The sequence below is a fragment of the Podarcis raffonei genome, chromosome 15 (assembly GCF_027172205.1).
Source record: "Podarcis raffonei isolate rPodRaf1 chromosome 15, rPodRaf1.pri, whole genome shotgun sequence".
NCBI classification, from domain to species: domain Eukaryota; kingdom Metazoa; phylum Chordata; class Lepidosauria; order Squamata; family Lacertidae; genus Podarcis; species Podarcis raffonei.
In genome coordinates, this window is record NC_070616.1 from 29,615,927 (window position 1) to 29,901,751 (window position 285,825).

The 285,825-nt window shown below is 47.8% G+C and overlaps 3 protein-coding genes across 11 annotated transcripts; 2 read left to right on the plus strand and 1 right to left on the minus strand.

The window, feature by feature from the left end:
• The first annotated feature begins 10,573 nt into the window (after nt 1-10,573).
• FXYD2 (FXYD domain containing ion transport regulator 2) lies at nt 10,574-15,851 on the plus strand. Of its 2 annotated transcripts, none has more exons than XR_008327837.1 (6): nt 10,574-10,642; nt 12,404-12,442; nt 13,238-13,312; nt 14,849-14,885; nt 15,017-15,119; nt 15,649-15,851. XR_008327837.1 is itself a non-coding variant. In XM_053367564.1 (6 exons), exons 1-5 carry the CDS (start codon nt 10,633-10,635, stop codon nt 15,045-15,047), a joined length of 192 nt encoding a protein of 63 aa, XP_053223539.1. In that variant the 5' UTR covers nt 10,574-10,632; the 3' UTR covers nt 15,048-15,053; nt 15,649-15,851. The 2 variants fall into 2 exon arrangements, 1 of the variants encoding a protein (XP_053223539.1); XM_053367564.1 differs by having other exon boundaries at nt 15,017-15,053.
• Nucleotides 15,852-41,281: 25,430 nt separating this feature from the next.
• On the plus strand, nt 41,282-207,863 carry DSCAML1 (DS cell adhesion molecule like 1). Of its 2 annotated transcripts, XM_053367551.1 has the most exons (33): nt 41,286-41,493; nt 51,923-52,240; nt 55,123-55,269; nt 151,148-151,294; nt 152,909-153,187; nt 154,928-155,203; nt 156,919-157,215; nt 159,612-159,884; nt 163,360-163,638; nt 167,068-167,187; nt 167,507-167,683; nt 178,708-178,907; nt 179,211-179,307; nt 180,188-180,316; nt 181,725-181,892; nt 183,200-183,270; nt 186,291-186,531; nt 188,332-188,478; nt 189,571-189,726; nt 194,506-194,645; nt 196,229-196,382; nt 196,484-196,601; nt 196,687-196,850; nt 197,221-197,319; nt 199,804-199,992; nt 201,213-201,500; nt 201,602-201,757; nt 202,352-202,382; nt 202,728-202,846; nt 203,758-203,910; nt 205,411-205,605; nt 206,088-206,399; nt 206,955-207,863. In XM_053367551.1, exons 1-33 carry the CDS (start codon nt 41,442-41,444, stop codon nt 207,443-207,445), a joined length of 6,183 nt encoding a protein of 2,060 aa, XP_053223526.1. In that variant the 5' UTR covers nt 41,286-41,441; the 3' UTR covers nt 207,446-207,863. The 2 variants fall into 2 exon arrangements, with proteins under 2 accessions (XP_053223527.1, XP_053223526.1); XM_053367552.1 differs by lacking the exons at nt 163,360-163,638; nt 167,068-167,187; nt 167,507-167,683; ... (20 more) ...; nt 206,088-206,399; nt 206,955-207,863 and having other exon boundaries at nt 41,282-41,493; nt 156,919-157,208; nt 159,612-159,738.
• A 6,088-nt stretch (nt 207,864-213,951) lies between these two features.
• CEP164 (centrosomal protein 164) lies at nt 213,952-251,252 on the minus strand. 7 transcript variants are annotated; one of them, XM_053367553.1, is made up of 31 exons: nt 251,137-251,252; nt 250,678-250,789; nt 250,390-250,501; nt 249,129-249,342; nt 246,121-247,677; nt 243,870-244,022; nt 243,628-243,735; nt 242,833-242,910; nt 241,736-241,810; nt 240,708-240,809; nt 238,598-238,677; nt 237,373-237,513; nt 235,865-236,080; nt 234,612-234,743; nt 233,375-233,591; nt 232,456-232,533; nt 231,716-231,847; nt 230,421-230,543; nt 230,063-230,206; nt 228,590-228,673; nt 226,750-226,818; nt 225,848-226,026; nt 224,745-224,892; nt 223,046-223,107; nt 222,611-222,818; nt 221,712-221,816; nt 220,446-220,560; nt 218,048-218,401; nt 217,256-217,322; nt 216,283-216,390; nt 213,952-215,396 (listed from the first exon to the last, which is right to left on the minus strand). In XM_053367553.1, exons 2-31 carry the CDS (start codon nt 250,763-250,765, stop codon nt 215,297-215,299), a joined length of 5,349 nt encoding a protein of 1,782 aa, XP_053223528.1. In that variant the 5' UTR covers nt 250,766-250,789; nt 251,137-251,252; the 3' UTR covers nt 213,952-215,296. The 7 variants fall into 7 exon arrangements, with proteins under 7 accessions (XP_053223528.1, XP_053223529.1, XP_053223533.1 ...); XM_053367554.1 differs by having other exon boundaries at nt 224,763-224,892; nt 251,137-251,251; XM_053367558.1 differs by having other exon boundaries at nt 247,195-247,677; nt 251,137-251,250.
• Nucleotides 251,253-285,825: the final 34,573 nt, after the last annotated feature.

Sequence of the window (285,825 nt, forward strand, 5' to 3'; positions counted from 1 at the left end):
AGGGACCTGCAGCCTCACCTGTTCCAGGCACTCCAGTCTTCCTGTCCTCCTGCAGTCTGGTCAAACTCATGCTGGTAGCTCCGAGAACACTGTCCAACCAACTTTGAAACCAGAGGTTCAACTGAATAGAATCTGAATTACATGCACCACAAGGCCTATGCAGCCTCAACTTAAGATGGCTCCCCGGCCTGGCTTTGCACTGCAAAGTTTGCAGCAGCACGTGCAACAAAATGGCGTCCAGCATTCAAAAACCCCCTCAGCTTGCATTAACTAGCCACACACAAGGCATGCAAGCTCTACCCCCCAGTCGTTCTTAGACTTCTTATTGGGTGAGCAACACAGCCAAGCAACACAGTTGGAGCCTCCCTCCTCCCTGGCCGGCAGGGAGGGAGGGAGGGAGAGGAGCTGCTTCCTTTGAAATTTAAGGGACATAATTTAAAGGACATAATTTAAGGGACATTTAAGGGACATCCATCAATAAGGGACAGCAGCGGGACATGGCCCTGGAATAAGGGACTGTCCCTTCAAATAAGGGACACTTGACAGCTATGGCCCTGTGCAATGCCAAAATTTGGTGGCCTCCTGCCTCTCACCTTACATTCCACATCATAGTTGCAGCGCCTGTGAGGCTCCACATGCATTGCAACCAAAGTGGTTGCACTCCCCTAAATCGACCTCTGCCAACACCCTCAGCACTTGCCCTGCCCAGGGTACCTCCTGCCCAGTGCCCAGATGGGCCCCCTCTCTCCCCATTAAAGTAAGAAAAAGCTGAGAGGCAGAACTGCTTTGCAGAAGTTGCAGCCCCCCTCCATTCGCTGTGTCAAACCTGGCACAACATCCAAGTATTTGCCTGTGACTCCTTGCAGAAAGCACCTAGTCCTTTTCCTTTGCTTTGAGATGGGACTCCTTCAGTGCACCTCCTCACTGGTACTGATTCTGGGCCAGACCAGGACATTTTTCTGTCTGAGGCAAAGGACAAGATGGTGCAACCCCACACCCTGTTCCAGAAACAGAAGCCAACCATTCTGGTAGCTGAATCTTTCTTCAACACCAGAAGAGGGGGAGGAGATCTTGTCCTCTGCTGCATCAGAGGGGAGGAAGCGAGCTTAAGGGGTGCACACACAGTTCTTTCCTCCTCTACCACCTCACTGCCACCCCCAGCACCTGCTGCCAAATGATAGGGCCGGCCCTCAGATAATTAATTCAAACACAAAATGTTCTGCAAAAGAGTCCTGCAGTGCAGGGGGTTGGACTAGATAATCCTTGTGACTCCTTTCAACTCTACAATTCTATGAAATGTATGATAGGGTTGACTGGCTCCAGGCAGCAACGAACCGCCTACCAGAAGGACTAGCATATAGGGCAAGCTGGAGGAGTGGTGAAAAAACCTCAGTTGTTGTCTGCAGAAGCCCCTCTCCCTTTGCCACTCTTGATCTCTGGGGGGAAAAAACCCCTGCTTGGTTTGGGATGTATCTCAGGCATCCTCAACCTTTGGCCCTCCAGATGTTTTGGCCTACAACTCCCATGATCCCTAGCTAACAGGACCAGTGGTCAGGGATGACGGGAATTGTAGTCCAAAACATCTGGAGGACCGAAGGTTGGGGAATCCTGATGTATCTCTTCCAGGAGTAGGGGGAATGGGACAATTACCAAAAAGTTCAGCAGTCAAATTGGACTTCCTAAAGGAAGTAACTTTTCAAAAATGAGGGGAATGGTAAAAAGGAAGATGAAAGGGAACATCAAGAGGATCAAATAATGGATGCTTATCTAGAATGCTTATTTCAGATCAGGAAATGGCCTACCAGGGCCAAGAGGACAGCAACATTGTTAATGAGCAGAATTAAGGAAGCTATTAGAGGCAAGAAAGCTTTCTTCAGAAAAATGCAGATCTTGTCGAAATGTGAAGAACAAAAATGAGCACCAACTTCGGTAAAAGGATTGCAAGCAGGCAATAGGGGATACCAAAAAGGAATACAAGCACATTGTGAAAAACATAAAGGCCAACAGCAACAAAAAATACTTAAATACATCCGTAGCAGGAGGCACTGTTCCAGTTTCACTTGCTCCTTTCCTCCCTTTTGCCATGCTAGGAGGAAGCTAGATGGACCACTGGCCTAGTGTTACATATGAACAAATGCTTCTCTCAATCAAACCATGAGAACAAACCAAGAATGAATAGGGATGCATCTGAACACCAGTTGTTGGGGAGCATCCTGCTTGTGGGCATCCCAAAAAAGACACCTGGTTGGTCACTGTGAGAACAGGATGCTGGACAAGATGAGCCTTGGCTGGATCCAGCCTCAGGGCTGCTCTTATTCATTCATTTTTGCTCTTGGAGCGCAAAGCCTGTAAAGCTGCCTACTGTCAAAATTGGGGGTAGGGTGGGGACATTCTAAGCCCTTTTGGGAAGCATCAACAGTTGCTTAATGGGGAGAACACTGGGGCTCTTTTTGCGAGTTTCCCAGAGGAATCCAGTAAGTGGAATGCTGGGCTAGGAAGAGGCCCCACTTTGATCTGAGCTAGCAGGGCGTTTCTGAGATAGCATCTTAAAAGCTTCCCTTGCTAGACATTTCCATGCACGCTGGTGCCACCTGCTGCTGCTTGGTTGCAGCGTTGCACTTTTGCTAGGCTGGGCCACCTCAAGGGAAGAGTGCTGCACCATGGACTGTGCATGAAGCACATAGGGAACAACAGCGGAAATGGCTTTGGATTCTTCATCTTAAGTGGACTGCGAAGGGGTGGGGTGCTCCTGTGGCTGACTGGCACTGGCGCTGCTGTCATGAACCTGCCCCCAGCTCCTGTGTAGTGCTGGAGAAGCACAGCATGGTTAGCTTGAGCCTGGGATGGATGCTGTTGTTCAAAGCAGAGAGCAGAAAAGCAACCTGACAGAGCCATCAGTTGCTCCACTGAAGGCACTCAGGCCAAGTTCACAGCAGAGTGATGTAAGAGCATCAGAGAAGAAGAAGAAGAAGAGTTTGGATTTGATATCCCGCTTTATCACTACCCGAAGGAGTCTCAAAGCGGCTAACCATCTCCTTTCCCTTCCTCCCCCACAACAAACACTCTGTGAGGTGAGTGGGGCTGAGAGACTTCAGAGAAGTGTGACTAGCCCAAGGTCACCCAGCAGCTGTATGTGGATGAGCAGATATGCGAACCCGGTTCCCCAGATTATGAGTCTACCGTTCTTAACCACTACACCACACTGGCTGCAGCTGGAATGGGCCAAATGAGGCCCATCTAGTCCAGCATTGTGATCTCACACTGGCCAGCCAAATGCCTCCTATGGGAAGCCCAAAAGCAGGACCTGAGCGCAACAGAACCGCCTCCCCCCCCCAGGTTACCAGCAACTCAAATTCAGAAGCATTACTGACTCACAGTCATTGGAGGCAGAGCACAGCTGCCATGACTAATAGGACAGTCTTGTTTTCCATGAATTTATCTGATCCCCTATTAAAGCCATTCATTGGAGGGAATCACTGCCTCTTATGAGAATGAGCTGCATGAAGAAGTACCTTCTTTTGTTTGCTCTGAATCTTCCAGCAAGCATCATTGGATGTCCACAAGTCCTACTATTATGCAAGAGGGAGGAAAGGCTTCCATGCATAATGTTATACACATCTCTATCATGTCCCCCCTTTTTTCTGAACTTAGTCACCTTCTCTGTAACCTAAAAGGCTTAAAATGTTTTAACATTTCTTCCTGGGGGAGTTGCTCCAGCCCCTTGACCATTTGGTCACCCTTTTCTGAACCCTTTCAACTCTACAATATCCATTCTGAGGTGAGGGGACCAGAACTGTCCATGTGCAGTCACACCATAGATTTGTAGAACACCATCATTGTATTGGTTTAATTTGCAATTCACTTCCATAAAATTTAACAAAATGCTTGGTTGGAATAAAAATACTCAAAGCTATTTGCTTTGAATGGCAGGTGTCTGTTATGCACTTTTCTTTGCTCAGGACCTTGTGAGCCAAAGGGTAGAGGGGTTCAGGCTCAGTTCCAGATGCTGTTGCAAAAGCTGAAGTCAGTTCTTCCTGTTGGCTTCCAACAGTGGTGGCATCTCAAATATCAGTGGCTTCCTCTGCGATGCCAAAACCCGGCATCCCCCCACTTTCTCTTGAAGGTCATACTTGTGGTCAAGGTTGACTATGCCTGTATGTGCACACACACAAACTGGGCTATAAATGGGCTGTATATGCCAAGGTGGTCCATATACAACAAGAAGACATGATGAAACTTGTTACTTGTGGATTTTCAGTAACCCAACCATATGAGCTAGTGTCCTGGCCAAGACTGATGTTAAAATAGGAAGTGTGTGCAGGGGTGAGGGTGAAGAAATATGCTCATCCGGTTAGAGGCTAAAGTGATGCTCTTCATGTGCTCACCCCAGGAGTCAGCAAGCACCAAGTTTAGGCAAAGGGGAATTAGGTGCATGCTTAGTACTTTTGAGGGGCAGGAAGACAGTAGGCAGACTCATATCCAGCCTAGAGTGGACACTGGCCACCATGCAAGCTTAATTTCTTGTAACAATGCTAATGAATCTGTGTTCCTTGCCTCTGCTCATGCAAGGTCACCGGGGTCACTGCACAAACTTGTATTGAGCCAATCCAGGCCAGAGAGCAACAGCACACGAGAGAGTCCCATTGTGGATTGCAGCCCTGGTTGAAAATTAAACGGCAGCAGCCAGAGAAGAGAGAGGGGAGGTCCCCATTGGGTGTGGTGGGAGCAGGAACATGGGTCCTTGCACACTTGCTCACTCAGTAAAGGCAGCATTTGGTTTCTCCCACTAGGCATGGGCAGGAAGGGGCACCACAGGCAGAGAGAACTGAGGAAACAGCCTACTTATGAGCCCATCATGGTCACATTCCATTAGCTTTGCTCGGAGCCAATTCCAGTGGAAGAGCCATCTGTCTCCCTCTGCCCTTGAAGGGGCAATCAATAGCCTGTAACAATGGCCCTCCCACACTCTGGTACCAGGGCCTCCATGAAGGATCCACACACTCTGAGCAACACACACACACACACACACACACACACACACACACAGCATCCACAGGGTGTGTGGAACAGGCAGACATTAGACTCCTCCTGACAAAGCTGTTAGCCTTAATTTAGATGGGTGCTGGCTAAGAACAATATGAGGAGGGGGCAGCTGGTCACCCTTCCCTGGGACTCCAGGTGCAGAATGAGTTTTCCTGAGCCCCAGGGCTGTTTTTGCCATAAAACTAACCCCTCTTCTGATGCCTGACTGGGCAGTCAATGATTGACAGACCTTGAGAACAAAGAGCTTCTCATTCCTAACTGGCACTTGGATGATTGAGGAGTAGGTTTGTGTGCAATTTTGGGAGAGGGCGATTCTGGCACTCAGCATCTGTTGCCTGGGACTCAGCACCACCACTGGCAACTTAAGGAAAGATGCTGAGGCCCCTCCCTGGTGTTTGTTTACATTCACACTCCTTTCGGCTCTCCCTCTGATAAGAATAAATCTGTCTGCTTTGAAGTAAGCAGGGGGCGGGCATCAGATTCTTTTCTGTTTTGCAGAGGAAATGAAAAGGCCCAACCCTCTGGAAGTTGCTGGTGTGGCTTTTGCTCTCTCAGCCTCTATATTTATGGCGTTTCCTCCACCATTCTGTTTAACCAAACATTCAAAGCAACTTAAAACAATACATATATACGTATTTATACACACATGAAAATGAATCTAGCAAAGCAACCAGAAACTGCGAGAGAGATCTCCAATATAGGGAAGGAAGAGTGGAAATTTATTATTGTTGTTGATGATTATTATTATTTAATCTCTATACAGCTTAATAGATTTAAAAAATATCTCTTAAGCGGTGTACAGAAAACAGAAACAACAACAGATAACTAAAACAAAATATTACAAAAATACAGAGTTACGTATAAAAATGTTATATTAATACAAAGTTACTAATATAGAAAAATCAGTATCAGTTCATTTTCCTTCTGATACACCCTGCCTCTCAGCCTCTGGGTTCTCATCTAGAGTCCAAACAAACTCTCATCTCACCCACAACAAGAAGAGTTCCTGTAAACAGTAGGCAGCAGCCTAATTTCTCACTTTGGACAAAGCCAAGGTGGATGGTACTTCCTCAGGCTGCCCCCAGCTGTGTGCAATTCAGCTGCCCTCTCCACCCCCTGGTTCCAGGGACAGCAGGTTTGTTAAGTTTCCCAGTCGGTTCCTCTGCTCACAGCTCTTTCTTTACACTCTGTCCTTTCCTCCTCTTCTTCAGCGGCCTCAGCTGAAGCAAAAGCACATTGGGCATCTGCTGTAGCCCCACTGCCCCCATGCCATCATTACACTGAGTTGCTGGAAGCCCAGGAAGGACACAGAGGGGAGTGAAGTCACACAAAGCTTTCTCTGCTGTTTTGCTGAAGCTCAGAGAAAGCTGGAGAGGCTGGAGGGGGGGGGCAATGGCCCTTTTGATGCCTTGGGTTTGACCACACTTTAAGCTGGGACTGGCAGAGGTCATCAGTCAAGATGGCCAAAACAGTTTACACCCCAAATCCAGGATGGAAACCAGATTGAAAAGGACCCAAGGGATGGGTCTCAACCAGGAATGCCTCAGCTGGGCTGCCATTGTTTGCTTAAGAACTTCACCCAAGAGCAATACGTTTGAGGTAAGCTAACAAAGAGGTCAAAAATACTGGCCCAAAGGCTGCTTCTCTCTCCATTGAGTAGCTCAGTCACCCCAAGAGCTAACTCAATAAACTCTGGCAACAGGGATAGGCCATGCAAGCAAGTGGCAGGACTCCCCTCTTCAGGTATTCTGCCCACATCCTCAGGCCAAGCAAACTGAACCGTGGTCTTATGAACCTGACAAGCGGAAATCATGGGACCATCCTTAATAGCAGCATCTGTGAATAATGTGGACTCCAAGCTGGAGCAGATATGATTGATTTTTATCTGCAAAGTGGTTTGCAAACTGGTTGCAGCAGAATTTGAAGGCTCCTCTGTCCCCTACCAGGGACCAGCATGCAATTTCCATTCAGAAAAGCACCACTGCCAGCCTGCACAATCCATTACTGATGCAATGAGAGCTTCCTTTGCTGCCATCATTGCCATGGGGCTGGGGCTGCTTTTCAAGCAGTTTTGGCATGAGATTCCTTACACCACTGATCTTTCTACCTGTGCCCCAGTAGGCTGTATCTTTTTAGGAGGTGAAACTTATTTTTTGCAAATTTATTCAGTAAGGGGTCTTAAAAATATGTTTTTGGGTGTGAGGAATTCACATCTGCTATTGTTTTTGTGACTGAGCAACATTTAGCTTGGCAAATCTATGTTTGATTAAAAAGCACATAAACTGCCCTAGGGAAACCAAATAATTTCAAGTTTGCCTTCTGAAGAAGTCAGATAATGCTAATTTAAATTTTAGTTTCTTTGCATAGAATATATCTAAGCATGCAACATTACCTTGTAATCATAATACATGAGAAAGTAATGACACCAATTAATAAGAAATTTAAACAAGTTTCAGGAGGAACTGCTAATCTGAAATGTCTGCTTTCAGTATAACTTTAGTTGTATCTTCGCGACCGTCAGAGAAGATGCAGTCAATTTCACCTTTCTGACAAAGATAATCAAATTCCTGCTCCAGGGATTCCATAACTTTTCCTTTGGCCCTCTTGACTTTATTGTGATCCAACTACAAGTCTCTTGTCTTCTTCAGTGATCAAGGCAGCATCTATAAAGGTGGCTGTACTGATGACAGCTGTGGCACACAGACCAATACCATATATGATGCTCTGCATGGCAACATTATGTATTTCTAATGTGTTGTACTCTGTATTTTTATTAGAAATGGAAGAAATACTTGGTTTTCCTAATTTCAATTCATAACTTCCACCATTTCCATCTTAGGCATCAGCTATTTGTTCTTCATTTTCATTAGCAGATAAAATGATTTCATTTGATGGTATTGAACCATCCTGCTTACTTCTCTGCTTATATGCAGCAAGCCTTCTTTTCCTGTCTTCTTGCCACTTCTGCTTTTTGCCTTGTCTGTTATGCTCAGGTAGATCTGGCAAGCCAATGTGATGTGGTCCAATAGAACCAGTCTTCTCTCTCTGACCTTTAGTGAAAGCAAGTTCCTTCACAAGGATCTTCATCTCCTTAGAACATGTACAGTTAATGTGAGCCAGTGTGGTGTAGTGGTTAAGAGCGGTAGACTAGTAATCTGGTGAACTGGGTTCGCGTCTCCGCTCCTCCACATGCAGCTGCTGGGTGACCTTGAGCTAGTCACACTTTTCTGAAATCTCTCAGCCCCACTCACCTCACAGAGTGTTTTTTGTGGGGGAGGAAGGGAAAGGAGATTGTTGGTCGCTTTGAGACTCCTTAGGGTAGTGATAAGGTGGGATATCAATTCCAAACTCCTCCTCCTCCTCCTCTTCTTCTTCTTGCAACCAGCATCTGCATGGCAGCCAAACTCGGAGAAAATTTTTACACTTGCAATTGAAGATGTCAAAAAGCTTGTCAATTTTCCTGCAATTTTACACACTTTCCCCCACAAAACCTTTTAATAAGACAAGTTTAATTGTATTGGAAATTCAACAAAAATGCTCAAAGGTCAATATTTTTATGTAGTTATTTACCAAACAAAACTAAATGGTATTATTTTAACCAAAATATCTTTTGAATTCCCAAGTCACATTTTACAACCTTTTAGCATCCTTCAATTTGGGAATTTGAAAGTTGAAAAATTCAACACGCCCTATTGCCCCAGCCACTTCATTGTTCCCAGGCTTTGAGAAACCAGGGAGCCAAGCATGCCCTGCCAAGTGTGGGACGGGATTTGAGGGTAGGTCTTCTCTGCATTCAAGTGTTCCAACAGGACTGCCAGCCATAATGCATGAAACTCCCTTAAGGCTGTCAGGAATGCACTCAGAGAGTGGACAGAGAGAAATTTGTTTGCATCTCTTCAGAATTTCAGAACACAGTAGGGCTATCAAAGGAAGCTGAATGTTCAAAGATTCAGGACTTTCAAGCCTAGCCCTCGCCTGCTGCCAGACACCGGGTGTGTAGAGGATGAACCAGATACCCCACAGCTCAAGAAACTTGAGCAGCAAGAAGTGTCTCCTGGAGCCTGTGCTGAGGATCCTCTTGATGGGACTTCTGGGGGGAGACCGGCTGAAGAACCCTTGGAGCTGTCAGAGGAGAAGTTGGAGCCAGCCTTGTCCTTGAGAATGCTGGCATGTGGCACCCAAAACACCAGGTCAAGACCAAGGAGCAATGGCATGGCATTTACCTATGGACCCGGTCCCAGAGTCCCTGAGTAAGTGGTCTACTCATGAGTAAGCAATCCCTGGAATGCCTTTACTACCAGTAGCTGGGGTTAGGGTGTGGTCTAGAAGGCCAGAGCATTTCATGTCTTCCCTTTGAGCCCTCTACTTGCTAGAAACACAGGTCTCTTGCTCCTTGTTCTGGAGTATATTCCACACCCCCTTGCTGAACTCATTGCAATATTGACCTTGGCCTGTTCAGGGATCACATTTGGTTTTAGAATGATTTCCTGAACTCGACTTTGATGTATTTGGACTGTGCAGTACCTGCAACCCTCCCTTTTACTTTGGTAAAAGGCTTATATTTCCTGGATAGAGACCCTAACCCCAAGGACAGCCCCTGAAGCAAAAGGAAGAGCTTCTTCACGCAGTGCACAGTGAAACCAATTTTGATCCCACAAGATCCCTGCCTTCTGCCTTATATGGCTTTAAAGGGGGCTAGACAAATTCACGGAGGATAATGCTTTCAGTGGTTACTACTAGTTATAAAGGAGGTACTGTACTATATCCAATACTAGAGGCAGTATGCCTCTGAACTACAGTGGTATGTCGGGTTACAGACGCTTCAGGTTACAGACGCTTCTGGTTACAGACTCTGCTAACCCAGAAATAGTACCTTGGGTTAAGAACTTTGCTTCAGGATGAGAACAGAAATTGTGCGGCAGCAGCACAGCGGCAGTGGGAGGCCCCATTAGCTAAAGTGGTACCTCAGGTTAAGAACGGACCTCCAGAACGAATTAAGTTCTTAACCCGAGGTACCACTGTACCTGCTTCTGGGGATATTAGGTGGGAGAGGCTGGTGCCCTCCTGTTCTGCTTGTGGACTTCACATTGCAGCATCTGGTTGGTCTATTTGAGAACAGGATGTTGGACAAGGAGGGCCTTCAGTCTGATGCAGCCTATTTTTATAATGCTGCTTTATTGTTTTTACTATACAACGCACTATGGAAGGCACCACAAGGGTAATCTAGTCCAACTCCCTGCAATGCAGGAATCTTTTGCCCAGTGTGGGGCTCCAACCCACAAGATGCTTTTAAGTAAACACATCAAGGCCCTTATTTGCCCACTTGTGCACAGATGGCCACAGTGAGGCAACTGCTGCTGGGCATCCTCTGCCTGGTCACTTTGGTCCTCTCCTCCCGTGGGCAGTCCAGGCCCCTCCTTTTCCCGGCCGCCCTCCGCCCCTCCCTCCGCAGCTTCACCTTGTGACTGCCCGGGCTAAACATTAGACGGGCCCTATTAATGGTTAATAGAGCCTTGTCCCCGCCGCCCCTTAAGGGACGCTCCGCTGCCTCTGCCTCTCCAGACGCCCTCTGGCCGCGGCAGCTGAACGATGGCAGACGGTAAGCGCTCCTCCCCGCCCCTGCTTGGCCGGCTGAGCAGAGTTGCTCTCCCTCGGGGCGAAGAGACAGAGAGGGTCCTGCATCCGTTCTCCCCTCCCTCACGCGCCCCCAGCGCAAAATCCTAACTCAAGTAGCAGAAGAAAAATGCTGGAAAGCAAAGCAAATACCCCTCCCTATGGATTCTTTGCCCATCTTAGACCCTGCTGGAGGGCGAAGCTGTGTCGTTCTGGTGGCCTCACCTGAAAAAGGACATTGTAGAGCTGGGGAAAGGATCAGCAAAAGGGCAACCGAAAGGATCAAGGGGCTGCAATAACATTTGGGTGTGTTTTTTTTAGTTTAGAGAAAAGGCGAGCAAGACTTCTCTTAAGATAGGGGTGCATAAGATGATGTGTTATAAGGCTTCATTTTTTGTTTCATCAGCTTGTAAATCGCCTTGGGTATTGTAAAATAGAAAGGCGGTATACAATTTAAAAGTGAAATGAAATGACGGCGTGGAGAAAGCGAACAGGGAGATACTCCATCTGTCATAACACTAGAACTCCTTGGTATCCAACCAAGCTGAATGTTGGAAGGCTCAGGACAGGCGAAGGAGTGTTGCAATTCGCTCCCCAAGCTGTAGTAAGGGCTTTGGATTGCTTTAAATCCATTTGGATGGCTTTAAAAGAGAATTAATTAGACAGACTCCTGGGGGAGAAGGCTGTTAAAGTCTGCTAACCCCATCCCTCTGTTCTCCCTTCACTGTCGGAGGCTGTGTGCTCCTGAGTCCCGGTTGCTAGAAACCTCGGGAGGGGAGAGTTGCTGTTGCACTTGGGTCCTGCTTGCATTGGGACGTCTGGTTGGCCACTGGGGGAAGGGATGCTGAAGGAGATGGGTCCCCGCTGGCTGGCCCAGCTGCTGTAGGGCTCGTCTTGCATTTCTTGTTCCTTGGGTCTGAGGGGGTTGGTGCACAATGACACTGAGTCTCTAGTGGTCCACGCGCTTTCCTTCGGTTCCCACAACCGCAGCAGCACCCCTAGGAATGGGGCAGCTTTGACTTTGGCGCAGGATCCCACCATGCTTTCCGGATTCAGAGTCCTGTCCTCCCTCCGGCTGCAATGGAGAAATCCTGGGGTTATAGGGAGAGTTCCCCACGCCCCAGAGTTTCCTTTCGAGTTTCTTCTTCCCCTAGAACTGAGCCCCAGGCACTCATGGGGGGGGGGCTTTTGCCCGCCTTGGCAGTGCTCTGCTCGGCGCAGCTTCCCTACTTCTGTGGGACAAGCGGGTGATAGAAGCAGAGCATCGTAGGCTTGGAAGGGACCCCGATGGTCATCTCGTCCAACCCCCTGCAATGCCGGAATTTCAACTAGATCATACATGGCAGGTGGCCATCCAACCTCTGCTTAAAAACCGCCAAGGAAGGAGAATCTACCATCTCTCGTGGGGGTCAGTCCCTTCATTTCCCTCCTCACTGGACGGGCGGCAATTAGGGGGTGGAATTAGCCACGAAGAGGAGCAGGGAAGCAGTGTAGCCTGAAACAGCTGGTGGGGTCCTCCGGCAGAAGCAGCGCGGCCAGTCTTTCCCTTCGGCAGGAGAAAGTCCAGCTCCTTTCCCCAGTATACAGGCGCCGCGGTAGGAGGAACTTCTTCGGCCAAGGACTCCAGAGCTCGGCTGGAAAGAAGCCGTTGCCGCCGACGCAGCTCTCGGGTTCCACCGCCCAATGGCTCCAAGTGCTGCCGCGGGAGCTCAGAGCCTGACTTTCCCTTCTCCTTTTTCTCCTCCAGAAAGGCTCCCCGAGACCGCGGTTGACAAATTCTCTTACGGTAAGGAAAGGGAGTGAGTGGGGAGGGGGGCTGTGTTAAACTTACGGCTCGCTTCCTACAGTAAGGGGTGGGGTGTGTGACGCCCAATCCCATATGGCAAAGCCTAGAAAATATTTTCTTTGGGTTGGGTGCAGATCCAGCTTAAACCATGGTTATACAGTGGTACCTCGGGTTAAGTACTTAATTCGTTCCGGAGGTCCGTTCTTAACCTGAAACTGTTCTTAACCTGAAGCACCACTTTAGCTAATGGGGCCTCCCGCTGCTGCCGCGCCGCCAGAGCACGGTTTCTGTTCTCATCCTGAAGCAAAGTTCTTAACCCGAGGTACTATTTCTGGGTTAGCGGAGTCTGAAGCGTATGTAACCTGAAGGGTATGTAACCCGAGGTACCACTGTATTTGCAATTGTTTGAAAGATGAAACAAAGGCAGCAATACTTTCAAATGCAATAAACAGACCAACAGTGCCATACATTGTACCACCAGAGTCATGCACAATACATTCCCTGTTGTTATTAAAGTCATAAAGTTTGGGGTTGGAAAGTGAGGGTTGTATGTCTTTCCACTTCCTCCCAAATTTGTTCTTTTCCCTTTCCCCTGTAAAGTATCAAAACCTGCTCCACTCCCCCAGCTTCAGAACTGGCAGAGATGTAGCAGCTAATTGCTCTGTTGAATTCCCCTCTAACTTAGCCAGGGAGGGGAGGCTCCCAAGAAAGCTGATGCTCAGAGCCAGAGGGACTCCCTGCAATTGCTGCATTGGTTTAGATTAACTCTCTGTCTCCCCCTCTTTCCCTCCTGAGATTATGAAACCATTCGCAATGGGGGCCTGATCTTTGCGGTTGTGGCCTTTCTGATTGGACTTGCCATCATCCTCAGTAAGTACTGTATTTTTTTCTGGGGTGGTGGTGAGCAGTGGCCTTGTCTACATAATGGCAGAGGGGAGTGTAGACCAGAGGAAAGAGAGTGCCAAAGTGGGGTGGGTGTCTCTGGGGGCAGAAAGGAGGAGGGAGGGAGCAGCTTCTTTCCTCGCCCAGCTCAACAATAAGCAAACTGGTGACGGAGCCCCTGACCTACAAGACGTTACTCAGCATGCTCCTGAAGTGTGTTCACAAAGGCCCATGCAAATGGGTGTATGGGGTGGGCACCACGCCTGCTGCTTGTGGGAAAGAGGAGTGGTTTTTGAGTGCAAAAGTCCCTCCCTTTGGGTGCCCCGTGCCCCTTTCCCCACCTTCCTGCTGTCATTACCCCAGGGATCTGCTGTAGGAAAATTCCAGCAGCCCTTGTGATCCAGTGGAACTTCCCCAGAGGAAGATTTCTCTATTTGGTCACAGGTGCTCCTCCAGCCCCTCCCTACCCCACAGCGAGAAAGTGAACTAGGGGGGCGGGGTGCCTGTTCCCCACCTCTCCTGAAGGTAGATCTGCTGTGGCCTGTTAACACACACCCAGGCTCCAGGCTTGAGTGGGGAGGGGGGAAAGGTTCTGGTGAGCTTCAGCCCTTGTCTCACACTTGACCAATCCAGAGACTGAAGCCCCACATGAAAAATTAAGTTCAGCAGGTAAAGCTTCTTCTGTCACTTATTGTTATCTCTATGCCAGGAAAAGCTTCACCTGCTGGATCTCAGGAGCAGGAACAGAAAAGGAGAGGAAGGGTCCTACCACAAAGCAACTCCCCTTCCTACCAAATCCCAAGAAGGATCCTCCTGCCTGCCTGAGTGGCAGTTACCGTTTTAGCCACCCCCCACCCCCAGGCTCTTTGACCTGCTTGTGATGCCATTCCCAGTCTGTGGGTCACTGCAATGTCAGAGGTCCCCTATCCTGCTGTTAAAGAGTTAAACACTTCCCCCCTCACATAGTCACAAACACACTTCTCCATCCCTGAGCTCTGCTAGATTTTTATCTCAGTGGAAAGTTCCAGTTCTGCAGCAGCACATGAAATTCAAGGCTCGGCCAGTGTTGGCAGGTCGTGAGAGGGTGGCAGGCCACCCTGCAATGGAGCATCAGGAAGATAAGATGTGGGGAGGGCCACAGGGTGGGCCAACCAGTGTTCTGCCATGGAGAGATTTGGGGATTGTTTTCCTGGCAGTGGCAGGCCTTGTCAGATTTCAGCAGCGCCCTGTGTAAAGCCAAAACTTGGTGCCTCTGCCTCTCGCCTTCCATTCTACATCATAGTTGTGGTGCTGCCTGCAGTGCCTGCAGTGCCCCCTGCACCCAGTGCGGTCAAACCAGTTGCACTCTCCTAAATCTGCCTCTGTTCCTGGGCTAAGTGGGGGTGGGAAGAGTGAGGTTATGGGGCAGCAGCAGGCTGTAAAGAAAACCTTGAGGAAAATATGGGTTGGAGGGGGGTGCCCACCGTGGGGGAAGGCAGGGCACTCTTGTTTGTCTGAGGCCTCATCCTGTCTCTTTGATTCCAGGTCGGCGTTTCCGCTGTGGAGGAAAGAGGAAGCGAAGGTGGGTGCAATTTTGTCAGGATTTCCCCCCTGCCCCATCCCTTCTCTGGGCACAGGCTGCATGAAAGGCAGTCTGCGGGGCACCCAGATCATGTTAATGGAGGTATGGTCTTCTCCCTTTCCTTTTTCTAGGCAAGCAGATGATGAAGATGACGCAGTCTGAACTCTGGTATGTTTGCTGAGGGGCCTCAGAGGTGCCTTTCCTCTGGCAACAGCTTGAAGGGGCTCTAGCCAGGTACCGCCCCTTGACCAGAGGGGTCCTTTGGGAAGGGAAGCCTCCAATGAGGGGTCTCCTTCCTTGCCCTTGCTGGTCAGTTGCTCATCTTGGACTTCACTGCTGCTTGTTGCAGACCTTGTTCTCCAGGGCCATGCCAGGCCTTCAAATCAGTCACACATGACCCAGTCCCAGACTAGGAGATCAATTTCTGGACCTGGGAATGTGGTCATCCTGAGTCATCCCAGCTCAGGGAAGGAAATTTCCCCAAGGCTGTGCAAGGAACATGCCCCCTGGAAAGACTCCACTAACACCAGAGCAATTGCCCTCTTTTTATGGATTCTCTTATCTCTTTATACTGCCCTGCCAGAATACTTGGCGCCTCACAGAGCTGCAGGAGCAACAATGGAAGATCTCTGCTCTCAAAGAACTTCTAAAATTGAGTCATGGGGGAAGCAACAGACATGGAGGGAAGGATGGTGGGGGCATGTATAGCTTGCTTAAGGGTGGTTCACCAACATTTTATGCCTTCCACTCTCCCCCTTTGCAGCACTCCTCTGACCAGCCGATGAGGTCCCTGCTGAGCCAAAGGGATAGGCCCATCACAGCAGCCAAATCTTTTGCACTCGACAAATGAACAGAGCAGCTTTCTGATTTCGGAGCTGCACCCAGTCTGCCTGGAATTCTCTTTCTGTAAAACAGATTGCTTTCTTCTGTGCTTTATTTAATAAAATGTCCATTAGGGAAGAATGACATTTGTTGTGTTGTTTGTGCAGAAGGGGGGGGGGCTCTTGATCCAATTTCTCTACCTCCTCTCCATTTGTTCCAGATGTGTCCAGGTCTGGGGCCATCTCAATCCTGACCCCATCATGGCCACTGGGCACAAGGGCTCCTTGGCTGAGAAGCATCCCTCAGCTCACTGGGAGCAGCACCAGTTCTTGCTACCATATAATGAAGAGCAGTTGGCATCACCTCCCCTCCTGTACCAGGTACACTGGAGGAAGTGTGTGCAGGCCAAGATCCCAGCTTTGCCAGGTGAAAAGGCATTTATTTCTCTTTCTCCCTCTTTTAGTTGTTTGGGGAGGAGTCATAGCTCAGTGAGGGAGCACCTGCTTTGCATGCAGAAGGTCGCAAGTCCTCACTAGTATCTCTAGGTAGGGTTGGGAATGTCTCCTGACCCCTTCCTGAAACCCTGGAGAGTTACTGCCAATCAGCATCAATGGTATTGAGCTAGATGGACCAACGATCTGACTCAGGATATATATATTTTTTAATAAAATTTTTTATTAGTTTTTCAACATATAATATAAGACAATACAAACAACAAACTCTGACAAACAAACATAAAACATGTATAATTTCAAAAAAAAAAAATTTTCCATATACCCAATTTCAACGACTTCCCCATGCCTCCCTTTTCTGCATCCCTGTTTTAAACTTTTTTTCAGCAACCCCTGGTCCGAATTACTTATAAATTCCTTTCTATAACCCTTTTCTTTCCCCTTATCCAATCATATCTCTGCAAATCTGCTAAACTTTACCCATGACATTTTAACACTCAATAATTTTACAAGAATTTAAGATAAAATTTAAATTTCTTCCAGTCTTCCTCCACTGTCTCTTTCCCTTGGTCACGGATTCTGCTCGTCATCTCTGCTAGTCCCATATATTCAATCACCTTCGTCTGCCACTCCTCCAGCGTGGGTAGTTCTTGTGTCTTCCAATACTTTGCTAGTAGAACTCTTGCTGCTGTTGTAGCATACATAAAGAACGTCCTGTCTTTCTTTGACACCAATTGGCCTACTATGCCCAGGAGAAAAGCCTCTGGTTTTTTATGAAAGGTACACTTAAGCACCTTCTTAATTTCATTATATATTGTTTCCCAGAAGACCTTAATCCTTGGGCACGGATCTGACTCAGGATAAGGCAGATTCCTGTTTCTGAGTGATGCCCAATTGGATTGTGACTTCTGTGGGCTTATTGGGACTGAACTTTCAGAGCAGCCAAAGCTGTGTTAGTGTATGTGGTAGCACAAGCAGCAGTGGAGATTCTTGGGAGCACCTTAAAACAGCCTTCCCAAACCTGGTGCCGAACTGCCCAACTCATAGCAGCAGCAGCAGCAGAAGGAGGAATAGCTGATAGTCAGCAATGATAACGGGAGTTGCCGTTCTAAATACCTAAAGAGCAGGCTGGGAAAGAGTTTTTATTATATAGTAAATCAGATAAAGTGGACTCCAGTCCACAAAATCTTATTCATAATAAATGTGGAATAATCTTTATTCTGAGACGAGATATTGTGTTTGCTTATCAGAGTGAATCTACACTATAAATCTAGGATTCACAGAAGAAGTGAAGAGGAAAATTTGTGGGTAAAACTTCCTAAAGCAAAACCCACACTGCACGCATACATACTGCCAGCTCTCAGGTGGTTCTCAGACATTATTATTTTTGCTGGATGCCTATAGAACATATAGGCCTGCTGGCCGGGTTAGGGAATATGCTGCTGCCTCCTCTCTACACAGAGAATGAGCAGGGACTGCAAAGAAAACTGCCAGTAGCAGAGCAGCTATAGAAGCAACCCAAACAATGTGTTTAGGGCACTAGTGAAGCAGCCAGGTGTGCTCCAGAGAAATCCCTCAGCAGGATCCCTTGCAATGTCAGACAGGATGCTCATACTGGAATCCTGTACTCCTTGTGCGGAAGGTGTTTGTGTGTTTCCCTGTAATGGCACCTCTCTCCCCTCTGCCACCCCCCTCCACATTTGAAACTCCAAATGACAAACTAGTCTGGCCGGGCCTGGCAAAGATGGGGTGGTGCTGCCACCTGGTGTCTGCCACTCTCCCAACAGCTGTGTCCTTAGGTTTTCAAGCAAACTGACAAAAGCAGGAGCCTGCTTTGTGACATTCTTTCCAAATGGAGCTTGTGCAGAAATTCCAATGTGTGTGCTGTCCTCCATGACCAGCCTTTGGCAACATGTCACCAACACTCCCCCCTTCCATAAAGTGTGAAATGTACTGTAGTTGGATGAGAGCGATGTCTCTGGGCCACCTTGAGCAAGCTAGATGGATAGCTTAGGGTTCTAGGTTCTAGCCCCATATTGGGTAAAGGTTTCCTGCATTGCAGGGGTTCCTTCCAACTCTACTATTCTATGATTCTAAGCAACCCACTCAATTGCATCTTAAATCTTGGTACCTGAGCTTCAGATGAGCATGAGGTTTAGAACTGCATATTCAGGCCATTGCCCGACACCCAAATGGCTGTTAATGGCTGGGCACTAAACATATGCATGTTGGGGGCAAGATACAGTACTTTGGGTGGGTGGGATAGATCTGGTCCTTACAAAGAAGCATTTCCCCCCAAAGAGTTGGAAGGAGGAGTGCAGAGGAGACACAGCTGAGATACTCACTGCAAATGTTCCTGTGGATAGAATTCTAACAGAAAACTCCTTGTGATAAATGGAGCTGTTTGTGATGGAAATGCTGATGGGTCAGTTGCCTGGTCACAGCTGCACTTCTCTGCACATGTGGGCCCCTTGGCTGGTCTCCTGCTGCAGCTTTTCTGTTGCAGACTGGGGTGGAAAAGAGGACCGAGGCAGACAGCATAGACTGATGGTGAACTGCAGGAGAGCCGCCTCCTCCTCCTGCCCCAGGACATTTTGTAGGCTGAACCAAAGGAGAGGAGTGGCCATTGACTCTCACTTCAACTTGAGTAATGGGGTGGCACAACACCCTCCAGTGTACATGGATGGCAGGAGGCCCTTTTAGGAGGTGCCTGTAGCACACATGGCTCATATTTTCAATGGATGGACCCAGTAGTGGGTCAAGGCCTGATCCAAGTTGGATCACAACAGAGGCACTACCACCATGCAAATATATGGTAAAAGATTAAGAGATGGGTCCCCAAATGGATGTGTGGGTAAAAAGCAGGTCCTGGGTCTGGAAAGGTTGGGGATAACGTGGCCTAAGGGGTTCAGGAAGAATGGATGTGTGTTTTTGTTTATTTGTGTGTGTGTGTGTGTGTGTGTGTGTGTGTGTGTTAGAGAGAGAGAGAAAGAGAGAGAGAGATGGCTGCCACCTAACTTCTGCTGCCTGAGGCAAATGTCTCTCTCTGCCTAATGCTTGGGCCGATGTCATCTGCACAGCTATTGAAAAGGCAGAGGACTCTCCCTTTTTGCATCAGGTTAGAACAGAAGCTGCCTTCTGCTGAGCCAGACTACCGGTCAATCTAGCTCAGCACTGTCTATGCTGGCTGGCAGCATCTCTCCAGGGTTTCAGATGGGATTTTCTCCCAGTTGGAGATGCCAGAGATTGAACCTGGGACCTTCTGAATGCAAAGTATGTACTCTACCACCTAGCTACAGCCTTTTCTGAAGATTTCCGACACTTCTGAGCGCAATATACTAACTTGGAAATAGGCACATTTACATGAACAACTGGTGCTTCAACAGTGTGTGTGTTTGTGGGTGTGGGTGTGAAAAGCCAAGCTAGGCCCACTGCACCTTCCTTCTGATCCTCCTACCTGCTCTATCAACAGACGTCCTTCCTATCAGCCTTGCTAGCCAGATGGAGGCTCAACATTCAGAGTCAGTCTACCTCTGAATGACAGCTTCCAGGGACAAACAACAAGGGATGCCTCTGGTCCTTATGCCCTGTTTGCAAACTTCTCAAGTGATATTTGCCTGGCTACTGCAGGGAACAGTATACAGACGAGGTGGGGTCTGAGTACCACAACATCAAAACATTCATTAACCAAAAAGAAGGTCATAGGAAAGGAAATTCATTTCCTTCCCACCTTTCCTGCCAAAGAGAGAAGATGCCTCCTTTGTTACCATGATGCCAGTATCATCTCCTCTGGCCTTTAACCCTCATAGCCAATGAGCCAGCCAGCCAGCCAGCCACTTCTTCTTCAGTTCCCTTCCAGCCACAAACTCCCAGCTCAACCTTCAGCTTAAAGAGGTGCACAATTTAAAACATGCTTTCTCTGACCTCCAGAGCTGGGGTGAGCCCCAGGCCACCCTGAGATGCACAATGGAATGGGGTGTGTCTGTGTAGCACTCAACAAGGCTCTCTGGTGGCTGGCAGGGAGGAAACCCTTTTACCACACCTTCCAGAGTGGCGCTGGCTCCAACTTAAAGGTAAAGGTAAAGGACCCCTGACAGTTAAGTCCAGTCACGAACGACTCTGGGGTTGAGGCACTCATCTCCCTTTACTGGCTGAGGGAGCCGCCATTTGTCTGCAGACAGTTTTTCCGGGTCATGTGGCCAGCATGACTAACCCGTTTCTGGAGAAACCAGAGCAGCATACGGAAACGCCGTTTACCTTCCCGCTGGAGCGGTACCTATTTATCTACTTGCACTGGCGTGCTTTCAAACTGCTAGGTTGGCAGGAGATGGGACCAAACAACGGGAGCTCACCCCGTCGCGGGGATTCGAACTGCGACCTTCCGATCGGCAAGCCCTAGGCTCACTGGTTTAGACCACAGCGCCACCTGCGTCCCTCCAGGCTACAACTTAGAACTCCTAAAACTCCATACTAAATTAAAAAGATCGCCCCATGTATACACAAACTGAGTGAGGTAACAAACCATGTGCTATGATTAGGGAGGCTACAGCGGCCCTATGGTTTCCATTGGCAGACTCTCCCACTAAGTTCATACAGAAGCTTTTAGATGTGTGAAACAAAGGATTGGTGTTCAGCTGAGGGCCACTAGAGGTCAGCCTGGGTATACATTTTGCCCAGGAGTCCCTACCACCCCCCCCCCCCCCGTCTCAGACATTCTCCCCTTGTAAGCTGGCCTCTGCTTCCTTGACTCCAGATCCATCCTTCTCCAGGACATTTTCAACAAAACTTATGCTGGGAATGCTGGCCTTCTATACATACGCTGGAATGCCTTAAAATTTTACAAAACAAAAATTTTTTTTCCTTCCAGTAGCACCTTAAAGACCAACTAAGTTAGTTCTTGGTATGAGCTTTCGTGTGCATGCACACTTCTTCAGATACAGAAGTGTATCTGAAGAAGTGTGCATGCACACGAAAGCTCATACCAAGAACTAACTTAGTTGGTCTTTAAGGTGCTACTGGAAGGAAAAAAATTTTTTGTTTTGACTATGGCAGACCAACACGGCTACCTTTCTGTAATTAAAATTTTACCTTATTTTTCTGCAAAGTTTTGAACATTCATATAAACGTGTCCTCTTCTGAGCACTAGCCTTTTGTAACAAGGTGTGGGGCAGTAAAATGCAGATGGCAGGCAAATTTTAAAATCAGCAAGGGCAATCCCTGCTTGCCGAGGAACAACTAGGAATGTATACCGTATTTTTCGCCCCATAGGGCGCACCGGCCCATAAGGCGCAACTAGGTTTTTTTTGGGGGGGGAATAAAGAATTTCTTTTTATTTCCCCCCCAGGCGTGGGGCTGGGGCGGGGGAAGCCCGAGCTTCCCCCGACCCCAGCCTCCAGAACAGGCTGCTATCCTCAGGGATGCAGGCAGCTCTCCGCAAGCCGTGGGAGCCCAGCGCCAAGTCACACCGGGCTCCCACGGCTTGTGCAGAGCTGCGCGAAGCCCGAAGCCTGGGGCGCGCTGAGCTCAGCGCGCCCCAGGCTTTGGGATGTAGGCAGCTCTCCGCAAGCCTAGGGAGCCTGGCGGGAACTCCCGTGGGCTCCCAAGGCTTGCGGATAGCTTCCTGAAGCCTGGAGAGCGAGAGGGGTCGGTGCGCACAGAGTCTGCATTCGCTCCATAGGACACACACACATTCCCCCTTCATTTTTGGAGGGGGAAAAGTGCGTCCTATAGGGCGAAAAATACGGTACTCTGAACACACCCAATTGCAGCAATAGATTTACCTGCCCCATCACTGATATCAGGTGTGGGGGAGGTAGGGGAAACGAGGACCCTTGGTAGGCCTAATTTGGCCCCAAGCCCAATTGTTCAGGTATTTGGGGTGTGGTGCCATCAGCATGACACCTTCTCTCCTTTCTGTATCATTGCAGGGAGTCTCTCGAAGTCACTGCTTGGCTTCCTTGCTGTGCAAAGGAAGGGAGTGTAAATAACATGGAGAATTCACAAACTATGAATTGCAAATTATAAGCTAGGCACATTATGTTATCCAGAGCTTCTTAAAGTTTGGTTTATATATTCAAACAAGAGCATTAACAAAAGGAGATGAATATTCAAATTTTTGTGTACTTGTCACCATCCTGCTTCTAACCAGGAAGGGGAATAGGTGGTTCCCGGAGCAGGTTGCCTTAATGCAAACTTGGTATTTGCTATAGAGAAAAGAGCAATGCATTAGATGAGGAGTATTGGTCTAATCTGTACCCTAAGCAAGGAGGGCAGGAGGAAGGCGTGATTTGTTCTCTGACCTTGTCATAGTTAAAGCAAGTTCCATGGGGTGCATTTCTCAAGGGGTGGGCAAAGTTTCAGAGATAGATACATCCATTGAGCAAGCAAACTGCTGGCTAAATATCTCTGAGGTTTCTCTGCAGGGATGGGAAGTGATGTCACTGATCAGAGGTGCCAACTTGAATAAAATATTGGGGGGCAGGCAAGCCCCGCCCTGCATATAGATCACATGATGTAGTGCACACACACCATTTGAATGGCAACGCTATTGAACTTTTGATGGACCCAGCCTCCTCTAATATTTTTGAAGGGGCGAAGACCCTTTAGCCCCTTGGAGTTGCCTCATATTCACTGATGGAGTCATTAGTGAATCATTATAAATACAGTATTTGGCAATGGTAACAAGGGTGCAGAAGACTCCATCCCCAAAGTGGAAATTGTCTGACACCGCCCCCCCCCCATGTCTATTCTCCAGGAGAGGCAACCCTGCCCCTGAAGCTAATAACAAACCCAATTCTATATACAAGAAACGGGGGATGACTTATTAAAACTGGATTTTCCCCTTCATCTACTAGTTGATCCAAAATAATGTGTGTGCCTTCTGAGAATTCGATGTGCCATCAAAACCGAACTGTCCTAAGCATGAGAATGTCACTGTCTCAAAAATAATAAGGGATCATTTCCCCAGGTGGCTGCAGCCTCAAAACAAAGATTCCTTTCCACGCTCCAAATGTGGCCAGTTCTCTGCATCCTCTTTTGCTCATCTTCCATCCATGCTTGGGCCCCACATCATCCCTCTAATCCACATAGATGGGGCGGCCCACTTGCTGGGTCCTTTGCTGCTTGAAGTGAACAGATTAATGGGGCTGAAAAGCCTTGGCTGGATTTCCTAAGCGGGGTGGGGGGTGGGGAGTGCTGTCTGGGAACCAGATGGCACGCAGCACAGCATTTGCGTTACCCTATCCACCTCAACTTGCTTCCTACCCACAAGCTGCTCTAGTGTCAATAGCAGGTGAAGTGAGCAGCCCAGGGAGGGTGTGTGTGTGTGTGCCCCATTGCAGACCAGCCAGGTGGGGCTCATGTGAGCCACAAACTCTGTGACCTGATACCTCCTGAGACCATCTGTCCAGGATCAGCAACTAAACTCAAAGATGAGCGATCATTAGGGTTCAACTGGAAGAAGCCAAACTAATCTCCTTGTAGAGGGGGCCCTGGGGACCTGAGAGCTGACGGAGAGGGGCAGAGTGCCAGGGGTCAAGCCACATACACAGCAATGCCTCCCCCCAAATGCCTATCCATTTAAAGTTTACAAAACCAAGCCTCACCCTAGAAGTCAAAGTAGGACAAGATATTTAAAGTGCATAATTGGAAAGATGGTACCTCTTGAGAAAAAACTATAATACACAGCTTTTGGCTGGTGTTGTTGTTGTTTAGTCGTTTAGTCACGTCCGACTCTTCGTGACCCCATGGACCAGAGCACGCCAGGCACTCCTGTCTTCCACTGCCTCCCACAGTTTGGTCAGACTCATGTTTGTAGCTTCAAGAACACTGTCCAACCATCTCGTCCTCTGTCGTCCCCTTCTCCTTGTGCCCTCCATCTTTCCCAGCATCAGGGTCTTTTCCAGGGAGTCTTCTCTTCTCATGAGGTGGCCAAAGTATTGGAGTCTCAGCTTCACAATCTGTCCTTCCAGTGAGCACTCAGGGCTGGTTTCCTGAAGAATGGATACGTTTGATCTTCTTGCAGTCCATGGGACTCTCAAGAGTCTCCTCCAGCACCATAATTCAAAAGCATCAATTCTTCGGCGATCAGCCTTCTTTATGGTCCAGCTCTCACTTCCATACATCACTACTGGGAAAACCATGGCTTTAACTATACGGACCTTTGTTGGCAAGGTGATGTCTCTGCTTTTTAAGATACTGTCTATTTGGCTGGTGAGCCTATGCTAATTCTCAAGAGCCAAACAGCTTTGGATCTCTAGGGGAGTATGTGCCTTAGCTTATTTCTTCCCTGTGCCCACCCCCCAACTGCTGAGGCTCTTTCAGAGTCCCTATAAATTCACTCACAAATTGTGCCAACTGAATTTGGGGGAGGGCCATGGCTCATTGAAAGTGTATCTGCTTTCCATTCAGAAGGTCCTGGTTCAGTCCTCAAGGAGAGACCCCTGCCTGAACTCCTGGAGAGCCACTGCCTGTCAGTGTAGATATAATTGAGCTAGAGGGACTTGCAGTCTGACTTTGTATATGGCGGCTCCTGATATTCCTTAGAGTTCCATTCAAATTGTGTAGGAAGAGTGACATGCACTCTGGAAGTAATCCAAAGTAGATGTGGGCTTAGTGGAAACACAATTTCTTTCTCCTACACACACACACACAACTCAACACTAAGGTGCTGGGCTGTACAATGAAGTGGCTAAGTTTGCTGGAGTTTGCTGAATTTGTCAGGGTGGTTAAAACAAAAAGGGATTGTGAGAATGTCCAAAAGAGAACACAATAGAACTCGGGAATATGCAGTGAAGCAGAGTGTTGGCTATCAGTGACTACTAATCACAATGGCTAAGCTGTACCTCCAATGGTACCAAATAGTATGGGAAACAGCCCTACTAGTAAAATTAACCAATAAACTGAAACTGACACGGGGACAAACAGAAGAAGACACCTTCACCCTGGGATGGCTCCCCTTTATCACATACACAGCCCAACAAGACAATGACAATAACCCACCAGCAAAATACAAATCAATATGGCTAACCTGATCCAAAACACCCACCCACCCCACTCACACATGAAAACAAAGATCACCACAGCCAATCACAAACAAACAACCACACCATAGGCCAACCCCAACCTCTCTCACCACCAAAGAAACACAAATGAACAGCAGAGAACCGGCACGAGCAACGCTGACACGAAACCCTACATACATTAAGCAAAATAGAAACATCGCCACCCGACCCCCCCATCTTCCCCCCTCCACCCCTTCCCCCCCCAATGTCTCAACAAATGAAACTGATTTGTAAAAATGTTACATGGAAAAAATACGAGAGACATTATACATACTTCTGTAAAATAAGAAAATCTTTAATAATAATAATAATAATAAAAAAAACACTGTTTGCTGGAAACTGCAGGAGGGGAGAGTGCTGTTGTGCTCAGATCCTGCTTTCAGGCTTCCCAAGGGCAGGATGCTGGACTAGGTGTTTTTATATTCTTAATATTTCCTCCTCTTCCTCCTCCTCCTGGCTTTGAAAGACTACTCTGAAGCTGCTTTGAATTCAGTGGTGGCACTGACCATGACAACACCCCCTTGCCATCCCCCTTCTAAGACTACACAACAAAAAAATAACTTTTGAACAATGCAGAGATTTATGACTTAATATCAAGCCAGTCTTTTTCTCAATACCCCACCAGCACCAGGACCCCACCAGCACAACTGCTTTGGCTAACAATCAGTCTGATGAACAGTTCTGGGGAATCCAAAGTTTGCTCACTATTTTGTGGTGTTTTTGTTGGTCCTAATAATGCAACTTTGGATTTTTTAAAAAATAAAAGTGGCAGTGTAACCCTCAAGGATGCATGCTAATGCAACCTGCCCTCTTCCTCTGCTCAGCTTCTTTGGTAGGTTTTTCTGGCAGGGGAAAAAAAGTTTTTCTTTGGCCTACCAAAGACTGACAAATAGCACCAGGAGACAAGGATATCGATGCCTCTGCTCTGAAATACGTGGTGCTACTTTGCCCCAGCCTGTTTCTGCCCCGTGGGTTTGGATGGGATTTTGAAAGGAAATACTGAGCTAAATAGTGATGTATGGAAGTGAGAGCTGGACCATAAAGAAGGCTGATCCCCGAAGAATTGATGCTTTTGAATTATGGCGCTGGAGGAGACTCTTGAGAGTCCCATGGACTGCAAGAAGATCAAACCTATCCATTCTTAAGGAAATCAGCCCTGAGTGCTCACTGGAAGGACAGATCCTGAAGGTGAGGCTCCAATACTTTGGGAGAGAAGAGAAGACTCCCTGAAAAAGACCCTGATGTTGGGAAAGATTGAGGGCACAAGGAGAAGGGGAGGACAGAGGACAAGATGGTTGGACAGTGTTCTCGAAGCTACCAGCATGAGTTTGACCAAACTGTGGGAGGCAGTGGAAGACAGGAGTGCCTGGTATGCTCTGGTCCATGGGGTCACGAAGAGTCGGACACGACTAAACAACTAAACAACAACACTGAGCTAAAAGGGTTAAAAACAACTTGATAGTGCTTTAAGGAGCTAGCTAGCTTAGCACCCCCTGCTACTTACTTAAGGGGAAGTAACCCAAGGCTGGAGAGCCCGAGTTATGTTTTGCATGACCCGCCCCACTCTCCTCTAGGGAACAAACATCCTTTGCTAGGCAGCTACACGACATCGTCAACAAAAGGTTGTTTTCGCTGTGCTCCTTCCGTTTCCCCCCTCCAATTGCAGAAAATCCTGCTTTTTTGAAAGCGGTACATTCCACGTGGATCGCCTCGGCGCCGAGCTAGTCTTCCGGCTTTTAAAAGCAGTGAGGTCCTTGGACGTGGAAGCCTCTTTCCGGGCTAAGCAGTTATAGCCAGGTGGTGGTGTATTAAATCAACCTTTTAACATGTGCTTGTGTTCATAGGCGCCGACTCCATGGGGCTTGAGGGGGCCCGAGCCCCCTCAAAAATTCGTTTGGGGGGGCTCCGCCCCCCCAATAATCTCCGGCGCCCCTCCAGCAGAGCGCCATCGCCGCCCCTCCCCCAGCCCAAAATGCACAGGGGGGGCGGGCTGCATGCCTCCTGCCCTCCCTCCCGAGCAAAAGCTCCACCCAATTTCCTTTGGAGCTGATTAATAGGCGCAGCACGCTCTCCCCTATTCGCTCACGAGGAGGCGGCGCCACTTTATTTGCATATTCATGAGCTTATTTATTATTCATGAGCTTTCCCGGGCCCCCCCAATATTTTTTATAAGTCCGCGTCGCTGCTTGTGTTTATTATTGTTTTAAAATAATAACTTATTTGCACAAAATGGCTCAAACGAAAAAGCATTTTAGTGCAAAGTTAACAACTGATTTTTACACACACACCCCATGCTGCCTTTTGGTCCTTCTGATTGGTGCCACCACTGTGTTAACCCCCCCCCCGCGGAGTCTTTTAATTTCTTCTGCTTTCTAACATCGAACTAGTAGCGCTGAAATTATGAAAAAAGCATTTCAGTGCAAATTGCCAAAATAATTTATTTAGAAATGGATGAAAAGTGACTTTAAAACATGGGATGCGGAGGTGAGCTTCCCTTCCTCGCCCACCCAGCAAGGTGACACGCAATAGGGGAGATGGGGTACACCGGGATGAACACGTAGGGTACACGTCGGGATTTTTGTTAGGGGGGCAGGACTTTTGTTAGGAGGGGGGCAGAACCGATGTGATTGGTACGTTAGTTAATTATTTCTATTGTTTTACTTCATGGGGGGGGGGCAACTGCCCCCTGCTCCCCCTTGGCTACGCCCATGAGTCTATTGCAGATCTGCACGCAGCTTCCAGAGGAAAAGCAACGACCCTGGAATGAGCCCCGTCTGGAAACCCCCTTCGAAAGCCAACCCGGGAGCGCATTGTCTGCCTGCCCAGCGCTCAGCGCGCGCGGAGCTTTTGTCTAAGGTGCAAGGGGGCAGGGGCGAGAGCTGCTCCGATGCCCTCAGCTGTGAGGCTTTGGCATAGGCACGATTAATTGGTCAATTTCTATCATATTCTTCCTGCTTCTGTAAATTAAATGCAGCTTTTTGTTTTTCTTGGAAGGAAATAATTAATCCCCCACCCTCCTGAGGAGAGGCCATCTGCCCCAGCCTCCTGCCTCTGCCGAGCGTTTGAGCCTCAGCCCTCTGGGGGAGGGGATTAGATCTGGAGACGGAGGCTGCCTCTCGTGGAGCGCCAACACCTTCCGCCCCAGGTCTCAAAAGTGCTTTGCAAACATTCATTTATTCCGCCATGGAAGACCTAGCAGGGTTCTGTGTCGGGCGCAGATGGGGAGAGCGAGCGAGGGAGCGAGGGAGGGAGGGAGGCGCCATCTCCCCTGCCAGCGATCGTGGCCCAGAGATGCCCAGAGCCCCTTGTCATCGTGTGTACCTACTCCATTTCATAGGGGGTTAAAGTTACCACAGCTCCCTATAGGAAAGGAGGTATCACTGGAACTGGACACCAGAGAGAAACCAAAGAAGAGAATGGCTTTGAAAGGAGACGCCTCTTCTCCTCAGATGACACCTTCTGCCAAAGCCTAGGGAACCTGAGAGATACCAGAGCAGTGCACAAAAGCAGCATATTAAAGACCCGCTGTTTCCAGCTCTACCTCTTAATCCAAGCTAGGAATCAGTAGCCAGCAAGGTTGGGTCTTAAAGATGGCATCAAACACTCATCACAATTGGTGCCTGCCTCCTTTCAGAGGTGAGGGAGCTCCAGAGAGTTGGTTCCTCCACAGAAAAGGCATTTCCTTGGATTGCTGCTTACACTTGATGGGACAGCCACCTCTGATGATCTTAGCAATTGGTCAGGTCTATTAGGGGAGAAGGTGTTCCTTCAGATATCCAGCCTCCAAGTTGTACAGAGTTTCGTGTCAGCAAGAACACCTAGAATTTGGCTCAGTAAAAAAAATGGTAGCCAATGCAGCTCCTTCAGAACTGGTAAAATATGGTTGTGGTAGGCTACTCTGTACAGCACTCCAGCCACCATGTTCTGTGTTACCTGCAGCTTCCCAACAAGAAAAGGTAAAAGGCACTCCTAGCCATTAAGGACAGTTATGCCTTCATTGATAACAATGGTGCTATTGGAGGAGGAAGATGCTAAAGACGACGGTGGTTATTCAGCTGCAGTTGTTCTTGGAGGAAACAATGCAGGTTTTGGGCTCTTGAACCTTGCTGTACATTGTTTGGACTCCCTGCGGCATTGAGCTTGGACCATTGCCTAATCTTGTCTCTGGACTATGTTCTGGACTGATTTCCTGTGGCCTTTTCTCTCTCTGCCCTGCCCATTTCTACCTTCTGGGTTGATCCTGGTGCATAGAGATCAACAAGATGGGGTATTGTTTAAGGGCTGTTGCTGGGGTCAAGATGCTTAATTTTGGAAATGTGTGATTTTCCCTTTCACCTAGCTTCTTCTTCTTTAACATCAAACAATCCATTGATAATCCATTGATAAGTCTTATGTGATTTAATGAGCATATTGTTTATATGACTATTTAAATTTTGTTATACCTTGTAATTGTTAGTGAATTATCTTATGAAAACTTCGTGATGTGCGAGCTGCTTTGAGCATGGCTTAACATGGAAAAGCAGCTCATAAATAAACAATGGTGATGACGGCGACAGTGTCATGCTTTTCCTTGATAGGCTGGGAAGGCCTTGGTTGTTGCACACGTCAGCACCAATGTAGGGTGCCGAGTCTACAAAAGGTCTGCTTGAATGGAACGGAACCGACTGCTGGCACTCAATAGCAAAAAAAGGTAGCAGACGAGCTTTTAAATTTGACTCCAGGGAAAAGCTTGCAAGATCTGGGGAGCATTCAGTTCAGGAGATATTGAGCAAAAATGTTCATGATTGTCCAAATGAAGGTGGGGTGGAACTAGGCAGTGAAAGAGCACTGTAGGAAGACATGATAGCCATTCAACATTCTATAAGATATATTGTTCTATTCTCAGCTGCACTAGACGGGCAATGTTCCCATCTGAGCACAGCTCCTGGACTCTGCCAGGCCCCTCTCTCTTGGACAACCTCAGAGACAGGAGTGGGGTTTCCTACAGTGTTTTAGGGACTGTGGTGTTCTCCTAAAGTAGTATGCAACACATCCTCTTCTGGGAATGCCCTTTGCAGCCCAGTCAAGGCACAAGTGAGCACCACCTCTCAGTCTTCAACTTGCTCTGCTGCTATTCTTCAGGGATATCTGGCACTGCCTGTCCTGGACTCAGAGACCTTTGGCATGCAGAAGAAGAATGAGAAAAAAGATACCTGCCTCCGGAGAGTCATTAGCCCAGAATTGACCAGCTTATCTCTGTTCTCCTCCTGTTAACCACAGAACACTTTGTGTCCAATTATAGTAAATCAAAGATGAGTTTATTAAGGATAGTGGAGACAGTTGAATAGGCAAAGGGGGAAATGGAGCAGTAGCACTGCAACGAAAGATAGAGGAAAGCAGCTCCTTCCTGACCCTTGAGAGCTGCCTTGCCGTATCAGGTCGAGGATGGTCCATTTTGCTAAGGTTGCTGTTTCCAGCAGAGGCCAGCCACAAGATCACGGGAAGCCCCCCAGCAGGGCATGAAGACCACAGGCCTCCTCCCACTGATTGTTCCCCAGACGTGGCATTTAGATGCAGACTTCTTCTGAACATGGAGGCTCCATTAGCCATTGATAAGACATTGACTCTCTCAGGAATTTGTCTTTTCCTTTTCAAAAGCCATATGAGGCACAATTCAGACCCTGCCAGAGTCTCGTGGGAGCTGCTTATCTCTGGTCTAATTCTGCACTTTTCCAGGAAGAGGTACAAATGCATTTAGAATACTTTTTGATTTCAAATGGGCTCTTAAAACTATTTTACCCTGATCAATGTTTTTAGTTACAGCTTTTGTGGCTGATAATGGCTTTTACGTTGCTGTTTTTACTGCAGGTGTGCTATTATTGGGATTGTTTTTAGTTTGTCTGACTTACTCTTTTACTTGTAAGCTGCCTTGGGTTTTGTTTCATCATAAAAGGCAGGGGATACCTGTCAAAATAAACACATAAATAAAAATACAAAAAGTGATAATGTTCCGTCTGTTCTGGTGTTGCCCATTCTCCTCAGGGCCAGAGATGCTGGTGCAGGCAGGAATGGCTTCCCTCTCTTGACAAGGGTACACAGATGCTCTGGCATGGGGCTACAAAAGCATGTCAAGCAGCAACTCCCATGCAGCTAAAAGCTAGTGGTTATCACTATACCTTGTGACAGTGAACCAACCTTGCAAGTTGTTTGATGAAGTCATACTCCCCTGTGCCCCCCCATTGCAAACCTGCCACAAATAAATTTTGGTGGTCACCCCTCATTTTTTGAGGGAGAAAAACATCTCTGCCATTCTTTACACCACTACTAGAGAGCTTACACACCTGTTCAACTGCACCCCCATCCTAGTCATATTTAATCTAGAAAACATAAAGAGTCCCACATGCTAGTTCGTTGGCTGTTGAGAGGAGGATAAAGGTCCTGGGCATTATAGCATGGTAAAAGGGACTGCTCTTTCACCCAGAGACAGCTCCACAAGGGCTGACTAGCTGCTGTTGCAGAAGATATAGGCCGTGGCTGGGGAACTGAATACAGTGGTACCTTGGGTTACATACGCTTCAGGTTACAGACTCCGCTAACCCAGAAATAGTACCCCGGGTTAAGAACTTTGCTTCAGGATGAGAACAGAAATCGTGCTCTGGTGGCGCAGCAGCAGCAGGAGGCCCCATTAGCTAAAGTGATGCTTCAGGTTAAGAACAGTTTCAGGTTAAGAACGGACCTCCGGAACGAATTAAGTACTTAACCCAAGGTACCACTGTATGGCCCTTCAAGTCTATCCCTCTGGCCCTCAGGTCACATCCCTCACTGGCCCTGCTTCACACCCCAAGTATTTTGCATGGCTGGAATGTGTCCTTTAATTCTGCAATGCCTCTTGTGCAGAACTGTGTGCAGAAGTGAGCCAACTGTACAAAGGTAACATTTGCATTTGTTGCTCTAGTCACTTTTGCCCCATCATTCCCGCCACTGGTATATGTGTGGTCACTGGTAGGTTACCAGAAAGGAATGTGGCCTTCAGGCTGAAAAACGTTTCCCACGGGAAGCAAGGCAATGGAAGAATCAGATGGGACACATGGTATGCCTAGACAGTCTCTCCAGGAGGACTTACTTCTGCCAGACAAGGGGTGGCTTCCCAGAGGTGGGGAGAAGAAGAGGAGGAGGAATGGCGCTCCCCAGGAGTAACAGCTTGTTGGAAAATAGCCTTTTTTACCTGGATACTGCCCCACCCTAAAATGGGCTGCTCAGACTGTTCCATGAAAGAATGAGGCTGCACTACAACCTGCAGCTCCTTCAGGGCTGAGCAGGCAGATTTTGGAGGCTCTTCAGACTGTTGTCCACAAAAAGTTTTTGCCAATAAATCTGCAGGCTTAAATCCTGCTGCTGTTTTCTCCTTGAGATGAAATGCAAGTTCTCAGTCCGTGATTTCTTTCAAGTTGCCATGGGCAACTTTAATATTTCACGGCAAATCTTTTCTGCTCCATAAGGGGGTTGGGGACAGGGGTGCCAACTTGAATAAAATATTGGGTGTGTGTGTGTCAGGTAAGACCTGCATGATCAATCACCCACCCCATTTTAATGGCAATGTCTATCAACTTTGGAGGGGCCCGGGCCCCTCAAGTATTTTGAGGGACACCGAAGGGAGCTCGACCCCTAGGAGTTCGCTCCTATGACTGGGGAAGTCAAGCCTCTTGGACATACAGAGTCTCCTCTATTGTACTATCTTTGGTACCAGAATTCAACACATTTGCTACGCTGGCATTCATCATTTTTAACATTTCAGGAATAGAAAAAGGATTCACACTCCCTCCTACTTTCCAGCAAAGCCTGAAAGACACCCAGGAATGAATCCAGCCTCTAAACTGAGAAAAGGAGGATGCCACAACCAAAAAGGCCATGATGATGAGAACATCAGAAGAGAATTCTTGCATCAGACCAAAGGTCTACCTGGACCTGCATCCTATTTTCCATAGTGGCATATGGGAAGTTCACAAGCAAGACATGAGCATCACAGTGTTTTCTTGATGCTATTCCCAAAGCAACTGCAATGCAGATACATGCACCCTCTGATACTGGAGGTAGTATATAGCCATCCTGGATAGTAGACTTTGATAGCCCTGTCTTTCATAAATTTGTCTAATTCCCTTTTAAAGTGAAGTTGGTGGCCATTACTATATATTGTGACAGTGAATTCCATAGTTTAACAATGTGCTGAAAGAAGAACTACTTGCAGTGCACAGTTCTAGCAATTTCTCCAGTTTCCATGATGTTCTCCTTTGAAAACCAGGCTCTTCAACTGCCTCATTTAGGCTCATAGGCTTCTGGCATTAGTATATAAAACAACGATACAGGTCCCTTTCCCACTGTCTATGGCACCCCCCCCCTTTGGCTTCTTTGACTGGCTATCATATCTGTTGGAAGTAGGGATGCAACACAGCTTGCAGTAAAGAGTTTGCATAGGGTTAAGACAGATAAGAGTAAACCACCTCCAGATCCCTCAACTGTCTCTTTCCCTTTGATCTCTATGCTGACCTATCCTTTGATCTTAAGACTGATATTCTCAAGTTGCATCCTCTCTGCTTCCCCTTCCTCACTTCTCTCGGACCTCAAACTGCAAGGCCATCTTGGAACTATCTCTTCAGGGAACAAAGGGGAAAACATGGTCATCTTTGTTTTCTTCATCTTAGGTTAGTTTAGAACTAAAAATATTATCCAAGTTGCGTACTTCTTATAATAAACAATTTATTTTCCATCAACAGATTTCATGTGTTGATTGCAAAAGGAAATCCTACTTTCTAAGCAGATCCACAACTCTGCGCATCATTTTCAAAAATATCCTACTGCACCTTCACAGTCTATCCTGCCCCCATTTTCATCCTCACCCCTTATGGATGGTTTCTTCCAAAATGGATACTCCCCAGCTCATTGGCTTTCCCCTAGGAGACAGTTTAAAAGCCTCCCTGTCATATTTTTGGTATTGAACAGCAGTAGTCTGGTTCTATTTCAGTTCAAGTGGAGCTTCTATTCAGTATGTCCCTAAACATTCTCCAGTGCCTAACCAATCAAACTCCTCCTCTTGACACCACCATTCTCATCTGCACATTAAGACCCTTCAGCTCCACCTGTTTAGCTGATCCAGAGTGTGGAAGAGGTAGCTTTTCTGAAAAAAAACAGCTTGAACATGATGGATTCAAATTTCCTACCTAGCAACCTAAATTTTGTTTCCAAGGCTGCATAACTGCATTTCCCTATGTTGTTGGCACCAAAACTGCCAAGACTCCTCCCCAGCACTACCCAGATGAAGTGTGAGATCTGCTTTCCTTGCACTAGGCAGGCAACCTGCCACATACATCTTCCATCCTGGATTAGCAGTCTGATATGTGACAATAAAAATGGTTCCTTCCATCTCAGCTTCTGATAAATTCACTTTGGTTAAATAAACTAAAGGGCAATATCTCAAAAATGCATGGCCCAACAAAGGTATTATGCTATTATTGATTTTGGGAAATGCATTTGAGTTAAACCATACAGTTGTGTGCAACTCTAAAGTTTTGACGAAAGCCTATTGGACCACTTTCACTGGATAGTTGCTAAACCTGTATGAAAATTGGTGAAAATTCTATCCAGCCCTGTAATCTTCTTACAGAGCAGCCCTCTGATCTGGACAATATAATTCCCTAACACAACTGTGCTGCATGTAGTGAGATGCTCCTGTTCCTGTAGCAAAAGGGAAAAAAAGAAGGAGGGAGGGAGCTGAGAGGATTGACAGCCTATATGGGCAGCCTAGGCATATGGTGAGGTATCAAGAGGAAGGGCCAAGAAGGGCCCAGCTTTGCTGGAGGCCAGTTTTACTACATTTCACCAAGTCCCATTTTGAGAAGTCTGAGATGTTTGTGTGAATATAATCAAGGCAATTTTGTGGCCCAAATTCTGTTTTGCTCTTGTTTATTTTCAGGTTTAGGGAAGCTTTTTGATCAAAAGACTTCAACCAGGTTATGACTTGATTATGAGGAGATATTTGGTGTGGACCCTCTTTGCAAGCTAGGTGGGTTCTAATCCATGCCCATGGACTGCAGTGTCCCTGTATCCACTGAGCTCCCAGGAACAATGCTGATGACTTGTCAAATGCCCTACATGTGGTATCTGTGGGCTCCATTCCACAAATCATCTAATAACAGTGGAGCTCCCTATGTTTCACTTTCACACAGATCCTGAGGTCTTCTGTTCTGAAGAAACTTCCTGAGGAAGTGACCCACTCAGGTTTAGGATTGCTGGGGCAGCCACACTAAAGCTGTTTGGTGCAAAGGGTGTGAAGAAGAAACAAGAAAGCAGAACTTGGGATATATTCTGATGACTTACCAATAGCAGGAGCATTGAATGCTAAATGTAGCTGAAGAGACTCGCTTGGCAGGGACAACAAGGCTGAGCTGCAATGGAGCCACACATGTGATTCTCCCTTCCTTTGTTTTGGTCCCTGAAAGGTTTATCCATCAATAGCAAAGTGTTCGCCAAAAAGCTGTACTCCTTGGTAATAAATTTTCCTTTCACCCTCCGTAAAAAATAGTGTTTCAGTCCTCCTTGTACCCCAAAATATTCTTTTTTTATTGCAAACTGACAAGACCTGAGGTGGATGCTCTTCTTTTGGTTGGCTGAGGGGATCCCTGCAGTTCTTGTGCCACAAAGGAGTTTCACACATTGCCTGACAGATGATGGAACCCCTCCATGTTGCCTCCATTTATAAAAGTTTGCGATTTATCCACATCAATAATATTGGGGTAGTTCCCCCTTGAACAGAGGAGTTGGAGAAGAGAAATCACAGACACTGGACACAGAGATCAACAGAGGGTAATAATCAACAGGTTTTTTGAGGGAGCAACCTATAGGGGCAACCCAACTAGATGGGCAGGGTATAAATAATAAAATTAATAATAATAATAATAATAATAATAATAATAATAATAATAAAGCCCATTTGTTAATAAGGTGTCTGGGCAGCCATCAGGGGGAAGTTGTGCTGTTCATTACTTTGCAAGTTAAAAAGACTTTTCCATATTCCTTTTACCATCACTTCCCACATGGCAAAGAATACAACAACTTACTTAGCACTGGGGAATTCTGATACCCCAAGAACAGAAGTGCAACCCTGAGGAGAATGCACAGGGTTATGCGCAACACAAAAGCAAAACAGACGATGGTCCTGGGAGTGTTGTCGTGGCTTCATTTTGGACCACCATGGCATTGCAAGGTGTTCTAGGCTTTTCAGTCAAGGCAAGCAGAACTCAATAGCCAGCAGGTGGGCGGCTGTACAGCTGAGCCTCAACAGCCGCTTCCTGTGTGTAGATATTTGTCCTGGTTACTCTGAAATACTTGGAGGAGGCACGTGGAACCATTAAAAAGTATCAGATATGTAAAAACGAACACGGTGTGTGCAAAGCGGGCCCTGGCCGGGGCTGAGAGGGAGCCTGCCAGGCCGAACTCTCCCGCCCTCGGAAGAGAGACGATAGACGGCGCCGTGGTGCTCGGAATGAAGCGCGGCCCTTTTCTTCGATGGGGCTTCCTCGCAAGGTAAGCGAGCGAGCCGGCGCCCGATGGAGCCCCTTCGCCAGGCCCTCAGGACCCCGCTCCGGAAGCGCCACCAGGGAAGGTTGCGGTGGCGGGAAACTGTGGCGGGACGGAGCCCCGGAAGCCGAAGGCAACTGAGCCGCAGGCCGAGGCTGCCGCTCGCTACGAGGCCTGGCCTCGAGGGACGCTGAGGCGGCGGATAGAGATACTTGGAATCTCCCACGCCGGTAGGAGGAGTCCCGCCGGGCTGTGAAAGCGGGCACTGGGCCCAGGTGTGTGGGGCGACTCTTAGCCGGCGGGGCCTTCAGAGCCTAAGCCAAAAGCCAGGACAAAGGGGCCTCATCCGGCCCGCTCAGCGCCCTGTTCTCATAGTGGTCCGTCAGGCGCCTCTGGGAAGCCCGTCACTCGTGGGTGGGGTGTAGGCCTCCCCTTAGTCCCAAACCCCACGGGCGGAGGAAGGGCAGCAGGAGTCTCGGACGGGCGGAGGCGAGCCTCTTTCTCCTCGTGCAGCACTCATTCATTCATTTCCCCCCCTTTAACCACAGGAGAGAGTATCGTCGTCGCCCATCGGGTGGGCGCGCGTGTGCACCAGGTAGCGATGAGAAACTGGGCAGGGAATTGCGCTGGGGGACTCCAGGTACCCGGCTAGCGCCTTGCAGGTAAGGCTTTTTAAAAAGGTAAGGCGGAGCTCTAAACTCTGGGGAAGGCGGCGCCTTCCTTTCTTGCATGGGGCGATCGACAGCAACCCTTGAAACCGCGCTGACTTTCGCGGGCCCCCTTGGCTGAACTGGCTAGCTAGGGTCGATGGCGTCGGGCGACATCCGGAATATAGGAAACTGCCTTGTACTGAGTCAGAATCATTGGGTCACCTAGCTCAGTATTGTCTACACAGACTGGCAGCGCACCTGCAAGGTAATGGGGCGGACCAGGGTAATATGGCGCCCTGAGCAAGAGCAAAATTTGGCACCTCCCCCTCCAAGTATTTTTTATTTTCACAATAATTCATTTTGATACAGCTGCTTTTTAATAGATCTTCTCAGAAGATACCTATTATTATTATTACAGTAGTACCTCGGGTTACAGACACTTCAGGTTACAGACGCTTCAGGTTACAGACTCCGCTAACCCAGAATAGTACCTTGGGTTAAGAACTTTACTTCAGGATGAGAACAGAAATCGCTCAGCAGTGGCGGGTGGCAGCCCTGGGAGGCCCCATTAGCTAAAATGGTATCTCAGGTTAAGAACAGTTTCAGGTTAAAAACGGACCTCCAGAACGAATTAAGTTCTTAACCCGAGGTACCACTGTATTATTATGTGCCCCCTCAACTTAGCACCCTGTGTGGGGGAACCGCCCTAAATCCGGTGCTTCAGGTAGTGTCCCTCAGCCCTACCTGGAGATGCTGGCAGGGCTTCCATGTACAAGCCAGATACTCCACCCCTGAGCTACTTCTCTTCCTTAGGGCCACGAAACTCCATTGAGCAGCTAGGCAGAGTGAAACTGAGGAGGGAGGCAGGCAGGAGCCTTTTGGACTGCCTGGCTCTGTGTCTTTCTTATGGCATGATCTTTGGCATCACTCTGCCTCAGTTTCCTGCTGGGAAAGAGGAATAGTGATTCCTTGTCCTGGAGAAAGTACTAGCCAAGGTCAAAGGATACTTTACAGCCCTCTGACCTCTGGATCTTATTAAAGATCCAGATGACTTTTTGCTTTTAGAACAGGCTCTTTGCCTAGGCTGAAGTGAGGGCCACTGATGGGGAAATGCTGAATATAGGCAGACTCTGTTGTGGCTTGAAGATGGGGCTCAGCTCAGATGCTGCTTTGCACACCAGATGCATAGGTTGCAGGGCTGAGCCAGGAATTCTGGTGCTGCTGGGAAATGGTGCATGGGTGTTCTTGTGTCCTTGGAGCAAGTGTCTGCCCAGCCCTAAGAAAGGGCAAGCATTTGCAGAATATGTACTTTTCCTCTGGTCTTAGTCAGCGGACAGGCTTGTAAGGCTTGCTTGGACAGTCCCATCCTAGAACATTGTACTGTGGCTAGAAATGTTTGACCTGAAATACATCTCTAGGGCCAAGTGCCTTTGATTCACTAGCTGGTAACACCCAATTAGTGAGTTTGAGGCAGCTCCGTGTGCAGCTTGCCAGGATGCAAGGCATGAAGGCTGGATGTGTCTCAAGGGGTTGGTGGGCAGGGAGACAAGAAACAGCCCATCCAAAGGTTAAGTCGATTTAGAGTGGCAAGACACTATTAGAAAAATTGTGATGATTGGTCAGGAAAGGATGCGTGGCCATCATGGTGCTGTGAAGAGTGTACTTAATGGCAGAGCAATTCTCGATGCACCAACACATCTCCAGTGTAAGATAAGCTATATTCTAGCTGTTCCTGGCCAGAGGGTGGGATGGAGACAGTATAAATCTTTATTTTTTGCCTCTCCTATAGGGTGAATTTAAGATACATTTGCGTTTTCAGGTGGTGTACACCAAGACTGTGTACACATTACCAGCTTAAAATGCAGCTAGGTTATTTTCCCCCCAATTTGGGTCGAAGCTGGTTTTGGGAAAAGCACTTCAAAGTGCCGCATGTCATAGAAAACTACAGGAAAAATGCAGGATGGACAGGGACCATGTCTAATGTGTGGACACCACTTCCAAAAGCAGTGGTTGGTGCACACCAGATGCAGAGTGAACAGGAATATGTATACAACCCTGGTTCTGCAGGTAAGACAAGTGAATGAAGGGAGTTAGGATGCAGGGCAACTTTGTTCATTTCTCTCCCTGCCCTCTACATGTCCATTCCCTCCATTGCCCTCTTGACATATCTCCTTTTTTGCCCTCTGCATCAGAACAACAGCAACCAGCAGGGGTTTTCTTTCAGTTGAGGTAAGCAGATATGGTGGGTTAAGCCATTTATGCTGGCTCATGCCCAGCTCACCAAGAGATGGGAATATATGCTACATTCTGACCTCTCCCAACTGGAATATCTGGGGGTTGGGATTGCACTGTTAGCTCTTGGATGAGAGGTTCTGCTTCTGTGGCTGGTGCCAGGATACGTTTTAAGAATGTTAAGCTGCAGCTGTACATGTACAACAGCGCACACAATGGGGGCCACTTCAAACATGGGGACCCATTTCTTTAGTTTTTGTAAAAGCATGCAATAGTGGCAATAGTGGGGCTATTGTGACCATAGCTGTCAACCTTCCCTTTTCTTGCGGGAAATTCCCTTATTCCAGCGCCGTTTCCCACTGCTTCCCGCTGCTATCCCGGATTCTTAGATATCCCGTAGACTGTCCCCGGGACAGGTGAGGCTGCTGATCCCTTATTTTCAAATCTGAAAGTTGACAGCTATGGTTGTGACCCACCTTAGATCAGGCAACATCTTAGTAGTGGCTCCTGACCCACCAGTTGAAGAAGTAGTGGCCTCCAAGGGCACTTTCAATTCTGTGATTCCAGAATTCATATATTTAAGAACAGGGGTAAGGCAGACTTCAGACTTGATTATATATATGTGTGTGTGTGTGCACGCTGAAACAAAGAAAGCTTGGGGGAGAACCTGTATACTAGTGTATACACACATACACACACACTCTTACTAGTATACTGGTTCTCCCCCAAGCTTTCTTTGTTTCAGCAATATTATTATTGTATTTTATAAAGCCTTTTTGTTGTTGCTTTTCTTAACCGGTTGGTAGTCAGAAACCCCTTGGATCTAGGAGATCTACCTTCAGCCCACCCCTGTGTTAGAATGTACACAGCATTGCAACAGATGTCTCTCACAACCATCCAGGCTCTGATCTAGCTCAGGTTTGGCACAGGGAGGTCTGCCTGATAAATTGGAGGTAGCTCCTCAGCGCTGTGGGCTTGTGAGCACTGTAGGAGCTGCAGAGTCGCTGGGGGAATCCTTGGCTGTAACTGAATTGCCCCTGTGGGGCAGGGAAGTGCCTTCCAGTGCCTCTCTCCTAGAGCAAAGGGAAGAGAGCCTAGGTGCACCCAGTAGGCAGCTCTTTGCCAGCGATGCAAACCCCCTTCCCCGTGCCTATTCGCTTGGAGCAATTCCAAGCCCTAGGTCAGCCTGTCCACAGGATAAGAGCCTTTGAGCCAGTCCGGACAGAGGCTGGGCGCCGGGATGACCTCTTGCCACTGCCCGCTGGAAGCGGAAACTAACTGCCTGGCGTGGTAGCGCCGACTTGGTGGCTTAGGAGAGTCCAGGTGAGAAGGACTGTTGGGTTCGCCTCGGCTCGGGCTGCCCTCCTCCGGGCATTCCTCGGGGTGGTCTTCGGAAGGGCGCGGGAGAGCGGGCGGGCAGGCAGCGCGCGCCCAGCCCCGGGAAGGCACCTGCCCGCGAGCGCACCTGCCCCTGCCTGGCCGGAGCTTAGCGCTGGAGGAGAGCGAGGGAGGCGTCCCCTTCCCTCTCGCCTCCCCCCGCGGCCTGTGTGGGCGGGGATGTGGGAGCCCGCCCCGCTCCTCCCTTCCTGCGCGCTCGCTCCTCGCTGGCTCGCCGGCTGACAGTAGCAGCAGCTGGGCGCAGCGCTAGGCGGGCAGGCGAGCGAGCAGGAGGGCAGGCGAGCGCGGAGCATCCGACGACGGGGGAAGCTGGCGAGGGCCGGCCAGGGACACGGGCAGCGGCAGAGGCAGGGCGCCCGCCCGCCCGCGGCACCGGCCCCCCTGGATGGCATGTGGCTGGTCACTTCTTGCCTCCTGCTGCTCAACTCCTGGACCAGCCCAGGTAGGCGAGGGCGGCGGCGGCGGCGGCGCCCCGTCGGGTCGGGAACTTTTCTAGCCGAGCCGCTCCGGAATGCCCGGCGGCTCCCCAACGCCACTTGCGCCCGGCTCCAGGGAGCTCTTGCTCCCGGTCAGCCCCTCGCACTTTCTGACTCTTTCGCGGTGGAAGCGTCCTTCGGCTTCGGGGAAGAGGGTGCTTCCTGACCTGCCAGCGACGGAGGGGGCACCCTACACTGGCGCCCCCCTCCCGTCGCCGGTGCTTGGGCTAGTTCGGACTTGCACTTTGGTCTGCTTTTGACCAGTGTGTAGGTCCTCTTTCCCCAAAGGTGCTTGGTGGGCGTTGTGGAAAACGATCCTAATGTGACCCAGAACTCTAGGGTTTTTTTGTTTTTGCACGGAGAGTTCTCAGATTTGTCAGGGCTGCTATGCTGCTAGCTCTGTCCCCCCCATCTTGAGGTGGGGATGGCCTATATTTTGCTTTGCTTTGTGTGTGTGTCCCCCCCCCACATTCCCCTAAATGTGTGTGTGTGTGTGTGTGTGTGTGTGTGTGCGCGCGCGCATGTGTGTGCAGGGCACCCCTTCTGCCAGGCTCTCCCAGAAGAAGCATCAACCCTGGGGAATGTTGGTGTTGTCTGCTTTTGGGTTTCTGTTCTGGTGAATGTGAATTTTGGGTTAGCAGGGGCTGTGCCCGGGAGCCTGGCACAAACTGGGCAGGCAGAGAGCAAGTCTGGATCCCTGAGCTCGCAATTATTGCCATTAACTCTTTGTAGCCTCTGAAATTCATTCATCAGGGAAATTAAAAATAACGCACCCCCGCCTCTCCTCAGCCCATCTCTGCAGAAATGTATTTAATTACGTGAATGTTGAATAGATACCAAGGCAGCATCTCCCTGTGTGTTCGAGCAAGAATTCCAAGGCTTAAAGCTGCCAGCGATACTTTTAGAGCTTTGTTCTTCTGTCCCCAGTTGTCAAAGTCAACGTTGAGCCATATTCTAATCCCATAAGATAGTTCAAACCCTGATATGCCTTTAAAATAACAGCCTCCCCTCTAGGAGTGCTTTAATAAATCTAGCCCAGCAGTTGGAAAGGAATCAGATTTGGAAAAGGGGGGATATGAGCCAATTCAGTTGTCAGGGCAATGCAATTCTTTAAGAAGCAAGGTTCTGTTTGGAACTGGAAGCTGGGGTTTGGGGGTCTTCTGTACAGAAATTGGGCCCCGACTAATGAAGCCATTGTAACCAGAAGGCAATTGGATGTTGCATCGGATGAAATTACAACCCGGTTTAGTGTAATCGATCTGTGTTGCATAAAAGGATGGGCAATTTGCAGCTTCTGCCATCTGTTTGGTGCACAATCCACAAGAACAATCATGCAAGCGCTGCAATTTGGGGGGTGCCTGCCTGCCTGCCTGCCTTCCCTTTCACAGGTTCCACTGTGAGATTTTATCCTGTCATGCCTTGTGAGCAAAGCAAAGTGTCTCTCTTTCTTTTGGCTCCAATCAGACAGACTGTTAAGAGAGCAACATACAGAAATTGGGTGGTTGCTGTAGAATGAATACCTATTTGTTTGTTTTAGCACATTTTAAATGTTTTGTTTGTTTGGGGCAGAATAGTTATGTGAAAACCAGTTATTAATCATAAAGTAACTTTTTAATTAAAGCTAGGGCTAGTCTGTTTTTGGGGGTAGCATCCCCCCAGATCTCTCTGTGTTGAGGTTCTGCTTGTCTCTGTCATCCATGCCAGCATCTGATTTGCCTGCATTTGCATTTTGACTGTGCAAAAAGAAGAGGGGGGAAAACACACAATGTGTGCTATATTCCCTTTGATTTTTTCACAGGCAAAATAATAATTGTTTGTACTAGATTGATTGATTAGTTTCATTCCCAGTGGTTTGGGAAAGTGTCTTTGGTGGTAGCAGCTGTTCAGTCTTTGAGAAGACCAAATTGAGTCTTCCTCAACAGAATCTCGCACAGCCTCATCCCCTTTTTGGAAGCCATGATTTTTTTTTTAATGGACCCCTAACTGCTTCTTTGTTAGAAAGTGTTAAAATGGAGCAGTTCCAGAAAGTGAATAACAATACAATAGGTTACATTATATTAGGGTGAGAAATGATATTGCTTAATGCATGAAAAGCCTTTTGGATACTTAATATATTTGGGCATCTAAGCACAACAGTTTAATGGGCTTGTGTTGTAGAAAAGGGCTCTGTTATAACAAAAAAGCAAATAAACATTTGATCCAAGGGAACACTAAAGTTTGAGGAAAAAACCGTCAATGGGTTGGAGCCCATTTCCCAGATTTATATACAGGCGGCTAACAAGTGTATGTGGGTATCTCACTGGGCAGAGAGCTCAGTGTCGCTGCTTTTACGACTTGGGAGCAGAGGAGAGGGATGTGAGCAACTCTGCTTGCTTTGCAGACATGTCCAGTGTCATGGCTGGGTATCCATGTCTTGGCACAGGGTGGTGGTGGGGGATGCTTGCAATTCTGTTTCCACCCCACCTCTTCCTGCTGCATCCTATTTAGGTGGAGCTTTTCTCATATTAAAATCAGGCAGCTATTTAGTTCCCATTTGCACCACTTCTGTTCCCTCCCTTGTGCCCCCCCCTCATTGTGCTTTGTTTGTCTTAGAAATTAAACATGGGATCCTCATTAAGCTGTAGAGAAAGGGCTGGTTTGACATGTTCCAGGTTCTGCTAAATAGCAGCGGCATTGGAAGCTAACGGATGGGGGGCAGGGGAAGTTGCCCACCCCTGCATGACGGCTAAGCCTTGATGACCCATTGCCTGGGGTCCTCCAAACCCCAAGTTGGCTGCCAAGCAGCATACCTTTAAAATCTAGGGGGTGCTGCCCCCATTATCTATCTCGGCTGGAGCTTTTGGCGCTCTTGAGAGCAAGCTGGGCACAACTTGGCTCCAGGCTTGGTGATGGAATTTAGTGACACGTAGCCATCTCTCCCCCTCCGATGTTAACTGCACCGGTGAGAGTGGGCAGAATTTCATATTTGTTTCGTAAGCACCCTCCATACCCTTCTCTTGTCATTATCTTCCCCCTGCTAGGCTGACATTGGAGGGGCTGCCTGAGCCCCCCTGTCTCATTCCCAGCAGCGGAGGAGCTCTGTGAGAGAGGAAGAGCTGAGGCGTCTCTCACATTCTGTGGCTCAGATCCTCCCAACATGGCGGCCCACACGTTCTGCAATGTGCCAGGAGGTGTGATTTCTTCCCTTCTCCAAACAGCATGGACTAACCACCTGCCACTCTATACCAGAGAAGGAGGCCATTGGGAAGCCAGTTTTCCATATTAGGAAAAGCAGTTTGAAAGGCCTCTTCAATTTCAGTTCCTTGAGGAATCAGAAAGGACCAAATTATTTATTGTATCTGAATGGAAGTGGAAAAAAATCTGCTGGATTTCAGCTTTTTCTTCCATCTGTGTTTGTTGTTTGTATTTCCTCATCCTCAGTAAGCCTTCAATTTGTGGCAAATCATGCAAAGAGGTTTTCCCTTAAAATGTAGCTAAATGTTTTTCCTTTAAAAAAATGATCTGGTGGCCTTTGCCAATATGCTGAATAGCATTGCTTGGCTGTAATGTCCCCACTAGCTTACGTTTAGCTTACCCTTGATGGAGGTGTGTGAGTGTGTGCATTTGAACCATGTGTGCATTATCTTGAAGTGCCCGGTAGACATGGCGGTTGTGTGAGATGAACAGAACTCTGGAGAGAGGCTTCTGAAAGCTCCTGCCTTTTCTAGACTTACAGAATAATGGAGCTGGGTCAGAGCTTCTCCCAGCAAGGGAAGTTGTGGTGGCAATTAGTAATTTGTGTATTCAAAATGGTGCAAACAGCTTAATGCCCATTGCCCATTGCCTGGAATAGAGCTGAGAGAAGCTGAAACAAAACTCACACTGGGTGCCAGAAATTGGTGCACTGCCCTCCTATGGCTGATCAGCCCAATTTCAAGCAGTGCATAGCCTCTCCTTGTATGTTTTTTATTTAATTTTTTCAACTTGTATACCTTGCTTTATTTTAAAAAATCCCAGAGTCATTTACATAACAAAGCCTTAAAACACAAAAACACCCACTCCACAGATTCACCACATTATCCTTGCAAATTTAGTGGTTAGTGAGTTTTCCAAGATGTGTGTGTGTGTGTTTAGCAAGAGGTGTGGGATCTTAGCATGAGACATCTGTGGCAGTGAAATATACTCGGAGTCGAGTGTGGATTTCATGCTCTTTATTCAGCTCATAGGAGGGGCGATCTCACTGGGGCCATTGGGGTGAGGCATGTATTGGATGCATGACTATGCAGATGGTGTTCTGGGTGTGGCAAAGGAGATGCTTGGGCTTCTGTATACTGTAATTCCTTCACCACAGTCTCTTCCCTGCTGCCGCTTGATTTCCAGTCTTTAGCTGTCTCTGTCCCAGTCAAGACTTCCAGAAGGATGCTAGCTCCTCATTCCCACACAGGGAACAGTTAACATGGATGCTCTTGATCAGGGGTCGGCAAAGTTTTTGTGGCTTGGGCTGGTTCATGGTCCTGCAGACGCTGTGGTGGGCCGGAGTGCAGGCGCACGCACAAATGCGCAAACGCTATTTCCGGCACTCCTTCTGGTGCGGAGGAGGCATGCACAGCTTCCCATTGGCTGCAGGAGCTTCCTGCAGCCAATGGGATGCCTGCCAGTGTCACGGAAGGCGGTCCCCGCTTTGCTGCACACTGGTTTAGCGTGGCACACGGGAGCTGACCGAGCGGGTGGCAGGGGTCCATGGGTCAGTTTTAAATGACCCCCATGGGCCGCTTGTGTCCCATGGGCCTTAGGTTGCCGACCCCTGCTTTTGATGGATGTAGAGTGCAGCACAGAGCGCTTTGATGCATGCTGCCCTCTGGAACAAGAGGCAAGGAAGTACTCTGTCAAAAAGTGGGCCATGAGGCAATGCACTCCAATATCTTAACCAAAGGGTTGAGGCAGTGGTCGGCTTGCGTGATTTTGGGTGAAATCCCTCCCTTCTCCTCACAGTTCAGATCCTGATAATGAGCCATTGGGAGTGATAGCTAAAAGGGGTAAGGGTTGATGGCTCCCAGAGGCAGGTGGATCCCTTAGAATTGGTTGTTTGCCTTGTCATCTCGGCACTGGTGTCCCTGACACACTCACTTATTCTGACAGCTGCTAAGGTTGTTGTTTTTTTAAAATTAAGAAGCAAGTTATTTAAATTCTTCCTAAGCTCTACACTTACAGCAGATAGATTGCATCCAAGGAGAGAATAAGTCTCCTAACATAGTCCAAGGGTGGCTGGTGTAATAGCTGGTTGTGTTTGAAGCCATATAAGGGGGAGATAAGGTGGCCTTGGCCTTGCAGTATTCAGAAGTCAGGTTTACCCCCCCTTTTTTTAAAAAAAAGAGGGCATAAACAAGCTATGAGGAAGCAAATGTTGCTGGCAGCTTCTTGCACCTCTTGTCAAAAGCTGTTTGTGGCTCATTGTTAACTTAGCTTCTAGGTGGGAATGGTAAGGCAGGTTTGGGGGTTCTCCGGCTTCTTCTTGCTCCCCTTTTTCCACTGAACATGTTTTCCAAGTCCATCTTGTGCATTAACTCCACCATTCAGTCCCTTCACCATTCAGTGTGCTTTCAGAGAATGCTACTTGGGTGTGGGGGAGCAAGGTGCAATGGAGGAGGAATTGCTGCCTGGAAAACACAGCTTACCCTAGAGATGCTCTGCACATTTTGCTGTTGACTTGTTACCCCCTATCCATGAGCAATACCTGTGCATAGTAAGAGCCTGTGATCAGTAGGGTAGGCAACAAGGATGGAGCAGCTTTCTAAGCTCATGGTGAGGTTGAAATTTCTGTACCTGTAAACCACTGCATCCTTTGAAGTCTGATGGAGTGGACATCTGCCCCACTTTTGCAGCCATCATTGCTGATTCCTACTCAACTCTTGGTGGCATCTGTATCTTTTACCTATTGTTTTTGAGGATCACAGCTCCATTTGGCAGTGACCTGTCAGGAGCCTGTGACTTAGGTGAGGCCCCTTTTGACTGCGGCATTCCCTGCTGAATTCATCTGACTGGTAAAATATAAAATCTCCACTAAAGGCTGCTAACTGGTGGACTGTAAAAATTAAAATAAAATAGCCCACTTCCCCTTACATCTCTTCAGTAGGTTTGAGCCATCATAAATGTATTTTGACCCTTGAAAAGAAGAGCAATGTTCTTGTCATGCAAGATCATTTTTCCTTGTGGTCTCACCTGCGGACCAAAGGCTGGGCCAGTGTAGCATCTCAGTCTATGATATTTAGAGGGTGTGGTAACATGTGGAAGGGTGAGAAGATGACTGCTTGGAAGGGGGTCAGAAACATCTTTGTGCTTTGCCCCCAAGACGTGTGCTGGATGCAGACGACTGCTTTGACAGAAAGTGACCTTCACCTTTCTTTGCCAGGTTCCTTCTAGCAGTGCAACACTTGAAGAAGTCCAGTGAGGAAGATGAGTAAATATTATGGTAGAATGATGACAAAATGAATCTCTTTCCCCGGACAAAGCCGAAGTATTAATATTTCAATACCTCTAGGTTGCAATTTCCTACAATTTAAGACGATTGCTCTGTGAGAACTCGAAATGTGTTTTCTTCAGCGCTGGGAACACAGACTGTGCATCTTTGCTTTGGTGCTGCTGTTCTGTTGCCATCCCATCCTCCCTTCTGTACCAGTGCCGAAGGTTGGGTCTAAATTAATGCCTTTGATATGTAGGTTACAGCCAAGGATTGTGACCAGATGCCAGAAGTGATTTCTGTTTTAAAAATATTGCAAGGCTATTTCTATGTTTTTAATCTCTCCTGGTGATTTGGAGGCAGTTTTATGAAACATGGAATTAGGATGGTGCTCACCGTTAAATGGTAAAGGAGATTAGATGGATTTAACTCTATGCGTCTGTCTCATAACTACTACCAATCCCATAACTTCCATTTTCTATTAAAAATCCATTCCGCCCCTTTTGACCTGCAAAAGCTTTACTAGTAATTTGAATTCCTCTCCTTATTTATGAGGATTTTGCCCCCCCTTTCTCCCCACCCCCATATCTGTGCAACTAACCTTAACATGGTGAGTAGGGTGGGGGACTCACTGCAGAGAAAATGGTTATCTCCCAAGGGGTTGCTGCTCATGGGAGCACTGAATGCAGTGGCGAGAGAATGGGAGCCCTCCTACTGGACCTGAGTGGGCTTTGCTAGCAGCTGCATGAACATGGCTGCCTCCTCTAAGGGCCCCATGTTGACCCTTCAAGCCATGCTTGCAGTGAGCCCAGATTTCTGTAAGCCAGGACCAGGGCTGTGTGTTCTTCCCAGTTCTGTGACCCGAATACATTATGCAAATATTTGCTTGGCTGGCATAATTCTGTTTCTGGCAGGAGGTACGCAGAGCTTGTGTATTTATTTATTTGTTATGAAGATTTATATCCTGCCTTTCTATAATATATCCATAGTGGCTTATTAGCAGGGCTGAAATACAAACACAATAGTAAAACAACAAGATGAAATGCTATATCAAGTAACAAAGCTTCAGGGCTTTGATTGCTGAAAGTCCAGCTCTTCCTGCCTCCTCTGTTCAAGCTTATCTGCTAGAAATGCCTCTCTACTCTCTTACCAAAAACCTGCAATTCTTAGGATGCTGAATTTTATGCCTTGCACCAAATCCCACTTTTGCACAACTGGGATTCTTTTTAACAAAACAGAAATGCTGGACTAGGTGGATCGAGATTTTATCTATGAAGGTGGTTATTTTGGTCTTAGGAAAGAGGGCAAACATTGTTAGCCATTGAAAGGATAATGAGTATTCACTCTATCTCTGTAAAACTCACACATGTTGGCGGGCCAAGGAAATTCTTGTAGGGGAAAAAGCAAGAGAAAAGGGAAAAAACAAACAAACAAACAAACCAGGGATGGAGTTGACTTCAGGGTTGAAGCAGAGCTGGGGATACCCTGGAGTGGAGAGGGACTGCCAGACAGTGTTCACACAATAATGGACTGGATGGTTGTTTTCTGGCACTCTTCTAGTTAAATTTGCTGTTATGTAGTTGTGATGAACCTGAGTTGTTGGTGAGGAGAGACACAGGAACTCAATGAGTGACATGTCTTAGGTATGGTGGTGGCAGTAACTGGGAGCTGGCTTGTGCCTCGTCCCTATTGGCAAGGGCCTATGATGAGTGTGTGTCGTCTGCCTGGAGTTTCAGAGAAGGGGATCCTTGTGTTTGGGTTTTGTCCTGAGGAGGCTTGGGATGAATCTAGCAGAAGCATTGTTTGGTCCATAACAAAGTGCCTCCTGTGGGCTGGTAAATAGCGGGAAATGGTGTGGCGTATCTTGTCCCCCCCAAAATCTTCTCTTGCAGCAGAGTGCCTCCCCACCCCTGCAATTTTGTCAGGCAGATGTTTGTATCCAGAGCAAGGAGCTTATTCTGAGAGAGGGGCGGGTGTGTGAAGAGCCTTTCCATCGCCTCCTGTGGCTCCATTCAGACAGTTTTTGCTGTCTTGCAGCTCTGTTAACTGCTTCCTTGTTTCTAAGAGATGCACATTAATGTGCCTGTACTGTGAAGTAATTAAAACATTCTAGATATTATTTTTCTAATGCCAGCCCAAGAAAGCTGTGTGGTATTTGGACCCATGGTATTAGAAGAGGAGACGGCTTCTGAATATTCACCATCATGATGAAAACACAAATATTTTTTCCCATCTTGCTTAGCGTTTACGGTCTCATCCCTGCTTTGTGTTGAGATGTGAATTGCTGTGCCCAATAAGGCTTTAATAGCCTTTCCTCAAATGAGCAGTTGGGATGGAGGCATCCTCCCTGGAGGGGCTGGTGGTGGTAAACTGCTCTGCTAAGAATATTAATAGATGAGCCATTTTTTGCCATTCGCTACCATTTGTCTCCCTCCTGCACCCCCCCAAGACAAAAAAAAAAAAAATGCTGGGGAAAAATTGAGGTTGTGGAAGGTCCCTTGTGACTTTGTCCAAAGCGGTAGTGCTTTTTTTGCTTCTTTGCATGGTTGTAGGCGCAGCTGGGAAGGTGGCTGGGCTCTGAGCCCGAGGAGGAGCTGCTAATTCCCTGGCACAGATTGCTCCGTCCTCGATCTTTGTCCTTCCACCTACTTAAAAGTAGCACAGCTAAAAAAAGGAGTCAAATCTGAATGGCTTTGGGGGCCTCCAGCTGATTCTCAGGAAATATCTGGCCCCATCCAAGCACATTGCAGCCTCCAGCATGTACATAGGTGTTGGTGTAGGTGGGTGTGCTTGTGCCCCTTGCAGAGAAGACAAAAGTGCTTCTTTCCCCCAAGTAGGGTGCTCTTGCCCATATCTGAGATTTAGGCACACTGCCCCCTACCCCGTGAATGGCACAGTAAATGGTAGAAGTGACACCAGAGCAACTGACTAAGCCTTCCTTGTTGGGGTGATGGTGGTTTCAAGAGGCTTCCTGCTGGACACTGGAGGACAGCACAGAGGCCTGGCAGATCTTGAAAAAGACACTGGAGGGAGATGTGGGTGTAATTGGCTGAACTGGCTTAACCCAGATCCTTATTCCTGTGCATGATTGACAAGAGTGGGGTGGGGAGGTCCTTGTCCCTCAGCTCCTTCCATTATCTCTTCCCAAGCTACCCTCCACCTGAGCAGCTGTAGGTGTTTCCCTCCTTTGATAGCTATTGTACCCTTGAGCAGTGATTGTTCTGAAAATCTTCATCAGTCTTCTCTCTCCCTTCCCCCTGGTATATGTGCTAAGTTACACATGTTCTCAACAACATGACAAATAGGATAAATGGGAAGCTCAATTCTACCACTCATTGACATGTGAGATTCATTTCATTGTTTGCTGAAATGTTTAGGTTGTTTTTTTAATGGGTTTATTCATTCTGTAAGAGGGCTGATGGAAAACATATAAGCCCACAGGGATCTGGAGTATGCACCTCATGAAGTCCTGGCTGCCCAGTCAGCTCTTGATTTTTGAACATTTGGCAGATACTTCCTCTGAAGGCATTTCAGAAGCTGCTGTCCTTGAGGTTTGAGGGATGCCTACTGAAGCTTCTGATTCTGTGGTTCTTGCCAATTATTGGGGCTGTAAATCCTGCCCCCAGAGGGCAGACCTCCTGGCATAGCCAAACAGCCTCATTCTGGTGTGGCCTTGAGGGTCTGTTTGGTGCTTGTAAGCCAGGACCTTGTGAATTTGCACTGGGCTCTGAAATGGAAGTTTAGCAGGCCTCTGCTGGCCTTGCCTCTGGAGAAGGTTACTCAGCAAGTATTCCTAGGGAAGAGCCACTGGCTCATTTCCTTGGTGCTGTGGGTGAGCTAAGGTAGTGGGAGTATCCAGTGGCAATGACTGGGCTGACTTTTGGGGTTTGCATGAGGGCGCTCCTGGCACCACTCCTCATAATGCTTGCTCTCCCATTTTCTTCTCTTCTCCTCTGCAGCGCATACAGAAGATGTTGGAACCAGCCTCTACTTTGTGAACGACTCCATTCAGCAGGTGACCTTCTCCAGCACTGTGGGGGTGGTAATCCCCTGTCCAGCAGCAGGGTCCCCCAGTGCCACCCTTCGCTGGTACCTCGCCACTGGGGATGACATCTATGATGTCCCACACATCCGTCACGTCCATGCCAATGGGACGCTGCAGCTCTACCCTTTCTCGCCATCTGCCTTCAATAGCTTTATCCACGACAACGACTATTTCTGTACTGCAGAGAATTCTGCGGGGAAAATCAGGAGCCCAAATATCCGGGTTAAAGCAGGTATTGGCTGACTGGCTGCTCTGGGTCTTGTCTTCAGTATGGTTGACTTCACTTGTAGTGGAGGGAGGATGGTGGCAGTCTTTGGGCCTGTGCCCAGTTACTTTTTTAGCTGAGCATAGACAGCTGTGGCTGTGTTTGGTCCAAGACAATCAGGAATATTTTCTAGGAGAGGTAAATGAGTGTCTGTTGGATGAGTGTCTGAATGCTGACTTTTGAATTGCAGAGAACTCTTCGTTATGCTGGCTTCTCTAGACACTTTGAATGAAACCTTTTGGTGAGGTCTGAGCTGGGCCAAACTCCTGTCACCTGTATAGGAAATGTTCCTTTGCAGCCATCCTACTTGCTTTGTGAGCTGCAGCCTAAACAAGCTGATGGCTAATTAAGCAGAGGAAAATGATGAGCAAAGTAGCAGAGCTCTTCTGGTCAATGATTGACAGAGACTGGGTGGGCTGAGAACCCCCAGTGGTTCCATTAGGTAACCTATTAAGCATTGGACTAGCAAAGTGCATACTACCCCAGGGACCAAAGGAGCTTTCTTCCTTCATTGCCTTGCAGCAGTGTAGACTGACATTAAATATCCAGAAGTGAATTATTTACCCGAATTACAGCATTGGTTATAATATTGGGGAGGTGCAGGGCGAGAAGAATGTAAGGACAGAACTTAAGGGCACGGGTTGCACTTGGCCAGAGGAGCATTCAGAATTCTCTTTATGCATTGGTTACCTCCCTGCTTGTGGCTCACACCTGTGAGTGCTGAAGGAGCAATGTGGGAGGGAGGATACAAGTTGGACCTTTTTATGGCAGATGCTTGCTTCTTCCCTAAACCAGTAAGGACTCTTTTCTGGTTGACATTTTACCTTTGTGACTCTGAAGAAATGGGACTGGTAGTTTTTCCTTCCAAATCCACAGCTGGAAATAGACCCTCCCAGGTGTGGAGGTGGGGGGGGGCAGGCTGTGGTTTCTGCTATGGGTACTTTCCCCCCAGAGTGCCCCTGTTGGCTGTTCCTGGGCCTGGGCAACACCACCTCTTTCTCCTGCAGTTGTCTGTGGTGCCCTTGGTTTAAACTGCATGTTTAGGACGACAAACATTGATCAGCAGTTTCTTTTTGGTGGCTTCAGCATTGTAATGTATGACTTTCTAAAAGACTGATTTGGATTCTGAATATCTTAAGGGGCCTTGTTGGGGAAATCCACCCGTTTCTGAATGCCAAATATCAATTTGCATTCCAACACATATTTCCCAATGGGAGGGGAAGGGTTGAATCCTTGAACCCTTAACTCCTCTAACATTTGTTACCAGTTATATCTTCTGGCTAACTTGAGGGTCAAATATCCCTCTTTCCCTGTGGCGTATTATACAATTATGTAAGGTATGAAGAGAAAAGCTTTTCTCTCTTTCTCATATAGTACTGGAACCTGAGGGGATCCATTGAAGCTGAACAGAGGACAGGCACAAGAGGAACCACTTCTTCACACAATGCATAGTTAAAACTATGGTTTTTGCTGCCACAAGATGTAGAGATGGCCACCAACTTTGGAACACATAAGTCTTCAAAAGGAGATTAGATGTATTTGTACAGCATAAATCTCTCAAGTAACGGTATCTATATGCTACCTGCAGTATTGGAAGCAGTGTGCCTCTGAATGCCAGTTTCTGGGGCACAGCATCAGCAGGAGGCTGTAACGTTTATGGCCTCCTTGTAGCCTTTATTTCACCTGGGTCAAAGACCCAGTTTGGCACCCCCCCATGCACATTTGTGTAAACACATACACACAGGCTGGGAGCCTCAATGGTACCCCTCTGGAGGCTTCACCTGGGGCAAAAACCCCATCTAGCCCCCTCCTCCCAGGTACAGCTCTGCTTTGGAGCATTTTCTGGCTGTAGTGAGAAGCAGGATGCTGGACTAGATAGGCCCCCTTTGGTCTGATCCAGCTTCTGCCGGACACTTCTTATGTTTTTCATACATTCTATGTAGGCTGCCTTTGAAAGTTGTCTGGAAACTTCAGAATACAGCTGCAAGATTGCCCATGAGCTGTAGTAGGAACAGGTCCCACTCTAGTACTTCACTGGCTCTCAGCCTATTCAGAGTGTTGTTTTCCACCTTTTAAACCTCTTGATAACTTGGGACCAGGATCCCTGAAGGATCAACTGTTTCCCCATGTACCAGTCTGCACACCAAGGACTTTGCAGGAGGTCTTTTTCTGGTCCTCCTGCTGAGTGAGGTGCAGCAGGTGGTTCCTGAGGAAAGGAGACAGCAGCACAGAGAGTCTTGCCTTCACCTTACTTTGTTATCGTTTTGGCTCCTGGTCTTATTTCCCCAGGCCTTTTAATCTCTTCTAGATTCAAATTGTTTTTTTTTATCCCCCCCCCCCGTTGTCTTTTGCTGATTTAATATGTTTTGTGGCTGATAGTTATTATTTTATGTGTTTTGAATTTTTACTCCTGTTGCAACTTGGCTGTAGGGCATTATATACTTAAAATAAATTTTAACTGCTGGTGTTCGTTCTTCGACCAGCTTTCAGCATATGACAGGATAATTTATTTTCTGCACTGTGATACTTTGTGCCTTTGTTTTACTGAGGTTCTCGTTTGTTTTGCTGGGTTTATTGTGTGTTAGGCTAGGTGGAGGTTTGTTGGCTCTGGAAAAACAGTTGGTAACACAGCCTGCCCCAATGCACAATGCAGGCCAAAGTCTCTGGGCGCTTCTTGGAGGAGTGCTGCCAGTTGAAAGCCACGTGCGAAACCTGGTGTCATGTGCGCTGTAGGATGGATGACTGTGCAGGGTTGTGAACAAAGGGGATGAAATTCTTCTTGAAGTGCAGCAATGGCTTCTGGTTACCACTCTGTCCCAATCACCACCTCCCTGTTTCTTTCTCCCCAGTTTTCAGGGAACCTTACACAGTCCGGGTGGAGGATCAAAGGTCAATGCGTGGAAACGTGGCTGTTTTCAAGTGCCTCATCCCTTCTTCGGTGCAAGAATACGTCAGTGTTGTGTCCTGGGAGAAAGACACGGTTTCTATCATCCCAGGTAAGAGAGGAGGCATTGCTGCCCCTCACCCCCTGGTCCTGCTGCTTCCTTTTTTCTATCACATTATATCTGTTGTCATTCTCCCTCTAGTGATCCCTGGGCAAGGGGCACAATGGATGCTGGCTGAGGATTGTCAGCCCTTTTGCCAAGTCCCAATGCCAATGGGGCCACAAGAGTGGTCCCCCCCATGTTTTTTAGGAACAGGGCCCCAGGGTGGATTCCCTCCTTCCCAGAGCTGGGCTGTCTCTGCATTTAGTCAGCTCTGTAAGGCCCCTTAGAGCTTGGATTAGCTGGTGCCATGCTCATGCTGAGAGATGAGGGGAATGTGAGGAGGTGATAGTCTTGCTCAGACCACCAAGAAGAGACTGGCTGCTTATCCAGGCCAGCATCCTGTTCTCAGAGTAGACAACCAGATGCCTCTGGGAGGAGGCCTGCAGGCAGGACCCAAATGCAGCAGCTTGAGCTCCTCTCCCTGCCTGAGCTTCCCAGCAACTGGTCTTATTATACTGAGACATGCATTGGCTGATGCCTTCCTCCCTTCAAGATAGTGCCCTTGAGCCAAACAGGAGCCACACAGAACCAAAGATTGTGTTTAGCCTGGAAGTGCCTTAGAATGAAATCCATCAAATGGTTGGGGATGTTACTTTGAATTGTTCTTGGAAGTAAACACTCAAATCAAAGAATCTGACTTGTGTCTTGCAAGACTTTAATTGGTCTTTAAAGGCTATCTGGAGAGAAGATTTGACCAGCCTTCCTCAAAGCCCTACTTCTGCAGAGACTGCCAGGGTTTGGGCAGACCCAGAAGAAGGGGGGGGGTGCACCAAGGATTGCGAAGGGAGATCCTCCTCCCCCTCTTTGACCTTTTCAGTGCACACTCTGTATTATTAGAAGGAAAAGAAAACTGATTTTATAAATTGCTCATTGATTTGAGAGCAGTGCTTGCCTGAGGCAGCGTCTGCTTTGGTCTGTTGGATAATTCTCCTGCGCAGCTTCTGTGTTGGCTCCCGAAAGCTGGGATGAGCTTTCTGGGGAGCACACACCATGTGGTGATATGTTGTTATTTTGGTTGCATTTCTGGAGTTGAGGTTCCATATTAGAAGACTAACCCAATCAGAGAACAGGCATAGAAACTGTGCCCTGATTTCCAGAGTGCAGAACATGTAATGACTACAAAAACTAACTGGGAGAGGGAGAAACTATTGATCTGTTCTGATGGAAGAACCACCTAGCCATGGTTCAAAGCCTTAGAAATGCAGTGAGATTCACCAGCAAGTTCTCATCTTATACCTTGTGTTGCATCTTCCCTTTGAGAAGGCTGCTATTTGAGTAGAGGGACTTAAGGACAGTGTGTAGGAGAGGGCAGCTGAAATTCTCCTCTCTGTTGCTGTGTTTCATGACTGCTTTGTGTCCATTTGTTCCCTTATTATATAAGGACTGTTCTTTCTGGATGATGTAGCTACAGACATTGAGGTGCTATCTGATGCTGCCTCTAGTGTGAAACCATCTTGTGAAGCTGCTTTCTCGACTCCCCTGCTAGATCTTCCTGAGCTGAAGTGGTTAAGGCTGCTGTTGTGAGCCTTGAGTACTGGTGACTCAGAGGAGCCTGAAGGACCTGGGGGAATGGGCTGCTGCACCCTAGCGGACCTGAGACTGGTTAGGGCCATACAGGCTATCCAGAGAGCCCTGCCTTTGTAAGCCAGTAGTGTTTGGCCAACCCTGCAAAGACTTGGCAAGGGCTTTGCCCCAAGGCCTGTTCATCGCTGCTGGATGTTTGTCCTTGCAAGGGTCAAGAAATGCCTCTGGTCTCAAAGCTGCCTTGCAGAAGCCTACAGCGGAAGCTGAGAGGATTGGATGTGATGCCCGAGACCTCAACACTTTTTTGTTGTTGGAGACCTAAACTGTGGGTGTTTCCATGGGCAGGCAGTGTACTCAGGTTTTTCCTGTTCTTGGGGAGTGAACAGACCTCCTTGCAGAGAGAGAAGCCTGCTTTCTTTCCTCTGCTCAGTAAACTTGAGCAGTTGTTAGCAATCTCCTTATCCCTGGGTGGGCTGTGCTTCTCACAGTTGTTGGGGTCCTCAATGTTCCAAGCAGCAGTGGGATTGCAAGAGGGGCTTGTGGTGTATCATACTGTAGTGTCTGCTACTGGGTTGCTCTGAAGCCTCTTTGGAAGCAGAAACATACAATGGCTGCTCCCCTATATATGTTTGCATTTTTCTGCATTAAAAACACCTACCGTAATTCAGGTTTATTTGAATGCTGTCTTTCCAATCCCTTACTCCTTCTTAAGACTCTTACAAGATGGAGGAGTAGTGGACTTCACCACCACACACACACACACACACACACACACACACACACACACACACTCATCCCCATCCTTGTGTTTACCATCTAACTTGATGTAGAATTATGGAGAATTTGAAAGTTTGCACACAATTTTGTGACAGTTTGTTTGGCCAAATAAAGGTATTGCCCTAATGTGGCTATTTGAAGATAAAACCACTCATATCCAGTCAGACCTGTTAACAGTTGGAGCAGTTAGTATGACGTTTCCAGAGCATGAAATGTGTATGTACTCATTGCACGATAATATGCATTCATTGCTAGGTGCAGACACATTTGGGGGGAGCTGTACACAAGACATTGTCTCCATGCCATCCTTGTTCCACACTATTAGCTGTCTTAAGCGCATTCTGCTGGATTGGTTTTAATCCATTTTGTGTTGAGAGCATTTGATGCACACAACTGTGTAAACTCGGCCACACAATACAAATAGTAATTCCTGTTTTTAGCAACTTTATTACATGAATGTATGCACAATCGCAAAGCCCTATGTACAAGACGGCTCTGTGAAAAAATGAGCCTCGTGCATTCCTACATGTGTACATAGGCATGATCTAGTCTGGTTGTTTGGGATCAGTTTCTGTTCTTGTTGCCAAAAGAAGTAGACTCGGTTGTTGCAGGAGGTTCAAATAAGTGTGCATTTGGTTCTTGCCTAATTACTTGTAGCTGGAGAAGACTATGTGAGTCCAGGAGGTGATTAATGCCTCCTTGTAAATAGCAGTCACTTCAGCCTTGAAGGAGGAAGTTGTTTGGTCTCTCCTTAAAAAACCCTCTCTGGACCCGGAAGACTGCAATGTTTATCACCTACTCACAAATATCCACTTTTGGGCAAAGTGCTTGAGTGGGTAGTAGACGGCTTTGTTGTATGCTGCTTGGATCACTTTTCGCTCCTAGTGGTTTACCAAACTTCTAAATGTATACAATGGATTACCTACACATCCATTTCAGTTTCGTTTCAGGATTGACGTCAGTGCCAAAACCCTGATGGATTATCTTTGTAAGGAGAGAAACAGGGAAAGTGTGACCTTGTGAATTCTCCATGATGTCTCAGCACCTTTTGATACCATGTGGAAGGCATGGTGCTCCTACCTGCACTGTAGGTTCTATAAATTAGTGATGGAGGATTCCTGCTTGAAACCATGACCCTTGTATCATGAGGGTTCTGTAGGGATCCACCTTATCCTGCACACTCCTCAACATCTGTGTGAAGCCTCTGTGCTTCAAGTATTTGGAATGCAGTGCTATCAGTATGTTGATGGCCCTTAGCTCTGTTCCTTCTTGTTGGGTGAAGGCTATGAATATACCAAACCAGTGCCTAGGTACAGTAGTGAGCTGGATGAGGGGTAAGAAACTGAAGCCGGGATCTTTTGATAAAGGGCAGTATATAAATCAATTAAATCATCATCATAAGCTGGATGCTGATATGATAGAGGCACTGTGAATAGTTGGTTCTCAGGCTGGGGAGATCCATGGTTGCCTTCTTTTGAACAAAGTTACATTGGCCATGAAAAAACAAGTGCACAGTTTGAGGGTACTCATAGAATCAATGTTGTCATCACTAGAGACCTAGGTGGCCTTGGTGACACGGAGTGCTTTGGCCAGCTTTGGTTGGTCCACTAACTGTGAACACATCTGATCCATGCTCTGGAAACCTTCTGGAAGGGTCACTGCAATTTGTTATATGGGGCCGCCATTGAAGATGACACAGCAGCTTCAACTGTTGCAGAATGTGGCTGAATGCAGAAGGTGGTACTACCTGACTTATATACATTACATTAATTTGAAAGAAGCTCCCTGGCTTCCTTTTAGCTTCCGAGCCTAATTCAAGGTGGTGTGCTTACAATTAAGGTCCTAAATGACTTTGGATGCAAAGCCGCAAAACAGTGGTTCTTCCCCTATCAGTCTGTCTGTGTCTTGGGAACTTCCGCCAAAGCCCTCTTTTAGGGGCCTCCTTGCTCTGAGACCTGGAACTCAGCAACAAAAGAAAAGGCCTTTCTTGCAGTGGGTTCCCAGCTGCAGAACATCCTCTCTAGAGAGGCTCACCTGGCACCAACATTGCTATCTTTTCAGTGCCAGTCAAAAATGTTTATTTCTCCCTGGACATTTTAATCGGCTGTGAATTAATTTTATGGATTGTATTTATTGCTTTACGGTTGTACTGTTATGTTTATTGATTGCACATTGCCCTTGTACATTCAATCAAAAAGAATGAAGGGCAGTATAAATACGTTGAAAACAAATAAATGCTTGGCTCTGTTCCCAGGAACTTGTGTGATGAAACAGTGTCTAGGGCAACCTGGGACTGACAATGAGGGCCTCCAGAGGTTGTTGGACTCCAACTCCCTGGCCAACAGGGCCAATGGTCAGGGGTGGTGGGAGTTGTAGTCCATCAACGTCTGGAGGATCCGCACAACCTACTATAGAGATTCCTGGTGGCCCAGGCTGTCCCTGGACACTATGAAGGCTGGTTCTTGCCTCTGGGTTTCTTGGTTGCACCTGCTCAAGTTTCCTTGGGTCACCTTTGGACCTAAGGTTTCTGTAAGGAACCTATCACAGCATGAATGGAAACTAGAACAAACCTGCCAAATAGTGAATCATGCACCAGGTGTGATGTTCAGGTGTGGGTGGGAAGCAGGCTGTTTGTCAGAAGAGGAGCCCTTTGTCTTTCAAGGCAGTACATGGTCTGTTTTAATGAAGTTCAGTGGCCAAGTTCAGCTTTCCATTGCAAGATCAGCTTTGGAATGTGATTTGCTGTGAGACAATGTGCTTCCCCAGTTGCCTCTGCAGGGAGTGTGGGTGGCTGTTCTTCTTTAGCTCCCCAGAAGTATGTATATTGTGCAGAACCCACTGAGGACCTGTCTTTAATAGCCCATCATTGCACAGTGGCAGCTGGCTGCTTTGCATTGGTTCCAGGCTGCTGCAGCTGCAACGGTCTCTCCCCCACCCCAGCATTTGTTAAATTGCTGGCTGCATTATTTGGTTAACTTGATAACATTGAAATTTACCCTGAAATCAAATATAAATTCTCTTATAGAAGGTTATCCTATACATAAATCACCATTAGCCTGCCTCGTTTTTGTTTAATGCCTGCCTAACTGTGCTGCTGTCTAAAAATGTGTGTTTAGTCAAGTCAAGGGTTGCAGAGAAATTATAGGTTTTTCAAAAAGCCATTTGCTTTGTAGGTCCTCACATCAAAATCAATCTTGCCGTTAGTTCTCCCTCCCCCTACAAATATAAGGTCCCACTCCCTCGGTTCTGGCATTTAATGAAGGGTCATGTTAATTCTAAATTAAGCCAGTGGCACTTACAGAATGGTGGGCCTTTGGTGAGGCTGTCCTGCGCTTTAAGGTTATGGTTTTGAACTTTGTGGCTGGCTATGGATCTTGATCTGTTGTGGTTTAAAAATCTGTTATTTATATTGGGGTCAGCTCTCCACCTTGAGTGGGATGTCTTCAACTGAATTTTTTTATTCTCCTGTTTCAAAAGCCCCAAGGGAATGAGGTTCCGTTTCTGTGAAATACGCCATTTTCAGCTTGCAAAAAAGGGGGATCTTTTGAGCTGAGGCTCTGTCCCTTTGCCAGGCAGTGCTTTGGCTAAGTGTGGTTGAGTCAGGAGGTTCCTGATCCCCAGTTTTGAAAGGGAAGGCTGTGGATCTTTCATTGTTGTGGGCCTCAATATGCCCAGATGTCAGCGGACAGCTTGAAAAATACACTCTTTGTTCCAACCCCCTGTGAGAATGTCAGAATTGGGCTTGCTTTGGTACTGAAGGTCAGGAGCGTGAAGTTTAGTCGCATGCTGGATTGTGCCCTCTGCCACCATTGATCACCGATTTGAGGACATCACAGGGCAATGAGTTTGCGAAGAAGAAGAGCCTGCACACTGTTTCCCTCCATCGCTGCCATGAGAATGGTTAGGTAGAAAGCTTAGAATAATGAAATAAGTAAATGGTCCGTCACTGACTTGTTATGAACAGAGAGCAGGTTGTTTGGGCCTGGAACAACAATGCGCTTTGGAGTCAGATATGGATAAAAGGTCAGTTGTGTGAATCTGAAAACTTCTTCGTGTGAGGAAAGCAGAATAAAAGCCTCAGTGAAAGTGAGGAGCTTTTATTGGAAATTGGTTGAGGTGGGCTTTTCCAGAATCCTTGCTCAGACACCAAGCATGGTTGGAACCTTTGACCTGTCAGAGCTTTTTTCTCCTTCTTGTACCCCAGTGTGGAGTTCCCCCCTCCCTCCCTCCCTCCGCTCTTTTAATTATAAACCTCCCTATAATAAATAGTATAGGAGTGCCTGTCTGCTCTCCTCCTATGAGGTGAAAGATTGATCCAGTTAATTTGGCTCATCTTCGTGTGTTTGGTGGAGGGGTAAGGTCAACCCATAATTTCACAAAGAAAAATCCTTTTTCTGCACGAGCTCTTCTTGCACTCTCTTTTCTGTCTCTGCCATGTGCTAACATTTAGTCTTTAATAATCTGGAAGCAAATGAAATTGTATATTTTAAAAAATCATTTTATTTTCTCTGCAAATATAATGAGTGCCTGGAGACTCAGCGTGAGGCTACCCAAAATTAAAGCTACCCGGAATATTTATGGTTGTTGCGCTCCCATTCATATTCAGCTGCCTGCGCTGAGCCTTTGCATTGCGGCTTGGCTGCCAGCCCCAGCCAGGTGGTGTCAACAGCCCCCAAACAATGCCTGCGCACAGCCTAGCGGGCAGAGCTGAAAGCTGATCCAAGGCACGGCCTCGCCTGGGCACAGATAATTCCGCTTTGTCCTTCCTCAATGAGCATTCTCTTTAGAGGGCAGTGATCTCCTGCTACCACAAAAGGCTGGGGTGCTGACACCACAATGGGGGCTGAAAGATGATTCTTGTTTGCATGTCTTCAGGGAGGGGGCAGGCAGCAATCTGTGGCAGAACATTTCCAGCTGCTGGCTTTATAACTCTTTGCCTGCCTGCCTGCCTGCCTGCTGAACAGGACTAGTTGGGCTTAATGAAATCATTTTCTGTGGCGAGCTGCTGCCTGAGGTTTGTAATGTCAGGATGACGAGCAGCAAATTTGCATGCCTTCCCAGGTTGCTCCCAAGAGTGCCTGTGATTTTTTTGCATTTGCAAGAGAGGAGAGCAAGTGAGAATGGGCACCAGCCTTTTCATGCAGGAGAAGGCCATCAAGGGCTTCTAGCCATGATAATTCTGTTTTACCTCCACTGCCATGGCAGGGAATTGCAAGTATGGAGAATGCCATTTGTGTACTCAGGTCCCCATAGGAATCTCATTGTCCACTCTGAAAACAGGATACTGGACTACATAGGACTTTAGTCTGATCCAGCTGCATAGCTTGTCTTAAGTTCTTATGTTCAGTGTGATGCAGGTGTGGAGGTGGGGCGGGGTGGAGGAGGAGGAAACACCAACGACGGTGTTTCCTCCTCTAGCTGTTGGGAATCCTGAGGTTTCAACTGCAGAATTTTGCTGCCCAGAGAGCTTTGGTTATGGGGTGTACAGAAACACCATAAATATGTAAATTAACATTCTTAGGCAGTTTACAAAGGCTGTGTTGAAGGCAACTGCAGCTTCCTCTTGGGAGCTGCCAGCTGAAAGCAGGTGCACTGTGAAATGTAAACAGCTGAGGAAGTGAAAAGGACTTCCAGCCTCACTTGCCAGCAGCAGGTAAACTGCCCACCCATCTCTGGGTGTCTTGCATAAGCATGAAACCTATATTCATTGCTCGCTGGGTGGGGGAAAGTTTGCACATAAAGCCTTCCTTTTAGAATGTTCTCTTTGGTGACATTGGCACTAGTGGTTCCCCATTTCCACCTGGACAAACAGTAGGTGCCAATTGCAGCTGTCCTAGTGAGCATTTGCTACAGGTTTGCCTGGCTTTTCTCCTCTGCCTCTTCACAAAGCAGCTGTTGTGCTCTGGTGTAAAAGGGAGAGACCTCTGCAGGGAGCAATACCTGTGACTCTTTCCCAAAAAGCTTACAACATAACTGTATTGTTTTTGTGAAGACATCAGATAGACTCCCTCCTGCGACTCAAGTATCACCATCAAGATCAACTCCATCACATTATCCCTGACCAGTGGCTGTTTACATCGGAAGAGCCGCAGGTTTCCCAGGCCTGGTCTAGGCCAAAGCTTATTGGCTTGGAGAAGAGGAAAGATCCTATCCAATAATGACAGGAAGCAATTTTGGGGTGCCAGGACTTAAAACCCCATGGAGAGCATGTCTATGGAATCAGAGACCTGTAGGATGTGAGAACACACAGCATGTCCTGCAAGGTGACCCAGAGCAGTCTCCCTTCCTAGTTTTTGCTAGGATCTTCTGTGAGCTGGCCAAGGTTACTCTGCAGAAGGGACTTCTTTCAAATGTTTGCCACGAGCATGCAAGCTGCACTTTTTGAATGAGGTCAGTCTTTTGGAAGACTGGAGACAACCTGCAGCTTTTGATTTAGCTTCCCTTCCCGCCAAACCTTGCAAGTCTTGACATGTATGTAAAAAAAAGCTCTTCTGGTCCTTGGTGTAAGAGCGTGGTGAATGTGATGTGCAATGTGAATGATCTGCTCCCTTTGTTTGAATATATTCAGCACATCTCTTTGGGAATTCCTGCTTGTGTTTGATGCATTAAAGGAATCTCTTTGGGGGTCTTGCATGGGAGCTGTTTCCGTACCAGGTAAATATTCCCTGGTATTGCGCTGATTGGTTGATTCGTCACTCCACCTGCTTCCTACAAAACCCACCCCTCCTGAGGCATCTTGCCTCCTGCCAAGTTCCCTCCCAGCCCCCTGAGAAATTGTGCTCAGGCCAGTTACGGCAGCGGGAAGGAGCTGAAGGTGTTGTCGTCGTTCTCACCAAATGGGGTGAGATTCTGTCTGAAATAATCCCATCCTTCCCCGGAGTCTTGGTGTGAATTTTATCTAATCACCATGGCAACAGATAAAAAAAGGTGTGAGCACCACATCTCCCTCTCTCTCTGCTGTGATAATTCAGATTTAGATATTCAGATCAGATTGAAGATGGAGATTTCAAATGGAAGAGGAACAACAGAATGTTGACTGCTGTTCTGGGCCCTGGTGTGTGATGATCCTGCCCTTTTGGAGGATGGGATGCACACATACTTCCTGCTGGTGTGTTTGAAATATAATTAATTTGTCAAATGTGCCCTGATAATCCAGTTTCATTTTTGATGCAAACATGAAATGTAACCTAAATAAAATGCATGTTAGCATTCTCAGGGAGGGATTGCTTACTACTTCTAGATGCTAGACAGCAGCCAACCTTTCTTGAAAGGTCTGGAAGGGTTTAAGAAAACCTGTTTGGAGCAGGTGTTATGAAGTAAGAGGTGGTTGTTGCTAGCCAGTATCTTCTGCTCCTTCCTGCCGGCTAATCCATCTTGCTCCTTTTCCTTGGCCACCCATTCTTGTCCTTTGTAGAGAGAGCCGTCCCCCATTAGTACTTCCTGCTCCCAGAGTTTTAATTGGCAATTAACTCCTGTTAGCTTTCCTATGGCAGGGCCAGGCATTACAAGTCCGCTCCATGTGTAAAGGGCCCCTTCTGCTTCTGGGATTTCTGTATTTATTAGTTTTAATGTTGATTCTCACTCTGGGCTCAACATGGTTCCCTGCAGATGCTACTATGGTTTGGTAGTTAGAATGTTGGGCTTTAACCATGGAGGCCTGGCTCAAATCTTTGCTTGTCTACAAAGCTTACTGAGACACTCTGCTCTCTGCAAGGTTGTTGTGAGGAGAAAAGGGGAAGCGTGTTTGCTGCCATAAGCTGCTTGGTGGAAGTATGAAATAAGGAATAAAATGAATGTCTGGTAACAGTACATTGTTAGAACAGTGGCTTATTTTCCTGCGTTTAAATAAAAGAAGAAGTAATGCAGTACATATTTATATTCACAAAAGAATCATACAAATTCATGATTGCAATGAAACAAAAGAAGTATAGGGTTGAATAGTATCCTGATGCTTGTTAACCCAAAACATCACAACTAAAACCCGTCTTTTACGAATACGTTTGAAAGCTGTTTGTTACTCATTTTTCTGTAGTATATTAGTTTAGATAGTATTGCTGTATTTCAAGTTATTTTAATACCATTACAAAATCTGAGGGTCAGTATTATTCTTATAATTTGGGGCTATAATAAGGTTAGCTATAAGAAGGTTAACTACCAATTCCAAGTCCACATCAATAATTTAGATAGCCTAATAACAATATATTTGGATCTAACGGTAAAAAGATATCCAGTCATTACTCTGATTAGGTTCAGAATTATACTCCAGAAAGTCCAGATCATAGAGTATTCTCAAAATATATGTTAAAAAATATGCCTGTACTATTGTGTAAATGTGGTTCAATCTGTATGGTGTTAAATGCCATTGAGGGCTCATCCATACTTCTGTTTGTGCCACGATTTCTAGGCACAGGTCATTGATTTGTAGCATGGATATAAGCAGGGTGTTTTTTTTTTGTCCCATCACCTTCCCTGAGAAAACCTGCTGTTTACTGCTGAATTGGAAGAAATGTTAATTGAGTTTTCTGTGGATTGACGTGTTCGTTCTGATTCAGTGGTAAGCAAGCGGGTTTTCCTGGAGAACACAGCAGGACAGAACAACAAAAACAACAACAACACTCAGACCCATGGCTACAAATCATGGACCTCTGCCTAGAAATTGCCACACAAACGGAAGTGTGGATGAACCTTGATACTGAATTTTAAAGACTTTTTTTGAGAAAAGTCTGCTGTTACTGAATTCAGTAGAATTTTAGTTCAGTTCCATTGCCTTGGTCTGATTCCTGCCTAAATGTTTTGTCATTTCCCCTGTATACCCAACATACAGTATATACTGTTTCCCTATCAGAGTTTGGCTATCTTTAGACCTAAACAATTCACTCACATTTATTTCTCCCCTCAGCCCTTCCATAGTTCTTAAACAGTGACAATATTGTCCCTCTGTCCTGGAAGTATTGGAATAACAGGGGTCTTACCCCTCCCCTAGCTTCTGTTGCTTCCTCAGATGATGCTATATTTTGTCCATTCATTCTGTTAGCATTGGAGCTGTGGTTTCAAGCTGCGTCTTGTGTAATCCCTGAAAGGCTACTCAGTTTCTGCTGTTTGTTGTATTTATTTGCTAGGAGACTCCAGGCGACCTTCAGTATGATTTAAAATACATAGTTTAAAAGTTCAACAAAACATTATTCAAGAACAATAATGCTTGAAAAGCCAAGAAGCCTATCTTTACCTAAAATGTGAGTGGTTCCACCATAGAAAAGAAAATCTGGGGCTCCTTCCATCTCTCTCTCTCCTGGCATTTTAACCTGAGTATCTTCTGTTCCTTTGCGCCCAATGCTGCTGAGAGGCCCTGTCAGGTCAATTGGACATATTTCCTGTGGTGAGCTGCAGATGAAGAAGATGATGATAATCCTCCAGAGGGACCACAGGAGGCCTCCTTCTCCAAGCCAGAAACCAGGCCAGTGTATGTAGAGAGGAGAAGAGATGGACTATCCTGGAATGATGGGAGTTGCCTTGTAGTCTATGTCCAAAAGAGTCCATGCTTACAAGGGTGGGGTGAGGCACTTGCTGGTAACTAGTGTTCGGCTTGGAATAAATGGTGCATGGATTCTCTTTTCATTCACCATTTGCTAGGAGTTTGTCCTCCTGTGGCAGTTACAAGGATCAGTGACTTTTCTTGAGAGGCTGAGGTTTTCAGCCAACGGATTATTGGCTGCTGAGAGAGTAGCTACAAACTGGAGCATCTGCTTTGCATGCAGAAGGTCCCAGGTTCAATCCCTGGTAAGGCTAGGACTGGCCCCTGTCTGACATCCTGCAGAGCTGTAGACAATATGAGCTAGATGGACCTGAAGGTCTGACATGGGTATAAGGCAGCTTCCTGTGACTGAATGCCTTTGAGCAAACTCCATGCTATATGTGAGCCAGAGAGAGGGGCTGGGCATGTGCATGTGTGAAGCTTTGCCATTTGCGAGGGACATCAGCCAACCAGATAAGCTTAGTGCTCTCTCCTGCCCTCACCAATCCGAGCACTTAAAGGCCAATTGCTGGGCTCCCTTAATTCCTGTGTGTGTAAATCTTTCAGGGGCTGGAGAGTGATGGCGAGGGGAGTGACATGCTGAGCCAGGAACAGGTGGCCATAGATTAGTGGAACTGTAGGGAGCTGAAGCAAAAGCCAAGCAGCCAGTAAATCTCCTGTCTGCCACCTTCTGCCTGTCTTGCAGGGGAGGCGAAATGTTTCAAGCCCTCTTCAGGAGTAGTTCCTAAATCTGCCTAGCAGGCTTCAGCTGATGGCATCAACTCTCAGCGAAAGCCTGCCAGGTTCCATATGGGGTGGGGGGAAGGTCTGTGCCTTTAATGGCTGTGCAGAAAGGCGGATTTGAGCATATGTATCCTCTTGGGATGACAGGAGAAACTGCAGCGGCCCAAATGCGCTATGTCTGTGCACTGTGTGTAGACGTGGCATTTGGCCACTCACAGACAGGAACTTTGGGGGATAACCAATGAGTGAGGTCCCCATTTGTTGGCCCTTCCTTCCTTCCTTCCTTCCTTCCTTCCTTCCTTCCTTCCTTTCTTGCAGGGCAGTATGCAGCATATGTGGGCATGGCAGGTAAACAGGGGTCTTTGCTCTGGAACCTCATGCCAGGTTCTTGCAGGAGGAGCTTTTCTACCTCCAACAGTAGCTGTATGGCTTCTGCTCTCTTCATAAGTCTGCAATGCTAATTGCAGCCATTCCTGACAGCAACCAAATAAACAGCAGCACATGCAGCAGCACATGCATTATACAGGGCGTTTCTGTGTCCAGGGATGCTTTCCTCCTGTGTTAGATGGGCAAAGAAGACTTGGGCTTGTGATGGGACAAGGCAGGTGTTTGGGGACTTTGAGGCAGTTGCTGGATGGATGGATGCTCATTCCTCCCCACCCTGGTTGTTAGTGAGCATGACATGGGTGGCAGCAGAAGCACAGTGATGCCAGCCTCCTTCCCTCCCCCCAGAACAGGCAGTGCTTTATTCCCCAGCCTCTGCTTTCAAATTCTCTTTCATTTTGCATGAGAGACAGATGTGAAAGGCTGCAGGCCTTTTAGTCCCCAAAGAGAGAGGCTGGTTGTTCTCATCTCTGCACATTTGGGGACAATGGTCGCCCTTTCTCTGTCTGTCTCATGAAATGCACCCTCTTCCTCGAGTAAGAAGGGACTCTCTCCTGGGCAGGAAGCTGACCCAGGATGCCTGTGTAGGTTTCTGTCCTGGTGTGAGGGTGCAGGAATCAGATGATGGGACTAAGGGATGCTTCCCACGGTAAGAGTTCAATGAGCCCTTGTTGCAGACCCATGTTAGGTACCTGCTAAAGCTGCAAGATTCAAGGGCAGATGTCCTTTTGTGGATGCCACAGAAACATATTCCTTGCCACCTTGACACATTTGTAAAGTGCTTCTGAGGTGGGTTATGCGTGTGGCAGATGTATGCGAAAGCCCTTTCAGCATCATCACACAGTCAGCTGGCCCCAGGTTCCTACTTAAAATTCCAGTTTGTGGCTTTGACACTCTGTAGCCCAAAGAACCTATTGTGCTCCAAGCCTTGATAGTTTAGTTTTCAAGTTTGCCCATCTTGAGAGACTCTCCACTTAATTTTCTTTCCCAGAGGGGATGTCTTCATTCTTGCTTTTCAATTGTAAGCTGAAATCATAGACTCAAAAGAGTTGGAGAGAGAGGTGTAGTAAGCCATCTAGTCCAGGCACGTCCAACAGGTAGATCGTGATCTACTGGTAGAACACTGGTAGATCACAGGCTCCCCCCCCCCACAAGAAGCTTAACAACTTTGGCTCCCCTAAAAGAAGCTCAACATTTTTGCCCATTCTCTGGAGCACCAGAGAGCAGCTGTTTGATCTGGCCTGTAGTGAACTCATTGGAAATCTCGGCCCGTTGATGTTCTGGGGTGCCTGGTAATGTGTGGTGCTTCCACACTAGGCCTTGAGTATGGAATTGTCATTCTTCGTTCACTCTTTATGGGGCACCCTCATGATCCTGTCATTTTGAATTTTCCCATTGTTTTCTTCCATCTTTTCTCAGACTTCAGAAAGTCTGACATTTTTCTGAGAAAAGGACAAGTTTCACATATCTCTACAGGTGTAGATGCCCTTAGTACTATTCTGCCATTATTTTAAACAGGTCAGGCTTTGATCTGGTCTGAGATGTATCAGGTGATAAACCTATCACAGCTCTGCCCGCTTCCCCTGTAACCTTTACAATGGGTTTTATTTTATCACCCCATTCAATTTTTTTTTAGTCAATAAGCTGATTAGTGGTGAAATGCTTTTGCAGCTATAATGTGTTTCTGACCCAATTTAAAGTGCTGGTATTAACCTTTATTGCACTAAATGAATTGGGACCAGGCTACTAGATATATTGCCTTCTCCTGACACTTAAGATCTTACTCTTCCTCACAAGTCCTGTCCTGAGTGCCAAATGAAGTGGTTCCTAGAAGGCCTTTGGGCTGGTGGCACCCCAGTTTTATTGATTTGTGTATATCTGCCAGAACCAAGTTTTATACTGCTTTTATGGTTTTGTATTGCATTTTTTACCTTTTCATTTTTGTGAACTGTCCAGACGACTATGTTCTCGGGCGGCCATACAATTATAGAAAATGAGTAACGCTGAATTCCTAAACCCACTTACCTGGGAGTGAGGCCCATTGAACTCAGTAGGACTTAATTAAATAACTTTTATTGGGTCTTATAAACCAGGAACAAAGGAATAATAAATGCTATGAATAAATAGACCAAGTCTTCTCATGTCTTTTGTACATCACAATAATAGCATAATAAATAGGCAGCAATATCTACAACATATGGCTAATTGTTAATGGTCAGTGTACAGGTTCTTGGTCCATGGGGTGGTTTAAATAAAAACAATAACAATAACGAAGGGGAAACAGGATAGAAAAGAGTTAGCAGATAACATTCAACATTGCATAGTTAAACGCCTAATCAGGAGCCCTTGTGGTTGTGTTTAGATTGAGTATGAATAATAGTCATTTTCCCTCTTATGTTACCCGTGCTGAATGTGGGGGGGGGGTTCATAGTGAATATAATAATTTATGTTTAAATTTAAATTTAGATCAACCAGATTGAGCCAAATGATGGGGTTGTGGTTGTGAATTTTCAGGAATCTTGGCAATGTTATAAAATTAAACCACACCAGGGTAAAGCCATATTTCTTGATCTGTCTGCATGTCAACCATATAGTTTATTTGTTAATCTCTCAAGGAGAGCTGTTTCTGAAACTGTTTTGCACTAGTTGTCTATCTTTGTGCCAGAAAGGTATTTCCAGTATCTTAGGTTATGTTGCGTCTCGCTGCTTGTAATAAATGGCTTTTTAATTCTTTATTATGTATTTCCAGATTGTTGCCTTGAAATATATTTAATAAAGCTAATTCTGGTTTGACTTCCAATTGTTATTTTATTCATTTCTTGAAGTATCAAATTCCGGAAAGGCTGGATTTTTCTACATTCCGACCACATCAAATCATAGAATTGGAAGGGACTCCATGTGGAAATTTCAACTGGGTATGAGGGGGTCCCTCCAGCAATGTGGTGCCAGGATTGTCAACTTTCTGGGGGTTAAGTACCACCTGTACAGTAGAGCTTACTGCTGAGCTGATATGGTTATGACTGTAAGTCAGTAACTCCCCCCCGAAAAGTAATTAAAACAGAAGAATTCCACTTAAGTGAAAGAGTGTTAATAGTGCCATAAAACTAGGCCAATCAATTTTTAAAAAAAATATCTTTCCAGTCACTGCCATTAGCCACCTTGCTAAAATTATAGGGACCAGAAAGTTGTTTCCCCCAAGATTGTCATTTTAACATTTATTTATTTATAGCATTTATTCTCAGCTTTAGGCAACCAGTGTACAATAAATTAAAACAAGACAATTCCTGTCTGCAGGGTTACAGTCTAAAAAACGTGGCATGAAAACGGAAAGGGACAGGCAGGGAAAGAAGGTAGGAGGATCAAACTCTGACATTGATTCTTAAGCAGTTGTTGTCATAATGACCAGTCTGCAGTTTAGTGGCAGGCCTGATGGAGCAGTAACACTCTTTCCTTTAAGTTCCATTTTGCTTTTTTAGTATCAAAGAAATACAGAATACAGAAGCTACAAACATGAGTCTGACCAAACTGCGAGAGGCAGTGGAAGACAGGAGTGCCTGGTGTGCTCTGGTCCAGGGGGTCACGAAGAGTTGGACCCGACTAAACGACTAAACAACAACAACAACAATACAGAGTTGTTGAGTTAATAAAAATATTTTAAAATAGAATCAGAAAATGTTTTTTCTGCTTTATAAAAAGATTATTATTTTATTAATTAAATTTATATACTGCCCTAAAAAAAAATAAACAGGGTGATAAAATGGTGCCCACTGCAATTGCTAGAGCAGGCACAGGCAAACTCGGTCCTCCAGCTGTTTTGGGACTACAGTTCCCATCATCCCTGACCATTGGTCCTGTTAGCTAGGGATGATGGGAGTTGTAGTTCCAAAACATCTGGAGGGCTGACTTTGCCTATCCCTGGGCTATAGTGGATGTGTGCTTAGGTGGTTGCTCAGGTGAATTGGACAGCAGCTAGGGTGGACAGAGCATATTGAGGCACACCCCTAGGAAGAACTCAGTGCTCTTAGTAGTGTGGACAGTCAATCGCAGTACAGTAAGCTCTCAACTTGTGTGCGGGTTATGTTCTGGGGATTGCACCTAAAGCCAAAACGACGTATAGCCAAAACACATTGGGTTCAATGGCAGGTGGGATTGCCAAAGTCCTTTCCCCCAGATGCATGTAAACCTGAATGTGCACAAATTAAATGTGCGTATGTTGCGGGCTTACTGTACTGCTTTGTAGCTTCCAGCTGAAGAGCACTGCTTGGGTAGCAGCCATGGAGAGCATCACTCTTCCTTTGGCAGACATTTTTCTTGAGGAGGGGCGTGAGGAAGGAAACTGAGGTCACAGGCAGGAAGTGCCTACTGTTCCCTGCTAGTCTTCAACTCTTGAGACAACCAGCATTGGGGGCCAATGGTTGGCAAGCTTTTGGAGGCCAATGCTGAATGTGTTCTTTCTCAGCTAGATTGAGGTTGAGAAGGGCTTTGTTTTGGGAGCTATGTTCCCTAGAAGTACCGTATTTTTTGCTCTATAAGACTCACTTTTTCCCTCCTAAAAAGTATGGGGAAATGTGTGTGCGTCTTATGGAGCGAATGCAGGCTGCGCAGCTATCCCAGAAGCCAGAACAGCAAGAGGGATTGCTGCTTTCACTGCGCAGTGATCCCTCTTGCTGTTCTGGCTTCTGAGATCCATTATATTTTTTTTCTTGTTTTCCTCCTCCAAAAACTAGGTGCGTCTTGTGGTCTGGTGCATCTTATAGAGCAAAAAATACGGTATGTTCTTTGTGCAGTAGACTTTGGTCAATAAAGGCCATGAAATTAAAATAACTGAGCTGTCCTGTGACTGCAGTTTCAGAACACTTGCCTGCTGATCTTGGATTGGGGCCTCTGCCTGTCCTTTGATATCCTTATGGGGAGCCTCTTCTGCCTGGAAAGCAACTGCTTGTTTGTGGAGCTCTCTCAAATCCTCCTCATTGCCCCTTACATTTCACTTGTGCTTTTGATACTCCCACTTCCAAACATAAAAATTCTCATCTTTTAATTGCAGCCTAAATAATTGCTTGTTTTGTGTGGTTTTTTGAGCTCCAGCTCTATAAGGCCTGAAGAACAAGGCATCACCAAGCTGCAGGTTTTCTAACTTATAATTATTGCTTCTTTTGTCATTCTGATGAATCTGGGAGAAGGCCCTCCTTTTAGTGTAGGATTTCTTCTCTGCTGCTTTGTTTTGTAGACAACTGGGGACATAGGATGGACTGTTCAGATGCTGTGCTTGTGTGCATTTACAGAGGAGTGCTGTATGAATGCAAAATCCAGAAAATCTTCCCAAGACCTTTTTACTTTTGGGAGCTGCGTCATTATGTGTTATGGAGGAGTGCCTGTGAAAGGTGTGAATCGCTGCCCATGGCGGTGCTCCACTTCTGCAAGCAGTACCATGCTGGCAAAGCTGAGTCGCAGAAGGCGCAGCAGCTTCCATGCACAGGGCTGACTTGTCCCTATGCTGCATCTTCTGTGAGTATGCCTTGCCGACATGGCACTGCTGGGACAAGTAGGGCACTGCTGTGAGCAGTGATTCTCAGGCTTCAAAGCTGCTTGTTACGTATGAATCAGCTGTGGGATGCAGCAGTTCCACGTAACAAGCTCCCAGTTTGAATGAAAGTCCAGCTCTGCTTTTGAAGAAGTAAATTATGCCCCATTATTAACCTTTCTATTCTTCAATCAAAAGTTTCAGGCAAGAACAAAGTTAGAGATTTGCACTGATATTTATTTTGGGGTAAAGACATTAAAATCACCATTACTGTATTTGCACAAGTGCTGAATTGTCCATAATAGCTCTTCTGTGCTCTTCTCCAAAGTGGAAAGGAAATACTTTGCTGTGTAAAGCTCACATTGTAAATCCACAGCAAAAACCAAACATATATGCCCATATATGTAATCTGAAATGTGGGTATCTTTTGTCTACGTTTAGTACTTTTTTCACAACTGCTCCCGTCCCTACAACTGTGCTGCACAAGAGGGAATTTGTGGCTTACAGAGGATTAAAGCTTGGATTTGCCTGTCCCCTGGCTGCCCATAGCCCCAGAGTAGAACCTCCAGGGTGTTGGAGAGTGCCTCTCCAAGACCCTATGTGGCACCCAGGTGGCGAGGCTGGGAGAGGAGGCGACTGTTCCCTTCTTGTTTTGAAATGGCAGTGGCTCCCTTAAGAGAGAGCTCTTCATTTGAATCTCATCTGCATTTCATTTGAAGCAGCTCCATGCTGGGCTCCAGCCTTGTTATGTTTCCTCTTGAGCAATCCCTTCTCTCTGCAGCTGCCCTTCAGTACTCCGCTCTGGAAATGCAGTAGCTTCCTCGCCGCCACTGAATCGTCTCTCTGTGTGGCAGAGAAACAAACAGCTGCATCCATCATAAACAGTGGAGCAGAACTTTCCTGGCTAAATCACTGTGCTCTTTAGCACTTGGGTTGTGGGCAAATTCAGGCATCTCCCAGTCAACCTTGCCTCCATTGCCCAGCCCTCAAATGGTCGTTTGGCCTTGCAGATTAAATCTGGCCCCAACTGCTGTCCTTAAGTGAACACAGCTTCAGGCACCATGCCCTTGGCACCATTGCCAACAAGGTGCACTGTTCTGCTCATTCTGCCATGGCTGCACTAGCTAAATTTTCAGAACCAGGTATGAGCACCCACGGTGGGGTGAGCAATGCTGTTTAAAAAGCTGCTCTGAAGGGGTTGTGCAGCTGCTGCCGCCCCTTGTCATCTCTTGACAAGTATCTCATTGGTTGGCCTTTGGGGCGAAAGAGTTAATCCTGCTGCTGCTGCTGCTACAACAGGGCTGTGGACTTCAGAGTTGTTAACACTTGTGCCTCTTATTCCCCGTCCCTTCCACGAAAATGATCCTGACAACACTTTGAGTGTGTAGGAGGTGCAGCAGCAGTAGCAGCAGCAGCAGCAGCAGCTGGGCTAATCCAAAGTGCTTGTGGCACAGTTCTTTCTATGGGAAGGGAGAAGTGGATGACTTCGGGAAGTGCCAGCCAAGTCTGGTGGAATTTCCATCCATTCACGTAAGCTTCTGCCATTCTCATGTGTGTAGGAAGGTGAAATAAATCCAGGGGAAAGTTTGTTCATGGGGCAGCAGCACATTAAAAGGTGCTTAGCCAGCTGCTTGATGCTTGACTCCTGGTGATCCTTGGTAGCTCTGCTTGTTTCTTAATTTTCCTTCTCTCTGGGGGCTTGGCTGGCAGTAGGGCTGGTAGGGCCACCTGCTATTAGATGCTGCTGTTGAAGAAGGAAAGGAGAGAACGTGTGGACTGGCCTCATGGCTGAGGCACAGCAACACTGAACCTAGGCTTCTGGGGTGCTGATGGTTCTGCTAAGAGTCCGTTTGCTGGGAGTCCTTTGCCAAACTTCCCCTTTATGAAATGGACTCTAGTCCCTGCAAGCTTTTATCTTAATTTGTTAACGTTTTTAAGGTGCCACAAGACCCTTCGAACACAAAAGTCTTATTTGCCTGGACCATGAAACCCCTGCTGCCCCCAGAGCATAGGATTTTCATCAGGTGAAAGCCATGGATGGCAGCGCTTTTGTTTTGAGCTTTGGTAATACGCTGCAGAAATTGTGCTCTTGCTTCCTTGTGGAGAACTGCATTTTGTGTGCAAGGCATGAAACCTTTTGCAACACTTCCAAATGGATCAGCACCTTGAAATTCTGGGGTGTTTGCTGTATGGCTTTATATAGCTTGTTTCCCTCCCTAGCTCTTTAAAGCTTTTCATGCAAAATCTGGTTGTTGTGAAGGTGTTTATCCTGAAGGAGGCACAATACAGTTTAGGGTTTGGGTTTTATTGGCTGATAGCCTGCAGGGACAGATGTGACCTGAGAACAAGGTGACGTGGCGGGGTGACTGTTCGCTTTTTCTCTTACTGGCACCTAACACTTTGTGCTGGTGCTTGCGTTACATCCCAGCAGAGTGACCCTCTTTTCAGACTGGTGCTGATGCAGGGCGGGGGTGGGGAGAGCTTCTCTCTGAAATGTAGATTTCAGTTGCAGTTAGGAGGCATGTTCTGCTGCAGGCTTTGAAAATTGGTGACACCAGCAGAATCTCTGGCTGCGTGTTGTCATTGAATGTCCATTGGATGAGTGTGTTCTGCACTGTGTGTTTAGCCAGGGGTGTGTGCTGAAGCCCAGAGGCATGTGTGACATCTGCCCCTTTCCCTTTTTGGCTCCTTCCGCCAATTGTTCTCTCTCTGCCTTTGTATTGCCAACCTAGTTTCAGCACCACTCCCTTAGCAGCTGTCCATTTTCTCCATGCAGGAGAAAACTTTGGCGGCAAAGCCTCACCAAAGCTGATCTCATATTCTCCTGGTTCTTGGTGCGGGCTGGATCATGTGTGTGCATGTGTTTGTGATTTGAATGTGCTTCTTGGTGAAAACCTTAAAAGCGAGAAAGGGTATCTCCTTCTGAATTGGTGGTTCCAATTCAATTCTTATGTCTGAAGAGGAACCGAATGGGGGAATGAGACAGCTGCTCATATAAAATGGAGGGAGGAGCGTGTGATTGTTCTGCTGTGCTGCATCTAGGAGCTATCACTGTAAGTGAAGCAAGTCTTTAGTTCTCGGTGCTTCAGAGTAATATTTCATAAACATCAACTTCTGCCCCTTCCTTCTCTGGATGCAAATCTCCCATTTCCCTCCTCTCACTGCTAACCTAACTCCATGTGCTTTTTGAATGAGGGGTTGAATGGTTTGGTCAATCTCCAGATCTGTCCTAGCTCTTTCAGATTCACTGAAAGCTAACAGAACTTGTAGACTTTGGTGCAAGTTGGACCCCACCTTCCTTGGAATATCAATCATTGCCCTCTCCTCCTCCTAACGTTTCCCCTCTCTAGCTCCACACAGGTGGAGCAGCAAGTGCTTTCTAACATCATCTGGGAGAGAATGAAGCGCCAACATTCACTGCAGGCTTGTATGCCTCTCTGTATGCCTAAGGAGGAGCTGTACAAATAAGCAGGGGGGGGGTTATGGTGGTATCAGCAACATCCGCACCATATGGGTAGGCGGTGGTGCCCTTGGCCTGGCAGATCTGCCTGTCAGAGGCAGGAACCAGGATGTAGGGAGTGGAGATGGAAATACAGCTGTCATAGCTGGGTGTGTGTTGGTTTGTGTGCAGGAGCAGTTGGGTGTGGTTCCTTCCAGGGCACAAAGCTTGCTCTGGATAACCGGGGCTTGTTCTTGTAGTCCTGTTGCTCCTTTGCTATGTTTCAGCCTCCTCAAACCCCATTCTCCCCTCTGAGCCTGTTCTTTAATGCTGTTTTTGTTGTCCGGCACCTCCTGCCTGGGTGAAGGGCTCTTCTTCTTCTTTAATTAATATTTTATTACAATAAATGGGTGGGGGAATAGTTCTAAGGGGAGCCAGCTGGTTTTCTACTGGGATTGCATGTGGAAGTGTGACATTGAAAAAGCACCTTACCCTGATATTTGGCCTGTCTTCAGGGATTATTCTGCTTCAGACTTAGATCATGGTAGATTCTGCAGGTCCAATCCATGCTGGTGGTGGCTGTTATAGCTAAGGCAGAGAGAGGAAGCTGCATTTAGCAGGGGTTACAGATGCATCCCCTTGGGCCTCCAAGCTTGAGTTGGAAGAAGGGGCTCAGTTCTCCAAGCCACGTCCTGTCCACTTAGGAAGCTGGTAGTTCAGTTCCTACAGTGCAGCTCATCTATTCTCTTACAATTTAATGTGAATTACTGTCTTTGGGATAGGAGTGTGTGGAGAAAAGAAGCTGGCTGTTCAGAAGGTTCCCCATCTGACATATTGCAGCCCTTTGCTAAGGAGGAGAGCGTTGATGAGGCAGCTTGAGTGCACTTTGCATATGACAGTCTGGAGTGCGTTTGACCTTTGTTTACCTTGTAAGGCAGTTAGCCTCCCTTGGCAGAAATTACCTTCCTTCCTCTGGCCGAGTCTTGCAGTTTTGACTTTGTTCCAGCCTCCTCACAAGGCCTTGCGTGATAATGTGCTGCAACCACAGGTGATGCCAGAGAGAGAGAATGCTCACTGCCCTTGCTTCAGTGCACATTGAGGCCTCTGTGTCCTCCTCCCCTGCCCTGTAACGAGAGCAGTTCTAGTAATGAGCCTCAGAACAATCTCTGGGATCATTTTCTGCAAGGTGCTGGGCCTCTGCCTCTATCCCTTTGTTTGCTGACACTGGTGCCATTCCACAAGAGCAAGGTTTATTGCTGACTTCTCAGGTAGAGCCACTCTCCCTCTCTAAGGTGCTCAGCTGTTGTCCTCCTAGGTCCAACCGGATGCTTCTTGCATGTTGCTCACCAGCATACCTGGAACATTCTTGAAATAAATGGCGTTGGCATAGATGGATTCACAGCATATTCCCTGGCTCAGACCCATGATGGCTGCAACATGGCCCACTCAGGGGCCTGGAGTGGCATTGACTGGTCTCCTATGAAAATCCAACCAACCAACTCACGTGTTGGGCTAGTGGTGGATTTCCTTAAGGCTGCTTTCAGGTGGGGGAGGGAACTCAGGAGGTCTGTTCCAGAGTCTTTGGGCCTTGCACAGAGACCTTCTCTTCCAGTCCAGGTGACAATGGATCACTTCTGAACCAATGTAAACAAGGCACATTGGTTTCCCCCTTAGATTCCAGTCTTCACACATTTGAGCTTGTTTTCTGATGCTTGGATCCAAACTGTCAAGCCCATTTTCTCTAGGAAAAGCCCTTTTTTCCTTGGTGTTGATAGAGTCCCGCAGAATTTCATTGCAGCGCATGGATCTAGCCTAAATCTAGCAAAAACAACAAGCAGTCTTGCAGCACCTTAAAGACTAGAAAAATTATTATGGCATAAGCTTTTGTGAACTAGATTCTGTTTCACCAGATGCATTTGATAGAGTAGCCCACAAAAGCTTCAGCTGAAATAAAACCATCAGACTTTAAAGTGCCACAAAACTCCTTGTTTTTGTTGCAAGAGAGTGGGTGAGATGGCTGCCACCCCTTCAGAAATTTTTGTTGATCCTGCAGAGAAGGAAGCATGACACTAATGCACTGATCTGCCCCACTGTGATGCAGGCAGCGAAATCCTCTGGCTGGGCCTTCATTATCCTATAATTAACCAGCTTCTTCTCCTGAGTGAGGCCCTTGTGAACAGTGTCTGTGAGCAGTTGGGTGGGTGGGGGGCTTGACTTGCTCTGGGGTCCTTACTCACAGGGGGTGTAGCGGAAAGTCCATCCATAGTGCTACTAGTTGGTATATCCCCCAACCTTGGGGAGCTGCATAGTTTGGATGCTACATGGTTGATTTCAGTGATTTGCAGCACTGGCTGGGTTTTTGGATAGCAGCTGAAACCAAGAACGTAGTTTAAACCTTTTAAAAACAGTTTTATTTCTGATTTGCAACAGAATAAAAAATAAAACAAAAGAATCAGGAACTCAATCAAGTACATCAAGCAGAGTCACTGAGGATAAATTATGACACATTACTGAATATGCTTTTCCTTTGTTGATGGCCACATATTTTTAAATCTAAGACCGTCTTTTGATAACTGACCATGGGTAAATGGTGAGTGACTCATTGTAATGGATAACAACAGGCCTCTATTGACTGCTTGATTCTCTTAAGAACTGATATGAAAGACTGCTACCAGCAAGACAAGGCATACACCAGAAGAGGAGAGAATTCTCAGGAAACCACTCATTTGGAATTGCCCCCATCATGTATGGTGAACTTATCTCTTGTACATGGTTGTGTCCAGGAGTCAACCTCTTCCTCTGCATATGATCCCAGTCTATCCTGACAGGGATCAGGGTTATGGCTTGGCTGTTTCAGCCACCATGCCAGGAGACTTGGCTGGAGTTTGGCCCAGTGACAGAAGACACAAACTTTTGTTTGTGCTTTGTTAACTGACGTATGAATCCCAGTGAGCTATCGACATTTTTAGTTCCTGCTGTTCTCTTCATAAGGGAAAGGGGCCTTCCTTAAGGGAGTCCTCAGGTCCTCTTCCTGTAAGGAAGAGCCCCAGGGCCTATGTAGCTGAACAAATGGCAGAGCATTCGCAATACTGAAGTCCAGAAATCTTGGGATTAAAATGCTGTTGATTTTAATGGAATGTCTTGTTTCTGAGCACTTTCACTTGGAGGTATGTTCCACAAAAGGAATCCCACTTTCCTAGTACATGTTTTTTATTTTCTCACATTTTACAAGTTTATATGGTGATTTGTTAAACCCTGAGAAACATGAAGATAGTGTGAATTTACGAAGATGCCTCCTCCAGGATGGTCTCCAACTGGCAGCTCTCTTCAGGATCCCTCCAGTTGCCTAAGATGTCAGAGGTGGCATGTAAAACAGGTGCCCTCCCACTGAACTCCAGGCATCGCTGGTGCTCGTCTCTGTGGTTCACCCTGTTACTTCTATGCTTTTAGTTTGTGGGCAGGTATAGAAGAAGAGCTAACTATGGTGGTGAAGTTGTCATTACCCAGGGCCTTTTTATATTTTGAGTGTTCAACTTATACTTGTCACCTGGTGTGAGGAATGACAACAGGTAATGAAACGATCTTTGCAACCTGCTTCTGGTGGCCTGTGACTTGGTCAGGAAAGCAGGTTCCTAAATGCTTACTGTAATGCCTAAAGCTCCATGCACCTTGAGAATCTTCTCTTCTTGGCTTAAAGATAAAGATATTAACAAATGTAAGGGAGTAATGAGCGGAGATGCAAAACACAGCTTTTGTTTCAGTTTTCTGTGATGCAAATGGATAAAGGAGGAGAGGAGAAAATAATCGGATTCCCATTAACCTTCATAGCCAACCAGCTGTGAGCTGGCTCAGAAAATAGGGGATAGATTGCAATGTGTTTCCTAGCTCTGCTTGCCTTGTTGTGCTTATGACAAGGCCATAAGGGGATAAGGTGAGCATCCTGAAATGAATGCTTTGCTTCCTACATGCATGCTAGCAATGGGATAGGGACGTGTCTCTTGTACAAAAAGGGACCTTGTCAGAACCTTCAGTGTAAGGGAAGGTGACTCTTTCTTAAACTGAGAATGACTGAGAAATGCCCAGGCTTCACTCCACATTTGCATGGGGCCATGGAAAAGGAGTAGAATTGGACAGTCTGGGACATGTCCCTGATGGACCCCTGCCTAAGAGGAGGGGTTGTTAGTGCCAGCATCTGACTCCACTTAAGTTGTTGACTCATTCATTGGGGGAATTAAGGCAGGTTTGGGAGACCCACCATCCCTACCATCACCCCTTTGAATGGAAGCTCTTCCCTCTCCACCCCTAGATCTAGAGCAGTGATGGCCAAACTTGGCCCTCCAGCTGTTTTGGGGCTATAACTCCCATCATCCCTAGCTAACAGGACCAGTGGTCAGGAATGATGGGAATTGTAGTCAAAACAGCTGGAGGGCCAAGTGTGGCCACCACTGATCTAGAGGATAAGAGGACAAGAGGCACATGCCAATTAGGTGAGCTCCACAGCTGTGTGCATTGTGCTTTCTCAGAACTTGGTCTGAAATATCCTTGATCAAGCGATGTCACTGGAGTCTCAAGTGCCTTCAGTGTCTAGGAGTGGTGTTTACTATCTTTGGAGGGTTCACCAGCCACAGCTGTTCTTGACAGGGATAGTTTGGCGACAGTGGCCCATTGCATAGGTAACCTGTAGACTTACTGTAATGTGCTTTATGAGGGGCTGTCCTTGAATATGCTCTGTAAGCTGCAATGCAAAATGCTGCTGCGTGGTTACTCTCTGGGGCAACCTACTGACAACATGTGACTCCTTTTTTGAAAGTGTTGTGCTGGCTGCCAATTTGCTACCCAATTAGTTTCAAGGTTTTACTACTTGTGTATAAAGTCCTGTAGGGTTCTGGACCAGGATATCTGAGAAGCCGCCTCTCCACCTATATCCCACCCTGGTCACTTATATCTGTGAGTGAAGATTTGTTGATGGTGCAGTAAAGTACTTTATGACTCAAGCACATGCTTTTGGTTTTCTGGCACCAGTTTTGTGTACTTCAGAGTTTGAGACTCTCATTGGAATACCTGCAAAACATGTTGTGATTCTGTGACCTCGGGCACAAAATCTGTTTTTCAGTAGGGCTCTCCCTTCTCTGCACCAGCCCAGAGCGTGGAGGGGAGCTTGGCAGGGGCTGAATGTGCTGTCTTGAAGGACATGTTAAGCCATAGTGCACAAATGTTTGTGGCCTTCCTATCATCCTTTCTTTTGGAAGGTGCGGGCATGAGCTAACGCAGCTACCTTTTGAAATTTATAGCTTTTAATTAATTCAAAATTGCAACATAGCTTTTTATGATAAGTGGAGGCATTTCAGCAAGTCAGGGAATGAGCCTTCGCAGTGATCCAAGCCAAATCTTGCAGGACTTAAGTATCAGTGGAATAAACAAGGCCATATATGGAAGGTATAATAAGGAATCAGCTCAAGACACCTAAGTATTGCCTAGAACTGAGGCAGAACTGATTTTTCCAGGACCCGTTTCCCACTTCCAAAGTCTGCAACTGTCAGAGATCCATTACTTCTGCACAAGCCCCACACTTAACCTTCCATGGCTTTTTAGAACATTCATTTTTGCTGTGCATATTGACATTAATTCCTTATCTCTGCTTTAACTACCACAAGCACTAGTGAATTTCAGTGCTAGACTGTCTTGCTTCATTAAGGTCTTTCATTGCACTGCTGGTGTCCTCATACTTGTAAGCCTGGTGCTCTAAACTTGGCATTTGATGACTTCGGAGCCCAGCTTGTTTTTGAACCATTCAAAGGGCTCAGATGCTCATAGTGTGTGCCACTCCACAAGCTAAATACGATGAGATCTCTTGGTCCAGAATCCTGCTCAGTGTAGTGCAACCAGATCCTCACTGACCAGGGGCAGCCCATCCTATTTTGCTGCCTGAGGAGAAATGGGAAAGTGTTACCCCATGCCTTCCTGCCCCACCTTCCTGCCCCTGCGGAGGCCTCGCTTACTGGGGGCAGGGCTGTGGCTTTCAGGTTCCAGAGATATCTTGCGAGAGCCCTGCAAGATCTTGTGGTGCTCTCTCACCATCTTGTGAAATGGTGCGAGGAAGGGGGGCTGCACATTGACAAATGAGACAGGAGTTGCCATGGGATGTGCTGTTGGTTTCCAGCTGCCACTCAACTCTCCCTGGCTGGCTATGAGATGTACTGAACGTGTGGCAGAGGTGAACTTTGTGGCTCGCTTCCAGATCTGTAATACATGTTTATCTGTGTTCCGCCACAAGGGTATTTTCTGGGTGATTTTAACCCACTGACCTGCTGCTCCCCCAAGGGGACAGCATAAACTAAGAGAAAGCAAGTGGATTATTTGATGTCTGCCATAAAGCAGCTGCAAATTGCTGTCAAGGGAGGGGAAATGAATATGGGGATTTATCGCTGATGGTTTTGAGGAGCAAAGAGCAAGTGCCCCTTGTGGATTCCTTGCAGTCCTTAGAGTGCAGGCCTCTAGCCCTATAGATGTTGCTGAAGTACAACTTTCATCAGTCCCAGCTAGCATGGCCAGTGGTTAGGGATGGGGAGTTGTAGTACTGCAACATGAGAAAGTGTTATGTGAGCCTTCCCACTTCTCTATGGCTCCCTCTGTGTGAGTGTTGTAGGGTGAGCATTTTCACATGTTCGTGTTTTAGTAGTACTGTAGCTGTGAAACCCTGATCTGGATTACACCGTGGAGGAGGGGTAAAGACGTTTCCGTGCACTGAAATTCTGACAAGGGCAACTTTCCTCAACCTGCAGTTTTCTGCAGCAGACATTTTCGGGAATTCTTCAGATTGTAGTGCAAGAGGAAAACATCCCCTCTACTTACGCAGTAATTTGGATCAGAGGCTAACCCTCCAGGGGCTGCATGCTGATTGGTTGAATGTTGCTGTTTTTGGAGGCATGTGCCATTTGTACTTTGTGTGTCCTTCATGAACAGCTTTGCAAGTCCTCCTTATGTTTCCTTCTGTTTGGAGGGACGGAAGTCTTGGAACCCCTGAGTATTAAAGGGCGACCATACCTGCCCATCCAGCATGTTCCTTCTGATAGGCTTCCTTTATTTCTAAATAGTTTTCTGCTGCTGGTGGGTGAAACATGCTTTTGAAGATTCTTCTGCCACTGGAGGGGTTCTCCATTGGTGCCACAGTCAGTGGGTGTTTCCTCTGGCCTATTAGCAGTGCCCTAGTGGTTGCTGTCTTTGTCTAGGCCCCCCCAGTTAGCCTTGAGTGAACAGCACTGGAGAGCAGGGGAAAGGCACTGGAGGTGCTGGGCACACTGGCTGCCTAAGTTACCTGAATGTAAAAATGGGTCAGTGGGGGAATGCTAGGTTGTGTGTGTACCCAGGATGAAAATATTGGAATCAGCCTGCCAACGCTGTAAAGTGAAGTTTCTTAGCTTGCAACACGCTGTGCATTGGGTCTCTCCGGCTTGGACTGATTAAGCTTGCTTGAGCTTTTAAGTGATTTGGGGAGGAGGGGGCAAAGGGGGCCGTTTCTTGTGCGTAATGGCTCCGTCCTGGCAAGAGCTTTGGACCCACATAGCTCCTCTTGAAAGGGGCTCCTTATGGCGTGAAAAGCCCATCTGAAGAGAAGCCGAGTGTGGGGTCGGCCTTGGAATGTGCTTTTAGCATCAATATTTAGAAACTGAATATGTAAATAATGGATCACCTGTGTTTGTTGGAGCTGCCGCCCAGTCACCAGTGGTGACACAGAGACCTTCTTTGGTTGGGATTTTGCCATCCTACTACTATAAGGAGGGAACGTGATGCTCTCCTGCTACTCAAAGTCCTAGGTTTGCTGCCTGGCTTTAGAAATGGGGTAGGGATGCGGGAGATGTTTTGTGCAGCCCAGAATGAGCAGATGGAAAAAGGCCGAAGTCTCTTCAGCACAGACTTCAGCTGTGGTGCCAGTGGAGTGGAGGTCTATCTGCAAAGGCATAACCAGGCTGGAATTGGCTAGCTGTTGATTCTCATAAACAGGTTCCTGCATTAACACTGAATATCCTTGTAGTGGCTGGGAGCACTGTGGTTTGTGGGAACTGACCTTTTCCCTTTCTTGGCCAGAAACAAATAATGCCCCCAGCCGATGTAAGGACTTGGTTTGGCCATGGAGTCCCTCTGGACCTTTTCCTGACATCCATCTGCAGGGAAAGACAAGATGGGGAAACCAACCAACCTTTCTGCAGAGCTGTACCTTTTATTATTAATTATTATTTTATGTGTCCTTCACCCTAAGGTCCCAGGGCAGGTCACAACAATTTAAAATACAATGTTTAAAACAGTTTAAGACAAATTAAAGTAACAAGAACGGGGGTGAGGGCCCTAAATATTCATCTCAGGTGTAAAAGGTCAGGGAAAAGAGCCATGTTCTGCATTTTAGCCAAAATATAAAATGCATAGGTATAGGATAGGGGATACCTGGCTTAGCGGTAGGACGTGTGGAGAAGACTTTGGATTTGTAGTTGATCACAAACAAAATATTAGTCAGCAGGGATGTGGCTGCAAGATGCAATTTTAGGCTGCGTTAATAGATAATAATAATAATAATAATAATAATTTATTATTTATACCCCGCCCATCTGGCTGAGTTTCCCCAGCCACTCTGGGCGGCTCCCAATCAGTGTTAAAAACAGTACAGCGTTACATATTAAAAACTTCCCTGAACAGGGCTGCCTTAAGATGTCTTCTGAATGTCAGGTAATTATTTATCTCTTTGACATCTGATGGGAGGGCGTTCCACAGGGCGGGCGCCACTACCGAGAAGGCCCTCTGTCTGGTTCCCTGTAACCTCACTTCTCGCAATGAGGGAACCGCCAGAAGGCCCTCGGCGCTGGATCTCAGTGTCCGGGCTGAACGATGGGGGAGGAGACGCTCCTTCAGGTATACAGGACCGAGGCCGTTTAGGGCTTTAAAGGTCAACACCAACACTTTGAATCGTGCTCGGAAACGTACTGGGAGCCAATGCAGATCTCTCAGAACCGGTGTTATGTGGTCCCGGCGGCCACTCCCAGTCACCAGTCTAGCTGCCGCATTCTGGATTAATTGCAGTTTCCGGGTCACCTTCAAAGGTAGCCCCACGTAGAGCGCGTTGCAGTAGTCCAAGCGTGAGATAACTAGAGCATGCACCACTCTGGCGAGACAGTTTGCGGGCAGGTAGGGTCTTAGCCTGCGTACCAGGTGGAGCTGGTAGACAGCTGCCCTGGACACAGAGTTAACCTGCGCCTCCATGGACAGCTGTGAGTCCAAAATGACTCCCAGGCTGCGCACCTGGTCCTTCAGGGGCACAGTTACCCCATTCAAGACCAGGGAATCCCCCACACCAACCCGCTCCCTGTCCCCCAAAAACAGTACTTCTGTCTTGTCAGGATTCAACCTCAATCTGTTAGCCGCCATCCATCCTCCAACCGCCTCCAGGCACTCACACAGGACCTTCACTGCCTTCACTGGTTCTGATTTAAAGGAGAGGTAGAGCTGGGTGTCATCTGCATACTGATGAACACCCAGTCCAAACCCCCTGATGATCTCTCCCAGCGGCTTCATATAGATATTAAAAAGCATGGGGGAGAGGACAGAACCCTGAGGCACCCCACAAGTGAGAGCCCAGGGGTCTGAACACTCATCCCCCACCACCACTTTCTGGACACGGCCCAGGAGGAAGGAGCGGAACCACTGTATGACAGTGCCCCCAGCTCCCAGCCCCTCTAGACGGTCCAGAAGGATGTTATGGTCGATGGTGTCAAAGGCCGCTGAGAGATCCAGCAGAACTAGGAAACAGCTCTCACCTTTGTCCCTAGCCCGCCGGAGATCATCAACCAGCGCGACCAAGGCAGTTTCAGTCCCATGGTGAGGCCTGAATCCTGATTGGAAGGGATCCAAATGGTCCGTTTCCTCCAGGCGTGCTTGGAGTTGTTCAGCAACCACCCGCTCAATCACCTTGCCCAAGAATGGCAGATTTGAGACTGGGCGATAGTTGGCCAAATTGGCCGGGTCTAAAGATGTTTTTTTAAGAAGCGGTTTAATGACCGCCTCTTTCAGCGGGTCTGGGAAGGCTCCCTCACAGAGGGAAGCATTCACCACCCCGCAGAGCCCATCGCCCAGCCCTTCCCGGCTTGCTTTTATCAGCCAGGATGGGCAAGGATCAAGGAGACAGGTGGTCGGTTTCACTTGTCCAAGCAGCCTGTCCACATCCTCGGAGGTAACAGATTGGAATTGATCCCATGTAACAGGACCAGACAGAACTCTAGCACTCTCCCGCCCTGGCCCTGCTCCCATGGTGGAGTCTACCTCCTTCTGAATCTGAGCGATTTTATCTGCAAAAAACTTGGCAAAAGCATTGCAGGAGATCTTGGGGTCCCTACCAGGCCCCGGTGGTATAGGTGGTTCCGATAGATTGCGAACCACCTGAAAAAGTCTCCTGCTGCTGTTTTCTGCAGATGCAATGGAGGCGGCGAAGAAGGCCCTCTTCGCCGTCGCCATTGCCACTTGGTAGGCTCGACGTTGAGCTCTAACCCGTGTCCGGTCTGATTCAGAATGAGTTTTCCGCCACCGGCGCTCTAGCCGTCTCAACGATTGTTTCATCACCCTCAGCTCCGGGGAAAACCACGGGGCTGTCCGGGCTCCATGCAATCGGAGAGGGCGCTTCGGAGCCAGACAGTCAATAGCCCTGGTTAACTCCGCATTCCAGCGTGCCACCAGGGAATCAGCTGAAAGGCCATCAACTTGGGATAAAGCATCCCCTACCACTCTCTGGAAGCCAATTGGATCCATTAAGTGGCGGGGGCGGACCATCCGAATCGGTCCCACCTCCCTGCAGAGGGGAAGGGTTGCGGAGAAGTCCAGTTGCACCAGGAAGTGATCTGACCATGGCACTTCTTTCGTTTCGCTTTTAGTTAGTGTCAGATCACCAACATCCATAGAGGTGAACACCAAGTCTAAGGCATGTCCACGGCTATGAGTTGGGCCAAACTTATTCAGGGACAGCCCCATGGAGGCCATGCTTTCCACGAAGTCCCGAGCGGCCCCTTGTAAGGTCGTGTCGGCATGGATGTTAAAATCCCCCAGGACAACCAAACTAGGTGTCTCCAGGAGCATATCCGCCACGACCTGAAGCAGCTCGGGCAGGGAATCCTTGGTGCAGCGGGGAGGTCGGTACACCAGTAGGAATCCTGTACTGCCCCTATTGCCCAACTTCCAGAACATGCACTCAGAAAACTGGGTCTTCCCAATAGGACGCCTGGTGCAGACTAATGACTTCCTAAAAATCACTGCAACCCCCCCTCCCCGCCCACATGACCTGGGTTGCTGTGCGTAAGAGAAACCTGGTGGGCAAGCAGCGGCAAGGACAGGCCCATCTGCTTCATCCAACCAGGTCTCTGTCACACATGCCAGGTCAAATCCTCCATCCACAATCAGGTCGTGGATGGCAATGGTTTTATTCATCATTGACCTGGCATTGCACAGCAACACTTTCAGGTCATGTGGGTTTCCCTTGCTGATTACTGTATCCTTCCGGTCAGGACCAGACCTGGAGGCAGGGATAGTCCTCAAACAACGACTAAACCAGCCTCCTCGGTAATGACATGGTCTGGTCTTAGCATAACTCCTCCTCCTGCCCGTGATCACTGAGATCGGGTGTCCCAATACATCCCCCCCTGTGGAACCTGCCCCACCCAATCTATTGGCTGAGGCCCACTCCCAGGCAGCCATGACCCTTCCCCTTAAAAAGCAAAATACAAACTATATAATAATTTAACAGAATAATAATAATAATAATAATAATAAAACAAAACAGAACAAAACAAAACAAAACAAAACAAGAAACAATAATGCTAACTAAATGCTTATCCCACCCCAAGCAAACATAAAATAATGAATAATATAATATTATAAAAAACAACAGCCACCATTTAAGGTGCTGCAAATTAAAAGCGGTTAAAACATTTACAACCATTTTGTCCATTGCTGCCGGTAGCTGCTCAGGCCTCTAAACTGTAGTGGTAGTGCAGGCCCCGCCCCCTCGGCCGGATGGAGTTGGCAGGAGAGGGAGCGGTCCTCCCAACACTCACGCGAGCAGCAGCAGCAGCAGCCGTGTCCCGGAGGCCTCTCTGTCAGGCCTCTTATGCTGTGGCAGTGGGTGCAGGCCCCGCCCCCTAGGCCGGATGGAGTTGGCAGAAAAGGGAGCGGTCCTCCCCAAACACTCACGCGCGCAGCAGCAGCCGTGTCCCGGAGGCCTCTCTGTCAGGCCTCTTATGCTGTGGCAGTGAGTGCAGGCCCCGCCCCCTCGGCCGGATGGAGTTGGCAGAAAAGGGAGCGGTCCTCCCCAAACACTCACGCGCGCAGCAGCAGCAGCAGCCGTGTCCCGGAGGCCTCTCTGTCAGGCCTCTTATGCTGTGGCAGTGAGTGCAGGCCCCGCCCCCTCGGCCGGATGGAGTTGGCAGAAAAGGGAGCGGTCCTCCCCAAACACTCACGCGCGCCATAGAACCATAATAGAACCATAATTTCCAAGTCATGGGAATAGTTCTGCTTTATTATGCATTAGTCAGACCTCACCTGGAGTCCTGTGTCCAGTTCTGGGTATAGTACTTTAAGAAGAATGTATTGCAGACAAATTAGAAATGGGTTCAGAGGAGAGCAATGAAGATGGTAGGGAAAAGGAGTCCTGCAAAAGGAGCTTGCTTTATTCACTTATTTATAGCCCCGCCCTTTACCAGATGGTTCCAGGGCAGGTTACTAAAACCTAAAAAATAAATTAAGTACAATGTACATTTAAAATCATAAAAAATAAAAACCACAAAAACAGCCAATGCCAGAATGAGGAAGGTTGAAGGAACTGAGCATATTTAGCCTGGAGGAAAAAGACGGGGTGGGAAATGAGAAAATCCTTCATATCTCTGAAGGACAAAGACTAGATCAGAGGACTTAAATCTTAGGAGAGTAGATTTCAGTTAAGAATGAAGCAGGAATTCTCTCTGGTAAGAGCAATTGGACAAAAGGACCAAATTAATGGTGATATTGATGATTCTCCATCACTGGAGGTCTTCAACCATCTATTGAGGATGCTCTTGCTATGAGTTGGATCAGGTGGCATATTGTATGATTCAGTCAGTTTTGCTCTGTTTAACATCATAGAATGGAAGTGACCTCCAAGGATCATCTAGTCCAACCCCCTGCAGTTCAGGAATCTCAACTAAAGCATCCATGACATGTAGCCAGCCAACCTCTGCTTAAAAACCTTCAATGAAGGAGAGTCCATAATGTCCCAAGGGAGCCTGTTCCACTGTTGAACAGCTCTTAATCTTGACCTCTTCTGGTTTCAAAGGGATGGTGGTTTGTGGGATGGAGTGGATAGGAGGTAAAATGTCATGTAACCAGTGGGGTTTCTATGCCTATCTTGGAGCATGGTAGGAAACGTTGCATGCCCACCACACTTGTGTGTGTTGTGTCAGAGAGAGGGGGGGGGATGTGCCTAGCATCTGCTTGCACTGTTTACAATGCCTGCTGTGCCTGGCAATCTCTTCTTGTTGCTGCTCCTGCTCCTGCATTTTCTTGGGCTATCTGGGATAGCAGGCAGGTTATTCAGAGGGATGATGGGCCTGCTGCAGGGTTTGCTTATCAGCACCATCTTTTTTGCATCTCTCCCCGCCATCCCCAAGAATTGAGCAATTGTGTGATCATGCATGGAAAGCAGCATCTGCTTTCCAGTGAGCGTTGTCTGCATTTTCTGTGGTTCACACGACAGAGGCTCCAGTCCATTGAATTTGCAGGCTTGTGCGACTGTAAGCAAGACATGCTGTCCCCAAAACCCACATGCTCAACCCCACATAATAGCAAATGGCAGAAGAGGCTCTACCCCAGTTGCAAGCAGAAGTTCAGGAAACTGCACCCTTTTAAATGGCACATACTTTACCCTGCTGGCATTGGGCAAGTCAGGGCAGAGGATGGAAACTGAGTGGGCTGAAGCTTGTGTGGGCTTTAAATTGTCACAGGTTTAAAGTAAAACTTTGCCAGTCTCCATATGGGTTCTCACAGCTGTTTGTGTGTGTCCCTCTAACCACACAGGACAAATTCTAATCCTGTGGCGGTAATGTTGCCTTCAAAACATTAGCTGCAAGCTTTTGGGTAACACTGACCTCTTCTGCAGGCTCTGGACTTCAGAGTACCAAGGATCATGAAATACCAAAGATGTTTCAGCTTCAGGCTGTGAGACCAATAGTGAAGAGCGGTCCTGAAAACTCTTTGTTGTGCAGCGCAAAGAGGAAAGGTTCTTGAGTTGCCAGTTATTTGGTCTTAGAATGCCTGACAGTAGGGCATTGCGGGGCTTCTTCTTCATCATCTTCTAATGACCTGAAATCAGGCTGGAGGGTTGGATGAGCACCATTGGCTTGGATCCGTGCTGCTGGCCAGTTGGCTGGATAGCCTCTTGCTGGATCTTTTGCACTCATTTCACTTTTAAAATTTCTCTCTAGGCTTGGCTGGCTGTCACAGGCAGGGATGAAGTCTAAGCCAGTCTCTGATCTGCAAGGCTCTCCCAGCCCTCTCTTGGTTCTCTGTGGCTCAGCTGCCCCTTTGCCAGCTCAGTCTGGCCTCCGCTTTCCCCCCTAAGCGAGTGGCTTCCTCTGCAGCTGCATCTTCAAAGCTTTGCACTTGTACTACATAAAGAACTTTCATGCTTTTTGCTGAGAAAAAAAGACAGAGAGACTGAGTGTGCATGTGTGGTGGGGAGCGCAAGCTGAAATCCTGAACGGAAAGGAGGGGGACACGAGCAGCTCCCGCAGTTTCATCTGAGTGGCTGTATAAAGCAGCCTCCCAGCTTGGCAAGTAAGATACAGTCAGAAGGTTTAAAGCGGTGACCTTAGCAAATGTATTAGACGGGAGGAGAGAGCCTTTTTGTTCCTCTCTGTTAGGGTGTCAGGGCAGTCGTGGCTTTTAAACCGCATTACATGGGCTTGTCAGCCAAGATGAAATGTTATTAAGATTAAATGCTACATGGAGAACAGTTGGGGACTTCCCGCTGTTGTATTTCAGCCTGGCGGAGGATTGCAGTCTGCTGCATGCTCCTGGGCAGAGTCTGTCAGTGTTGGAAGATGGATGTCCATCACCTGGAGCAGCAGCAGTACCACCACCACCAGAGGCTTCCAGCTCCTCTGTGCATGCATGGGCTGCGTCGGGGGCTGGCTTGTTCCCCATAGCCTGATGATGTGCTCCTTCTTGACCCTTCTCTGTCTCTGAAAATTCACAGTTTCTTTGTTCTTTCTGAAATGCCCTTTGTACATGTACCTGTTAGGAAATGAATCTGCTCCTCACAAGCTGCAGTCTGTTGGTTTATGGGTTCTTTATAATTTGATTTCTTGGGTCTTTACTGACTGACTTGTGGCCCCCAACATTCTTGGGGGGTTTCATCAGCTCAGACTCTGGAGTTCAAGTGTCAAGGGACTGGCAGTCTGCACTTGGATGGCACGGGTGAGAATGCAGAATTTTGCAGGTATTTGGCAGCAAGGAGTTCTTTGTCACTGTCAGCAGCCTGACAGGCTTTCTGTGAGTTGTCATCCTCCCCCATGGGGTATATTCTGAGGGGGGCTTTTCCTCTGTTGTTGTTGCAGCATCAAAACACTTCTATGCAAGTGTATGTGTGCGTGCGCATGCACACTCACATTGTAACCTGATGTGGCCTCTGGCCCACCTGTAGAAGTTTCACTGTTGGTATGGAAATAGCACATGGTCACCATTAGCCACCTTCTTCTTAACTTTGTGAGTCTTGCTTGTGCTGCAGGTGTTACTCCCATCCACCCCACCATCTCCTCCTCCCTTTGACTTGTACCAGATTTTGGTTACCTATTCCTCCCTGTCTTGTCTTGTCTTTGGACCAGAATGTTTTCACCAGAGCTGGACTGGCAAATGATGCCTCGGTCACTTGTTGTTTTGCCCAGTATTGTGTTGGATTTCTCTGCAGGGAATTCAGTTCTTGGCTCTTTTACCTATTGCCACACCCTCCCTGTGTGTTTCAGAAGGGTGGGGGACCACGACTGAGCTTCCCTTCTCCCCACCTGTAGCGATGGGGGAGCTCTTCTTTTACCACAGATCATCTTGAGCAGCAGTCCTTGGCTGTGAGACGGCACAGGAAGCATGTTACAGGAAGGCCCACAGACATGCTGGGAAGGGTAATTGAAAATGAGCAAATTGGCTGCACAGAACATTGAAGGAGCCTGCCGAGCGCCTGGCCCCCTGTTATTAGCAAGACGAAGCCCACATTTAGGGCCGCCAGCCACTCCTTAGCCTAACAGGCAGCACATCAATAAATATTAATAGGCTCCAGGCTGTGCCAAAGGCTCCCTTTATAAATGGGGCTGGGGCTTCATTTGTTTTAGGTGTGTTTGGTTTCTCTGCTTTTCTGCCCGACTGTAGGGTTAACTAACTGGGATCCTGCTGGCTGCATAGTGGCCAAAAGAGCCCTGAGCAGCTTGCATTCAGGGAAGGAACATCAGCAAATGAATATCACTCCTGTCAGTGACCTAGTTGCTCCACGGGATGCAAAGATGATCCACAAAAGGGACACCATCACATGCTAGAACCCTCTCCTGCAATGCAGAGCTTATTCAGCCCCTTAGTTTCTAGTGGAGCTCTTGACAATGAAGCAGGTAGGGAGGCTGTTAGAACACAGGTGTTGGAAAACTCAGTGTGAATCTGAACAGGTACACATACAAGCTCATTACCAAGCCTACAGGGTGGAGGAGACAGCTACAAAAAAGGAAGAAATTTTATCTGCTACCATTGCTTGCATGGAGTGCCATCTAGTAGACCCCAAGTAGTTCAGGGCCTGATAACAGCTTGGCTAACAGTATAATGTGGAGGTACCTGTGGAGGCAGCCTTGGAATCGCACAATGACATGTTTGCTAAGCACTTCGAGGCTAAAGCTGTTTGTATCCACCTCGACTTGGACATTATGCTTTTTGCAGATCATTAACGTGTCCAGAGCAACATCTAGTTACATTTTCTGGGAAGATTTTCAGTTGCTGTGGTCTGAGTACATGGGCAAGGTGTTTAGGGGAGTGTGGCTGCTCAAACTTTGCTCATACCAGGTAGTCCACAAGATGTAGGGATGGCCATCAACTTGAATGACTTTTAAATTGAGTTAGACAAATTAATGGAGGAAAATGCTATCAAAGGTTACTAGCTATGATAGCGGTTTATTGCCTTCACAGTTGGAGGCTGTAAGGCTCTGAATACAATTTGTTGGGAATCACAAGCAGAGAGACCACTGTTGTGTTCTCAGATCCTGGTTTCCTGGGAACATCTTGGTGGCCACTGTGAGAATAGGATGCTGGACTAGAAGGGCCTTTGGTCTGATTCAGCGGCCAGGTTCTTCTTATGTTCTTAACCATGGCCTACATAACATGTAGCAAGAGTGGGTTGACTGATTATCTGCAGGGGGCAATAAGTACCTCATTACGAGAGATAGAAGAGGCCCTGGCCACTTTGGAGGAAGTGGTTGTGAAGCTACTCCCAAAGAAGACTTTCCTGGGCCTCAAGGATTTCAATAACTATCTGGCAGGAGGACAAGGTGCTTGACTGGGTGGTTGCTGTGCAGCTCCAGGCTCTCTGCTGAACCTGGCTATGACATAAAAATGGCTTTGAACCACCATTATGGAGAGGAACTGGAGAAGTGGATAATTAATGAGCCTGTGACTGGCTAGTTGGGTTTTGCAATAGATGGAAGCTGGTTATTTTTAACAATTTTCTGTGTTTTAGCTGCTCTTCTAATTGTCTTGGAATATTGTTGTGTTTGCTTTAATTGTATTGTGGAATTGCCTCACCCGATATATGCCCACCCAACTGCTTTGATCTGTCAAACTGTCATTGTTACAGAAGTCCATATTACTTATTCTGCACTTGTAAAAAACCGATAATTTAGTTTGGCAGTACCTGCACTTTGAAACTCCTTGCCTATTGACATCAGGCATGTACCTTCACTGTACTCTTTCTGGTATCTGCTTAAAACATTTTTGTTTAGGCCAGAGCAATCCAATATACTGCCTGGGCATGCAGCCCTCAAGGCCTTTTCTGGCACCCCTTGGCAACATTTGACACCTCCACACTTGCACAGCTCTTTTCAAAGCCTGACACCTCACTCATCTGGATTTGGGAAGACAGAGCAAAGGGCATCAAATTTTGGCCTTGTGCTTTCCTCCCATTCAGGTGACAAGATGGTATGAAGCCCAAAAGTTCTGTGTCGAAGTACCACCAGCCATGCTATCCTTCTGGGATGGACTGCTTGGTGGTTTGGGGCACAGAGTTTCAGTAGTTCCTGGTCCTCCTTGAGATACTGCTTGGAGGTTTAGGAAAGGGGTGGTGTCATCAATATTCAGGGCCAGGGAAATTATAGCAATAGGCCCTCCATATAGGCTTGGGTAAGTGAATGAAGTGATAATGAGGCTTTTATATTTACTATTGTTTCAAAAAAGTACAAAGAGCAAGTCACTCTCTTAGTTTGCTGTCCTGTTTGCTTATCTAATCAGTTGGATCATGCCAGAATTCGAGCTTTATAATAAGGCTGAGCAAAATGGAGGGTGGAACTTGATTATCTCTTTTGATCTGTAACCTTTTTTCAGTTACCAAGGGTTCATCCACACTCATCTTTGCTTCACGTTTCTAGGCACAAGTCCCAGCCTTCCAGGTCAGTGTGAGTGTCGTCCCCTGTCCCCCCGCTTTCCCTGTGAAAACCCACTCTTTACTGCTGTCTGGACAATCTGTAGAAAACTTGGGCTGCCATTTGTTCCGATTCAGCAGATCAGGTTTTCCTGGGGAGAGTGGTGGTGGTGGGGAAAAAGCACTCAGACACGGCATGGGAAAGTGAGGACCTGTGCCTACAAAGCATGGGGCAAAAAGTAAGTGTGGGTAAGCTCTTGGTTTTAATATTTCAAACTGCTGCCTTGAATTGCAAGGGACTAAATATCCAAAATCAATGCACACAGAGAGAGTGAGGAAAATAACCAAGTGCAAGCTGGATACACTCCTCTTTTCCTTTGGTGGATTTTCTTACTTCAGACTAGAAGTTTAAATCAGGCATAGGCAAACTCGGCTCCAGATGTTTTTTGCCTACAACTCCCATGATCCCTAGCTAGCAGGACCAGCGGTCAGGGATGATGGGAATTGTAGTTGCAAAACATCTGGAGGGCCGAGTTTGCCTGTGCCTGGTTTAAATGCATCTCAGAGATCCAGCTACCTGAAGGAAGAATCTGCTTCCATATCAATCTGCTGCTGATGCCCTTCTGATCATCTTCCAAGGGTCTCCTTTGGATGCTGCTCCCTGTCTAAATGGAGGTCTGTGGTGATGGGGGAGACAAAGGGTAGTCTTTTCTGTTTTGGCCTGTCTTTCATTCTTTCCCCAAAGAGGTCTACCTGACAGGTTATTTGATTTTGCAGCCAAAAGAAGACCTTTCTATTTCCCCAGACTTTTACTATCTGAGTAGTTTTACTATCAGATCTCTTGTTAGTTTGTTGTTTTCTAAACTACATTGACAATTCTAAATTGAAGAGCATTGTGCACAGTTGATTGATAAATAGACAGAAACTGGCCCTTCCTGCTCTATTTGTGTGGCATTATGGCCCCCCACCAATCCAGTGGCCACAGAGCAAAGCAATTGCTATGCCATTGCATACATGGCCCATTTCTTCTTTTTGGAGAGTTGACTCTGCTAATAGCCCTTGAGGTGTGCCCGGTAAGACCATTTGAAGCTCCCGGCCAGGTGATCTGCACCTTCTGCTTAAATGCAGAATTGCTGAGGATGGCAAATTCTTGCTTTTGAATTCTTTGCAGAGGACCAGTGATGTGTGTGTGTGTGTGTGTGTGTGTGTGTGTGTGAAAGAGAGAGGGGAGGGGGCTGGATGCTGATGTGAGCCCTGAGAAGTCATGTTACTTTGATCTCCATGGCAAAACGCAAGAGAAAAGAGGGGGCAGAGCCAGGCTGACCTTGCACCAAGCAAGTGCCGTTCCCTGTAGTTACAAGGCCTGCTAATCCCCCCTGTTGAACTGGCGAGCTTGTAGCTGTAGCTTCAGCTTGTAAGGATGAATATAAAGGCATGGCTGTTAGCTGCCTTATTAAAGGCATGGCGGGCCTGAGTCAATAGGCATGCTTCCCCGGGGCTTAGTGCTGGGATTGTGAAAGCTTCTTCCGACACACTTCCTGCCTGGATTGAATGTAAATCCTCCTGCCCCTTCCTCTCCCCTCCCACGAAAAAAAAGCTAGAGAATAGTACACTCTCTGCTTTGATGTGGAGACCCATCTAGTCTGGAGTTCTGGGAGGTTTGCCCCACCATGATCTCTAAAGGAGCCCCTAGAATGGCTTTGCAAGGGGGGACATGAGCAGAGGCTGCATGATGTGCCCCATTTTGTCCTGGTCCTCCACATCACACAAAGAACTCAAACTTACAGCTCCAGTATTGCCAAAGTCTTTAATGTGTAGATGATAGGGAAAGTTACAGGTTACAAAGCTGAGCATGTATATATGAGAGGTAAAATGCATGGCTACGCACCTGAATCCAACAAGTAATGCTTCCCTCCCCCACTTTTGAAGTGCTGGTTGGGCACTGAAATCCCAGGACTGGACAAGTACCTGTAAATGGGCACTCTTCCTAGTGGGTTGGCTAGATAAAGTTTGTATGCGCCCGCCCTGGCATCTCTGTGTCTGTGGTGTCAGAGGATGAATCCATGCCAGATCAGCATCAGATTTACACTCAGAAGGGGGAAGCCTCTTGCATGACAAGGTAAGGCAGCAGATACAGCTCCTCCTTGGAATGCAGTGAACTAGATGTCTTGGAGAGGAGAAGGATGAAGTGCTCTCTGGCTAGCCCACTTGAGCTTTCTCTGCAATCTAACTCCTCCCTGGGATCAGACACCTCCTGTGACTCAGAGGACCCTTAACTCTCTGGTGGTCTCCCCAGGATCTTCAAGCACCAGCTCCCCAAGATCTCCCAACACCTCCAGATCCAACCATGCCCTCCATGACATCTTCATGGGACTCATGACACACTCTGGTCTGCTTTATATATAGTAGCCAGGACTTCCATGGGTGCCCTGGTCTTGTAGATGTCACTCTGTTTGTGGGGCTTGGCATGGCATTGTGGTCTCTAGTGTCCAGACTGGCTATAAACCAAACAACACAGTTCTGGAAGCCTGCCTTTTTTGATGAATTAGGGCCCAAATCAGAGTATAAATGCTGTCCTGGGAAGGAATCTGGGCTTTCTTTTTGGCCTTCAGGACTTTTCTTGGGACTTTTTGCTTTTACTGGGAAGTCCACAGTGACTTTTACTTTAGGAAAACTTCTCTTCCCAATCCTCAGATGATAGTGAGTCATCCATGGCAGGCTTATCTCCAGATTGGTCACGTGATGGCCAAAAGACAATAATTTGTCATGTGATTGCTTGCAGTGACCCTGGAAGTTGCAGGTGCTTTTCTGCCTCCCCCAAACATTAACAAGAATGTAATTCATCTCCAAACCAAAGAGGGGGATTGGCTTACGGTAGTCATTGTCAGGCAGATCCAGGTGAGGTTTGACAGCTTGTCCCTGTGCCTGTTCCCTTCCCCACTCTACCCCAACAAGGTCAAAGCTTGTCATGATGTGGGGTGGGGAGGCAGAAAGGCAGTGCCTGCCTAGCTGCATGAATGAATGAATGGCAGATGCCACCATTTTAGCACATGTTCACTACATTGCTTGTAACCAAACTGACATCTGGAATTATGTTTGTGCTTCCTTGAAATTAAATTACTGGCAGCAAGTGATTGATCAGTGTATTGATTGATTGGAATGGATTAGCTCGACGTGACGTGAGGATGGCTAGGAAGAATCTTGAGCATAATCTCTCTGTAATCACTTTGCGTTGCCACAAGAGCCGTTTCCACCAAGCGGTTTCCCTCCATCTGTGGAACTAGGAAGAGGAGACCTCATTGATTTTGTCCCTGCCAAAGACCTTGTAGCTTTTATGCACTTCCCTTCTCTTCTCCCTGCCACTTGGAAATTGACGGTTTGATTAAAGGAATACAGGTCGGAGCTAAACATTATAAATTGAAGGCATTTGCAGATGATTTGGTATTGACGGTACAGGAGCCAGAATCTAGTGTTAAAAGAGCTTTAGAATTGATCCAAGAATTTGGTCACATGGCAGGATTTAAGTTGAATAAGTCAAAAACTAAAGTTCTTGAGAAAAATCTTAACACCAATAGAGAAAGAAAGGTTTCAGAAGGAGACAGGGTTAACATTGGTAATGAAAGTAAAATATTTAGGGGTTAATATGACTGCTAAAAACTTGAACTTATTTAAAGATAATTATGAGAAATGCTGGTCAGAAGTGAAAAAAGATCTAGAAATATGGTCAAATTTGAAGCTTTCCTTGTTAGGCCGAATTGCAGCTATAAAGATGAATGTATTGCCAAGAATGTTGTTTTTGTTTCAATCTTTACAGATTCTAGACAAAATGGACTGTTTCAAGAAGTGGCAGAAAGATATCTCTAGATTTGTCTGGCAGGGCAAGAAGCCCAGAATAAAATTTAAGATATTAACTGATGCAAAGGAAAGAGGTGGATTTGCCCTGCCAGACTTGAAACTTTATTATGAATCGGCAGCATTTTGCTGGCTGAAAGAATGGCTGCTTCTTGAGAACACTGATATTTTGGATTTGGAAGGTTTTAACAATGTTTTTGGGTGGCATGCATATTTGTGGTATGACAAGGTTAAAGCTCATAAAGCATTTAAGAATCATATTGTCAGAAAAGCATTGTTTAATGTCTGGATAAGATACAAAGATTTATTGGAAAATAAAACCCCAAGGTGGTTGTCACCGATGGAAGCAAAGGCTCAGAAAAAGCTCAATATGGAGGCCAAATGGCCAAAATATTGGGAAATTTTGGAACAAGATGGAGATAAATTGAAATTGCAGAGTTTTGACAAATTAAAAGATAAAGTGCGAGATTGGCTTCATTACTATCAAATAAGGGAAGCTTATAATTTGGACAAAAAAACCGGCTTCCAGGTGGAGAAATCAAAGTTGGAAACAGAATTTTTAGAACCAAAAACAAAGATACTTTTGAGAATGTATAACTTGCTGTTGAAATGGAATACTCAAGATGAAATGGTTAAATCTGCTATGATTAAATGGGCACAGGATCTTGGACATAATATTATGTTTGCTGACTGGGAACAGTTGTGGACCACCGGTATGAAATTTACGGCATGTAATGCCTTAAGAGAGAATATTATGAAAATGATATATAGGTGGTACATGACACCAGTCAAGCTTGCAAAAATCTACCATTTGCCCGATAACAAATGTTGGAAATGTAAAGAAAATGAAGGTACATTCTTTCACCTTTGGTGGACGTGCCCAAGGATAAAGGCTTTCTGGGAAATGATATATAATGAAATGAAAAAGGTATTTAAATATACCTTCCTGAAGAAACCAGAGGCCTTTCTCCTGGGCATAGTCGGCCAATTGGTGCCAAAGAAGGATAGAACTTTCTTTATGTATGCTACCATAGCAGCAAGAATACTCATCGCAAAGTATTGGAAGACACAAGATTTATCCACTCTGGAAGAATGGCAGATGAAAGTGATGGACTATATGGAGTTGGCGGAAATGACTGGCAGAATCCGAGACCAGGGAGAAGAGTTGGTGGAAGAAGATTGGAAGAAATTTAAAGACTACTTACAGAAACATTGTAAAATTATTGAATGTTAAAATGATGTTGGAATGGACCTAAGTGGACTTAGTAATAAGATCAGTAAGAGTATGAAAAAATGGTAGGACAGTTGGTTAAGGTATAAAGTTGTAAATTCGATGAAAATCAATCTAAATGTTATAATGAAAAAGGGGTAAGGATATGCTGAACTAATGTTATGACTGGGAAAAAGGGAGGCGTGAGGAGGTCAAAGAAATAAGCGAATGAGAATTTTGGAAAAATGAGAAAATTGAGTTGGTTTTTAATTTTTTCTTTTTTGTGTGTTGTTATGTGTTTGAGTGTTTTTTCTTTTTTTGATGTATTTTTTGTAGTTTTTAGTTTTTGTATGCATTCTTTTTTGTTATGACTATTTTTTGTTCTATTTGTGAAAACTTTAATAAATATCTTTTTTTTTTTTAAAAAAAAGGAAATTGAAACAGAGGTGTCTCTATTTCATTGCTTCACTTCCCATGTCAGAATCCGTTGGCCAGGATCTGTGTTTCTTTAAACCTCTCTTTGCTTCCTACCAGCATAGATTCTATTGCCGCTTGGCACTAGAGATAAGGTTCACTCATTAGGCATTGAGGAGTAGGGTAAGACCACAGCTATAGCAGCAACAGCAGCTGTTGGGGAGACCATGTTCCTGGACCCTGTTCATACTTGATTCGAGTGACCTTCAACAAAGGGAAATGAATTCCCAGAGGCACCTTTGCAGGCTTCTGTACATTGGTTCATTCAGCCAGCACTGTCGTCACAGCTGTTCTAATTGGCTGTATATGCATGTGTGTGCATGCTCCAACACAATGGTTGCGGGGCTCCATGGCTCTCTGGGCAAAAGGGACACCACAGTAGCCCTTTCCTAATGCTTGCAGCTTTGCAGACTTTGTGAAATAGAGAAGTAGGTAGCTGAGATGCAGGCAACCTATTCTTTGCTAAATTGGCTTTGTATGAGCTAATCCAAGGGTCAGCAAATTAACCGTGTCTCAGGCCGGTGTCTCCAGCGCTGATCGTGCGGCGGGGCGCGTTCCCATATGCGTGCGCACATGCTATTTCTGGCACACTTCTGGGTCGGAGGAGCACCGGAAATAGCTTGTGCACATGTGCACAGGCCTCCTCTGACCTGGATGTGCACTGGAAATAATGCTTGCACATGTGCACAAGCTATTTCCGGTGCTCCTCTGGCCCGGAAGTGGGCAGCCGCACAGTGCCGGTAAGAGTGGGCAGCGGGGGTTGCTGTGGGCCGGATAAACAAGTCCCTTGTGCCTTATCCGGCCCGCGGGCCTTAGTTTGTTGACCCCTGAGCTAATCCTTCGTCAAGGCTACACTTGCTGTCATTTCATAAAGAGGTTTGTTTTTAGAGGTGATTCTAGAGAAGGTGTGCACGTGTGTTGTAGGGGAGTAGGGAAGAACCTAAGAATAGTTCTGCTGGCTCAGGCCAGTGGCTCATCTAGTCCAGCTTCCTGTTCTCATGGTGGTCAACCAGATCCCCTTAAGAAACCTGCAAGCAGCAACTGTGTGCAACAGTGTTCTCCACTCCTGTGGTTTTCAGAAACTGGTGTTCAGAAGCATACTGCCTCCAACAGTGGAGGAAGATTGTAGCCATCATGGTTTGTAGCTGTTGATAGTCTTATCCTCCATAAATTTGTCTTTTTTAAAACCATTCATTGGGGGCCACTGCTATCTGTTGTGTGAAGAAGGTCTTCTTTTATCTGCCCTCAATCTTCCAACATTTGGCTTCATTGGATACCCCCAGGTTCTAGTGTTGTGATAGAGGGAGGAAAACTGCAGCGTCAGACTAAAGGCTTGCTAGGCCAGCAACCTCACTGGGCAACCATACATTTATGAGAAGCCCACAAGCAGGACCCAGTGCAGCAGCAGACTTCCCACTTGTGATTCCCAGCGATGCATAGTTAAACTTTGCGATTGGTATTCAGTAGGGTTTTCCTTTATAGTAGGCCCACTGGCTTGAGAATAAAATTGCCTCTGCTGGTGCTGAGGGCACTGGAGGAGAAATGCCTCCCCACCCAACTCCAGATTAGGAAAGATCACTGCTGCGTGTGCAGGGAAATGCTGCTTCCCCCACCGCAGCATAAGTCACCTATGTAAAAAGGACAAAATGGCGCCTAGACGTTCTGTTTTTGGGCCCATAACCTAGGTTTCAGGAGCTATGTGACAAATAGCTTTTCTATCCTAATTTCTAACACTGCTTGAATACCACCATGTAATTCCCTCCCACAATACATAGGGGTGGCTACCAATTTGGATGGCTTTAAAAGAGGATTTGACAAATTCATGATGGACCCTGTAGTAGTGAATTCCACAGTTCAGCTATGCACTGTATGAAGTAGCTCTTTCTTTTGTTTGTCCTGAATCCTTCAATGTACCACTTCGTTGTCTGTCACTGGGTTCTAGCGTTACACACTGTACATCATCTTATACACTTCTATCATGTGCAGGGCGGCTCACCTTTTCCCTAAACTAAAAAGCCTCCCAGATGGTGTAACCTTTCCTCATAGGAGAGTTGCTTCAGCCCCTTGATCATTTGGGTTGCCCTTTTCTGAACATTTTCCAGCTCTACAATTTCCTTTTTGAGATGAGGCAACCAGAACTGTATGCAGCATTCCAAATGTGGTTGCATCAAAATGTATAATGACGTTTTGATATTGGCACTTTTATATTCTGTCCCGTTCTTAATAATCTCTAGCATGGAATTTGCCATTTTCTGACCTGCCACACACTGGGTTGCCATCTTCATCAAACTATCTACTATGGCCTCAAGGTCTTGTTATTGGTCAGTCACTCCCAGTTCAGACCTCATGAGCATCTATGTGAAATTAGGATTTCTTCCCCAGTGTGTATTGCTTTATTTTTGCTTATATTGAATTGCATTTGCCATTTGACTGCCTAGTCGCCCATTCTGGAGAGATCCTTTTGTAGAACCTTATAATATCTTTTTGTTTTAACCAACCTGAAGGATTTGGTATTGTTGGGCAAACTTGGCTACCTCACTGTGCACCCCAACTCCTGAAGATTTATGAACAGGATAAAAAGCAACTGGAGGCGCCATTTCATATGACCCTCCGTTATGAGAACTGTCCAGTCCTACTCTCTGTGTCTGTTTCTTAACCAGTTCCTGATCCACAAGAGAACCTCTCCTCTTATTCCATGACTGCTAAGGAGTCTCAGGGACTAAAGCTTTTTGTAAGTTTAAGTGCAAAATGTAAGTTGGATCACCTCTGTATGCTTGTTGACACTTTCAAATAAGTCCTCAAGGTTAGTGAGACAGGATTTGCCCTTTTAGAAGCCAAACTGCATCGGGTTCAGCAAGGCTTCTTTGGTATGGTTGGTAATTGTATCTTTAAAAATGGGTTTCAGCAGTTTTCCTTAACAAACATTAAGCTAACCAGTCTGTAAGTTCCTGGATCTCCCCTGGTTAACTTTCTTTTAAAATTGGTGTCACGTTGGCAACTTTCTAGTCCTCAGGTATGGAAAGCTGATCCTTGGGGACAGGCTGCAATACAAATGTTCCTATGGGAGAGCTGAAAAAATAAGTTTCTACAGGCTTATCACCTCTAAGAGTTTAGCTCCCGGCACACAATGCCTTTGCTATGCCCTTGTCACAGTTTAAGTGGATGCCTTAATTAATTAAATTCCCACAGATGGGAGGAGACCTAGGAAGTGAGTGACCTGTCAGCTGCTTTCCTGTCAGCCTGTAAAATTTCTTCATAACAGTGGTCAGCATTTTATTTATTAAGAAGATTTATCTGCCACTTTTCAGCCCTAAAAAGGTGTACTGTAAAGCAATTAAAACATAACAGAATAATTTCTACACAATAAAAACCCTCTGGAGCAGAATAATATAAGAACAGGGTAAGCAAGAGGTGGGAGACACAGGCACAATTAAAAAACAAGCCCCAAACAAAAAGCTAGATAAAGTTAAAAGGTCAGAACAGCTCACTGAAAGCTGGAAAGGCAAAGGCCAGCCAAATCTTCCTGGGGTGGAAGTACCACAACATGGGCGCCTCAGTAGAAAAGGCCATGTTTTATGTCTCACCTGAATGAGACTGTGGGGTGCTGAGCACAGTGGGTGGGCAGGATCATATGGGAGGAAGCAGTCCTTCAGATATCATAGCCCCAGATGGCTTACGGCTTTATAGGTAAGAACAAGCACTTGTGCCTGGAAATGAACTGGTGGAGATGAAACAGAGCTGGAGTAATTGCTGAAAAGTCAGCTGAATTTTGCTCTAGCTGAAGGTTCAAAGCACCCAGTGAAGCATGTTGCAGTAAAAAACAAAAAACCTTAAAATGCCCTCCCAAGTTTTCACTAAAAGGTGGGTTCACCAGTGTTGTATGCTGAGGCACTGGAAAGGCTGACTTGTCTGGATTCTGTTAACATTTCAGACATTTATTCCCTCTTCTTGAGTGCTTTTCACATTCATTCTTCTGCCCATACCATGTAGTCCATAAGATGTACGGATGGCCACCAACTTCATTCTTCTGCCTGTCCATAGTCCCTGGTTCCTGTATGATGATTTTTTGAGTTCCCAATAACCCTCAAAGCAGCAACCCCACAAAGTTGTCTCCAAGGCTCTGGAAGTTTTATTTCTGTACTTTTATTCCATTTTTCAGTTAGCAAACAACAATAGATCTCTGAACTATGTACAAAAATGTTAGCTTGAGGAGGGTGAGTCCTTCCTGACGGTTCTTCTGCTTAGGCCTTCCTGCAAAGGTCTGTGGGAGGCTTGTATTTGGCATCAAGTCTGCATAGCGATTCCCTTGTGTGAAGCATGGAATTAGTCTTATAATGTTAGTACCTGTAGCTCAGCCTTGTCTGCATCAGGAGGTATGACCTTCCAGATTTTGTTGGGACTGAAACTTCTACCATCCCTGACCACTGGCCATGCTGGTGGAAGCTGAAATCAAGCAACATCTGGAGGGCCACAGATGTGAAAATGAAGGCAGGCCATTAGGCTTTGTACCCACCCTGTTGTGCTGTGGCAGTTGTGTGTGCCACCAGATTGCCCCTCTCCTTGCCCCTCCCCACAACCTCCCAGTGCTTCCACCATCATTTGTGTGGCGTTTTGGGTTAGGACATCTAGCATTTTAGCAGCTCTCCATAGTACTTGTTCTGCCTCAACAGGAAAGCCGGGTGCTCAGTAGTTGCAGCAGAGAAATAAATGTTTCAGTTGTGCTATAAATAATGGAGTGGGTAAAGATGTTGTATAAGTGGTGCTCTGGGTTTTGCCAGAAGGTATGTTTTCTTGTGTTTTACCTTTTTCTCCCACCCGCCAGTCCAATACAGAAGGCTTCACACTGGGGACTGATGGGAAAGCAACACCTCGGTTGGGGAGGCAGCAAGCTACTGCAGCAGTGCTGAAGTCAGTGGCCTGGCCTTTGAGGTCAGGGCTATCCATTTTAGAGGCCATGGAAGCAGCTTTTTGTCCCTTCCTGTGCCCCTCCCTGCCTGATAGGAAAAAGGACAGTTCTCAGGGTTGCTGTTGCTTTCTTAGCTGAGCAAGTAAGGGCATGGTGGGGACAGGCAAGGCTATAAGTCCAGCCATTCCCTTGAGGCCAGGAGGCCTGTTTGTTGGTAAAAGCTGTGCCTGCCTGTGGAGATCTTGAGGACCAGAGTTGTATGACTCATGGACTGTTTTTCCTCAGTGGGTTCATATTATAGGGATCTGCAGTTTGCTGAGTATCTTCACATTTCCAAAATAGTAATAATAATGAAAGAATGGACTAGCCCCTTAAAGGTTACAATTCCCAGTGATCTGTGACATGGAGCTAACAGTTGAAGCAGCTCTATATGATCCACAACAGTCATGAAGAACTCCCCTGGTACCAGAGGGTATATCCATTTTGTGCATCAATCTGACAGAAAAGTGTCAAAGGTGTACAAGAGACCCATTGTGGCTCTGTAGCTCCAGGGCTGGCTGAGAGCAAGGAGTTTTGGCTTCTGCCTGGTGTGGTCCCCTCTCTTCTGGGGGGTAGCGACTGTTGTACTTAGAGGATCCCCAAATTTGGTTTGCGTTTGGGAGTTTCATCAAGAGCTGGGATGGGGGAATGTCCTTCTCTCCAGCCCTTCTACCCTGTGAAAGCTCCTCACCTGCTGGCTGTCCTGAGTCACTTGCGTCAGCTTATGAGTGAGAGGGATTACCCAGCCTCTTTGCTTCTCCTATGCGTAGAATTTCTCCAGCTTTCTTGTGCTTGAACATAATGGTTGCCATCTTTCCCAGCATTCTCTCCTCTGACCAGCATCCTCAGGTACATATTCAGACAGCAGGTCAGCCCAAGCCCAACATGGAAGGATGTGGGTGGGTGGGTGGGGGGAAGAGGTTCTTCTGGAGAGGTGGTCTCACAAAGAGCTTTTAATAGGACCTGTCTGTCAAAAAGACCTGGTTGCAGCTGCTGTGTGGTAGGGAAGAGAGCAGAACATCTGCCTAGTTTGGCAGCCGGGCAGATGCTGGGAAAGACCTGTAGTTTGGTGTTAGAAGACATGGTTTCCAGAGAAGAAGTCGCAGGTTCAGTCTCTGGCATCTGCAGGTAGGTTAAGAAAGGCCTGAAACCATAGAGAGCCACTGCCAGTCAACTGGAATTCCCATAATCTCTGACTGCAGTGCTGGCTGCTATGGCTGATGGGAGAATAAGGCTGTTTTCTATGCTCTCTTTTATGCTGCCACCAATATAGCCTTTCAGTTCCAGAGGAGGAGGACCCTGACGATCTGAAGGCATAGGTGTGTTTAAAGGCTGGCCTTCTACCAGCCTTGAACTGCAGCACCAAAAAAGTAGGCTGGTGCAGTCTTTGAAATGGGGACACTGATCCTGTTTAGCCAAGTTCACAGGGAGGGAGACCGAAGCCTTTCTTCAGGTAGTGTCTTGGTGAAGCAAAGGGTCTCATCCTAGACAGGCAAAGTCACATCCAGAGAGATGACAGTGAATTGAGTCATACCAGGTTCAGGGAACTGTAGCACAGAACTCCAGGTGGGTCCCAGTGAACTTAGGCTGGCTGGAAAATAATGGGTCTCTTCTGCATTAGGCCCCGCCTCCTGGAAGGAGCTAGCTGGGTGCCCTAAAGTGCCCTGTGCTAGTTTTGTATCCTTTGAGTTCTATAAGGGGAGGAGGGGAGCTGCTGCCAGTGATGGCTGGGAGGGCAGGGGACAGAGAACAAAAGGTTCTCTAGGGAAAGTTGCCTGAATCTTGTCCTTATCTAAATATTCCTCCACCCAGTGTAGGACCCTGGGTTCAAGGGGCTGTGGTGGTGCTGCACCAACCATCTCTGCAGATGCATAGCGGATGGGGGACGACGACACCCACTTTTTGCCATCTCCTGGTACAAAAATGCCAATTTGTGTGCCCCTTATCTGATATGTTCCATTGCCTCAGCTCCAAAGTGCCATATTGGAAGGGTTTGTCACTCATTTGTTTATTTTCTTTTGCTTGCACAAAGTCTGGATGTTTGTTTTGTGGTGGTGAGGGGTGTGTGTGTGTGTGTTTAATCCATATTATTCTAAAAAAGAGGAAAGGATCCAAACGATCCTTTTGCTGGATATGGAAGAGCTCAGAGGGTGTGGGTTAAGCTAGTTGGTGCTTCCTCCTTCCCATTGTGCAGACTGCCACTGAATCCTGGGGGTACCTTGTTATCTGGGCAATGGGCTTTATGCTTCAAAAGGAGCTTGCTAGAATATGGTACCTCCAAAGTGTGATACCCAGGCCCTTGCTGTGACAGGATGCCAAGTGTCTGCGGACTCCTGAGCAGGCTGGGACTGGGTTCCTTTCCCACAGCTGCTGCCTCCCTCTTGCTGCTGAGATGGGACAGGGGATGAGTGTGTAGCCCTGCTTGTTCTGCCTCTTGTTGGCTGATGGGCTGAAGTGTACCCTTGTCCCAGAGGTCCTGCGTCTCTCCCACTGTTTTACACTTCGTTCCTTGACTAATCACCAGAATCCATTTCTTCCCACTCTCCTGACCTGAAACTGCAAAGCCACTGCCTAACCTTGGAGCCCTGAATGTGCAAGGAGGTGCCACAGCCAGCCAGTCAGCCCTCATCCAGCAGCCTTGCCTGGGGAACTTGGCTTCATACTGAGAAAGCAGGGAGGGGGTTGTGTGTGTTCTTTCTATTGCACCCATTGTTCTTTTTCTTTCTTGGGGTCTGCTCAGAGTCAGGATCAAACCTGCTCTGTTTGCTTCTCCTGGAAGCTCCTTTTCCTGGTTTGGTTTGAGGAGTGAATGTTCAGAGCAGGACTAGAAGTGAGAGGCTGTGATGGAACCTTTTAATGTGAAAGGCAGAGCACATTAATATTTAACCTCTGCCTCTGGGCTGTGGTGCAGATGGACGTGGCTGCAATTTTGCTTGACAGGTGCCACCCTTTCAGAGTCCTCCCCCCACTGCCTCATTTCTTAAGCCCAGATCTTTCTCAAGTTGTGTGGGTGTGTGCACGTGCACACCCACACATGCATATGCATAAGGGTGCGGTAGCTCAGCCTTTCCCATTCGGGCATAGCTTCTTCTGTGGGAGAACTGCACAAGGCTACCTATATCAGAATGCAGAACAGCAGTGGGAAGATTTTATAGGGAGACAGCTTTGGGAAAGGTCCACAGCTGAGTCAGAGGAAGCCGTCTGCAAGATCTCTGGGCACAGAGTAGTATCTTTTGGCCCTGTGCTGCTGAGATGTACAAAGAGCAGGTGTCTGCATTCAGTCCGAATGGTTTTCTCTGGTTGGTTTTCCTCTCTCCTTCCTCCTGGCCAGAGGTGGCTTACACCTGGCTTGAACCTCCCTCCATTGGCCTTCTAGTGACCCAGTGAAAGCCCTCCTACCTTTGAGATTGGGGTCCTTCCCACCTACTCAGCTGGTCTCCGGTGGTTGGAGGCTGCTGGGGCTGGTGAGACAATGCTCTAAAGGGAAGTGTCATCTTTTAGAGGTGTATTGAGGATGGGGCGCAAACCCCATGTTCCTGTTAGACACCTCTGTGCTCTGGCAAAGGCTTCTAGACCCTTTTGGGCTGGATTAGTTAGGCCTGCAAGTGGAGGATTATGCTTATTCCAGTGGGATCGGCTAAGCTTGTCTGTTAAATGCATGTGACCTGAATGGGGTCGTTAGATTGACTGGCCCATAATTATCTTTCTGCCTTTGGTACTGCCCTGGCCTGGTGTCATTGCCGTATGCTTGACAATTTTTTCTCTTGCCAGCCTTGCTGTAGAGGGTTCTGTGGGGACATATTACTGATATTTGTAAGCTGCTCTGAGAGTGTTCTCCAGCTTGAAATAAATATAATAAATAAGAGATATAATAAATAAGTTGTCTGGTAGAAATCCATAGTAGTTGGTCCCTTTTGAGGGGAAGGGTTGGGGTTAAAAGAAACTGAGATTTCCCTTTGCTAGACTCTGTGCTCCTGGAGAGCTTGGTCAGCTTTCCACGGATAGATCTTCTGCTCCTATTTAATGCCAGCTCAGTTAAAATGTGGCCATTGTTTATAGACTCTGGTGTGTATCACAGAGGTGTAATAGTGCTGACCTGGTGTGTATTACAGGCTTGGAACATGCAATAGTGGGCAGGAGTGGGTTGGGGGGGGTTGGGTAACATTTTCTAGGAGGGGAGATGGAGTGCCAGGTGTTTGATTCAAGATACAAGCTCTTTTGACTGCAGCTGTTCTGTGATAAGAGGGAAGGACAGTTCCTGTAGTCTGACAGGCTCCTTGACTAAGCTGACTGAGGTGAGCTGGCTAAAGTGGTAAAGAAGCCTGGGAAATAAAAATGGGGGTATTTGTCTGGCGCTGGAAAGGCATTGGAGTAGGTGTCAAGCAGGCAAATCTCTCTTGAGAGAGCATCCCAAAGCTATGATGTCACCACAGGAAAGCCTCTCCCCTCCCTTTCACCCCAAAAGCTTCCTCCTGCACCACAGAATATGGGGGAACTTGGCAAAGGGCTCCTAACAGGTACGGCTCAGGTTTTTAGATGGTTGTCATGGCAATCCTAGACTTGTCCCAGTATTTGCTGCAGCTCATGATCTTGTTCTGGCTTCCTGCATTGGACAAAGTGGGAGTGGTCCATGGGTGAGTCTTTTCTTACTCCTTTTATCTTGAGGGAATCACCAGCTGGTGAAGGTGGTGGTGCTGTGGTGTGTCAGTTCCTTTTAAGCTCCATGCGGATGAGTTAGCATGGCCTGCTCTTGAAGTGCTGGGCTGACACTGCCAGCTAGGACTCACTTAAGAAGTTGACAGAAAAGCTTCTCTTAGTCAAGCATCTCCCTGGCTCACTGAGGAGTTGTGGTTAATAAGTCTGCCGGAATAGCATCTTGAGTACAAATAGAGCCCATTTTGAAGGGCTGCTCTGTCTGTGGTGGCAACAAGGATCTTTCCCCCTCTGCCACCCTGGAGCTCCATGCAGTCTCATCTAGTCCATGCTTTTCTGTGGTGAAAGCAGCTGTTTCAGCCCAACTCATAGAGACAGTTTAGCAGAGATCTGTGTAGATAATGTTGCTCCAAAGGGCAGAGAAACCTCTTATGGTTTTATGCGGTGATGTTTAATTCTGAATGCATGAGGATGTTTTTTATTTTGATTGTGGGGGGGACATCAAAGTGGTTTACAAAAGGAATAAAACAATGAAATTATCAGTAAAAACAGGTGTTCGAAATATTTTTTTTAACCCCCCCCCAATGATTAGCTAAAAATGGGAAAGTCAGAGGTGACCGCTACTCTTGCCAACTCTGAGTTCAGCAGGAGGGTGGGCTGTAACTTGTCCAAGGTGCTCTGAGCACCACCTAGGTGCTCCCTAGCTGTCTTCCATGCTCTGAGCTGGGGAGGGGTGCTGTGGTTGCTGTCACGCAAAGTACAGCACTGCTGCAAGGAAGATTCTCCCCTCCTCTCCCCCTTCCCCAGCTCAGAGCTGGGGAGGAGGGCTGGGGCTTGGCATGCATACCAGAGGGGGAGGGATGCTCAGTGTGGCAAGCTAATGTGTGGACCTCTGCCCTGAAGGGAGAGGCAGCTGTTGCTCTCCATGGAGCTGAATGTGGCAGCCCTTCTTCACTCTGCAAAGCTGATGAGTTACGTTCTTCTCCCAGGTGTTGAGATGGACTTCTGTTGCCTTTCTGGGACTCCAGATGAACCCTTTTTGGGCACAGATAGGTAGCCGTGTTGGTCTGCCATAGTCAAAACAAAAAATTTTTTTTCCTTCCAGTAGCACCTTAAAGACCAACTAAGTTAGTTCTTGGTATGAGCTTTCGTGTGCATGCACACTTCTTCAGATTGGCATTCCCACCACCCTTCTGAGTAATACCCCTCCCCACCTTCTCACTATATAGAAGGATCTGGCAACTTCTGTTTCAGTGTATCTGAAGAAGTGTGCATGCACACGAAAGCTCATACCAAGAACTAACTTAGTTGGTCTTTAAGGTGCTACTGGAAGGAAATTCCCCCCCCCTTTTTGGGCAGTAAAGGAAGAATTCCATCCCTTGATGGAGCCAACTGCCCCACATTTACCTGACTTATTTTAAGACTAGAGCTGAGGGCCATCTAGCAAAACTGAAGATTTAAGGCAGACAAAGTTGTGTGAAGGCACATTGGAATTCCTCTCTCACAAAATGTAGAGATGGCCAACTTGGATGGCTTAAAAAGAGGATTAGAACATTAGTGGAGTAAGGGAATTGATGACTACTAACCAGGACTGCTGGGTTAAACCACAGAGCCTAGGACTTGCCGATCAGAAGGTCAGTGGTTCGAATCCCCGTGACGGGGTAAGCTCCCATTGCTCGGTCCCTGCTCCTGCCAACCTAGCAATTCGAAAGCACATCAAAGTGCAAGTAGATAAATAGGCACCGCTCTGGTGGGAAGGTAAATGGCATTTCCGTGCACTTCTCTGGTTCGCCAGAAGCGGCTTAGTCACATGAGCCGGAAGCTGTACGCCGGCTCCCTCGGCCAATAAAGCACTGCAACCCCAGGGTCGGCCACGACTGGACCTAATGGTCAGGGGTCCCTTTACCTTTACTAACCAAGATTGCTATGCCCTGTCCTCATTGCTGTAGGAAGTATGCTTCTGAATACCAGGTTCTGGGAATCACAAGTGGGGAGAATGCTGTTGAACTCAGGTCCTACTTGTGTACCTTCCAGAAGAGGCATCTGGTTGGCCTCTGTTAGAGTAGGACACTGGGCTTGATGGGCCCCCTTTGGTCTGATCCAGCAGCCAGGCTCCTCTTATGTCTTGGCATGCCTTGTCTTAGGCTTTGCAGCTTGGTGTTTGCCTACACCCAGTGGGTGTGTCTCAGCATCTGCTGATTTGCCAATTTGGGCTCAGTGAACAGAATCCCGAGAGCTCGTTTCTGACTGTCAGGTCGGATCCTTGTTGAGGCAGCTGGCGGACAAAGGAAACAAGGCTGAGGGGTTCGTCAGCTAGAGACGGCAGTGGAGGAGGCATCGGTCTGTTGGCCATCACTTCGTGTAGCCGATCACTTCACTTAGCCAGATCCAAGCGTACAGACAGGCCGCCTTCGGGCTGCCCTCCGCTCTCCCTGGGAAGACAGAGTCTCTGACGCAAATAGCTTTTCACGCTCCCTTAATTGAAACTGTCAGATGGGCTTTACCTATTCCTCCCCCCCACTCCTTGGAGATGCCAACATATTAATCCCAGCACAGATATCCCAGCCGCTGTGCAGGATCGATACAGCCAGGTTATAGCTGTGACATTTATATTATTGCAACGGCACCAGCAAAGTGTGGCTGAAGACGGCAGCGATGTGGCACAACTACTTCTTCTCTGGACTGTGTCTTTTGCGGACAATAAAGGTAGATGTGCTGCCACCACTTCTTGTATTTAGTGATGAGATTTATTGGGCATTTCCCCAAGGATCAAGGCGGCATACAACAATCTTAAGAAAACATAGCTGCAATTAACCTACCACTTTTAAAAACAAAATTTCCAGCACCATGTCATTATTGGGCAGTGTGCTGCTTATTTGGCTATGCAGCATCACTTCTTGTATCGGATCAGGACTATTGGTGTGTAGTACTAACTATGAAATTGCAATTATCTATGAATTAGCATTCAAGTATCAGAAAGTTTCAGGAACTACGGTAGCAAGGAGGTTGTCTGTCTGTGTCTATGCAAACCTCAGATTTGCTGGATCAGCATGTGTAGATCCTGTGAGATGCCTATATAAAAAGCAGGCACAGCTGGAAAAAGAGAATGTCATCTTCCAGAACTCCCAATGTAATAGTAAATAATAATAATAATAATAATAATAATAATAATAATAATAATAATAATTAATTTATACCCCGCCCTCCCCGGCCAGAGACGGGCTCAGGATGGCTAACACTAGTAAAAATTACAGTAAAAACATAATGTGGGGGGGGGAACCAATTTAAAATACAGGTTAAAATGCAATTTGAAATGCAGCCTCGTTTTAAAAGTAGTCCATAGATCACATAAAGGGAGGGGAACATAAGGGTCAGACTGAGTCCAAACCAAAGGCCAGGCGGAACAGCTCTGTCTTGCAGGCCCTGCGGAAAGAAATAAGATCTCGCAGGGCCCTGGTCTCATGAGACAGTGCGTTCCACCAGGCTGGAGCCAGTGTTGAAAAGGCCCTGGCCCTGTTTTGAGGCTAATCTGACTTCCTTAGGGCCCAGGACCTCTAGAGTGTTGCTATTGATGGACCTTAAGGTCCTCCACGCGGCATAACAGGAGAGACGGTCCCGTAGGTACGTGGGTCCTAGGCTGCATAGGGCTTTACAGGTCAAAACCAATGTTGTCTTAAAGATGGTGGTGGAGGGAAAATGGAGCCAGGTAGTTTCTCCAGGATGAAGTGTACCTTAGAGATTGGCTTACCCCCTATAGACCTGCCTATTCACTTCAGTTGCTGCCACTTCCAGGGGGTTCATTGTGGCTCAGGCTATGTCCACTGCCAATCTGATAAGCTTCCTCTCCATGACCTCATCCATGTCATTTCCGAAGAAGTTGAACATGGCATCTTATTGGCTTCCTGTTTTTGTTGGCTCCTTTATGGGGGTCTTCACTGAGTGATGACAAACTGGATTACAGGAGCAAGGCTTGGGACAAGGATTGATGTTGGCGTGACAGACTTGTGTGCTGCAAAGTGCTCTACTGCAACTAATTCATGCTTATTCGTTAGCAGTAGAGGGAGTGATTCAGGGTGGATTTTCACATTTCTTTCTCTGCTTTGTGCATCTGAATAATATTTGTGATGGTGTTGCTGCTTCAAACTAGCCAGATGTGCTCAGCTTGGTGGCTTCCAGAGAGTTTGCCAGTTGGGTGCTGGGGCATCATCAAGCCAGTCAATTCACTATTATCTGTTTGTTTGCACCTGTTTCTCTGTACGCATCTTTAGAATGCCTGTAAGGAATTGGGTTTTTAGAAAAGTGGGAGGCCTTCAGAACAGTAAATCTCCCTCCGCCCTGCTTCAGAGATGATAGTGTTGAAGTGCAAAAGTAGCTGGTTGAGGGACACATAATGAGATTTCCTTGCCAAGTGTTATGGGGTCTGGACTATTTCTCTGCTGCAAGGAGGTGATGCGAGCAGAGCCCCTCTAAGGGCTCCACTTCCTCTTCTCTCCATAGGTGCCAACTCCCTGGGGCCCTGGGTGCCTGAGCACCCACAAAATTCCCTATGAAGGGGCCGGGCACCCACAAATTTCAGTGCCAGGGACATGGACACTGCTTGGCACCCACGGCCTCAGGCACCCACAGTCATAGGGCCAAGCTGGCACTTTCGCCTCTCTCTCTTAAGGGACTTCACTCTCTTTAGCTCTTTTCCATAGGCCTGCCCTACCTTTGCCCTACCCTTCTTTCTTGCTTTGCTGCCATGCATAGCTCTGGCATATGTGCAAAACCTGGATTTGACACTGTCTAGCTGAGCCTAGACAGGGACGCGGGTGGTGCTGTGGGTTAAAACACAGAGCCTAGGACTTGCCGATCAGAAGGTCAGCAGTTTGAATCCCACTGCAACCCCAGAGTCGGCCACGACTGAACCTAACGGTCAGGGGTCCCTTTACCTTTAGCTGAGCCTTAGGACTCATATACACTAATTTTCCTCCTTGCTTTCTAGGCACAGGTCTGCACTTTTCCCATTCATGTTCAAGTGCTTTTTTACCTTCCTGGGGAAAGTGGCAGGGCAAGAAAGAAGTGCCTGGACACGGTCTGGGAAAGCCTGGACTTGTGCCTAGAAAGCCTGGGGCAAAAGGTAAGTGTGGATGAGGCCAAAGAGGCATTTCCCATCCCGTTATCTCAAAAATAACATCCCAAATAGTGCTGTAGTGACCTTGGAAAGTGGTGAAGAGTTGGTTTTACTTTTCCCCGTCTGTTTGGTCTCTCCAGCTGTTTTGGACCCCCACCTGCTGCAAAGCCCTTGGCCCAGAGTCTGTCCTTAGTCTGCCTCTGCTGATTGTGATGGATCTGGGTTGCAGCTGGGTTCCATAGCTGTTGCACGAACATATGTTGGCAAGGTGCATGTGTGTGTGTACTTGGAAACTCAGTGACTGCATGCCCAGCCTTGCTTACTCTGTGAGGTAAACACAGGGGCATTGGAGTTGAGTGTCCCACTCTGGGCATGGTGTGTGTCTGTGTCTGAGCAGAATTGGGGTCAGGGGCTGTTTTGAGCTTGGCCTTGCCCGCGTTGGTGGTGAGTCTCTGCTCTGCTGACTCCTTCCTTTTCACTCTAGGGCTGTGGAGTGGTGCTTTGATTGTTTTTAAATATCGCTTTCTGTAAAATTTGATTTGAGGAAATGTTTCTCTCTCTCATGCTGTAGGATTGAGGCCGCGTAATCCCTCTTAAATCACATGGAAAAGGTTTGTAGTGCAGTGCGGGTATCAGACCTCACACAAGGGGATTAGCCACGGAAAGTCTCTGGGAAAACCTGCCACACTCAAGGGCTTTTAGCGCAAAGCAGATAAGAGGTAGGACAGAGCCATTTTAACCCAGTTTCTAAGGCTGACAACTGAGATGAGGGGCCGACTTTAACCCCATGAAGGCTGCCTTCTGCTTGCTGCCCTTATGCATCTCCATAGCTTTGGCACCAAACTGTTTGCTGCTGCATTGTTGGGGCTCACCCAACCAAGGCTCTTAGCTGGCGAGAGTCACTGTATGTTGTTGTCTTTTGGGGGTGATGGCAAAAGTAAGGAATATACTAATTTATATGAATAGATAAAAATTCAGGGCAACTTTAAGAGGGGGGAAAGTTCTGGCTCTTGCTGTCAGGATTAAAGTATGGGGTGACAACTGGATTTTCTAGGCCCAGTATCCTGTAGATTGGGCCCTCTGCATTCCCCCATGGTAATTCATTGTCGAGGACTGCTGCTTAAGTACATATTTAACCAAAAAATGTGTACATACTTGCACGCATAAAATCTTCTTCCCCATCCAGCCATTGCGTGTATTTAAAAATGGCAGTGTGCCTCTGGGCAAATTAAGATGGTGGCTGGCTGATGGGGTGTCTCAGGTGTTGCAGTCAGCAATTCTATGAGCACAATAAAAACGAATTAGAATGAAAAAGAATGGGAAACGGCTGTAGGTCTGAGTCCTGGGACTCAGTCGCCCTGGCCTATTGCTGTCCATGGGAGGAGGGTGCCCACCAGTGCATCATGCTTTTGTCTTGAACGCTGCTCTTACCTGGGCCCTGTGAAAGGGCTATGGTCTCTTTGAGGTGCTGCGACTGCCTGCTGATTTGGGAACAGGCTGCAAGCTTGTTTTGTTCCTTATGTATCTGGGCTTGGAACTGCTCCACAGTAGAGCAGAGATCTAGCACAAGTGGTGCTGTAGTGGTGGAAATTATCCTGTAAAACCTCCCACACTCTGTGGGCTTGGTACTTGAATGAAGGCTGACTCTCTACTTGGAGCCTTCTCAGTGAGCGTTTGAGACAAGACAGGTCAAGGATGCCAGCATCTGCTTTCTCTGGGCCTGGCTGTTCTGTCTACTGGGAAAGAGTCTCTCTAATATTCTTCATTCTCTGTCCCCCTCCCCGTTACTTGCCTCCTGTGATGGGGGCAATAGAGTGGGGGCAGGAGTGTATTTAAGCTGTAGCATTAACTATTTGCTGACGCATGTCACTATGACGCCAGAGCTTCCAGGGATGCATTAAGGACCCCTTTTCCATCTGCTGTTCCTTAAAAGATCACCCATCCTTGTATGCTGTTAAGATCAATTACTGCTAAAACCTGTCTGATACTGAGATTTGCCAGATTGCTCCATTGTCAGCCAGCCTCCTCTCTCTTTAACAGTGGGGTGGGTACCAGCTTGCACAGGGATCAATCTTCATATCCCATGAATTTGATTTCTGGGTGAATAATGTATGGCTACCTGAGCTGAGATGCATTGGTTCTGCTGGAGGTGCTGAAGGGTGCAGAGGTGAAGCAAGCAGTACTGTGTGGGTAGCAGGTGGGCTTGAACCAGGACTTGGCACGGAGATTTTCTTGCCTTCTCTCATTTTGTTAGCTGGTTTCAACTTTCCTGAAAGAAAGAAAAGGGGGTATATAAATACGTAAATAAAAATAGAACGAGAATATAAAATAAAGGAAGACTTGTGAGACAGCAAAGATGGGTGTCTTTTTTGGAGAAGATATACAACAGCAAAATACAAAGCACAGTTATCCAGGTATCCTGGATTGTAAGTCTCTCCTTTGGTCTTGTTACTTGCCAGGGATGCCCTCTGGCTGGTGTGGGTTGTCCTTTCCTAACCAGGGTGGGCATGCAGGGCAGCCGGAAGCAGCTGGTGCTGGATTTGGGATGGAAACACTCCTCTGCCTCTTCTTCCTTCCTTCTGCTTTGACAGAAACAAAGCCTGGCTGCCTGGCTTATTTGTTTGTGTCAAGAATATTTTGTCCTGCCTTTCTCAAGGCGACTTACAACAAATAGATCACAATTTCACAGTGAGACTCCAATAACAAGAGAAAATAAAGTCAAATACAATAAAACAGAGCCAGGCAGCACTGGTTTTTGTTATTTTAAAAAATATATGTCGATAAAACATCAACTACTCAGCAAGGCAAAAAACCTGCTGAAATAAAAATGCATTCACTAATCATTGGAAGAGAAGAAGCGAAGGGGCAAGCCAGGGTTGCTGAGGCAAGGTGATTTACAGTGTTGGTGTGGCAACCTAGGGGGCTTTCACTCTCCTGCCAGTCAAAGGAGCCTCTTCCCTAGAAGGTACACAGGAAAGGCCATCTCTCCCAGATCCTAGACAGCAGGCATGTATGGGAGAAGGCGGTCCCTGAGGTATGCTGGACCCAAGCCCTGTAGGGCTTCAAAACTGACAATCAATCCACTGAATTGAACCAGGAAACGAACTGTTAACTACTGTGTCCATTGCACGATCCCAGGAGTGAGCACCCACTAGCCTCCTTGTTGGTGAACTCTGGAGCCACTGATCTTTCCAAAGGCTCTTTAAAGGTAGAGCCTGCATGTAGAGTGTGTTACATTAATCCATGGGCTCATCCAGACTTCCTTTTGCACCATGCTTTCCAGGCACAGATCCGCCCTGTAAAGCTCTGCTGAGCATGGTGGGCTGGTGGGGATCCAGCTACGGCTGCTTGGCCAGACTGCATAAAGCATGAAGTCAGTGGGAGATGCTAACAGCGGTAAGTTCCACTGATGATATACAGAAGAATCAAGGGGAGAGACAAGATGCTGGCGCGGAAGATGTGGAGGAAGATGGACCTTGAAATTGAAGGCACCTTTTAAAGATCACACTAGGACCTAGATTGTGGGATTCATTGCCCTGTGACTTTTTGTATAAAGCAGTTAATAAGGAAATTAATAGAGATTATTATTAATAATAATATGAATAAGATTACAGGGGAGAGGGAGAAGATAAGTATTTTTAGTGTATGATGCTTGGGAAGGCCCCTTGGGAGTTAGGTCAAGGATGCGCAAGGATGTTCAAGAATGAGTTATAAATGTCTTAGGCTTTTAGTCATGCTGGGAAGTTTTTCTCCTGCCCCTGTGCAGGGTACGCTGACCCCACTGTAGCACAACAACTCCTTAGGTACTAAGTGGCAAGGCAAAGTGCTCAAAAACAAATTTGTTCTGTGAGAGGGGATGCCCAGCATTGCAAACAAGTACTGGGGCTAAGCCCCAGAGGCATACCTGAGAGCTCTCCAGAGCAGTTGAATCAGAAAGGTGGGTCTGGAATATGGGAAAGCAGGTGAAAGTTGCCCAGAAACATAATGAATTGTGTACTCCAAATGATATGTAGTGGGCTAACAAGAATTAGGAAATCAATTATCTCCTGTAATTAGTGTAATGACCTATGCTATTAGAGGTTATTTACACTGGGAATAAAACTCTTGACTATAAATGTCGGCGTGCCCTATCAGGCAAGAAAGGCTGGTGGCTGGCAGGCTTGGGCAGGATTTGGAGGGTGGGCTTTGAGCCCCCATAATGCACCAAACAGAAATCTCTGGGGACTAATTTATGGCTCTAGTGTCTGTCTGGTCACTGCCTGGAGGAGGGGGAAGGGGAAGTAGCAACCCCTTTCCAGATTCCTCTTTTTGACTGGGAAAGCTGGAAACTTTGTCTCACGGTGGACTGAGTAGTTTTAGAAGAGGGGAAGACACATGTGTGTGTTGCCAGGCTTGTGGTGGCAGTGCTTGCAGCATTTGGTATTTTCAGAACAGGATCTGGAGCTGGCCTTGTACAGTTTGGCATAGATCACACTCTTGCAATTACGAAGATATTGAAGCAGCCAGAAGTGGAAGGTCTGCCATTGCCCAGAGGGCAGTTCTATCACCACGGCGCAAACATCACTTTGCATGGCACCTTGCAGGGTTATGTAGACAAAATGGATGGATCCCTCTCTGCTCCTAAGGCAGTTACTATGGAAGCAATGGAGGGAGGTGTTATTGTTTAGTCGTGTCCGACTCTTCGTGACCCCATGGACCAGAGCACACCAGGCACTTCTTTTTTCCACTGCCTCCCGCAGTTTGGTCAAACTCATGCTGGTAGCTTCGAGAACACTGTCCAACCATCTCATCCTCTGTCGTCCCCTTCTCCTTGTGCCCTCCATCTTTCCCAGCATCAGGGTCTTTTCCAGGGAGTCTTCTCTTCTCATGAGGTGGCCAAAGTATTGGAGCCTCAGCTTCACGATCTGTCCTTCCAGTGAGCACTCAGGGCTGATTTCCTTAAGAATGGATAGGTTGGTTCTTCTTGCAGTCCATGGGACTCTCAAGAGTCTCCTCCAGCACCATAATTCAAAAGCATCAATTCTTTGGCAATCAGCCTTCTTTATGGTCCAGCTCTCACTTCCATACATCACTACTGGAATGGAGGGAGGTGCAGAAGGACAAAATGCCACAACACGTAATTTGCGTGCCCTGCTCCAGGAAAACTTTGCCCTCAGAGTCTTCATACTCTGGTTCTTTCTGAAGATAGGCAAGGGAGGGACGACAGAAAGGAATGAGCCTCCACCTGTCAACCAAAAGGGCCCCCAGGAGCCATTGAAGGCATACATAGTGCAGCTGGAGTGGTTTCATCTGATGGGAGAAGAAGTAGGAGGCTGTTCCAAAATATGTCAACAAACATTGCCTGATCCTGTTCTGGTTCATGTGAATCAGGGATGTCTGCTTGAGCATCCACCACCACCACCACTATTCCCCTTTGCGCAAAGGCCTCTGGATAATAAAGTCCTAGGTAGGGCTGGGTGATGTACGGTATCGATACATCGTCCAAAATCAGTTTGAAGTCCACATCATGATAAAAGTTTCATAATATTTGACACGGCGATACAATGCGAATCACAATGTGGGAACATGGGGAAAACCATGAAGCCAGTAATCACTTCTCTCATGATCACTGCTGTCCCTGTTGCTTTGAACTATAAAATGCGGTAACAGTTGTAACAATATGTTAAAGGTGAGTAAAAATCTATCAGTTTTTAGACCCCTAAGTAATAGCAGTTGCCAGAACAATACCCCGTTCGCCCCTACGTAGTTACATCCTTATTTCAGAAATTGTGATATATCAGTATATTGTGGTGTTTAGCTGGTGATATATCACGTCGTTGAAAGCCAGACATCACTCAGTCCTTCTGGGGACTGAACCTGGGACATTGTCCATGCAAAATATGTGCTGTTCCACTCAGCTCTGGCCCCTCTCTGGAACTTAAGTAACTGCCCTTTTAGTCCAATATTACCTGCACTGACTGGCAAAATCTGCCCATGGTCTTGAACAGACAAGGATTTTCCTAATGCTGTTAACTTGAGATGCCTGGGATTGAACCCAGCACATGTAAAGCATGTGCTCTGCCCCTGAATGGTGACTCTTTCCCCAGTGTTACAAGCCACTTAAGGACAGCCTAATAACGATTTTCAGCGCAGCGGTACTGCTGCCTGAGTCTGGTGGATACTTTCCAGCTGGAAGTGCATGCTGTGACCTCCAGTGGGGTTACAAGGGGGAATGTTTGGCTGAGGCATAGGGATGTGTAGCCAGGCTTCAGCCATACTGGGAGACTTCCTCCCAGTCTTGGTTAGAGTAGGATAGGCTTTAGAATTTGCCAGACTTCCACTTGAGAAATAGCTTTTATTTCCTCTTCACAGGGTCTACTCATTTATTTTTATAGCGGCAACAAAGAATGGGGATGTGGGCACGAAAGAGTTAGCAGGTGACTTAAGTAATGGCACTCTTATATGACATTTCATGGCAACCATTCGGCAGGAAGATTCTTTAGCTCCCATGGATCATTGTTCTCTTGTGATCACAGTGAGCCACAAAAACATTTTCCATTTCAAGCTGTTCCTCCAGTCGCCTCTCGCCTGCTTCTAGGAGTATGACAATAGGATTCATAACATAAACACCCTTTATTTGGGAAAGATCTGGATATTTGGTCCCTTCTTTGTAGAATGCCAGAATATGTCCTGGCACCATCCGTTGCCTGAAGAAGCCTGCCTAATTTTTGTTCTTGAATGCATGCCATGAGAAGCTGATTGGTATAAGTCCGATGAGCAAAAGGGCCTTGGCAGTTTGATTGGTGCAGCTCCTAGATGCTGAGAAGGTGGGAACCATGTAGCTCTACTTTAAATAGGAAAGAGTTAGAGTTAGGTGTACAGAGGACTCTCATTTTCTGAAGGGTCCCACCATGAGTGTGTTCCAGATGTAAAAATTGCCTTCTGGGCGAGAGAATATAATTTTTATCAGCCGGCAATTCTGTCCTTTTAGATGTGTCGTTCTTGACTCCAGAGGTTTTATGTTTCTCTTTAAGTTGGTTAGTATGTTTTTCCTTTAATGACACATTCTGGTTGGTAAGGCTGAACAAATCCCTTTTCTAGTTCTGTTGTGGAAGGATGGAAGCCTCCCCCCACAACCTCCAGACATATTGTCAGGTGATAGTCCATGACTTCTGACCAGGAGGTGGCGCCATTCAAGATGCTTGGGCACCTAGCATCATTAAATAGCAGGACCCTGTTTTACTTTCCATGCCCGCCCCATCCATACCACTGGCCATCTTCACAATGCTATATCTGCTCTGGCCTGAGAAAGTTATGAGCTTCTGTATGCTTTTGCTAGCTTTTAAAATAAAGATTTTTTTTTACTGATTTTCAACATATTATAAGCACGACAAATAAATTCCTCTTTTACTCCCCCCCCGCTTCCTTCCTCTTGGAACAGACGGTCAATTTATCAAATCCTGTCACATCCTTGTTTGTAAGCTCAGTGCATGCCAATCATTAGAATGTTCATTACAGAATCTTATAAAAGGACACCACATTTCAATGTGCTTTTGGTATTTGAAGTGCCAATCCATTCTAAAGTCCTGCTTAGAAATCTTTGTGGGAGTTATGAGAAAGCTTGATGTTTTTGCTTGTGTCCCTCTTTCCCTTGTGAAATAATGGAGTAGCCTTGCACTACAATGGGCAAATATTTTTTTTTAGAAGTGATATAAGAAAAAATTGGGGTTGGCTTTTGCAGCCCAGCTCCCTGTTGAGGGACCCAGTATCCCCATTTTTCTTATATCAGAAGGAATAGTGTCTTTCAGAAAAGTAAATAGTGATGAGGTTCTCCCATTAATTGATCTATTCAAAGTAACTGTATAATGAGACTTGGATCTCATAGCCAACTGTCCCCATTCTCCTGGATTGGTGAAAATAAATGAGCTTAGTATTTGGCTGTTCTTGCGAGCTAAACTTAACAGGTGCTAAAAATGTACAAGGCAGCAGCTGCCTAAACTTGCAGAGTCGTTGCCGACACAGCTAACATTTGTGTGAATGACTTTTTTAAATAACAGACTTGGAAACCCTGAGCTTGACCAGTACCCTAGGGTGAGTGGGCAGGGTGGCTTTGACACTTGCTGCAGTCCTGATTTGGATCAGGTCCTCAGATGCACTATTTGCATTGTAAGAATCCTTCCCTTGGCACGAATGTGAGCTTTTCCTACAAGCAAACAACAGACCTGGAGCTCCCAATCAAGATTGGAGCACAAGGGCTGAAAAAGTCGTTGACACAATTGCTAATTGTGAGAACAGCATCTTGTCTAGTCTGGCCTCATGTGTTTGGGGATGGCAGCGGGGGAGGCGGAGGTGATAAATTGTGCACTGGTTGCATTGAAGTTTTTGGGACAATCCACCAAGGGACGGCTTGAGGGTATTCCTTCCTGGCAGAGCAGAAGAGCAGCTGCATTCTTGAGCAGCGTCAGCGTCCACTTCTGCTAACTAAGCACACTTGGATGGGTTGTAGGCATTGATGCTTACACAAAAAGAAGCAGGCTGCTGAAGGTTTACAGCAGCCTGAGTTTCATGGAGCAGTGGACAGCTCTGAGCCTCTCTCTGCTGGTACATAAGCTGTGTTTATGTCTGTATGAATGAACCTCTGCAAATTGAGCACCCCTCTTTCTTTCCTTTGGTTTTGGATGTTACATATTTTTGTTGTAAGACCAGCATTTTCACAACTGAATTCTTTAAGATGCCACCTGAACCTACAGATTTGTTCATTGTTAATCTGTCAGTAAGGCCTAGAACTCCATCTCTTGTCACCACTATTTGCCTCAGTTCCAAATACTCCCTTCCTAAGAAAGTTAGTTCAGGCACAGGGATCTGCCATATATTTTCTCCTGTAAGACAGATGCAGATAATTCATTCAGCTTCTCTGCAATCTTCTTATCTTCATTTAGCATACCTTTGACTCTCTTGCCATCCGAAGGTCCACCTCCCCAGGCGGTCTTTTGCTGCTAATGCATTTTTGTTGTCGTTGGCCTTTATGTTTTTAGCAATTCACTCATATTCTTTTTTTGTGTCCCTGATTGTCTGCATGCATTCCTTTTTACTAAAGTAGACACTTCTTTTTCTTCTCATTTGGACAAGATTTGTGTTTTCTGAAGGAAGCTACATTGTCTCTAACAGCTTCTTTGACTATGCTCATTAAGCATATTGGCATCTTCTTAGCCCTGGTGGTACTTTTCCTGATCTCCAATACCTTGCCTTACCACTTCCTCTTTTGGATGCCTCCTTGACCATATGGGCTTCTCCCACTTGTCCCATGCATAGAAAGCTCCAGTGTGCCTTTCCCTGTGCCCTGTAGAGCTCTTGCCCATGACCGAGGCTGCCTGGGTTGCGCTGCATTTTTAGCTGGGGGCTTTCTTCCACATATTTTGGACTATAGCTGATGTCAGCCTCAGTCTGCATGGCCAATGATCTTCTTCTTGTTCGAATCATGTGTGTTGCTCCAGGTTGGGGAAGATTGAGCAAGAGCAACAAAATGGGAGTGGAAGTGACTGGGTTTGGTGGTAAATGAAGATTGCTATGAGTTTGAGCACAAGGTAGCAAAACCTTCTGATCTTGGAGTTGGCAGCCGTGTCTCAAATTGGTGTCTGGGTGGCCTTTGGGCATGGCAGCCCAAGGATTTGTTATCCTTGGTATTTTGGCTGAAGGGATGAGCTGGAGCACCCATTGCAGAATCTCAGCTTGGCGCAGGGCTGCCTCTAGCAGTGGGGAGTTGCTCCATTTTAGAGTTCTGAATTTTTTCCATAGCCATCCTGGTGTGAGGCTACAACCTCTGTGTCAGTTTTCACCTTTGAAAGAGGGAGAGAACTGAGTTTGTAGCTGATAGTTCTGTCTACTTGAGTTCATCCTGTATATGTTTCATGCGATGTGTTTGTATGCAAGTTTGCTTTGATTAGAAAATGACCATTTGTTTCAGCTGAACAGACCATGGGCTAGAAGACTGGCTGGCAAGTGGGGGGAATGTATCATGTGCATTTGGGGTCTGCATTGTAAAGTTTGCATCCAAGTCTCTTCCTAAGTTGCAGCTGACCTACCAGGACTTGACATGATGGTGCCCCTCTGAGCATATGCATAGTGCCATTCTTTACCTCTGAACATCCACAGCTGTCCCCAAGCAAATCTTCCAGGTAGATTTGACTCTGTTTGGAAGATTATTATTTCCTGCAAGGCAGAGAGAAAAGCCACTCATGTTTTATTTAATCAATTTATAGACTGCTTAATATATACTGTATAAAAAATATCCCAGTGGTTTGCAAAGCAAAAATAATAAAACCACAAGGCTAGAATACAAATACAATAAAAAATACACACTGTCCATAAACATACAGAATCAAAATACTAAATCAAAATACTGATCAGTGCAGTCTAAATATTAACAGTCAGGGATGCCTGAACAAATAATGTTTTTAATAGGTGTATAAATTATGTCCTGGGATTGCAAGGCGGGGCGGGGGTGTTCCACTGCAGAAAGGAGTTCTGCTGCTATGTTGCCATTCAGCAGCAATCCACTAGCTGTGGTATGAGCAACAGGGTAAAGGTAAAGGTAAAGGTAAAGGGACCCCTGACCATTAGGTCCAGTTGTGACTGACTCTGGGTTTGCGGTGCTCATCTCGCTTTATTGGCTGAGGGAGCTGGTGTACAGCTTCCAGGTCATGTGGCCAGCATGACTAAGCCGCTTCTGGCGAACCAGAGCAGCGCACGGAAACGCCGTTTACCTTCCCACTGGAGCAGTACCTATTTATCTACTTGCACTTTGACATGCTTTTGAACTGCTAGGTTGGCAGGAGCAGGGACCGAGCAATGGGAGCTCACCCCGTCGCGGGGATTCGAACCGCTGACCTTCTGATCGGCAAGTCCTAGGCTCTGTGGTTTAACCCACAGCACCACCCGCATCCCTCTTCCAATTAACATAATGGTCAGCTGGGTCTGTACAGGGAAAGCTGGTCTGCCGCCCGGTATCCTGTTCCTAAGTTGTTCAGAACTGTTCGCCTCCAAGGTGTCCTCATCACTGGAGATGGAATGGGGCTAGTTACTGAAAGACTTGTACCCTTGGGAGGAGACATCCCTTTGCAAGGAGAAACCCTCTGGCAGCCTCCGAAACCCCACATTCCCTGTTCCCCATAGAGCAGGGCTTGGCAGCCTGCTAGCCCTCTTCAGATCGGCATTTCTCAAAGGTTTTAAGGACCTCTGCTTTACTGCAGAAATTCTGCATTTAGGTAGGAAGAATTGGATGCAGATTCTGATACACAAATACAGTATGGAGGGTACCTGGCTTGACAGTAGCACATGCGAGAAGGACCTAGGGGTTTAAGTAAAGTACAAGCAAGATTTGAACCACCATACTTAGGGACTGTGATGTGAAGAAGACCGTCATGTCCCAAACAGTAGCTTCAACTTGGGGACAAGCTTCTGGCTTAAGTCTAATGCAGTTTTGCATCTCATCTGCTGAAGTATAATGTTCAGATTTTACGAAGTAATGGTGTCACTCTGTTCTGCTCTGGTCTCTCTTCACCTGGAGTCCTTGTCCAATTTTGGGCAGTTAAAGAAGAATGCTGAGTGTGGCAAAGGGGTGATATGGCTGCAGGCTGATTTCTATGAGGTAAGGCAGAAGCAGATCAATATATTTAGCCTGGAGAAAAGATGGTTCATAGGATGGCCATCTTCAAATATTTGAAGAGCTGACGATGAAGCAGATTGAACCAGTGGGTTCAAATTACAAGATAAAGAATTGATAAAACATTAGGATGAACCCCCTAATGTAAATATGAACTGTTTGGCATTAGGATGGACAGACAGCTGTGGGGGAGGTGGGGGTAGACTCTCCTTCTTTGGACAAAGCTAGGGTGGATTTCATGCATCAGCAGAGGGTTGGACTTGACTTTTGAGGCCTGTTGCAACTGTGACTCTATGACATTTTACAGCCTACAGCAGCAGAAAGGATTCTGCTTGGTAATTGAGCAGTTGTCTGCATTTTGGTCAGCTGATTGCAATGCTTCAAGGATGCAGAAGCTGCATGCCCATGCTCAGGGAAGAAAGGTGTACTTTTGATCCCAAGGCCCAGAGCTTTTCCTGCCACGTTCCACTTCCAAATGGCATCAGATTTGGGTATCAGGTGGACCAGATGTCTATGAATCTGCAGCCTTTTTCTGTGTGTCTGTGATAAAGGAAGATGAGAATTATGCTCTGGGAGCCACAGTATTGTGTGCCATTTCCGCCATTACACTAGATTTGATTTTTTTCCTCCAGGAGACAATAGAAGGCAGCTGAACAGGCAGGGCCTACCCACTAATCAGCTAATTTCCCTGTGCCCAGGTTTGATACTTGCCTGCTTGACAAACACCCCCACCCCCCGCTATGCTTCCTCTTCAGCCCCTGACAAGCCAGAGCTTTGGATCATGGAGTCCATTGCTGCAGCATCCTGCTCATTAGGCAACCTTGAGTCGGCCTCAGATGTGGTAGTTTGTTGTCATTTTAGCAGAGATGAAAGCAAATAGGGTGGTGGCAGCATGGTGTGCGCCTGCGCCAACTGTTCTCACCTCCTGGTGCGCCGCCGCTGATGCCAAATGATAATGACAGGTTCAAGCTTCTCAGCATCACAGATGAATAACATGCAAATGACTCATCTCGGTTGGCAAATAATTGTCACCATTCAGCCCCCTGTCATCGTAGAGGTCTGGAAGAGCCCTGAAATGGTTAATGGGAAGCACAGCCCCTGGACAGCAGGGACTGCCTTTCCGCTCTGCTAGAGAGAGAGCCTGGCCGGTTAGTGCAGCGCTGGGTGAAGAATGTCAGGGATTTGTTCCAAGCACTATCGAGATGTGGCTTTACATCTGTAAATCCTTTTACGCATCAGAGCCCAGCCGCGAGGCTCGGCCCACGTGACAGGCAGATCGTGGGGCTCGGGCTGCCTGGCCAGCTGCGGCCGTTGCCCAGCCTGGGTGCCGTGGGGGCAGGAGGGGGAAGGAGCAGGCAGCGCTAATGAGTCGCATTCACTTCTCAGGGTGCAAGTCTGCCTTGTTTGGGAGGAGAGTGAGTCCTGGGGAAAAGCTGACACTCAGCTCCGGTATAGGGCTTCTGCCACCACTGGCTGTCGTTGCTTTGCCCATCTTCTGCCCTCCTATGACAAACAGGCTGGGCTGTGATCAACAGAAGCCACAACATGTTCTCATCGGAGGTGGGGGGGGCGGGTTTAGGTGAAGAGATGGGCTGGGCTGAGCTTTCATTGTAGGAACTGATTGCCCCCTGAGAGCCAGTGTGGTGTAGTGGTTAAGAGCAGTGGACTCGTAATCTGGTGAACCGGGTTCGCTTCCCCGCTCCTCCACATGCAGCTGCTTGGGTGACCTTGGGCTAGTCACACTTCTCTGAAGCCTCTCAGCCTCACTCACCTCACAGAGTGTTTGTTGAGGGGGAGGAAGGGAAAGGAGATTGTGAGCCGCTTTGAGACTCCTTAGGGTAGTGATAAAGCGGGATATCAAATCCACAATGGCAGGTGATAGATTTATTCCTCAGACTTGAAGAAAGACTTTCTGCACTTTTATTAAGGCCAGCCTGCCTTTGATCCTAGAGCTAGAATGAGGTACAGTGGTACTTCTGGTTACGAACTTAATTTGTTCAGGAGGTCCGTTCTTAACCTGAAACCGTTCTTAATCTGAGGTACCACTTTAGCTAATGGGGCCTCCCGCTGCCGCCACACGATTTCTGTTCTTATCCTGGGGCAAAAACCTCTTAACCTGAGGTACTACTTCTGGGTTAGTGGAGTCTGTAACCTGAAGTGTTTGTAATCTGAGGTGTTTGTAACCTGAGGTACCACTGTACACTGCCTAGCGGTAAAGTGAGGTGGCAGTATAATACATTTGGGTGGTGTTGGCTGGAGGGTTTTGCTCCACTGTAGGAGTTGGTTTGTGTTGTGTTCACTGGCACCATCAGAGAGCCAAGAACTTCCCTTTTGAAGGCCAGTAAGCTTCTAGATGTTGGATTGTCATGAAGGTCTTGTGGAGAGTGGATGGGTTTCATTCACAAATGGATTCCAGTTTTAAAAACTAAATTGGGGGAAATGTGAAAACAGTGGGAGCGAGTGCCTAAAATTATGTGCTGCACGAAGAAGTACTTTCATTTATCTGTCCTGAATCGTCCAACATTCAGCTTCATGGTTGTCCATGGGTTCTAGTGTCCTCAAAATCTTCAGTTGGCATAAGACATGGTAGCCACAGGAAACTTCTCAGTTCGATTGGCTCCTGCTCTGGCTCCACACTCTCCACACTCAGTTCCAGGTGTAGCGGGTTTGTTGAGTTTCCCAAGGCGTCCAAAGGATGGGGAAATTCCTTCCCCCCTCCAGTCCCATCTCTTTCTTCATCCTCTGTCTCCTCCTCCTCCTCCTCCAACATCTTAGTGGCACTCTTGTGCTAAAATTTGCAGGATTATTGCTTTGATGTGTATTGCCACACATTCACACATGTGAACATCTCTTCACACTAGTCAGTGGCCCTTAGCCACCATGTGAGACATCTGTATCTGCTTGGCACCAGTGAAGGTGGCTCAAGTCAGCATCTCTGTTAGTGATCCTAGCAGATGACAGAATGAACATATAAAAATGTATTATACTTAAACAAGACACTATGGCTCATCTAGCCATAGTGCATCTGCTGTGATTGGCAGCAAAGAAAAGCCTTTCCTGAGCTTTTGACATTCAGTGCCTTTGCTTAGCCATTGAACTTGGGTCCCTCTTGAACTGTAGCAGCAGCAGCAGCAGAGATTTCCATGTTACCCCTGCAGAGGAAGGAGGGAGGGACAGATGGCTGCAGGGATAATGCCTGCACCCCATCGTTGGCTTGTGTGCTCTGACCTGGCTTTATCTGTGCCCAAGGCCTGGCAGGTAGACAGTGACAATTAAGGGGCGAGAAAATGGCTTGAGAGTGAAGCCGCTGTTTTGTGTTAGGGTGCTCCCCCTTTCCATCTGATCCTTGTTCTCCCTTCAAAATGGCCTTCTGTCCCTTGCACCCACCCCCCAATCTTAGGGCTCATCCAGACTTGCCCTGTTTTTCCTGAGGAAACCTGATCTTTACCACTGAATCAGGGCAAATCTCAATTGGGGTTTTTTTTGGGATTGACATTTGCTCCGATTTATCATTAAAGACTGTGTTTTCTGGGGCAAAACCGCTCAGACCAGTTTTTTCTAGGTATGGGACAAGTGCAAGTCTGGATGAGCCCTTAGTGCTGTCCATCGTCCTCAGTAGCGTCTGGTTGCTGCCCATATGATTAAATTCATTCCCTAGCTATACTTTCCAGACTGCCATTTGTGCGGAGACTAATTTCCATATAATAACATTTTGTTATTTGCAATAAATCATCCCCACAGTAAGGTGACTGGGTTATGTCATTATTTGCAAACCTACCGAATGTAATTACCCTCCGCCTGAAAAACCTCCATGCAGAACTGTTGGCAATGCCAACCAGTAATGATGATGATGATGATGAAAATCTATATTGAGCTTGATGTAGTGGCCCCTCCCAGGTGCAATTAAACAGGAGGAAGTGGGTGAGTGTGGGCAGGGAAAGATCAAAATGTGTCTTTCCTCATCCCCGCTCCCCCCAAGAAACCATCCCTAAGAACATATGCCTGCACACACACACCCCCTTTCAAGTCTTGACAGGGGTTGTTATTTGTTCTCAGTGGGCCCCTTTCCAGCCTTGACCAGCTTCCCCAAGTTGCAGTGCTACTTCTTAGAAGGAAGCAAGAGGCCTCCTCTGTCCATAGACAGCATCTTGGGAAGCCAGAGTTGCGGAGAGAACTATCAGTTAGTGCACTGTGCTTTTCCCTTACCTGTCCCCCAACCCTGAATGAAGGATGGAGTGTTGAATAGCTCTTGGGTCTACTGATCTGTGAGAAGAGCTTCTCTTGGGAGTTTGCCAGTAGTAGCCTGAGTGGGCTGTTGCTGCTGTTCTTCCAGCTCCGTACAACTCGCCTGAGTGCCATAACTGCCAATTTATCAAGTTCAGGGCAGTAGCAGTCCCTCTCAGGTGATTTTCTTTAATGTGTTAAAAATGACATTGAACCAGTCTGTCCCCTTTTCTGTAGCAAGTTAGGCCCAAATGGGCACATCTTTTCAAAAGATGCTTGCTCCTGCTGCTGAGTACACGTGTATATCACAAACCGTATGGTGTAGGAAGCTATTCATTAATAAGTCATAGGAACATAGGAAGGTGCTTTCTTTCAAATCAGACCTTTGGTCCATCTAGCTCAGTATTGTTTATACTGACTGGTGATGATTCTCCAGGTTTCCAGGCTGGAGATGCCAGGGAACGAACCTGGGAACTTTTGCATGTAAAACTTATGCCCTTTCGCTGAGCAGATTTCTTTACTTGCCTAAAATGTGGCCGTTTCATCCTAGCCTATATTTGCGTTGTGTGGTTTTGGAATTTTTAGGTTGGCTTGGCTGTGTACAGGCTAAAAATAACCCATAAAGAACACCTGTTGAACAGGTGCAGCTTCAGCATTCAGCACAGATGTCTGCTGTTGGGAAAATGCATCTGAAGGGCTAGCTCAGTTGCCCCATGTAGGTGAGCAGCCCCAGAGGCAAATGGTATCTATTTCTCATTGCACACGCATTGGAAGTGGGGTAGCTGCAGGCAAAGATTCTGGTGCATCAGACTCATTTTTCCTCTCCCTCTTTGGATGGCCTCTTTGTGGGGCTTGTATTTCGCCATTGGCTTGGATGGCTTCACAAACGCAATAGTTTTGAGAGTTTGCTTTGTCCTGTCCTAATCTGTTACCAGTTCTGGGATCCTTGCAGGGAAGCCTCACACACATGGTATTAATGTGTGTGATAATAATAATTTCATTGTTCATCTCCAAGTAGTAGTACTGTTCCCCTGCCCAATGCTTTTCACTCCCCCCCCCCCAAAGATGGAAGCCAGAAAAAACAAACAAAGGCTTTTGACCCAAATGAAATCATAGCAATGGTTTCATGATGACTGACATTTTCTGACATTTCAATGAAAAAAAACAATCCAGTCAACTCAGTGGTGATGAGACCAGACTTGATTCAGAGGATTGCACTTTCTCCATAAACTCTCAGACCCAAGAGGTGTGGATGGTTGCATGCTACAAGTTTTTGTTTTGTTTTGTTTTTAAAGAAAGGACTGGGGAAAAGGTAACTTGATCCTCTACTCACTGCCACCATGAGGAGACCTGGAGTTGCAAGCTGGACCATGACTCTGGTAACAGAATTCCCTGCTTGTCTTTAGGGAAAGGCCCATGGCTCAGCAGTTGATCAGCTGCTTTATTTGCGAAAGGTCCTGGGTTCAAACCCTGTTAGCATCTTCCAGCAGGGCTAGAGACACCCCTGGGCCCCAGTTCTGGAGCCTTAAACCTCCTTTCTTTACAACCACTCCCACCACCATCTTTTTCTTTGTTTGATGCTTTTAGCACTGCATTGTGCTGCCATTCAGATTTGCCATGGTGCCCCAGAGCAATGCTAGGTCACAGTATGCTGCTGCCACCACCACAGTCGCCCACTAGAGGGAAGGGAAGAATGCACTAGACTAGATGCATGGTGCTCAGGGCCCCATCAAACCTGGAAGCCAGTCCAACCTCTGTGTAGGTCTGGCGAAAATTCCTGCCTGAGTCCTGGGGAGCTGCTGCCAGTCGGTGAAGATGAACCTTCCCTAACCTTGCACCCTTCAGATGCTTTGGACTACAACTCTAATCAGATCCAGCCTCCATGCTAGTGCAGATACTAGGTTTGAGGAACCAATGCCCAGCTTGGGTGTAAAGTACCTACCTATCTTTTGCTTCTTGTACATTGAGCCCATCCACTGTTTTTCAGCTACTCCTTGCGGTGTACAGTGCTACCTTGGGTTAAGAACTTAATTCGTTCTGGAGGTCCATTCTTAACCTGAGGTACCACTTTAGCTAATGGGGCCTCCCGCTGCACTGCCACTGCGTGATTTCTGTTCTCATCCTGAAGCAAAGTTCTTAACCCGAGGTACTATTTCTGGGTTAGTGGAGTCTGTAACCTGAAGCATTTGTAACCCAAGGTACAACGGTATTTTAAAGCATTATATCACCAGAGGGTGTGTTGTGGTGCTATCCCTGGCTTTTGTTGCATTTCCAAGTAGATTTAGGCAGCCTAAAGGAAGCATCTGTCTGGGGCAGCAGATATTCACCTCCTCTCCTGTGTTTATCATTTTAAAGCTGGACGGGAGGGGGGTGTCTTTCATGCCCACCCAGCACTGCCTCATCTCTGCTGAAAGAGTCATTTGCTCTGCATGGAAACCATTCCCAGAATTAATTTACCAACTGCAAACAATTTATATTAATGAAAATGCATTTTTCATGGGCGGTGTTCTCGCAAAGGGAGGTGGCTGCTGTTGCTGTTCATCATACAAAGGAGATGGTTGCAAATTAATAAACAAGCGCCTCCCCCTCTAATGCTGCCTGGCCAATCTGCAATCTCTGCAGCAGTGAGCCCCGTCCATCCACATCGTTTTTAATATGCAAGCTTGTCTCTCTCTTTTAATATCACCCCTTCCTCAGGCTCAGTTGCGTTTTTGTGCTTGAAATTAACTGAAGCTGAGATGGATTCCACTCCTGCACCCCTTCCCCCACATTAGCATATATATCCCAGAATAATTGATACTGAATTCATTTTGCAACCTCCTGGCTTTTTTAAAAGTTTTTTTTTATATATATTAAGGATCTTGTCATCTGTCCAGATAGCAGCTGGGGCTCTTGACTGCATCACTGTCACCAAAGCTCTCTTAGGCTGTCTGCTTTCTGGCAGGGAAGAGAGGTTGGTGCCACTGTGGGCTGCAGAGCTGGAACCAGCCTCAGCTTTTAGCAGTAGCTCCTCCATAGCGCTGCCCTAGCTTTGAAGAAACCGGGTTCCTATCTAGCTGGGCTCTCTTTGTGAGCTCTACCAACTGAGCACCGTCCCAAGCCCCACAGTGACACAATGGCATCTTGCGAACCAACTGCCATATATGAAATGAGGAGGAATCACCCCCAAGGCTGTGGATGCTAAGTAATAAATAATAATAACAAGTCACCCGCTACTTTACCTCCATTCAGCAGCTCTTTAAACCTACGATGCACAGTGGCGTAGGAAGGGGGGTGCGGTGGGTGCGGTGGCCCTGGGTGTCATCACTGGGGGCGGTGGGGGCGGTGACAAAATGGCAAAAATATGTTTTTGAAAAAATAACTCCCGCACCCACCGTATGCCCCTTTCTACACCACTGCAGATGCACTCTCCTCTCAAGTGATTTCCAGAAGCCAAAAGCATCGCTGCCTCCAACTTTGCAGGCAGAGCACAGCCTTTATGGCTAGTAGCCTTTGACAGCCCTCTCCTCCATGAATCCGCCTGATCCAGAGGCATAGCTAGGTGAGGTGGAGGGCACTGGGCGTCACACCGTGGGGTTTGCAGCGTGCCTGAGCCACGCCTTTCTTTTGAGCAGCGTGGGGTTTGCGTCTGCCCATCGCCTCAGCTGCCCTACAGCTGAGGGGGAGGCGGCAGAGAGGCTCCACGCAGCCTGCCCTGCCTTGGCTCACCCCACCCCATGGGCGACTCGCTCCGCCCTCTGATGCAGGGTGCATATGTCGCCCCGGGCACCCAAACAGGTAGGTACGCCACTGACAACACAGGTACTGTATTCTAGGAAGCAGGATAGTTTGTTAGGGGATGGTACAATGGTTTGGCTCTTAGGATAAACAGAGGCAAGCAAGAAATGCCATTACACAACGCAAGAACCCAGGCATGACACCTCCTAGCTCCAGATTCAGATCTATTTGGTGTTTGCCTGCTTGCTAGATCTCCAAATTCTTTGCTCTTTCCCTTCTTTTATTTAGTCACCCATGGCAACATCCCATCTCTCAGCTCTTTTAGTCCACTTGCCCTCATCTTATAACTAGCGTTGTTGTTGTTTGTTTGTTTTGCTTTCTGTTTTTACTTCTCTGAATTTGATTGATTTCAGACGAATATGCCTATTTCCAAAAACTCCACAAAGGTGCTTGAACATGTGAGGAAACTTGCAGCTTAATGAAAAAGGACCCTAGGTTTTGTGAATTTATTTAAACAAACACACCCTTGGGGGGCCTTAATCATGTATCTGTTCATGTTAGATCCTTTGATATCTGTGAGGTACAGCCCTATCCTAATTTTGGATTATTCCTAATAAATCACTACTCATTTTTGGAAGGAAAGCCCGATTGGTTACTCAACCAAGTTAAATTGGTTATAGGTTTTAGCCTTACATGAAATCAAGGCATTTTCTGGGGCGCAGAGACAAGGGTTTCCCCCCTCCTAGAAGGGGTCTGAATACTGTAGCTTGCATTGTGTTCCTGTGCAAATTTGGGACAGGTAGCAGTGTGTGTATGGAGGGGCACTTCACCTTGTATCCTTGAGTGAGGGGTAGAGAAGACTTTTTATTACCAGCTACTGTTGTGCCTGCGTGCTAAAGGCTGGGGAGTTGTATTGAAAGAGTTGCCTTTAATAAAAGGAAACTTTTCTAGTTGAGGTTATTGGGCTGTACTGGTGGCTGCTCTGCGTCCAGAGCCTTTGAGCGCTTCCAGCCGCCGCCTTTTTCTCTAAGAAACAGGTCAAAATGACAAGAGCCTCTTTCTGGTCTCTCAATGCTCTTTGTGGCTTTGTGGGAAGCCCTTTGTGGCTTGTTGCCAGCCGGAGCTTTACTATACTGTTCGGATTAGCTCTTGAGAATGATTGAAAATGTGGAATTACTCGCACACGCTCATACATCCCCTCCCCGGTCTTAGCTTTGTGCTCTTTTTCCCCGGAGGGAAGTGCAGGAGCCTTCATGATTCCTACCTTTTAGACATGCTGGGAAAATTCAGCCTTACTTTCTGTGGAAGCATGTGCTGGTCTGATGTAAAATTCATTCACTCTGAGTAGGAAAATGCCTGTTGCATCTACCCTTGCTGTTTACGTCCCCACGCCTCTGGGCAGGTGTAACAGAGCAGGAGAGAGAGAGAAAGTTGTTGTGGTGTTGTGGGTGGGTGGGTAGCTGTTTTTGCAAAAACCTGCGTGGATACATTTTTGCAGCAAAATTCTTCAGAGACTGCCTCATGCAGCTTTCTTGCTTAGGTGGAGTGTTGCTGAATAAATTCTTTTGTGTTCTGGGGCAACTGCCCTGGGAGCTGGGAGCCCATAGGGACATCCTGCACTCTGCTGCTCCACTTTGCCAGCCAGCCGGCCAACTTGCCTTGTCATCACCACCCAACTCCCACTCCCAACCTCTGTCCCCTCTACACTCCTGCCCCCACTTCCCTGCAAGCTTATAGTGGTGTCACGAAGGGGTTCCTCTTTCCTTTTCTGGTCGTTTTGAAAAACAGCTGCATGACAGCAGGCATGCTGCTGAGCCAAGCAATAGGTGCGCATGGCTGGTGGAGCTGGCTTGACAGGTGCTTTGCTGAGCAGGATGCCTGCTGCTGCTGCAGCACGCTTCTTAAAAAAGGAAAACAGAACAAGGAACCCTTTCCTGGTGTGGTGGGGGTGGTTCTTCTCTCCCACCCCATTGAAAAGGGCTTCCTTTTTCTTCTAAGTTCTTCAGCAGCAGGCACGCTGCTCAGTGAAGCACCTGTGAGCCAGTCCCAGCCACGTGTGGCCACCTTCATCTTCATTTCTGTAGAGAGCCTCTGGGGTCCACATGGAGCTCCAAGGTCCGCTTGGAAACAAAGCCAGAGATCAGGTGTGGCAGTGGCAGCTGGTTCTGCAGGAACTTTGCTGAGCAGCTCACCTGTTGCACATGGGTCACAGTGTGAGCACCAATAACAGCTGATGGCACTTGTTGAATAATAATAATAATAATAATAATAATAATAATAATAATGCTTTGGTCATGAAAATGTCTCACAGTAACTTCTAAACACAATAGAAATACTAAAGCCAGTTACAATAAGCACAATAAAAACCTTAAAAACCCACAAACAAAGCACAGGTATAGCAGCTCCTGCCCCACCAAAAGAAGCCACAAAAACTAATCCCCCCCAAACCCCATCAGCCCATAAAATTAAGAGCCAAAACCCCAGGTAAAAAGAAAAGTCTTTGCCTGGTGCCTAAAACTAGACAAAGATGGCACCAGGTGAGCTACCCTGGAGAGAGCATTCCACATGCCGGGAGCCACCGCTGAAAAGGCCTATTTTTGTGTTGCCACCTTTTGGACCTCCCATGGAGGGAGCACATGGAGAAGAGCCTGTGATTATGATTGCGGGGTCTGGGTCAGTTCATGGGGCACCTTCAGATATTGGGGTGCTGATCTGTATAGCACTTTAAATGTCAAAACCATAACTTTGAATTGAGCCTGGACACTAATTGCCAGCCAGTGCAATTGGGCCAGGATTGGTGTTTTGTGTTCAGTCTTGCCCCAGTGAGCAACCTGGCTGCAGAAACCTGAACTTCCTTCAGTTTCTGGACCATCTTCAAAGGCAGGCCTACATATAGTTTATTGCAGTAATCTAACCCAGAGGTTACCAGAGCATAGGCAACAGATGTGAAGACCTTGAGCTTCTTCAGATCCTGGAGCAAAATGCCAGGAACAATGTTTGTCAGACATCTCTTACCTCTAAAGAGAATTTGTGTTCTGTGAAAGGAAGGAAGCATTTGATTTGCACAGAACTCTTGATCACAATGAGAAGGTAGATTTTGTTCAGTTGGCTCCCAAGAAGGTGCATCATGCAGACCCATCAAGCCCTGCATGAAGACTTCTTGGCATGGACGATAGCTGAATCTGTCCAAAGATCTGTTGCAAAGGAAGTGTTTGCTGGCGCGTGTGTGTTATTTTATCAAGTAAAGCATTCTTGGTTTCTCTGCAAAAATGGATAAGTATATCCAACTAGTCTTTCCTCTTGAGGTGGGGGGTAGGGTCATTCCCCCCACATTTGAGAGCCTGGCCAGGGAGATGAACTGCTTCAGTGCTTGGAAGCATGTGTTGGTCTCTACACAATGATCCAGAGTTTACTGCTGTAGCAGCAGCAGCAGCAGCAGAGAAATGACACTTCTCCTGCAGACAAGGTTGGACCAGCAAATTTTGGCATGGTCTCAGGGGCTGTTGCTTTGGGGAGCTGACTAACCTGGAAGGATAGTTGATTGCTGAATGGAGCCAGCCCAGCTATGTATCAGGGTGAAACTGACCTGCTTTGGGCAGCAACAATAAATTGGGTTGAGGGAGATTGGAGGAAAGAATGTATGCTGGAATTGGTGTCTGAATACTGTTCCAAGTCAGGGGTAGAGCAAGACTGCTATTTGGGTTCTACTTCAGGCAGCAAAATGTGTTGTGGGCCTACAAGGTAGCAAGGTTGAAGTAGAAAAAACACCCCGGGGAGGGGCAAGGGAAAAATTGTGCTTTCTTAATCTTCACCTAGGGACGCGGGTGGCACTGTGGGTTAAACCACAGAGCCTAGGACTTGCCGATCAGAAGGTTGGCAGTTCGAATCCCCGCGACGGGGTGAGCTCCCGTTGTTCGGTCCCTGCTCCTGCCAACCTAGCAGTCCGAAAGCATGTCAAAGTGCAAGTAGATAAATAGGTACCACCCCAGCTGGAAGGTAAACAGCGTTTCCGTGTGCTGCTCTGGTTTGCCAGAAGCAGCTTAGTCATGCTGGCCACATGACCTGGAAGCTGTACGCCGGCTCCCTCGGCCAATAAAGCGAGATGAGTGCCGCAACCCCAGTGTCGGTCACGACTGGACCTAATGGTCAGGGGTCCCTTTACCTTCAATCTTCACCTATGGCCTATTTCATACTGTGGGTGCCCTCCATCGGCCAAGTACCGGCAAGCCTGTGAGAACCCTCCTGAGAGAGGGAAGTTAGGCTCCTGCCCATCTATTTAGTTTCTCCCATTCTTTGGTCGGACTTCTTCTGGGCTTTGGATGGCGACCTGACTGCTCCAGAGTTTTCATTTCCCTGTGATTTCCTGACCATAAAGGCATAATTTAATGAGTATCCGGCTTTCCAGCTAGCTAATTCAAAAGAACCCTCCCTCCCCCCAATATCCCAGTTAAGCCATGGCTTCTGATGCCAGGGTCTAGGGGAGGTAGGGGTCTTGCTACTGTTGGCAAAGCTCTTGGCTAAATTTAGAACTAAGCGAGAAGGCACGTTTGTGACTGGGCACCCTTTCTGCCTTGTTAGATGGATTTCCTGGCGTGAAATAATGAGCAGACGTGCACCCCAGTGCTTGCACAAAACCCCCGGGTAGGAAGTTAACCCTGGCATGGAGTGGAGATTTACATAGCAAGCAGCAAAAATCATTAGCCATGCTGCTAGTGTCCTGCTTAATTAAGACATACATCCCTTCATGTGCAAGGGGGGTGGGAGGGAGGGTGGGGAACACAACCTATATTTATTGTAGGTAGGGAGGCATCTGTCACTGAGAGGGAGGAGGAGAAGAGGGGCTTGTTAGCGCCAGAGCAGCTTTGTCCTGGATTTCAGCAAGCTCATATTGCAGTCCATTTCCCCCAAGCATGCAGAGTGGATTTAAAGAAGACAATTTTTTTATTTTAAAGCTATTTTAGACTCTTGATATCTTCATTCTTGAGGACGGAACAATCCTGGAATGCTTCTAATAATTCCCTTTCCTGTGCCCCAACATTTCACAGCAACAAGGAATCCTGCTTATTTTCTGTAGGAGAATATGTTCCAGGGCTGTTGTGAAGTAGATTATTTTTAAATCTGCAGATGGTTTTCACATATTCTGTCCTCAGCTCTTGCTGCAGCTTTCCACCTCAGTAAACTGCTTTATAATTTAGCCAGGGGCTCTGGAGCAACTGTGCTGTCATATTGGGTTGTTCTTTCTAATTTCCTTTGCGTGTTCTTCCTTTCCTTTCCTTTCCTTTCCTTTCCTTTCCTTTCCTTTCCTTCACTCTTTCTCTCTAATAATGAGCTGCCATAGTTAAAATCTGTGCCAAGCTGCCACTTAGGTTGCTCACTTTGTAATTCTCCTGCTTGCTGGACTTAAGAGCCTAAAATCAGCCTCGCACGACACACGTTGACAATCTCCGATGGAGCTGCAGCTTTTGGCTCCTCCCAGGCTTCCTGAAAATATTATGATGAGGACAATGGCAACACTACAGACTGTTGGGGACATTAACTGTCAGTTCTGGGGTACACACTCTCTCTCTCTCTCTCTCTCTCTCTCTCTCTCTGTGTGTGTGTGTGTGTGTTTGTGTGTAGAGGACTCATAATGTGTCCTTTGTCTTTTCTCAAACTTGGCCAGTCTGAGTTGAGTTTATTGATTTGTTTTACTAACAGTACTTAAATGCCACCGAATAACAAAATCTCTAGGTGGCTCACAATAGCAATAAAAAACAGTTTTGCAACAGTAGGAGCAGCAGTTGTTCCTGGGTTTCTTGTCTGAACCCCACAACACCAAAGGCTGCATTCCAATGCCCTGCCCGCACCCCCCACCCCCTCCAAGTCCTGCATGCTCCTCTCCCTTGGGTGCTGCTTGCGCCCTCATTACCTGGCTGTGAAGGGGTGTGTGTCTCCTGCCAGCCACACCTTACCTCAGTGGTAGGGACTGGAGCTGCCAACTTTTTGGCAGGCAACAGCACCGTGTGTTTCTGCGCGCACTTGGCTTTTCTGGAAAGGAGTTCCTTAACCGTTTTTCATTCATTTTTAATTCTCTTCCTTTCCAGTGACTGACTTTCACTTTTTTGACGGGGAGAGAGGGGGAAGATTTGCTTTTGGTGGTGCGTTTGCAAGAAGGGCTGCTGCCTAAGCAGGAAGGCAGGCAGGGCTAGTTTGAAAAATTTCCCGGCCTTGCTTAAGTGAGCGATCGAAGAGCCCGAAGCGACCGCCGAGGGAGACCCCCTGCCCAGCAGTTCCTCCAGCAGAGACAGCTTCGGGGAGGGAATAGCCTGGAGGTTCGGCCTGTGGCTTGACTGCCTCTTGGTGGAGGTCCCGGGGACCCTCCTTGGAGCAGATTCCGCTGCAAATCGGCTCTCTTAATGGCCGAAGGGGATGGGTCGCCCAGTGCAACTGGGCCCTCGAAACGGGTCGGCCTGCCGTCTCTAAGATCAGCCCGCGCCCAGTGTGAACAGAATAGGGCCTTCAGCCTGAACCCGTAGCGCGAAGGGTGGGGAGGCCGCGGGGGGGGGGGCGCCGCGCCTTGCTGCGTCGTTCTGCCCCCTTCCTGTCCCGGCAGCCCGTGGCTGGACTGGGATCGCCATGCCCCATGCTCCCTGCTGCCCCGGGCGTCCGTGGCGCACCGAGGAGCCCGAAGCTCAGGCGCGCCGAAGTAGGAGAAGGAGCGCGGTCGGAGGAGCGCTGGCCCGTTCTCCTCCCCCGTCGCGGCCGCTGCTGACCGAGCTGACCGGCGTCCCGGAGACCCCGAGAGCTGCTCGCCGGCTCAGCAGCAGCAGCAGCAGCAGCCGCCGGCTCAGCAGCAGCAGTAGCTGGCGCCCTGTTTTCTGCTTTGAGATGCAAATTTCTGCACAAGCCCGATCAGATTTTCGCTTCATTAGCATGAAATCTGACTCGTTCCACATTTCAGCTTAAAAAGGGGTGGGTGGGGAGGAGCGCCGCGGGGGGAGCGTTTGCTGAAAACAGCAGGCTCAGCCGTGGTGAGGGGAGAAGGGGGGTTACCCCAGTGCCTCCGTGTACTACACCCCCCTATGCATAGCTGAACAACGAGCAGAGGGGTGGGGGCGGTCTCTTAACCAAGGACTTTTGAGGATGGGAGGCACACAGGCATTTAGCTGCGCTCTGCTACCCTGGTGGACGGACGGTTCACCCCCTTTCCTCCTTAGTGAAAACCACACCCCATATATAAAGTGGGCAAGCTTTTCCCCGCGCCCGCCGGCTTCGTTTAGGGCTTTCCTCTGTCTTTCTGCGTGGACTTTTGGCAGCGGCCAGCCGCGGAGGGGCAGCTCTAGTGAGGAAAACCCCAGCCTGCAATTTGTATCCTCCCAGGCAATTTAAGAAAGAAAGAAAGACAAATTTGCAGGTGACTTGAGGTATTTTGACTTGTGCAAGAATAGTGGAGGGACAATGGATTCAGATTTTGAGCCACGTCTCTGATCTTTGCAGTAAGCCGTATCCCTCTCACATAGTAGGGAGGCATCTCAACACCCCCTTCCTCATCAAGGCAGTCCCCCCCCCCCCATAAGACACAGACTGTCCTTTTCTTCTGCATGGCTCCTTTCGCTTCTCTTGGAAACATAAGAAGACCCTTGAAGCTGCTTCTGATCCTGAAGGTCAGACGTGGCTATCAGGATGAATAGACATTTGTGCAAAGATGCAAACCATTAGAATTGAAAATAATCTGTTGGGTTTTGTAGGAGAAATGCTTACATCTCTCCCCCAAACCCCAGCATCTCCTCTGTTCCCAAGGTGCAGGCCTGAGGCTCAGGACCTGGGCTCCATAAAGCAGAATGCATATTTATGCACCCATAAGTAGGTGCATAATTATGGCAAGCAGCTGAGAGGAAACTCTTGTCACCATTGGCCTAAGCTGCTTAGCAATGCAGGAGGGCAAAGGGCATCTCCTTTCATAAGGGCATCTGGGTTAAGCTGCGATACAACAGTGTCAACGTGGAGGATGTGCATGACCAAGAGCAGCTCAAATTTGTGGAATCCGCCCTTGACGTTGACTCCCCATTGGTTTTCCCCTAGCCTCCCTTAGCAAACAGGCATTCCAGAGTCTTTTCACGTCCATCAATTGTATTTAGGATTTGGGGGCTCCATAGGGCTTTAGTTAGTTCATCTCAGCTTAGACCTGACCATGGTCATCCATGCCTTAGCTATAGCCACACTTGATTATCATAGTACACTCCAGGTGGGACTGAAAACTCCAGGTGGGATCTTAACTGGAGCGCTCTCCATTTGGAGCATAGCACTCCAGTTTCTATTGTTGTCTGTCTGTTTCTGGACCCAACATCTGAGGCCCTACTCTGTCCCCTACCCTCCAGCAGCACAAAGCTGGCTCCCTCACGTTTTATAATTTGGTGAGTAGTGCAGTCTTTCTTGCTCCAGTAGGTGTTTGGCTCTGCATAAGCTGGAATTATGTGCTTCTTGTTCTGCATTTTAATTGTTGTTTTAAACTCTCATTTTATTGGGTGTGTTTTAGTTTTGTTGTAAGCCACCTTGAATGATGCTTCACCAAAAAGTAATGGGGTTCAAAGAGCTTATAAAAGAGAAATAATACTTGAATGCATAAATAACTCACCATCAGTGTATACTTTCCAAACAGGTCTCTGTCCCCAAGGGTCTTACAATCTGGATGTTGCAGCTGAAAACAAACGAGAAGACAGAGAGAGAGAGTAGAAAGATTCTGGGACTCTTTGACACAATCACATTCAATCCATGGCCACGCTATGGATTTCCCCCCATAGCAGGGAACCTCCATCCATGCTCAAGGCACAATTACCCTATTTTACAAAGACATTGGCAATCCCCCCCCATCTGCCTGCCTCACCCCCTCTCATCACCCCCTCTCACTCTCTGACACATAATGAGTTTGATAAGAAATTGTCTCGCTAACAAGATTAGCCATGGGAATCTCAAGTCCCCTCCTCTTCATTTCGTAACATTCCTCATCCTGTTCTGTAATTTTCTGCTGGTATTTGGCGCCTCTGGACCACCTCTGGGAGCTTAAGTTCTCCTTGTGTTTTGACACTGTGCAGGCTAGGACTTGGCTGCAGGTGCTGGATGAGAGCGGGGAGCCAGTGTGCATCGCTATTCTGCATGCCCACCTGGGTCCTTGCTGCTGTGAGCCTCAGCCCCTCTGAGGAGCTGGACTACCTGCGTATGTGCCTGCTTCCCTGGAGTTCCTGGGAGTTGGCACCCATTAGCTGCTCCCTCTCTCCCTCCCTCTCTCTGGCTTTTCAAAGCAAGAGGCAGCCTTTATTCTGACACAGGTGTCACCTCAGGCAGGCAAAGCAGCAGAAACATTCAACAATCTGCTTGCTAAATAACATTAACTCAAAGAGGGAGGGAGGGTCTGGTGGAAACCTGCAGAATTTCCTTTGTTTCTCATCTCCCTTGCCTGGGAACTCTGTCTGCTGTGGAATCCTGCCTCTATTTGGGGGTTCTTCCTGTATAAGGTAAAGGGACCCCCGACCATTAGGTCCAGTCGTGACCGACTCTGGGGTTGTGGTGCTCATCTCGCTTTATTGGCCGAGGGAGCCAGCGTACAGCTTCCGGGTCATGTGGCCAGCATGACTAAGCCGCTTCTGGCGAACCAGAGCAGTGCACGGAAACGCCATTTACCTTCCCTCTGGAATGGTACCTATTTATCTACTTGCACTTTGACGTGCTTTTGAACTGCTAGGTTGGCAGGAGCAGGGACCGAGCAACGGGAGCTCACCCCGTTGCGGGAATTCGAACCGTGACCTTCTTATCGGCAAGTCCTAGGCTCTGTGGTTTAACCCACAGCGCCACCCACGTCCCTTCTTCCTGTATAGGGCCTACCTTATTGGTTTCCACAGCCAGTTCTGCGGCATTTTGGAAGATCTCTAGGCTCAGCTTGGCCTGGATGGTGGACTTCGGACGCTCACACGCCTCTTCCTCTTGGCGAGATTTTGTTTTATTTGTTCGTGTTATTTCCTTGGTTGAATGAAAAGTCCTAGGTGTTTTGAGACTCCAGATGTGTTGGAGGTGTCCACTCTTGCATCCTGTTGGCTTCTCAGTCGTTTTCTGGGTGGGCTCAGTGGCAGGGATGGCACTGAGGGCACCCACAGGCCTGTCAGGATTGCGAAGGGGCAAAGTGCAGGAGAGGAGCAGGGAGCAGCAGCAAAGCACTTCAGAGCCCCAGAATGTGCGCTTGAGGACCCTGTAGCACCCTTGAGACTAACCCGTGTCATTCTATTGGAAGATTTTGTGGGCAAGAGTCCATTTCATCATCAAATGCACGGCGTGTCATCCTAAGTTGGCAGGAGGTGTCTGTATATACACACATATGATTGCAGAGGAAAACAGGAAGTAAACAATGCAGTTGGGTGCCGTGTATGCAGAAAGCGCAGCCTGTGACGATTCAGTCTAAATTTAAATGCATGCAAAATAAACAGTGACCATTTCCAACAGCAGTATTTGGAAATAATACAGCCATCTTCATGTTCTAGGAAACATCAGCCCCCCACCCCCTTCCCTTCACCATCGGGGGCTGACTGCCAGTTTTGTCTGCGGAGCGCCTCCCCCTCTCCCCTCCCCCCTCCTCCCCAGGGATCCCAAGCAGCACCCAAGAGGCAGCAGCGCCTTCATGGTTTGCTGTCCCTGCACATGCTTGGTTGTGGGGTGGGGGTGGGAGGGACCAGGCTTTATTTCAATTCCCTCTGATTATTACATCCTGTGTTCAGCCCTTTCCTCCTCCTCCTTTCCCCTTTTTTCTTCATGCCCGTTTTCATCTCCCTCTCTCAGAAAATCCATTTAAATGCAATTCCATTCTTCAAACCTCTCCTTCATGCATGTCTAATGAATGTCAGGGAAATGCTATTACAATGCAGCCGAGTAGGATCCAATCTTGCAGAGTGTCTACAAGTCATTTGGAGAAAACCCTGGGAGCGCTCCCAGTTTTATTACGGCGTAATTAGAAATAAAATCTCATTGCAATAGTTGAATGAGAGATGGGTGTTAATCCTTTAACGGGGGAAGATAGAGCTGTACTTAGAGAAGAGATTAAGGGCAGGAGGAAAGAGAGCCGGCCAGGCGAGGAGGCACCACCACGGAGAAGGGAAAGCCCAGGGGTGGGGGTGGCGCTGTGGCGACAGTGGAGGAGGGGAATACATCTTTTCCTTCTGAATTGTGGCTCCCCTGTTTCACCTCACCTCGCTGGGGGTGGGGAGCTGATGCTGCGCTTCGGCTGGATGGTGGAAGCGAAGCTTGCTTTGCCCCTCCACACAGCCATCTTACGGGGCAGACCCTTTCTCCTCAGGTGGATCGCTCCTTCGCGGTTTCATTTTATGTGCCTTTTAAAATAATCGCCTCTTGGAGACAAAACTGAGGCTGTGAAGCGCAGAACCAAAATGATGCGTGCTATTTACTTCCATGTATTTATTTATTATTTTAAAAAACGTAATCATGCTTAACTGCTGTTCCTGTTTTTTTTTGGGGAGGGCGGGTATTGCTTTATTGTTTCACTTGATGGCTTTTTTTAAAAAAAATGTACGTAAGTGGACGGGAGACATTCTGTTTTATGGAGCAAATAAATCAAATAAATAAATACTAGGTTTTAAAAAGATTCCTGCAGCTGGATCAGACCAAAGGTTCGCCTAATCCCGCATCCTGTTTCCTTGCACTGGGCAACCAGTGAAGGCAATAGGCCTTTCCTGCTTAGTGACTTTCGGAGCCTGGAGGCAAAATAGAGCAGAGGTTCTTAACCTTTTTTGGGTCTCAGACCCCTTTGAGAATATGACGAAAGACCCCTTCCCGAACACAAGGTACATAAACACACACCAGATTTTGCATACAATTTTGCATTGGGGGGGGGGGATTGTGCCTAGATTATGGACCTCACCCTGAAGCCCATCCATGACCCACAGGTTAAGAACCCTGGTATAGAGCCATCATGAGTAGTTGCCATCAAGAGCCCTACCACAGATTTGTCAAATCCTCTTCTAAAGCCATCTGAGTTGGGTGGTTAGCGTTGGGGGCCCTTGTAACCTCCTGCTCTCCCTTCTCTCTTCCTCCCTCCACCCCCCAATCAGTTTATCTCAACAAGACCTGGAGGCTCTATAAACAGTGCCGTGTTTATCCTCAGTGACGGGATATGCAGAAGCTCCTCTGGCGGCTAATTCATAAACGGCGGCGGCTTTGTATCGATCCCCCCCACCCCGCAAGCCATTGAAGCCGTGCTGCGTGTAAGGAAACCTGGCCCTGGAGGATGAGGGGGAACTTACCTCATTAGTCTTACGAACTATAAAACATGCTTCCTCTGGCTGCCACGGAGGCTGCGACTCGGATGCCATTGTTTTTATAAATCTATATCGCAGAGCGCAGTACCTGGCAACCCTCATCGATCCTCGTTTCCCCTCCTCTGTATTAGAAGTGGTTGTTGTATCCAGGAAGGGCTCAGCCCTTTTGGGGTTTGCGAATCCTCCTCTCTTTGAAGGGTGGCTGTGTACTGCGCCTCTCTGGCTCCAGCACATGTCCGCACTGGATCTGGGGTCACAACGCAGGGTGGTTGCCCAGCGTGGGAGGCTGAAGGCCGGTCGGTGGTGGAGCACGTTTTATTTTAGTTACTTGTTTGAGAAATCGCGCTCCTGCTCTTCTCCTGTAAGAGCATGCTAGCTGGATTACGGATATAATTAAAAACAAAACCACAGGTCTCCAACCGCAATCAGATTATAGGATACATAAGGCAAAGATGCTGAGAGTAATGATGATAAACGCTACTGGTTTTCTAAAAGCAGCTGCTTTATGCTGAGTCAGACTATTGCCCCATCTAGCTCAGTATTGTCTGCACTGACTGGCAGTGGCTCTCCAGGCAGGGGACATTCCCAGCAGTACCTTGAGATGTCACTGGGGCTTGAACCTGGAACTTACTGCATGCCAGACTGATGCTCAGAGAGAGAGAGAGAGACCCCCACCATACTACCTGCCTACATGGGTGTAGCCAGGATTCTTTTTTTGGGGGGGCGCAGGGGGCTTTATGTTGGGGGGGGCAGAACCGAGTTATCTGCAACCAGTTGGTCAGTTACTTAAGTATTTTTATTTGGAGGGGAACAGCTGCCCCCCCTGCACCCCACCAGCTACATCCATGCCTGCCTAACTTCTGAAGGAAGGCATCCAGAAAATGACAGACAGGTTTCTATGGAGGAAAGTGGTCCTTTCCATTACACCTGAGGCCCTGCAGGTCATGAGGTACAAGCACCAGAGGGGCAGGGAGAACCACACAGCAGGGAAACTGATTCCTACGCCCATTTTACAAATGGGGAAACTGAGGCACAGCGTACATCCGTTGGAAAGGAATAACAGCAGGTGAACTAGCTCCTTGTCAGATTTATTTATTATTTATGATTTTATTCAACAAAATGCATGTATTTCTTACTAGAACAAAATAATATGATTGCATTTTATCTCTTGAGGGTAGCTCAGAGCCAGTCAGCCAGCCAGCCAGCCTTTAATGCAGTCTTCTAGGGGTGGTAGGCTAAGGTGGGGTTATGGGACAACCTTGTTTCCCCAGATTCAAGGGTGACTGATCAGGAAAACGTTTTCATTTTCCCTCTCTCCTGCCCCCATCCTTTTTGGTAGAGGGGGTTTGGGCTGATGTTCCTTTTGTAGCAGTGATACTCGGCTGCCAATCCTTTCAGTTCCTTCTCCCATCACTCTAGAGTAGGTCTCTGCTTGATTCCTGTTGAGCGTGGAGCATTGAGCTAGCTGGTGCTGCCAAAGATCTCTCTTGGGTCTTCTCCCTTGAGCTGCTTTTGCTTGCAAAACCCTTCGTGCCTAGAAGAGAGACCTGATGCTGCTGAAAAAGCACCATCAATTAAATGTGCACAAAAAATGGGAAAGGGGGGGGGGGAGAGAAGCAGCAATTTGCAAAGCAGCAGTTGCTCATTGCCATAGCAACTACATCCCTCACCTCCACCCTTTCCTTAAAATTCCAGGGCAGCCAAGCTCCCGTGCCCATTGGTTGATAAGAGGTTCTGGGCCGGCTTGTCTGCTGTGTGTGCTGCTGGGATGTCCCTCCCAACCACAATATTTGCCTTCCCTTTGCAATATCTATTGCCAAGACAGAAGGAGGCATGCAGACCCACTCTGCCCCTCTCCTCTTTTGGTTTCCTGCTACTCCCTCCTGGCATGATTTGCTCCTCTGGCTTAAACTCTGGAGGCTGCCTAAGTATTTGGGGAGTTGCTTGCAGGCTAGACCAAGATGCAGCAGGGCATGTGTGAGTGAGAGGAGATCTCCCTTGCTGGTCTCATTTCTCTCCACACTCTTCTCTACAGGCTGTTTCCAGCACTTCCTTTCCTCCTTGTATGGCAGAGCTGGGTCCTGTACCAGTTTTGTGCTTGGGACCAGTCTCAATCTCTGAGTGACAGATGGGCTCAAAGCAGATGAGGACCACTGGGGTGGCTGCATCTCTTGCCTGCACATGATTACGCGAGAGCCCTGCCTTCTGGCAGTGCTGGGGACTAGATAGTATCTGGCCGGGTCAGCCATGGAGCTGCTGCCACTGCCTGCAAGCCACAGATGAGCCTGCCTTTGTTTGCCTCCTTTAGGCTCCCTCAGGGTCTATTTGTTTTCACAGGCTCCTCAGTAATTTGAGCAAATTATTAACGCAGCAGGATGGATTTCCTTTTAATTGTAATGTGGTTGTTTCAGCGGAGGGCTGGGGTAGTGTGCAGGAGATGTCAGCAAACTTTAGGTTGCTGCTTCCTCTGTTCAGGCTCGTTCTTTGTGCATGATCTGGGGCTCCAAGACCAGAAGTGGCTCTCCTGAATGGTCTCCGGTTGCCATTCATAGAAGGAGGGTGGAAATCAAAATGACACTGAAGCTGCTGTCATAAGAGGAGAGGATGGGTGGATGGTGAAGCAAGCCCTACAGCTGGTATCTCACCAATGGCAAAACAGGCCAATGGCAAAACAGGGAGAGAAGGAGCGAGGGGTGTATATGCAAATTTGTGCGCGCGCACACACACACACACACACACACACACACACACAGTAGTTCTTGCTGTCCTCTTTGTGTATCTATCAAAGGAGGATCCTGCCACCATAATTTTTTTAATCATTTTTAGTATAGAAGTGGTTGGTAAAAAATTCCAGCCCAGCAAGGATGTGCTGTTGCGATATAAGCAGACCTCCAGCCAGCAAGAACGGAAAATGTGGGTGCCTCCTCCTGGCAGCTGCCTGGCCTCCGAGCAAGAGCTCTGCTTTCTTGCCTTCAGACCACCCTGTGGAAGTTCCAGACCTGCCTAGCTTAGCAGTACTGTGCTGTCTCCCTGTTTTTCTTCCCTACCTGTAGGCAGGCAGAGGGGGGTTTGGTTTCTCAGCACATGAGCAAGGACACTAATGTGTTTTCATTCATTTTCTCCATTTATCTCTTTCAGAAAATAGGTTTTTCATTACTTTCTATGGTGGGTTGTACATATCAGACGTCCAGAAGGAAGATGCCTTGTCCACCTATAGGTGTATCACCAAGCACAAGTACAGTGGCGAGACGCGGCAGAGCAATGGAGCCCGACTGTCCGTCTCAGGTATGTCTTGCTGGGCTCTTTCCCAGGTCGCTTAAGCTGGATTTGAACCTTTGTGTCCCTCCCAAGAGAAGAGGGGCATGTTGGATGGCTTAGGATTGCTCTTGGGATTTGATGGGCCTTGCCTTGTTTGTTGAAACAGCTGGTTGTCTGTGGTTGGGCTTTCCACAAGACTGCACTGTAAGGCTCACAGCCTCTCCTGTCAAGGCTGCTCCACTTCTTAATTCCCTCACTCAGATAAAGATGAGAGCCCATGATGTAATAAAGAGGAGGCATTGGATTTGTGGAATGTGTAGCACAGCACTGGCTTCCCCAGTGTCCACTCTGGACTACCAATGCCCTCATGGCTCTCAGAACCACTCTGGGGTGAACGTGAGCAGCAGTAAGCAAGTCTGATTGTAGGACAGCCCCAGACCAAACTCTGGTGCTTCCTGACCATTCCACTGTGTTTGACATAGAACTCCTTCCCCCTGCCCAACTAGGCAAGAATTGCTTCTGGAAGCCTTAATCTAATCTTGAGTTTCCTTAGTCTAACATAAAATTCAGGGATGTAAATTCAGGCACCTAAAAGAAAATGCCACAAACATGGGCATAGCCAGGATTTTTTTTTGGGGGGGCAGGCTTTTGTTAGTGGGGGGCAGAACCTCAGATTTGTATTTATTTAGGGAGATCAGCTGCCCCTCTGCGCCCCCACTACACCCATGGCCATAACAACATGCCTGGGTAAAATTCCCTTAGTGTTCCTTAGATTCTGGAAAAACCCCCGTAAAGGGCTCTCCTTCAGCTGAGCAGACGGGCAGGCCTTTGCCCAAATGAAGGCTAGAGGAAGCCTGGGAGAAAAGAAGCCTTGAGTGTTTTTTGTGTATATGTGGTTGCATTTTCCTAGGGTTGTGGAAGAGCTAGGCATTTGGCAGTGGGCATCCAGGCCCTTGGATGGGTCTCCTACCTTGCCCTAGGCAAGGAGCAGTGCCCTCCCCAGAGCTTGACCTCTTCTTAGCAGCTCCTCCCCTGTGTGTGGCCCTTCTCCTCCATTCTCCATACCTAGAGCAACTTGAGAGGTTTCTTACTGCCCACCCCAAACCCTACCAAGCTGTATTTCATGTGTGAGTTTTGGTCATTCATCTTCCGCTCTTGATGGTAGCCTGATTAGTAGCTTGTGGAGTTCAGAATGTATTGAGAAAGTTGTGAATGTCACACCAGTTGGGTATGCTCTTGAGGGACTCTTAATAAGTTGTGTGTCCATTTGTCACCAGCTCCTACAGAAGGTGGCCTTTTAGGTAAGAGAGGGTGCAGACATCCTCTCCCTCTTATTTGGAACAATTTCCCGGTATTGGGCTTCCTTCCCCTTTGTTCTCCCAGTGAGAAAACTCAAAAGATCATGTTTGGAGTTCTGTCTGGAGCACCACAGTTCAGAAAGGATACGAACTTGCAAATGGATGCAAATCCATTGAGGAGAGAGGAAAAGACGATTAAGGGGAAGGGAGACTAAGTACTTAAAAGGATTTGAGATTTCCAAGCTTGTATAATGTGCTCCATTCACAGAATTTCAGGGCTTGAGTGCTTGATGGTGAAAGTTCTCCCCCCACCTTTTCCCTTTTTTCCCTTTTTTGCTCTCAGACCCTGCAGAATCCATCCCAACCATCCTAGATGGCTTCCAGTCCCGTGAAGCAAAGGCAGGTCAGCTGGTGGAACTTCCATGCATAGCCTCTGGCTACCCTAACCCAGCCATCCGATGGATCAAGGGTGGTCGGCCACTGCCTGCTGACAGCCGATGGACCAAACGTGTCACTGGGCTGACGATCAGTGACCTGCGAGTAGAGGACAGCGGGACGTACATCTGTGAAGTCACAAATACCTTTGGGTCTGCTGAGGTCACCGGGACCCTCACAGTGATAGGTAGGTGGAGGAAGAGGCTTCCCATTGAGGCATCAGGTTGTTGGCCCCTGTGAGAACAGAGCACTGGATGAGATGTGCCCTCCTCTGGTCTGATCTACCTTAAAAGATATTCTGATGTACTCCTGTCTGAACAATGACACACCTTATATTTCATAAGATGGGAAGCATGTGGGAGCTGTGTTCATGTAGTGCAGTTTCACTCTGCTCCAGGGTACAAGGCCAGTGGTGTGGTGCCTCCTTCTTTTGCAGGCATTGCCAAGCTGGCAGGAGGCAGCCCTGGCCTAGGAAAGAAGGTTGCAGGCATCATCCATGGGATCTCAGTGCACGGAAGCTCCTTGCATGGATAAGAGTGGCACAGCCCAGCACTGGGTTCTGGAGCCCAGTGCCTCGTTCCTTCCTACTCAAAGCCTGGGTGGTGGGAAGTTGTTCTCAGCAAACATTTGCTGCCACCCTCAGATTCCCCACTTTACTTATCTTGGGGTGAGGGAAGGACTGGTCCTGCTTTCTGCTGGGCTGCTTTTCTTTGTGCTTCCCCTTTCTCCCTCCCGCTGTACGCTTCTCTGGGCTGTGCTAGCCAGTGTTTTGCTCAGAAGAAGGGTTCTCTCTTTTTGCAAGAGAGGTTGCCATGTTCTTGAGCCCTCAACAGTTGCAAATGGACTGGAGACAGGCAACCCTCTGAAGACCCACTCCCTCCCCTAGATTGGCTCCATGCCTGAGGAGATGAAGGGTCAGAGTTGAGGTGCAGCATGGTGATGTGCCGTGCAAGGAAGTGGTGTTTGCTCCAAGCAGGTCTGTCACACCTTGTATGTCAGCCCTGGTGTGACAGCTCCTTCGCTCTCTAAGTTGACAACTCCTTCATAGCCTGGGAGGGAAACTGATACACCGAGAAGAAACTGCTGGCAGGAGGCGGGGCAGGGGGAGCACTGTGTGCACCTGCCTTATTATTCAGTGACATTTCTCTGCAGATGGGTGTGTGTGAGAGAGAGGAGCCTCTGTTTCTCAAGGGCACCCTCAACTTGCCATCTCCTTGCCTGCACTCCCCAATGGAAGGCCTTGGTTGCTTGGGGGCGAAAAATGAAGGCCACTCTGCCTTTCCATTGCTCAGGCAAATGGATGACAGGAAAAAGAGACTGTGGCTGGATGTGGGTCAGAGGCAGGCATTGGGATTTCAAGGGGGCATTGCAATGAATCTCTCTCTGCCTTATGGGCTCTGAGCAGCACCTGCTCCCCTCCCCCTGGCCCTGCAGCAAGGCAGCCCAGCCCCTTGCACCGCGCCCAGTGATCCCTAGCACCAAGTACCGTATTTTTTGCTCTATAAGACTCACTTTTTCCCTCCTAAAAAGTAAGGGGAGATGTGTGTGCGTCTTATGGAGCGAATGCAGGCTGCACAGCTATCCCAGAAGCCAGAACAGCAAGAGGGATTGCTGCTTTCACTGTACAGTGATCCCTCTTCCTGTTCTGGCTTCTGAGATTCAGAATTTTTTATTGTGTTCCTCCTCCAAAAATTAGGTGTGTCTTGTGGTCTGGTGCGTCTTATAGAGTGAAAAATACGCTAATAAACGGCTGGTACTTGCCTCGAGGACTGCTGTCTTTTCAGTCCTACCCTGTGTTGGCGTCTCTGTGAGCCTTGCATTGTGGTAAATGTTGGAGAGGTGGTGCTGTGGGCCATTAGTGGGATGGCCGCTTACTTTGTATGGTGTTGGCTAGCTGCTCTGAGCATGGACCCTGCTTTTCCTGCAGACCCTCTGCACGTCACCCTCACACCAAAGAAGCTGAAGACCGGCATCGGGAGCACCGTCATCCTCTCGTGCACGCTCTTGGGCTCACCAGAATATACTCTCCGCTGGTATCGCAACACAGAGCTGGTGGCACCAGATGACTTCATCTCCATCCGGGGAATCAACAATGAAACGCTGCTCATCACAGCTGCCCAGAAGAGCCATTCAGGAGCCTATCAATGCTTTGCCAGCAGGAAGGCTCAAACTGCTCAGGACTTTGCCATCATTGTGCTGGAGGGTGAGTTTGGCTCCTTGGTGGTTTCAGTATCCTTGACATACTCGGGGGTGTGTGTGTGTGAGAGAGAGAGAGAGAGAGAGAATGAGAGCGGGCAAGCGGGCAAGGAGATTCTCTCTTGGCAGGTTGGCTGCCTGATTCCATGTTTTGCTGTGGATGAACATATCAAAGTAGCTCCTAGGTAGGAAGTAGGAAGTGTTCTTGAAGCTACCAGCATGAGTTTGACCAAACTGCGGGAGGCAGTGGAAGACAGGAGTGCCTGGTGTGCTCTGGTCCATGGGGTCACGAAGAGTCGGACATGACTAAATGACTAAACAACAACAAGGAAGTTAAACTCCAACATATTCAAGTTAGCTTTCTTAGAAGTATTTAAGTCTCTTTCCTCCTCAGATTTCTATTTAGATATATTGATTTAACCATGCTAATTTTATTTCCCTTAATCCTACTGAAATTCTCTAAGGGTTTATAAGTATTTGGGGGGCATCATAGGGGTGCGTAACACTACAGAAGGTGTGTAGAGAGTGGGCAGAGAGGAAGTTTTCTGCAGTTGCCACAACTAGGTCCAGCCAGTGAAGTGGAATGTCCAGAGATTATGGGAAGAATCAAAAGGGAGGACTTATTCACACAGCAGGAGCATATAGCTAAACTTTGGCATTGACTGTCATGAGATGTGGTGGGGGCCACAGGCTTAGATGATTATAAAGGGGCTGTTAGGCATGGAAGAAACTTGGAGGTCTGTCACTTGCTACTACAGTCAGTCGGGTTGCGCTCCGTGGCAATCCGGAAGTAACGGAGCACGTTACTTCCGGGTTTCGCCGCTCGCGCATGCGCAGACAGTCACAATGACGTCACGAGCATGCGTGGAAGCGGTGAAATGCGACCCGTGCACATGCAGACACGCTGTCACGTCTTACATTCTGTTCAGGATGCAAACGGGGCTCCGGAACGGATCCCGTTCGCATCCCGAGGTACCACTGTAGTCCTCAAGTTGATAGGCACCGTCTTTCAGAGGTTGTGTTTGATGGTGGTCGACCTGGAGCAAGAGTTAGAGAGGTCTATTGCATTCAAACTCTGCTTGCAAGCGTCCTGATGGCCACTGGACTAGGTGGTCCCCCTTAGGTCCAATCCAGCAGTCCAGCTGCTTGTATGTTCTTATAGCTATGGAGTACTAGAAGAAGGCAGCCAATCGGCAAGCAGGGCCTGTGCATTTCTGCAACTGGCAGGTGATGTATAGGACATCGCTCCAGGAACTCCATAGCACGCTTAGGAACATAGGAAGATGTCCCATCTAACTCAGTATTGTCTACACTGCACGGACTTGTCAGTGTTTCTCCAGGGTTTCAGGCATGGGTTCCCCCCAGCCCTACCTTGAGATGCTGCCAGGGCTTAAATGTGGGACCTTCCGCATGCAAAGCAGTAGCTCTAGCACTGAACTGCAATGCTTCCCCTCTTCTCCTACTTGAGGCTCAAATGTAGGGAGGGGAAGAGAGGGAGAATTCCCTGAGAAGGTATATCCACTGCAAAATGTGGTCGCTGGAGCCTCCCCCACAGGCCTTGGACAAGGTTGCAGGATTTGACCTACTCAACTTGGCTAGAAGGTTCAGAATTCTCCAGCTTTCCTGTCGCTGAAGATATGTGGGTGGGAGGGGAAATGGGTGCTCAGACTTGCCCTCACCCCTTCATCTAAACTCCCTCTCCCTGTTGTGGGCCTCTCTTAGATGGGACCCCCCGGATCATCTCATCCTTCAGTGAAAAGGTGGTGAACCCAGGCGAACAGTTCTCCTTGATGTGCGCTGCCAAGGGGGCCCCTCCGCCCACGGTCACTTGGGCACTGGATGATGAGCCCATTCAGAGGGACGGCAGCCACCGCACCAACCAGTACACCATGTCAGATGGCACCACTGTCAGCCACATGAACGTGACAAGCCCGCAGATCAAGGATGGAGGGGTGTACCGTTGTGCCGCGCGGAACTCGGTGGGCAGCGCCGAATACCAAGCGCGAATAAACGTAAGAGGTGCCTGTCTACTTTTAAATATCAGAATAGGTTCTTCTTGCATTGGGTTTTGGCTCTGGTTTGGTAGAATGTCCCCTTTGTTCTTTGTGGCTCCCCACCCCCACCCACCCCCCCTTTTATTTTCTCTGCAGTGTTGTTTGGCAACAAGACAATCCAGCAGTTTACAGAGTAAAGTGTTGCTAGAGGATTGTGGAACTCCTGGCCACCAGGACAGTTTTGCAGGGATCCCAGCATATATATTGGTGATTTTATATTTTGACATGTTACAAGTTATAGAAGCTCCAGGAAGGCAAAGGGATCTAGAGAGATGGCAGGGAAAGCCCTAGATAGCCTAAGACAGGCTTCCTCAACCTTGGCCCTCCAGATGTTTTGAGACTACAATTCCCATAATCCCTGACCACTGGTCCTGCTAGCTAGGGATCATGGGAGTTGTAGGCCAAAAACATCTGGAGTGCCAAGGTTGAGGAAGCCTGGTTTAGGACCAGATTACACAAAATGTTGCTGCCTCTGGCAAACACTTACCCAAACCTTAACAGCCTCTTTGGAGGCCCTGATCCTGACCAGATGAAATGGAGCAGGTGACTCAAGGAAAAGGCCTTTTTCACCTCTGATATGGATTAGCCTCCCCAGAGAGGCTTCTCCATGGTCTTTTCAGTGTCAAGTTTTTATTCATCAAGTATATTTTAAATCCAAGCTTTAAGTTGCTTTCTGCTACCTCTGTTGTAAGGAAGTTTTTTTGCTGACTTTTATTATTGATTTTAACTATTATTCAAAGTTTATTTAATATTACTTTGAAGGCAGCTAGAGAATATTTATTGATTGGCAGCTATATAAATTAAACAAAGTATCCTAAAACATATTTAAAGGGCTCTGTAAGCACAGTGGCAGATTTCTTGGTCATTAAAGAACTCAACAGACACTGGTAATAAAAAAAAGAACTAATCAAAACCCAACTTTTCCTAACCAAGGCATTGCCTTGAGGGTAGATCCTGGCAGCCTCCACTGTGAGTTCTCCATATTCTACATAGAACTAAAGGTCACTTTGGGCAGATACGGTGGGTGGAAAGGGCAGATTATTCCCTTTCCAGCAACAAGTAAGTTTCTATATGCTGGGAAAATAGGAGATCACTGTAAGAGAACATGTCCATATCATGCTGTGCATCCTGTTCTTGCGCACTTGAGTCTCACAAGGGAAGCTGGCATCAGCTGATGAAGTCAAGTCATAATATGCCAGGAGAAACCAAATCAATAAAGTCTAGTCAGGATAGGGAGTCCAGGCATGGGATACAAGGGCAGCTCAAGGCAGGAAAAGTCCACTTAGAAGCTGTCCTTTGCAGAGGGCAGAGGAAAACAAGACCTCTATTAGCTTCAGTTGAACCCTGCTGGCTGAAGGTCTCTCCTACTGAAATAGCGGTAGGAAGATATCCCACCAGGGAACCAAACCCTTGTGCTTCCTGAGAAGACGTGTAGTGTGGGTAGCTCCACCTCCCTAAAGTTGCTCCCCTATGAAGAAAAGTTGCAGCTTTCAGGACTTTTTAGTTTAGAGAAAAGGTGAGTGAGAAGTAACATGACAGAAGCTTATGCAATTATGCATGCCATGGACAAAGTGGATAAAGTTTGTACCCCTCTCTCTTAATGTTAGTACTTGTGATTCATCAAGAGAATCTGAATGTTGGAAGATTCAGGGTGGATAAAAAAAGAGAGAGAGTACTTCTTCACGCAATGCCTAGTTAAACTATAGAACTTGCTTCCTCAACAGGCTGTGATGGCCACCAATTTGGATGGCTTTAAAAGAGGATTAGACAAATTCATGGAAGAAAGCTCTATCTCCACAATCTTCCTCCGCAGTCAAATACAATATGCTTCTAAATACCAGTTGCCAGACACTGCAGGAGGGGAGAGTTCTCTTGGGCTCAGGTTCTGCTTGCAGGTTTCCTACAGGCATCTGGTTGACCACTTTGAGGACAGGATGCTGGACCAGATGGGCCCTTGGCCTGATCCAGCGGCAGGCTCTTCTTATGTCCTTATGCAGTCTTGACTTCTGTAAGCCTGGAGGTATTGCTGTGGACTCATCCTCTGAGTCTGAGGATGGTGAAAGGGCCGAGTCCTTTGGCTGAAGGGGCCCTCAAGACGGAACTGAACGTTGCAAGGTATTAGGGTTGGGGCTGTGGCACTGTGTGGGTCTTTTTGCCCCATGGACTAGCAGGGCCCTCAGAAGATGTGTACAGGTTGAATGGAAAGTCATTTTGTGATGTTCTCCACGCAGCCACCCAGGCTCCACCTTCTGCCAATTACTGAGCAACCTTGCCTCCAGTTCTGTCTTCTGCGTGCAAAAGCCTTTTGCCTTTGGAATTCACCTAGCTTGCTCCTTTCCTCCCCCTCCTCCCTCTCTTTAGGCCCCCCCAGCATCCGCGCAATGAAGAACATTACAGCCGTGGCAGGAAGGGACACTTTCATCAACTGCAGGGTGATTGGCTACCCATATTATTCCATCAAATGGTACAAGGACTCACTGCTCCTGCCTGACAACCACCGGCAAGTGGTCTTTGAAAATGGCACTCTCAAGCTTATGGATGTCCAGAAGGGGATGGATGAAGGGGAGTACCTATGCAGTGTCCTCATTCAGCCACAGCTTTCAATCAGCCAGAGTGTCCATGTCACTGTGAAAGGTGAGTGGCTGGAGGCAGGAGCCACAGCAGGGCTGGTGGGTCTCCAGCCCCCTCCCAGTGCTGTCCACATCCCTCTAGTCCAAGCAGTGGCTCAGCCAGCTCCTGGAGAGTTGGACATGCTGCGGCTATGGTTGTGCCTTCTCTGCTGGTAGGCAGTCACAGCTGAAAGGATGGGATTCAAAACTAGGATCAGGTGTTACTGTGCAGTTGCCTGGTCTAAGGGGAGCCTGAAGACAGCAGGACTTTGGCCAAGCCAAGTGGGATTCTCAGGCTCAGATGTTGGCTGTGGGATGTTGGTCTTTTGAACCAGCTACTAAACCCTTCTCTGGCACTGGAGGGCTTTGAGAGGGAACTGCCTCCTCTCAGATGTAAGCAAGCGAAGACAGAGGCTTCTTCCAGGCTTTGCTGTTGGGTGTGTTCCAGGAGCTCAGCTGAATTGGAAACCGCAAACTATTCAGCCCTGTTGAAAGGGCCTCACTCTTTAAGAGGGTTGGACTAGCACCTGGGAGAGCCAGATTCGGTTCCCCCACAGCTGTGAAGCTTCCTGGGTGACTGTGATGGAGCAGCCCATGTGCCAGTGTAGTGATGGAAGAGATCCATGTTTGCCACACTGAGCTCCTTGGAAGGAGGGATCAAAATCTGATAATAGATAAATAACAATGCCCAGGGCAATTTGACTGGACAACCTGGGCACACTAGGCTACACTGTTGATTCTGTTGACCTCCTTTGCAACCCAGCCTGCTGAAGAGTCATCCCATCAGTCTCTACTCCAGTAGTCTTTGTGTTTGGCATGTCAGAGGCGTCTGTGTTGACCCATCCTCCCTGTGTGCAGTGTGACCTTGTGGTTCACTTCCTGCCACCAATATCTCCTCTGAGCTGCCCCAGGTTGGTGGAATGGAAGGAGCATCTTTGTCTCCCAGGGAAGAGGGACCCCCCCTCTCTGGTAAAGGCAAGTGAGTTGGGCAGAGAGAACCATGTGGGGTTTGTGTTCCTGCCCTGCCCACACATTAGTTCGCTTACTGGCCCAGGTGCGCCTCCCCCCCCCCAAGGCTGGCGCCAGCCCTGGAGTATCCATTTCCCCTGACAAGCAGCGGAGCAGAATGTATAGTGTAAACATACCAGATTAAAACATCTAACCTTTGCTCAGAGCACCTTTGTTGGTGGTTTTCAGTGTGTAGCTCTTAAAAAAATAATCCTCTCTGTCTTCCAAGCACGCAGAACATCTTAAAAGCTTCTCCAGCCCATCAATTATTCAGCCCCATTCAGGGAGCCATCAGCCCTAATGAATTGCAGTAGTGGAGAATCCCGTCCTTTCCATCCCAGTGACTTGCTGAGATTGAGCTCCATCTCAGGCGCTGGCCTCTTTAAAGGCTCGCAAACAGGGTAGCTTGAGTGAGGTGGTCTGCTCTGTGTGGATGTTGCCTCCCTTTCCAATGTGCTGCTGCCCTGCTCAGTTTATGAAGGGTGCAAAGTGTCCTGGAGACAGGCAGGAGGCTGCATGGGCTGGGGAGGTCACTGGTTGTTGTGAGAACTTGCTCTGCTGCAGCAGCAGGGCTTAGCTCTTACAAGCCCTCTCTTGCTTAGGATGGTGCTTCCGCTGGACCCAGAGGTGGCTCTGACAGCTCCTCCAGCTTGTCTGGATGTGTGTGTGTGGGAGGTGGTAGTGGGAGTATTGGGGCTTTCCCTATTCCTTTGTCTTGATGCCAGCAGACCTCGATGCCTGCACTTACACACTGGAAAGCCAGCCAAGATGTTCTTGGTTTTTTTTATTAAAAATAAAATAAAATCCCCCCAGCGCTCCCCCTCTAGTTTTCCTCCAAGGAGCTTAGATTAGCTTACAAATGATTCTTCAGAGCCCGCCTCCCTTCACTACAGCAACTGGAGCCTCTTTTTTTCAGGGCGAGCTTTGTTGTCAGCAGGGTGGCACTCGGCAGTTTTGTTCTCAGAATCTTTGGGGTTTCTTCCCTGGTTGCAGAAGGCAGTTGAGGCGTTGTCTTTTCTCGGACACTTGCTCCTGCCCTTCTTCCCCCATTGTAGGAACCTTTTCAGGCTGATCTTTACATAAGTGAGGATGGTGCTGAGCAGAGGCTTTGCTTGGAAGCCCGGGAGCCCCTTGCTGTGTGTTCTGCAGGGAAGAGGGTTTTGTGGAAGGGGCAAAAGGACAAAGCACCCGGCTGCCTTCCTCTCTCCCAGAAGGGAGAGCAAAGTCCCTCCCTTTGGAACTAGCAGAGGCAAGGGAGCGACCAGTATTCATTACTGGAGTAGCACAGGGATGAAAGAACCTCAGTTGGCAGGGGAGGCAGGACTGGTGAGAAAGCCCACGCCCAAAGCTGGGAGGCTAACACAGCAGACGTCTCTGTTTGTTTGGGCCCCTTAAAGATCAAGGGTGATTTACTGGCTGGCAGGGCTGAGTTGTAAATGTGGCATCTGCTGCCGAGGCTGCACTCAAGTCAGTAGCTGATCCTCAGCTCCTTCAATTCACTTGCTTTGCTGCTTGTTCAGGATGCCCCCCCGCCCCCCTGCACTTAAGAGCAGCGAGAACTGTCCTTTGCTACTTTAGGAGATGGCTCACCTCACACCCCCTTTGGCCACCCCAGTCAGTGGGATGGGGATTCTGCCTATTTTTCTGAGGTGGGGCTTCAAATCTTTCTTGGTCCAATGACCATGAGGGCAGTGTCCCCAGCTTACTTTGAAGCTGTGGGCAGAACCACCAGTGGTCTCTGCTTGTTAGGAGTTGCCTTCCTACTTTGCTTGAGTGCCTGCCATCAGTGCTTCTTTGAGGGCATCTAGTGCATCTAGTATTCCTAGGGGGCTCCTGGGGCTCCCAACTGAGAGCCATTCTGGTCACTGGAGGAACCACTTCCAAGTCCTTTTCAATGGCATTCTCTGCTGCAGAAGAGAATGAATTCTCTTCCTGATGGGGTGTGAGGGAAGCCGACTGTTGCTTTGCAGATCTGATCTCTTTGCATGCCTGCTGCTCACCTGGCAAGAGTGTTCAAAGTGCTCCACGTTCTTTTATCTTGTCGAACCCCTTTCAAGTGGGTGAGTACTGCAGGCTGAAAGAGAAAAAAGAGTTTGAGAGGAGTGATGAAGAGTTAGTGGAGTGCAAGAAACTAAGAGGCCACTCTGTGAACCAGGAGACACCTTCACCCAGCCGTCCAAATATCTGTCCTGAGCTCACTGGGATGGTGGCCGGAAAGAGGCACTATTCAGCACTACAGCCTTGTCACACTCCCCACACTCCCCACCTTTTTAAAAAAACACACACACAGAAAGGAAATACGGCCAGTTGACTTATACATTCATTCTTTCTTCACGTGGGGAGCTGAGGGTAAGGAATTCCTCAGGGCTTTGCAGAGTCTCCTGGGCCTATGTTCTGTTCTCCTTGGAGGCTGAGCTGGACGAAATCTCCTTTTTCTTGGCTTCCCGGTCGTTTGGGAACAGGTGTGATCAATGCGCTCCTCTCATTGGCAGTCCCGCCTCTCATCCAGCCCTTCGAATTCCCTCCGGCCTCCATCGGCCAGCTCCTGTACATCCCATGCGTGGTCTCCTCGGGTGACATGCCCATCCGCATCACGTGGAGGAAAGACGGGCAGGTGATCCTTTCCGGCTCCGGCGTCACCATCGAGAGCAAGGAGTTCATGAGCTCCCTGCAGATCTCCAGCGTCTCCCTCAAGCACAACGGCAACTACACTTGCATTGCCACCAACGATGCTGCCACCGTCAGCCGTGAGCGGCAGCTCATTGTTCGAGGTGAGTAGCCGGCCCCTGGGCTTTGATGTGCTGAGGTTCAGGAGCCACTGGCAGAGTTGCCCAGTGTGGGGTGATCGTCACTCTTTGGCTGTGCTCCCCATCTGATCTCCAAGGTAAGTGGAGAAAATGTCCTGTGGAAAGCTGTGAGGGCCATACAAAGTGCCGGTTGGGGTGGGAAAACTGGCTTCGTGAACTGAGTGGAAGGTGGTGGTTTAAGTCCTCTAGTGAAGGAAAGAAAAGCCCAGTTCTGTGGTGCAGGAGAGGAGCAAAGGTGCATCACGAGGCTTCTCTGCCCACAAAAGCGGACAGAACTATCAGGCAGCTGGAGCACTTGTCCTGTATGGAAGAGCTTCAGCATTTGGGGCTTTGAAGTTTAGGAAAAGGTGACCCAATAGAGCTTTATGGAAAGTGGGAGAAGTTTCCCTTTCTTCAGTGTGGCCCATCCAGTGAAATCAATTGGAGTAGAGGGGGCAGGAGTGGGGGATGAGCCCTTGCCTTATTCTAGGCCAGGCTCTTTGTCCATCTAGCTCAGCTTGTTCCGCTCTGGCTGGCAGCACTGGCTCTCCAGGATGGTCTCAGGCAGGGAGGGCAGTCTTCCTCAGAACCTGCTGCTAATGTGAACCTTTTAATTGGGAATAAGTACTTCCTCACAATTGATCTATGCAGCTTGCTGCCCCAGAGGTGATGGCCACTAGCCACTCGTTTAGACAGTTTTAAAAGGGGATTAGACAACTCATGGAGGAGAAGCAAGGAAGGCAGGCGGGTGGGTCTGTCAGCAGCTGTTAGTCATGATGGCTGCATGGAACCTGCTGGGCCAGAGGCAGCAGGCCCCTGAATGCCACTTGCTGGGGGCTGAACTGTGCTTGTGTTCGCACATGTGAGCCTCTGCTTCCTCCAAGTCCTGCTTGAGGGTTTTCTGTCAGTGTCTGGTTGGCCACTGTGGGGAACAGGATATGCTCTCTTTACATTCTTCTGAGGGCAAAAGACTCCCAAAGGGCACAGAAGCACAACCCTTGGTGCCCCAGACATGCACTGCCTGCATAAGCCAGGCCAGTCCATTCACTGCCTGAAGAGCTGGGAGTGTCGATTTCTCAAGGGGGAACATCATAGCCATCTTTTGATAGCTCCTTAGTGAATAACAGATGTCCGAAGCAGAAAGAGAGGGGGGCATTTAACATAGGGGGGAAGCTAGGAGAGCCACCTTGTACCCTTGCTTGCACAACTACTGCACAAGAGCCCTGCAGTGTTGACCAGTGGCATCTTAACTACCTGGTAATTGCTGCCATCACTCAAGTTTACAGCACCCAAATGGGAGGGAAACCTGCTCAAGGGTACTTGGGATCCTGAGACAACACACTCGATGTTTCCCAGCCAGATCCTGTCAGTTTACTCAGGGAGCAAAGCTAGCAGTCAGAGCATGTTCTCTGTCTGTCTCTGTCTGTCTGTCTGTCTTTCTCCACCTTCACCTCCCCACCCTGCAAGAGACCAGAGCAGCCTGTTGTTCTTTAACAACTCCAACCTTACACTCCCGTAGCATTAATCAAATGACACAGGCACCTGAGGGATAACCAGAATCCTAGAGGTTGGGAAAACACACTTCAGACCCCAACAGCCCACCTATATGAGATTTATTGAGAACAGAAGGAAAGGAGGAAGACAAGTGGACAAAGCAGAATGAAAATAAAATGTGCTCTTTTAGTTTGAATCTAGTTACTTGCAAAAAGGCTTCTTGTCTCCTCATGCATTACACGGCATAGTTGGTCAGTTGCAGGTTTTCTGATGGTCAGTGATGGAGGATGGAATGTGAGAGACAAAAAGCTACACAATACTTCTCGTTTTTAAGGTTTGATCAGCACCTGACTCTTTTCAATCAATCAGAGTGCATGTCATGTTCATCAGATAAAGGGGAATAACACATTTGGGGATAGGGGACATGGCTGACACCCCCACAACTAGCAGATATGGATATTGCTGGTGTAAATTACCATCAGGATTTCTCAAACTTTCTGCCAGATGAACTTTTTCTGGGCTTGTAAATTCAGGATCTGGTTTGGGATACCTGCTTGCTTTGCTCAGCATTAATGGAGGGCAGGAGAACAGATCTTTTTCTCCACAGGGGGGATTGCAAATTGAAGCCTGGTGACCCAGAGAGAGGCATTCCCCCATTACTGTGCAGGGTCAAATGTCAACCAAGTTCAGGGAAAGGGGTAAAATATCCATTCAGAGTGCAGGTGATGCACTCCCAACTAGCAAGCAGGGTGATTGGTGTATGTGTACTCTGAATGGGGGAATTTATGCCAGACCCAAGATAGAACCCCAAATCTCCAGTAGTATTAAGCTCACATTTAACCAGTTTGCTAGCCAGAATATTGTAAGGCCTTTGTCAAGTGTTTGGCTGAAATCAAGATAAATTATGTCCACGACGTTCCTACCATCCACTAAGCTAGTAACCCAGTCAAAAACAGGTTAGAGTAGCTTGGCAAACCATGCTGGCTTTTCTGTACTTCATTTTTAAAGGCAAGCCACCTACAGCTTGCTAGAGAAATAAATATGCCAAATTATCAGAACTCTGGTATGTTAGAAGGCAACAACAGCAGTAGCCCCAATTCATCCAGCAATATTGTTATTCTCTAGTAACCTTCTGAGTCAAGAAGAAGCTTCAGGTTGGCCACTGTGAGAGCAGTAAAAAGGATATACCAAGAACTCAGGCCACAAGTTTCAATATAAGGAATAATTCCTACTCGAGAGTTGAAAAGAAAAACGTGTATATTCTGCTAAGAATAACAGTTTGAAGCTAACTCTCGAGTAGGAATTATTCCTTATATTGAAACTTGTGGCCTGAGTTCTTGGTATATCCTTTTTAGTGTATTTCCAACAAGAACTCCAATTTCTTTAACAATCACTGTGAGAGCAGAGCATTGGACTAGATTGGCTCCTCTTGGACCAGTCGAGCTACAGCCAGGCTCTTCTGATGTTCTTACCTACCGTGCTTCGGAAACTCTGGTTCTACCCTCCCATATCCAAGCACATGACAACAGTTTTGTGGTGACTCTGTGGCTTATTCCTCCACACTTCTGTAGAGGTGCCTCTTGCTGTACATGCACACATATATGTGCCAACTAAAGAGGAGAGTGGAGTATTGCGTGATGTCTTCTTCACAATAACTTTTGTGAAGATGCTTTTGGATTCTTCTGGTGTTTTTCAAAATTGAAAGCTTAAGGTCACCCAGGTGTTGAGTTCTGCAAAAGCAGAAAAGGCATTGCCCAAGAGGTGGTTACATCTTGTCTTTCAAACCAGTTAGGAGCTTTGAGGGCATGGGACTAGGGTGTGTGTGCATGTGGAAAGGAAAAGAAAAGAAAGACATGTCAGCAGTGGGTGGTGAGCTTGCTGTTCCTGGTGGTACTTATCTTTGGCACTCCTTCTCCACAGTCCCTCCTCGCTTTGTTGTCCAACCCAACAATCAGGATGGAATCTATGGCAAAGCAGGGGTGTTGAACTGCTCTGTGGATGGATACCCCCCTCCCAAAGTCATGTGGAAACATGCTAAAGGTATGTTGCTGGATATTTCCTTGCGATATTGCCCCCATGCATTCTCCCTTCAGGTTTGCTAATGGGAAGCCTGTACTGGTGGGGATTGAAACCATCCAACACATCTTCTCTAGGGGGCATGCTCAGGTATAGCAGCTGCTATGTGCAAGGGACAGAGGGGTGTTCAACTCTGCCCAGTGTTGGACGTGTTTAAGGGCCAGTGAGAGAGATTGTGCAGGCTCTGCTAGGCACAGCACAGAGGATCTCCAGAGGACCCCATGGCATCTCTGGGTCAACCAAAAGCACTTACAGCATCTCTCACCCTTCTCTTTCCTCCCAGGCAGTGGGAACCCCCAGCAATACCACCCAGTCCCCCTCACCGGCCGCATCCAGATCCTGCCCAACAGCTCACTGCTCATTCGACATGTTTTAGAAGAGGACATCGGCTATTACCTGTGCCAGGCCAGCAATGGAGTCGGTACAGACATCAGCAAGTCCATGTTCCTTACGGTGAAAAGTGAGTATGCCGGCCGGGCCTGTTCACCTGTCAGGGGTCTCAGTCCAAATAGATGCAGGTCTTCTGCAGGCCTTCTGCCTGGCCTTGGGCAGGACAGCCTGAGATCGCCTTCTCCCTCCATTGAAAATGGGTGCCAGTACTCTACCTTGGTGCCCATCAAGGGGCGAGGGCTGCTCCTGCCCCTGAGGTGCTGTGGAGGCATCTGATTAACGTAGGGCTCTGAAACTCCATCCCTGGTCTCCTGAGGGTCAGGCTGGCATTGGACACTTCCGGCACTGTCTGGCAGTCCTGACTTCTCGAACCCAGGAAGCTCCTTGTACCCAGACCTGTCCCTCCCACTGGCTCTTTGCTAAGTTTACCTGCTTCCCTCCACGTGAACCCTGCACTGCTGCCTCTGCCAACGTGCTCCGTCTGCTGGCAGCTGCCTCTGCCTCTCTGGCTGCGAGCCAAGGGCTTGTCGCGGTGGGCCCCGCGTGTCTTGGCAGATTGGCGGCCTCTATATCCTCTGATTGCCGCCTGTGTTTGCACTGTGAGCTCCTTTATCATCACTTGCGGAGCTTGAGCTCTCCTCTGTGGGCTCCCGGCAGTCGATGTGCAAGGAATGGAGCGCTGGATTGATTCCTGTTCCCTTGGGGACCTGATTCCCTCACACGATCAAAAAACACTTTGTCCTTAATAAAAGCAGGCAATCAATCTACATCGTGGTGGCGCAGAGAGGAGGCAGGGCAGCCGTCTTGCTAATTCCCCACACGGTGGCCTGGAAGTGTTGTTAAGCAACCTCGTTCGTGATCGGATTCTGCCTGGGCCACCCTTGGCAGAGTCAGCAGTTTCCAGCTTCTCTCAGAGCTGCTGTAGTGAAGATAGGAGGACCCAAAGGCTGGGGGAGGCCTCTTAGGTGCAGAAAGGGGTGTTGGGTTCAGGAATTGGCCCTTCAGCAGCAGTGGGGAAAATGCCATCCTGTGACAACAAGCTTCAGCTGCTTAATGGGGCTCTCTGGATAGCGGGCAGAGGGAGGTGAAGGCTGGTGTGCATGAAAAGCAGGGGCCGCAGCTCAGACAGGTCCCTAAACAGGTGACCTTTTGCATCTTTTACTTGGTAAAAGATCCAGGTAGGAAGTCAAGGAAGGGGAAGGAGTGGCCCTTGGCTTCTTAACCCCTTTCAGGGTCACTTACCAGGCAGAGGGGAAACATGGATGGGATTGCTGTAAATGAGAGGGCCAGGCCTTTGAGTGACCCTGTTGCTGGATTTCATTTGTTACATGTTCTCTGTCCTTTTTGCTGTTGCTTTTATCATTTAGACACTGTGTGGTTTTATTGTACTGTTTTATTTTTTTCTCTGGACACTGCCTTGGGAGGGCTTTCCCTGAGAGCCATTGGATCTGAAGGCATCCAGGGCCATTTTGACTGGCTTTCCAGGTCTCTGGTCCGTAGGGCTGCTGCCGCCTAGTTCACACTTCCCTTGACAGGGACCTGAGCAGTGCCCTGCAGACTCTTCTCTCTTGGGCAGAGGCCCAGGCTCACCACTCCCTTGCTCAGGAGCTCCCCCTAGTCAGCAGGTGCACAAGGCAGGGTGTGCCTGGAGAGGTGCCCTCACTACTCTGTAAGCATAACTGATTGCTTCCATGCAATTTGAATTAATCTCATGCTTCAGGTGAAATGCAGCTAATCAGTGTAGACAAGAAGCTGAAATGGGTGCAATCAAATTAACATCACAGAGCTGGCACTTCAGAAAGCCCACCCTCTTCCCCTCCTTCCCCTTCCTCTGTTGCTGTTTCCATTTTCTTGCCGTTCCAGCCTGGGCTCAGGATGGAAGAACACCCAGAGCTGTGACAATTCCCTTTGTAGCCGCCTTATCTCAGCCCACCAAATGGGATCAGCCTCTTGTCTGCATCATGTTAACAAGGCACAGAAAGGAAGAGCTTGAAAGGAGAACAACGTTTTGCTTGGCGGGTGTGAAGGGAAGTGCTCTGGCGAGTGCCCTTTGCGGAGAGAGCTTTTACGGTGGGAATGGCCTGGTCCATTTCGGCCCGTGTTGCCTCATAATTGTTGGCATGGTTTCAAAATGGAAACCTCGCTGAGTGTGCTGCAAAACCCAACTCTCCTGGAAAGCAGACGAGGGAAGGGCTCCTTTCTGGGTGTTCATCCCTCTGTCCATTAACATGTGCAGCTCCCTACTGTAATAGTTGACCATAGTCTAGGGAATAATAATAATAATAATAATAATAATAATAATAATAATAATAAAATTTATTATTTATACCCCGCCCATCTGACTGGGTTTCCTTAGCCACTCTGGGCGGCTTCCAACAGAATATTAAAATACAATAGTCTATTAAACATTAAAAGCTTCTCTAAACAGGGCTGCCTTCAGATGTCTTCTAAAAGTCTGATACAGTGGTACCTCGGGTTACATACGCTTCAGGTTACATACGCTTCAGATTACAGACTCCACCAACCCAGAAATAGTACCTCAGGTTAAGAACTTTGCTTCAGGGTGACAACATAAATCGTGCTTCGGCGGCGCAGCGGCAGTAGGAGGCCCCATTATCTAAAGTGGTGCTTCAGGTTAAGAACAGTTTCAGGTTAAGAACGGACCTCCGGAACAAATTAAGTACTTAACCCGAGGTACCACTGTAGTTGTTTTTTCCTTTGACATCTGGTGGGAGGGCGTTCCACAGGGCAGGTGCCACTACTGAGAAGGCCCTCTGCCTGGTTCCCTGTAACTTCGCTTCTTGCAGTGAGGGAACCACCAGAAGGCCCTCAGTGCTGGACCTCAGTGTCCAGTCAGAACGACGGGGGAGGAGATGCTCCTTCAGGTATACTGGGCTAAGTCCATTTAGGGCTTTAAAGGTCAGCACCAACACTTTGAATTGTTCTCGGAAACGTACTGGGAGCCAATGTAGGTCTTTCAAGACCAGTGTTATGTGGGATGTTCAGCAGCACCAAGGCCAGCCTTCTCAATTTCCTTGGTGCCCAAAGGCATTCCTGCTTTGTTGTCTGGGCAGCATCTTGCTTGCCCTCCTCGTGCAAGTCACTAACTCAGAGACAGCTGTCTGTCACACAGTCTCTCTCTCTCTCTCTGGCGGCAGCTGCTGCTGCTGGTAGAACTACTGGAGATCTTACAAATTCAAAGTGTAACGTGAGTGGTAGACCTTAAGGCGTCCTATAGGGAAGGAAAGGAGCTATAGCTGTGCCATTTGGAACTTGATGTTTGGGCAGCATGTCTGGCCAGGGAAGAAGAGACGGCTGTGGTGGATGTACTCTATAGTGAGCTCCTCTGCACCAGTCAGGCTGAAAGCAGTTATGTGTGCGGATTGCAGATTATTTGGGAGCATCGTAAGCACCCCACCCAAAGTAGTGGCTGATATGTGGTCCCCTTTGCTGCTCCACTGTTAAAAGACCGGAGCCAACCCATCATGCTACCATCTGCTTACCAAACCAATTGAGTTTGGGAGGTGGGACATCCACCGAAGAGACAAGGCCAGGCGTCTTTCCCAAGGGAGGCTGCTGCTTCGGACCACTTGAAGTGTTGAACTGTTGTGAGGCCTAGCTCCAAGGGGGAGTGGCTGTGGCCCTCAGGCAGATCCAAGCGGGGAGAGAGGTTTCTGCAAAAGGCTGGCCTGCCCCCTCCAGGTATGTCTGCCCACACAGGAGGGCAGCTGGCTGGCTGCTTGCCATGCTCCTCTCTCCTCCTCTGGCAGTGCTGAGGTGACACTGTGGGCATCAATCTGGAGCCTCAGACCTTCTCAAGACCAGGAGGGATGAAGGGTGGCTTTGTCCTCTTCATGCCTCCATCCATCCAAATCAAGATGAGGGTGGGGGCAAGTAGACTTGGTTTCCAGCCCCAGCTTCTTGGACCCTGCCCAATCCATGCCAGATCTCACCTGCGCCTTAAATCACATCTCATTCTTCTCAGCAGGCAGTGCCTCTCTTGCTGTTACAAGCCTGGCAGGGGGCAGGAATGCCAGAGCCGTTCAGGCTCTTGGGTGGTTGCGTGTGCTGTGGGTTAAGTTGCTTCTGTTGACCTTTTCCCTCTCTGCCTTTTTTCTTAACAAAATTTAGAATATTTACATCTTGCCATTTTCTAAAGCTCTACCTGGATGCTACCCAGAGAAAAGGCAAAATGCAGACATTGTACAATGGGCAGCTAGCTTCTTTCAGGCTGAGGGCAACATTGATCCATGATCAACCTTCCCGGGGCCACTTGCCCAAAATGGCAAGGCCAAAGTATAAAAGTGAGTGTGGCTACTTATTTATAAAAGGGGTAAAAATACATTTTGATATAACAGAATCAGAGCAGAGGGCCAGCAGGAATGGCGACTTTTAAAAGGGAGAGGCAGGTTTGGGAGGGTTCTGGGGGACAAGAAAAACGTAGTATTGCGGTATTGCAGTGAAAGTACCTCTTGCACCAGTGAATAATATATATTTAAATAAATAAAATGGGCTGATTTGGAGGTGCTGGTGTGGGTGGGCACAAAATCCTGTTGGCATCACAATATTGCAGTGGAGACCTATGAGATCAGTCAGAGATAGGCAGATAAATAGATAGATAGATAGATAGATAGATAGATAGATAGATAGATAGATGATAGATAGATAGATAGATAGATAGATGATAGATAGATAGATAGATAGATAGATAGATAGATAGATAGATGATAGATATTTTTGATAAATAAAAAACCAAAATGGGAGACACAAAACTCGTTTTGTCTTCATGGCCACAAAACTCGTTTTGTCTTCATGGCATCACTGCAGGTAACCCATGGAAGCAGTCAAGATTTAAGGAACCTCGAAGAACCTGCTAGGGGACCACATGCACCCTGCAGTTAGCCACTCCAGCTGTGGAAGCCAGCTAACCAAAAATTGTTTGTTAACATTTTGATTTTAAAAACCCCAGCAAACATCACCAAAGGAGGAGCAAAGGAGTAATTATACTCATCAGTAAAAGAACAAGGAGGCAGAGTAAAAGTGAAATGAATCATCCCATTAAAAGTGTGGGAAAACTGAAACCATTTGGTGCCTCCAAGTCACCCAGGTCTGTGGACCAGGGTGGCGGTGGCCCCAAAGCAATAGCTGTATGGAGGCTGCCCACCGTCCAGAGGACATTCTCCAGGCACCTGTCAGGAGCATTCTCCTCTGCCCATCAGTCCCAAAGGAATCCCTCCATTTCCCACCTTGATTCTCTTCCCTTGTGACTTTCACAGAGCCATTTTTATTTCCCCTTGTGTTCCTTGTGACACCCAGAGGCTGCTGCTTGTTTCTGTTCTCATAAACCAGCTGGTGGCTTTTCCCCATTGCGAGAGGCTTCCTCCCCAACCCACCCCTTCTGGCTCCTCTGCACAGTCTGCGGCTGCATGCAGCATCTCCCTCTGCAGGCCCAGTTTTGTCTGGGGAGTTTCTGAGGCTGGGAGTCCATGCAGCTCCCCGATACGCCCTCCGCGGTGTCCACACGTCACAAACAGGAGTCGCCTGCAAGCCAAGCTTTCCCCGGCTGCTAATTGAATTCCATTGCTAGGGAAAGCAGAGGAGCCGTAGCTCATTAAACCCTCTTGTGCCCCATTAGAACAGTGTGTGTTGCCTTTGCGGATTGTCATTACCATATATTATGGCACTGTTTGTGTATGCCGTGCATTTTTAAATCTCTGCTCCCTGAGCCTGCTTGGCTGTGTGCTCGGCTCCCCACCCCAGTGCTCTTCGGCAAAGGAAGAGCCAGGAGCAAAAGCCACAATGGGGGCATTCGTGCGTGGCTGTGGTGCCTAGTGGGTAACTGCAAGTACATGGAGAAGCATCAGGGCAGCTCCAGCTGTGATGCTCCAGGCACTGGAAGGGCTCAAGCGGCCTTGTGGGCAGAGGAAGCCCCCCTGATGCTGATGCTGATGCTGCACGAGCCGAGGGGGTGGGCAGCAGGGAGCCGATGGATACAGCCTTCCCCAAAGCAGGCAGGAAAGAAGTGGGGCTGTGGGCTAGGAGGATTAGGAGGTGCTGCCTCACCCCCCACACCCCCCACAGCAGCAGACTTTGGCCTGGCTTTCCATTCTTCTTGGAAGTAGCTTCGGGGTGAGCATTTTTGGGTTGCGCTCCACGGCGACCTGGAAGTAACGAAGTGCGTTACTTCTGGGTTTCGCAGCTCGCGCATGCGCAGATGCGCAAAATGACGTCAAGCGCATGCGCGGAAGTGCCGAATCACAACCCGTGGATGCAGGTTGTATTCGCTTCAGGGTGCAAACGGGGCTCCGGAACGGATCCTGCTCATATCCAGAGGTACCACTGTACTAACACCCATGGAAATTAAATGTCAAGAGCAGCAATACTTGGTTTATTTGTCAGTTTATACCCCACCTTTCTTCAGAGCAGCTCAAGGCGAAGTACATTGTTCTCCATCTATTCATTTCACCATCACAATCCCTTTGAGGAAGGATTGTCTTAGGGGACAAATTCGCTCCCAAGTCCTAATCTAGCACTCTGAACTATTACACCGTGTTGTCTATCTGACACCATGCCGTTACAGCAATCCATTGCAACTCTTTTAAAATGAAGCAAATGAAAAGCTGCACTTGCGGAGGCTCTCCCTGCTCTTGGGCTGCAGCCACCTCTCTCTGAACTCTCCTTTCCTCTTGGGCAGAAAGTTTCTGTAGCTGGCAGGCAGCATCTAGGTGGGTGCGCCTGGGAACCCCGGCATCGATTGGGTTGCCCGCCAGAGTGTGGCGTCCAGCCGAGCTCCGTCTTGATTAACTGGAGCAGGAGGGTCATTAAAGGCTCGTTACTCCAGGAGGCCTGCCAGGAACGCTGCTCCTCAGCAGAACCTTTCCAAGAGCGGGTGTGCTTGTTGACGTGCCGGCTGCAAGGAGCAGCTCCTTGGCAGCAGGGAAAGGATTCTGGAGGGAGGAAGGGAGGGAAGCTGGGCTAGAGAGGACCACTTCTCCTTTCTTCTCCTGTGCAGGCGGTGGTGACCCATGTGGAAGAAGAAGAGCATAAGGTCCTTCCTTCTGCTGAGTCAGTCCATAGTGCCACCTAGCTCAGAAATGTCTGCACCAGGGGTGGGGAGACCCCCCTCCCTGCCTGTGGCCAGTCTTGGTCTGGAGGCCATTTGCCCCAAACTGGGTGACGTCAGCTGGTGGGCAAAAGAGGGGCGCATTTGGTCCTGCTGGGTGCTTCTTCGCCAGTGCATCTCCTACGACAGCGGTTCTCAACCTGCGGGTCCCCAGATGTTGTTGGACTACAACTCCCATCATCCCTGAGCTCTGGCCTTGTTAGCTAGGAGTGATGGGAGTTGTAGTTCAACAACGTCTGGGGGTCCACAGGTTGAGAAAGGCTGTCCTACGGGGAACATGTTGGTGGAGCAGAACCCCATGGTCAACTCTGGCAGGTGGGGACCGCACAGGGTAGGAAGAGAGAAAGAACTGGCCCACTGGCCAAAAAGGTTTCCTATCTACAGTCTACGCCATGGGTAGGCAACCTAAGGCCCGTTGGCCGGATCTGGCCCAATTGCCTTCCAAATAAGGCCTGTGGACGGTCCAGGAATCAGTGTTTTTTTACATGAGTAGAATGTGTAATTCTATTTAAAATGCATCTCTGGGTTATTTGTGGGGCATAGGAATTCGTTCATCCCCCCCCCCCAAAAAAAATTATAGTCCGGCTCCCCACAAGGTCTGAGGGACAGTGGACCGGCCCCCTGCTGAAAAAGTTTGCTGACCCCTGGTCTATGCTGACAGAGTTTCCGGCAGGAGTCTGTCCCAGCCCTGTTCCACCCGCTGTTTCATCCCAACTGGCATGCCCAGGTTGGCTATGTGCACTGTGGCTCGGGAGAGCTGCAGAAAAAGTGCCGGCAGCAAAGGTGGCTTCTCCTCTTGGCATGTGGTGGCGGTTAGAGAAGCTGCACCTACCAGGGTTCTCTGTCCTGGGCGGGGGGCGGGGGGGCTTCCAGGGTGATTGCTCAGGGTGCATTTGGGCCTAGGGGGTGCACTGCTCACACCACCCTCCCTGAGCCAGCCCTGTGTTGCTTTGTGTGGTGTTGCTTCGATGACGAGGGCTGCCTCCATTCGCCCTCTGTGCCCTGCCTTGGAAACACTCCTTTAAGTGGCTTTGCGATGTTTCCATGGTGGGGCACGGCCGAGCGGAGCCTGCTGCCCCAGGCTAGTCCTCGCCACTGAAGCAATATCAGCCCCGGGTGGTGTCATTTTGTGGTTGGTGGCGCTTTGGTAGCCAGGGCTAGCCTGGTGCAGTGGGCTCTGTTTGCCCTCTACGTTCCACCCCCAGGGAGGGTACGCACCCCAGGCACTGGTGGGACCTGCTCTGTCCTGTAGCCCTGCTTGATCAGAATGACAGAGGAGGGGGCCCAGCAGATGCCAGAGTTAGCCAAGGTTGCAGGTTCGATCCTTGCAAGGCACAGCTGCCTATTCCTGCATTGGACTAGATGATCCTCAGGCTCCCTTCCAACTCTTCAGTTCTATGATTCTCTAGGGGCTGCTTGGTTCCTGCTCCTTTCCTCCCCTCCCCAACACCCCAGCATCTTCGTCATCCTCCTCCTTGCTTATCAGGTGTTGGAGGGGGTGGAACAGATTTGGAAGCGTCCCTCCTTTGGCTTTTATTTAAATCATAGCCCTGCACATTAAATCTCCAGCATCTGCAATGCAAAGTCAGGCTGGCTTGTTGCTGTGAAAATCTCCCTCTGTATTCTGGCCAGGTTCCTCTGAGTGAATTATGCAAATCTCTGATGGAAAAATATTCCAGGGCACATCCTTGAGAGTGTAAAACCTTAGTCAATAATTCATACTCGCCTGTCTCTGGCTGCGGCTTTTTCTTCATTATAACTTGCGCCTGGTTATTTGTCTTTCACATTTTATTGTATATCTGGGTGTAATACTATGCATTATAAAATTTATCTGCTTCATTATTTTATGATCCCTAGTTGTATAATGCCAGGCAACGTCTCCACTTCTGGCTGCAGTGTTCAGCACTGAAAGTCTCTGGTTGTTGGGGAGGTGCTTGGCCGCCTTGACAAAGCTGGTGATATTGTATCACGGAGACTGAGGAGCAGGAACCCCCCTACGTGTAGCACACCCCCCCAACTGGGAATTAGAATGAAGTCTTAGTTGTTTACTTGTGCATATCCAAAGGCATCTGCAGAGACTCCCAGGTCCCTGTGCTCAGCCAAATGGATGCAGTTCATGCTTTTTCTTTTTAAATATTCTTATTAGGAATTTAAACAAAACATTTTAGCTTACAACATATCATCCTTGATTCCCCCCCCATTCCGCCCCCCCCCGTAAAACAACCCACCCTCCCCTCCCCCCTGACTTCTCTCAGTTCCAATCTCTGGTTTCTCTATAGATGCTATTCTCTGCATGTTACAAAACTGTATAAATCCTTAATTTATCTGACTGGTTATTATAAGTAAAAAGTTTGTGGGTGTTTATTCAAAGCCTGCCAAGGAGTCCAGTTTCCTTTGTTGCTTCTTTAAATACTTTGTAAAAGGTTCCCATTCATCTATAAAGTCACAGTTATCCTTGTCCCATAGTTTATGTGTCAGTTTTGCCAGTTCTGCATAGTCCATCAGTTTCTCTTGCCATAGTTCTTTAGTCGGGGTTTCCTCGTTCTTCCATCCTTGTACTATTAAAACTCTCGCCACCATTGTCACATACATGAAGATATGTTTCAACTTCCTTGGCAGGTCTTTTCCTACAATCCCTAACAGAAATGCTTCAGGTTTCTTAACAAATGTTAGATGGAACATTTTCTTCAATTCATTGTAAATCATTTCCCAAATTTTTTAATTTCATTACAATCCCACCACATATGGTAAAATGTCCCCTCCTTTTCCTTACACTTCCAACACATAGGATGCAGTTAATGTTTGTGCCGTGAGTGGGGGTGGAGGAAGAGTCCACAGCTGGACTCCTGCCCCTCCCCATTTGTTTGCTGGGCTCTTGCCCCAGGTCTCCACCCCCCCACACACACCTTGGGCCATGTTAGGGCCTGAGGGTCTCCCCAGTCTTGCCTTGGCTAGCCTGTGGAACCAGAATGGTGACATAGCAGAGGGCTTGGATGTGGGTAGCGCTGTGGTCTAAACCACGGAGCCTCTTGGGCAGGGGTCGGCAACCTAAGGCCCATGGGCCACAAGCAGTCCATGGGGGTCATTTAACCGGTCCATGGACCCGCGCCACCCGCTCGGTCAGCTCCTGTGCGCCACGGTAAACCGGCACGGAGCAGAGCGGGGACTGCCTTCTGCAACGCTGGCCGGCTTCCCATTGGCTGCAGGAAATGGCGTTTATGCATGTGCGCGCACACACACACACTGGGGCCCACCGCGGCGTCTGCAGGACCGTGAACTTGGCCAAGCCACAAAAACTTTGCCGACCCCTGCTCTTGGGCTTGCCAATCAGAAGGTTGGTGGTTCGAATCCATGAGATGGGGTGAGCTCCCATTGCTCTGTCCCAGCTCCTGCCAACCTAGCAGATCGAAAGCACTCCAGTGCAAGTAGATAAATAGGTCCCGCTGTGGTGGGAAGGTAAATGGTGTCTCTGTGTGCTCTGGTTTCCGTCACGGTGTTCTGCTGCACCAGAAGCGGTTTAGTCATGCTACCCACATAACCCGGGAAGCTGTCTGTGGATAAACACTGGCTCCCTTGGCCTGAAAGCGAGATGAGCACTGCAACGCAAAGTCACCTTTGACTGGACTTAACCTTTTCTTTTTTAAAAACGATTGGAGCATGCAGGAGTGTGGTAGTGATTTTAGGGGTTGAGCCAGACTACGGGTTGTGGGTGTGGAGCAGCTGAGTATAGTCAATGGGTTTCTGGTCTGCCTAAAACCCTGGAGAGCAGCTCTGGACAAAGTTAGTCTTGCTGGTTAGCACAGGCCAGTCTGGGATCAATCCTTCTTTCCTGGTTTGTTGGAACTGGATTTTGCCTTCCGCCCCTGGCTCCCCACCCTCCCACCTTGATAGAGCACCCCTTCCTCAAGCCCCTCTCTAGTTGTACAACACACACCAGTGCCCTGCTCTTCTGTTTCTTCCTCTTCTCACAGTCCCTGCCATGATCACCTCTCACCCCAACACCACCATCGCCATTAAGGGGCAGGCCAAAGAGCTGAACTGCACGGCCCGTGGAGAGCGGCCCATCATCATCCGCTGGGAGAAAGGGGACACCGTCATCGACCCAGATCGCAACGTCCGATATGCCATCGCCACCAAGGACAATGGCGACGAGGTCATCTCCACACTTAAAGTGAGCAATGGGTTGTGGGGTGGGTCATGTTGGGTATCTTGTCATTGCCTGTAGGGCCTAATGATCCTGGCTGATTCCCATGGCAAACTGGGAGTGGCTGCTGAGAGCATCCTGCCACCCCGGTCCTCTGCAAGTTGCTGCCATTGCCTGGTCAATGTGGAAGTGTTCCTTTCTGATCCAGTTGGAAGGAAAAGGGAGGACAAGTGTCCCTATGAGTTGGGGCATGGGAAGGAGATTGCAGCCTTTTCAGGCCTGCCCTGGACAGACAGGGGCTCGTTCTGAGAGAGAGTGTCTTGTCCGCAGCTCAAACCAGCTGACCGCGGGGACTCCGTTTTCTTCTCCTGCCATGCAATCAACTCGTATGGTGAAGACAGAGGTCTCATTCAGCTCACTGTCCAAGGTATTGTGTTTCCAGTGGAGCTACTCTAGTGGGTATTTGTGTGAGAGGGAGGAGGGAGGGATGAATCTGTCGCCTTCAGTTTTGCATGTTTCCAGTCCTGACTTGACTTTCTGCATCTCTTTATGATTCATTTTTTTAATGTCCTCATGAAAATTCATCAGCATTTTGATGCAAGTCATTTTCCCTAATACACTGCATTTTTGTACGTTATTTTCACTAATTATGCATGTTTATGCATGCTGTCCATTAATATACAATTTTTTTTTGGTTTGAGAACTGTTCTGCAAAACATATATTGTTTTGGGAAGTGTGAATTTATTCTATGTATGTCTGCGTTCGCGTGAGAGGGAGAGAGTACATAAAAAAAAAAAAGACTTTCAGAAGAGCACCAGTGAGAAAATGGCACGTTCTTCTTTGCGCAGGCCATCAAGATTGCAACCACCCATTGCAGTCCTTTACTGATAGTAGTTTTGTAGCGCTACTGTTGCCTATTCAACAGAATGAGAAACATCAAGGAATACCAATTTCTAATTTCCTGCTCACATTCTTTTTCCTCTGTGACCTGTGGAAAGAAGAACTTGAGCACAGCTTCTGTGTGTATGTGTGTGTGTTTGTGTGCCCAGCCTTTTACGTAGACCCAGAGCCAGCCCAAAGCAAGATGTGAATGAGTCGTCTACAAGTCAAGGGTCGCAGAGAACCTCTTAATTAACGTGGTGGAAGTGGTGCTATTCTATGGAGGCTAATATTGCTTGATCAGCCCCCGCTTCTTTTCAGGAGGCGGATAGGCAGGAAAGCCTAGCAAGCAGGCAGAACTGTTCTGGGATTGGGTGACCAAATGGGTTCTATTTCTCTTTCTGACCCCATGTTTCCCCCCTCGCAGAGCCACCAGACCCTCCTGAGTTGGAGATCCGGGAGGTGAAGGCCCGGAGCATGAATTTGCGCTGGACGCAGAGGTTCGACGGCAACAGTATCATCACCGGCTTTGATATTGAGTACAAGAACAAGTCTGGTAAGCTGCTCTGCTTCTTGCAGAGCCGTGAGTGTGCTTGGGTGCAAAGCTCTGAATGATGAGCTTTGTTTCTGCTTTGAAGAAGTAGTCTAGCACACAACTTGTGTGCGCGTCAGGAAGCTTCGCAAACCTCATCTCAGTCATATTTGCAAGAAATGCTGTTGTTACATTTATTAGCAGCAGCGCTACGGAGGGAGGGGTGAAGTTTGGAGAGAGAGGCTTGCCTTGAGACCAAAGTTCAATTCGAACTGGGGCCTTCTTGCCTTGCATTGGATTCTGCGTAAGATGAGGACAACTAAATAATGTTGACAATAAAAAAGTGTTGTTGGAAAACTGCATAGCAAGTTCCACCACCCTCTCATCCCATAGAACAGCGGTTCTCAACCTGTGGGTCCCCAGTTGTTGTTGGACTAAAACTCCCATCATCCCTGAGCTCTGGCCTTGCTAGCTAGGGGTGATGGGAGTTGTAGTTCAGCAACATCTGGGGACCCACAGGTTGAGAAAGTCTGCCATAGGACATAAACTGGATCAAACCAAATGGTGCCATTTGGTCCAGCATCCTGTTCTTACAGTTCTTACCTCTTCTGGGAAGCCCCCTAGCAGGACCTGAACGCAACAGCAGCGCTCTCCTCCCTTGCGATACCCAGCAAAGTGTACTGACAAAACTGTTGTGACATGTCGGGAAAAGGTGCTTAAATTTCCCAAAGAATACCTCCAGCTGAGGCAGCCACTTGGCCTTGCAACCCAAGCCCTTGCTGCCCAGGAACCATCAGAAACAGGCTCCTGTGTCTTAAAAGCAGCATCTCTGTTTTACCAAAGCTGCTGGTTCCTGTATAAGCAGTGGTGAAAATCTGCTCTGGCACCACTCCCTCCTTCACAACAATAACCAGCGTCTACCTCCCTCACTCCCCAATGCCATTGCCAACAGCTGCATTAGGGCAGCTGGAGAAATCAGGGGCGAATAATGAGTGGGTGGCAAGGCCACGGAGGGTGTTGAAAGTAAGGATGAGTAGCTGTGTTGGATCTAGGACAATCGGGGTTTAAAATCACATGGCTGTGAGTGGATCAGACACCCCACTTCACACCTTTGCCCTCAAATAAGCAGAATTAATAACATCAGCAACAAAAAGTAAGTGTACAGAACTTTCAAATGTTCAAAGAAACCCCTACAACGTCCTTGTTCTAATCCTTGCAGCAAACCTGTAAGGCATTTGACCATATCACAGTTTCTCCTCATATGCAAACACAAGGAGAAGCAGGGGCCACTGCCAAGTCTCACCCCCCCCCCCAGTGCATCACCTCAAACCGCGAGATCTGGTCATAGGGGAAGGCAAGGAGCTCAGCACATGCAACATCTGGGTTTGAATGGTGGGCTGCATGTCCCTCACTAGCTCCCTCTTCCTTCCAGATTCTTGGGATTTTAAGCAATCAACTCGCAACATTTCCCCAACTATTAACCAAGCCAACATTGTGGACCTCCACCCGGCTTCTGTTTACAGCATCCGCATGTACTCCTTCAACAAGATTGGCCGCAGCGAACCCAGCAAGGAGCTGACCATTAGCACTGAGGAAGCAGGTACTTTTCGTCATGCCTCCTCGCAGGCCTCAACCTGCCTGTCTTCAGCTTGCAGCTCACTCTCTAGCCCCCACCCACCCTGCACAGATTGCTGTAAACTCAAACAGGTAATTAATACGGTGACCCTGGTGATGGGGGAAAGGTGGGAAAGATGGAGGATGAACACAAGATTAACAACAACAACAACAAAGCCACTTCCGCCCTTCAAAGGAGGTGGAGTTGCGGGCTTCACGTCCCCACCACATGCGCGGCAGCTGGAGCCCAACCCTGTGTGATTGGGGGGATTCCCGGCTGCGTCATCCCCTGGCCAGCCAACCGGCTGGCTCTGGGGGTGTGGCCTGCCCTACTTAAGGCAGGACGCGGCCGGGGATCTCCCTCTTTCCCCACCTGTCAGCTGTTCCTGCTCCCAACAGAATATTAAAAACACAATAAAACATTAAAAACTTCCCTAAACAGGGCTGATTTCAGATGTCTTCTAAAAGTCAGATAGTTTTTTATTTCCTTGACATCTGATGGGAGGGCGTTCCACAGGGCGGGTGCCACTACCGAGAAGGCCCACTCTCTGGTTCCCTGTAACCTCACTTCTCACAATGTGGGAGCCGCCAGAAGACCCTCAGAGCTGGACCTCAGCAGGATTCCTGCTTTAGCCAGAGAACTCTTCTTCCTGCTCATATAGAAGGTTCAGCATTTGGAGAGCACATTTCCTGGCCCCGTGAACGCTGACCATGGTCCTGGCTATGCTGAAAGGAGGCTTCTCCTTTTGAACAGAGTTATCACCATTGCTTTTCTGATTAAGAATCCTGGGACACGGTGTCACCCTGAGAAGTCTTAGCTGCATCACAAGACTACAGCAGTAGGGTTCTATGTAGGAATGTTCAATCTACTTTTTGGTTTTTTTGGGTGTGTACACACCACCCGCCACTTTCTGGTGCTCATTGGTCATGCTTGCAAATTATGTGACATGAGGCAAACACACCAATGCCTAAATGTCCAGTGGCTGTTGTTGCCTGTGCAAATAATATTTAGGAGGACATTCTGCTTCTCAGCCATACAGAGTAAAGCCTGCGGAAAAACAATAACAGAGACTCTTGTGGCGCCCTGTTATGGCAGAGGCTTTTGTGGATGAAACAGATTCTAGTTCACTGAAGTTCATTGTGCCTCAATAAAAGTACTTCTCAGCTGCTTAGTGTTTTTTCTTCTTCCAAATTTCTAAGTGGTGTACCAACAATACAAAGCACCATAAATAAGTAAAACCATGTTGTTGTTAAAAACAAGGCATCTTTGTGACGCCACCTCTACTTTCACAGCTCCAGATGGTCCCCCCATGGATGTCACCTTGCAGCCCATGACATCCCAGAGTATCCAGGTCACTTGGAAGGTATGTGCATGTTCAGATGCTAGTTACTTATTTGAATTGTTTACTATGTGGATGTCAGGGCTGGTTCAGCTGCATGTCAGCATGGAAACTCAGAGACGAGCAGTAAAGTTGACTCTTTATTCAAGGAAACAGAGAAACCTAACGTGAGACTGGCCCTGGTAAAGAAGTTGCCAGAGCCGGGGATCTGTGCCTCCCACTTTGCCCTAAGTGTCCTCCCCATCCGGCTGTTTCCCCTGCAGTCTTAAACTCCTTTGGGGAGCCCCCCCCTGCACCCTCTGTGTTCATTCTTCTGCTACATGCAAAAGTCTCCGAGACCTTGGAGTCAAGGGGAGAGGCGAGCAGAATACAGTAGGACTGGCAGGCTCCTGTCAATCTGCTACAGCCTCAGCCCCCACCCCTCCTCAGCTGTCTGTCCTGTACCTGCCGTGCTTTCTGCCTCTTCTTCCTCTCTCTCACTCAAGCCTGTTGCTTGTTCAGTATCCAACCATTCCTCATGGTATAGCCACTCCCTGACAAAGTCTGGCTGCTATAGTGGTGGTGGGGTTGTTCGTGTGTTTGTGTGAATTGTATGTGCTCATATGAGAATGATCATGATTTCTATGAAATGTTAATGATATAATGCATTTATGTTTGTGTTTTTAAATGTAAGGGAGACCCTGGTAACAAGCAACTAATAAATATGTAGGGTGCTCCCTTTATTTGAACTCCCATTGCCTGTTGCAGAGCAGAAAGGGAGGTGCTCTGCTGTGACATCTTCCTGTGCTGGCTAGGCTTATGCTGACGAGAAGGAGGCCAGGCTAGGGGTGTGTGTGAAGGTTTCATAAAGAGCCTCCAGCCCCGTTTCTGTCTGCATTGAGGCCAGGACTGGGACAAAAGTCCCCCCAAGCTCTAAGGCTTACCCTGGGGTAACCCACTGAGCTCATGGCTGAGTGGAGATTTGGACTCAGGGCCTCTTTGGACCATAGTCCTGCACTCTGCCTTCATGGCAGGCTTGGCCTAGATAACCTCACTGTGGAGGTAAGCCACCAGGCAGGTATCTCACCTTTGCCAGATTCTCATTCTTCCACAGATATTTTTTTTTTGCACGTGGAATCAGGGCAAGGTTGGAGCAGAAGGCGAGGACAGAAATGTTAAGCTTCGAGTTGCCTGCCTACAACATGCTCAGGCAAAGGTCGATAAAATTTAGGCTCTGATTTATTTTCCAGAAGCTGTATAATGAAAAATAAAATTGATTAGCGAGTTAGGAATCAAAATGAAGCGGCCAGTCGGTAAATTTAGGGTCCCAGCATCTCTTGCTTGCTTCCGCCTCTCCAGTGATGAAAAACAGATTAATGAAAAATAAGATTCACTTGAAGCATAAGTCACTCTGCTTTAAGGTTGTTTCAACAAGATGGATCACTCCAGCTTTGTAACATAAATTTGCAATCAGCCCTATTGATTTGTTAATGCTTCAAAGAAATATTGTTAAGATCGATTTAGACCTGGTCTTCTGCATTTTTAAGGCCGGCAGACTTGGTTGTGTTTGGGATTTTGTGTGGGGTTTTTCCACCTCCAATCCAAATCATCCAGTTTTGGAACAACTTCTGACGAAATGGAGCCTTTAGCTTCATCAGCCCAGTCTTATGAAATATTCTGCCAATAGGGATTCTGTTTCGATTTTTAAACACCTTCTGAAAACTCATCTATTCCTTCAACTTTCCTTGATAGTTAGCCAATGATATCTGACTTTAATTTTTTAAGTGTTTTTATTTTATCTAGATACTATTGTAAAAGGGACGCGGGTGGTGCTGTGGTCTAAACCACAGAGCCTAGGGCTTGCCAATCGGAAGGTTGGCAGTTCGAATCCCCGTGCAAGGGGTGAGCTCCCGTTGCTCGGTCCCAGCTCCTGCCCACCTAGCAGTTCAAAAGCACTTCAAGTACAAGTAGATAAATAGGTACTTTGGTGGGAAGGTAAATGGCATTTCCGTGCGGTGCTCTGGTTCGCCAGAAGCAGCTTAGTCATGCTGGCCACATGACCCGGAAGCTGTCTGCGGACAAACGCCGGCTCCCTCGGCCTATAGAGAGAGATGAGCGCGCAACCTCAGAGTCGTCCCCGACTGGACCTTAAGGTCAGGGGTACCTTTACCTTACTATTGTAAACCACTTAGGATATAGAAGTATATAAATATTTTAATAAATAACATAAATGAAATTTCCTATGAAGTGCACCCTCTTTACAAACTAATCAAAGATAGTTTTCATCCTGTATGTCTTTAACATTAGTATTATTAAGACTATTTATGATTACTGTGTGAGTGCGGCTCACTGAGAATCTAAAGCGTAAACAGTTGTTTCCCCCCCTAAAATATGAAGCTGACTAAGGGTAACCCTAGCAAGCGATTCAGAAAGAGCCAGATGCTGGAGAGTTGTGGCTCAACTAAAGACTCTGGCCATTATTCAGAGTGGGCCACTTCAGAGGGCAGCCTGGAACTTAGGGCTTTTCTGCCTCAGTCACCAATGGGACCGTATTTGCAGGATGTAGCCACCGCTAATGAAAAGCAATTCTAAATTCGCAGAATGCATTTATTATGGGTGCTTCATACCAGAGGCTGAGTTATTTTCCAACTTTTTAAGTCCAGACTGGGTTCTGGAAAGAGAAGCTCCTACCCACCCAAAACCTGCAGGCTTGCAGGTTGTCCTGGAACACTCTTCTGCCCTCTGCCCTCCCACCCCACCCACTACTGCCCCACAGTATCTCTATGCCAGGGGTCAGCAAACTTTTTCAACAGGGGGCCAGTCTACTGTCCCTCAGACATTGTGGGGGGCCGGACTATATTTTGGAGAAAAAGAAGAAGAACGAATTCCTATGCCCCACAAATAACCCAGAGTTGCATTTTAAATAAAAGGACACATTCTACTCATGTAAAAACATGCTGATTCCCGGACTGTCCGCGTGCCGGATTTAGAAGGAGATTGGGCTGGATCTGGCCCCTGGGTCTTAGGTTGCCTACCCATGCTCTATGCCCTCTCTGCCTCTGCAGGCCCCTAAGAAGGAACTCCAGAACGGGGTGATCCGCGGCTACCAAATTGGCTACCGGGAGAACAGCCCTGGGAGCAACGGGCAGTACAGCATTGTTGAGATGAAGGCCACAGGGGACAGCGAGGTCTACACCCTTGACAACCTGAAGAAATTTGCCCAGTATGGTGTGGTGGTGCAGGCCTTCAACCGTGCAGGCACAGGCCCCTCGTCCAGCGAGATCAACGCCACGACGCTGGAGGATGGTGAGTGCCCAGAAGTTCTGAGGATCTTTTTCTCCTTGTTTTGGGAAAGGCCAGGGTTTGTATGAGGTGTCACAGCACTTTCCCACTTGCACCAGAGGTTGCAGTATCCCCGAAGGTTTCTGCAGTCTTGTCGCGCACCTTCATCCAAGCCGCGTGATACATCAAAGCGCCGACTCTTGGATTTCAGCTCAAGTCCAGGCTCCCAGCTGCAGCATGTGCAAGCCTCCTCATTGTTCCATTGTTTGAAGAAGGTGGGGCTTGGGGGAGCACTGCACCTGGTCTTCTCAACCCACTCTTGATTGGCAGGGGGCTTCCAGATGCTGGCAGATGTATGACACCCTTCCCTGCTGCCTTGTGGGGGTGAAAAATAAACCAGGAGGGCAAGCCAAGCCACACAGTTGGTCTCACTAGCTGCAAAAGCCATCTAGTCATGCGGCTCTTTGCTCTGCCAATGCTGATCTAAATCCACGGGCAGTGAGGTTAATAATAATAATAATAATAATAATAATAATAATAATAATAATTTATTATTTATACCCCGCCCATCTGGCTGGGCTTCCAACAAAATATTAAAATACCATAATACATCAAACATTAAAAGCTTCCCTTTTGCTGGGGATGGCTGAGGGTGCGGGGAGGCACTTAATAGCAGGTAGTAGCTCTCCTGCCTGTTTCCACCACATTATAAACTATCCTGTGTCTTCGCTGTGGTCAGATAACTCCTTTCTCATATGGTTGTCAGTTTTGAGCATAGAAGGGATGGTGTGCGCAGAGGCAGGTGTGTCTCCAGTACTGTGGCTGGTTTTTTGTGGCCCCTGGTCCCCAGAAGGCATCTCTGGCTGTCATGTGTGTACTTCTTTCTGATTGGCTGGCGGCTGGGCTTCCTGAGCCAAATGGCTCCTCCTTTCTCTTGGGCATGCTGATCAGTGGCGCAGGCTTTGGGAAAGGCGGCTCTTGCAGCTGGGCGAGTCATGGCAGCTGCTGCCTCTGCTGCTGCTCCTCCTCCTCCTCCTCCTCTTCTTCCCAGGATTCTTCCATGATGCACCTCCTCCGGGGTTTCGCCAGGGAGAGATCAGCACTGGCCTTGGAGTCATTTTAAAAGCAACATAAAAGTTTCTTCCTCCATTTGCTCAGCAGTTTTTCATACTTAATTAAGGCCCTCATTAGCCTGTCAGAGCACGATCATTTCCTGGCTAGATTAGCACTCCTCCTGGGGTATTCAAGGGTCCCTGTTTTAGCAATAGTGTCTTTCCATAATTATATTACCTTCATTTTGTTCAAACGGACTCTCTATTAGTTTATAGCACCCGGCCCCTAATTACACGGTGCTTACAGTTTTACACCTAAGTAATATGAAACAATAATCATTTTCAAAGCAGATCATTAGGATGATGTATCATCATTTAAATGCATATAAAAATTAGAGTTCTGTCTTTGGGGGCAGTGGGATCTCATTACCTTCATCCCGCTTGCTTGCCTTCCTTGCTCCGTCTTTCGTTCTTTTCTTCCTTCTCAAGGTTTCTCTCAAAATTTGGGGTGGGGTGGGGTTTGTAAAAATATATATGCCAGTGGATGAGCTGTGACATTGGCACAAGCACCCAGCGGACTTCTGGAACTTTTGGGGGGCTGTTGTTGCAAATGAATGAGTTGCTGAGGAGTGAGAAGGAGGAGCCCCTGCAGGTGCAACCCTCTCCTCTGAATGACGGGTGCCAGGGAGGAGGAGCTGCCTGAGCAGTGTTGGCAGCAGCAACGGGGACTTAGGGTTGCACTCCCTTCCCTGACCCACCTTTCTCTTCTCAGTGCCCAGCCAACCGCCTGAAAATGTGAGGGCCTTGTCCATCACCTCCGATGTGGCTGTGATTTCCTGGTCGGAGCCGCCAAGGAGCACCCTCAACGGTGTCCTGAAGGGATACCGTGTCATCTTCTGGTCTCTCTACATGGATGGAGGTGAGTTGGCAATGCCACCCTCTCAGAGCCTTTCAGAGGTCTCTGTCTGCAGAACAATAGTGATGGTGCATAACTCTCACCTCTAATATGATTCTTACAGACAAAGGCCCTCATTCCTTCTAGGCTCTGCAGTCTTTGTGCCGGTAGAACTGGCTACAAGGGGAGGCGGGGAGGGAATAGGGGACCTAACTTCCTTCTCCTTCCTCTGTACCTCCAGCACCTGAACCTGATGCGCACACCTCCAGGCACAGCAAGCTCAGGGTAGCTTGGAACTCACTGCACAAAAGGCTCAGAGGCTGTGCTTGAGTTGGAGCTTTTCAGGTGGCAACATGGCATGGCCTGGCATTGTGGGTTAAACCACAGAGCCTTGGGCTTGCCGATCAGAAGGTTGGCAGTTCGAATCCCTGCGATGGGGTGAGCTCCCGTTGCTTGGTCCCTGCTCCTTCCAAACTAGCCGTTCGAAAGCACGTCAAAGTGCAAGTGGATAAATAGGTACTGCTCTGGCAGGAAGGTAAATGGCGTTTCCGTGCGCTGCTCTGGTTCGCCAGAAGTGGTTTAGTCATGCCGGCCACATGACCTGGAAGCTGTACGCCGGCTCCCTCGGCCAGTAAAGCGAGATGAGCACCGCAACCTCAGAGTCGTCTGCGACTGGACCTAATGGTCAGGGGTCCCTTTACCTTTACCTTTAGGAGTGCTCTCATTTCCCTTGAAAGTGTGGCTGCCTGATGGCTACCTGCCCAACTGCCCCCTGCAAGGCCTGCCAGCCTTGAACTTAATCTACACACCTATAAACTTCCCAGTCAAAGTGATCAGAGGGACCTTTCATAGAAGATAAAAGAAAGACCAATCTAAAAGATGCTCACTGTTTTCATTAATATATATCCAATTGGAACAAGGGGTGCGCTTCATTCTGTGCTTGCTGTGGAAAGGCTGTGCAGGAGTTCATGTTGGTATGCTCTGCCAGAGGATCACTATTCTTCTCTGCGGTGCCCATCCGCCTAACTGTGTGGTGCTGGACCTCAAGCTGGACGCTTGTGTGCTCCCAGCCCCTGAACCGTCTGTAGGCCTGATTTCTTTCTACTTTCCATACAGAGTGGGGGGAGATGCAGAATATCACCACCGTCCGGGAGCGAGCAGAGCTGCGTGGCATGGAGAAGTTCACCAACTACAGCGTGCAGGTCCTGGCTTACACCCAGGCTGGTGATGGTGTCCGCAGCAACGTGCTCCACATCCAGACCAAGGAAGACAGTGAGTGCTGGACTCTGAGTGTGTGTGTGTGTGTGTGTGTGAGAGAGAGAGAGAGAGAGAGAGAGAGAGAGAGAGAGAGAGAGAGAGACCTGGATGTGGCCATAGCTTCTCTTCATTGGCCTCCATAGAAAAGTCGTGGCAGCCTGCTGCCCTCTGCTGGCTGCTGCCTGTCCATGCAGCTTCTTGTTTATCAGAAGTGGACAATGGTGTCTTGCTCTGTATGTGTCTTGTGTCATACCCTCCAACATTCCTCCAATGAAAATAGGGATGTCCCATTCCATAATGATAATTTCACTATTTATACCCCACACATCTTACTGTGTTGCCCCAGCCTCTCTGGGCGGCTTGCAACATATATAAACACAATGTCCCAATAAAAATAGGGACATTCTATTCAATAACCTCCAACATTTCTCTGCTGAAATTAGGGGTGTCCAAAGGAAAAGCGGGACATTTCGGGATCAAATCAGAAACTGGGACGGCTTCTCTAAATCAGGGATGTCCCTAGAAAATAGGGACACTTTAGAGGGTATGGTGTGTGTATCAAATTGACTTGTTGCTCAGTTCTGTCTCCCTCCTGCCCCAACCTGTTCTCTGCTGAAGAGATGCTGCTTCTTATTATTGATACTACTACAATTATTATTAATTTTCTGCAGGCCAGGAAAGAATGGGAAATTTCAGGTAGTTTTCAGGGTCCACTTCTTTCAGAAAACCTCAAAGCAGGTGGACAGAGCTTTTTGCCATCCTTGGGTAGTATGTGCTCTCCACCCCCCACTCCCCTCCTCCCTAGCAACTTTATGCTAATAGTGTGTGTTAATTAGAACTAAGAGGGTTGAGCTTGGAGTGTGAATGGAAGTGCCAGAAGCCTGGTGCAGGTTGAATCCAGGAAAGGAGGAAAGTGTGATTGCCATTTCCCTCGCCTTCGCTGCCAGGCATGGAGGATGGATCTCCTTGTGGTGAGAGAGAGCAAGGGGCCTCACTGGGACTCTCCAAGCACTGCCAGGTCAGTTGCCTCTGCTGGCTGCAGGTGACACCCTGCGGGGAAGCCTTCGCTTTCTTCAGGACAGCTGAGACTCTGGCCTGCAGGGCAGAATGAAGAAGGCTTTGAGGGGAGGGTGGGATAGCCAAGGGAAATAAGTGGTTAGAATTCATAGCTGGCAGGATGGATGGGGATGGGGCACCATGGTTTTCATGATTTTGAATTTTGCAAGATCAACCCATTGGGTGTCGCAGAAGGATTGGCTGTATCTGAGAAGGGCTAAGCGGAGTTTTTCTTCGCCCAGGCATGGCTCAGGGTTTTTGCTCTTTTCCTGTTCAAGTGGGGATGATCCACCGTGTGGACAAGTCACAGGGATCTTCCTTGGGGCTTCAGCCAAAGGGCAGGAGCCTGGGAGCCCTTGCCTGGGAGCAGCAGTCTGAGCCACTATAGTGGGGAAGATGCTAAATGGAGGAGGGCTTTTTTCTGCTTCTGCCAGGTGCTTCCTTTTGTCCTGCTTGGAGTCTCTTGCCAAGTGGGCTGCAACGAGTGCCCTGCCCTGAAGTCTTGGCTTCCTTCTGCTGCTCTCTGGCCCCTTGCTCCACCCAAATGGCAGGCAAGACTGGAGTTGTAGGTTTTGTCTTGGGCCTGCGCCAGCCTCACTCCCTTCCACCGCCACCCCCTCCCCGCATCTCCATATCATGGAGTGGTTGAGTGGCTTAAGTACCACCCCTTCCTCCCCAGCTGGATCATCCCAGTCAGCTCAGGTCTCAGTGCCCTCATTTAAAATTAAAATCTGTCTCATTCAGCCTCAGCCATGAGACTGAAGTGCCTGCTTCTGCCAGAACAAATTGTGTCACTGTTTTCTCTCTGCACCCCCTCTTCTGCCCTTGGTCCTCCTGGGCTTCTGCCTCTGCCTGAGCTTAGGTGCGTGAGCTGAGCTGGAAGTCAGACTTGGTGGCGGGGCTACATGAACCAGATGCTTTGCATCTTCACAGTCTCTTCCCCCATCCAAAGAGGGACTGTGAGGCAGCAATGGGGAGAGAACAGCAGCAGAGGAGGGCAGGGGATGCGCCATTGAGAACAACTCCTAGTCCATGGGTAGGCAAACTAAGGCCTGGGTCCGGATCCGGCCCAATTGCCTTCTAAATCTGGCCCACGGACGGTCCGGGAATCAGTGTGTTTTTACATGAGTAGAATGTGTCCTTTTATTTAAAATGCATCTCTGGGTTATTTGTGGCACATAGGAATTTGTTCTCCCCCCCCCCTCCAAAAAAAAATATAGTCCGGCCCCACAAGGTCTGAGGGACAGTGGACCGGCCCCCTGCTGAAAAAGTTTGTTGACCCCTGTCAACAAATAGGGATGCTAGGACTGTCTGGGTTCACAGGAACACATTACCCAAATTAGACAATACAGGCATGTCTGCTATATGTACCTCTGGGGTTGCCTGCAGAAAACAAAGTTCATGGGTAGTAGAGCTCTTGCATGTTGCAGGGACCATTGCAGGTATATCTGCAGGAGCAACCAGGTGTGGCCCTCCTTTACCTGCCAGGCATCCCTTTGTAGTCCTCCTGCCGGAGCTCAGACAGAGGGTTTTGTCCTTGCTGCACTCTTCTCTTGGTCCTCTCTTTAGTGGAGCTGCTGGGGAGTCAAAGCAGACCCCGTCCCGGGCATGCGGTGCTTCCCAGGCCTTCCCCCGGTTGGCTGCTTTAAACACCTGGCATCCTCCTTAACAACCAAGAACCTCAGCAGGAAAAACTAGCAGGATCCACCATTTGAGGTCCAAGCAAATGGTCAGGGGTTTGTTGTAGACCAAAGGAGATAACCACCAACTTCAGCTGAGGACATCTCTAAAGAGGGGTGGGATGTTGGCACCACGGCCAAATTCCTGGAACACATGGGTATTAAGGGTGTGCCTTGCAAGAAGCCTGGGCATGTGGCATGGAGTGGGAGCCAGGAATAAAATCTTTGAGAAAGGGCCTGGGAATGAGTCCTGCAGCCCCTGTGGATGACTCCGGGGATGGAGCCGCTGCTGTCTTGTGCCCTTGAGGTCAGGATGAATTCCTGTCCTGTCATTTGTTTCGGCTGGATGCTGCCAAGGGTCCTTCTGCTAGAGAAGCAGCTAGGAAGGACATTTGTTGATCATTCTGTCCTCCCACTTGGAAAGGCACTGCTGTTTTCCCATTCCCGGTCCCCTGTTTGCTTAGCCAGTCCCAACAGAGACTCAGGAATGTCCCACCAGAGTTCCAGCCTTCCTGCATCCTTTGCCAGAGCAACCACATCTGTACTGTTTCCCCACAAATGGGTCTCTGCTGGGCTGCTGGGGCAAAGGCTGTTTGGACAAGCAGATGGTCTGTGGCTGATTGGCACGAAGAGATCCAAGAGGACGGCTGTTCACTCGCTTGGCCATTCCCTGCCTCCTCTCCTTGCCCAGGTCAGCTGGTGCACAGATGCATTTTTTGAAGTGGGGAGCTCTGGTGTGCTCGTACTCTGCACATCCGTGACGCATCATGTGGGAGCGGATTGTGCAGTCAGAATTCAGCATCCTGAGCATCTTGTGGCACTGCTGAAAAAAGGCACCTGCTTGGTGGAGCTCCACATTCTGGCACTTGAATCTGTCCTTTTAAATGTGTTTGTAGGAGGGGGTGGTGGTTTTGAGTTCATTTTGCTTTCGTTCTTGCTTTTATTATGCATTTTTGTATTTTTTATCTCGTGTTTTTGTGCTGAGATCCACCCTGAGATCTTTAGATGAAGGGTGGTATAATAATATAAATAATATAAATAATATAAATAATATAAATACTTCCCCTCCATGCCTCCCCATTTTTAAAAATTATACAGTACAAAATTGGTACACATAAAATAGTTAGATACAAGCTGAAAATTCTGAATATCCAGTACATAAATCACTTTCCCAACCTGCTTATTGACCTATTGTTCATTTATTACATCTTTAAAGCTGCACCATTTCCCCCATCTGCCCTGCTCCATGCATTTTCCCCAGGGCTGTGGGCTTAGGAGCCCTTCCTTCACCCTGCCTGGCCATGCCAGGCTTCCTCAGCTGCCTCTGCCACCATCAGCGAGGAGCAGCACAAGAAGCTCTTGTTGGAGCCCCTCGTTGCTTAAATATTTACACCGCCTGCCTGGCCTACTTTGGAGTCCATTAAGCTGCTCCCAGGTGCCCCTCAGCCTGCCTAGTCCTGTGGCAGGGAACAGCCTTGTGGCTTTGAAGTCCCAGACCTGCCATCCTCATGGAGGCACCAGGTGCGAGGAAGAGCCTTCTGGCTGCCTGCAAGGATAGTGTGGGGGTGTGTGTGGGGGGAGCAAGGATCCAAAGCACGGGGATTAAAAGCTCACAATGCAAGGGTGTGTGCCTGTGTGTGTTATTCCTTGGCTTCCAGTGCAGAACTACCTGCGGAGTGTGAAAACCCAAACAGGCGCACCTCCTTGTTCAATGGGGTGTCCCCTAAGATGTTACAGCTCTGATCAGCCTCAGCCATCAAGGCTGCACGATGATAGGACTGATGGGAGTTGTAGCACCAGGTTGGCAATGGCTGTTCTAGAGGAACTGGTAAGCTCTCCTGCCATCTACCTGCCCAGGTACTGCAGGTGTGCTGCACCCCATAGGGCCACCTTTGCAGGATTTTTCAGAAGATGCAGACTTCTCTGGGAGTGAGCTGTTCAGAACCTCCCTTTTCTACCTGTCGGCTCTTGCGCCGCTTGGTTGGGAAGGAAGGACCTGCTGTGCTCCATCTCTGCTCCTCAAGAGTCACTCTCCCCTCTCTCGTTCTTTCTCACCCAGTTCCCGGTCCTCCTGCTGGGATCAAAGCGGTCCCTTCTTCCTCCAGCAGCGTGGTGGTCTCTTGGCTTCCCCCCACCAAACCCAATGGAATCATCCGGAAGTACACCATCTTCTGCTCCAGCCCAGGCTCTGGGCAGCCGGTGAGTTGGGCACAATGAGCTTTTGGGAGGGAGGGAGGTGTGACTAGGAGCATGCAATGCCATGTTCCTCTGAGTGAGAGATGCTTGAGATAGCACACCTACTCAAGAGGATGTTCTCAGTCAGTCCTGGGATGAGGAAGAGGCACAATGTTGTGATGTACGACATCCCTCCTCCCTGGGCTTGCTTGGGGGGAGGGGAAAACCACTGCTGACCCTTGCAGGTTGCACCCTCCCCAGCTCTGACAAACAGTGGCAGCACCCTCAGGGCCACCTCCCATCAGGCCGAGGGCTGCAATAGGCTGGGGCTGCCTTGGGTAACCAGGCCTGCACATGCCACAGTTATGTGGTGGTGCAATCCTGGCAGCGACCAAAGCCGTGGGCTCCTTTGCTAGATCCTTGCACAGATTTAGAGGCAACAGCTGCAACAGGAACTGCTTGGGTGGCATGAGGACACCGGCTAACCTGTTTCGGATGGGAATGAGAGGGAGAGGCCCGTTGCCCGTCCTGGCCTCTGACCTGGCACCATTTCTGCTTTGCGGGGTGTCACTGTGCTGCTGCCCCCATGCAGTGGGGTAGAATGGCGGGGGGCAGCAAGGAGAAATGCTGCACCCACCCACCAGGGGGGGTAAATCTTAATCCCTCCCCAGGCTTGCAAGGGGCAGGGGCATCCATGTGTGGCGCTCGCAGTCTCCTTTGCTGTCCCAGCCCATTGTGCTCCGGAGCCCCCCAAGGGAAGTCCTGCAAGGGAGGCAGGCTGGGCAGGAGGGTCTGCTTATCAAAACCTCCGACTCAGGTTCATTTCAATATCTGAACTGCTGGTTTCCAGGGCAACATAATCTTTTCATCAAAGCAACTGGTAAAACCGCTGGGACCCAATATTGTTTCCTTGGCATCTTGTCAAGACTGTCATTTGGCTTAAAAATTATGTATGCAATGTAATATTTATGTTTGCATATTTAAATATTGGTTAGGTTTTAAATATACTCACAATGTACATGCATGTGTGTGAAGTGCAAGTCTCCTGATGAGCGCATGAATAAAATGCATGCACGCCAGTCAGGGATGATGTCTGGAGTAACTGCAGAGAGTCAGCTCTGTCTTCTGAAGCCCAGAAAACAAGCTGCTCCTCACAGCCTTGCAGTGTCTTGTTGGAAGGCCAGCAGCAGCCTTAGACTGCTGCTGGCCTCTCCCAGATTGCTTTGCTGAAGGTGCTGGCGTTGAAGCTGGGGCTGTCTGCTTCTTACCTGCAGCGGGGTGGGGGTTTTGTTCATAATCTTCCTTCTTACTGATGCATGTCCTGGCTGCAGATCAAGCACACAAACACACATACGTAGAACCTTTCTCCAAAACACTCAGTAGAGCAGGTTAGATATGAACTGAGTTGCATTAATTGATGTGCACCTGGGCTCGAAATGCCACATGTAAAAGCTCAGAAGAGCATTTTTTCAAATTATATCCACCTACGATTCCTCATGCATGTGCGCGCGCACATGAAAAGCCATTTCCCTTAAAATGCAATGCAAGGTTGCTGGCTGGCTGGGCAGGACCCCAATGAGAGGTTGCTCTTTGGTCTTCTTTCCCAGGCTCCCAGCGAGTACGAAACCAGCCCTGAGCAGCTGTTCTATCGCATTGCGCACCTGAACCGTGGGCAGCAGTACATGCTTTGGGTTGCAGCCGTAACCTCGGCGGGACGTGGCAACATGAGCGAAAAGGTCACCATTGAGCCTGCTGGAAAAGGTTTGGCCCAGGAGGTGGGGGACACCCCAGGGGTGGGGCTGGGGGAAGTCCGTTTCTCGGGGGGCGGCACCTTCCTCACCTCCCGCTCCTCCCTCTTGCAGCCCCAGCCAAGATAATTTCGTTTGGTGGCACTGTCACCACCCCGTGGATGAAGGATGTGCGCCTGCCCTGCCATTCAGTTGGGGAGCCTGCCCCAGCAGTGAAATGGACCAAGGACAGGTAAGGGGAGGAGGGAATCCCATGCCCGGCAGCTGGTCCATCTCTGTGCTGGAGTTGTTTCCCACACGGCTCTCCTCCTTTGCAGTGACGACTCTGCTATTCCGGTGGCCGTGGATGGGCACCGCCAGATCCAGACCAACGGCACGCTGATTCTGCGCTCTGTGAAAGCTGAGGACTCTGGATACTACACCTGCACAGCTACCAACACATGGGGGTTTGACACCATCATTGTCAACTTGCTGGTGCAAGGTGAGTCAGAGGGGGGAAGGGTGATGTCGCTAGATCAGCAAGGGGCTACTGGCCCATCCAGCAGAGATCGTGCAAAGAATGGGCCCTCCTCCTTCTCAGAGACCCTGGGCTGCCTCTGCGCGTCTGTGTGCATGTGTTTGGGCCAGAGTGGCAAGCCTGCTTTCAGCCCTGTCACCATCTCCTGCAGGGGAAGTCTCTCCTTAGGGCTTTCCGCAGAGGTGCCCTCTGCCCACACCACCATTTCCCAGGCTGTCCTGCCAGTTTTTTTGTGGGTCCACCTTCACAGGCTTCCCCGCAAGCTCCACAGAGCATGTGCTGAACAGAGTACTAGAACTGGATTTGGCCAACATGCTGCTTGTCTTTTTTCCAGTCCCCCCTGACCAGCCCCGGCTGACTGTATCAAAGACCTCGGCCTCCTCCATCACCTTGGCCTGGATCCCTGGTGACAATGGTGGCAGCTCCATCCGAGGTAAGCACAGGGGCTGTGTAGGGTGCCTCTGTCGGTCTGTGAGGCAGTTCTTTCCCCCCAAGCATCAGGAGGGTTTGAGTGGTGAAGGAAATAACCTGGTCTCCTCAGCTGCAGGAGAAACTGTTCTGTCAGGCTTGCCAGACCCTCTCAAAAAGCTTTTAGGGATGTGGGAGAGAGTATTTTTATTCCTAAACTCCTAACTGAGAGCCCCATAGAGCATTCACTTGGAGAAGAGTTGTGTGAGCGGGAGAGAGATGGGTAAACAGAAGTTTTGAATTATATTTGGTTTTTGGAGGGCAAGAGGGGCTTAGCAAGGGGCCCAAGGACCTCAGAAGAACTCTGTTCCCACCACTGTCCTTGTTTGTGCAGATGCGCTGGAGCAGAAGGGCTTCCGTGTTGAGTCTGGTTTGTTTTATTTTATTGATACAAGTATTTATATACTGCCCTCTCATAAATATCAGGGTGGTTTACAGCCGCGTAAAGCAGAAAACCATTAAAAGCAGTGCAGAACACTCAGTGACTACTCAGGAAAATGTTAAAACAACTGCATAGCTTGTCAGGCTAAAAAAGAGACGGCAGAAAGAAAAAAGTGAGGCTGCCTCTGCTGGAATAGTGTTCCACTGCAGGAGACCAGCGACACTAAATACCAAGCTTCTGACTGAGGTCAGTTGGGCCTCCATAATACAGGGGGAGACTAACATTCTCCTCTGGTTGATCTGAGTGATCAGGCTGAGATATAAGGTCACAGGCTGTCCTGAAGGCATCCTGGACCCAAGTTGTTCAGGGCTTTTCTGTATCAGGACAAGAGCCTGGAAGCTGGCCAGGAGCATATGGTGGGCAGCCAGACCCGATATCTTAGCAGGAGATGTCACACGCTGTCGGCCATCTGACCCCATTAGCAGTCTAGCTGGTGCATTCTGCGCTGCAAGGCAGCCCCACCAAGAGTGCATTGAAGTAGTCCAGTCTCGAGGTTCCCAATGCGTGGACTATAGCAGCCAAGTTTCCCCCGGTCTAGATATAGCCGTAGCCAAGACCGATCCAGGGCAACTAAGCCTGATTCAGTCCTGACACCAGGCCTGAACCCAGACCAAAGTGGGTACAAAATAATTAATGCCACCCAGGAACTTGAAGTTGCTCTGCAACCACCCTCTCTGCCGCCTCCCCCCAAACTGGGTATTGGTGGCTGGCCAGTGATGACTACTGACCGTTGTCTGTGTTTATGATGATTACTAATTTGCTTCCAATCCTTCTTCCACCAACCTCCAACCCATTTTAGGCTCCCAGGCTGAGAGAGCCTGGCCCAACGAGCCTTTTGGCTAGGTGGGGATTTGAAGCTGGGCCTCCCTGCTCTGTGCCCAATTCACTATGGGAACCTTCCTCTTAACAATTTCCAGCAGACTCCTTCATGGAGGAGGATACTTCATGCCTCCATGCAAAACAGCAGCCTCTGTTCTTTTCTAAGCTGGTGCGAGTCCGTGTCCCCTGCCCCCTCCCTCAGCTCTGGAGTGCTCCCAGGGCAACAGCTGCAACCCCAGAAAGGGGGTGGGGAGGGTAGAGGCTGGAGCCTTCCTGCTGCAATTAATTAAAAGCATGGAAGTAATTACAAGCCCGTCTCCCTAGCCAGCAGTTCTCACTCCAGTGGCTTGATACATTTCCTTTAATTGGATTGGAACTACTGAAAACAGCCAGGTTGTGCAACGGAAACCAGCAATGCACTAGGAAAGAGGTTGGTTGTGGTCGCCCGCCTGCTCCCACAGGGAGGCAGGCAGGCTGTGTGGGGCAGGCGAAGGGAGGAGCCTTTCAGGGCCAAGCAGGAGATGACCAAGTGATGCCACCTGCTGGAGTGGCGAGAGGCTTTCTCATTACAATTTTGCCCACTTTTGCTTCTGGCCTTGCCCACCAACAGCATGTGTCCTTCAGAAGGGAGTGTGGCCCTCAGGCAGGAAGCAGTTCCCTGACATGAGAAAACTAGCAGCTGATCCCGCTCTGCTGTGTCTTGGCATATTTTTTACTGATCCTGGACCTTCTCCCCATCTGCTGCCTCCTCCTGTACCACAGGATATAAAGTGTGTGTGGTGGGGGGGGGAGCTTTTTCAGGTGGCCCCCTTCTCTCTCCTGCTGGTCTTAGCTGGGACTCTTGGGTTGGGGTTGTCCTGAGACAGCCCTGACACATTCTGGCTTGCTTGGGTGGCTGAGCCCGGCCTTTTTACAAGGCAGCAATGGCAGAGTATTTGAGGGGCCTTTACCCTGAAATGAAGAAATACCTGCAAGCACCGACCTTTTCCCTTCCTGGACAAGTTTAGGGCCTGCTTTGGGTTTCATGATGGAAGAAAAAGCACAATATAAACGTTAAGATAATAAATAATAAACCTAGTGTTCTGGGGGTTTCCATTTAGTAGGGTTTTCTGGCTAGTGCTACCTCCAACTCTTCCTTTGAACACGGCCCCCGCCATGCCCATTAACCCTTCTCTGCCGCCCCTGCAGGGTTTGTGCTGCAGTACTCTGTTGACAACAGTGAGGAGTGGAAAGACGTCTTCATCACTTCCACGGAGCGTTCCTTCAAGCTGGAGAGCCTGAAATGCGGGACTTGGTACAAGGTGAAGCTGGCAGCCAAGAACAGCGTTGGCGCTGGGCGCATCAGTGAGATCATCGAGGCCAAGACCCATGGCAGAGGTGATGAGGGGGGTGACGGGGAGGTTGGGGGGTGGGCAGCTAGAGGCCAGGCAGGGAGGTCAGCCCTGAAGTCGAGATAAAGCAAAGCTTCCATGAAAGCCCTGGAAGTGCCCAATAAGACACTTGGATGTGAAGATTTTAAGAAATTGGGTTTATTTATTTTTAAGGAAGGTTGGAGGGTTTGAGCCTAGGTGGGGATGGTTGGTTTGGGCCAGTGGGTGGATGGGAGGAGAGAAAGAAATGTTTGCTCCTGGGTGTGGCTCCCTCCTTCATTCCTTAATGTGGGTGCAGTCAAGGCTGGGGTGTTTGTACTGAAAAAGAGAAACAGCTAAGAGAATGTGCCTGATGAGCCCATCCCATCTGGCTAGCGTTGGTGGAAGCCCACTCCCCTAAATGAGCAAGTGCCCACAACCCTCCTCCAAGACTTGGCGCTGCCCCACCCACACCTGCATCAGCAACATATTGAACTATTTTAAACATTTACGGTATACCTCACCTATATCTTCAGAGACAAATAACAGTAATCAAAAACAGAAAAAAACCCCAATGCAATGCCCTACCTGTAGTAACCTAACAGTGCACATTGAGAAATTCCAGCAGCACAAACATAACACACAGCTGAGCCAGCAATTAACCAAAGGTGTGTTTTTAAAAGTCAGGTTAACTACCTGAAGTGGTATAGTGACAGGGGCCAAGAGACATTGCTCAGCACAGAATAAGTGCTGCTGATGCAACAACAGGAAAATGACACCAGCCTCCTCTCCCGAGGGTAACAGATTTGGGAGCAGGCCTCAGATGATGATCCGAGTGTGCAAGGAGGAACATGTGGGGGGAAGGTGGTTCCTAAAGTACCCATATCCCAATCTGTTAAGGGCTATAAAGGTTGAGACCAGCGCTTTGATCAATGTGAGTGAATGAAAAGAGATGACTGAAAACTATGATTGCAAAGCTGGTTCAAGAGCAAGACAAGTCAAGGGGAGTCCCATTATAGGTTGTGTGTTTCACTTCTAATTGGTTCTAAGTCAGCTGCATAGTTTTCAAGGCCATTTTAAGAATATCGTAAAACGAATGTGGGGTGTGAAGCATGAATGAAAATGTGACCTGTGTAAGTTTCGTTGCAACTGATGCTTGCTCAGCTTGGCTCTTGGATTCTGGACTCAACAGGCAGTGCCCACCCAGTATCTCCTCTGACTCTTGAAACCTCATTGTTTCCCTTCCAGAGCCCTCCTTTAACAAGGACCAGCACCTGTTCACCCACATTAACTCCACGCATGCAAGGCTGAACCTGCAAGGCTGGAACAGTGGCGGCTGCCCCATCCTGGCCGTCGTCCTAGAATACCGGCCCAAGGGCACCTGGGTCTGGCAGAGCCTGCGGGCCAATTACTCCAACGAGGTCTTTCTGACGGAGCTGCGCGAAGCCACGTGGTACGAACTGCGCATGAAGGCATGCAACAGCGCCGGCTGCGGCAATGAGACCATGCAGTTTGCCACCTTGGACTACGATGGCAGTGAGTGGGGGCGGGGCGGGGGGAATTAGGAGGGGCTGGGGGCAGAGCGGGGGAGGCCTCCCTCTGAGTCAGGGCTTGAATGCCTGTCCTATACCCAACAGGTACCATCCCACCCATCAAGTCTGCCCAGGGGGAGGGCGACGACGTGAAGAAGCTTTTCACCATTGCGTGTCCCGTCATCTTGGCCACGCTTGGCGTGGCGTTGCTCTTTGTCGTCCGCAAGAAGCGGAAGGAGAAGCGCCTGAAACGCTTGCGAGGTGAGGCCTGGCCTCTTGTGGGGTCCCCACAGAGACACTCCAGAGAGAGGGACTGAGTAGCAGCAGCAGAGAGACCCTGGGAGGGAGATGGGTGCACACACGGTAGCCAGAAGTGTCTGCGGCTTGTCTGCTTAGTTGCTGCAGGTGGCGGCACATGGAATGGAGCCCAAGCCCCTGGGGAGGTTCTGTGGACTGTTAGCAGCCCTGGGCAGGAAGCTACAGGGGTTTGCGCTGGGCTTTCCATCAGCCAACTCCATGCAAGGCTAAGTCAAACGAGGCTGAGCAGGGCTGGAACTTGGCTGCCCAGCTGGGGGAAGTGTGATATCACTTGCCCCCACAGGACTGGAAAGCACTAAGGGATCTCAGCGCTCCTCCCACAAATGACTGTAAAGTGTTTTGGGGATTATTTTAGGCAGAATATGGCCACTATTGCCTTTGGAATCCTTGCCCCCCCCCCCGTCTTAGTTTTGCCAAGTTGCAAAGGATTCAAGCCCTAGAGGAGCAGCTGGGGTTTGGGGTGGGAGAAGAGACATGACTCTGCCTTTTTACCAGTGTCTCGACTCATAAACAGCTACTCTTTCCCCCTTCTTGCAGATGCCAAAAGTTTGGCTGAAATGCTTATCAGGTGGGTATTGCCAGGAATCTGTTTAGCACAACACTCTTGTAAGACACATACATTGGTAGCTTCTGGACTTGATGCTCTCTCAAACTTTTCTGCATGGGGCGGGGGTGCAGTCCCACTTCACTTAGTCCTCCTACCTGCATGGGCCCAAGTTTCCCCCCCAGTTGAATCAGGCCTTCTTCCTGATCTGAAGAACACCATATGAGCAGCATAACAGGGACTGTTGCAGCCTCTTGCCTCAGTCAGGAAGCTGGCCACCTGGTTCATATGAGATGTTTCAGGGCAAGGCTGCAGGAAAGGTTCACCCAGCCCCACCTCATGGTTGCTCTTTGCCTTTCTTCTTTGCAGTAAGAATAACCGGAGCTTTGACACGCCAGTGAAGGGGCCCCCGCAGGGCCCTCGACTGCACATTGACATTCCCCGTGTTCAACTCCTCATTGAGGACAAGGAAGGAATCAAGCAGATAGGTGAGTTCCCAGACCTCTGCAGCCATTTGTGTCAGGTTTTCCCTGGTGAGGTCTTGAAAGGTTACATGCTGGACTGTAAGCTCCTTTTTTGCATCTTGCTCTGGTCAGTGTCTGTCCCTGGTCCAGAGTATGGCTTCCTCTGGCCAAGCCCTGTCTGAGGTCGATTGCCTTTGACCCATGTGCAGGCTCCGCCCCAACAAAGCAAGGGCTGTTTGAAACTAGCACTGCAGTTTCTCCTCCAGCCAAACCTATAGGATGGGACTAGATTCAGGTAGGTAGCCATGTTGGTCTGATGCAGTAATTTATAAAAAAAATAAAAAACTTGTCCAGTAGCACCTTAGAGACCAACTAAGTTTGTTCTTGGTATGAGCTTTTGTGTGCATAAAGCTCATACCAAGAACAAACTTGTTGTTGTTTAGTCGCTTAGTCGTGTCTGACTCTTCGTGACCCCATGGACCAGAGCACGCCAGGCACTCCTGTCTTCCACTGCCTCCTGCAGTTTGGTCAGACTCATGTTTGTAGCTTCAAGAACACTGTCCAACCATCTTGTCCTCTGTCATCCCCTTCTCCTTGTGCCCTCCATCTTTCCCAACATCAGGGTCTTTTCCAGGGAGTCTTCTCTTCTCATGAGGTGGCCAAAGTATTGGAGCCTCAGCTTCACGATCTGTCCTTCCAGTGAGCTCTCAGGGCTGATTTCATTAAAGTTTTTTTATATATTTCTATAGGATGGGAGTGGGCAAAGCCTCACACTGCACCCTGGGCAATGGGAAGAGACAAGGCTCAGCAATTTGCAGTGGATCTTTGCATGTGGCTGAGGCATACACAGGATAAGGCCAACTAAGTCTCAAAAAGTGGGCTTTCTAACACTGATTTTAAGATGCAAGCTCAGTTTCCGAACTCCTTTTCCATAGGAGATGACAAGGCAACCATCCCAGTGACGGACACAGAATTCAACCAGGCTGTGAACCCACAGAGCTTCTGCACTGGCGTTTCCCTGCACCATCCAGCACTCATCCAGAACACAGGACCTCTGATAGACATGTCTGATATTCGCCCTGGCACCAGTAAGTACTGGAGAACAGCTTCAACAGCCAACTACTTCTGCCTCTGCTGACCCAAACATGAGAAAGGCTCACGATGACCTATCAAGTAGCAAATGTGGGCCACAGTTCAGATCAAGTGCTTCCAAGATCAGGCACCACTAAGGCCTTGTTGGGACTTGTGGCAATGTCAGCAGCAGGGAAGCAAGTGCCTCTGACCTGTATATTAAGTCTGTATATTGCACCTTGGGTTTCTAACATGGTTCCTCTAGGGTGGAATCACTGGAGTGGCACTTCACTAATGCTGCTGCAGGAAGCCAGCCAGGTAGGTGGAAGTTTCAGGTAGCAAACAGGCTAAGGAACGTTGCCAATCCCTAACACAACTTCTGCACAAATGGCTTTTTACAAGACGGGAGCAGGCATATCAGATGTCAATGGCAAACTAGTCCAAAAAACATATTAACCAGAACTCTAGGCTGAAGGGGCTATCTAGAAGGTAGGCATGCATGCATTAGCCACACTCTTCGTGATCCACCCTGGGACTTTGCATTTGATTTCTTACCACAGTCAACTTGGTGCGAAAAAAGCTTTTAAGCTGTCTGCCTTACCGGGCTCTGGAAGGCTCTTGTGAGATCTCAGATGGCTCCAGGAGATCTTTGCCTTGCGTGGGGGGGGGGCAAGGCAGGGACGGTTGCACAGTGGCAGCTCCAGGTTTGCTGACTAACCATGATTGTGCCTTTGCACACAATCCTCTGGAATGTAAACCGCCCCCGAGTCATAAGCCTGCTGTACATGAAACCTTAAGAGTACAGGAAAAATGGGATGGCTGTGGTATTGCTGTAGTTAAGTCTTTTGAAAATGATGCAAGATCAGGAGTGGGGGATCTGTGGGGAGCCTCAAACTCCTGCGAGGCTACAACTCCCATTACCCCTAACCATTGGCCATGCTGGCTGCCAGGGCTGATGGGAGTATGTGGCATCTGGAGGGCTGCAGGCTCCCCACCCCAGTGTAGGAAATACCTTTTAAATATATTGTTTAGTCGTTTAGTCGTGTCTGACTCTTCATGACCCCATGGACCAGAGCACACCAGGCACTCCTGTCTTCCACTGCCTCCCACAGTTTGGTCAAACTCATGCTGGTAGCTTCAAGAACACTGTCCAACCATCTCGTTCTCTGTCGTCCCCTTCTCCTTGTGCCCTCCATCTTTCCCAGCATCAGGGTCTTTTCCAGGGAGTCTTCTCTTCTCATGAGGTGGCCAAAGTATTGGAACCTCAGCTTCACGATCTGTCCTTCCAGTGAGCACCCAGGGCTGATTTCCTTAAAGATAGTGCAGCACAAATTATTGGGCCTGATGAAAAGCTAGTTAAATTGAACATCACCTACCGCAGACTTGCATGAATACGATCTCACTGCAGTGGCAGACTATGGAAGCAACAGCAGCGCGGTGGCAGAATCAAGTTATACATTGGGAGTACCTGTCTGTGTTTGCAGAGCCTAAGTAGTGCTCATTCTCTCCTCTTCCAGATCCGGTTTCCAGGAAAAGTGTGAAGTCCGCACATAGTACCAGGAACAGATACTCCAGCCAATGGACCCTCACCAAGTGTCAGGCCTCCACCCCAGCACGGACCCTCACCTCTGACTGGAGGACAGTTGGCTCCCAGCATGGCATCACAGTGACAGAAAGTGACAGTTACAGTGCCAGCTTATCCCAGGATACTGGTGAGTCAAGACAAGCACATGGACTACAGAGCATGCTTCTTCTGGGGAATAAATACAGGCCCTCCTCTCTTGCTCTGGAGCCAAGCCCCACTATCTCAGCACCTCCACAGAGAGTGGGGCTGGGTGATAACTGGTTTTCAACATTGTGATATATCACAATGTCTGAAATAAGGATGGAGCTAGGTAGGCATTGGCCGGTTTCACGGTTTTTCCCTCATTGTCATTTTTGCACATACAAAATCATGTTTTGCAGTATATTGTCAGGTGAATATATTGGTTTTGGATAGATCACCCAGCCCTGAAGAAACACAGGCTTTTTTTGCCCCAACCTCTGAGGGATGCATTCCTCAGTTTCCAAACAATCTTAGCACACCCAGGAAGAGATGGCTTGAGTACCATGGAACTTCTCCCATGGGTGAGGTGACAGGGCCTCCCATTTTCACACTGGTTCTTTAACTCCCAGTTTCTCCTTGCTTCCTTAGACAAAGGGAGGAACAGCATGGTGTCCACAGAGAGCGCCTCGTCCACTTACGAGGAGCTGGCACGCGCCTATGAACATGCCAAGCTGGAGGAGCAGCTGCAGCACGCCAAGTTTGAGATCACCGAGTGCTTCATCTCTGACAGCTCCTCTGACCAGATGACCACGGGCACCAACGAGAACGCCGACAGCATGACCTCCATGAGCACCCCATCGGAGCCTGGCATCTGCCGCTTCACGGCCTCCCCGCCCAAGCCGCAGGACAGCGACCGCGGCAAGGGGGTAGCTGTGCCCATCCCTCACCGAGCAAATAAAAGTAAGTACTAGGCAACAGCAGTCTTGGGTGCTGCCCCTGTCCTGAAACGGAGAGCATTATAGACGGCTGCACTAAATGAGAGAAAGCTGTGAGCAGCTGTGTAGCCCAGGCACCCCCAGCCTGTGGCCCTCCAGATGTTTTCACCTACAACTCCCATGATCCCTAGCTAACAGGACTAGTGGTCAGGGACGATGGGAATTGTAGTCCAAAACATCTGGAGGGCCGGAGGTTGGGAATGCCTGGTGTAGCCCATAATCCTCAGAGCTGTAGGCAGAGGATGCTGTTCTCAAATAGACTCCTCTGCCGTAACATTTCTTTAGGGTAGCATTTCCTGTTTCGGCAAAATCCCCGCCCCCAGTTGCTACCATGGCCCTTGCACCAAAGTGAGGGGTTTCTTGGCAGCCACTGTTCCCTCACTCACAGCTGGTCTTGACAGACTGGGCTGCTTGCCACCCTTCTCCCCTGAATGTGACCTGGCTTTGCAGGCTTCCAAGCGCTTGACAGAGCACGTTCCGACTGAAAGCTGCATTTCCTTTCACCCTCTTCTTTCTGCAGGCGACTACTGCAACCTGCCTTTGTACATGAAATCCGAAACTTTCTTCCGCAAGCCAGACCTTCATGACCCATGCCCAGTAGTGCCGCCCCGCGAGGCCTCCATCCGGAACCTGGCCCGGGCCTACCACACGCAGGCCAGGCACCTAACGTTAGACCCCAGCAGCAAAGCCTTGGCTGTGCCCCACGTGAGTGCAACCACGACTACCTTACCTCAGCGGACTCTGGCCATGCCTGGCTCAGCAAGTGCTGCTCCTCCTCCTCCTGCCGCCGCCGCTGCTGCTGCTGCCGCCACCACCACGGCTACTGCACCCGTAGCTGCCCCTGCCTCAAGCACTGAACCTGCTGCTGCTCCCAGTGCTGAGCCACGTTTGCCTCCCCACACCAAAATGGGGGGGTCTAGAGACTCGCTACTAGAAATGAGCACCTCTGGTATAGGGAGGTCCCAGAAACAGGGAGCTGGCGCCTACTCAAAATCCTATACACTGGTGTAGCAATGGACACAAGACAACACAGACTTTTACTCTTTTCCTGAGTTATTTATATTGAAATAAAAGAAGCTCTTGTACAGAATGGACTTTTTTTTGTATAAATGAAACTATTTTCTTCTTCTCCAAACCTGAGGGGGGAAATCAGCCAAGGGTGCAAAGCATTTGGTAATCTTTTTCACTGAAGGTTTTGCTGTTTCACATTGTCTTTGAAGAGAGCACAGAAGTAGACTGTGTGGCTCTCTTCTCTCCCCCTATCAAGCAACCCTGTTGGTTTTGAAGAGACTCCTTTGAGACACTGCATGTTGTTTTACTGTTTGGAAAACCATAGGATTTGCTTCAAGTTGCATCTGCCTCTGTGTTAATACATTTTTATATAAAAACAAAAAGCCAGCAGTGTGCAATAAAAGTTATGTTTCTATAACATCAGAGCCCTTTGTTTGCGGTGGGGCCAGATCCATAATGGCATGTAATGCAGGGCAGTCAAGAACTCTCCTGAATGTGGAAAAAGATCACACAAGGTGGGGTATCCACAGAGTTACACGGGGAAAATAACTTCTCTTTTATGACAGCAGTAATGTCTGCAGAAGAGAGGGAAACTGTCAGAAGGGACACTATAGCATAAGAGCTCTCGCTGTTCTAGAGTTTACTTGACCCAGAGGTATGCCCTGTAGTTCTTTACCTGCACAGTTATTAAAAGGCAGTGCATGTCACTGCATGAAGCTAGCATGTGAACTCGCACACATGAAGCAGTTCGTAGTTTTATACAAACACCTTCTCTTAAACATTACCAGCTATTCAAAAGCTCAGATTAAACTCCACCTGCCTTAGAAATGCCGTTTCCCTTTCTAAGATACAAAGCAAGTAAAACCCAGCTTGTCTAAAGGGGCTAGCTATACAGCACAAAGAGGCAACATGCCGCCATTTGCTTCCTGGAAATAGAGCCAGCTCTTCTGATGGGCAGGTCCCAATAAAGGGCAAATGACCATCAGTCTTGTTTTTTTGTTTCTACAGGTGGGGGAAATAGCTGGGCATTTATACATCAGGCACCTAAACTGTATTCTGCAAGCCCTGCTTACTAGCAACCAAGTTTCATAGGGCATGAAAGTTTGCACACAAGAAGATGGCAGTGGTGCAAGACAGTGTCAAATTGAACAGGGCTATGTTCCAAAAACCAATTTTAGAAGTGTTTCCCTTAGTTCCATAGCAGAGGGCCAACCTCCTGCCCCAGATATGGCGCTCTGCCACCCTCCACTCAAGGAGGGTAAACATTTAGCCTCTTCTATCACTGTGCTGTAGCTCATCCTTAACCAAAGCTCTGCACCTAAGCACCAATTTGCAATAAAACCTCACCTAGAAAGCCATCAGCAAATGCGGCACAAGGCCATCCCCATCCAGCAGTTGTCTTACTCACAAAGTGGTCAGGGCCCCTCATGTGTGATTTAGAGACTGCAACGCATTTTTAGAGGACGGCAGAAAACTTCAAGACACTTGGCTATACAGAAAAGCTGTCCAAAAGTTGAGTAAAGACAGGCTTTACTAGCACACAAGGGTCTTTTCCCCTTTCGTCCCACCCACCCCTTTCACCAAAACCCATGCTTCTCTTGCTTCCCAATATGGCGGAAGCTGGCTTCTACTTTCCATGCTTGTGTTGGTGATATTTACGATAGTGAGTCTGGATGGTCACAGCTGCCCTCTCGGTTGGATCACTCACTTCCTCGCTCCTGCTGCTGGATACAGGGCTGGAGTCACCTAGGGATGCAAGGGAAGGACAGCTCACTAGGAGAAAGGGCATTGCCGGCAAAATCAGAGCAGCCAACACCACCTGGGCCAGGATGGAGAAGGCAGAGAACAAGCCAGAACTGAAGAGGTGAAGTGCAGCTGGGAGCAGAGATGCAGTGTGGGTCCCTTGCCGTATTTGGATGTTCATGGTACTGATTACTTGAGCTTCCCACCCACAGGGTCCATGCGCTTGGGAGCATGTCTGCAGTGAGAGCTTGCCAAGGATCATGGACTGCCCTTGCTCCTGCGAGACAACACCTGGAGCATTCAGGCTGTCCTTGTAAACTGAAATGCTGAGGGCATGCAGTGGGTTGCCCCTGCTGCTGAGATGTCCCTGAAAGTCCAAGGCACTACTCTTGCCTCACACAATGACCAGTGTGCATCATCTCCCAGCCAGCTGCCCTACAGGAAAGCTGCTCTCTGCCTAAAACTGTCTGGCTCGGGAGAGGTTGGCTGAACACCCTCACCCTGCAAGCGACACAATGGAGGAAGCAAAGCAGCGAGGTCTTCTTTATGTCTGCCTGTGGAGATGGCAGACAGAGCAGAGCATTTTAGCGTAATGCTTACATCAGTCACTGACCTTGCAAAGAATGGGTGCTTATCCAAGTCCCCCTTCAATGTCATGGTTGAAGGTGTTTTTCTAGGCTATAGCTAGGCCCCAGAGACAGCTCTAGAAAAGATGGTGTGCTCATGTGTGATCTGTGGGGCTGGGAGGCCTCCAACTTTGGCACCTGAGGTGAGGAGGGCTATAATACCAGCAGGCAACTGGGGACCACCCCCGCCAGAATGCAGATCTGCAGCATGAACTGCACAGCCACGCGTATTAGGAGCAGACGGTGCTGCCGAGAGAAGCAAAAACACAAAGCAGGTGTTCTCTGCTCTTTCCCCCTGAAAGTGGGGGGGGGGGAGCCTGGAATGCAATACCTTAAGTGTCTTCCCACCTCCAGAATATATTACTGTTGTTGTTGTTGTTGTTATTAAGCATCTGTTTTCACAAAAGAATCTCAAATCTCAAAGCAACTCAATAACCAGACAAAATACAAACAGGTAAAATCAATTAAAAGACAACACACTGCAAAAAAATAGTAAACTCCCGGGGTCTGAAAGTAGGCTTGTTTTGGGAAGGAGACATTCTGGCAAAGCCCTTCAGTAGTATAGCTGCTTCCACCTAGTGCAGAGACTACGCTGCAATTGGCCAAGCAAAGAAGCTCCTCTCGCCTTTTCCTATTCTGAGCTCAAGTCTGCTATGGTGCGGGCAGCCTAGTTCATGGCATAGGGCTGCCTCCTTGGCTTCTTGTACAAGGTAGCTGTGCGATGCAGGATGCCAAAGTAGAATAGACTCCTCTATACACCACACTCCAATTTGGAGTGATCACCCAAAGCCAGGTCTGTATCATTCTTCTGGGGACAAAGGTTGTTTCCTGCAAAGTGTTTGACTCCAGGCCCTGCCTTGTTGCACTCAGTCTTCCTGCACCCATGCAGTTATCAGTGTAGCAAGGCCAAGCTCTCCTCTTCCCTTAAAACAATATGCAACTTCACAAAAAGCCCATCACGCCAAAGCATGGCAGGAGCAGAAGTAATCACCCACTATCAAGGGGGAAGGGGGAGTAAAAATATGGAATTTAGTGACATCAACTCAAGAGACCTGACTAGCTTGTTCACCAGTGTTTTGTTAAAAAAACAACAACACAACAACAACCCTACTCTTTAATTTTCTCTGTGGACATTACAAATTTAATCTCATTTGGTCACTTGCAGAAAAAGAGTGCATTCTCTGCACCCGCCATTCCAGCTCACCACCTCTAATCCGATTATCATGCAAGAGGCACTGAGAATAGCAACATGAAAAGCCTATTTGCTCAGGACATGACTTTGAACCATGGCTGCAAATTGTCCAGCTATACCAAAGGGGGAGCGAGGTGTGGCCACAGGCATTGGGGGGCGGGCAGGGAGATGTCTCATGGAGGAGGGAAGCATCTGAATGCACAAAGTGTGTGTGTGTTTGGGGGCGGGGGAAGAACCCAGCACGGTCTGAATAGATCCACTGATTGAGATAAATGCTGGAGGAAAGCAGTGTGTGTGTGGAGGGGTGTGTGTGTGCCTGCTGTTTTATTTTTTATTTAAAGGTAGGCTCCTTCATACACCAAAAGCAGTGGCAGGCTAGTTAGAAATCCCCGCACTCAGTGCCTGTTGACCTTGAGTTTGCAGCACTCTCACCTTTTCGTCCTGTGACCCCGTAGATATTGTTCTGCCGAGAACACCCACTTTTCTGGAAAGAAGAAGCAAAGTCTAAACAGACAGACAAGGGGGGACTGTGGTGCTCAGCCAAAGGGGCCAGCATGATCACTGCTGGCCAGTCATGCTCCAGAGAAGTTCACAAGCAGAGCAAGATGAAAAGAGCCACCCCCATTGTATGACCCCGCAGCATTTAGCAACCGAAAAGCTGCATGCCACCAACCTGGGTAGTAGCTGCTGATAACAGATGTTCCTGAGCATGAATTAGTTTGACCCCGTTACAAAGGGACCCCGGGGAGAGGCCTCTGGTGGCACTTCCCTTTATTAAGTCTGGTTATTGAAGCAATCCCAGCATCAACTGCTGAGTACAAGTTTCAAGCAAGCTGGAAACAAGACCCAAGTGGGTTTGGTCTGGTTTTCGCTCAGGGTTAAAAACCACTGTTGCTGCAGCAACATGGACCAAGAGAGTCTTCATGCATATTCATGCATGAACAGTTCCATATTCTGCCTTAAGAACTGCCTTAAGGGGGGTGGGGTGGGGGAGCCACAATAGCTACTGTGCTACAATCAGCAGCATCCTCTTCTGTACTTCTTCCTCTTCTGTAGCCCCCTCCCCTCAAGAGGGCCTATTCCTCCTCCTCCTCTTAGCTTTCATTTGCAGCATTTCCCTCCAAATATCCCGACACCTTTCCAGGAACTGAGCCTTTGTCTCCCTTGCCCTTCTCTTTGCATCCATCTTCATCAGACAGAGGAGCCAACCCAAGTTTGAAAGGGAACAGCCATGCTCATTTCCAAAGCCTCCAGTGGCCGTCACTAGTAGGAAAAGACACCTACCCCACTGTCTCTGCTGGCACGGCGACCCGGAGTCACACACTGGACCTGCCATGGCAAGGGCTGGTGGACAAGGTAGGGCAGCGGCTCCTCCTGGAACAGGCTGTTGCCAAGCTGGGCAGAAGGCAGAAGATTACAGGTTCATATTAAGCGAAACCAGGGCTCCACCTTGTCCCTTCCCCTCCAACATACCCCCTCCACTTTTATCCATTTACAGGTGTCACTATCATGAGGGACCCCCATGTTTCAGAAGACAAAGAAACCACAATGCCCAGTCCAGAATCTCCTGGTGCAGCAGAAAAATACAAGCAGCCCTACCATTTATGGGACTGCAATTTCAGCATCGATTCCTGACAACAAAGGGTCCCCGAGTGGCTTGCCCAGCACCTTGAGGCCTCTCTGGCAGAGTCTCCTCTTGGGCCACAGAGGCAAGCCCACCTACACGGGATTTAGCAAGAGCCAGACAAGAGGGAAGCTGGGCCCCAAGGCAGCGCCTGGACCCTCAAGCAAGTCATCCAGATGGGAAGCAGCAAACTCTTTTTCCTGCAACTTGGAAGCTTGGGCCAGCCAGAGGCTTGCAGTTTGTGCAAAAGCTCCAGTAAGGAGTGGCATGGCCCTGCAGCTGCTGGAGCCCCCCCACCTCAGCAGCCCAAATCAAGCTGCCCCACTTGGTCCTCTGCTGATATCACACAGCTTGCAATAGATAAAATTCCTAGAATGAAGCCTCGAGCTCCAGCTTTCAGGAATGCCATGCTGGATAGAACCGGCACCCTCCTTTCTAGTAACATCACAGCAAAACTAATCCCCCCTCCCATGCCCAAATAAACCACAGGGAAGGGAACCATCTTCTGCTTTGCTTTCTGCCATTACTTCCTAAGGCCTTGCTCTAGAATGAAAGAAGTACTGACCTGACCCAATGCTTTCACCATGAAATAAAGTGCTGTCATCAATGTCCCCAGCATGGTGAGAGAAGTCAAGAAGCCCCCCACAGAAGGCCAGCGTGCCTCAGGTCAGTCCGTGACGAGCCACACTCCTGGTGCGTCAACAGGGCCAGCCGCTGCAAAATGTCCTAATGAGCTTAGAGAGAAGGCCTGTCCTATTTGAAAAACCTGCTGCCCTTGGGAGCCTCTAATCCCCAAACACTTAGGCCCAAAGAGCGTCACGTTCCCATTCACTCTCTGTCTCGCACACACATGGAGAGCACTGGGCAGGAGTAGATGCGCAGATCAGGGATTAGGAGTCAAGAGGGAGGCTTGTGGTTTTATTTGCTTTCCCGGGGATTGCACTCTGAGCAAGGGGCTGCATTGCCACTGAAAACAGAGGAAGCGTACAAAAAAAATCTGCCAATAAAGGGATTCTCTATCTATGGCTTATCAGAAGGCAGAATTCCGTAGCCAGCAAAAGGGCAGTGTGGTTTGAGTGCATTTCACATTTTTCAGACGTTTGTGGATGTAGCTATCGGTAACAGCAACTTGCTCCTCCGTCACCATCCTCCATGAGTGCTTCTGCATTGACTGCAGAACAGAAATCTGGCAGCTAGAAAAGTGGAAGGCTCAAGAAACAGTGAATGGATGGGGGATACCAGGTGAAAGGGCAGAAGGGGGAGCAAGTACCCACTAGGTCTAATGCCGTGGAGAAAAAAAGGGGCAAAACCAACACAGATGTACAAGCGTCCATTTAATTGGTATACAAAATACAGCCAGTAGCTGACGGCCTACACCAGTTCTCTTGCCATAACATACACTTTGACACAAGACAAGGATGTAAGCCCTTTCTATTGCCTGGGTACACTCCAGAAGGGGACCCTCATAAAGCTATAAGGTGCTGTGAAGGAACCACAGGAGAGCAGCAGGACAACTCGCAGCAGAGATCTGCATGGAGAAATGTCAGGAACGGAGGGAAGAGAATGGAGAGGAGCCCCTGGGCATGCTGAGCGTGGGTGTTGCTGAAGCACCAGCTCTAGGGGCATCCTGCCCTCTTTGTGCCTTAAAAGCCAGAGCCAGCTGGAACCTCAAAAGTAAGACAGCAGCCAGACATCTGGCCTAAAAAAAATGAGGGACACACACAAGATTAAATTTTCCGGAGGAAGCTTCAGCAAAGAGCTTCCACTACTTTCAGTAGGTACACTGGAGTTCACATGTGGCCGCTGCCCACCTGATTTTGTGGCTCCAGCACAAGAACATGTGGCTCTGGCACCAGCTGGGAATACAGGAGAGCCCCTGTTGTAGCCCTCAGCAGCATTTGCCCAGCCAGCTCTGCTGCTTGGAAAGCTAGAAAACCTGAGCAGGGAAGGGAGCCTGTGAGACTCAATGAAAACTGGAAGATTCGGCAAACTAGGAAATTCAAGTGCAACCAGCTCTTCCTGCGTGCTTTAACATCTGCTGCTCTCCACCCTCATAAGAGTTGCAAACTGCTCACCCAAGCCCAAAGTAGGATATCTGGGCGGGCTGGCTGGCTGGCTGGCTGGCTGTGTGTGTGTGTGTGTGTGTGTGTGTGTTGCAGCTTCGGAAGACAAGACTTGCTTCAGATAAAAATCTTTTGGAATAGAAGCCAATAGCCAAAAGACACTGTTGCATTCAGGACTGGGAGAGGCAGAAGCAGCAGCACAGGCAAAGCAGCTCAAGGCTTCAAGGTTTTGCCATTTTGCTGTTCATGCTCTCAGGCACTGTCCTCCTCTGAAAAATTATCCCTCCTTCCCTCAAGGAAAGTGATTTCACCTCCCGGGCACTTCCTTGGGTTAACAGAAGACCAACCAGAAAGCTACTGGTTAATAATGCTTTGATTGTTTTCCCTACTGAATTCATGGCCTGTCTTGTGCATTTGGACCAGGCAAATCTCCTGCAGCTGCCCTTCTCTTCAAAGAGCCAGGCTCGATGGCCCGGACACGGCTCAAGAAAGCAGGCAAGGAGGCTGCCAGGTACAGGGGAAATGCCATGTATTGTCAAGCAGGGAGAACTCCCAAGTCTTTGCTGCTGGGAACTGCCTTTCAGCTGGACTTCGCCCCGTGGTTCAGAAGTTGTAGACCTCGAGTCGGTTGCTCTTGTCCAGTCTGAGCTGCAGCAAACCAGTGCTGCTGGTCAAGGGCTTTGAGGGACTTGGCAGGAGAGGGCTGATGGTCTGGGTGAAGGAAAAGCCCAAGAATAAAGCAGAGGGGACCAGAGGCTGAGGATGCATTCCACTCATGACAAAGGTGATGTAGCTCAGCAATCCTTACAGCAGTGGTTGACTGCATAGAAGTGCCAGAAACTGCTACAGGAAGTCTCCACGAGAGGCAGATCAGACTGCGCCCTCTGCTGTCAAGAAATTAATTCCCTGCTTACTCACCCCCTTGCTATACTGCTTTAGAAGGCTCAAGGTGATGCGCACAATGCAATAAAAATGATTTAACTTTAAAACAGACACCCAGCTGGGAAAGACAAAAATGTCCACATTTGCTTTTCAGAAAGTGCAGATCGTGGGAACCTATCATTCCACAGAACAGGGCCACACTAAAAAACCTGCTGCAAGTTACTGTGGAGCAGGCTGCTGATCTCTTGGGAACCTTTAAGAAAAACTCTCCTGCAGTGACCTGCTGGCTATTATAAGAGATAATGCAGCCTCTCAGGTAGCCTAGTCCTGAGTTGTATAGGGCCTTACATGCTAGCACCAACACGTTGAACTTGGCCCAGTAGCAGGCTGGGAGCCAATGCAAGTCCCGCAAGCAAGGCGCTATATGCTGGGGGTAGCTTGTTCTGCAACAGCTGCAGCCTCCAAACCAACCTCAAGCGTAGCCTCGCAGAGTTCATTGTAGTAATCCAACCTTGAGGTTACAACTGTTGTCAAGTACAGACTGAATGTATAGCTGGGTTGTTAAACACCCACCCATATAGATGGGTTCAAACATCATTTCTGCAGGCTATCTGTTTCTTTGGGGAGGTTGCTAAAGTTTGAGCAGGCAACTAAGTGCTTTGAGGTTCTGGTCCTAAGAGAGAGGCCAGGCAAGAACAAAAGGATACACTCTGGAATCCTGCTTGAAGCTTTCTAGCCATTTCTTGTTGGCTTCGATCATGCTCTGGATGTTCGGCTTCTCTGCCCCACGGCGCTGGAGCAGGCGGACTTGCTCACTGTCGAGAAGCAGAAGGGTGGAGGGATGAATAATGAACAGAAGAATGGTCCTTCTGGATGAAGCCAGTGGCCCACCTAGTCCAGCATCCTGTTCTCACAGTAGCCAACAAGAATCAACCAAGTGCCCTCAAAATGTAGGTATCAAGGAGCACCCTAATAATGAGGTAGTGCAGCAGTCAAGCAAGGTGGTGTTGGAGGTGGTTAAAGAGAATGAGAGAGAAATCCTAGTGGACTGTTCAGGCCACTGCCCTCTCCAAGAAATGTGATGCTGGCCCTTTCAGATACAAGGTGTTCCCACTTCCTCTAATGTGAAGGGAAGAGGGAAGAAGGGTATTTCACAAGACAAAATGATTCTTCTAGAACAGGGTGTAGTGCCTTAGAACAGGGATGCCCAACAGGTCGATTACAATCTACTGGTAGATCCCCATGAGGTTTTGGTAGATCGCAGTCGATCTCTGGCTCCCTTTCCTTAGCGTCGCTAAAACTGACTCCTGCCACACCCCCTCAGCCCGCCCTCCATTGTTGTATGATCTCTGGAAGGGAAGACGGAGCTTTCGCTGTGCTGCTGTTTTGATCCATAGCAATCTTTTTGTGAGTGACTTTACCCCTTTGTCCCTTGCCTTTAACCCCCCCAAAAACAGAAATCCCCCCCTTTTAAAAACCCCTAAAAAGGGGGGCTTTTCTCTTCCCTAAAAAAGCTCAACAACCTTGAGCTGAAACCCCCCCCCCAAAAAAACAGGGGTAGATCCCTGCCAGTTTTAATTCTGAAAGCAGATCAGACTCTTGAGAGTTGGCCTCCCCTGCTTAGAATATCCAACTATTTAGCCTGATTGGCCAGTTGTCAGCAGTATAAAAATGCCTTACCCAGGTGACACGTAGCCCAGCGTGCCATCCAGAGGTCCAGGACTTCCAGAGGACAAAGGGAACCTGCCTGGAACAGAAGAGAGCATCAGTTTTTAGCCCAACATGGGCTACCACTGCCCTGCCACTTGCCGTGCATGCGCATGGGTCAGAAGCAACTCCTGCTTTCCCTCTTAAGGAGAGATGAAGCAGGGCATTCAAGGACCTCCAAGGGTCCCTGCAGGGTGCGGGGCTGGCTTGTCAAGTGACTCCTCTGTCTGGGAGGGGCTCTCAAACTTCCAGACTGAACAGAAAAGAGCAAAAACTTCTCTTGCAAACAAGTTGGTCACCCAATGAAGCAAAACCATTAAAAAATGGCGAATGCAGTTCAATGTAAGCTAATGTAAAGTGATGAATACCTTGTCAAAAATTCCTAATTTCACATATATGTTTCTGGAGTCTGAACTGGCAGTAACTAAGCAGGAATAAGACCTTGGGGCCATAGTGGATAGCTCAATGAAGATGTCAATCTGGTGTGCAGGAGCCGTGCAAAAGGCAAATTCTCTGTTAGGCCCCATTAGCAAAGGGACTGAAAAATGAAACAGCCAGTATCACACTTCCCCTTTGGAAACGAAGATCTCAGGCCATTAGGTGTTGTTGCTGCATTCAAAAACCAAAGAAAGAGACCTCTCTCTCCCTGCGCCTCTGCCCTAAGCCCCCTCCACTCCATGTATATTTGCAATTTCCCATTGGCTCATAACTGCCATTAGGACCCTCCGAATACTCCAAAAGAACAAAACGCTGACACATTCTCACCTGGGAAATACTTGCGCCACTTTTCCATCAGCATGGCGTCCACTGACTGGCCTGCCGGAGCAGAGGGGCTGGGACCTGAGCCAGCCCAGACCCACTGGGGGATAGTGTTGGGTACAGACGGTGTGGCAGAATGGGTATCTGCCAGAGGGTTACAGGTAGCTATGGGAACTCTATCTCTAGGCAATGTGGAGGCGGGACCCTGGGTGGAAGTGAAGAGGGGAAGCGGCTGGTTGCAGAACGAACTCAGGTGCTGGAGGACAACCATCAGGTCACTGGTGAGGCGCTGCAGTGAGTTGGCCAGGTACTGGATCTCATCAAAGGGAAGGAACTGGTGGTCCGGTTTCATGTCAGCCACTATGGGGAGAGAGGAAGAGAGAGAGTGACGTAGCCAAAGACTATGCGGTAGAGAACCTTTTCACCTGGAAGTCTGAAACCAACCCATAGCTCACACACGACAGGCCGAGTCCAAGTAGTTCACCCCATCCCTGGACAAAAGAGGCAAGGTTAGAATTTATCGTGGCTTCCTAGGACAGAAGGTGTGCAAAGCTCAGTAGCCAAGGGAGAATGTGCTTAGTGATGTTAAATTCTCAAGAATATTCTTGGTTAATGAGAATATTACAGAATTTTCACTTAAAGTAGAATATTCATTTTAAAGCATTGAAAATGACATAATTTTAATGCATTGAAAATGATATAATTAGTTAATATACATGTTAATTCATGGGTAAACTTGTTCAGATGGCAACCAAAAACTGTACAGATACTTTTATTAAATGGGGCAATGCAGCGAATTCACATTCTTTTTTGCACCAAACTTGAAACTGAAAATTCAACGTGAATGACTCATGTTAATCACTAAGCCAGCCACTAATGAACCACAGAGAAAATATATAAGCACAAGCCTACATGTCACTTGCAAGTATCAAATTAAAAAGTAAAACATGTCTTATAGTTAAAGTTAAACCATTCTAAGGTGATGGCACCAGTAATTGTCATGCTAAGGTTTGGTATAAGAAAACTCAGTAGTTAAATCGTATTTTATTCTTCCATTAGAACAGGTACATGTTCTAGGACAAGTCAAAAAATACAACTGGCATGTTAAGGTTTGATACAAGTAAATCCAGTAGTAGGCTATCTTGTGCTTCTAATAGCTGCTCTAATGGCCCAATTGCCTTCTAAATCCAGCCCGCGGACGGTCTGGGAATCAGCATGTTTTTATATGAGTAGAATGTGTCCTTTTATTTAAAATGCATCTCTGGGTTATTTGTGGGACATAGGAATTCGATCTTTTTTTTTTCCTTTTCAACATATAGTCTGCTCCCCCCAAAGGTCTGAGGAACAGTGGACCGGCCCCCTGCTGAAAAAGTTTGCTGACCCCTGCTCTAATGCTTAATAACTGTTGGTGACTAAAACACAGCTTGATAAACAAAACTATATGCATACTATAAAAAAGCCATTAACATTAAATATATTATCATTATATGATAATATATTTCAGTATGTCAATCTCTGCTAAATGGCACCTTGTACCACTGAATGGCACTACAAAAAACAGTTACTGGCACTAAATAAAAATATAGAAACGTCAACTGTTTAAATCAAGGCCACCTCACATGCTGTTGCACATAACTGTATAGGCCAAGTGTATAAACCATTAAAGCTACTTTCTGTAAAAAAAAAATAATCACACTATATGGCCAAAGGTATAGAATTGCTAAGAATAAGGTCACACCAAAATAGAAAAAAGGCTATTACATACAGTTGAAATACATACAAATTCAAATGTTCATCAAATTAAATGAATAGCATTTTTAAAACTAGGGGGAAAAAAGTTTTCTGTAGCTCACATTTTAGAACTGCCAATGGTGAATGACACAATGCCCAGTAATCAAAAAAAAAAATCATTATTCATTGCTTACACTGGCAATATCACAACTTGACTTATTATTTACTAGATTTTTTAAATGTGGTTTGTAAAACTGGTTCTTACGTTAGAATTTACAGTTTGTGGAGAATATTCTCCGGAGAATTTTCCAGCAGAGAATATTCTCATTCTCGATTCTCTGGAAAATATTATCACCTCACATCACGAAATGTGCTGACCCCAAAATGCCACACGGCATTTCTGGTCATCCCAGGAGAGCAGAAGGGAGGGAGCGCTGACAAAATGGAAGGCAACACCTCCCAGTTGAGAGGCCGAGAACTGGGGCAGGGCAAGAGGAAGGGAAAGCACCAGACCCATTTCACCACCAAAGGAACTTCTAACATGTTTCCCTCTAAAACACAGCTAGTTAGGGGGCACCTGACAGATGACAGGTTGGTGTAAAATGGGCAAAAAGACACTGAATGCTGGTACTGTGATGCCGCTCAGAGCATTTTTGAAAAAACGAACTCTTACCTTTGCGGAGAGGTTCATCCGTGTTCATCACACCGCTGGTGTCTTCCGAGTCAGTGACATCAAAGGTCACCACCTTCTTGCAGGCCATTCCCTTCAGTGTATCTTCATCAGAGAGCTGGGGGAAGGAAAGAGGACTTCCTTACTACTCTAGTGAGCACTTCCTGCCAGCTAGAAGGCAAAGCAGAGGCTCCAGGGCCAACTTTTCCAAGCAGTCAGGAAAAAGGATGCAAACTCAGGTTCTCACAACTAACGTGTCTCTTCCCCTGCTCCTTATTATTTAAATATTCGCTTTATATTTCCATTTTATTTTGCTCCATTGAAATGTTTCCCATAAAAACCATTATAAAATAACCAGCTTAACTTGTCCCTTATTCACAAATTCTACTTTTCCTTATGAGGAATTATTGGATCCCTGTTCAAGGTATCTGGCAGAAGTAGGGATGGAAACTCTCTCCCTACCCCCAGAGGATAGATCCTAAAAGCTACTCCCCATTTTGGCCTTTTCCAGGACACACTCACAAAGCAGGAGTGCTCTGGGGCTCCTGTCCTGCTTCTGGGTTTCCCAGAGGCATCTGGTCATACACTGTTAGAACAGGATGTTGGACTAGATGGGCCACTGGCCTCTTCCAGTTCTTCTACAAGCTGAACTCCATGCTATTCCAGACAGGTTGGAAGACAAAGATGGCCACTGGTTGGTCCAAAGATAGCAGGCACCCCTATTAGGTAAAGGTAAAGGACCCCTGACAGTGAAGTCCAGTCACGAACGACTCTGGGGTTTGCGGTGCTCATCTCGCTTTACTGGCCGAGGGAGCCGACATTTGTCCGCACACAGTTTTTCTGGGCCATGTGGCCAGCATGACTAAGTTTCTTCTGGCAAAACCAGAGCAGCGCACGGAAACGCTGTTTACCTTCCTGCCGGAGCGGTACCTACTACTTGCACTGACGTGCTTTCGAACTGCTAGGTTGGCAGGAGCTGGGACTGAACAACGGGAGCTCACCCAGTTGTGGGGATTCAAACCGCCAAGCCCTAGGCTCAGTGGTTTAGACCACAGTGCCACCCACGTCGGAAGGCACAAATGGAAGCAGAGTGGCTCAAGCACCCCCAGGGGATTTACACCCTGGAAAGCAGCTAAGGCAGTATACAGTTCCTTTCCAAGACAATCCTGGCAAGATCTTGGACCAGTTGCTTCAGTGGGCTCTATTCCTGATGCCTCTTCTCCACTCTGGCTTGCAAGAACAGACATGGCTCAAGCAATGTGGAGATACCTCTTCCAGCGAGGACATCAGCTGACTCAGCACTTCCTCGGTCTGCTTCACCAGCCCTTTCCCCTTCTGCATGGTGGTGTTCATCTCATCCAGCGTCTTCTCTTCCTGGGGAGGAGGAACCATCTCGTTATTTTTCAGCATCAGCACTGCTGACAATGGCAGTGAAAGAACCAACATATGCCGTTTGATTTTCCCCCAGCCTTAAAAAGTGTGTTTTGAGCTAGTTTTAACTCTGCCGTGATTTTAATTTTCTGCTGCTTTTTTATTTCACTTAGTATTGTTTGCATTGTGCCTTGAGAGTGGACAAACAAACAAACAAGTAAGAATGGTGATATGCCAAGGCCAAAATGAAACACACAGTGTTTTCTCAGAATGGGGATAACTTGGAGAGAGAAGCCAGGTTTCTGCAACAAACAGTGAGGATTTGTGAATGTTATACAACAGTATTTTAATTGTCAGATTTTGCCGGGTGATTTTATTGTACTGAACCTTTCAGATTTTTTGTCTATATGACAATAAATGAAACACACAAGGTTTATGGGAACCCAATGGGTGCAAACACCCACACAGCCCCTGCTCTACGGCTTGCTTCCACCTGCTGCTGTTGTTCCATTCCTCCCTGACTTGCAACAGAACGGCTACTGCCAAAGAGCTGCTTTAATTCCTCCAAGAGGCAAATGCCAAGATGGGCGCAGGTGTGCACATCCACCACACTGTAAGACAGTCTTCCCTTCCAACCAATTCTCATTGGAGAATAGCACAAATCCAGCTTGTCTACCATGTTGGAGTCCAGGAGGGAGGGTCAGTCTGTGTCTCCCCACCCACCCTGTAAGGTTGACCACCACTACCCAGCAGGCTTAATCAGAATCAGGCCAATTTTTTCCAGGGCTGCAACTCACCGTTTCCAGGCTCTTGTGTACGCCATCCAGCCGCTGGAAGCGTCCAAAGTCTTGAGCGGTCCCTGGTGCCTTCTGCGGGTCGAAAGGCCAATGCTGCTTTGCTGCTCTCAAGGCAGTTTGCCTTCTGTGCATGGAGCGAGTATTGCGCACCAAGAACTCCTTGGCTGTCTTCAAGGTAGCTCCTTCGGCAAAAACGGTGCGCTGCACCCTGCAGGGAGGGAAGATTTGAGCAAGGCTTCTTGACGGGTCCCAAGGAACAACAAGCCACTTTCCTTCAACTTTGAAGTAGCCCATGCTATGTGGGGCTCTCAGAGAACAGCGCCATCAGCCTCCCATGGGGAGGCCAACCAGCCAAACCCCACTGCTTTGCCCTCAGCAACTGTCCAAGCAGCACATTCAGCTCCTCATGGAGCATCACAGGTTTCCTTCACTTACTGTTCCAGGAGGACACTCCTTTCTTCATTGCCCTTTGAAGTCGACATCTCTCCAGGGGAGGGCTGGAGGGTTTAATGATTATTAAAGTCTGTTAATTAACAGGCAAATAAATGCTGAACCCCATTCTGCCCACAGAAAATGATGGCACCTGGGACCAAAATTATGCAATCATCAACAACAAGGTGGACCTAGATTTCAAATTGGGCCAACAATTATTTGAGAACACAGCCCATTCCCAAAGTGCATCCTCTTCTATCCATCATTTCAGTTGTAAATCACATTTGAGCCACAACTCTCTGGTGCCTGTGAAGCACTGGATGAAACTGCCTCCTTCCAGGGATGGAGAAAAGACCTTCTCTTCCTTAGTGTTACTTTACACACTTACATGGAATCTTCCTTGGGGACTTCTAAAAATTCATGGATAAGGATGGCACAAAAATAATGATCTCACTGCTAAAACCCTTGGATAGGACATTCTGCCACTATAAATTTCATTTTCAGAGAGTTCACAAGTCTGCTGTCACTGATAACTGAAACCGACACATTTTAAGAATACCGGCATCAGTGAGCAATTATTGCTATTTATTTATTAAAATTTGCATTTGTTTAGATCTCTTTACAACAACTACATAACATTATGCCATACGCTCAGTATATTAGTTATAACCATTTCATCAGTTCTATGCTGATACCAAATCAAAATAGTATCGAGTTTTGCTGAAAACTCTGAACTGGCCTCCCATAACTGTTCATTCTAATGAATAAAATAACTAATTAAAATATCTCAAATCTTTCTCAGCTAATGATGAACTGTTGAAACAGTACCACTTCCCTATCAGCATATGTGATGCCAAAACAACCAACTTTTCTTATCCAGTACTTTATGTTTTTAAAGTCGGATCCTGTTATTATCTGATGGTACCATTACTTTCCTCCCAAAATTCATTTATCAAACTGCTGTCCCACCCAAATGTGGGCAGAACTACCTTTTACTGATTCAGACATTATAGAAAACATTACTGAGAATCTGACTGGCATATAATATACCACCTATGTATGGTTTTATAAAAAGCTACCTTTAATGTTGCACCTATCGAATGCTGTGGCCCATATTCACACATCCAATTCCACTTTCCCTCTGCTATGGTATGATTAAACAATTTCCCCTCTATTTGTGTGTGATTGAAGATGCAACAATATTGTCTATTATATAACCTGACAATGATGTCTCAATCCAAAATTGCTCTGCTATCCAAGGGCAAGTGTCCCTAAGTACCTGAAACCTCTGTGTTAATGCAACTAATATTACTGCCTAATAACAGTTCAATATTGGAAACCAAAATTCAACTTCTCCTACTACCTAAATACATTAAATTGAAATTTGAGTCTCGGCACCATAAAATCCCAAAACTATTTATTTCAGATTAGATATTGGGATTGGGTCCCTAACCAACCATGTTAAAAAACGAAAGAATAGATATTTGGGGGAGTTATTTCATCTTCTCAACTCCCATCCTCCCAACCCAATAACTGGTGATTATTTATACACTGATTTGCATCATATGGACAAAAATTATGTCACTTTCTGAAGAGGATGGAGCTGCACATCATTCATTCCCACTACAAATCCAAGTCCGAGTTCTGGAACTAAAAACTGGGTCAGTGGTAAGGACTGGCTCCACTTCCCCACCCAACACACCAGCAATACTCCACTAACCGCTTGGGAACTCTCTTTCAGGTCCTCAACCCGGAGGGCTTCCTCCTTTTTCTCTGGAGACGTCTTGTTGCTTTCCACCTCCACCTTATTCAGCAGCTCTTGCCTGCTCTCGATGGCTGTCTCCAGCTCACTATAAACAGCACAGGGAGAGAGATAAAGCACAAGCACACAGTAGCTAGAACTGCCTGCCGTTCCACCTGGCATCGAGCTCTGGTAGATCCTCAGTCAAAACCTGTGGGCTAAAAGTTGGGGACATGACACTAACACAAAGGAAATGCCTTGGAGTAGCTCTATCCATGAAGGCAGGAAGGGGAATGAATACCTTTTGGATAGCGCCTTCTATGAGTGTGCATGATGCAACTGCATGACGGACACTTTTTGCGCAGCCACTCTGGGCGGCTTCCAACAAAATATTAAAAATACAATAAAACATCATGTTTACCTTTCTCTAGAGACATTTCTCCCTCTGATCTGCCTGCCACAGATCTTGCAGAGGAAGGAGTTGGAAAGGCACACTGTGAATATTAAAACCATCTTCTCCCTCAGCTGATTCCCACCTGTTTCAACAGTAGATGGGCATGAGAGGATTCAGAGGGTCAGATGAAATCCAGCTACAGGCTGCAGCTGGCCTATGGGTTCCCCACTCATTCAATATTACTGCATTTATTTATTATAAATAATAATATTAACTGTTTAATCTGCCTCTGTTAGTCTCGAGTCTTGTCATTGTAACTGGTCAGGGTTTATCACTGACTGGTTGCCAAAGTGTAAACTCAAACTCCAGATTAAGTTTCTCTGAGAAAGTTTTTCCCCACTTACTTTATTTGTACCTCTGTAGTTTTCTTAAATTTTTAAAATTTACATTAGTTTTCTAGATCTTATTGCACTATTAAAAACTTTAATAAAAATCTTAGTTTTTTTTGTTTTTTTTTTACAAAAAGAAAGGTCTTTTGGGGGGAAAGAGGAGCTCATCACCACTCCCAGATATTTCCCAAGACCTGGTAGTAACTGTGGCTCATAAGGTAATCTCTCAAAACCAGCTTGGTCTAGCCAAGAACAGACTCATTTGGTGCCAGCACACATACCTGACCCTCTTCTGCAGCTGCTGACTCTGTAGCTGTAGCATCTCCACCTGGGATTCCAGCTCCGATTTCTGGTCCTGAAGCTCCACCAGATCCCCACGCAATTGCCGTGTTCTCTCTGCAAGATCCTCCTGCTCTTTTTGGGATTCCTCGAGGCGGCGCTGAGCTGCCAAAGCTGCTTCCTGAGAAAGTTCCAAGCATTTGTTGTTTTTCCTCTCACATGTATGGTTATTATGAACCTGAAGAGGCACCATATAATCCTCAAAGGTGGTGAAATGCAGCTCTTACTGCACTTGTCACATCAAAGGAAAGACCATTGGGGAGGTGAAAACCCAACAGCAGCCATTCTCTGCTTCTGCAATGGCCACGACTGTTTTATCAAGGAAGGAAACAAACCCAACCCTATCTCCCTCAACCTCCAAATCAATTATGAGAGGAAGGGGAGGTGAGGAAGAGTGGCCTTGGTCGCTTGGCCAACACAGCAGCTAACTCCAAGTGGCTGGCTAGCACAAGTTTCTGGCACAGGGCTCGCTTACCCCTGCCAGGAATTAAAGCCTTGGTCTTACCTATGGAAGAGGCGATCCACCATGTTGATGAACAAGGGAAACTGTGTGTATACACAGCTCGGCTAGAAGGACCCATGGCCTTACTTAAAACAGACAGCAGCTCACCACTGTACACGCCAGGCCAGTCTGGGAAACTTGCCTACCTCTGCCCTATGTGAAGTGGCTTAGAACAGGAAACCAAACTCCAGCTTCAGTCTTGGATTGACAGAAGCAGGCATTCGGAACCTTGGTCTCCTCCCTGAGGTCTCTTACTCTGACTAATGGTGAGAAGATGACAAGCACACCCCTGGCACAGGAGAAAAGGGGCTCTCAGTCCTTGTCAGAGCTGGCAACACCTACATTTCTTTCTTGCTCCAGCTCCTTTTCTTGCTCCAGCACCTGCTGCCTTTTCTTCCTCAGGATCTCCTCCTGCACAGGACAAAGAACAAGAAAATGAAGAAGGCAAATTGGTCACTTGGGGAAGGCTCAGCAGCTGGCACAATTGACAAGTCCTTACTGGAGTCGAACACACACACTCGCAAAATTGGTGGCAGCCTGCCACTGACAATGGAGCAGACAGACCCACCCAGGAATTCTCTGGGCTCCTGGTGGTGTGCACGTGTGTTCCATGTGTTTGTGTGGTGCCCCCCAAACTCAACTACTTAGGGACAACACTGAACTCCCTGGTGAGTCTGTCTGTTCTAGTCCAAGCTAACCAGAGCATGGTAAATTCAGTTTCCCATTCTCAGTTAGCAGGGAGTGGAGTGGAGTGGACAGAAGAGAGATGTCCAAATGCAGTAACTCCAGATGTTGGCAGATGTAAGTCCTTACAGCACCTCTGGCAGAAGCCTCCTTTTAAACAAGGTGTTGTCTCTAGCTGCCCAAGTCACCCCCTGGCTGTACGTCTCCAAAATGAACCCCTTCTCCTTCATAAAACAATTCAGAAATTTGAGGCCCCAAATTATCCTCCAGGCCCTGTTCTTTTTATGGAACACGGAGATGGAGAAGACCAAAAGAATCTTTCTAAGCATGACACCTATGTTCATAAGGTATCAAACAGCTGTGAAACATCTTTGGTGTTGGATTCTTGGGAGGTTTGAAAAGCAACGAATCTGTCCAGAGGATTGGAACTCAAACATATACTCATACAGTATAATCTACAGCAGTTGTTTTCAACCAGTGTGCCCTGGCACCCTGGGGTGCCTTGAATGATGGTCATAGGTGCCACAGGCAACACTGGCTTCTGTCCCTCTTTCCTTCCCTCCATCCTCTGACACCCTCTCATGTCTCTGCCTCTCAAAGTCTTGCACAGCTGTTTGTTGCAGCAGCCCTGGCTACAAGCTCCCCAGGTGAATGGTGCCCCTGGGGCTGGCCAGGGGGTGCTTCTCAGCCCCCTCTGGGGCAGTGTGAACAGACACCTCTCTTTGGGTTGGGGGGGGCAGCTCAGAGACCAGAGGTGGCAGCTGCAGCTCCCCAGAGGACTCCCAAGGAGAGGGGAGAGGAGAGGAGGCCAAAAGGGAGGGTGTTTGAAAAAGGGTAAGAGGCTGCCAGCTCTGCAGGCAAGGGGTGACATAACTGGGCTTCTGAGCCCCACAGGGGTGCCGCCAAAAGAATGTAGTTTGTCAAGAGAACTGTGGACTAAAAAAGGTTGAAAATCTCTGGTCTACAGGATCCACCTGCCTGAAGACAGATGCTGAAGCTTCCCTCCATAGGAGAAAGCCTTGGGTCATGTTGAGGATGACTTGACCTTTTGTGTTGGCTTTCTCAACTGGAGTGCTAGATAGTCGGTTGGTTCTGAAAACTGTTGGGTGAAGACCAGATTGAGGAGGGCCAAGTACTTCAATAAGGTCTAGGATGTATAGAAATGTTGGCTGAAACCTCTTCTGGCATGAGAGGGCTGGTGGTCTTTCATCTAGTTCTGGAGAAGCCCAGGAGCAAACAATCAGATCTCCTGTAGAAGGATGAGTCAAGAATGGGAGGTGGCTCCCCCCACCATGAGTGTGTTACAGACTTTCCTGTCTTCTCCCATCCTCTGCTGAGAACAGAAGGACAAATGTACATAGGTGCAGGAGCTGGTGGCAAGGCTAGAATCCAGAGTAGGGAGATTTCCCACAAAGTCCAGAACCTTTCCTGTTCCAATCTTCAAGGACGTCAGTCTCCCAACCATCAATGCTGCAATTAGCAGCACATCTGTGCTCACCTGGGCATGGAGCTGAGACAGTCTTGCCTCCATATCCTTGGCTTGGAGCTCCAGTTCTGATTTCATGCTCTGGAACTTTTGCTCCTGGTACAAAGAGAGTGATCAGACATGCAGGAAGGTACTGAAGTCTTCCACAATATTCAGCAACAGTCAGTCAATAATGTCACACAGAACATGGCAATCACATGTCAAATGGGATGGAATGAAGAGGAAGACTTCTAGCAGTATGACAAAACAACACGCAATATCTAAGAGGGGGAAGCAGTACCCATAACCCTTCCTACACCTTATCATGGGCTAGCAGATTGAGGTTGAATCCTGACAAGACAGAAGCATCGTTTTGGGGGGACAGGAGGTGGGCAGGTGTGGAGAACTCCCTGGTCCTGAATGGGGTAACTGTGCCCCTGAAGGACCAGGTGCGCAGCCTGAGAGTCATTCTGGACTCACAGCTGTCCATGGAGGCGCAGGTCAATTCTGCGTCCAGGGCAGCTGTTTATCAGCTCCATCTGGTAGGCAGGCTGAGACCCTACTGCCCGCAGACTGTCTCGCCAGAGTGGTGCATGCTCTAGTTATCTCTCGCTTGGACTACTGCAATGCGCTCTATGTGGGGCTACCTTTGAAGGTGACCTGGAAACTACAACTAATCCAGAATGTGGCAGCTAGACTGGTGACTGGGAGTGGCTGCTGAGACTACATAACACCTGTCTTGAAAGACCTACATTGGCTCCCAGTACGTTTCCGAGCACAATTCAAAGTGTTGGTGCTGACATTTAAAGCCCTAAACGGCCACAACCCAGTATACCTGAAGGAGCGTCTCCCTCCCATCGTTCTGTCTGGACACTGAGGTCCAGTGCCAAGGGCCTTCTGGCAGTTCCCTTGCTGTGAGAAGCCAAGTTACAGGGAACCAGGCAGAGGGCCTTCTCAGTAGTGGCACCCGCCCTGTGGAATGCCCTCCCACAAGATGTCAAAGAGAAAAACAACTACCAGACTTTTAGAAGACATCAGAAGGCAGCCCTGTTTAGGGAAGCTTTTAATGTTTAATAGACTGTTGTATTTTAATATTCTGTTGGAATCTGCCCAGAGTGGCTGGGGAAACCCAGCCAGATGGGTGGGGATTAAATAATAAAAAAATATGATGATGATGATGATGATGTTTCCACTTCAGAGCCACAACTTGGGAACTGCTCTCTAATGAGCAGCTTCCACACAGCTGGGGCAATTTTTAAAGACCTAATTCCAGGAGTGCTTTCAATGGAGTTAGCTGTCTTGTGTCCCAGATTCTGTGGCTGGGACCTGTGGGCATGCAAGCCATTTAAACTGCTGGTGGGGAAGCGTCTCCAATGGGTCTAGTTATGTTTCTGCCCCCCCAGCCACAACACTACAGTGGGGGACCAAGATCCACATGCCCCTCTGAACGGACTCTCATGCTGTCCATTCTCCCCATCTGTTTCCACCAGCACCTCCCTTCCCTACCTGGTCCGAATGACTCTTGTGCAAGTCCTTCAACTGTTCAGCCTGCTTTTTCTGCAAGGCATCAAGCTCTGCTTTATGGTGCAGCTCCAAACGCTCCTGCTCACTTTGCAGGGTTGCCAGCAGCTCAGCCCTCTGCTTCCTCTCCTGCCACACGTCAAGCACAAGAGTTAGCTCTAGCCATACAGTGGTACCTCGGGTTACAGAGGAAGGGAGGCCACACTCACAAGCGGAGCTCTTTCCAATCCTCAAACGCCTTCACCCACACATCTAGGTTACTGGTGTTCAAAAAGGACACAGCCACATGCTACCCACATGCAGCGCTCACTTTCCCCACCAAATGGTTTGGCTGCAGGCTTACCTCATCCTCGTTTTGTGCCTGGATCTCGGCTATGGTTTCCCTGTGTGCCTCTTGCATCTTTTCCAGCTGCCTCGCATGGTTGCGCTCAACTTCCTGGCGCTTCTCCTTCAGGAGGTCACTAAGCTGTAGGGATGTCAAAGGGACCCTGTCTAAGCCAACATTCCCAGTGGTTAAGCTACCATTCCAGCAGTGGCTCACTTTTCAGCGGACATGAGCTGCTGGGAGCCCCTTGCCTGTGGTGCTTCTGAGCTTGAGTGGGTAGCCAGAGTGCTGCTTCTAGAGACAATCTAAGATCCTACTTGCTACCTGTAAAATTCTGAATGGCTGGCTCTGTGCATGTGGACAAGCCACCACCATCCAACTGCCTCATCTGGATATTGTGAAGCACTGAGATTTCCAAGTTGTCTTGCCTCCTCCATGAGGATCTGGGGGTGCCAGCACAGAGACTGATGCCCACCTTTCTGGTCTCGGTTGAGGTCAGTAAAGGGCAAGGACCAGTAGCTGGAGAAAGGAAGCTTGTGGGTCTAAAACCTCAATCGCCTCTCCTGATTCAAATGGAACAGAGAGATAAAAGCTGGGGTGGCATCTGCATACTTCACTCAAAATCTGCCAATGAGAGCTCCCAGAGGCTTCATATAGCATGGGGGACAAGATGGAACCCTGCAGTACAATTCCCATGGCACCGAACAGTAGCCTCCTATAACTTTTTGTAAATGGGCCTCAAGGTAGGTGTGGAAGCACAGTGCCCCCTACTCCCAGAGATGCTCTAGAAGGACACAATGTTCAACAGTATTCAGAAGTGGCTGAGAGATTGAGGAGAACGGGCAGAGTCACACTCCCCACCATTGCCTCTCTTATAAACCAGGATGGCCAAGGCAGTTTCAATGCCCAGTGTTCCTGGCTGCTTTCCTTCACTGGATGAGAAGCACAAGGGAAACCCTCCTGGAGGTACTCTCTGCACCCCAAGGTAAAAGCGAGGATACACAAAGAACTATTCCTAGTGCTTGGCAACTTCTAGGCTAGGAATGCTCAGCTCTTCCTCTTGGATGCCTAATTGAGCCTTCATGGCAGGACTCTGTGTCCACCAGCAGACAGGAAGCTGGCTCTGGGTGCTGATGCTCTTAATCATACACTGGATTTTGGTTTTTTTGGAGTTACTTCATGCAATGGCTCCTCCACACCATTCAGCATGCCTCACCCTTGCAAGCAGATAGCACAGACTGGCTCAGAGTAATTTGGACTCTGCATACATGTGGGATGCTCAGCAAATCCAGGCTCTGTTTCTCCCTCATTACCTCTCGCTCATACTCGGCCACCTGATTCCTCTTCTGCTGAACATTTTGCTCTGCACTCTCCAATTGCTTCTGTAATTCTGCCTCCTCCCTTTTATGGGCTTCTGCGATCTGCATCTGGAGAGCTGAGACAACCTGGCAGAAAAGGATGGAAATCTTTATTGAACTGTCACTGAATGTGTAAAGCAGGCAGATTGCTGTTTCCTGCAGGCTGATGTGAACTACCAACATGCTTTAAGCTGGTAAAGCTAGAAGTTTCCTTCAAGTGAGAGACCGGAATGTTGATCGCTGACTATATTGGCTGTTGTAATTCTTCCAACAATTAATCTTCTTTTATTGGAAAATGATTGATTGCCAGTTTCTTCTGCAGTCAAGTTGTCTGAAATGCTGCTTTGAAATCCAGATGTGGTGAAAAACAGGGTATAATTTTTTAAAATAAAATAAAAATAAAATAATAAATATAACAAATATTTGGCCCACATCATCTGATGTGTGTGCTTTGCCAACAAGTGGGTGAGTGCGGGCCCCTTCATGGTAGAAGGGGGAGAAAAGTGGGAAAGAAAAACAGAAAAGCGACAGGGTTTTTTAAAATAGAGAGCTAAAAGGAAGAAAGAGGTTAGGGTTCTTGTCTGGGTTACTAGACCAACTTGAACTCAGCAGCAGCTGTGCAGCTTGTCGGTCATGAAAATGTTGCAGGTGCAGAAAAAGGCATGCAGGCAGCACCTTCCCTCCCGATAATTTACCTTTTCGTGTTCTTCTTTTGCTGCAGATTTCTGCAGCAGAATCTCTTCTGCAAACTGTTCCTTTAGTTCCTGCATAGCCTGGAAAAGCATAAAGTAGTCAGACAGTGTCTATGGGCAGTATCCAAGGCACGCATTCAGTCAGTGTCTATGGGGAGTATTTCCCCATGCACATTCAACCCCCACCCCCAACCTGGAACCCTCTCCTATCTGCTCCAGATGGTTGGGAGCAAAACCCGGAACATCTTTAGGGGATGTGTGGGGAGAGGAGAGGCAGGAAAGTTCCACTGCGCAGCCAGTGTGGTTCTGTTCCCCATTTTATCTTCTCAAAAACCGTGAAACAGGTCAGACTGAAAAACCATGACTGGCCCACAGCCCTGACTGGCTTCAGGGCTGAGTGGGAATCTGGATCTGTATCTCCCCATCTTAGTCAAACTTTAGCCACTATGACACACTGCTTTTTTGCCACTGCCCGAGTGGGCTTGAACCTCATTAATTTCAGTACTCTTAGCTAATCATTTACTCCTTACTTTGGTCCCATTCACAATAAACTACAGCTTGTTTCAGACTATGGCTTGACAATGTGTAAACCAGGCGTTTGTGGGTGTGACAGCTACTCCCAAGCAGGTCAACAACATCTGCACCAGATACAGTCAATGCTGACTACCCAAGATCTCATGCTGACCAACACTTACCCTGCAAGCCACCCTTTTGAGAGAGAGAGAACAGACAACCCCTGATACCCGTCTCCATATACTGTAGACACGGGCTGACAACAGCACAAAGCCGGAATTAAGAGCTAATACAAGCGCTTGCAGCTACAGGATCCTACTGCCGCCCTCGCCCTCCTCTCGTTTGCCAACCTGGGTTCTTCCAGAGGCAAATGCTGTGGCTTCTCCACAGCCTCAATGCAGAAGCTCACCATTTCATTTTCTTTGACCAGCCTCTTCTTCAGCTCATTGAAGGTTCTTTTGATCTCCTGCTCCAGTTCCACTTGTTCTGCCTGCTCAACAGCTTCTGCTTCCTTCTTCACCCTTTCCAGAGAAAGCTGCTTCTGTGCCTTCAGTTCATCCTCTTCAGACTGCTGAAAGGATTCCAGCTCCTCTCTGAGCTTCTGCAGAGCAGCCTCCTGGGCCAGCCTGAAAAGCAGCCAGTGAGACTAAGAGAGAAGCAGACCCTTTCTCCCTTCACCTCTTGCCAAACCATGAACCAAACCAAGGAGAGGTGGCAAACCTCAGGCCCTTGAGTTTGCCAATTTGCTGACTGGGGAAACGCAGCCGGGATGCCAGATGGAATGTGGCACCCCCTCATAATTTATGTGACCCAACAACAGGGTCAAATTCTTCCACCTGCTGCTAAAGAAAAATCTACGTAGCTGGATATGATCCCCAAGCATTACTGGTCAATTGCTTGAAAAATATAGACTGACTGCAAAAGTTTTCCACCATAAAAGCATTCATAGAACCTACTGTGGCCTCTAATTGGAGCCAAAAATAACCCCCAAATATGCTTGCAAATACATAGGTAGTATTGGGGCCAGCTGGACTCATGGGGAAGACGATTCCACAAATAGTGCACCATCACAGAGAACTTATCCCATGTCGCCACTGAAAGTACACCCCTTTCTGTGCCTTCTTGTATTTTAAGAGCATAAACATAGCACCAAGGTGGAGAGATGGCAAAGGCCTGCACCCGGGCCCTGGATTTCTCAGTTGTAAAAACCTCCCTGGCATTGACTGCTAGAAGGTTATGGTGTCGCAAGGGATAGGAAGCCCACAACTATAACGGCAGGAAGACACTGGAGTGCTCAGCAGCACATGGTATCACTGTCCTTCATTCAACCACTACCATTTTCACTCGAGACTTTTATGGAGTCTCGGGAAATGTTGAAGCTGCAGAATCAGCACTATCTTGCCATAACACCAAAGTCACTGGTCTGGAACGAAGGCTACCTTGGTAGTGACTTTTCCTCCAGTGATTTTTACAACGAATTGTAAACAGTGTACATTCTCAATGGTCTCCTGGGCTGGAAAGGGTACACTCATTGCACAAAGCTGGTTTAAACACAAGGCTAATCACTGCACTGCCAAGGCCACCAGCTTCCACCTCCACAGCAAAGGATGATATTTGCAGAAAACCCTGCCTATTCAAACCAGCACCTGATCCTCGCCTTCTCTGCCTCTGCTTCAGAATGGATCTGGGTTTGGAGTTTCAGAAGTTCGTCTTGCAGCTCCTTCCTCAAGCGCTCCTCCTCCTTCTGCCTAGCAGCCTCCAACTCAGCTTTTAAGGATCTAAAAAACAAGCAGAAAGTGATTTTTTTGGAGGAGGGGTACATCTCCTTGCAGCAAGTAGACAACTTCAGTAGTGTGCAGCAAAAGCGAATACAACTTGCTCACAATTTCCCAAGCAATCCAAGTGTGAGACTGACCCAAGCAACTGAGACTTGCAGAAGATTCTACAAAAGAAACCTTCCATAAGTTTAGGATTCAGACTTCTCCACATTCTCACTTCCAACTCTGGTCCTGCCCTTCAGATGTCAGCCAGGTGCTCAAGCTTCACCTGTAACAATCTGCTGCTTTAAGACTGCTACAAATGAAGATGTTGCTCCATGCAGGGTTGGGACAGATGAGGAGAATGTAGGAAGCCCTTTGACTAGAACCTAAGCCATGAAAACTGAACCACCAGCTGTATTCAGGCCTCACTCAGTGGCTCGGATTAGGATTAGGATCTCCCTCTACACCTTTGCCACAGAGGATCCTGTTCAAAATTACACACACACACAGCACCATTTTCTGTATTTTTGTCGTACTACTCCCAGCCTCTTTCTCTTCCTGACTAAAGTCATTGTTTAAGTGGACTGCCCTTGATTATTCAAGAATGTTTTATCCAGTAGCCTTCTGCTGTATGTGGCAGAAAATGTTTTTATGCCTAGCTTAACTGCTGACCCTGACCCCAAAGGCCAAGCAATGCAAGAGAGGCCATTGCAGGTGTGTCACAGTCCTATACAGAGCACAAGTGAGTAGGGAATCAAATGAGATTATCCTGCCATGACTCGCTCCAAAGGAGCAGCTGTTGATGAACAGGCATAGCAAGACTAGCTGCATAGATTAGCACCAAGAAAGCAATATGCAACTTTCTCTAGTGAGGAGCAAATGAACTTCCTAATGAACTCCAAATAGGAAGCTTCTGTTGAACTTTTTTGTTGGGAATCTGGAGTCCAACACTGAATGTGGCAGAGACTTCTTTCTACCCTTGCAAGGTGGGGGTGCCTAAAAAGCACTGAATACTTGCAAGCTGTAAGACACACCACTCCTATGGACTAGCATCTCTTCAAAAGGCCTTCCACCCTCTATTAGCGGATTCACTGCAGGGAGGAAAAGAAGCAAAACAGCTGTATGTGGATGGAACTCACTGGAGGGCATCCTTTTTCTGCTGTTGGAGCATCTGGATCTCCTGCTCCTCTTCTTGCTGTAGTTCTTCCTGCAGCTGCTGCATTCGCGTCTCTTTTTCTTGCAGCAAATGTATTTTTGCTTGTTCCAGCAAAGTGTGATGCGCTTTGGTTATTTCCTCAAGGGAATCCCCAGCATGCTTTTCCCAGGACATTTGCTTACCCTCAGCCTCAAAATTCCTGCCATTAAGAGAAACTTTCCACATTAAACACTCAGATTAGCAGGGAACAATATAGCAACAAGCACACTTCACAAAGCTGTCTTCTTCCACAAGTCAGCCTTCCCAATACACTACTATCTCCACCTACTGCTCCAGCTTCATGTGTGGCATGAAGAACTTACAGCTGTACCATATGCTGCCTGCCTGCCACAGGTAGAATAAATCTCACCTACCATGCACAGCAAGGCACAGATTTCAAGATCATATTTTCTCAGAATCTCAGTAGGCTACTAGGCACCACAGCCACAGAAGAGCATTCAAGAGAATCTAGAATTCCAAATTCATGGCAGCTGCTTACAGTTCAGAACTTACTTTGAAAACGTAATGGTGCCATACAGCTACATTTCCTAGTCCAGAGCTTTGATAATTCTGCTGCCTTAAGGTATATCCATGAAAGCTGCTTTGATGGTACTGGACTGTCAGGCACTAGATGGAGCAGGCACCAGGCTCAGAAAGCGCAGGCAACTGTCCACATGGTACACAGCCTGGATCCCTGCCATGTTCCCAGGCTTCTAGAGGACTGCTACATTTTCAACACAAAACTCAAGGCCATGACTAGTTATGCTTATTTTACTACTGACACTTTACTACTGACACTTGGGTTTTTGAGCTAGGAACCAAGAGGAGAGACTATACTGCACAGGGCCAGTTGGGCTGTGTGCAGCTATGAAACTTTCCTCTCTTCCTAAAATTCATGGAAAGCCAAAACGAGATGCTTTTAGACAAAACACACTTAACTTGTTTTACATCAAATGCATGTTGTTTTATGAAACAAAACCTGTGATAACCAACTTGAAGAGGAGAGCAAAGAAGGGGCTCAGCTGAGCCTTCAGGTCTGAAGAGCACACTGCCCAATTATCCCAGTGAACCATTTCATAGTGAAGAAATACAGGCTGGCCTGAGCTCTAGAAACATTACACAGCACACCTCCATCTTGCCACCATTAAGTATCAATTAGGAAATGGATTAGGACATAAGTTTGTAAAATACATATTCTCTTCTAGAAACCCTGCCCCCCTCCCTGTATTTATAAGTAGTTGCTTTTGGAGAAGGGCCACAGGGCAGTGACTGAGCGTCTGCTTTGCCATGTTCAATCCCCGGCATCAGTATGAGCAGCTTCCTATGAATCCAGTGCAGACACTTTACTGGGAGGATGACAGAACCCAAAGGAGGTGTGCACCTCAATGTCCCTCCCTCCTCTTGCAGAAAAGGGCCCCCTAGACAGAAGCATATGCCATTGCATCCCCTTACTCTTTGCAGGATGGGTCTCGCTCATTCAGGTTCACCAGCCGGTGCTCAATTCTCATCTTCGTTTCCAAGGTGCCAGAACCTACCGAGACTGCCTTCTTTTCAGACCCTTCAGAACCACTCGGGCAGCTTTTGCTCCTCTCCCTTGGTGGCAATAAAAATGCAAAAGAACAAAGATTTACAGCTTGCCTAATTACGGAGGGCAGAGCCTCTAGCAACAGGGTGCAGTTCTGGCATGCAGCTCTGCAGCCAAAGAGGCAAGAAAGGTCCTCCTCTACACAAGAGAGATGTAGGGGGCCGGTCCTACTGGGTGCCTGGAAACCACGGGGAGGGAGCCCCAAAAGGGGAGCCATTGCCATGCAGCACTCATTATGCATATCTCCATTTTTTTAACTTAGTTGGAGACAACCCAATGCATATTATCCAGATGCTGGGATTTAATGTATTTCTTTCGAGTATCTGGATATCATGTGGAATTTATCATCTTTTAATAATTTAGAATAGTTTGTTTTCCTCCAATAATTGTTGTAGCTAGCAATTTATAATGTACTGTAAATGTATATTCTTCAAAAGAAAAAGAAAATTTTGAACATTTACTCAGTTCCTTCGAAGAAGCTTACAGCTTGCAGGCAGGTAATTAAGAATTGTACCTCAACTCTGCATCAATACTTTAAATCTGTAACGCCTTTTGTATTTTTCTATGTTCCTTTTTTGGAATATTTTATTAGTTGAATATAAGAACAACGTATAACCATATACAAGTAATCAAATTTGTTATGTTCTTATGCTACTGACAAACCTCATTTATCCTCTTCTGTAATGTTCAACTAATTTTATTAAGTAAAGGAATCATGGGGTTGCACTCAAGAGTAGAACCACTGAAATTAAAGGCCATTACTAACAGATCCAACTAAATTTATGCATGGGGCTGATCCCTGGATCCTAAATGTTTGTGTGCAGATATGGAGGGGAGGTTATTTCTCTGCCTCCTTAATGTGGCATCTGTAACAGAGGGAAGGAGGGTGCTGCTTAACTGACAAACCTAGGAACATCCCACCCTGAACAGAGCAAAACCTGCTGTCAAGACACAAAAGGGATTCTGAAGAGGGAGAGGATGAATGAGGAAATAAAGCAAGAATGTGCCCCTGAGAACCAGGGATTTTGACAGCTGGCTGCTTTGTGACAATACTGTGTGGAATGGATGAAAAGCGTTGCAAAAGAGCTGTACCTCTTAGCTGATCCTTGGCTTTTCTCCTCTGCTAGGCTGCCTTTGCTTTGGTCCTTCTCCTGTCCTGACCAGTCATTAGTCTACCAGAAAGATAAAAACAGAAAGAAGGGTTTGCCACAATACTGCCATTTCAATGGAAGGTGGAGACAGCCAGAGTCATGAATAGAATTGATCCTTCTGAGCTGTGCCTACAATAAGTGCTGTTGAAAGACAGTTCCAGAGCACAGACAAGATGGTGAAGCCTACAGCTCTGTCTTCCATGGGACAGGATTACTTCACTGAATCAGGCTATCTGTGTCTAGAGAGAATGACTGTGTGTGAGAAAGAATAAATGAACTACCCCACAAGAGACCTAACACACCACTTGGCTGGCTGATTCAATAGTGGGTGCTTTCACACACACAAACAATTGCTGTGATGCAACAGATTCCATTAAATGTGCAGTAAGACCATGCAGAGACTGCAGAAGCAAGGATGAGAAGTCAGAAACACAAGGCGAAGGGCCTGCAGATGTGCCCCCAGCTTATGTATGGATATCCCATGCAATCTCTTTTCCCAGCCATAACACACTGCCTGCACTTCAAATAGCCCCCAACCTACATGGTCCTCTCTACTCCAAATCACCAGGGAAAAGGATACAGCAACATTAAGATGCAGAAAGGAAGGATACTAGTTTTTATTTTTCGGATACAGCGATGGGGAACCTCCAGCCCACTGGTAAAAATCAGGCTTAATGGGGCTTCTAATCTGGCCTACAAGGCCATTTCTGTTAGGATATTTCCGTTCCACCTTAAAAGGGAGCAGGCTGTGAGTCACAGAGTCTGCGTATTTCCTGTTTCACAGGATGTTTCTGTTGTGTCTTTGCTTTCGTTTCCTTCTTCGTGCCTGAACGCTGAAGCAGGCGGTCATGTTTTTCTTTGTTCTGACCAACGTTGAATAAACTGTAAATATGCTCTCCTGCTGTGCATCTATCGCTGTGTGAATTCTGCTGATAGAGTGTGCACCAGCCTAAGAATGTGGCAAGCTATTTCTGAGGCTTCGTGTCGCTAATTGCTGATACTGTGTGTCTACGGGAGATCGATGGATCGTCCGGCAGCCGGCTTGGGGGCTATGATGGACTTTGTCTCCCTGGCAGTATCCCAACAATTTCCCCCAAAGTCACACCCACCTGCTGCCATATATGGGGAGCTAAAAATGTGGCTGCAAAGACAACAGCAGAAGTACTCTTCTGGTGACTCTTGGCAAGCAAGGTTGCGGCAAGCCACCGCTAGTATTGGTTGTGCATGATCAGCAACTCCACGGCACAGCCAATCCCTGTGGGGTATGCTCTAAACGCTGAGCAGCTGAGTGGCATGTATAGGACACCTCAATCCTTCACTCCTGTTCTATCCTAGAACCATGAGCTCCTGCAATCCAAGTTTCAACCACCAGCTTATGGGAATAGGCACATCTTATGTCTGTGTGGCCTCCTCACCAGCAGTTCTCTGCATACCTGAAAATGACCTGCTGGATGAGCAGAGGTATATAGCAGGACTTCTGAGACAGGCTCACAACTTTGGGGTGGCTGGGAGCACTGCCAGTTAAAAGTGGACATTTGTTCCAGCTTAAACCTCTACGCGGGACGCGGGTGGCGCTGTGGGTAAAAGCCTCAGCGCCTAGGGCTTGCCAATCGAAAGGTCGACGGTTCGAATCCCCGCGGCGGGGTGCGCTCCCATTGTTCGGTCCCGGCGCCTGCCAACCTAGCTGTTCGAAAGCACTCCCGGGTGCAAGTAGATAAATAGGGACCACTTACTAGCGGGAAGGTAAACGGCGTTTCCGTGTGTGGCTCTGGCTCGCCAGAGCAGCAATGTCACGCTGGCCACGTGACCCGGAAGTGTCTCCGGACAGCGCTGGCCCCGGCCTCTTGAGTGAGATGGGCACACAACCCTAGAGTCTGTCAAGACTGGCCCGTACGGGCAGGGGTACCTTTACCTTTACCTTTAAACCTCTATGAGACCTGCCCCTTTGCTTCATACATTACTTTGCACTCTCCTAGCAAGTCAGCTGTAGGAGCAAACTCCAAGACAACATGTTCGAAGAGGAGCCCATGCAGCTCCACAATGCCACTTACCTGTTCCTTCCAAGTGCTTTCAACCATGGCTCTGCTCACTGCAAACTTTGGAGTTCCCAGGACTGGAGGCAACACATCCATGATGTTTTCAAAGCTTGGGCTCTGGGAACCAAAGCCCCCAAGAAACAAAGGGGTAAGGAGAGATTAGCATTCCAAGAGGATTCCTTGCTTCAGCTCTCAAAGGTAGTTTTGAATATGGTGCTGAGGACCCTCAGGCTGATAGCCTTGGGGGTCCCGAGCACTCAGGCTGAGGCTACCTTCTCTGGGGCAGCTCACGACCAAGGCCTCTGTGACAAACATGACACCTTGTCTCAAATGAACACTGGACCAATACACAGCGCAGGACTTGTGACCTGATCCTCTGAATTGAACAGGGTGGTGTGTAAGAGGGGTGATCTGTGACTGGGGGAGCAGATAGTGACTCATCTTAATCTACTTAAATATGTCAGAACAGAGCTGGGCATAGGGACCTTGGAGGTTACCAATGCCTCCTTGAGGAATGGGGTGGTTCTGACTGCTCTGAAGATGGCAGCAGTGAGGCTTCTGTTGAAGAAATCTGGTTTAGATATCTTAGCCTGAGATGAGCTATCAGCCAGTCTTGAATGTGCCATTCTTGGGGGGAAATGGCATGAAGACCGGTCAACTCCAAGCAGTGCTGTTGATATTCACTGTCTGGATCAGACCTAGTTTGGGGGTGGAGATGGTAGAAGTCATTTACCCAGACAACCAAGGCTAACGAACTTGGGGTGTGGGTGGGGTGGGAGAGTGTGCGACCCCATTAGTTATTCTAGACCCTCTTCTAGGCTTTGGACCTGAAGCCAGCAATGATATTGATACTGGGTACAAAGCAAGGTGCAATGGTACTTGGAATTTCATCCACACAAAAACAGACCAGGAGAGTTGGTAAGAAAGTCCTTAAAAGGGCCAGCCCAAGAGTTATGTGCTCACCAAGAACTCCCTTGTTTTTTCAAAGAAGTTTCTATTTCTTCTTCCTACTCTCTTACTACCCATGTTACTGGCAGACTCACCACAACGCTATGCGGCTCAGGGTCCAAGTGGTCAGAAACCTGCCATTCCTTCATTGGATTGCTGCCTTCAGAAACCTTCAAAAGCAAAGGGACACACACCCATCATCAGCTTTGCACACTCTGACTGACTGGAAAGCAAACTAAAAAAAGTGAGGAGTGACTGACCCACAGCATTGTAAGGTGAATGCCTTGAATATTTTAACCCACAAAAATACACAAACCACCAATGCAGCAGCGAAAGTATCTGAGATATCAAATTGCTCCTCAAACCCTGCCAGATTTCTCCTAGGGGAATTTCTCTCTTGGTCATCCAACATCACATCCATGGCATTTGGGGCTGATGTGTTTACTATACCCCAAATGCTGCTCCTCTTTTAAAGATGATCTGAGGATTGGCTTTTATTGGGAAGCAGGCACTTTAAGCCCCCAATACCAGGAAACTATCCAAAAAGCAGGGTGGATAAAAATCAATGATTAAAAATAAATAAATAAATAAATAAATGGATTTTTAAAATTTAAATCAGATTTATAAAATAAAATGCTTTTGGAGGAAAAATCTTTCTACAGATAGTTTTCTATTTAAGTTACATTATAGTCCAAAGGCTATTCATTAGGAAATAAGGAATTGTTTTAAGTTTTTAATGTGTGCTAAAACTCAGTCTAAGGTTTTCGTTTTTTTAAAAAATGATTTAATCACATCAGCTAACAAACATGGATACATATGCTATAATATTTTTGATTTAGTTAAATAAATTGTTTAAATTGTTATTAAGGAAATAATTATTTTTCTCCTTTCAATAAAGTACAGCAGAAAAGTTGTCCAAATATAAACAGTTAACTTATTAAACCTCACAATAATTTCATAATTATCTGTCAATGTATTTCTAATAGTATAACCAAATCAGTAATTTCTGATATAACTGTAAAAACTACTCTGAAAATTTATTATTCCAAAAATGAAATCTTCATCTCGCTGTAAATACTAATATTATACCAGCAAGAATGAGTCTTTCTGTACAAAAAATGATTTAAATCAAGTCTTACTGACTAGTGATTTAAATCAATTTGATTTAAATCAAATCCACCCAAGTACATACCTCATTGTCAAAGCTGGCACCAAGGGCACTAACATCCATATGCAGGTTCTTGAGAAGCCCACCTGTCCCACGAGGACTCTGGACATGCAACAAGGAGCAGAGAAATGTTCAGCTGTGCATCCAAAGCCATACTTGAAGAACTGACACTGGGGACAAAGAAGGCAACAAGAGAGGGTTCCCAATCTGCTCCCTCACCCTAACCACAAGCAATGTAGTGTAGGGATCTTTGGGGGAACCAGGGCTAGAAGAACTAGAGTGTGGATTTGGATTTATATGCGCAAATTGACCCCTTCTCAAGGCTGGTGAGCGTACAGGTACATGGGCATAATGAAGCCAGAGTCTGATTACTGTATCAAGAGTTGCGCCCTTCTGCGAAGAATTTAAAACTGCAAGAATCACCACTTATACAAAGACCTATCTGTCCTGCTGCGCGTTCCACTTAGAAGCATGCAGTAAAATAGGCACTTCCCCAACTCTTGTGTTTCTTTCTGTGCAGGGAAGCCAGGAGACTTGAAATGGACAAGCATCATAGTTGAGTGGCGGATAATCTTCTTTGCATGAGGACTCGGGTTCAATCCCCAATGGCATTTCCAGTGGGGTACGGAACATGCCCCATTTGAAACCCTGGAGAGCTGCAAGTGATCAGTGAGGGGAGTACTGAGATAGATGATCTGACTTGGTATAAAGGCAGCTTTGTATGTTCCAATGTGTCCACCATTTATCAGATAAGAAAGGAATACGCACAGCCCTCCATCCCCATCTCATAGAGCAACTCTGTTTATCAAGCACTACTACCTCATTGCTGCAATCTTCCTTTTCTGCCCCATTAGGAGTCAGCTGGTTTAAGGATGCTTCCTCTTCTTCGTCCACAGATTGAAAGAGACTTTTCTTGCAATTGCCAAGCTTTAAGAGACGAAAACATGCATACATCAGAAGGACATTAAGTAGATAATGCAAAGCAAAAGAGGCAAAAAGCCACACAAACAACTTTGCATGTTCATAAGCACACCCACATGAGCCAGATTTTAGTTGTTTACCATTGTATGTGCTGGTGCCTTCGGTTCCACGGCACTTCTCCCATTTGTATTGTGTAAGTTGCAGGGTGCACTGACTGGAGCATCCACAAACCCACGTAATGGAGCAAGGCTCCCCAGGGGAGACTGGACTGGGGCTAGTATAGGTCCTGGAGACTGGAAGATTTCAGGGAGGGGGAAGACACAGTAACAAGGTAAGCAGAAGCTGTCTATGAGTATGCTAAAAGTTCAACAGCAGTCTGACATGGCTTCTTACATGCTCTTTCTCTACCTCAATAACAGAACTGCTTTCCTGGATCACAACAGACTGAAGTCTGAAGTGTCAGCATGAGCTGATCTCATTTTGGAGAGGGGACAACAACGCAAGCACACAAGTGTGTGGCTTGCGTTAGCAGTGTTTCTCAAACCTGGGTCTCCAGCTGTTGTTGGACTACAATTCCCATCATCCCTGGCTAGCAAGACCAGTGACCATGGATGATGGGAGCTGCAGTCTGACAACAACTGGAGACCCAGGTTCTGTGTTAAGGTCTAAAAAACAAAACAAAAACCTTCACCTGTCTGAAAAAACTGCAGTAAAGTTGTCCCTTGAAATAAGATGAGAATGAAACCCAATGGTCAAATCAGGTGGATTCACTCAATTGTCAAAAGCTCTTTCAGGAACTAATAAGCAATGCAACAGGGAGGCATCTATCTTCATTTCCACATTAAAATGACTTATGCCCAAGCAACACAGCCCGACTGTGCAGCATCTATTTATCTGCAGCATGTAAAGGGATTGTCTACAAGCTTACAGGAATCAGCAGTTGGCAAATGCTACAGATACCTTAAAAGGCTACATATACTACCAGAGCCACTAGTTACGCCACCTGCAGAAGATGGCACCCTTGGCCACCACAAGATATTCAGTTCACTTCTGAAAGAACTGAAACAAAATGGCTAACCTTTCCACTTATTTATTCTGTAAGTTTATACCAGGCAGACAACTAAAAACACAGGAACATCTTTTTATTGAGATTAGTAATTCATCCTGTATTATGGTCAATCCCAGAGTAGAGTGCAACGTTAAAATACATGACACAAAACAAAGCAGAATAATCTGAAAAAAATCAAACCACAACAACAGTAAATCAAATTTACATCACAGCACTATGAGAGCGACAAAAAACCAAACAAACTTCTGAGAAAGATGCATAAAGTCCACCAATCAACTCTGTGAGGGGAGAAAGTTGCAGACCAGCCTGTGCTGCCTACCAATGCCATGCATGTGCTGGGAAACTATAGGCACATGACTTCTTTCTGCCTATATGCTCCAATGGGACTCGACTGGAGGAAGTCCCACTACAAAAAGGGCCTGTCTTCATCAATACAGGTTGGCTCCCCCAGAGGTGTTCAAATAAACACATTAGTTAGATAACACACTGGCCTTGTGGTGCATGAATGCAACTGGGTAGCCACAAGATTGTTTTCAGGTGCTCCTCAGACACAATGACTAGGAATTATGTGGGAAACCCAAGGATGGGAAAAGGTGCAACCTTAAGACACCAGAGGAGATCTGGGTAAGCAGACTAATAATTCCTTGCAATTCTACTCAACAACTGTCACACAAAAGCCATTAACCATTCCTCCCCCCATCCTAAACTTCCCATCAGATTTTATGAGAGACTATTATTAAGGATTGTACTCAATGAAGTAGCACTAATGAGAATGTTCTGGCAGCAAAATGATTTCTCCTTGAGCAACAAAACCTTTGCAGGCTCTCTCCCTTCTGCTGTTCCCCAAAGCTGTTTTGGGAGTTCCCCACAACACTTCACAGCAGATTTGGGAATGGGGGAGAAGAGGAGTGACCCCCTCCCTGACAATTCAGTGAATTTATGTTGTTGAAAACTGCCCTAAATAAATTGTCTGCCTCCCTGGGCTCCTTTGAGAGGAACAGCAGGATAATATAAACAAATATTAATTTTCTCAACTTTTTCAGTTATTATTCTTTTATAAGTGGGATAGGCTTATCTCTTTATCCACAGTCTCCCAAGGACTGGCAAGATGAGCAACAATTGAGTGTCAGTATTGGGTCAATACCAGGGAATGCTGTCTGATAATCTTTCCTTTCACCTTGCAGCGGCCTCCGTCTCAGCCTAACAACCTTGCAGTGTTGATGGAATGACTAAAGGGAGTGGGGGCTCCATATGCAGCATCCTCAGCTCCACAGAAGAGCAGAGATACTATAAAATAAACACGTATAATCTAAACTGCCTACCTCTTCACCTCCATCTCCTCCTGGTGAAAGCTCAGGCCAGCTGTCTTTCTTTGCCAATGTTCTGCTCTGCACTTGCTCTCCTTCTGCCTGCCTATTTTGAATGAAGAACACCTGACCCTCGACTGGACTCTGGAGTACCCCTGCCTTAAAGACTGCAGCTCCTGGCCTAGGCCTCGTCTCTGCTTCCGCAGCCGCTTCCTGAGGGATGTAAAGCTCCATGTTCAGGCCAGTGACAAACTCTTCAGAGCCACTTTGCTGTTGCTTGAGTGGTTCAGGTACAGCCAGCTCTGCTCCTCTGGACCTCTTCACCATATGGACCATATGCCGATAAAACTTCTGATCCTCTGTGTAGCACTCGCTTTCCGAACGCTCATTAGGGATGCTCTGCGGTTGGGTATGGGAAGCTTCCAGGAAAGTTCTTTTGGCAACAGCCAGAAGGCCCATGGGGCGGTCAGATCCATGAGTGCTCTGTAGGTCCCAGGAGAAGTTGTCAACTTCTCCCAAGATCTCAGAATCAAGATGGTCAGCCAAGCTGCTTGTCACGCTGCCGCCAGCGCTGCCGCCACCACCAGAGTGCAGCCGCTCACCATGTCTCCTTTCACCCCTGAGCTGAACTGACAAACCTGCAGCAGCCAGCAGAGGACTAGCGTCCCCACCTGTTCCAGTCCCTACTCCCAGCCCAAAGGCAGAAGTCTGCTGCTGGGTGCCCCCTCTTCCACTCATGCTGAGCTCTGTGGCATGGCACTGCTCTTGGAATTTCCTTCCCTTTCTGCTCTCCTTCACTTTAGAGAAAGGCCTCGGGTCGTCCTGCAAAGAATGGATGTCACCTTCTTCCATGATGTTGGGCTCGTATGTCTCACCAGCCAACACAAGGGAAACAGCAGCAGGAGGAAACCGCTGAATTTCCCTTTCAATTGTATGCAAGAATCCTCTATCCCGTCCAATGCAGCTGAAAGGCCCCATCACCCGCTCTCCAGGTGAAGAATCAGGTGACTGGCAGAGGCCACCTTCCTCCATGTAACTATTCTCTTGGTCCTTGCCTAGATTTTCACCCTCGAAGAACAGGGTTCTCACCTTCGGTGTCTCCAGGGCCAGCACAGTCCCATCATCAGTGGGTTCCTTCAGTGCTTGGAAAAGTGGCACAGCAATCTTGGAGCCATCTAAATCAGGTTCTGAATCTGAAAAAACGCAAGCAGCTGTACTTCTGATTTCTGCTGTCACATCTTGGCATGACTGATCTGGTTTGCTAGAAGATGAAGCTCTTCCAAGAATCTTCTCCACGTCTGCCAGGATCTGGCGAGTCCGTGGGGTTGACTTGGCTGGCAGAATAGGTTGTAGCTTACTAGGGACAGGACCCGAGTGCAGCCGGGGTGGGTCACTTGGATCAGGAGACATCCCTGAAGCCTTTCCTTTGCGGTTCTTCAGGAAGAGTTCATTCCTTGTCATGAAGCTGCCCTGCTGGTCCAGCTCAGGACTTGCGTGGCCTGATGACAGGACAGGGGATGACACTCTATAAAAGGATGTTGAAGGAAGAATCCCCGGCTCTGACTGCGTCTCCTAAGCAGATAAAGGCCATTAAGCAGACTTACAGATTGGTATAATTTGTACAGGTGCCGGTCTTTTTCCCTAGGACAGAGTGTCCCAAGGAAGACAAGTTACATGTAGGAATACCCATGGTAGAATTCCCAATAATATGACTCTTTCTGCATATCCTCCCCCTGCACTTCTGCTGCCCCACATGTGGTTGGTCTTCAGAGATCTTCACAGAAACCAGCTGTTCTTACTGACAGCCTAGTTGTTTCCAACCTGGACTCCCCAATCAGCTGCAATGGCAAACCAGGATGGGGTGGAGATCACCACATGCAACTGCTACAGTGTGAATTATGGGAGAAAACATGCTGTAGTCAAATGTGACTTAACCCCTGAATGTCTGGCAGAAAACACACAAAAATACGGATAGGATCCTAAGTAAGTCTTGGCTAGCAGCTTTCTGATAGCCATCTTCACTGAGCTGCACAAGGACAGAAACTTAAGAAAAAAGTGCCCTGTTGAGCCCTGAGCTCAAAAACAATTTATATGCTCAGCTATGTTTGAAAAGGTGCAGACAAAACAAGCCATGTTTTGATTAGGGTGGGTGGCAGTGCTACCTTAGCAGCTGCCTTGCAGCTGGCCTTGACTACTGACCCACACCTCCTGTGCTGAACTAGTGCCAGAAGTCTAGATGAAACTCAGCTTGCAGAGGGGGGGTTGCATAGGCCTAAAACAGATAGATTAAAAGACCTCCCAAACTATCCTTGTACATTTGATCTCTATGCTGACCTCTCTATCAGTTTAGACTGATATGTCTTAGGCTGCATCCTCCTCCCAACTTCCATCTCTTTCTCACAACCTCAAGATGAGAGGTCATCTTGGAAATGTCCTCTGAAAACAAAGGAGTAAGCATAGCTACCTTTGCCCTCTCTAGATTGGATAGTTAGCTTAGAACAAGAAGCATTTTGATCCAAGTTATGTACCTCCTATAAGACACAGCTTTGTTATTTTCTTACTTTAGAAGTAACTCCCTGTGTGTGATTGCAACAGGTAAAGTCTACTCTCTAGCCAAATTCACAAGCCACACTCTGCACAGCAATAGTCCAAGCAACTAGTACCCAGGTTCAAATCTTCATTCAGCCAAGAAGCTCACTGTGTGACCTTGGGACAGTTAATTTATCTCAGCCTAATCTACCATGTGGGGCTGCAGCAAGGGTAAAGGGAAGGCAGAGGTTGTGCGTACACCATCTTGAGCTCCTTTAAGGAAGAGTGGAATAAAATTAATAATAATGACACTTAAAGACTAAATCCCTCTCGTGCTGAAATAAGGTGGCCCTCTTTTAACTTGGACAGGCACCAATTACAGAGAAAAGATACAGGGGTGGGAGAGAAGCAGGAACAGCAGGAAACATGCAAGAAGTCTGCATTTCCTCTAACACCCAGTTCCATCCGGCCCTGTATCCAACTAAGGTACTCACAACTGGATGTTTCAGCAGGTCTTTCTCTTTTTTCTCTTTCTTCTCTTTCTTCTCCTTTTTCTTCTTCTTCTCTTTCTTCTTGAGACCTCCCTGATCCAGGAGCTTCTCCCTCTCCTGGATCACAAGCTGTCGGTAGCGCTCATCACATGGATGTTCCCACGTTGACTGACCATTGGCAAAGTTGAAGTAATAGATGTCCCCTGTGATATCTTGGCTGAAGATGGACATGGAATCTAAGCAGCCGCATATACATGCATACATGTGTGTGCACGCATACATATACACAGGCTCAAGAATATCCTTGCCTTCCTAATCTGAAGGGACTTCCAAGGTCCCCCAAACCCACTAATAGTTTGGAAGCGGCCCTTCCTATGTGAGAGGCAAGTGAAATGGTAAGAAAAGCTAGATGTGAACAGTTGCCTTTGAGCCTCCCAGTGTAATGGTTATTCTTCCCAAGGAAGAATATGTGATGTGATTACACTTTCCCCCACAATTATCAGGAAGGTATAAAGCAGCTAGTACAGTGTTTGGAAGGATTATGCTCTAGAAATGTAGCCAGAAAACAGATTTGTTGGAAAGGGTGCTCATGGCTTAGGGTAATCAGTACAGCCCATATTGGAGAAATTTGAGCATCATCCCTTCCCAACACCTACCTGAGCCACCACCCAGATGCACATGATAGAAACATATCACAACTGTAGAAACTCAGCTTTGATTCCCAGTTAGCCTGTGTGTAGTCTGAGTGAAATCGAGTCTACACAAAGCAGAACAACTAAACAGAATGGTACTCTGTACTTCAAACAGCAGGGAGGGGTGATTGTTGTTTTTCAGATTGTCCCCTCACATAAAGTCTCACTGTTATATATAAAAAAAGACCTACCAAAGGAAGGAAACAGGCTAAGTTTTAATCTTGCTCTGTGGTGCACACACACTATTTGCACATACACTATTTTTTTACACTCACAGATTGTGGGCTTTGGGGGTCTTTATGCCACAGAGATACAGATGAACATAAACAAAAATGACACCCTCCTCCCATGTTCTGCCACCTCATTCTGCAACATACACAGGCTGGGCCTTAATTCCACTGCTGAAATAAATATTGCTCCTCACCATTCCAAGCCTAACATTAGCTTGGATCAAGTCACACCTGCTTTAGCAGGCTCTGTGGAGTGTGAGATGAGCCAGCCAAGATGCAGCAGCGGGGGGTGGGGAGAGAGCAGCATAGGGATGGATGGCTCAACGGGCATCTCTGCCTTACCAAGGTTTCCATTCAGCAGGCAAAGGGGCCACAATGCCTTCTCGGGCCAGCCACATCAGCTCTGGCTCGACCTCCGGGTCGATCCCAATCACTCGAGCAAACTCATTGATTTCTGCAGAAGAGAAAAGAAGCATCAGGCCGGCCAGGCTGACAGCTGTCCTCAGGAGCTACCTAGGCCCACCCTCCTCCATCACCACCTGCAGGTGCGTCATGCTGCTCCTGTCTGGAGCCACAGGGCCCTCTCCAGGTGCTCTGGGCCCCCCTGAGGGGAAGACTGCTGGCGCTCACCTTGCTCGCTGGGGATGTAGGTTTCATCGTAGTCCTCTTCCAGAATGAGCTGGTCGCCGATCCGTATTGCAGGCCCAGCCATGGCCATCCCCGGAGCGGAGTCTGCTTACACCTGCAAGGCACCACCCGGGAAGGAAGGAGGACACCGTCTGCCAGCGCAAGGAAGGCGGGCAAGCGGGCCACCCTCCCACCGAGCCCACTAGTCAAGGAGGGGCCCTGCTTCCCGCCTTAGCAAGGCACCGGGGCCGCTCCCGCCTGCCCACCCTCATCCTCATCCTCGCTGCCTGCTTAGGGGCCCTCATGGCCGGGCTGCCCAGGAACGAAAAGCAGGCAGAGGCGAGCTCCTTCGCCCGCGCCGCGGACGGAGAGGAGCCGCCTACGAGAGCGGCCCTGCAGCGCCTTCCCCGCCCCGCGAAGCGCCCTCCGCCCGCCGGCCCCCGCCGCGTATCCCCTCCTCACCCCGCTCCGGTGCGGGGCCTCAGCGCGAACGCCGGGCCCAGGCAACCAGGCGCGCGGCTCTGCGGTTGCCATGGCTACCCAAGGCAGTTGCACCGCGCCGGCCCGGCCGGATTCACTTCCGGCATCCAACCTTGGCAACAAGGCCGCCCGGCGCTCCATTGGCCGAAAAGGAGCATGGGAAGGGCCGCCGATCCCTGCAGGGCCTTGTGGGAGTTGTAGTCTCTGGGACCAGCAAAGCGACGCCGCGAGACGTCAGAGAGAGAGAGAGAGAGAGAGAGAGAGAGAGAGAGAGAGATGGAGAAAAGCTGCTCCTCCACCACGGAGGGAGATCTGATTCAGGGCTAATTAGGTGCCTCTTCTTCCGAGCTGATTCAAGGTTTGTAGTAATTGCAGCTGCGGCCTACCCGGCTAATTAGCTTCAGCCGCGAGATCGCAAGAGGCACCTATTACTTTTGCTTGATACAGAGACTTGTGGCACAGCAGCAGCAGCAGCAGCAGCGCCGGGTCGTAATTAAAAACAAACCCTAAGGCTAATTAGGCTCATTAGCCCGCCCCCTCATTAGAGTGCCTAATGAGACCCGCCCCATTTCTATTTTAAGCACCTGCAGTCTGGTTCCATCCCGATTCAAAGTGAAGCCCATCCCTTTGGTACACGCCCGGTTTGTCGTAAAATATTCCACGCTCCTGAAACCTATTATTATTATTATTATTATTATTATTATTATTATTATTATTAATTTATACCCCGCTCATCTGGCTGGGTTTCCCCAGCCACTCTGGGCGGCTTCCAACAAAAGATTAAAAATACATTAAAACATCGGTCATTAGAAACTTCCCTAAACAGCGGCTCTCAAAGGGTGTGGCAGGAGAGGATGGCTCCTCTCTCTTCTATTCTCACCCCTATTCCTTGTTTCTCTCCTCACCCTGCCTACTCTCTACTTCCCAGAGGTGCCAACTTGAATAAAATATTGCGGGGGGCCCAGGTAAGCCCCTGCATAAGCGATCACATGGCACTGTGCACACATTCCACTTGAATGGCAGTGCCCATCAACTTGGAGGGGGTGGTCCAGCTCCTTTAAATATTTTATTGGGGAGCCGAAGCCCCCTTGGCCCCTAGGAATTGGCTCATATGCTACTTCCCTTCTGTTCCCCCTGGATCTTCTCTTCCCTCACCCTCTGAGTCCCTATAACTTAGGTCCAGGGCTGGGCAGTCAGTAGCCCTCAAGATGTGATGGGTCTCTGACTTCCAGCATGGGTGATGGTGATGGCAGCTGTGGTTGGACCAACACTTGGACAAGGGTCACAGGCTACCCCCATCACCATAGTGAAGGCAAAGCGTGTGCAGTTGGATTGACTGCAAATTCTTCCCCTGCCTACCACATGCTGCTTTCATTTCTCCCTTCCTCTGCTGTCTCACGGTATGTTGCTGGCCTCTCATTTCTCTTTGCAAAATGCCCTACACAGAGACGGTGCTACATAAATAAAAAGAGGAGGGTTGGATGGAGTTAGGCTGAGGTGAGCATTCAGAATCACTCTGCATACACCTTGGGGTGTAAGTGTTGGGTGTCTTGGGCTCTGCCGCACACTCTGGCAGTGGAACCGCTGATGAACAAATGCTCTGCCTGAGTGCAGAAGGCAGCTGCTACTCTCTTCTCCACAGATGGCTCCTTTTTACCTCCTTCTCTCATTCGTTCAGACTTTCTGAGGGCCTTCTGGCGGTTCCCTCACTGCGAGAAGCAAAGCTACAGGGAACCAGGCAGAGGGCCTTCTCGGTAGTGGCACCCACCCTGTGGAATGCCCTCCTATCAGATTTCAAAGAGATAAACAACTACCTGAGATTTAGAAGACATCTGAAGGCAGCCCTGTTTAGGGAAGCTTTTAATGTGTGACATTTTAATGTATTTTTAATCTTTGTTGGAAGCCGCCCAGAGTGCCTAGGGAAACCCAGACAGATGGGTGGGGTACAAATAATAAATTATTATTATTATTTCTCTCTGACCTTCAACTCTCAGAATCCTCTCAGACTTACAACAGTCCCTGAGGGCCAAAGAGAGCACCCCACAAAGAGATACAGTGCACAAGGTTGCAGAAGCTCATAATATATGAGTCACAAACATGCAGGCTATGGATTTGGCAAAGGGGGGCACGGTTTTAATATAAGAGGACAATGAACACCTTAGAATCGCTTATTTCTTATTATTTATTTATTTTAAAATTGTATACCGTCCTATACCAACAGGTCTCAGGGCAGTTCACAGGATAAAATCACGATATAAAACCACACAATACATAATCAAAACAAAGACAAGAACATCTGGCATCTGTCACGTGGCTTATACTTATCAAATGCACCTGTGGAAAAGAAGCTTTCAGCTGAAATACACGCCATTTGTGGAATCAGGTACCGTATTTTTCGCCCTATAAGACGCACTTTCCCCCCTCCAAAAATGAAGGGAAAATGTGTGTGCGTCTTATGGGGCGAATGCAGGTTCCTTGGCTTCAGCGATAGCAACGCGAAGCCTCCGAAGCCTGAGCTCCGGAGGCTTTGCGTTGCTTCCGCTGAAGCCAGGAGAGTCTGCTCTTTGAGGCTGGCGGTGGGGGAAAGCAGCGCCTCCTCCATCGCCAGCCCCACAGGATGGGGGGCAGCGGGAAGGCGTCGCGCACTCTCCGACCCGGCTTTGAGGCTGGCGGTGGGGAAAGCAGCGCTTCCCCCATGGCCAGCCCCAGAGGATGGGGGGGCAGCGGGAAGGCGCACGATGCCTTCCGGCTACTCTCCGACCCGGCTTTGAGGCTGGCGGTGGGGAAAGCAGCGCTTCCCCCATCGCCAGCCCCAGAGATTGGGGGGCAGCGGGAAGGCGAGCAACGCCTTCCCGCTACTCTCCAACCCTCCTGTGGGCTTTTGCGGGAGATGGGGGAATTCCCCCACCTCCTGCAAAAGCAGGCAAAAGCTGCGCACTCTTTAAAGGGGCTCCCTGGCTTCTGCTGGCTTTTCTAGGAGGTGGGGGAATTCCCCCACCTCGTAGAAAAGCCCATAGGAGCCGCGCACCCTTTGAAGAGCGTGCCGCTCTTGGGGGCTTTTCCCCGAGGAGGGAGAAGGGACTGACTGGCCGAGTCCGTCCCTTCTCCCTCCTGTGGGCTTTTGCGGGAGGTGGGGGAATTCCGCCACCTCCCGCAAAAGCACGGAGAAGGTCTTGGAGTAGCGCACAGGCTGCGTGCAGCCTGTCCGCTGCTCCTAGAGCTGCGGGGGGGGGGGGGGAATCATATTTTTTTCCTTGATTTCCCCCTCTGAAAACTAGGTGCGTCCTATGGGCCGGTGCGTCCAATAGGGCGAAAAATACGGTATTTTCTTGTGCTATTTTGGGATGTAACATTTCATCGGTTGCTCTAAACCTGTTGGGAAGAGGCTGCAGTTATACTATTATGCCACCAAATGGCAGCAGTGAGTAAACAGAAGCTGTAGTTATACTTGATTTCTCACTCTTATTTTCTCAGACTTAAGTTTTCCCCACCTATCCCCAACAATTTGCATTTCATTAAAGCTTCCTCATGAATTCTCACCAGCATTTTAATGCATATATATTCTAATATACACATTTTATATGCAGTTTTCCCAGGGCTGTTTTGTAAGAACCTTCACCCTAATATAATGCAATTTAATATGTTATTTTCACTGATGAGTACATTTTAATCCACACTTCCCCTTAATATGCACACTTTTGTCTGTCTGTTTTGGTTAGAGAGAACTGCAGATTTCAGAGGGTGGCTGGGTTTCAGTTCCCATATAGTTTCTGCAGTGCTTCTTTTCTAGAAAAATAGGTGCCAGTACTCACCATGAAGTTGTTACAGTAAGTGGCACACTTTTTAACAACAAAAAAGAGGTGCTGGTACTGTGTACCCTTGAGTACCACCTGAAAAAAAGCACTGAGTTTCCAGAAGTGCAAGTGAGATAGGTTCACATTAAAATGGGAACTAAACCAAATCTCTCCCCCATCCTTACCACTGAGAAGTCATGTGCTGCAGAGTCATGGCTTCTTCACATCTGTTGAAATACTCATGCCAGAAGAATCCCATCTGGAGGATATAGTTTTGCTGGTACTAAGGAGAATTTGAGAAAGGGATGTAATCACCTATGTATGTGTTTGAATTCCTGGTGAGTGGAATGGTGATGGCCACATCAAGCTGATTGCGCCCATCTTCACCCAGCATAACCTCCGCCATTTCCCCCTGCTTGCCCCCCCCCAAACCAGCGGCAGAGCAAGCCGATCGGGTGCCTGGGGCGTCGCGTGTGCCCTGTGCCCAGGGCAGGGCAAACCGCCCATGGGGCGGGGCCAGGTGGGGCAGGACGCTCTGTGGGGCCTCTGAAGAATCTGCCTGCCTCCTTCCACTCAGCCGCCCTACAGCTGAGGAGGAGACAGTGGGTGGACTGTTTAGGGCAGCGCAGAGCCTGCGGGTGCCCAAGCCACCATGTCACTCCCAGGAGAGACACATGGCTCGGGCATGTTGCATGCCCCCCGGGTGACTGCCACCCAGCATTTTGTCACCCCCTCAGTGGTGACACCTGGGGCTGCCTGTCCCCACCCCCCTTCCTCTGCCCCTGCCCCCAACCACTTTAATTGTGCTTGCACCCCTCATCCACCATCTTTCTCTGCTCCAAAAACATACCTTGGCATTGATGGCAGATATGGGAACTGAAACCCAGCCACCCTTTGAAATCTACAGTTCTCCCTAACCAAAACAGACAGACGAAAGTGTGTATATTAGGGCAAAATGTGCATTAAAAAGCATTCATCAGTGAAAATAACATACTGAATTGCAGGTGGGCATTCCCAGTCCCCAGCAGAATCCCTAATGTGAATCTGACACTCCCAGCACCCTCTATGGCCTCTTTCCTCTCAATGAATCAGTAATGATGCAGTTGGAAGCAGCAGAAGGCAGGGACAAGGTAGTGAGGAAGCAGTGATGATGGATGCACCTGGTCAGAGGAGGCGGCTATGGTGACAGGTGCATGAATATTCAACAGGAGAGTATTCAACAGAGAAGCATTTGAGTGGTTGACAGTAGAGGCGGCTGCTCCATTAAGGCAAACATGGCATTGTGCCAACAACCCCAGGCAGCTCCCACTTGCCTGGTTTTGTTCTTACAACCAACCCAGGGGCTGACACTGCCTATCAGCTTCCCCATTCTTATTGTGAGTGTAGACTTCAGCAGAAAGGAGGGTGGGTACAAAACTAGAATTAGTTGTCTCTGCCTCTCACCATGCACAAACAATGGGCACCAGCTGGCACTGGTGTTTGATGAAACACCAGTGTTTGATTGCTCAAATGAGCACCCATTCCCCGCTGTCATTTATGCATTGCTCATCACCACCCTAGGCTGCCAAGGGCTTCTTCCTAGAGTGCATGTGCTTTAAAGCTATACACCTGTTTTTTATTTGAAGTTTACACCTACAAGTGTGAATGTGACAAAAGAGGTGTTTGAAAACATGTTTCTCAAAATAAAATGCGATGCCATTCATGCAATCAACACTTAAAAAAAAAAGTTAATTGCAGGCAAAGTGGTGGGGCTTGTGGTTCTGATCCAGATTCCCCACCCCTTCACCAGTGAAAGCAATTCACACAGTGCAGTGGTGGCATCACACCTAATTTGGCTCATGTTCCCGACACACAAGCTCTCCAGAGGGATATTCATGTGGTTTCTTGACTCTCATTCAACATAACAACTTCTAAAGTGCAATGAGTGCTGAGTAGTCATTAAAATATTTCACTGATGGGAGTAAGTTTATTGATGAAACCAGCTGGATCTCCCTGCTTAAGTCTACTGCCGTTTCCTCTTTCTGCAGGGTTGGCTTTCCAGAAGTTATTGGTCAACTCTCCTCATCCCCAGCTAGCATAATCAGTAGACAAGGATGATGGGTGTTGTAGTCCAGCAATATCTAGAGGGCCGCAGTGGGTCAACCGCACTGGTTCTATTGAATCACCTGTGGTTCATTAAAAAGAAAGAGTCCAGCATGGCAGGGCGGGGAGAGATACTGGACTGAGCGTATGAGGATTGGAGATGTCTTTTAAAGGTGCCTGTACAAAAAGATTTTAAGGAAACTGGTCATCACTCACAAGGCCACAGTAGAAAGAAAGTTCTTTCCTCCAAAAACACAGTGAATATTGATGTCAAATATTGGCCAATTGGACAGTATTGGACAGTATTTGAAACTAACCAGGCAACAACCTGCAAGATTTGACCATAGTTGTCTGTTGACATGCAATGGTGTTTAGTATCTGATATATTCAGTGACTTGAGTTGGCATTCAATTTCTGATATATTTGATGGCATGCAATATATTTAATAACTAATGGTGGAAAGTTTGTGGAGAGTTCTTATATGGGTGATTTTGTAATCTTGCTTGGAAGAGGAAGAACAATTTTGTAAGCTTACTTTATCTTATACGATGATGACAATGATATTGGCCTCTAATGTAATAATAATAATAATAATAATAATAATAATAATAATAATAATAGTATTTATACCCTGTCCACCTGGCTGGGTTTCCCCAGCCACTCTGGATGGCTTACAGCATATATAAAACATAGTAAAATGTCAAATGTTAAAAACTTCCTGATACAGGGCTGCCTTCAGATGTCTTCTAAAGGTTATGTAGTCATTTATCTCCTTGGCATCTGAAGGGAGGCGTTCCACAGGGAAGGTACCACTACCAAGAAGGCCTTTTGCCTGGTTCCCTGTAACTTTGCTTCTTGCAGTGAGGGAACCAACAGAAGACTCTTGGAGGAGGACCTCAGTGATGGGGGTGGAGACGCTTCTTCAGGTATGCTGGGCCGAGGCTATTTGGGGCTTTAAAGGTCAGCATCAACACTTTGAATTGTGCTTGAAAATGTACTGGGAGCCAGTGCAGATCCTTTAGGACTGGTGTTAAATGGTTCTGGCGGCCACTCCCAGTCACCTGTCTAGCTGCCGCATTCTGGATTAGTTGAAGTTTCTGAGTCACCTTCAAAGGTAGCCCCACGTAGAATGCAGTAGGCCAAGCGGGAGATAACTAGAGCATGCACCACTCTGGCGAGATGGTCTGCAGTTAGGTAGGGTCTCAGCCAGAGTACTAGATGGAGCTGGTAGACAGCTGCCCTAGACACAATGTCACATTGAGTTAAATTCACTAAGTGGTATATTTGTTCCACTGCTGAAATATTTTGCACCAGTGGAATATACCGTATTGGCCCGAATATAAGCCTCACTCTTTCTCCAAATTCCGGCTGTGAAAAGTTAAAGTGTGGCGTAAATTTGCAACCTTACAAAAATTGGCTTTTACAATATTGCTGCTGAAACAGTAAAATGGAATGGGTGTGAGTGCCTGCGGAGTTTTAAGGAAATGGCTTATATTTGGGTATTGTCTTTTTTTCTCCCCCCCCCCCCGAATTTTAAAGGCGCAGTTTATACTCAGGTGTGGCTTATATTCAGGCCAGTATGGTAGTTGTGCAAGAGAATGCATAAGCAAATTGCTGCTAACTTTGTCCATGAGTTTCAACTACTAGGGCAACTGTTGCATTGGATTTCTGTGTTGCTCATCATTAAAACTCCCCCAAGCATGAGATCCCTTAATAGCCAACAGAGAATGCTGAATTCAATCCAGTGATGATGATGGTGGGAACAAGACAGCATTTCCACTACAAAAAAGGATAATCCTGAGTCAACTTAAGTATTTTGTTTAAATGTTTTCCTCCTAGTTCCAGAGGGTTAAAGGTTCCATCTCTAAGTGCAGAGAATCCAAAACCTAATGTAGCAGCTGCATTTACTGCTCTGACAGTTAATACTTTTGACAGGAAAAAGGCCATCTGGGTTTAAATACACGCAGAACGTTTTCAGGCGGAATTGAAGAGAAAGATTTCATGTAGCGGCCTACGTTTGTGTAAAACCACACGGAAAAATACAAGAAAGCCAGGGCTTCAGTCCACCAGGGGACGCCGTTATGAATGAACTATTAAAGCAACACAATTTAAAATAACCCAAGCATTTTGTTCGGAGAACTCAGTTGATCCAACCGGCAAAATGGTTATTAACAATGATAAGCACTGGTCAGGAGAACTGGATGGGGGAACTGAAGCCGGCTATCCCCAAGGAAAACATAGGGGATGTTATTTCTATCCTGGCAAAAGAAGAAGAAGAAGAAAAGAACCGTTTTTAAAAAGACTAAACGGAAGCAACTCTTGTTGAAAACTATTGTGGATTATAACATTTTCTCAAAGCATATGTTAGGCTTAAAACAAGCAGAAGACCAGTAAATTGTAAACCCAGTGGCAGATGGCATGGGGGGGGGGCTGCGGCACTTACCTGACCTCCCAACACCTGAGTCTCTGCTGTACCATGACATAAAAGCATGGGAAATATGTCGCTTGACGAGTTTTCCTTGCATTCGAAGCCCACCTAGTTGCTTCAGCAAAGGTTAATAGGCCAAGTGACCTTCAATTTTTTGGCTGCTTTTCTTGCCCCTAAGCTGTCCATATGCAATCGCCTTTCCTCCCCCTTCATCTTCAAAGTGAACTTAGAATGGTATGTGCCAACTCATCAGTCGACCTCTGTTCAAAGATGTCTCCTTTACAAGCCTTTGTGGGCAGCCCTTCAGATACCAGGCCTCCTTGCTTTTCCTTTTATTGTGAGGCCAGCTCCAGATAAGATTACATCCCCCCCCTTCAGATATATGTATCCATGTGCATTATAAATATATATTGTGCTTTATTGTTCTTCAAAGAGATTTGGAAGACAAGATCTAAGCTCTTGCACAGGAAAAGTCATGAACTGCAGGAACAAAGGAGCTCTGTGCCTCATAAATGAAAGGCATTAAAAGAGAAAGGTTTGATCTTTTTTCAGTTTGCAGTCCTCTCATAAACTCCCACGCTGAAGGTTGATGTTGAATCTTAGGGGTTACAATATGTTCATAGCTGTCAATTTACAGATTTGAAAATAAGGGACCAGCAGCCAAAATAAGGGACCTGCAGCCTCACCTGTTCCAGGCGCTCCAGTCTTCCTGTCCTCCTGCAGTCTGGTCAAACTCATGCTGGGTAGCTTCGAGAACACTGTCCAACCAACTTTGTAACCAGACGTTCAACTGAATAGAATCTGAATCGCATGCACCACAAGGCCTATGCAGCCTCAACTTAAGATGGCTCCCCGGCCTGGCTTTCCACTGCAAAGTTTGCAGCAGCACGTGCAACAAAATGGTGTCCAGCATTCAAAACCCCCCTCAGCTTGCATTAACTAGCCACACACAAGGCATGCAAGCTCCACCCCCCGTCATTCTTAGACTTCTTATTGGGTGAACAACACAGCCAAGCAACACAGTTAGAGCCTCCCTCCTCCCTGGCCGGCAGGGAGGGAGGGAGAGGAGCTGCTTCCTTTGAAATTTAAGGGACATCATTTAAGGGACATTCATCAATAAGGGACAGCAGCGGGACATGGCGCTGGAATAAGGGACTGTCCCTTCAAATAAGGGACACTTGACAGCTATGAACATGTTGGGTTTCCCGAAGGGAAAAGCATGCTTGAATCTGGAGAACATGTATTTCCAAAAGTATGATCGAGACTCTTTGAGTTTTCAGTACAATATTACTATTGTTTATTCAATTATTGTCCTGGCATTCCTCCCAAAGGAGCCCAGCGAAACAAACACATCAATACAAATACATTTTTTTTAAATTAAAAGCTGTTAAAAACATTCGTCCAGTGATTGCCTGTTGTCAGGATCTGTCTGCTCTGCAGCAGTGGGACAGTCCAACCCAAATTAAATTGTTTTAAGTGCCATTGATGTCTTTTAATTGGTAAAGAAGCATTAATATGCACACTTGTGTATTCCCCTTTTTATTTTGTTGGTGGGTGGACACTTTTGAGTATTAGTGACAGCATTTAGCATTGTTGCTGAAGCTGTGACAAATCCCCAATAGCGAACGATGAGTGACAAAGGGTTAAGCAGAGGTCTTCAAGTACCCAGCATGCAAGGGGACCACTGTGATGTATTTCAGTATTTCACTTGCAGTTTTGAAATGCAAGGAAGTCACAGATCGGCAAGTAACAAAATCCAATTCCTTACAACCATATGAAGCCATTTCCATCTCTGCTTGCCATCCCTTTGTTGCTCAGCCAACCTATAATGTCCCACAGAGTGTGCCCCAAGCGTGATAGCCTTCAGTGGGCTAATTTTTCTAAGTGGTAAGCTGATATTTCTGCATAAAAAGAACATCTGCAGGGGAACCGCCATTAAGTGTTGGTGAATTATGGTTCCAGCTTATGCACCACTTGAGTGCTACAATCACCTTAATGTTTTCCCCTCTTTCCTTTCTTAATGAAGTTTTGACTAATTGCTTCCGTATGATTGGCACCCCAGGAGACTGACAGCAAAGCAGTAAACCTTTTGGCATCATATTTTACTTTTAAAAAACAAACAAATTAGAGAGTGGCAGCTGCTCGTGGAGAGGGTGGGAGGAGTAGGTGAAAAGGGTTAGCGGGTGAGGGTTAGAGAAAACTACTTTTTATTTCTTTGGTAGATTTACAAAAAAGCAAAACACACACCAATATATAAATTTCAGAAAGCAGCAAGACTGGATGTGGCTGCACAAAGCAGTGTTCCCCCTTTCTACTCCCCCTTTCTTTCTGCCCAGGTTGGCTCTGCACTCAGAGCCAGTGTGACACACAGGGCTGGACTTTGGTGCCACAGCCTCTCTTCTTCCTTGCTTGCTCTCCAGCTGCTACGAGCTATGCAAGGAGGAGGCCGGCAGCGGAGGCCATGGGATGCTGTCTTGCAGCCACCACTGATGCTCAGAACAAGCACCTGCTCTTCCTCCTCTCTGAGCTCGGCATTGGCAGGGGAAATAGGGACATTGCAAGATCAAATCAGAAACCAGGATGGCTTTCGTAATTCTGGGGCTGTCCCTGGAAAAGTGGGACATTTGGAGGGTATGGTTACCTGGACCAAGCTTTCTGCCTGCAATCCAAACATCTCTCCTGTTGATTGTGGCCATGTGCAAGGAAACACTGCAGCTTTTAGGTCATCAGCAGCCTGATATCCTTACACTGTCCCATTGGTACAAGGTGCCAGATTAATGGATCTGTAACCTGTGGCATTGTGCTGGAACAGTCATTGGTACAATCAGCCCACAAGGTACTATAATTGCTGAAGTAGGGAAAGCAGGCCTTGAAACTGTATAAGATCTGGGACATAATTAATGTCATAACAGCCACTAGGATAAAGGAACCAGCAAGTGAAAAAGGGAGGTTTTTTCCCACCACAAAAAACTTGATTTAAAAAAAACCTTTTCTGGGGAAGGGGGATATTACTCAGAAGAGCTTAGCTGCCATCTAGTGGAATATCTATGCAATATAATGATGTTCAATGTAGGCTATTTTAACAGACATTAAATGAACAAAACTCTAACCTGCTGGCCGGGATCTCTCCTCCTCCTCCTCCTCCTCCTCTTCTTTTGAATTTTATTTATAAATTTCAAAAAAATCACAAATTTAATACCAAACACATACTTGCAATTAATATTCAATTACCATTTGACTTCTCCTCTACGGTTTTCCCATAATTTCTAATATTGCTGCATATTAGGGCATATTGTATGCCCTGTACTTTCTGTTTATTACGAAATATATACTTTACCGCTGTTTTTCATTCAAACCCTACTTGTGTTTTTACATGTTTACAATGACTCTTTAAATATTCTACAAAAAGTTTCCAGTCCTCCTTAAAACCTGCCTCTTCTTGGTCTCTAATTTTCAGTTAGATTTTCCAATTCGGCATATTCTGTCAATTTAACTGCCACTCTTCTTTTGTAGGTATAGCCTTGTCTCCCTATTTTTGTGCATATAATACCCTCACTGCCGTCGTTCATGCTGGCCAGGATCCCATCTTGGTGCCGATCATAGCGGAGCCCTCAGAGTTTTCAAACTGCAAGTGTAACTGTTATGATGGCTGTGGGTGTTTGATGGTTTTCCCTTGTCAAAACTTACAGGTTGAGGCCAGATGGCCAGTTTCACCAGCTGCCTTGACTCAAAGGAGAGAAATTCTGAAACCATAGTAAATAATGATTTAGAGGACATACGTAAAGGTAAAGGGACCCCGACCATTAGGTCCAGTCGTGACCGACTCTGGGGTTGCGGCGCTCATCTCACTTTATTGGCCGAGGGAGCCAGCGTACAGCTTCCGGGTCATGTGGCCAGCATGACTAAGCCGCTTCTGGCGAACCAGAGCAGTGCACAGAAATGCCATTTACCTTCCTGCCGGAGCGGTACCTATTTATCTACTTGCACTTTGATGTACTTTCGAACTGCTAGGTTGGCAGGAACAGGGACCAAGCAACAGGAGCTCACCCCGTCGTGGGGATTCGAACCGCCGGCCTTCTGATCGGCAAGTCCTAGGCTCTGTGGTTTAACCCACAGCACCACCCGCGTCCCAGAGAACATACATAGTGACATGCTAATTATGGTAATAATTCTAATTAAACTCATCCCTAGTTGCTGCATGCTAGGTCCTGCTGAAAAAGCAAGCCTCACCTAGGATTCTTCATGGTGTCTTGAAATTCCTTTGAAGTGTGTTATATGATTCTTTTAACTGTCTGCCGATGGAGCTACTTAAATAAAGCAATATTGTCATCTGGTGGCAGTTAGAGAAATAGATACTACTGTATAGATAATGCCAGTAAAGCAGACATAGGAAACCTGTGGCCCTTCAGATGATGTCAATAGTCAGGGATGATTATACCCAGGAACAGCTTTGACTGGACCAGGTAAGGATAGATGATGGGTCTGAAATCCTCGGGGAGTTAGGGATTTCCCCTGCACGCAAAGGCAGGCTCCAGTGGATTGAGCAGATGGAACCAATAGTGAGTCCAGTGGTCAAGAAGGCTGTTTCTGCACATGCTGTAGAGCAGACATGTTCAACTGGTTGACCGCGATCAACAAGTACACCCCCAGGTGATTTTGATCGATCGCTGGATCCTTATCGATCGCGGGATGAAAAGAACTGGGAAATGAATGTCTCTGTCCCCCCTACCCCCTCTCTCTGTCCCTCTGTTGCATTCAGTGGGTGGTGTTTGGCAATTGGGAATATGATGATTGGCTTTAGCGCCATGTGTGTTTGTTAGCGGTGGAGTTCTAGGTGAGCGATTTATGTCATTCCCCCTTAAAAAAAGCTCAGCAACTCTGGTCAACACTTCCCCCACAAAAGCTCAACAACCCTCTTGAGTAGATCAGTTTCTTTTATACTGGGAGTAGACTGTAGTCTCTTGGGAGTTGGACATGCCTGCTGTAGAGGAAAGTAGGCTTGTCAACCTGGGAAGGTAGCCCATCTAGATTCCAGAAGAAGGAAAACCCTGATTCTAAACCACTGCCTTGTGGGACATCTTCGGGAGAAGTAAAGGCTTAGGCGTAAACTCTACACAAATTCAGAGTGGAGGCCCTAAGGCAGTTGAATGATGCCTTGTACGCCCCCTTGCAGCAACTCCTACAGCTAAGCTGGTGCCAAAAGCATTGCTCTGCTTTACTTCGGACCACATCAGTGAGGCTGAGAGATGGGTCTTGTCCTCTGGACAGTCCAGGACCTCCAGACGCACTGCCCAGGCTTGCGTCCTGGGGAGGCCACTTTGGTGCTGCTAATGCAGCAGTTGGACTTCACCTGCACTCTCAAGGTGCACTCCATTGTCTTTCAAGACAGGCAGATGTGGACAACAGCAACTCACCATTATTGCTTTATACTTGAATGACTCTAATACATGTGTATACAGCTTTAAATGCAAAAGGACCAGAGCATCACACAGACATCACCTGCTGCCCTTTTGCCAAAGGCACCTGCACATAAAAGGCTGTTTGCAGCTAGTTGAGGGTTAAGGTGAGTGTCACACCTGCAAGCTAGCAGGCAGTTGGATGACAACATGTCTGCTCAGTCAACATTTTTCCTCTCCTGCAGTTCTGGAAAAGCCTGTTACTTATCTACTTACTAATTTAAGAGATTTCTATCCCACCTTTCAACCCTGTTAGGACCCTCAAGGTGGCTTGCAGTACCGTTTCAAAACAAAAATATCCCAACACAATTCTGAAATGTTACAAATACATAACAGGCTGAATAAATAAAAGAGTAGCACAGATGGCAGTTCAGAAAGTTATTGCAGTGCTTCAACTTCAGCTTGAAAGGAAAATTATCTCAGTGGTAGAGCATCTGCTTTGCTTGGGGGGGGGTCACAGCTCCTACCCCAGGCATGTCTAAGTTGGGTGGGGAGAGACTTCTCCCTAAAACCCTGCAGAGGTGCTGTCAGTCATTGTAGACAATACTGTGGCAGGAAGACCAATTGTCTCACTCAGTATAAGGTGGATCCCTACGTTGCAGGTGATGACATTGGCTGGGATCCACTTCATCACCTACACACCTTCACCCCCCCCAACAGGCAGACTGGCCCACAAAGGGTTGGCGCTACAAGGCTGAGGAGTCATGGAAATGCACCAGGAGTAAGCAGCCAGGGACTCATTGCTCTTACCAGTGCTTTTTTTCTGGGGGATTGCAGGGGTACACATACCCCTAAACATTTTGTGAATCGAAGTTTGGCCGCAGTATTTCAATATGAGTAGGATAATGAAAGTACCCCTAAACATTTTTTTAAAGAAAAAACACTGTCTCTTACAGAGCACCAGTGGCATAGCGTGGGTTGCCAGGGCCCGGGGCAAGGCAAACATTGTGCCCCACAAAGCATTAAAAAGTGTACAGTATTGCGGGCGGCCCGTCAGGGTCCCGACTTGTGTTCAGGGCCAGTATAGCTTCCTCACCCCCATCCTCACAGAGTTTTGGCAAATCCTGACATGATGATGATGATGCAGTTTTGCAACCTAAAAAAATAATAATCTTTGTGAATTTTGGAGATAAGGTGAAATAATTTCCATATATATAATATTTGCTCCGACATGTCATCACATTATTGCTCTTGTGTGCATGTGCAACTGGCAGCTGGTGCTCCCTGTCAGCCTCTACACACACACACACGGAGGGAAGAGCTCAGGCAGGCCTTCTTACCAAGATGCTTGGTACATATTGTGCGCAGCTCCACGGGAAAGCCCTGTAAAAGAGGACGACACCCCTCCCCATTTCACTGTCACCAAATAGCCTGGATAAAGGGGAAGGGTCCCCAGAATTACTTCCGTGCAGTCTCTCCCTGTGTGACTCACTCAAAAGCCCACCCTGGCTTAGCAGCTGAGCAGAGGGCTGGACACCATTTTACCTCTGTCTGGAATGCAGATGTGGATGACCAGCTCTGGGGCTCAATGACAGGGCCTGGGCTGGTGGCAGTGTTGCCCACATCCAGCAGTAACATCCCCAGAGCAGCTGCCAGGGCTGAGGAGAGGGTGACAGTTTCCTCAACTGCCTCCTTTGATTAGGCCAAGCTGGCCTGAGAGGAAGCGAGAGAGGGGAGAACAAAACACAGCTGCACTGGGAAGGCCTCAAAGAATGAGGGGAGGTGTCTGTGGTATGGCTACCGCTGCCAGGCAGGCGGCAATTCACTTGAATAGAAATGTTCCCTTCTCCACACAAGATTTCATCACAAGCTGCTTCTCTCTTCTCCTCACAACCCCCCACATTTTCCCTTCAAGAGCAGGAGGATTTTACATCCCACATGATTTCTCTTTCTCTCCTTCCCCATCCCTCTCCACCACTCTTGCCTGCCCCATTGAGGCTCCATAGCTTGTCACCAAGCCCCCTTAATCACACCCAACATTCCCCCTACCCTACACACAGAAATACATTTTTTATTTAATTTCTGCAATTCATTTCCTGCCTTTCTGCATCCTATGCATTCAAGAAGTGTTTCAGCGTGTGCAATAATTCATGGTAAATGCTACATTTACAATATATTGTGTGTTTGAAACATACAGTCTATTCTCTACAGAAAACGGGGTGCTCAGTAAACTGAGCAAACAAACATAAGGCTGATCTGATACATGAGGGGTTGGGCAAGCTTTGCTAGCATGTCTCCCTCCAATGCACACTGCAAATCTGGGATCACACCACAAGCGAAAAATCTGTTCCGGTTGCATTTAACAACCTCACATTCTCTGCTTTTGCCCTGAAAGAGCAGCATCCCTTGTCAACATGCTACCGCCAGGTGGCAGTAGAACCACATATAAACCCACGATTGTTGCACTGATTTAGATCTTTTTGTTTGTCCAGCTTGCTACTGAAGGAAGTTCTTGCAGACAGTTGACTGGCCCTGCCAAGAATTTCAGGTTAACAGGCTAAGTCAGTTTAATTTTCTTGGGGAAACAGTTGCTGATCAGATAAGGGGCCAGCTGGGCTGGGAGCTGTGAGGTTGGAGCAAAAAGGAACACAGTCTGATAAAGTCCGAGGAAAGATACGAACCCGCGCTCAGAAGCCCTTAAGACACCGTCGCGCCGTGTCCTCCGAGTTACATGTAATCAGCTTGTCTCAAAAGGGGCAGAGGCCCTCTTCTGCTTCTCTTGCCCCAGATGTATAGTAAAAGCACGCATACCAGTCTCCAGAAGGCTAGTTCTGAAATTAAAGTCCAGGATACTGCCAGCATTGTGTAAGTATCCCTTGTTTACTTATTGCCGAGTGCAAAATTTTATGGATCAGATGCACCATAATGTATGTAAATCTTATGTTTGTAAGCATAGCTTGGTGGTAGAACATCTGCTTTGCTTGCATGCAGAAGGTCCTAGATTCACTCTCTAGCTTCCTCAGATGTGGCTGGGAGAGACCCAGTCACAGCTGCCAGTCAGTGAAGGCAGTACTGAGCCAAATGGCCCAATACTCTCAGTATAAGGCAGCTTCCTGTGTCCCTAAAGGAACTGTGAGGGAACCTGCAGGCTGCTTCAGAGAACACAGTACCTCTAATTAGCATTGCTCTGCTTTCCTTTGGTCTACCTCAATGGGATCTTCTTGTCTGGGCAGCCCAAGATCTGCATTCACACTGCCCTGGGGAGGTCACTTCGGTGCTGCTAATGCAGTGGTTTGACTTCATCTCCGGAGGCACACTCCATTGTATTTGGAGATGGATACATGCCCACAAGGTACTCTGAGACACTTGCCTGATGAGATGATACTGGTGGGGTTTCTCCTGGCCCAGAGGCTTTCAATGGTTTGCAGACCACAGTTCTCCATGACTGAGGTCATTGTGACTGGGCCTGGATTTAACACGTACCTGGCTTAGGGCCATGATTCTCTGGAAACTGCTAGTTTTTATGCTGGCGGTGGTTCACTACAACCCCCAGCAATTTTCAAGTTGCCCACAAAAGACAACTGTCTGGATGATAACTCTTCATTTGCCTTCTGATGTCTTCCCATCCCTTCTGCCTGAAAAAGGTTCCTTCTCAAGGACACTGAAAGCAGGATAGATAACTGACTGCTTCTCCACTGCCTCCTTCTGTGGAGCATCCAAGAGAATAGGGTACACCTGGATTTCCCCATTCCAGCCACTGTCTTGACTTTCTCTCTGCCTCCCCCCATTATTAAAAAGAGAGCTTCATCCTTCACTGGCACCCATGACCTTGGGGCGCTTCTGGTCTAGCCATTTAAATTGGCGGGGCAAGTCAGGCCACCAAGCCACGAGATGGGAGCCTTCTAGGCTGAAGAGGATGAGTCCTCTCCCCTTGTGTTTCAGAGATTATTTGCTTATTTGGTTTACATTTAGGTTCTCCCATTCACCCATCATGCAAGGTCCCAGGTGGTCTCCCGTCCAGGCACTGACCAGATGCAGAGCTATGCAAGGTGGCTGCATCAGCTACCCTCAGACCATGCTTCAAAAGCACATGTCTCTCTCTCACCAGACCAGTGGTTCAATGGGTGACTATTGATCTAAACCAGGGGTAGCCAGCACCTTCAGGAATTGGACACCAACCCCCCCATCCCTGGCCATTGGCTGTGCTGGCTGGGGCTGGTGGGAGTTTGGAGTCCAATAACATCAGAAGGGCACCAGCCTGGCTATTCTTGTTCCAAACAATGAAACTGAACTGGTTACAGGGAACCAGGCAGAGGGCCTTCTCGGTAGTGGCACCCGCCCTGTGGAACGCCCTCCCACCAGATGTCAAAGAGAAAAACAACTACCAGACTTTTAGAAGACATCTGAAGGCAGCCCTCTTTAGGGAAGCTTTTAATATTTAATAGACTATTGTATTTTAATATTCTGTTGGAAGCCGCCCAGAGTGGCTGGGGAAACCCAGCCAGATGGGCGGGGTATAAATAATAAATTATTATGGTATTATTATTATAGTAGATAATGCATGCAAACAATGCATATCCTTTCAGGTTTTTTAAATATATTCTCTCTCTCTCTCTCTCTCTCTCTCTCTCTCTCTCTCTGTGTATATATTGTCAGGGAACTGCCATCTGAGGCGCAGGAGGTGAAAGGGCTCACGGAGGGTGAGAGAGACCATTCAGCTGAGGAGGGAACCAGCAGGGGGAGAAGTGGAGTTCCAAGGGAAAGTGAGTCGGAGGGAGGGCTCAGAGACACTTCAAGCGAGAACAGTGGGGAGGTTTCAGGACCTCCTATAGGGACACCCACTCCTCGCCGGAAACTGTCACGCCGAGAGTCCAGAAGACGCGTTTCCATTAAGGAGCTTTTATGCTGGAAGAAGTTCCGTAAACGCCCACTGTCCGATTCAACGAGCGACTGATGGAGCCATGCTTAAGGAGCTCCGTCACAGACAGAGGTTTGTGGACTTAGCCAAACTCTGAGGGACTAGGATTTTACGCACAAGCAGCTCACCATCCCATCACATATATATATATATATATATATATAAGATAAGAAATAGAGTATGGAAGAGGATTGATCTGTGTTGATAACACTGCAATTGTTTCCATGAGAAAAAGCAATCACAATAAATGCTTTTGCAATTGTTCCTTATTTTTCTGCAGCTAAATTTCAAAGAGGATGCCTTTCTATACATTGCTGAGCACCAGGCCCTTCCCTTGCTGAAATCTGCAATTCCCATGTTAATATTAGTTTCCCATGCTCAGTTTCTGTGTGGCGGGGTTCTGTTAAAGGCACAGCAGCAGCGCTAGTAAAAAATAAAATAAATAAAAATGGGAAAGGTGACAATCTGAACAGCACATTAACGGTGGTTCCTTCCGTCCCCTGGTGCTGGCCTGTATATTATGGACTGACTAAATCACGGACCATATTTGCAGCTCATGGGTGTTGACAGGAATACATGGCTGTATAGGGTTCTAAAAACCAATCATGCCCAGAATAAAGAGTCAGCGCCTGGCAGGATTGAAGGCAGCAGTGGGGGAAGGGATTAGAGAGTGACAGACATTATGGGCTGCTCAGCAGAAGCGATAATAATAAGTGTTTACATGCTGGAGAGGTTTGCAATGCAGCTGCAGCCGGGGCTGGAGCACAAGATGGTATCAGCAGCAGGAAAGCGTGTCTGGTGTCAGAATGATGGCTCAATGGACCTTTTATTCCTGGCCTGGATAGGAACTCTTTCATTCGGTTTGCCCGCTGAGGTGCTGACGCAGGATGCAGAAAATGTCCGATGTTTACTGTCACTGTAGAATGGATGGAAAACCTCCTCCTTCCTCTCTCTCTCTCTCTCATCGCCCAGAGAAGAAGAAGAAGAAGAGTTTGGATTTGATATCCCGCCTTTCACTCCCCTTCAGGAGTCTCAAAGCGGCTAACAATCTCATTTCCCTTCCTCCCCCACAACAAACACTCTGTGAGGTGAGTGGGGCTGAGAGACTTCAGAGAAGCATGACTAGCCCAAGGTCACCCAGCAGCTGCATGTGGAGGAGCGGAGACACGAACCCGGCTCCCCAGATTACGTGACTACCGCTCTTAACCACTACACCACACTGGCTCTCAGAGATGATTGTTTTGCTTGTTTGTTTCTCTCTGCATTTAATTCCTCTCCTTCCTCTCCTTTGATGCCTTGTCTAAACAAGAATGTCCAGATTTCCCACCAAAGTTTGTTTCCCAAGAGACTGGGCAGCAGAAATATATGGCCCACTTGATGTTATGTTCTGATGCTGAAGCAATAGAAGTCAATGGGGGGAAATTCCTCAGAGCTTCACCTACACATGAAGCATCAACCTCCCAATTTGCAGCATGCTTTTCTGACAGCAAAATTCAGTGGCAAGTCGGTTCAGAAAAAAATGCACCACACAGTCTTGATGAGAAAAATTGGGTTGCATTTGAGAGAAGGAAGAGGAAAGGGGGTGTGGAGGAACTGAGGTGGGCCTGTTCATTGAACCTGACCTGCTTGCTGGAACATTTCTGACGCTTACAGATTTGTTGTTGATCCAGCAGCACAAGCTGTGAGTGGTGCAGCTGTTGCAGAAGGGTGATCAGGGCTTCTTTGTTTTTTTAGCAGGGGATGGGATCTTGTGGCTCTCTAAATGCTGTTGGACTACAATTCCCATCAGCCTCAGCCAGCTCGGCCAATTGTCAAGCATGATGGGAGTCATGATCCAACAGTAGCTGGAGGCTTCCCAGTCCCCCACCCCTGCTTTTTAATTTAATTGTGCTTTTTAGCATCAACTGCTGTACAGTGGCCTGTTGCCTTTGTCCATGGAGAAGACTTACAACACCTTATAGAAATGACACCAAAGAAGGATGTTCTTCTCATTATAGGGGATTGGAATGCTAAAGTAGGGAGTCAAGAGATAAAAGGAACAACTAGCAAGTTTGGCCTTATAGTTCAAAAGGAAGCAGGGCAAAGGCTAATAGAGTTCTGCCAAGAGAACAAGCTGGTCATCACAAACACGCTTTTCCAACAACACAAGAGACGACTCTACACATGGACATCACCAGATGGGCAGCATCGAAATCAGATTGATTATATTCTCTGCAGCCAAAGATGGAGAAGCTCTATACAGTCAGCAAAAACAAGACCTGGAGCTGACTGTGGCTCAGATCATCAGCTTCCTATAGCAAAATTCAAGCTTAAACTGAAGAAAGTAGGAAAAACCACTGGGCCGGTAAGATACAATCTAAGTCAAATCCCTTATGAATACACAGTGGAAGTGAGGAACAGGTTTAAGGATTTAGATTTGGTGGACAGAGTGCCTGAAGAACTATGGGTGGAGGCTTGCAACATTATACAGGAGGCAGCAACTAAAACCATCCCAATGAAAAGGAAATGCAAGAAAGCAAAGTGGCTATCCAACGAGGCCTTACAAATAGCGGGGGAGAGAAGGCAAGCAAAATGCGAGGGAGATAGTGAAAGATACAGGAAATTGAATGCAGATTTCCAAAGAATAGCAAGGAGAGACAAGAAGGCCGCCTTAAACGAGCAATGCAAAGAAATAGAAGAAAACAATAGAATGGGAAAAACCAGAGATCTGTTCAAGAAAATTGGAGATATGAAAGGAACATTTTGTACAAAGATCACCATAATAAAAGACAAAAGTGGAAAGGACCTAACAGAAGCAGAAGACATCAAGAAGAGATGGCAAGAATACACAGAGGAGTTATACCAGAAAGATATGGATGTCTCGTACACCCCAGGTAGTGTGGTTGCTGATCTTGAGCCAGACATCCTGGAGAGTGAAGTCAAATGGGCCTTAGAAAGCACTGCAAATAACAAGGCCAGTGGAAGTGATGGTATCCCAGCTGAACTATTTAAAATTTTAAAAGATGATGCTGTTAAGGTGCTACACTCAATATGCCAACAAGTGTGGAAAACTCAGCAGTGGCCAGAGGATTGGAGAAGGTCAGTCTATATCCCAATCCCAAAGAAGGGCAGTGCCAAAGAATGCTCCAACTACCGCACAATTGCACTCATTTCACATGCTAGCAAGGTTATGCTTAAAATTCTACAAGGCAGGCTTAAGCAGTATGTGGATCGAGAACTCCCAGAAGTGCAAGCTGGATTTCGAAGGGGCAGAGGAACCAGAGACCAAATTGCAAACATGCGCTGGATTATGGAGAAAGCTAGAGAGTTCCAGAAAGACATCTACTTCTGCTTCATTGACTATGCAAAAGCCTTTGACTGTGTCGACCACAGCAAACTATGCCAAGTTCTTAAAGAAATGGGAGTGCCTGATCACCTCATCTGTCTCCTAAGAAATCTCTATGTGGGACAAGAAGCTACAGTTAGAACTGGATATGGAACAACTGATTGGTTCAAAATTGGGAAAGGAGTACGGCAAGGCTGTATATTGTCTCCCTGCTTATTTAACTTATATGCAGAATTCATCATGCGAAAGGCTGGGCTGGATGAATCCCAAGACAGAATTAAGATTGCCGGAAGAAATATCAACAACCTCAGATATGCAGATGACACAACCTTGATGGCAGAAAGTGAGGAGGAATTAAAGAACCTTTTAATGAGGGTGAAAGAGGAGAGTGCAAAATATAGTCTGAAGCTCAACATAAAAAAAACGAAGATCATGGCCACTGGGTCCATCACCTCCTGGCAAATAGAAGGGGAAGAAATGGAGGCAGTGAGAGATTTTACTTTCTTGGGCTCCATGATCACTGCAGATGGTGACAGCAGTCACAAAATTAAAAGACGCCTGCTCCTTGGGAGAAAGGCGATGGCAAACCTAGACAGCATCTTAAAAAGCAGAGACATCACCTTGCCAACAAAGGTCCGTATAGTTAAAGCCATGGTTTTCCCAGTAGTGATGTATGGATGTGAGAGCTGGACCATAAGGAAGGCTGATCGCCGAAGAATTGATGCTTTTGAATTCTGGTGCTGGAGGAGACTCTTGAGAGTCCCATGGACTGCAAGAAGATCAAACGCATCCATTCTTAAGGAAATCAGCCCTGAGTGCTCACTGGAAGGACAGATCGTGAAGCTGAGGCTCCAATACTTTGGCCACCTCATGAGAAGAGAAGACTCCCTGGAAAAGACCCTGATGTTGGGAAAGATTGAGGGCACAAGGAGAAAGGGACGACAGAGAACGAGATGGTTGGACAGTGTTCTCGAAGCTACAAACACGAGTCTGACCAAACTGCGGGAGGCAGTGGAAGACAGGAGTGCCTGGCGTGCACTGGTCCATGGGGTCACGAAGAGTCGGACACGACTAAACGACTAAACAACAACAACAAGCTGTACAGTGGTATCTCGGGTTATGTACTTAATTCGTTCCGGAGGTCCGTTCTTAACCTGAAACTGTTCTTAACCTGAAGCACCACTTTAGCTAATGGGGCCTCCTGCTGCCACCACGCCACTGGAGCATGAGTTCTGTTTTCATCCTGAAGCAAAGTTCTTAACCCGAGGTAATATTTCTGGGCTAGCGGAGTCTGTAACCTGAAGCGTATGTAACCTGAAGTGCATGTAACCCGAGGTACCACTGTAATGTGTTTTACAGAACCTCCACCAAGAGCAAAACACACTGGGACCTTTATTCTAGGATTACCAACCTTCGTTTTCAATAAAGACTATTTCCAACACCACTATCCTCCTGGATGGAGTATGGCAGAGAGGAAGGGTAAATCTCATTGTGCTTAGAGGAACCTGGCAGGTCCAGCAGCAGGGTCAATAGCCAACATCTATCTCAGGCCAGCTTTGAAGATTACTGACGTTGCAGAACTCAGCACCAGTTCATCAGTATTTGGCTTTGCTAGTTGGGCATCCATAGTAGTTCACAACAGGGATGGGTCACATGCAGCACAATATGTATGTGAGACAGCACCTGCTATGCTGGTGCCCTGCTGCCTTCCAGGCTCAGTTCAAGGCATGGTCTATGACCTCCAAAGTCATAAAAATCTTGGCACCAGCATAGTGCACAGGCCTTCTTCACCTCCTGTGGCAAGTTAAATGTATGTCCTGCTCTGCTGGGGTCAGACAAAAGGGCCATTAAGTCCAACTTTCTGATTCTAGCAGCAGACTACCTAGAAGCCCCTGGAAAGCTTACCGACAGGACATGAATGAATCTGCTATTGCCCAGCTCCTGCACCATACAGTCCTTGGAGACATAGCACTTTTCAATAAGTTGGTCTGTGCTAAGACGGAAAAAATTTGAAGAGGAATTAATTCCCCTCAACCGTGGCATGTCCTTCCTTTGGAATCTTGCTTCCCACCCTGGAGGTCTTGTGTTGTGATGTGAATAGATGCTAGAAGACAATATATTTATTAGATATTATCATTCCTTCTTCATGTTTGTGAGTTCAGCAGAGTGCCACCCCTTTGCAGCTTAAAGGGAAACTCAGGCTAGTTCTAGCCTTTTAGTTTAAGTAATCCAGGATGCTTTAAGGCAGACTGAATTCTCCTGGTATTTCCCTCTTTTCTGCCCCTTAAAACAATAACAACACAAACCTTCTTGTAAAAAGTAAAAATTAACATTTACTCACCAAGAATACTTGTTGAAGAGTAACAGATACAGCAGCTTTGTTCAGGCAGGCTTAAAATGATTATTCAGTTACAAAGACATACTTAAGTCTAGCTTAAAATGTAGTCTCAGACTTTGCAGATGTTTCCACATTGCTGTGGCAATGTGGAAAGAGATGGAAAGAAGAAGAGAGGAAGAGCATGCCCAGACAGGTAGGGGAATATCAGGGCACAGGAATGTCTCTCACAGAGTCTTCTCTAGCAAACCTATAGGAAAACTCTGTGAGCTTCAGCTCCTATTGTGTGCCTATCTAGCAAAACATGAATTGTTGGTTTTGACTGTATTTTAAATACAGTGGTACCTCAGGTTACAGACATTTCAGGTTACAGACGCTACAGGTTACAGACTCCACTAACCCAGAAATAGTACCTTGGGTTAAGAACTTTGCTTCAGGATGAGAACAGAAATTGTGCTCTGGCAGCGTGGCAGCAGCGGGAGGCCCCATTAGCTAAAGTGGTGCTTCAGGTTAAGAACAGTTTCAAGTTAAGAACAGACCTCCGGAACAAATTAAGTTCTTAACCCAAGGTACCACTGTATCCCACATCCTGGAGCAAAGGCTGGACATGGTGATTTTTGCATAACACACACACACATCATGATTCGCAATGTATTGCCAGATAAAAAATTATGAAACCGATATCATGAAATGGACTTCAAACTGGTTTTGGATGATATATTGCTTTATTGCGCAGCCCTAAGTTTCTACATCATATCAGGTTTACTGCCTCCCAGATTTGATATTCTGTGCAACACATGCACATACCGTATCTGCATTGATCCTATCCCATCACTCCTTTGGTTAGAGCTAATGAACATCCTTGATGCGTCTCTCCCCACCGCCCCCCAATTTACTGATTGAAGCAAACGTTCCATATTACTTCAAACTAAAGTTGGTCTTGATTGATGGAGTTATCAACCTCAACTCCATTTGCATTCATTGCTCCAAGGCATAGCACTGCTTTCTTGGAAAACTATAAACGCATTGAAGGCTGGCTTCCATCTGGTAAGCATCAGACAAAACAAGGTGTTCATACACGCAACATCCTGATCGGCTATTCTGATCCTTCTTTCCCACTATGTCTCCTAAGTTTTCTCATCATGTAATTACCACTTCAATTTCAGCGCCTGAGAATGCAACCTGAGAACCCTTGGCCAAGGTATCGTGGTCTATCTGTGTGACTTTAGCACTGAAATTTCCTGGTTTGCTAGAATTCACTTTTTCTGTCTGGAACTCCCATGTAAAATGAAAGTCTGGTGTCCTCCTCACCCTGCACCACCACCCACATTCAAATATGACAGCATAAAATAAGATCTATGAGCCCAGAGGCAGAAATTCACCATTTAGCACTTTAGTTAATGGGTCATTCCAGCAATCTGCTCCCTAACAAATTACAGTGGAGGCCTCTTCACCTCCTGATATGCTTCTGAGAACTTGGACAGGATAGCCACCGCTCAGCTGGCCAAGCCTGAAGTCTCACCTTGGCCTGCTGAGCAGCTCCATTAAGACCTGGAAGCCTCTGGGTCATTTGGGCTGGCTGTTGATTTATCTCCTGCCAAGATGGGAGTGACCTAGAACTGAGCAAGCAGAGACTAGAGACATAACCTGTGCTGTCCATGACCTGGCCAATGTCATCTACAAATCTGTGGAGCCCTGGTCTCCAAGGATTAAGCTGACTCCTAAGTGACAGCATGGACCATTTATTTAGTGCTGGGCTAGGCCAGAAATCCTCAAACTTTTATTGCAGCAAATTCTATCCTATCAAAAACAAAGGCGGCTCATGTTGGTTCGAAAGAATATTGTCCACTATGGGAGGTGACTCACCTCAGCATCAGCCCCTCTGGAATCCTGGGTCTGGGTTCCTTTGCTTCTTGAGCTTTCATGCAGATAAATGTATGAGCAGGGAAGGGTCTTTAAATGTGGAACCTTGGGACAATCTTTCTTGGTCCCTGAACCATGGTGTAGAGGGGCTAGTTATGAGCAAATCTATCCATATCAAATTCTCTCTGCTTGTCATTTTCCAGCTTTAAGTTCAGTTTACCATTTTTATTATTTTTTTTTAAAAAAAGAAACGGTACTCACAATAAAATTCAATTTAATATGAATTGCGTCTTATGTTCACATTTTGTATGGTTTTTTTGCCTGGTACACCTTTCTCGCCTCACTCTGCCTAATGATAGGACCGGCCCTGACTATAATCAGCCTGAAGTAGCCAACAGGGCATGCTGAAGGAGTGCAAAAAAGGGACTCAACCCTTTGGAACTCAACTCAGCCATCAAATCTTGGAGCAGGGAGGTTGAGTGCGAGGGGCAGTGTTTTTTTTTCTTAAAAAAAAAGTTTAGGGGTACTCTTACTTCCGTCTGAGACTCAGGAAACACCATGACAGGAAATGAGGTCACCATTGGGGGTAGCAATGGAACTGACGATTCACCGTGCTAGAGAAGAAACCAATTTTTTTAGTTTCTTCTGCCGTTAGATTCACAAAATGTCTAGGGGTACCCATACCCCTGCAGACCCCCAGAAAATAGCACTGGGGAGGGGCATCTAGGAGCTGCAAGACCCAACCCTGGAGATGCAAGGGTCAAAGGCTGGACCTATTTGCCTTGAGGTGGCGAAACTCTCTGGACCTATTTTGGACTCTCCATCTTTCAAGATGAACTTTGGTTTCATAGACATTTTGTCTCTGCTAACCTGCTTGCTTGCTTTTTTATTTACTTACTGTCAGCGCTGCCCGAGGTCCCAGCTCACAGAAGACCAACGCTGCTTCGTTGTTTAGTATAAAAGTCTTTATTGAAGTTCAGTTTCACTTCCACAGGCGCAGCGTGCAACGCTACGTCTCTAACCTTAGACCGCCGAAGCTCCATCTGAATTTCCTCCCCCCTGACACCAGTTTAAGATTCTAGCCTTGCTCTACCTCCTCCTTTGTTCTTTTCTCCTCTGGGTCCGCCTGCCCGTCGGGGTCTCTCCCTTCCTAGACTCCTCTGACGCTGAGTCCCCTGACTCTTCCCCCTCCCTCCGTCGGGCTTTAGGACCTGGCTCCCAATCCGGGTTTCCTGCTGTCCCGCGCGCCTGTACATTTGAACTTGGCGCGCGCGCCGAGCCTCCCACTTTCCTTCTGACCGTTACACTGCTGTCACTACTCCCTCCTTCGGGGAGGCTAGCTGGAACTGACCTCCCCTCCGTTTCCCCACTTTCCGATTTGGGCGTGGTCAGCCCTGACTCATCTTCTCTCCCTGCTGGAGGAGAGGCTGGCCCTGACACATGTGACTCTTCCCCCCCACTGCGCTCTGGTGGGGGAGCTGGTCCTGATCCCCCGCTGCTGCCTTGGGAGTCCCCGCTGGCCCCCTGCTTCTGGTGCGTCCCCCCTGGGACCCCCCTTGCCCTCACCATCGGCGCCCCCTTCTGGGAATCTTCTGATTCACTGGAGAAGCTCATGGAATCTCTCGGGTCACTGTCATACTCCCCTACGCTCCCCTCGGATCCCTCCCCTTCACTCTCCATTTCCTCTCTCCCCTGTGCTTCTGCTCCTGAGCCCCTGACACTTACGTATTGTATTATTCTGATAATGTTTCAGCAAGCTCAGAGCTTTCCTTCGCAAGCAGCAGAAGCAGCAGCAATATGTTAAGCAGCCTTGGAAGAAGGAGGAGGTAAGGGCGCTTTAAGCACAGTTATCCTGTTAATATGCTCAAGCTCAGATTTGGCTCTGGGAAGCCCACCAAGCACGGGGGCTGTTCTGTTGCCGTGAATGAGAGTGAGCGAGCACTTGTACATTATGATAAACCAAAGCACCTCCGTGCTGTTCATTAGGCGTGGCTGGAACTCAATTTATTTCTCCCTCATTCAACAAATACAATATGAAAAGGGCTGCCTACGTTTATCTAGTCTTGGCTCTGGCAGCTCTCGGCTTGACTGAACGTAATGGAGGGAAATTGGCCCCAGGAGCCCGGCTGTGTTAGGGGAGGAAGGAGCAGGTAAATTGCATTCATTAGGCAAGGCACTTGCAATTCATGTTAAACTGGGAGCTGAGTGGAGGCAATGGTTGGAGCTCATGTGTGTGGAGTGTGTGTGTGTGGAGCTGAGAAATGATCTCCCAGGAGGCCAGAATGGTTGCTCTGGAATGGTAGACAAGTCCCATATTTATTGGGTTTGCTCTTTTTTCCTTTACATAGCAGAAAAAGATTTCCCTAGTAGCCCAGTTCATGCCTGCAGGGGTTCCCCTAAAGCTGCTATTTCCAGGGGATTCCCAATTTAAATTCTTGAGGGTGGGTGTCAGTTTTTTAGATGGGTAATTGGCTGCATTATTTAGGGTGCTAGAACCCATTTTTCAGGGCCATTTCCCTCCTTGTGTTTGTGTTAACAGAACTTCTCTAGGCTCATGGAAACTGCTTAGACAGGGCTTTAAGGGAAATACCTGTGGACCCAAAGCTGCTTAAGACTAACAGTGAAGGAAAGATCTGTGTACCTTGCTGTTGGAACCAGTGGCATAGCGTGGGTTGCGTGGGCCCAGGGGAAGGAGAGTATTGCACCCCCTAACTGGTGCCTATGAGGGGATGCGGGTGGCGCTGTGGGTAAAAGCCTCAGCGCCTAGGGCTTGCCGATCGAAAGGTCGGCGGTTCGAATCCCCGCGGCGGGGTGTGCTCCCGTCGTTCGGTCCCAGCGCCTGCCAACCTAGCAGTTCGAAAGCACCCCCGGGTGCAAGTAGATAAATAGGGACCGCTTACAAGCGGGAAGGTAAACGGCGTTTCCGTGTGCGGCTCTGGCTCGCCAGAGCAGCCATGTCACGCTGGCCACGTGACCCGGAAGTGTCTTCGGACAGCGCTGGCCCCCGGCCTCTTGAGTGAGATGGGCGCACAACCCTAGAGTCTGGCAAGACTGGCCCGTACGGGCAGGGGTACCTTTACCTTTACCTTTAACTGGTGCCTACATGCAGTACTGCTGCTGCTCTTACTGTTGGATGGAGCTTCAGAGCAGAGGTGGGACATGCATGCAGACCTACTTGGGCTGGGGTGCCACCACTGCCACTGCCAGCACTGTGAGTCTCACTGTCTGCTTGCCTCCCCTGCTGGCAAGGGGCACTGCTTGGCTGAGGGATGCAAGGACCCAGCCTCTCCCAGCTCCTGCTTGGTGTGTCGTTCAGGTGAGGTGGGTGGGTGGGACAGGGAGCGCTTCCAGTTGGGGAGGCAGCTGCAGAGGAACACCCCTAATTTTTTTTGTCCCTGTGGCAATTGCCCCAGCAGCTCCCCCCCATGCTCCACCTGCGGTTGGAGCATCCTTCCCATCTCTCACACTCGCCTTCTCCAACTCTGGAATCCAAAGATGCTGGCAGTTTCATCTGCTGCTCTGTTTAATTCACTCACATGGATTGTTTCTTTTGTTGCTGCCTTAAGGTTTTATGGGGAGTTTTGTTGCAACTTTTATCACTCGCTCTAAAAGCGAACATAGCTGGTGAGTGCTGACATATTGTAGTCAAACTGGGCCATGGAGCGTGTCTTGGGAAAACCCGAGGTTTGCAGAAGTAGAAAAACAACTTTATGGAGGGTGGGAATCTAAGGGGGGGGGGAACTCCCACAAAAACAACACTGTGTGAACTGGGCATACTCATTGGCTAAAGAGTGCTGAAGGTCTGTTTTTTTTTGGAAGGGCTGGTGAAAGGATGGAAAATCAGGAGTTCATGGAGAACAGATATCCTGGAGGAGCCTCCAGAAGAAGAACTCCACATTGCAATACTTTGGTGCAGGTCCCACTTGTAAATTGTGAGCCTTATCCTAAATTATTGTAATTAAGAGGAAGGTTAGAAATGGAAGAAGAAGAGGAGGAAGAGGAGGAAGAGGAGGAGGAGTTTGGACTTGATCTTCCGCCTTTCACTCCCCTTAAGGAGTCTCAAAGTGGCGAACAATCTCCTTTCCCTTCCTCCCCCACAACAAACACTCTGTGAGGTGAGTGAGGTGGAGAGACTTCAGAGAAGTGTGACTGGCCCAAGGTCACCCAGCAGCTGCATGTGGAGGAGCGGGGAAGCGAACCTGGCTCACCAGATTATGAGTCCACTGCTCTTAACCACTACACCACGCTGGAAGGAAGGAAGGAAGGAAGGAAGGAAGGAAGGACATTGCTGCCTTTGTAATCCCAGAGGAAACTATAGCATGGCATTTCCAGGTAGGATAGAAGAAGACCCCTCTTGAAACCTTTCAGAGACGTTGCCAGTCAGTGCAGTTGAAAGCAAGCTAGATGGACCAGTGTTCTGATTTGACATGTGGCACATTTATATTTCCCAATATGAAGAGTCTGCAGATGAGCCAGGTATGGGAATCCAATTAGCTTGCATGGTGCTGATCGCCACCCTGCCTCCACCATTGCCCCTCAGGTAATATCAGGAATTCTGTTTCTCCTCAATTACACTTCCCTTGGCTGTTGCTGTACATCAGTTTGTCTGCCAATGAATTCCTGCACCTCTGCCGCTGTAGCCCTGTGCACTGCATGGGACTCAAGGCACATTCTAAAGTGCAGACTTAATTCACGCACAGGATTTCTGTCAGGCTTGTTGCACTTCACCCCGGCCACATGCAAATGGAAAGCATATCCTAAAACAAGCTCAATACTCTTCTGGGGTTGAGCATTACAGAATAAGCTTCTCCATTACTATTGATTTTGTTTCCACCAAAGATCCCTGGATAAATTCCCAGAGAATGTCAGGATTCCCCAGAACATACTTAGAAAATCACTGAATTAGATTGCAAACCTTTTGGAGGGGATTGATTCATGTTTTGATATAATAATTGCAACAATGCCAGCCTGCGCTCATGAGTTAGCAGAAGCATGGACTATGATACATACATACATAAATACATACATATTGCAAACAATTTCTCAAGGTCCCATATTTTGTAATCCTCCTTCAACCTCCTGGAGACACACATGGGCAAATGCAATACACACCGAAAGGGAAGCCACATGATCAAGGGGTTGGAACACCTTCCTTACAAGGAAAGAGGCAGAAGCAGTTCCTCCCAAGCTCTAAAACACCCATCCAGCATGGTCAATGGGCAGGGATGGGCACCAGCTTGGGGAAGGTGCTTGGGTTCTGGTTAGGTGTGCTCACTTGAAAAACCAGTTGCCTCCTTTGAGTATTAGTGTCAAACACTATTTCCCAAAAGGCAGCAGAGGAAGATCCCACAAGCACCCATGGGAGCAGATAGAGCAGGGATGGGTCCTAACTGGCCCCCAGGACTCTCCCCAGACACCCTCCTTAGTCAGACACCTCTCCAGCCCTCCTTGAGTATTTTTCCCTGAATGGGATATTTAAAAAAAAGTTTTTATTAATTTTGCACATATATGAACAACAACAGCAAACATTTGTATCCCTTCCATCCTCCTTTCCTCCCCAGACAATAAATAGACCCATAACTATTCTTATACCAATATGATATTCCATAAATTTCCATGATCAAAAGGTGGTCCAACGCCATGTTCTTTCATCATTGCATATGAAATTAAAACCAGGCCAATGCAAAATAAAAGATGTTGGTTGTGCTGTTTTTCCGTCTCGCTCTTATTTCATAAGTCAATATTTCCATAAGTGCAACCTGCCAGGCCTGAGAGGGCTGTTCCAGTGTTGTCTCCAGAGAGTGATCTCCAATGTTTCACGATTACTAGTCAGGCGGCGGTAATAAGATGGATAATGAGTTCTTTGGAAGCCATGAATGGAAGGTCCACATCGGAAATCAAAAGAAGAACAAGTTTAGGACATAATGGCAGTTCAGGCATATTTTTTTGTGAGATTGTTTGGAGAGCTTTTTTCCAGAATAAAAACACTTTATCCCAGGATGCTGGGATGTGTTCTTGAACTCAGAGAAAGCTTCTTATTTGCCTGTATAGAGAAGGACATGTGAATGTCTGTATGAACTAGTCCCAAACTAAAAACTACATATACATTTGTTGCTCCACCCATTTCTGCCCCCTGGCACTGGAAACCATTGACATGTGCCCACTCCTCAGAAGGTTTCCTAGAACAGAATGTGACCCTTCGGCTGAAAAGGGTTCCCCATCCCTGAAATCTTGTGCCATGCTTGAAGTACCAGCATTTGTACAGGAAGGCATGCCCATGCTAGGAGAGCCAAACCTGGATGGGCGCCCAACATGGTCAACAGAATCCTAGTCTAGGGTTGCCATGTTTCCAAAAGTGAAAATCCGGACAGAGTTGTTGAGCAGACCTAACATGCCAGTGCTCACTGGCATGAGTGCTCACTGGAAGGACAGATTGTGAAGCTGAGGCTCCAATACTTTGGCCACCTCATGAGAAGAGAAGACTCCCTGGAAAAGACCCTGATGCTGGGAAAGATTGAGGGCACAAGGAGAAGGGGATGACAGAAGACGAGATTGTTGGACAGTGTTCTCGAAGCTACCAGCATGAGTTTGACCAAACTGTGGGAGGCAGCGGAAGACAGGAGTGCCTGGCGTGCTCTGGTCCATGGGGTCACAAAAAGTCGGACACGACTAAATGATTAAAGAACAACAACAACAACATGCCAGAGTTTGGGCAGAGCAAGGCGCATTCCTACCCAGCATGTTGAAAGCATGAATCCAAGTCAACTCTCATTCCTCAGGTTTTCCTCTTTCTTTTGGCAGATCAGATAGTGTTACTTTTACTAATAAGGTGATTTTTTATCTATATTTTTTAAAAAGTGTTTTCTCACCAGGACGAAAAAAGAAATCCTGCTCGAGAAAAGACATATCTAAAGCATTTTTATCAAAGAGGGAGGAGGTGAAAAAAAATATCATGCCAACCAAAAACCCACATCAGGGAACTGCCTCTAGGACAAATGATATTATACACTGCACAGTGAATACTCTGCTATCCATTCAATATCTTGGAGGGCTTACCACACACCACTCTGCACCCAGGGGATAGCTAATGCAATTCCACCCAAGCTTCTGTACTGTCCCAGGCTGAATCTTAATGCAAACGAGATGGGAGCGCGAGACAGGTAAAATAAAGACATTAAATGCCAGCAATATGCTGGGATTTTCCTTTCCAAATCCCATTTTGATCCTTTGCATCTGGGTGGGGTGCAGCAAACGCTACGGCAGGTCTATTTTGGGTTGCTTAAATGTTCTCTTTGCTTGAAACTGTTTCCTTCCTACTCCCATCTCACAGGCTTTCCCCTGCAGCCATTGCCATTTTTGCATGGCTGAGGTTCCCCTCACCTCTGTTCACCGCTGCTGTGACTTCTCCACCTCATTGTCCTCTACGGGATCTCATTCCATGCTTTATATTTTTTGGGGGGGGACCGCCCCAAGAGAGTGGGGTCCTAAGCTATAGCTTGTTTAGCTTGTACGTAAATCTGGCACTGAAGCAGGAGGAAGGAGAAGCATTAGGGGAGAGGCAGTTAACAGACTAAGCGTCTTTTGAAAGCATTCCTGATCCCGCTTCTCCCAAAACTAGACGGGCTGTGCGAGTAGCAGAACAGAAATCTGAGAGGCAGAAATGCGCAGGGGTGATGTATATTAGGAGAGACTGAAGGGGTGGGACTTTACTTGGAGCAATGCCATCATTATAGAGACACTCTATGTGAATACTGAATAAATTACGTGGTAAGAACTCATTTTTGTCTATCTGATTACTATTCGTCTATTGATTACTACTGGGGGAGGGATCATAATTACCCGAAACCTTGCCAGAGCCCTGACAACCCACTATTGATTCCTGCCCCCTTTTATGAATGGAGTCTAGCTGCCATTTTATTTTCTCCAAACTTGCCTGGTATAACATCTGGGGGCATTGGGGGAACTGAAAATGTCTGCCTTGCCCAATATGAGGCATGAATGTGACCCACACTGAAGGCGTTGAGTCTGCACACTTGACGGCAAAAATGTCTGCACACTTGACGGCAAAAATGTATAGATGTGGATGCATATGTTGACCCAGCTCCCACTGCCACAGGGTGCACCCCCTAATCTTTGTGCTACATATTAAAATGTTGGAGTGGCGCAGATGTCACTGGTATGTAAGGAGATCCTGGAGATGAGGCTGACATCTGCACCCCTAGCCCTCTACCAGGGCCGGCCCTGCCATGAGAGTGAGTGAAGCTTCATGCAACAGAAACTGGGGGCCAATGAGTGGTGTTAACAGATTTGAAGACAGAGCTGTGTGTGTGTCATGTGGCCTGTGGCGCATCTCCTAAGCTAGCCTGTGTAGCCTATAGATGCAATGGTGGATGCTATCCCATCACTCGGGTTGAAGTAAGATTCAGCTGCCTGTCCGATTGGATTCTGTGTTTGGAATAGAGCAGGGGCTCCATCTTGTCCTTTGCCTCAGGCGGCAAAATGTGTGGGGTCCAGCAACGGCCCCTACATA

Excerpts from the sequence above, each read along its gene's own strand:
- FXYD2 (XM_053367564.1), top strand. Across the intron at positions 13,313-14,848 it reads TGGACTTGCCATCATCCTCA|GTCGGCGTTTCCGCTGTGGA; the intron begins GTAAGTACTGTA and ends CTTTGATTCCAG. Across the intron at positions 14,886-15,016 it reads GGAGGAAAGAGGAAGCGAAG|GCAAGCAGATGATGAAGATG; the intron begins GTGGGTGCAATT and ends TCCTTTTTCTAG.
- DSCAML1 (XM_053367551.1), top strand. The coding sequence starts at position 41,442 with ATGTGGCTGGTCACTTCTTGCCTCCTGCTGCTCAACTCCTGGACCAGC. Across the intron at positions 153,188-154,927 it reads CGGGACCCTCACAGTGATAG|ACCCTCTGCACGTCACCCTC; the intron begins GTAGGTGGAGGA and ends CTTTTCCTGCAG. Across the intron at positions 179,308-180,187 it reads CATTCAGCTCACTGTCCAAG|AGCCACCAGACCCTCCTGAG; the intron begins GTATTGTGTTTC and ends CCCCCCTCGCAG.
- CEP164 (XM_053367553.1), bottom strand. The coding sequence starts at position 250,765 with ATGGCCATGGCTGGGCCTGCAATACGGATCGGCGACCAGCTCATTCTG. Across the intron at positions 247,678-249,128 it reads ACCTGCTGAAACATCCAGTT|GAGACGCAGTCAGAGCCGGG; the intron begins GTGAGTACCTTA and ends TTATCTGCTTAG. Across the intron at positions 232,534-233,374 it reads TGGTCAAAGAAAATGAAATG|GCTATGCAGGAACTAAAGGA; the intron begins GTGAGCTTCTGC and ends ATGCTTTTCCAG.